This window comes from Mchenga conophoros, linkage group LG23 (assembly GCF_057382185.1).
Source record: "Mchenga conophoros isolate Kocher_MC1m ecotype Shallow Benthic linkage group LG23, M_conophoros_male_GT1.1, whole genome shotgun sequence".
In the NCBI taxonomy this organism is placed as follows: domain Eukaryota; kingdom Metazoa; phylum Chordata; class Actinopteri; order Cichliformes; family Cichlidae; genus Mchenga; species Mchenga conophoros.
In genome coordinates this window covers 6,375,922-6,604,025 of record NC_140547.1, presented here as the reverse complement: position 1 = coordinate 6,604,025, position 228,104 = coordinate 6,375,922, and the positions used below count along the sequence as shown (strand labels likewise).

Sequence of the window (228,104 nt, the reverse complement as noted above, 5' to 3'; positions counted from 1 at the left end):
AAAAGCTTTCTTCCTCCTGAAAGGAACCTTTCTTTTGACAGCTACAGGACGAAGCATAGAAGCAGCCATAACTGAAGGTAGTATTTGCGGTGGTGTTGCTGTCACTTGCTTTATGTCAAATTCATATAACTTATTGTTTCATCACTAACCTTAAAAACAAGCTTATTTAGGTTTAAAAACTGCAAAAGAAGCTACTCTTTTATTGAACTCAGTGGCACTAACGCAGCAGTTTGTCACAACCTCAATAGTCGAACCAGATCCATGAAAAGTGTGAGTCAGGTGTCAGAGAGAGGTCTACTTCTTATTACGTTGTACTCTGTGTGTTTTGCTGCTGATGTGGTCTGAACTCTATGACCTGATCTCTATAAAAACAATGAAGTTTTCATCTGTTAGACATGGTGACTAAGAGCTTTTCTTACTTAGTTACATGCAAAGCTGCTTGCTTTGCTGATGAGGAAGCCATATTGACCTGCAGGGAAGTGACACCAATGGCCAGTGGAAATTTATTGGAACCCTAGGATTTTACTTTTTACTTGCTTGGAGATGTTTTTTCTGCTGCTTTTGCAAGTGTTTTACCACAGCTCCCACTGTCCTACTCTGTATTCCCCAGTTTAATATTCTGTTTAGGCATTTGTCAAGTCTCTTAAAGCTTTCCAGTTCTTTCCGATGGCCTGTTGGGGCAACGACTGTAGTTACAAAGAGATTTCCAGTTGTGTAAAGGTGTATCTGATATCCCTGTGTTAGTGTTGTTTCTGAATCATCATAATTCATTTTGACCTTGGTTCAGTATCACAAGTGACCAATCACAGTGTTATGGTGTCATAGTTTTGCGATGTGGAAAAAAAACGTTGCCCATGTCCACTCAGGAAAACATCCAAGAAAAGGAGGGGTTTGGGTTGAGGGCTAACATGTGATCTTGGTTAGGGTTACGGGGCTATAGTTAGGATATCGTTGCAGTGTTAAACCTGGACAAACATTAGCTTTGATGATCCAGGAACAACACCAACATGGGGATATCAGATGGTGCGTTGGAAAACAGCCCTCATTAAACACCTCACTCATGAGTTTATGTACTCAGTCTCTTATTTTAAGTCATTAGGAAGAGAACATTAAATTCTTTTGTAAATTATTGTAAGTATTGGAGTCAGTTATTAGAGGATAAAGGAGGCTTTGGTCTTTGGCTCATGACTTTTACAGTCTGATATGCCAGCAAATAGGCCTTCGACAAGTTAACCCTAAAACGTTCTGTTTAAGTCACTTCTTTTTCTTCTTTCAGCTACTTCCTTTAGGGGTCCCCACAGAAGATCATCTGCCCCCATTTCACACTATCACTAACACTCTCCTGCCACACCAACACTCTGCATCTCCTCCTTCATTACATCATGAACACACTCTGTCTTCCATTTGCCAGGCAGCTCCAACTTCAACATCCTTTGTTCAGTATATCCACTATCCGTCCTCTGCACATGTCCAAACCATCTCAGTCTTGCCTCCAAACCGCTCAACCTGAGCTGTCCCTCTACTTCTAATCTTGTCCATCCTGGTCACTCCTAATGAAAGCTTTACATCAGGGGTGTCCACTCCAGTCCTCGAGAGCTACTATCCAGCAGCTTTTAGATGCATCCCTACTCCAACACAGCTGAATCAGATGGTTGGGTTACCTCTTCAGCATGCCATGAAGTTTGGCAAAGGCTTTGTAACAAGCCATTCATTTAATTCAGATGTGTCGGAACAAGGAACAAATCTTCGGCTCCTCACCTCCAGCTCTGCCTTGCATCTTTTTATCCGTTTTAAATATAAATATTAAATAAATAATTTTTTAAGTATTATTTATTTTTGTTTCATTTTAATAGCCATTAATGGTTCATTCATGATTTTTTAAAACTACTAAGTTTGACTGTGAATACTAATATTCATAGTTAAAATGTGATTTTTTTGAGCAAACTTTGAAGACTTGTAAATACTAGCATCATGAGCATGTTGTGCCCAGTAACAACGTCACATATCTGTTATCTGCTGAATATGGACTCTCAGTAGAACAGGTAAAGTGTATGAAATATGTTAAAGAATTAATGTACTGATTAAAATGCCATTAAAGAGTTTTTCAGCTTAGCTACAGGTCAGGCTGTCTTTCCATAGACGTTATAAGAGACCTTTAGTCTTAACAGCGCCGTTATGGAGCGGGAGAGAAAGAAAGTGAGTCAGAAAGGAGCCACAAAGAAAAATGCCCTGAATAGCTGCAGCAGCGTTGCGTCCTCGGAGCCATCTTGAACATAAACCATCTGCTGGAAATGGTGATTCACAACACCAAAGAGCTATAATGCAAAAAACACACCTCGCAGACACCGGCGAGCAAAGATATGACAAAAAAACATGTTAACACCATTTGAATAATTAAACAGACACAAAGACATTGCTTTCCAAGTAGGAAAATGTATTTAATAAAGATGAGCCATAGCGTCTCTTAAAGCTGAATAACATCCAGTCTTCACTGATTACAAGCAGAGAAGAAGCAATTATTATAAATACCCCCCACATCCTGACCATGTACCGTATCTGATTGTAGGAAACATCTGTGTGATCATTTCGTCTGAATCAGCTGTTGCATAAAAAATCACCAGGTAAAACAAGTAGATGGCCATTTCCACCAATAGATAATCTATCAGTACATATAAAAATAAGTCTCATAAGCAAAATAAATAGATGCACCTGCAGACAGCTTCAACCTGTCAGTATGACAGGATTTTCATACTTCAATTCTTGCTGTGTTCAAGTCTTCAAGGAAAAAAAAGAAGAAGAAGAAGAAGAAAAGCAAAACGAGTTACAAAGCAAAGGAAAGCCTGGTGCTAAAAAGTAAACTTCATGTTGTTCATTCATTCATTTTGGACAGGACAGCTTCTTTCTTGAACACATGTGTGTGATATTTGTTATTGCACAGCGATGACATCACAGTTTCTCTTCCCATACAATGAGAGATAAAGGGAAGTTGGGCCGTTTCCTTCCCCGCATTCTCCCGTTCAGTCATTACACCCCATTCTTCACCAGCTGGTGGACTCCCTCCTTATCGATCGTCAGAGTTGGTTGAAACTCTTTTCCCTTCACCAGCTCCTCAAGACCCTTGAAGTACAGACACCATCAGGACAATGTTAGTATTTTACTGAGTATTCATGGATAAGAATAACATCTGGAGTTTTATTTAGTACAACGTGTTCTTACCTCTCCCCCGTACGACACCAGTGGGGAGATCTCGCATTTGATCGGCAGGTCCGTTCCATCCTTCAGGCTGCGGTGGAAAGACAAATTCAGAGAGGATCACAGGAGAAAAACAGAAAGCGAATGAGTGACGGTCTCGTGGAAGAAGAGAAGCAATTGTAGCTGAAAAGACAGCTGCTAGGACTCCTTGACACAGCTGTTCTTCTACTGCGGCTTGTGATTAGAGGACAAAGAGAATCAGCGCTTCATCGCAACAAGTGATTAGTCCTTTGACTTGTGATAGAAGTCCGCTAGAAGAAAACAGACGAATGAAAGGAACGTTGTGCGAGACTGCCGTCACTCAACGTGTTAATTTCTAGATGATGATTACAGAGAGAAAAAATCACTAATCAGACATCAGGTGTTTCAGGTGTTTTGCTGAGCAGCTGCCTGATGGAAAAGCTGAATGACTGAGAAAGAAGCACGCCCTTTAAGAGTGTTGGAAACATTCGTGGTGCCGAAAGAGTTTGTGAAGCACATGCTCATTTAATTCTGTCTGGAAAAACAAGCGGGTGGATTTAAACTTAAAGGCAAAATAGCAAGCGATGAAGCTGACCACATAACTATTTGGTACAGAAACCAACAGGTGTGTGCTCATCTGCAGTCTAGTAACTGTCTCCCTTTACCCAGCATGCAATATATCACAGGTTGACATGATAGTAGATCATTTAACCAAGGTGCGGAAGAAGACCATGTTTTCAGGTGACTTCACTGATCCTCGATGTCATTTCCTGCATCCCGACTGACCGTAAAAAGACTGAAAGAAGGCCGCCGACTGGCAGGGCCTCTACAGACTCTTTTCCTCTCAGTGGAAATGAAGGAAAGGGATGTCAAGGATCAGAAGTAATATTACACGGTGTTAACACGTCTGAGCGAGAGGGTAAGAAAGCCAAAACCCCATCACCATGCACTCAGTACTGCAGAGGGATAATTACTTTCTCTTGCCATCATCTGTGACACTGCCTGCTGCTCCGTCTCTGGAAACATTGCACGGGACACACAGGAGCAAGACCAAGCATGAGAGAAGGGGGAGTGAGAGTGTGAAGCTAAAAGAATACGATGTCTACAAAACAAACAAAAAGTCCAGCGCATACAGTTTGTCCACCATGTGGAAAGTGTCGAGGAGAAGGGAATAACCACAAAGATCTCATTATTATGTATGTTTTTTGTAAAGTGACATGACATGCTGTAGTCACCTGGGTATGGCGGGTACACGTCTGCCGTTCTCGTCAATGAAATGTCCCCCAGCGTTGAGCACCCAGCGGTGGTGGAGGGACATCAGAGCGTGTCGGGCTGTGGTGGGTGTGTCCTTTCCGTCCTGAGTGTCTGCGTTCTTCAGCGGGGAGAACTCGTCCTCTCGGAGCACCTCATACACAACAAACGTCCTGTTACAAACACAGAGCATCCCATCAGCACACAGGCAAACCGAAGACTTGCATCACAACCGAGCAGCTCCCAGGGATTGAAAAATTAGCAGGTTAATTAGTTACTCAACAGGAAATTAAACCGCAACAAATAAAAACAAAAATGTCATTTTTCTTTCTATGCTTGGAGTGGTTTCACTGTGCTTTCAGATTGTGCGTGACTTCCATGGAGCGATATAAAAATAGCAGCCACACTAAAGATAGACCAGAGGAACACATAAAAATGCTTCTGCAGAGGACTGAAATCAGTTAAGTTTTGTTTATTTTTATGGACCAAATGGCTCTAAGACAGGTCATAAGACAACAGAGCAGGCCACATTAAAAACTGAAGACTTGGGTCAAATCCATGTCTTCAGCAGCATCAAAAATAGATTTTTCTTTACTTTAAAAATACATCTTCAAAAACTTTGAAGTAAGCTTGATATGGTGTCCTTGATTTTCCATCAGTTAACTGTTACAGGAATACTTTCATTAAATATAAAGTTCTATTAGTAGTGACGTGACTCAGAGCTGATGTCATGTAACACTAAAGGATGTGGAACCGCTCATAAACTTCCATCCCCCTGTGGAGAATTTGGCAAGCTTAGTCTGCTGGACCAGACCTTGCAGAAATGGCACAACTGGAGGGCAGAAATTAGGGCTGGAAAAAAAAAGACAGTCCTTGCACGGAAGAAAAAAATCAAGGACCAGTAGAACCAGGGCCCCAAATATATGCATACTGGTCACCTCTCAAAAGGAGGGGGGGTTAGTATGAGGCAAGATTTAGCTAACTGGTACTGGCATGCACACGCACATTCATATTTTCTATGCCATATATGAAAAAAATGCACCGTCACTCACTTGGCAAACTGGAAAATGTCAAAGACAAACTTTTCCATTTTGATGCCGTTTGGTTTCTCTGGTTTGATTAGTTGACCCTGAGCATCCACATATGGGATCTTCTTCTGGGCCACGTGGTGCTGCAGCTGGGGCTCGTATTTCCTAATGTGAAAACGGGGAAAAAATGTCTCATTACGATGATGTAAAGCTGAAAGAATCTGAAACGTAATGATAACTGTGTTTATAGCTTTGCCTTACTGCACTATGTCTCTGAGGAAGGAGAAGCTGAAGAAATGATTGGCCACGTTTGCTGCGTTGAACATCAGACGACCATCGGCGCTCCGCTTCTCAGCAGTTGCTAGGGTGATCTCGCTGTACTCCACCACCTGGTAACGACCATCCACCTTGCAGACAACGCCTACTGCTTCTGTGGGGTTTGTTTTCTCCACCACCTGGGAAACAATGTCACAAAATGACCTTACTAAAAACCTCAGATTACTACAAAGTCAACTTAAAGTGGACTGTGCTTTTCCTTTTACTGTCACATATGTAACTGTTACTGCTGGATGCTCACATCAAAAATAAGCAAAGATTCAAATCAAAAGTTCAGCACATGTCCAAGTAATTGCTGTAACTCCAAAGCTCAGGCTTCAGACTGCTCTGAATGCTCAGCTTCAGTCAATTTTTTCTACTCTTGGTTCTGTATCATATTGATAAAAGCAGATATCCCAAACATAATATGGTCAGACACACACAATTGTTCTGTTCAAATATTTTGTCCACAAGAGACAGCCAATCATACATTTTTGGTTTAAAGCGAGGAGGAAGGGAACTAAAAAAGCTTGTTTCAGACAGAGGATGAACCGATCAACTGTATCAAAAAAAGTTATGATATTAAAAAAGGATTATTTTAACATGAATCATGCAAAGCTACTCTAGTTAAGTCAAAGAATAAAAATAAGCAACTGTAAAATGCTAATAACTCTCTACTTTAACTATTTATACAATAAAATCCCCAGATCGGTACACTTTAATTGTGCTAAATTTAGTTTTCCATATAAAAACTACAAAATATTTTCACTGTTGTCTCTTTATGAGTCAAATTATCTGTAAATTATTTAAAGTCAGAAATAGTCTAAAACTGAAATAAAATAGTAAATAAAAGTGCTATGAAGCAATCGGTGCACTCCATTTTACAACCAGTAAGTTACGAGTCTGCACTGAATGAAAAATCCTTCCCCCCTTCCTATCTGTCGGTTACTAATGACAGGGTCCTGAGGGGGGGATGGTAAACTGGTAGGGGTTTGGCAGGGGGGGTTGGTGAAGCCACATGAACTGTTAGCGGAGCTTAGTAATTTACGATGAGAGGGTGGTACCCCGCTCTGATCTGATTCTTCCATCGCTGCTCCACCCCACATCTCATAATTTCAAACAGAAGCAGGGTCTGGGTGATCTTATTACAATAATTAGTTCACTCTGCTCTATGTTAGCTGGAAAATATACATAGTGCTTCTACTTCTTAGAGGAAATCAAAAAGTAGCAGGATCCTTCAGGCACTTTTCAGCTATCCAACACACACTGAAGCACATAATTTGTGCAAAAACAGTTAAAAAAGTGAAATCTTGACTTCATACTTTGATGTATTTGAAGTAGTATGTGGTTTGTTTAGAAATTAATTAGTAAGATCTGCCAGCAAAGCTTAGTCACACATATATCAGTCATATTTTACTGTTAAAGCTAAAAACAGAGGTCTCCTGATGGTTACACTCTTTCTGGTGTACTGGACTCTTATCGCTTAGCTCGTCAGTAGGTGTTATTTTAGAAAAATGTCCCTCTAACTATCTCTGCACCAAGGTCAGCAGGATCTTCACAGAATGAATAATGGTGAAGAATAAATGTAAAACTTTTTATCTCGAACATAGCCTCCTCAGCAGCAGATCTTGGCCAGTGAGTACTGAATTTTCACATCACCACAAACTAGATTCTGCTCAAATTCTTTTGCGAGTCTATACGTGAAAATATTATTTTATAAATCAGAACTCCTTTATGTCTTTAGTTCTGCAACATTAAGCTTCTTTGGGATTATCCTTTTATAGTAAATCACATTACTAATTAATTACTTACACTTGTGGCACAGTGGAACAGTGGAACAGTGGTTATCACTAACACTTCACAGGACAAGAAGGCTCCAAAATATGTGGGAAAAGTGGCATCTTCACATCACACTATCAACTAAGACCATAATAGTAGGCAAAAGAAGATTCTGGGCTCATTCCTAAATTTCCTAGAAAGCTAAGTGTAGTGCAAAAGAAGATTGCAGAAGTGGATTACAACTCCACCCAGTGGTAAGTTGTGGAAGGTGCAGCTATCTGGAACCTGCCAAGTTAAACTGACCCCACCTTTCGATATATGACATCCCACACTTGTCACCCTTCGGACCTTCTAGAACAGGGTTTTCAAACATAAGGTCCAAGGGCCAGAATCGGCCTGGCTAAGACTCCAATTAGACCCCTGGGCAGCTGTGAAGAAGGGCATAAAGTTTGGACTTGGGATCATATTTTCACGAGCCCTCAGTTTTTCCTGCTGATGAAGACCTCCTCAGTGCCTGCTCACAGGGTAACACATGATTAAGTGACAGCAAATTTCCTCTGTTTCACTTTGTACTATATAGGTTTCTGTCTTTTACAGCAGGTCCACTGTATAAAAAAAGAGGTTTCTGTGAATTAACAGAAACTTTTGTTTCATAAAAAAGAAGAGTCTACACAATGAGCTACCAAAACCTTTTCGGTAATTTTACACATTTGTTTCTTACAATTTAAGCCCACAGGGTCATGTGGGCAGATTTCTTTCATTTATTTTTTTTATCATGTATGAAACTGTCATACATGATAAATGGTTGCTCAAGAAGAACGAGACTAACTGCTCAGACTGGATAAAACACTACAAACATGACTCGACTATTGGCATACATATTACCTAACTCAAATACATGCTTTAGTATTTGCATGACTCATCTGTATGTGCCATTCCTATTTAATGACTTTTAATCTTTGTGTGTGCAATCACTGATACTAAAAGGTCTGATAAAGGTCAACTTTAGATTTATGAATTCAATTCAGTGTTACTTTTATAGTGCTTCGAGGTGACTTATCAGTGTTCAGGCAACTTTAGGAGGGGAATAAAATATCTTTACTGCTTCCTCGGTTCTTTATCTTTTGTTTTGTCGTGCCTTTTTATGTGGCCTGATTTGGGTACTGATTAACATAAATGCAAAAAGAAGTCAGTTGTTTTGGTTTTGGGGGGGTAAAGTCTCAAAAACTAAAAAAAACTCGTGTATCAAATATGACTTACTCGGCTTCAAGGGGATAAGTACTACTCATGTCCAGTCTAGACCCAGTTCCACACATTCCCACAGAAAAAATATTAGTGTCACTCCCCAAATGATGGCATCAGCACCACACCACACCTTTGTTGAACCCAAAGTTTGGAATTACCGCCCTTGTCAGTAACTTTGGAAGGTGCTACCACAAGAAATTCACCAAAGATGGAGGCAGATGAGCTGCTGTGGCGACCCCTAGAGCGGGCAGCTGAAAGAAGAAGAAGAAAAAAGGAAAAAAATAGGTGGTATGACCAACCTTAGCGCCACAGTCCGCTCCCTTCTGCACACAGAAACCAACAAAGGCAGGGTCAGCCACTTTGACCAAAATGTTATCAACACAATAAACATGGATGGACTCAATCCCCCTCCTCTCCATGTCATCCAGGATACCCTGGTTCCCGAGAGCTCTGTAAAGACCCCCATTACCGTCTAGAACACAAACACAGACACATTTCTCACACACTGAGCAACACTGTGAATGAAGCATACATACACTTCTGTATATGTGTGGACATACCCGGAGCCATGGAGGGCTTTCCTTTGCTCTCCAGGATGATCTTGCAGTTGTAGTCCATGGCCGGCAGCATGCCCTGCTGAAAGAAGACCACGCTGTTCTTGTCCAAACCAAAGTAGTTATGTTTGGAGAAAAAATCCTTTGTGGATTTCATTGTCCTGCCGCTCGTCATGATGTACCTGAAGGCAACACGGAAAGAACGCAGCACTTATGCATTTTAAACAATTTAACAATTGTGCAGTGCTGCAGAAAACATCTCCATCATCTCTTACAAAAACTTAACAGCAAAGGTGATGTTAGCTTGAACCAACAGTATAATACTTAAGTTTATAGCAGACAATAAAAAGTAACAACTTGATGAAGATGTTTCTAACATATCCTTCAACTACGCACAACTCTATTTCCTGCTTTTTTATCTCGATCATTCATATTTTAAAACTATAAACTGCTGGATCTCCCCTGCAGGGACTTAAAGCTTTTCCGGCAACACAGCTTCCTTGACTGAGTTTCCTTTGATTCACACAGTGACTTGACCCAGTTAATCATCATGCTAACATAATTGGGACAGCTGAAGTTCACTTTACAAATAGGATAGCCCTATTTGGTTGCTCGAGCTTGTTTATTTTTCCTCAAATCAAGCTGTAGATTTAGTCGACTAAAACGCCTTAGTCATGGAAACCTCGTGTCTCACCAGGGGATACAGCACTTGGTTTTGTGCGACTGCTCAACCAGCTGTTGCAGCTTCAAGATGCGCTCAGCCTGGATCTGAAAGAGGGTTTTGTGGGACGGCAGCCCAATGTCGTACATGCCTTTGGGGTACGAGACCCCCAGCCTGGTTCCTTGGCCTCCTGCCAGCAGTAAGACTGCCACTTTATTCTTAGAGATGCACTGAAGACCTAAAGGGCAACACAGCACAACGGTCATAAATAGTAGCAGAAATGTGTCCTGTAGTTTATTTAAAACAGGGCCATGCATTTAGTGTTGTACACTGATATGATGGCACACAATGCACAGTATCTAATCTCTGCAGACCTCTTATTGCCTGGTTAGTAGATGAATAATAATAAACTTAACAAAACAGTTCTGATAACATTAATCCAAACAGTTTAGCAACATTTTATGACTGGTTCTGGAGTACTTGTGGACGTGACACATTATATGAGCTAAAATCTTACAACCCCACTCAAGATTTTACTATGGTTCAATGTACCAATAGTTTATAATGGTTCCAGTTTGTCTTACATAAACTGCAGCAACGTGACACGATATGAAACTCTCTTCCTACTGGTTGGTGCCAGGAAGCAAGTTTTATGTAGTGGGTTAATCCATAAACTTTGACACATGCCCCACACCCAGCAACACAGATTTTGTCCCAACAGATCACAATGAGCTCATGATTGAGGGTCAAGAGGGAACTCCAGTTACGTCAAGTACAAATCAACACCAGATGTTTCTGCTGCCCACCGAGATAGTCATACAGCCCCGGGAAGAATGAAGCATGAGGGATTGCGCAAAACATAATGAATAATTCCAGCAACTTACTCAAATGTCAACCCTTGCCCAGAAACGCACAATGGATAGACATGGAGCTTCTGACGCAGCATGACTGGAACTTTGTAATAAGCTTTTGCAAAAGTTTTGATCTAATGGGCTGTTTTTCTGTGAGCTAACATCTGGATGTGGATACTTAAAAATATTGCCATGAGAACAACTATTCATCCAGCTGGGTTACCCATGTGATGTTTTAATCCACTTAAGCTTCCCAGTCTGATACCGGTTAAGCTTTCTTCTCTTACCTGCAGGTCATCACTGTCAAGATTTCATTGTGTTAAACGTGCTTGCGGTAACTAGACGAATCTTGTTTAACAAGTGATAATAGCTTACATATTCTCATTAAAATAAAATACTCCCAATTCTAATGCTTTATGTTTCCTTAAAACACTCAGTATACCGAGTAAGTACAGTTTAAAGGTCAAAAGCAGTAAATAGGTGAGAATATACTTCACCTGTCAGCTCCCAGTCTTTGACGCTCTCCCTGTCTCTCGTCACACTTCCCAGCACCTCCCTGGGCACGGGCTCCATGCGGCAGTCCATCTTCCCTTGTTTGCTGCTGTTAGATGTCTGCATGGCATTCTTGAAGAATCCGTTGATCTCCTGAAAGTCCATACCCTCCAATTCTTGGGTCAACTCGGCCTGCTCTTCAGGGCTCAGCTCGTTCCAGAACTGCAGGAGGTGAGACTGGCCGGCGTCAGCCAGTTTCTGCCTGAGTGTGCTGATGTTTGGGTCCATGATCACCTGTGCTTTTAATTAACTGTGGGAAAAAAGATTATTTTATTTAAAAAGAACTGAAAAACATGCCCCAGGTCTTGTGTTGTTTTTGTATAAGCCGGTGGCCTTTATGTAAATATAAAAAAATAGATGATAAGAGAAAGGTCGCACTACAATATCCAAACATTTGCAGGGTTTTTCCCACATATAGATATGGCCTTCTGCAAGGACCTTTTAAAAAATACTTGTAGCTTTTTTTAACAGTGTGGTTTAATTTACTCACCTTTAAATAATTTTTTTAAGTAAAATGGGTAAAAAAAAATTACAGAAAAAATCTGTTATATAAGGTAACATAGACTCTTTCCTATAGTTTCATGTGGACCAATCATATTTCTTAGTACAGTCACTACTAAAAGCTCATTTTGAGCACCCAAGAAACTGTATGTGTATATAAAAACAAATTTTAGGAGTAAAAAAATAATTGATGACATAGCCAATGTCCTTAAAGTGACTGAAGATCTTCTGATGGAAGGTGGAAACATGATAAGAGTATTTAATAGCCCTGTGCTAGTTGTAGTGTAGGTAAAACAAGCACTGCTGGAATGTTTATCCTATTTGTTTAAATCCACACCCACTGTTACCAGGAAGTCGTCACAACACTATAGGATAAGGTCGAGGATAGTTTCATTTATACCACAGTGTGAATACTGACTCTTTCATACCCATTATGTTTGCTTATTATGATTGATAATTACAACAGTACAATAATAGCTGTGTAACAACGCGATATTATGATGTTTTCTAAGAGGGTTTACACCAAAGAAATCTCCTCTGTAAGTGAGCTTTTCAATGGGATGCTGACGACTAACACCACAGCCACACAACCTGAATTATCTACAGCTGTAATACACAATACTCATATATCACTTTTAGTTAAAGTGTTTATAAAACTTTTAAACTTCACATCTCCAACATGACTGTGACGGTGAGCCTGTAAAGAGGTAGCAGGGACTGCTGTGTTGACTCGGAGCACAGATAAATCCAGTGTTAGCACAATGTAATAACACGGACTGTTGCTAAGAAGCGCATAGAGTTAGTGAACCTCATTTTCAGTCACTGTATAAGATAGTTAGCCGCGGTCTGCGCATCAGTCAAGCTACAGCCGGGCACATGTTAGCAAATATCCGCCCGACTGAGGAGCGGGAAACCGCTCAGGTTGCTGCACACACAGCAGATAGAAGTAAATCAAATATTTAACTCTTACCTCTCACAAAGACTCCTCTCCGGTGTAAGATCATTAATGCCAATCGATGACTATTCGCTCGCACTGGTCACTATTCGCCTCCCTCCCGGAATACACCTCCTGCTACGTCACATTTGACGTGGCAGGAGGTGTGCATGTGTAGTCAAGTCAGTGATGCGTTCAAGTGCCACCTGTAAATTTAATCACTCTATGCTAGGAGTGTGTGTGTCTGATTTTGTGCCAAAAACTGTTTTCTATCTGTGTAATATATTTGCTTATATGATTAAATAGACTGCAGTCAATAGGATTTCTGAAAAGGTTATATATAAAGTAAAGACATGGTCTGTTTTGCAAGAACCTTTCTTGATTCTACCTATTTGATAATCACAGCAGTCTGTTCTGGCCACTTAAAATATCTTGAGATAACCATTTTCTGCCATTTGTGCTGCCCCCTTGGGCACATCTTTCTTAAAAATACATTTTTGACGTCAATTTCCCTTTTTACCAGAATAAATGAAGGATATATATACAAGTCCCCTTGCCAAAAACTGATCACAGCTTTTATTTTGTCTTGAAATCATGTTTGAGAAACATGTCTGAAATTTTCTTGTCAGATTGTATTGCAACAAGTCATGAACAGCTAATAGTTGTTGTTTTTTTGCACCACACCATCAAAAACTCTTAACACCTCTGGACAGCTTTGGAAAATGTGAAGGAAAAATGAACGACTAACTGTATTTTTGGAAATTCTATTTATATAAATTTTATGGCTTCGCCTACTGAGCCCAAAGAGATATTTTGACAGTTTCTTTGATTACTTTAATAAAGAGATGAAAATGCACTTCTTTTTCTGATATATCTGTATTTGCCGACATGCCGAATCATGCAAGCTTTATGTTATACTATTTGTCATCACTTTTTCGTATTTGTACTTGTTCTTAACAGTCTTTGATAGTCTAAAGCAGCTTTATGAATGTAATCAAAGGTAAATCATCAGACAGGTAGAGACAGAGCAGTCAGCTTCAATGAACCAGCTAATGTACATATCTCCACTTAAACTAAAAAGAATAAAAACACAAATTATTGTTTTTCATTTGTGTGTTGTAAACTCGTTTACTAATCTCTTTTAATTTGTTTTTCCTTTTGTTCTTTCATTACTGTTCACACTGATATTAGTCTAACATTGATACAGCTCATTATGTTTGCCATAGTAGTAACTGGTTTACAGTTTTACCTAATAAGTAAAAGATCACTGGTTCGAGCTCAGGAAGAGACACAAAACATTTTTTGCATTGCATTGGGCCAACCACTTTGTGAATTAGGGAACAGCTAAAATTAGCTTTTAGTAACTTAATGTGATGTGTTTCCAGAATGTGATAGCATAATATGTTTGTGTGTGTGTGTGTGTGTGTGTGTGTGTGAGCCAGTCAATACTCGGGTAATTTCAGCAAACATGTAAGTACATGTAATCAAACAAACAAACAAACAAAAAGGTCAAATAATAAAAAATAAAGTTGTCTTATAAAACACGAACAACTGATCTGGTTGGACTTTCAGTTCTGAGTTCAACCACGAGGGGGCGACCGTCTCTCGTGATGAGGCGGAAGCAGTTTGTTCTCATTTGAAACAATTTTGTTGTGGTCCTCCTCTTCCTCGCTAAAACCAGGCTGGGTGCTGCCCATCTGTTTGTTTTTTTCCTGGTAGTCAGATTTTTGTGCAGCTACAGAAAATGAAGAAGTTTTTCGATGACTTTAAGAAAGACATCAAATTTAAATCCGCGGGACCCGGGAAGAAACTAACGGAAGACACCAGGCAAATAACAAACTTTTCTTTTCTCAGCTGCTACAGCGCTAAGCAGAGCTAGCCGCACAGATAGCTATTTAACATTGGCTAAACGGGCTTATCTCATAGCTGACAGCTGATCAGTAATGACTACCGCTTTTCCGTCTCCCCATGTATTGAAGCTAACCACAACAGTGCTAATTTGTGTGTGTTTTTCTCACGGGTGTTTGTCAAACGGCTAACTGTTATATATTCTTGAGCACGGCGGGGGGCGACTGTATAATTTCATGGTGACCTGACTAACAGTTAATCCCTGCACAAGCTTGTTTAGTTAAAGAACTAAGCAAACCTGCTTCTCAACAGGAAGCAGAGCTGTTGTGATTCTGACGTGTTTGTACTGTTGTCGTTGCTACTTAGCTTAGCACTGTCTTTTCTTCTTCCTACTGTGAAGCCACAACACGTCTCCTCTTATAGTCCTGTTTCTCTCCTAATAACCCTACAGTGCCAAGCCTGAGGTGGTGCAGGGCAGATCCAGTGTCAAGCACGATCGCCATGCCCCCAGTGAAGGAGCCCAGAGGGCTGGAGCTGCAGCCTTGGCCAGGATTGAACAGCATCAGAAGCCGAAGGTTCACACCTCCCAGGACGCCATTAGGACCCAGGGTGAGATATGCAGCCCTGTTATTACACCAGGTGGTGTCTATCAAACACAGATGAACGTCAGCCTCCTCGTTTCAGTTGTGGGTATTAGGATAATTCAGTTGTGGGTATTAAAACATGTTTTGGACTGTGAAGCACTCTACGGATTATTATAGTTGATCTGTTTAAAAAAAAACATATCTTCTAAATTTGTTGTCTGCTACTGTACACTATATCCAGTGTATGAAAGATCAGCCACCAAAAACGTTTATTACCTCTGAAAAACCACATAATCATAGAAGTCACCCACCCATTCATTTTCTGCTGTTTAACTGAGGCCAGTTAGTGAGGGCTGCAGCCTAAGCAGAGAAGCCCAGACCTTTCTCCCCCCTCAGATATTTCAATTCCTCCACTTGAGGTAGCAACTCGTCCCTGAACCAAAAAAGTATTTATTTAAAAAAAAAAAAATCATTGTTTTTGTATTCATGGGAAGATTTGCATCAAGTATATAATCTTTATGTTTATATTAAGATGCTGATCCTGTCAATGGGAAGTAGATATGATTAGATACTGTTTTAAACTGATAAAGCAAACGGCAAAGATTTTTATTTTGAGGTAATATTTTTGGTTAAAAAAATTATTTATTAACTGTTAAAAAATATTCTGGTTATAACAGTTGTTTTCTACACGTGCTTGCAGTAAAAAGAGAACTTGAGGCCGAGGCAGCTGCACTTGCTGAAAAAGAAAAGGCAGCTGCAGCAGAGGTAAGTGTTGCATAAACCAGAATTGTGACACAATTTTCATGCTAATTTTGGTTCACATCGACTGTGGTTAACTTCTTAAAATATTTCAATTTTTTCTTTCACTTTGAAGAAGACAGTACTCCTGATAAGCTGTTTTCATGACTGATTAAAGTAAATATTCCTGTTTATACACAGCCTATCATACAGTGTCCAGTGTTGAAAAGGGCAGCATAGGTGCAGACAGCTGTTCATCTCAATGTCAGTTTCATAAAAGTAGGTGTCCTTCTCCAGCCAGACAGTGGGCTTTTGTTTTAATCTTCCCTTATTTACCTTAAATCTGTTCAGTACTAAAATTCTTTTATCACAATCCTAGTGGTTTTCTTTAGTTGAAAAGCCTGTTAGTGTGGATGAAAATTTCATCACTGAATCTAACAACACTGATTGACATTTTCCTCCCAGGGCTCCAAAGTGCCAGTGAAAGATCCCACCCTTCTCTCAGTATCAGGCGTCTATTTCATCTGTCCACTAACTGGAGCCACATTAACCAAGAGTGAGAGGGAAATACACATTAAAGAGGCCATTTTAATGGTATGTCTGAGGATGTTGGTTCAGTTATAACGTGTGTGCAGTCAGACTGAATGCTTATCTAATCGGTGCTTTTGATAAACATGCAATTTTTCCCTGCAGCGGTTTGAGGAAGATGCAGTCGAGGCGTCTGTTATGATGATGCACACATTTAACAAAGACAGAGAGAAAGTGAAGGCTGCTGTGGACATCATAAGCAAGTAAGACGCTGATGGTGATGTTAATTACATATGTAAATGTTTTATGCTGTTGTCACAGATTTTGAATATCTGTTCTAGACATCAAAGGTTTTTTTTTTTTGTTGTCATTGTTTTGTTTCCAGATATGTTGAAAATATATGCAAGAACCCCACAGAAGAGAAATACAGGAAAATTAAACTCAGCAACAAAGTGTTCCAGGTGTGTAACGTTCCTGGATCAAGACTAACTATTTGTAGCAGACTTTATGGGATTTCTATAAGAAAACAAGATAATTTTGCATGTCTTATAAGATTCCTTGTGTTATTTCAGGAGAAAGTAAAGTCTGTGGAGGGCAGCAGGGAGTTCCTGCAGGCTCTGGGCTTTACAAGTGTGATGCTTCCCATAGAGGGCCAAGGTAAATGAATAGTGATATTTATGAGCAGTATGTGTCTGCTCACCTGCCAGTGATTTTCATTTATGCATCATTCAGTCTTTACATCGTTTTAACGCGTGCCCACCTTTCACGGAGATCAGAGGAGGAAGAGGAGTTCCTGGTTTTGCCAGAGCAGAGCCCCGATGCGCTGGAGCTGATGAAGGAGAGGAGGGATCGTCTTCAGAGAGGCGAGCCGGTCAGAGCGCAGCTGGACAGGCAGCCTCAAGCTTTCAGGCAGTCTCCTAACGCTCAACGCTTTGAGCTGCCGCCAGAGTTCTACAACCTGACAGCGGAGGAGCTCAAAAGGGAGCAACAGCAGAGGTATAGACTCACTTTCAATCCAAAAAATGGATCTAATTCAAGTCAGCTATAAATTCTAGTTAGGTGGTAGTGAAATGTTGTCTCTCTTTTCTTTAATGAATTGTCTGTGCAGTCAGATCAGTTACTTGATTTCACTCGCTGTGGTAGCAGTTCCAGTGAAATGGAGTAAAGATCAATATTTGGCTCATAGGATTTGCAATTTGTCTGTGACAGTGTGGTTAGAGAAACTTCATCCCTGTTTGAATTTATCCTACAAGACTGCTGTAAAAGAACCACAAGTAACAGTTTGCCCCTAAATATGCTGGTGATCAAACTAGGTTTTGGTTATATTTGTTCCACATGGTTTCCAAGTTTGAGTAACCAAGTAAAGAAGATTCAGAGGAGACAGTGACAGTCTCCTGGATGTGTGCAGTAGACAGTGACCCCTCGATGGATCATTAGTTCTCATAACTTTGCAACATGATGTAAAGCAACAGATCCTTTAGGTCTTGTAAATTCTGAGGTGGGTCCTCTTTGGATCGGACTTATTTGTCCAGCACATTCCACAGATGCTCGATTAGACTGAGACATGGGGGCAAGAGGGCGCAGCCATCAGGGAATACTGTTTCCATGAAAGGGTGTACAACTAACACCTCTTTTTTTCTTTTTTTTTTAAACGACTGCAGCATTGAAATTATGATTTATTTATTTTTTAACTCTTAGTTGTCCTGGGTTGTATGGCAGTATTTGACTCTAGGTTTCCACTATTAACAGCACACCCAAGAATAATGGATTATTTAATGCTGATGTTCTTTTTATAGCCTCTGGGTGTGTCATGTGCCTCTAGCCAGAAAAGTTTCCCTGGTTTACTAGTGTTTGTCTATCAGCGAATGAGTCCCTTGTGTGTTTCACAGGAGTGAGTTAGTAGAGAAGAGTGCCATGCTGCGCACTAAAGCCATGAGGGAGAAAGAGGAACAGAGGGAGAGGAGGAAATACAACTACACCCTGCTCAGGGTGAGACTACCTGATGGGAACCTGCTACAAGGTGAAGCCACAATTTAAAATGTACTTCAAGATTAAATCAATTGAGTAAACCAAAAGCATTTTACTCTGAAAAATCCTACACATTGTAGTTTTGTGGGCATTGTTGACACAACTGCTCATGATTTGTGACCCTCTCAGGAACATTTTATGCCTGGGACCGGATGCCTGTGCTGTTTTCCTTCATGCGGGAGTCTCTGGTGGACGGTTGGCAGCCCTTTGAACTGATTGCTCCTGGAGGTCAAAAACTACAAGAATCTGAAGACATTGCTCTCGCAGAGTGCAACTTGGTGGGTTGAAATCAGAATCTACTTGGCAAACTGGCCTGTGGATTAATTTTTTTGTCAGTCCCATTGTTGCCCTAACATGTAACACTGTATTTAGTATTTCTTTCTGATGAATGTGGGCACTGGGAGAATGAAAACAAACTTCAATGTTAAAACCCACAGCACAGAGCAGGGGTTTTAATTCAGGTTTTAGTTTGTGGCAAATTTTTAGAACAGAGAGTGAATGTTTGAGGTCGTTTTTAGTCAGGTAATATTGATGTTGAGGTAAAGTGTCACATTTACATTTGAACTACTAATTTTCTCCCTTTTAAACGAAAAATAATCTGTATTGTACTGACTTCCCTTATATTTTAGGTCCCTGCTGCGCTGCTCACGTTTGCCTGGGATGCAGCTGTGCAGGCTGATATTGCAGCTGCAGGTGGAAAGAGCCCCACTCTCCTCAAACCGGAACTGCTGGAAAACATTCTGAGCCTGAGCTGAGCAAGAGTACTCTCTCCCGAACCCTCCCCTCTACCTTCCTCTTTCCTCTCACACTACTGGGGTGAATTCGGCCCTTTACTAGTGACACATTTATTTTTGCAAACACTAACCTAAGTCGGTAGCAGTGATAGATTAGGGGCAATGTTACCCTAATATATTTGTTGGGCTGAGCATAATCTCCCCATGGGGATGAGGTCACAACACAGCCTGCTTCAGCAGGACATGTTGAAGGAAGCACTGCTGACAGATGGAAGGAGAAAGCAAGAGCACATGCTTGTTTTGGGGGGTTTTGCATCCTGATTGTACATGCTGTGTAGTAAACAGACTCTGCAGCTGCAGTCTTTCCTGTTCTACCCAAGTCAGTCAGGTAGAGTTTTCAAAGCATGTTGAGACCCTGTTTTAACTGTGTCACCACTCCCTCCCCTTTAGAAAAAAATAAATGGCAAAGACCGTTCAAGATACAGTTGTTGAATCACGTTAAGTATCTCAGCTCCTTCAGCGGCTCCTGTGATTTTTTTTTTTTTTTTTTTTTTTTTGTAAGGCTGCTGGGTGTCAATGCACTGGCTTTACTTCAGACTTGAAATGCTCTGTGCTTTGTTTGGCGGTGTTCGAGATTAGCTCAGTGTAGTCTGTTAACTGATTTGATGTGATACGAGTCTGGCTTTATTGCTGAAAACATACATAAGCTTCTGTTGCCCTTTTGTCCTCTGCTCCGGAGCGGCCTTGGGCTCCTTGGTGTTACAACACAGACTGTCTTTTGTTGTTGCTTCAGTATGAGCATGAGCCTAAATCAGAATTCATAAATCAAAATTTTTATTTTGGATAATTTTGAAATTTATGTTGAGACAAAACAGAGGGGTAACTTAAAAATAATTAAAAGATGAGGCCCATATATATATAGTTTTATAATTGTGTCAGCCATGTGGTGACAATGTGAAGGCAATTCTAGTACTGGAATCAACTATTTTGTAAGTTTGTAACAATGAAGGATATTTTGGGGAGTAGGGAGGGGCCTAAACACCTCTACTATTACATTGTTCACACTTAAATGATTAATGTTTGAATTTTATGTTGAAGCTTTGTGTAACCAACTCCACCCTGGCATGGAGATAGCCAAATTTCTGGCAGCATGGATTTCTGTTGTATTGAAAATGGTGGTTAATTATTTTTTGTATTTGTTTGCATCAAACACTTATTTTTCTCCACATAAAAAGGGTCCGAGTACATGAAAACGCCTCAAAACACCAACTGTCCGAACTGAATCCAGTGACAACTCAAGTTGCAAAAGAGACTGAAGTTTCAAAGTTTATTCAAGCTGCATACGTTTATTTTGTTTGTGGTTTTGCTGTACATGAGCATTTACCAAGTAGAACTTTAAAACCTAATTACTTTCTCCTTGTAGTGGTTGGTTAAATGACAACAGCCTACCTCTTACCATTTCCATGCATCACAAGGGAAATGTACACAATTATGTAACATCAGTCTAAGGTTAGGGGTTACTGTCTTTTCCCCTCTTATGTTGCTAATAATGGTCAGTTGCACACTGAACACACAAATTAGAACTGGGTGATGGGGAAACAAACTGATGTCCACTATTTCATTCACAGCCCAGGTTGAATCAGCCAAAAGAAACCTTTCTGCAGTCTAACGCTTGTCCACAGGTATTGCATAAAAGGGATGTAGATCTTTCATTAGCACCATAACAGTATGAAATAATTAAGTGAGCAGTTGTGATCTGTCCAGATGTTTCCTTCCGAGTGGTGTTCTGTTGCTTTTTAAGCTGCCTGTAATAACGATCGCTTGCAAAGCCTCTTAACTTTTAACAAACAGAAGTCTGTTTAAAAAAATAAAAAATAAAAGTTGTCTTTGGAATAAGAAATGTTTTCTATTCCTGTGTTGGACATGTATTTATTTGCAAAGCCTTCATAATATGTGCAACATCTTGATGTGCTGATACCTTAAATGTGAAATTAGTTTAGCAGCCAGCCATTTACTGCTCTCAGATTTGGACCCTTTAAAGTCAAGTGTATGATATTTAATGCATTATTGCAGATTATTTTCCCTATGAAAAAAATAAATTGCAAAAAGAAAAGAACTGGTTATAACAAATATGATACAACTTAAAATTCATATATGCAGACAGTTCAATAATCACTCCATTTTCATAAAATTATAATTTTCTGGCAATTATTTTATGGTTCTGGCTTTAAAGGGTTAATTGGATGAAATACAAAGTGTCTTTAACCAGACTACATCATCTTTTAATGGATGTGTTGGTGGGAGTTTCCCTCCTCTCAACTGGTAAACCATGTTAGTGCCCCAGTTTTTTTTTAACTAAATAACAGCAAAATAAGTCAAAAACAGGTTACCATCTTTAAACCAAATTAGAGCTGCTAATACTCCTCAGCCCCCCTAGCCAGCTGTAACCAGGTAGATGGTTTCCTCTCCCTGAGCCTGCTTTTGGGGTCTCTTCCAGTTAAAACTGAGTTTTTCCCTCCCACTGTCACCAAGTGCTGTCTGTGTGGCTTAGTCTGATTGGTGTTCTATCCCTTATCATATACATTCAAATTGGCTAAGGTGAACTGCAGTATCAGTATTCAGATGTTGCTCTAAGTAGTTTAGAAACAGCTGCTTTACGTGATTTTTCAGCACAAACATCTGTACCATGTACCATGTACCAAGAATGATCTGAAAAAGAAAATATCCAGTGCGCAGCAAATGTGTTGATGTGATGTCAGAGAATGGCCTGATTGTTCAAATAGGGACTCGTTACAACCAAGATATGCGCAAGAGCATTTCTGAATACACGTCTAACCTTGAAGCAGATGGCTCTCTGGGTATAACTCAAGTCAGCTAACAACAGAACTGATGCTACAGTTCGCACACCAAAATGATCAGAAGATTGGAAAAAACTGTTGCCTGGTCTGATGAGTGAATTTCTGGTGCAACATTCAGAGGGTAGAGTCAGAATTTGGCGTAAACATCAATATTACTCCTGACTATGTTTATTCCTTTGTGACAACAGTGTATAACAGTGATGACTGTTTCCAGCAGGATAAAGCCACGTGAGCCTAAATCACCTGGCATTGGTTTCTTAAACATGACAGTTTACTGATGTTGTGTAACAAAAGATTTAGGTAACACATGTGCATCATTAATATATTACTTATCAACTGTCAAACTTAATTGCCCATTGTGGGACAAATATTTTCTGAATTTAGTTCCATGTAACAACTCAGCTGCCAGTTTTTTTTTACAGAACTCTACTAATAGAATAACAAAACATCCCAAAGAGACAAGAAATAAACTGTATATAAAAGTGCAGTACTTTTATTCATGTTTAATGGATTTATCCTGTTCAAGTATTCTTGAAAAATAAAGAAAATACATATTTATAAAACACTGTGGCACTGAACCTAACTGTACAAGTACAGATCTAGCAACTACTCCAGTGAGTTTGTCAGGTTTAGAAGTTGCAGAATAAATGAACCCATGGAAATCAGAAGAAAATGTACAGATGGACTTTAAGCTTCTCATTTTGGTAACCTATATACATTAGAAAATATCACATCCACAACTTGATGAATTGAACATTTCAAAAACCGTAAATAATGTTCTCGATGTCTTGGATGCTTCTTGTGGAGGGGAAGAAAAAAAAGAAAAAAAAAAAAGGCCATTTGTGTTCTGCTTTTCTCCCTGTTTAACCCAAATCTGCAGCAGCAGCTAAAGCAGTGCCGGAGAAATTCACCTTCCCCTCTATAGGCCCACGTTAAACACAAATATCAGATATAATCAATGAATACTGGAATACTGGTCAAGCCTGTCCTTATTCAAACCAGTCACCAATATTAGGGATAGCTGCTATCGGCCCGATGGCTGCTGACTGAACTGAATTAGTTGAGAGGGAACTCAATCCTGAGCAGAGTTTACCTGCTACGAGTTACCCGTATCTTAGGTGCTTCATCTTACTTGAAGACTTGATTCTGTCTGGCACACCGTGGAGTTCAGATCCAGCAAGCAGGAATTTCTAGGCAGAAAAGGGGTAGTCTGACTGGGTGAAGACTGCCTGTCCTGCACTCAGACAGTGTCGAGGGCAGACGCAGAGCTTGCAGTGGGGAGAGCAGCAGTGTCAGAGGGGGTTGTTTCCATTGTACCATCTCCCTCACTGGATGTCTGTTTTGTAGGGCCTGAAGAAAAAAAAAAAGTACAAATGTAATAAGATTTAATTTAGGTGTCTAAAATGTATACATACACTTTAAAACTGAATAATATATATAGGAAACTGTAATAAACAGCTTAGGTTAAATGCTTGGCTCAAAGTGGCTCTATTGTGCTATTATTTTCTAGCTCCATAATTTTATTCTTTGACTCCACAGTAAGTTTCCATACTTGATAATTGAAAACAATCCCCATTTATGTTATACTGGGTCTTGGTGGTACCCCTCAGTTCACTCACTTTCAAACCTTTTCTGACATGCCCTACTTCAGAAGCTGAAATAAAAGTTCACTACCATCAAAATCCAACTACAGACTACTGGAAAACTTCTTCTGATTGACTGCTACTCCAAAAAAGGTATGAACAGTAGATGACTATGTTAGGAGCCATTCTCATTGGCATTATACAGAATTAAGAGTAAAATGAGCATTTGCAGCAGTCTGAACTCTGAGCTTTTGCATCACAGGAATTACTCGTATATATGCTGGCCTCACTTGATTGTAGCCATGTTTAAAATGAACACTTTCACATCCATTTATTCACTATTATTTTCTTGTGATGTCGTTGAATCTTGGTTTAAACCTTAAAGTTGAAAATTACAGTTAAAAGGTAAAGTTTTACAAAAAAATAATCTTCCTATGCAGCTTACCACTTTGGGTAGAAATAATTACACAGTCATCTTCATCATCATCCTCAGTGTCAGCTTGAAAACCGTCAGCCTCCATTGCTTCCGTCTGGTAAACAGTAAAAAGCTGCAGTCAGTTTAAGAAAATCCTTTCACGTGTTTGGTAACATGATATTTAAAAGTGGTAATGTGAAGTGGATATTTCATTGTAGACCAGTCCTGCAAACAGGGCTTAAAAAAAAAAAAAAAAAAAAAAAAAAAAAAACTCTCATAATCCACCTTTACCTACCTGCTCAGGATCATTACATCTCTTCATAAACTTGGTGATTGACATGCTGCCTGTGCTCTTCCTTTTGTTAGAGGATGAAGGGGTGGTGGAGCAGCTCTGGGGAGTTGTGGGAGAGTTTCCCTGAGAGCCTGTGGCTGCCTGGGGTTCTTCACGGGGTTCTTCTCGAGCTCCCGTGGTGAGGTAGGTCCATTGGCAGGGCACTGGAAGAGCCTCCTGACCAAAACGGGACAGAACCTCTTGGTGCACATACCAGCAGCATCGCCTGTGGGCTGAACGCTTTTCATAAATAGCATTGTTCTTGATGAGGCGTCGCAGCTGCATCCTGATCAAAGCAGGAGGGAAAGGAAAAATCTCAAGACAATACAACTACACCATACAAACATAAACGTCCACACTGAATATTACATTTACTGTTCCCTAACCATTGCTTTACCTGCTGGGAATATTTTCTGCTGGGTTCTGAGGGCTGGACAGAACAGGAGGAGATGAGGAGGTGATCTCCTGGCGACAAAACTCCCGAAACTCATTGATGATCACTTTGCTACTGTTGAGATTGCCATGCAGAAGAGGCAGGAGCTTACCGAGTACTGTCCAAGACAAGAATATTAGGGAGTTATTCATTGTTATGTCATAAATACATACATTTATTAGAATTTAAATACATTTCACATAAAAATCAAAAGATTTATTTCCTTGAAGCCAACAGTGCTGTGCAATATTAGGCTAGCGTCGAACCATGACCCATTCCGCTGCCAAAATAAGTTGATCCAGAGTTTGCAAGACTTTATATAGACACTTTACACCTGTTTTACCATCCATCCATGAGAAGATAATTGATAACAGACGATTTTTCCTGCTTTTATTTTGAAGGCTTACTCTAGAAACTCTACTCTAAAAATTTTATTTCGTAAACATGCTGGTTACTGTATGGTCAGAATTTGAGATCTCAATTACAGAGGTGGGTAGTAATAAGTTACATTTACTCCGTTACATTAACTTGAATACGTTTTGGGGGAAAAAGTACTTTTAAAAGTACCTTTGTTACACCATACTTTTTACTTGAGTACATTTGTGAAGAAGAACTGCTACTTTTACTCCACTATATTTGGCAATACTTGACTTGTTACTTTTTTAAAAATAATTAATTTCTAGTCTAATAACATTATATCTAATAACATTAGATAATACTACTACTAATAATGGATCATGCCACCTGTAACTCTTTCACCAATCAGATGTAGCCATGCAGTCACATGACCAGATATAAAACACATTTTTAAAAAATGGCAGAGGTAGCTAGAACTGAAGAGGATGAACACCCTTGCCCTCATGTGCAAAGCATGTTTTGCGTAAAAGCAGTACAAAATAACAGCTGTATAACACGGTGTCTTCAGTGTGAGCCAAAACAAACCGACATTTCAGCATAACAAGAACTCAACATCTAACCCGAGGAAGCATGCTAAATTTCGTTTTTTTTTTTTTTTTTTAGCTGTGGTTAGGTGGATGTCATCCTTATGTTACAGCAGCTGTGTTGAGCTCAATTCCTCGGTGGTCAGTGTACTGCAACTTTTTGATGTGTCCATACTCCAACACACATGAATTAAACGGCTGAATTGCCACCTCAGCATGGAGTCAAGTACTATAGAGTCTTGCAAATGACATTTTATTCTGGTGTGTAGCGGCAAGGAGACGTTTAATAGTTTCAGGACACTGACCCTCGAGGACTGGAGCTTAACACCTGTGGGTTATAGGATCACAGTCTTGAGCCACATTAAAAATTAAATGATTTAAAAAATATATAAATAAATGATGCGCATTTCCAGAATCACTCCCTTTCTCTGCTAGAAACTACATTGGTAATTAAGCTGTTTTAATATTTTTCTTTTCTCATTAAGTGACTTTTTGTCCTGACTCCTTCAATGAACTTCAATTATGAGGTGTAGAAGTTTATAACTAAGAGGAAGGCTAAACATTTTTTTGAAGGAGACTATTTGCCAGCACTGCTTAGCCTTGCATAAGTTCTGATTTTGAATGTAATCTGGAATTCATCACAAATTATTTGTTGGCTATGAATGACAAGATTTTGTTTTAGTAGTTGGTAAAAAACATCTCCAGTGTGATCAAATTTTCAAGGCAAACATCCTATACAGCACAATAATGCCCAGACCTAATTCTTTTGAAAACCATACATCTTTCCACAGGTCTCAACTTCATCAGACATCACCTAGACACAGAGTTGGATGAGGCCAGTACAAACAGTAGCCTATCCGATGAAGATGACTTCTTTGGATCCATGGGGTCAGGAACCCAGAAGCAGGGAAGCTGGAGATGTACCTTTCATGTATATTCATTAGAAATATGGATCTACTGCATAGCTTTCCTCACATCAAACTGTCATTCAAAGTCAATACAGCTCTTCCTGCATCTGGAGCCTGTGAGGGACTTTTTAGTCAGACAGGACTTCTGTTCACTGCTAAACAGTTACAGTTTCACAGCAAGAACCTTGAGAACTGCTGCTGAAGCTTAACGATCACTTCACTGAATGAAGAAATGGCACATTTCTTGCTAAATATGCAGATAGATACACACCCACACAATTTATGGTAAAGTGAGCCGCCTTTACTTGCTCCATAATTAATCACAAGAGGAGCAGGCAGCTCAGGCAGCTCTTCAATCGATCGTGGCTCAAGAGTTGGGCGTTCGCCTTGTAATCGGAAGGTTGCCGGTTTGAGCCCCGGCTTGGACAATGTGTAGGTCGTTGTGTCCTTGGGCAAGACACTTCACCCATTGCCTACTGGTGGTGGCCAGAGGGCCCGGTGGCGCCAGTGTCCGGCAGCCTCGCCCCTGGTAGTGCGCCCCAGGGTGGCTGTGGCTACAATGTAGCTTGCCATCACCAGTGTGTGAATGGGTGGATGACTGATTGTGTAAAGCCCTTTGGGGTCCATAGGGACTAGTAAAGCGCTATACAAATACAGGCCATTTACCATTCAAACTTTGCATGCAAGCAAAACATCTGACAGACACTTACATTTTTCTTCTCTCTGAGACTTCAGTGACATCTCCTCTGGGCTGGGACTGTTGTCTGCTTTGGGTAAAGGCTCCACCAAGCACACAACATATGACTGTAAAAGTTCAAAGCCAGGTGCTTCTCCCTCCCAGATGCAGCCCCTCACCATCGGCTCCAGGACCTTCATCTTCTTCTTGCTGGACATAAGCTCATCCCACTCCCTTGCTTTCAGTTTCTGACGGAGTTTCTGCTTTTCCAGGTCACCACCATCCTGGGAGGTTTATTGGGCATTATCAGTTGTGCGAACCGCCAAAAGAAACTTTGCCAAAGTATTTTGAAACTAGAAGAGTCAAACAATTCTTTCAGTAAGGTGACAGAGGGCACTAATACTGTAGTTCGACTCATACCTCTTCTTCCAGTGCCCCTTCATCTTCTGAAAGGTAGCCATGAGGAACAAAGAATCCATCATCGTCATCGTCATCATCTTCTCCTCCCTCTTCCTCATCTTCCTAAAAGTGATCAAAAGTTCACAGCTTTCTAACGAGTAAAATAATCACTGTCACAGTTATTACCAGCCACAAAGCATAACCGGTATTGTTTTCACCTTGTAAAAAGAAACGTGCATAGCTGTCATTTCATATAATCATGGCATGGCTGAAGATGCATACTGTAACGTCAACTATAATTTAAGATGGATTTGAATACTTTGCCATACTCATCAACCCCTACCAATGGATAAACAAACATTAAAAAGCATATGACTGAGTTTAAAATCATTAGGTGTGGTCCAAGTGCTCACAGTCAACATTTTATTGTGTCATGGTTGAACAATCACATCACAAGATGGTCTTTTTTTTAGTTCACTTCACACACACACACACACACACCCCAATGGTCGTTTTCACACCAGGACTTTGGGACAACAATCTGTGATTTCTATATAAATCATGAGTGATTGAAACGGGTTTCAATGATTTCAAAGAGAATAAAAAAAACAAATGTGGGTGTGTTGTTTGATGAACAGTAATACCTATATGTTTATATGTCTGCATGTGTCTAAATCAGTTATTAAATGGGGGGGCAAAAAAAAGACTTACCCCTTCACTATGAGACAGGGACTCTCCTGGCTCTTCTTCCTCCCATTCTTCATCACTGTCCACCTCATAGTCAAGTAAACCCTATGGTCGTAGAGAACAGTTGCTATCACTACAGCTACACATAAACTGGCAACCCACATAAGCACATTCACCGCTAGGGTGGTGCATGAACAGAAGACATTAATAAAATTACAAATAAAGGTTTCACCTTGTCTTGTCTAAAGGGGCGGCGAGGTGAGATGTGTGAACTGTTCTTGCTCCATGTGCCCCAGTAGGCTGGACGGTAATTCTCACGAAACTGCAGAAGCTTCATGGGCCCATAACGTTTACGGTCCGGCACACTATCTGGTTTTGGCCCTTCCACTGCTATACAATCCCTGAGAGAGGAAGAAAACAAACAAAAGCTTGAAGGACTATTTTAATTATCTTTTTTTTTTTCAGTTTATAAAAATGATACATGAGAACCAATTTAAAACAATTTTATTGTTCTACAGGCATTAATATATAATCCATTTGTACTTTAGACTTTGGTCATTCATTTGAATTATGTTTGTTTTTATACTTTATTGTCAGACCATTGGACATGACCAGTGATGCAGAATAGAAACTGTAACCGTCCTAGGGCCAGTTAGGAAAATACTAATTTAATAGTTGATTAAATTCATCTGTGTATTATAGAGAAGTGGCACTGACACTGTGTGAAAGAAGAAACTTGCATAGTTATCATTTCACCTTTCCCCTGACTTTTTACAGTCCAATTTAGCTGACTTTGATATAGTAGATCTTGTTCAGACTAACTGACCAAAATGCCTTCAAAATACTTTTCCTGACAACAAATACACTTGTACTGCTCAGAAGCAGCTGTGTTGCTTCCAGCCTGTGTTATGCATTTTACTTTTTTATATTTTTCTAATATTACAGTTTTAACTTCTTTTTAAAAATTAGATGTTCTGCCTGTTCATGTTTGCAACTGGGCCACCTCTTTCAAATAAACATGCTCGCAATTAAACTGACAAACCCTGGGTTAACTTAAGCAGTTAATAACCAAGATCATGTGACCGCCTCTGCCCAAGGAGTCTGAGCAAGGGATTACTGCTGCTGTATATAGATTTACAAAACAAAAGTTAAATTGGGATTACCACCAATTCCAGTCTCACCTGAGTGAGTTGGTCTGTCTGGGTTTTGTGGGTCCTGACTGTCTGGGTTTTTGCCCAATCCAATCTTTCAGTCCATTCAGGTTATCAGCAGGATTCAACAAACATCGGTCCAGTTCCTCCAGAGAAGACTCTTCACACTGAACCCGGCACAGTGGTGCCAGAGCCATGTTTTCTTTGATCTCAAATGGAGCAAATTTCCCGCACGCAGCTGCAAGTGTCTGAAATGACAAGGGAAGAAAACACATGGCAATTATTATACTGGAGGTTCATGAAGTCAATATAAACGAGAAGCACTAAGAATGCAAACCTCCGCCAAGGTAGCTCACTCTCTGAGCAGCATTCACCTTTAGTATTGTATTTTTAACAATACATACATTAAGTTTGCAGTGCAGTGAAAATCGGGTAGCAGCTGTATGAAAGAGGTTTGCTTTGATTACACAAACCTTATGTAGGAGTAGATAATGGGCACAGATTTTTAAATAACTGAACGTGAATACACTGAGCTTGTTATACAATGTAACAGTAGTTAGTTAAAAATACACTGTAGACTGCTCTCTTTTTGTCTTAACAATACTTGCTGTAAATATTTAATGTGGGTGTAGTTTTAAAGAAAAGACATTTTATGAAACTGTACGGATTTTGAAGGAGAGATCAGAGTTCAAATGTGACATCCATCAATTTTCATGTCAGGTTAGTAAATCTACTTACCTTTGGAGCCTGCTGGATCTTCGATTTTTGTAGAAACCGCGTAATTTCTGCTTTCTCAGCTTTGAGGCGCTGTAACAAAACAGAACAGTCAAATGGTTAATTTTGAATGTAGAACAAGATGCTGAGCACATAACTGTCAAAACAAAAGAAAGAAAAAAGAAAAATAACTTACATCCTTTTCTTCTTTCAACCGTTTCTCCTCCTCTTTCATTCGCTTCTCTTCCTCTTTCTTTCGTTTTTCTTCCAGCTTGGCCCTATGGCAGATGTTAACAAAAATATTTTACCAAATCTAAACTTAAAAACAAAACTTAATTCAGATTGAATGAATAGACTATATGGATTCCTCTATCAGCTGCCCTATATGTCGCTTAAATGACTGCAAGTGTGGAGGGAAATATAAATAATATATGGATAACCCAAACCACATTTCATTTCAGCTCCACTGCCACAACGGACACAAATCTTTACAACCATATGAAACAATGAAAGTGTTTTCACTGTTCAGATTCCTCCATCAGCTGACCTGCAAGTCTCTCAAATGACTGCAGGTGTGGCGAAAAGTATGGACAACTACAATGTAAAACAATAATCCATTACTTACTCCATTTTGGATTTCCGCAGCTCCTCTTTTGCTTTTAGCCTCTCTGCCTTTTCCCTCTCCTCCTTCTCTTTTTTCTCCCGTTTTTCTCGTTCATCCTTCTCCTTTTTCTCCCGTTTTTCCCTTTCTCGTTCCTCCTTTAGTTTCCGAGCTTCTTCCTTCTTTTTCTCTTTTGCAGCTTTGGCCTCTTCCTTCTGCCGTTCCTTCTCCTGTCGCAGCCGGAGTCTCTCGTCTTGTTCCTGTAAACTCTAAATGTCAAATATTTATCACTTTTTCTACAAACTGATAAAGTGGGTGAAGAAATATGACACACAAAAGGCTCACAAAATAAATAAATAAATGAAAGTGAACCGAATGCAACAATTTGGGTTTGTTTGTTTTTTTACCTTCAATGAGCGTCTTTTGACCTTTTTTTGATCTGCTGGTATCTTGGGGGTGGTCTTTGACTCCTGTTAGTGAGAGAAAAGAAATATGGCTCAAGATCATTGCCTGTCTTTCACAAATGCTCCTATGTTTAAATTTTAACAATGTTAAATGTTAACAATGGTATAATTACTTCAATTAACAATGACATTTTTCTGAACAGCCAAGATTACACCCCCCACCCCCCCCCCCACCCCAAAAAAAACCCCCCAAAAAAAACCACACTGTTAATTATTAATGATTTAGTACTTTAGTGTTATGCATTACATGAGTAAATATCAAATTAAAGCAATCTATTGATGATAGGAAGCAAACACTCAATAGAAATCTTGTTTTTTGTGTGATATGTGCAGATTTATATATATAATTTATATTTAAAAAACAAACTCTTTGAACACTGATTATGTCACATTTGTAGTAATATACTGCCCAATGTGGGCTGCAACAAAAAGCAGGGTCACAGAGTGCTGTACATACTGTAGGTGTAGTAGCGGGTGTAGGGTCATCCGTCTTGGACTTTTCTGGCGAGCTTTCAGACGGAGAGGTGACTGATGAAACTGACTGCATGGACCGGTTTCCCAAACTAGAAACATTTCCTGACTCATTCAGCTCCTCTGCTTCAGTGTCAGAATCCTGTGTTGTGTCAAGCTGAGAGATGGATGCGGTGTTGTTCTTTTCCTCCTCCTCCTCCTCCTCCTCCTCTTCTTCTTCTTCCTCCTCCTCCTCTTTATCATCATCATTGTTGATTACAACAGAGTCTAATGTTTGCATTTTAGGAGCGCCATTAGCACTGCAGGACTTCTGAGGCGAAGCCGTTGTGTCTTTGCAGTGATGCTTATCTTTTGCTGGGACGCAGGGAGAGGCTGAAACAGATGAGGCAAGGGGCTTTAAAGGAGATGATGTGTTGTCCTCAGTCAGATCTATAATCATGTTCTCATCTGAAGTTGTGGCGCGTCTACGGCTTATGAAGCCATCAAGTGGCCCACGACCATTAACCAAAGGTGGGCCACTGCGCACAGAAAGAGGAGAGGATGCATTTTCATTCTCCCTGTCTGAGACTTCAGGTTCAGGGCAGGAATGGGCACAGGGGCGCTTAGGTGGCTGGTTCTCTTTAGGTTCAGGGTTCAGGCGCTTGAAAGGAAGACGGGCTAGAGACAGAAGAAAATACGGATCATTTGGAGCTGCACCACTGTGTATGATGAAAGACACAATTTTGATTCAATATATTGATGAGGGGAAAAGTAATACAGAAAGTCTAGAAGTAAGTAACAGGCACTGTTAGTGCAAGGTATAATTTTACAGTAGACAGCACAGAAATTATGAAACATTTAATCTGCATTGTCTCATTTCTCATTGTCAAGAGTAATATGTTTCACAAAATGTAGAAGTAAAAATTAAACATTGCATTTACCTTGTACAAGTTTCTTGCTGGCATTGTTACTTGACTTACAATCCATGCCTGAAAAATGAAAACAGACACATTAAAAGATAATGAAAGTAAAATTTCACATCATGATATTCATTTGTTTTAAATTACCTGCCAGTAAAAGTGCTCAAGAAGAAGAAGAAAAAAAAGACTATATAATATTATATAATATAATAAGATTTTATAAATATTTATCAATTCCTTATTTATTTCTGATAAATCTTTAAGTAGAGAAAGGGAATTTCTGTGGAAACATTAGTTTAGGAGCACTGTTTTGTGACGTAAAAACATTTCACCAATGGCAAAAGCTTCGAGACAAGTGATTGTAATTAGTTGGAATATTTGAAACATCTGTGCCTTTTAGAGCAAATAAACTGCTTTCTGAGCCCCAATTCAAATCAGTTGTACTGATACAGTGCCAATTCACAACAGTCACATCAAGGCACTTGAAATGGTTTTGATGGACTGAAGGAAAAAAAAAAAGAAAAAAAAGAAAAAAAAACTGAACAGGTTTTAAACTTCCAAGTATCATTATCCATCTTGGAGCCTGTCCCAGCTGTATTTGTAAAATGACTGCTATTGCAAGTAATACTTAAAACATAGCGTTTAACGTTTTTTCGTATGTACACACAATAAAACAGTTACACTCATGCTGGTAACCTGTTAAGGCCTACTTCCCCCTCCCCACTCCCAGCAGAGTGATCAGACTTTAGGAGAAGTGGAACCGTTATCAGAACAGATATTGGCATTCATCAATAAAATATTTATCAATAGCCATACCCCCACAAAAAATTATATTTATCCATTTAAAAAGCAAAACAAAACACTGGCAACACCACTTTTTAGTGTTAAGACTGCTTGTAGTAAAATAGCATTTACTGACTAGTGTCATAACAACAGTCCGAGAACCAATACTAATCGATTGGCATTAAATGCATTTATCTGACAGTAAAGGTAGCTCTTGAATGTGCTGTATTAACGGCACAATACGCTGCAACAACAACATTACACCGAGTATAGTAGCTATGTTTGGCTGGCTCTCCCGCCAACCGGCGTATGCATCGGTGCAACAAGGCCCGGTAGAGTCCACCGGGCAAGCGCCTCAGTTTGGGTCTGTCAGGATACGTTTTGCCTGCCAAGTGCTGAGCTGAAACCTCCCTCGAAACAACAACTGAGGATGGTCGTAACAACACGACACAGTTACAACAGCTTCAAAACGTCAATGTGTGTAAAGCTAAAGGGAAGGGAGCAGCTTTGACGCGTTAACTGTGACCCGGCTTTCATGTTTGCTGCTAAGCATCTAGCCTAGCAGCTTTAGCCAAGCACCTGAGGCAGAGCTTTGAGTTGCAAAGTAGAGCAAAAAAATACAACTGTCATTCGGTTAAAGGCCTTTAATTTACAGTTAGATTTGGATAGATATAAATACCGACCAACGGAAGCCTAACTTAACTAATTTAAACGTTATCCGACGCTAAGAATTTCCGGATTGGCGTTAAGTGACATTATAACAGCAAAGTAGTAGGTTAGCTGCACACTGCAGACTTTAATGACTCAAGACAATGGCGCATTTTTTTAAAAAAACAATCCGTGTGTGCCTCGTCCCATTGGCATTAAATAGCCTCGCGATATAAAACAGTTTTTAGCGTTGGATAACTTTATAGTACGCAAATGACAGTTTTGTCAGTTTGTCAACTCTGTACGTAGTTAAGACAAAACTGTACTTTGTCTATGATATACATGTAAACATATGTGTGCTTTAATGGCATTCAGGGCCGTAGCATTACCTCTTCTACGAGGAGTCGATGCTGCCAAATGTCCTTCCACCGATGGGTTTTCAGCCGCCAACATCCCAACCACTAACCCGGTGCTTCTGTCGTTAGCTGTGTTCTCCGACAAAGTGACTTCAAAATACCCTCAAGGTTCACGTTAACACCCGAAAATACACCGTGGTAGCAAACCAATATTGTGCTGCTATTCGAACGACATGTATAGCTAATTTATTTCACATAAAACATAACACATACTCCTTCCTACAGCTCCTACATGCTCCCCTGGTTTACCCTGCTGCCTGCCTCGCGCTCCCGAGTCGGAATTGGCGGGAGCCTGTCACTTCCATCAATGCTCCTCACTGATTGGCCCAAAAGAAGTTACCGGCTGCCAAGGGGCTGTTTGATTTGTACTGCTGCGCTGCACGTTTATGCTACTGTTCACGTTTTATAAAGCTACGTGACTTATTCTTGGTAGAAAGAGAGTTCTAGGCACTGTCTGATAGTATTTAAGATGTGAAATGTAACAATAAAAGCTTATTCTCTCATGTCATTCAGTGGTCTAAAACCAATTTAACTTTATTATGTCGACACTAGCCACTCCATAGGGGACACCCGAGGCTGTGAACCAAAGAACGCCCAGTGTAGCTGATGATTCGGGCTCTGTGATTGGCAGAAGAGTTTGACTTTCTGAAGTCATGGTTGCCATGTTGTGTGAAATAAAGGAATGGGCCGGTGTTGTGCCAAAAAGTGATTGTCTGCCAGAAACTGATTGCCGTCCGCGGGAGCGCGCGCAGCTGCTTAAAGCTGTAGCGCCCGGATTACTTGCGTTGCCAGCTACTTCCGTGCAACTGATATAACGGGCGGGGGGGCAAACAAACACATTTATGCCTTTGTTATTAGGCAAAGGTATGCATTTATGAAACTTCAACGTTTCTTGTAACTGAATTGTGACGCTTTTCAGAACGTTGCTTTCAGTGTGTAGCGCAGTCACGAATGACTACACGCATCACGATGGAATAATTAATGCCTACAGGTTTAGTATGTCTACTCTCGTTGTTCATATTTGTTATAAGACTGTCGAATAGTAGTTAAAACAATAAAGACCATTTGTGCCAGTATCACCATGACTCTTTCTTGTTTGTTCAGAATAACGACTGAGAACATGGCATTTTAGCGCTACCAAAAAGTGATTGTGGCCTATAACTCGTCACTGAAACAATATTTCTGCTTCAAACTTGGCGGATGTCATTCAGAAGGGTCATATGCCAAATATTACATCTCAAACAGTCCCTTAGAACTGCTAAATTACCATTAAGGGAACAATAAAACTGACAATATGCAATTTTCAGCCTGCCAAAAAGTGATTGTGGCCTATATCCTGTCACTGAAGCAATGTTTCTGCTTCAAACTTGTTGGGTATCATCCAAAAGGATGATATGTGGCACATCATATCCCAAACAGTCTCTAAGAAATGCTGAATAACCTTTAAAGGATCATTAATACCCATAATATGCCATTTTCACCCTGCCAAAAAGTGATTGCCACCTATATCTTGTCACTGAAACAATGTTTCTGCTTCAAAATTGTTGGATATCATCCAGAAGGGTTACATGTGACACATTATATCTCAAACAGTCTCTAAGGACTGTTGAATAACTATTAAAGGACCATTAATACCCATAACATGCCATTTTCGACCTGCCAAAAAGTGATTGTGGACTATAACTTGTCACTGAGATACTATTTCTGCTTCAAACTTGGTGGATGTCAATCAGAAGGGTCATATGTCAAATATTACATCTCAAACAGTCCCTCAGAACTGCTAAATTACCATTAAGGGAACAATAAAACTGACAATATGCAATTTTCAGCCTGCCAAAAAGTGATTGCCACCTATATCTTGTCACTGAAACAATGTTTCTGCTTCAAAATTGTTGGATATCATCCAGAAGGGTTACATGTGACATATTATATCTCAAACAGTCTCTAAGGACTGTTGAGTAACTATTAAAGGACCATTAATACCCATAACATGCCATTTTCGACCTGCCAAAAAGTGATTGTGGACTATAACTTGTCACTGAGATACTATTTCTGCTTCAAACTTGGTGGATGTCATTCAGAAGGGTCATATGTCAAATATTACATCTCAAACAGTCCCTCAGAACTGCTAAATTACCATTAAGGGAACAATAAAACTGACAATATGCAATTTTCAGCCTGCCAAAAAGTGATTGTGGCCTATATCCTGTCACTGAAGCAATGTTTCTGCTTCAAACTTGTTGGGTATCATCCAAAAGGATGATATGTGGCACATCATATCCCAAACAGTCTCTAAGAAATGCTGAATAACCTTTAAAGGATCATTAATACGTGCTGGTGGATGGTTCAGAGGCTGAGGTGGTGTTGGATGGTTCAGAGGCTGACGTGGTGGTGGATGTTTCAGAGGTAGATGTGGTGGTGGATGGTTCAGAACTGGACGTGGTGGTGGATGTTTCAGAGGTGGATGTGGTGGTGGATGGTTCAGAACTGGACGTGGTGGTGGATGTTTCAGAGGTGGACGTGGTGGTGGATGTTTCAGAGGTGGATGTGGTGGTGGATGGTTCAGAATTGGACGTGCTGGTGGATGGTTCAGAGGTGGAAGTGGTGTTGGATGGTTCAGAGGCTGAGGTGGTGTTGGATGGTTCAGAGGCTGACGTGGTGACGGTGTTGTAACTAGTACTGACTAGCTTTGGAAGTTCGTAGTGTTTACAACTTAATTCTGTTTGAAAAATTTAAATGGGGATTTTGTTAATGACACCAACAACATATTATTGTTGTCTTGTAATTTTTCTAAAGTGAAAGACGTAATTTGAAAAAAAGGAATAATTTAGAAAAAAGGGAATTTATATCGTGAGGTCACGTGTTCTGTTCGTGTGTTGTTTTTTATTTTGCTGTGCTAATAAATACACGTGTCAGCAATACAACAGTCGCTCCCCCTTAATGAAGTTTTTAATTTCAAGTAAACAGAAAAATGCCCTGCTTTTGATTTTTAAATGCGTGCATTGGCTCATAACTGTAATTCATAATGAACTATGGTGTGTTATTCAGGAAATATTTATAATTAAACATTAACTCTTTGGTGTGGTACATTGATATTGTGGAAATAATTCTATTTACAAATACACATCATGTGTTTTTGAGCATGTTACAGTACTGTAATAATTCAACATTTATGACTATATTATAGCTGATTAAAACTACTCATGTATTTCTTTTATTTCTTACAGATGGCGAGTTGTACTACATAAGGTACAAAGGCACAAATCACTGCATTAAGGCAAAAGTGCTGTGTGGGCCCAACAAAGCCAATGAAGTTTTCCTTGATTTTCATGCCAGCAGTGGTGGTTCGCACTGTGGCCAGAAAAAAACAAGAGAGGCAATCTCAAAAAGATTTTATTGGCCTGGAATGTCAGAGGAAATAAATTTATGGGTCTGTATACAACTTGATTATACATGCATATTGTTTGTCTCGCAAAATGTCCTTTATTGTCTTAAATTTCAAGTTAACAAGTGTACTAGTTAGCTGTCGATGTCTTATACGTTTTGTATCAGAAAAAAATTAAAAGTCTTTTTATTGAGATTTATATGATTAAAATTATTACACTGATTATAGTATAATAATATTATTTTATTTATTTTGCCCTCCTTTCAGGTGACTCAGTGTGTGGCATGCCAGGCCAGCAGTGTCATCATTAAAAAGGAGGTGGAGTACACACCGATACAGGTAAACATTTTAGTTGTATTTTTTCCTGTAAATGGTTTGTGACATAATACATAAAATAAAAAACATTGATTAAAATTCAAATTACTATATTAAAAATAAGGCATTGCTAATGATTTCTGTGTTTAATAGGTCAGCCAGCCATTTGAGCTTATTGGAATGGATTTAATTGGTCCACTAAAAACGACTTCAAATAACAACCAGTACATATGTGTACTTATTGACTACTTGACAAAATGGCCCCAGGCATATCCGTTGAAGTCCAAAAGTGCTGAAGAGGTAGCAAAATGCATTCTGAAGTTCTTTTACCAGTTTGAAGCACCGAAGCGCATTCTAACAGACCAGGGGAAGGAGTTTGTGAATGAAGTAAGTAAGAAACACATAAAATCCATTACTCAGTTAGAATTAAATTAACTGTCTAACAAAGTGTCATCTTGTTTTACTAGTGTAATGTGGTTATTTCTTTCTGAATTCAGATCAACCGAAATGTTTGCAAAATCCTAAACATTCAAAGGAGTCTCTGTGCCCCATACCACCCACAGACAAATGGGTTGGTAGAAAGGATGAATGGGACCATACAGAGGTATAATGTTATTTACGCATTTAATATGTTTATATTTTTAATTTGGTTTTCCTTCATATCCCAATAACTGCTTTGTTATTTAATTTTGTAGAGCACTTTCCAAGTTGGTAAATGAAAAGCCAGAGGAATGGGACAAACATTTGGATCCTGTCATGTTCGGCCTGAGAACCAAGCGCCATATGACCACTAAGTACTCACCCTTTTTTTTAATGTTTGGTAGAGAGGCGAGGTACCCTACTCAAATCCCAGATGAATACAGAGTAAGTTATTTTAAATAACATTGTTGGATTAAATACATAAGACTTTAAATGTCTTTTCTTGAATTTTTTTTTGATTGTCATATAATAACACATCCCTTTTCTACATCTTACAGGTGGACAGCAGTGTGGAGGACATTTTGTCTGTTGAAGAGGCAACAGAAGAAATTCTTAGGCTGGATGAAGTCCTTCAGACTGCTATTTCCAATAGCAAAAAAACACAGTCAAAATATTAAAACAAAAATAAAGGCAGACCTAGTCCGAGTTTTACAGTCGGCATGAAAGTGTGGAGGATGAACACGAGGAGCCAGCAGAGGAAAGGGGGCAAGTTAGATCGCAATTACCTCGGCCCCTACACAATTGCTGCAATAGCAGGAAAAAGTGTGGATCTTTTGGACAGCAAAGGTGTGACAATACCAAAAATTAACATTGATCATTTAATGGTGTTCACAGAGGAACAGCCAAGAATTCCACATAAGTTGTCTAATGCTTCTTCTTCTGAGCCATCCACCACTACCACATCCACAGTCGGGCCCCCAACCACCACGTCCACCTCTGAACCATCCACCACCACGTCAGCCTCTGAACCATCCAACACCACCTCAGCCTCTGAACCATCCAACACCACTTCCACCTCTGAACCATCCACCAGCACGTCCAATTCTGAACCATCCACCACCACATCCACCTCTGAAACATCCACCACCACGTCCACCTCTGAAACATCCACCACCACGTCCAGTTCTGAACCATCCACCACCACATCCACCTCTGAAACATCCACCACCACGTCCAGTTCTGAACCATCCACCACCACATCTACCTCTGAAACATCCACCACCACGTCAGCCTCTGAACCATCCAACACCACCTCAGCCTCTGAACCATCCACCAGCACGTATTAATGATCCTTTAAAGGTTATTCAGCATTTCTTAGAGACTGTTTGGGATATGATGTGCCACATATCATCCTTTTGGATGATACCCAACAAGTTTGAAGCAGAAACATTGCTTCAGTGACAGGATATAGGCCACAATCACTTTTTGGCAGGCTGAAAATTGCATATTGTCAGTTTTATTGTTCCCTTAATGGTAATTTAGCAGTTCTGAGGGACTGTTTGAGATGTAATATTTGACATATGACCCTTCTGAATGACATCCACCAAGTTTGAAGCAGAAATAGTATCTCAGTGACAAGTTATAGTCCACAATCACTTTTTGGCAGGTCGAAAATGGCATGTTATGGGTATTAATGGTCCTTTAATAGTTACTCAACAGTCCTTAGAGACTGTTTGAGATATAATATGTCACATGTAACCCTTCTGGATGATATCCAACAATTTTGAAGCAGAAACATTGTTTCAGTGACAAGATATAGGTGGCAATCACTTTTTGGCAGGCTGAAAATTGCATATTGTCAGTTTTATTGTTCCCTTAATGGTAATTTAGCAGTTCTGAGGGACTGTTTGAGATGTAATATTTGACATATGACCCTTCTGATTGACATCCACCAAGTTTGAAGCAGAAATAGTATCTCAGTGACAAGTTATAGTCCACAATCACTTTTTGGCAGGTCGAAAATGGCATGTTATGGGTATTAATGGTCCTTTAATAGTTATTCAACAGTCCTTAGAGACTGTTTGAGATATAATGTGTCACATGTAACCCTTCTGGATGATATCCAACAATTTTGAAGCAGAAACATTGTTTCAGTGACAAGATATAGGTGGCAATCACTTTTTGGCAGGGTGAAAATGGCATATTATGGGTATTAATGATCCTTTAAAGGTTATTCAGCATTTCTTAGAGACTGTTTGGGATATGATGTGCCACATATCATCCTTTTGGATGATACCCAACAAGTTTGAAGCAGAAACATTGCTTCAGTGTCAGGATATAGGCCACAATCACTTTTTGGCAGGCTGAAAATTGCATATTGTCAGTTTTATTGTTCCCTTAATGGTAATTTAGCAGTTCTGAGGGACTGTTTGAGATGTAATATTTGACATATGACCCTTCTGAATGACATCCACCAAGTTTGAAGCAGAAATAGTATCTCAGTGACAAGTTATAGTCCACAATCACTTTTTGGCAGGTCGAAAATGGCATGTTATGGGTATTAATGGTCCTTTAATAGTTATTCAACAGTCCTTAGAGACTGTTTGAGATATAATGTGTCACATGTAACCCTTTTGGATGATACCCAACAAGTTTGATGCAGAAATATTGTTTCAGTGACAAGATATAGGTGGCAATCACTTTTTGGCAGGCTGAAAATGGCATATTATCAATGTTAATGTTCCTTTACGGGTTATCCAGCAGTTCTAAGGGACTGTTTGGGATATGATGTGCCACATATCATCCTTTTGGATGATACCCAACAAGTTTGAAGCAGAAATAGTATCTCAGTGACAAGTTATAGTCCACAATCACTTTTTGGCAGGTCGAAAATGGCATGTTATGGGTATTAATGGTCCTTTAATAGTTATTCAACAGTCCTTAGAGACTGTTTGAGATATAATGTGTCACATGTAACCCTTCTGGATGATATCCAACAATTTTGAAGCAGAAACATTGTTTCAGTGACAAGATATAGGTGGCAATCACTTTTTGGCAGGGTGAAAATGGCATATTATGGGTATTAATGATCCTTTAAAGGTTATTCAGCATTTCTTAGAGACTGTTTGGGATATGATGTGCCACATATCATCCTTTTGGATGATACCCAACAAGTTTGAAGCAGAAACATTGCTTCAGTGACAGGATATAGGCCACAATCACTTTTTGGCAGGCTGAAAATTGCATATTGTCAGTTTTATTGTTCCCTTAATGGTAATTTAGCAGTTCTAAGGGACTGTTTGAGATGTAATATTTGGCATATGACCCTTCTGAATGACATCCGCCAAGTTTGAAGCAGAAATATTGTTTCAGTGACGAGTTATAGGCCACAATCACTTTTTGGTAGCGCTAAAATGCCATGTTCTCAGTCGTTATTCTGAACAAACAAGAAAGAGTCATGGTGATACTGGCACAAATGGTCTTTATTGTTTTAACTACTATTCGACAGTCTTATAACAAATATGAACAACGAGAGTAGACATACTAAACCTGTAGGCATTAATTATTCCATCGTGATGCGTGTAGTCATTCGTGACTGCGCTACACACTGAAAGCAACGTTCTGAAAAGCGTCATAATTCAGTTACAAGAAACGTTGAAGTTTCATAAATGCATACCTTTGCCTAATAACAAAGGCATAAATGTGTTTGTTTGCCCCCCCCCCCCGTTATATCAGTTGCACGGAAGTAGCTGGCAACGCAAGTAATCCGGGCGCTACAGCTTTAAGCAGCTGCGCGCGCTCCCGCGGACGGCAATCAGTTTCTGGCAGACAATCACTTTTTGGCACAACACCTGTATAAACTCCCGACTATTCCAGTGTCCCGGACCAACAGTTTTTTTTTGTGTCAGTAAAGCGGCTAAATGTTTATGAATGTGTTAATGAGGTTTTCATTTCTCTACTTTATGATTAAAAAGGCCTCTCTCAGCCTCTGAACCATCCAACACCACTTCCACCTCTGAACCATCCACCACCACATCCACCTCTGAAACATCCACCACCACGTCCACCTCTGAAACATCCACCACCACGTCCAGTTCTGAACCATCCACCACCACATCTACCTCTGAAACATCCACCACCACGTCAGCCTCTGAACCATCCACCACCACATCTACCTCTGAAACATCCACCACAACGTCCACCTCTGAACCATCCACCACCACGTCCAGTTCTGAACCATCCACCACCACATCTACCTCTGAAACATCCACCACCACGTCAGCCTCTGAACCATCCAACACCACGTCAGCCTCTGAACCATCCAACACCACCTCAGCCTCTGAACCATCCAACACCACTTCCACCTCTCTGTTTACAGAGAGGGGACTGGGTGGAAACGATGTCATGTTGAAGTCACGCGTTTTCCGTTTACCGCTCGAATGGCTGCTGGGACGTGTAGTTCTACTGGTCCCCTGTACTTGCCGAATATAAACAGTTTTGAACTACATGTGGTGAACGGGGTAGCGCAGTCGCAGATGATGGGTCGAAAAAGCGCATGCGATTCCTAAACGATTCCAGGACCCCACCGTTGTCGTCGACTGAACCGCGAGGATATTCTGTTACCCCGGTAAAGCCGACATGTCTTTGCTGTCCTTTTGCTGTACAGACCATTGCTATTCAAATGAAGCAGCAGCGTGAGATAAAGTCACTGAGCTCATATCTGCTACTGTACGACAACTAACTGCTTAGGAACACGCCTTAGCTGCTATCAACTCTAAAATGTCTCACGTAAAGCAAAGAGTTAATAACTTCACGTTGGCATTGGTAAAACATGAAAGTGTTCCTGTTGGCGTATTGAAATCGGTATACAATTTGAGCAAAGTTGAAATCTGCAGTTAGAACTAATTAGAGGGTTTACTGTTCCTGCAAGTGGTCGAAGGTTAGCTTGAATTTGTATAAATCAAGGTTAGCACTGGCAGAAAATTAATGGCAGTTATATATATATATATATAATTTAAAAATGTGTGGAGATTTACGTCTCTTTTTTTGTATATTCTTCTTTTTCAGGGAAGACGTGGAATTTCAAAATGGCAGGTTAGTTGCTATCTCTCTATTAAAGAAGGGGTGGGCTGCAAAGTACTTGGAATGCAATTTTTACTCCCTGCAAAAATTGGGCCCCTTTAGCAGGCCAGTTTTGGCCTCCAAGCCTCATGTTTGAAATCTTATTTAAAGTACAACTCCACTATACCTCGTTTTCTCTCTCTCCCTCCCTGCACTGTATTCAGATATATTCAAATAAAAACTATTACTATGGCAGTACTTTTATGATGTAATCTTGCTTCTTGTTTCAGAGCGGGCCAATAACTTTCCACCCCTGCCCGAGTTTGTAAAAATAAAGCCATGTTTTTACCAGAACATTGAAGAGGAAATACCTGCACCCCACCAGCTGCTGGTACGCAGAGTCTACATTCTCTGGATGAGTAAGTGTCTTCAGTTTCTTCAGAACAGGAAGCATATGGATTCCTACCATTTTTGCTGAGAACGTACTTATTTCCCTTTGTTTTTTTTAACGCACGCTTATTTCTCCTCTTTGCAGTGTATTCGGGAACACTGTGTGTAAATTTAATCGGATGTATTGCTTGGTGGGCCGGGGGTGGAGGTGCCACAAACTTTGGCTTTTCCCTGCTCTGGCTCATCCTCTTCTGCCCCTGTAGTTACACCTGCTGGTTTAGACCACTCTACAAAGCTTTCAGGTCAGTTATCATTTAGTAATTCCCACAAATTTATGAGCAGCTTCTGATTACACGCATGCATACATTACAACTTTAGCATAACATCAGGCGTACATTAAAAAGTTCTTATAAATGCAAAACAAACTCAGATGACACATTATCAAAGTCAAATGTTTACCCAGGGAGTAAAACTGGCAGAGAGAAAAACTAATGGCTTTCAAGCATGTTCCAAAGAAGAAGACTATAACAAGCAAAGGCTCTACGGTAAAAGCTGTTTTGTTTTGTTTTCCAGTCTGGAATGCTTAAAAGGCAGCAATAAACATAATATAGATCAAGGGAAAATGAAAATTCATCTGTATCTAGCTGCATTATTCCAGAGCTATGCCAAAAGGTGCAGATCAACTGAAGGTTTTTCAGGGTGCTTTTAGAACAACCCGATAATAATGAATTACAATACTCGAGCCTACAAGTAAAGATGCATGAACTACTATTTCACCATGACTCTTAGACATGACTATTCTAATTTTAGACATATTGCACAAATGCAAGAAAGCAGTGCGCCATATTTGGTAAATATGCGCATTGAAGCACATATCCTGGTCAAAAATGACTCCAGGATTCCTTTGCCAAGGTAATGCCATTCAGAGTAAGTATCTGGTTAAACACAGTGTTTCTAAGCTTTTTAAAGTAAAATAAACTCGGTTTTATCTTAATTTAGAAGCTTTAAATTAGAAGACTTTTTATGTCTCTTAAAAAAGTCATAGCTTTGAATCAGTTAGATGTTGAGTGAGCTTAAGAGAGCTGCTTGCACCATGTGTCAAGAAAAGTGGTCTAAAAGTATTTCCTGAAGATTATATATCTGATTCAAAGTGTGTCAGTTTCAAGGGTTTACGTACTACTATCTGCATGTGTAATTTTGTGTCAGTATGTTCAGGAAAGATGAGGAAGATTATGATCGCCTCCACCAGGGACATGTATGTTTTTGTTAGCATTTGATTGCATGCATGTATGTCTCACTCTCTGTAAACATGATGGCTTCAAAAGTTTATCATAAATTATGGTAAAACTTTCTAAGCGTGTGGAGTGGCGTCATGTTAATAATCCATTAAAATTTTATTTCCATCCACCGATGTCTTCAAGATCATCTTAAGGATTTATTGGTTGAAAATTGACCAAAAGCCTTTTAACTTACAAGCTAGTTAATAGTTAATAAAAGCGGAAAAGGTGAGCTTTTTTGGTATTTAAAAGTGAAATAAAACAAATCTAACTGAAAGAAAAAGATTATTCATAATTTTGAGAATAAAGTCAAAACCTTGAGATTAAGGTCACAATTCTATTTTGAGGAAAAAGTCGAAACGTGGAGATTACAGTTGTCGTTACAAGACAAAACTGCCACGGTTGCAATACCCTCTGAGTTAGTAAAATCGTTCTTGGTAACTAGGAAGAATATGATTTCTCTTTTAACACATAATCATATTGTGGCGATAAGGACATTAAAAAGATGGTCAGATTGAAAAACTTTGAAGTAGATTTTGAATTTTTTTCTCAAAATAGTTTTTCGGTTTAATCTTGAAATTTCAACTTTCTTCTCAAAAGTATCGACAATATTTCTTTTCTTATGCAGCCCTAATACTCATAGAATGAACTCTTTAGAACGGACAGAAATCAACCCAACCGGTCGCGGCAGATGGCCCCGCCCCTCCCTGAGCCTGGTTCTGCTGGAGGTTTCTTCCTGTATGATTGTTGGGGTTTTCTCTGTATGTATTATTGTAGGGTCTACCTTACAGTATAAAGCGCCTTGAGGCGACTGTTGTTGTGATTTGGTGCTATATAAATAAAATTCATTGAATTGAATACAAGCCCCCAAAAAGTTTGATCAGCTCTGACTGTGCTGCTTGTTTTCTGATTTGAATTTGCACCCATCTTTTGAGTTTACTGAGAACATTTCCAGCTTTTCTGTGACTTGTTCATGTTTCTCTGCAAGTATGTGTGGTAGTTTGACTCAAATCTTGCCAACAAGAAGGAAGAAGCAACTTTGCAACAGAAATGGAAAACCTTCGGGCTTTTTTTCTACTGTATCATCTTTGTATTTTCTTTTCTTATTTTCTTCATAGGGCTGACAGCTCGTTCAACTTCATGGCCTTCTTCTTCATCTTCTTCTTTCAGTGTGTCTTGGCCCTCATCCAGGCTATCGGCATCCCTGGTTGGGGAACATGGTAAGTTGAACCAAACCTGCTTTGAACACCACACATATTGGCTGCTAGTTTATTTATTTATTTAGTTATTTTATGTTATTGGGTCATGAAGGTTTCTCTCTGATGATCAAGGCAGCTGGAAAATGTGCTTTTCACCACACATGGCTGTTTCTCATCTGTTCAATAAAAAAAATCATGAAGTTAACATATAAGGAGGTGAAACATTTCAAACTGTTTTAAAATTGAAAATAATTGCCATTTTTAGCCTGTTATCTACCCAGTTGTGTGTAAATACAGAATGAAAGTGCTTTTTTTTTTTTTTGTATATGTTTGAGCTGCAGAATAACAATGTGGTTTAAATTTTGTGGATTACTATTTTATTATTTTTTAAATTTCGCAAAGTTTTTATGAAGTGGTGTTTCTAAACCGGTTTCATGTAGTACTGACATCGATCTGTTTTTAGAGACATTGTACTCTCATTGGCCGCATTGTTAGGTACACCTGTCCAACTGTTTTTTAAGCACTTATCTAATCAGCCAATCACATGCCAGCCATTCAATTAATTTAAACATGGTCAAGATGACCTGCTGATTTTGGCGGGTGGGGGGGTCATTCGTGATATCGTTATAGCAACACTGTGCCTTTATGTCCCTCATGCACAACAAAGTGACATATCTGACAGTGAGAAGTGTATTTCTGCTGCTGAAGATTTGGTAAAAAGGGAGCTGCTCTAACACCCCCAACATAGCGCAATACTTTTGGAAAATATGCTAGAAACCTGTTCCAGCTGAATGGAACAAACTTCTTTTCAACACTCGAGGCAAAAACACTGTGGAGTACAACTGGGCTAGGGTGACAGGCAAATAGGAGAGATGCTGGCAGCTGTGTACAGTCCAAAAGTAAACAAATGGTTCAACCAAACGTCACTGGTGCATAGCTAGTTAAACTGCGTATAGACTGGAAGAGCAGAAAATGGATGCAAATCATTGACGTGGTTATATATTGTTTGGCAAAGTACATGAGACCAGTTTAAACGGTGGGAAAGGAAGCTGTTATGCAAATGGTTAAAGAGACCAAGCCACATTACAACATCCCAGATAGAAAATCTTTTACCATTTTTAGTGTTCAGTGTCTTTTTTTTTCTGCTTCAGAAGTATTGTGGCACATTTTCTTAAAAAATATAGTGATTTAATTTTGAGGCTATATTGCCCCCAAATTTAAATGTTGCATGGTTGTTGGTGCCATACAAACCGGTCGGAGTATTTTAGAAACCGTTGGATTTTCCCACACAACAAACTCTAGAATCACAGAGACTGGTCCCAAAAAGATATCCAGTGAGCAGCAGTTCTTTGAATCAAAATACCTTGTTGCTGACAGAGGAGAATGACCACACTGATTTGAGCTGATAGAAAGGAAAAGTAACCACTCGTTAAAAATGAAGGGATGTAGCAAGACCACTGTAGGGAAAACTCCTGCCAGCTAAGAACAGGAAACCTGAGGCCATAATTCACACAAGCTTCTCAAAATTGGACAACTGAAGATTGAAAAAATGTTGCCTTGTCTGATGAGTCTTAATTTTTACTGCAACATTTGGATCGTGGAGTCAGAATTTGGCATGACAGCATGTAAGAAAATGACAGTGAATTCACTGAGCTCAAATGGCCTCCACAGTCACCAGATTTCAATCCAATAGAGCAACTTTGAGATGTCGTGGAATGAGTCTCATCATGGTTGGTCAGCAGAGAAATCTACAGCAACTGTGTGATGATATCATGCGATTATGAACTGAAAAGTTTCCAGGACGTTGTTGTATCTGTCACCTAGAATTAAGGCAGTTATGACAGCAAAACAGGATCTAACCTGGTACTGATAAGGTGTACCTAATGACCATGAAGGTGGCCAGTAAGTGTAGGTCAAGTAGTATCTTGTTTTCTTTCTTTTTTTTTCTTTTTTTGTTAACATAAAACATGAAAACAGGGGTGGCTAAACCTCAGCAAGTCTTCTCCTATTTGGAGGATTGGTGTTTGATCGCTGGTTGCTCCAATCTGTATGCCAAAGTATCCTTGGGCAAAATACTGACCCCCATGTTGCTCTCTGATGCGTTCTTCAGAGTGTGAATGTTAGATAGAAAACACTTGCGTGTAGAAAAATGTCTGTATGAATGGGTGAATGAGGCAAGCTGTGTAAAGCGCCTTGAATGCGTCAGTAAAAAGAAACACTCCATATAAGAACCAGGCCAGAAAATCTTTAAAAATGTAGGAAGTAATAATAAAAAGTAATGATAATAAGACTTTTGGTCGATGTGTTAGCTGATCATTGCTGCGCTGTTTGTTGCTATGCCTCAGTTCTCACTGCTTCGTGGCTCTTTTTTTTTTTTTTTTTTTTTTTAATAAAACTTTAAATTGCATTTGTATTAAATCCACTTTGCTAAGTGCATACTGTCTGATACACTAACCCATAAAACTCCATCTCACCCTCACCAACACAACAAAGCGGCTGGATTGCAACAGTGACGTTTTTCAGCCAAAATGTGGGCTCTGCTGTAGTGATGCTTATCACAACTCTGCTCTTCACTCTGGTGACTGCTTTAATGGCACTGGTTCTCATTAAGGTGAGTGAACGCCTATGCTGAAAATGCACACGCACTTACCTTTACCTTTGTGTGGGTCAACGTGCACACAGTTCCTTGCAGACACCAAAGCACACCAACAACTACCTAACACACCCACTTTCTCCAGGTGCACAGAATGTACCGTGGTGGTGGCGGTAGTATGCAGCGAGCTCAGGAAGAGTGGAGCACCGGGGTGTGGAAGAGTGCCACGGTGAGGGAAGCGGGGCTTAACGCCGTCGCTCAGACTGCCCAAGGCCCAAGTTTGCCACAGTACCCTACGGCGGTGCCCAGCTATCCCGACAGCAGTCACTGGTGATGGCTAAGAATCGCCTCTAGGGGGAGACAGATAACTGGCAGTTTAACCAATGTTCAAGAAAGCACTTCAAAAACGCCATTTATTTAACCCTTACTTTTCAAAGTATACAGGTGTGTTTTATGAGAGGACAGAGTTTTATCAGAAAGCCTCTACACATGTGGTAGAGGACTATCCTTAGATTATACCATTCCATTTCAGCTTTGTTTACATCTAGTCCTTAAAATGAATGACTCAATTGGAAAAAGAGTGAACACTTTCAAGAGTGTGTGAGAGATGTGTGCCTTATAGACCTCTATAATAGGATTGTTTTTGTATATTGCCAGAATTGCATGCTCGAAATAATGGTATGCTGAAGAGCCGGTTTTTGAGCATAAATTGAGCTTATTTTTGATGGTCTGCTTGATATGTCCACGCTTGCCTGTGATGTATTGAAATGCGCCTTACTGTTGTGTTCAGATTTTTGCATGTTTAAAAAAAAAAAAGCCTGAACACCTGATTTTTGCCTTAAAAAAAAAACACTCTAATTGTTCTTTTTTGTTGTTTTTTTTTTTTTTTTGTAAAACTGGATGCTTCAGTGAAGCAACTCTTCTGTGCAACTTATCATTGAGCCAAAACACTTTCTACTCTTACGACGGAGGGGGCTGGGTGTCTCCACCTCAGTATTTCACAATTCCTGTTGTTTTAAAGCTACACTGTTTGCTTCTAGTGGTCAGTGCCCTGCAGTGACAGCACCTTATCAGCTGTTGCAAACCTCCAGCAACTTTCAATTTTCTCCCAGATAGACTGAGTTATTGCATCTGGGGTCTACACTGTATTGCATGCAGCCTGCTGTGGGATTCTGAATGAAGGCGATTCTCTTATTACAAATAAACGGATGTGATGTAAACAGTAAAGACGGGTACAAACCGCTGGCTGAGTGAACTAATGCATGCAGATGTGGTAACAAATTGTTTAAACATAGTCTAATATCAGACATGACTGAGGAATTATTGGATTTTTTTTTTTTTTTTTTTAAAGAAATATGCATATATGCTGGTAATGCAACACCGTTGATCCAGATAAAGCTTGTTTGAAGTAAAAGCGCTGTCATAAAGAAAGGTTGCTCCCTCATAGATACACAACTATTTTTTTTTCTTTTCAACATACTGAAGTGCCCTTTATGGCCAACTGCCAAATGTAATACTTTGATTTTTCTGATATTTGATAAGTGACTGATAAAATGGATATGTTAAACTAACACTGTTGCAGCATTTCAATAAATCTTCTTTTTCACATTGTGTTTGCCTGTCCCTGCTTATCATAAAAATACATGTAATTGTTGGATTTATGTTGAAAGTCTTAAAAATGAGTCAGTTCTGCCACAGCTACTTTAATATAGAGTGAATTTGATTGATTGAATCTTTATTTTGAACATGTTGAAAAAGTATAAAAAAAAAAAAATAGAATTAAAAGAGACAAATGAACAAAGCAAACAAAAGGAAAACGAGCAACCACAACTCCAAATAACGTCCATGTTCAAAAAGGAGCAGGAAGAAGCATAAGCTTATTTAATCCCACCCCTTTTCCACTATCTAGTATCAATAGACTACAGAAATACCTCCTTGTAATTACATTATATGTCATGTGTAATTTTTTTTTTTTTTTTTTTTTTTTTTTAATATATACACATATATGTTTCTATCTATCCATACCTACGTATATACACACATACGCACATATACACATTTTCAATAACCCCATTAACACCTGAAGGATACACAACCTACAATTTTATATATATTTAATATATATATATATATATATACATATATATATATATACATACATATATATATATATATATATATATATATATATACATATATATATATATACATATACACACATACATATACACATACATATATACCCATACCAACAAACCCGTGCATGCGCACACACATGAAAATATTAGACAAGAACACCCTATCAAATCTCTACCTTTTCCCTGTACCCTGTAAAAACCATATCCTTAAACCGCTTTTTAAACTGCGCCATGCTTGGACATTGCTTCATATCTTTACTTAATTTAAATCTTTTTACTTGAGTTTTATATATACTTTTTATGCTGTCTTTAAACTGCAAGCAAACTCATGTATATCAGTTCAGTTTTGATAGTCTGAACACCAAAAATCATAGAGAATGAGCTTTTCAGCTGTGATTTGAACCAGATGCCAGTCTGATTTATTTTTATTTCTTTTGCAAGCAGTCCTGTCAGTTTGTGGAGCTTGTACATTTCTTGCCTGACTTCACTCTCTTGCTGTGAGACACTAGTGAAATGCTTCGGGGTATGAATAAAAGTATCTCTTGACATCCTAAAATTCTGGATGAAATCTGCTCCAGTAAAGCTCATCATGTTGCAATCCTACTATTCTTAAATTCAACTAATCTGAATTTCGTCATACAGAAGTAGCAGCTATTGCTTCACAAGAAGACCCTGAAAATTGATAATATTTCACCCTACAGTTTTACTGCTGATGAATTCATTTCAGCAACACTATTATCCTTTAGCTCAGGGGTCCCCAATCCCAGTCCACGAGGGACGGTGTCCTGCAGGTTTTAGATGTGTCCTTGATCCATCACAGCTGATTTAAATGGCTAAACGACCTCCTCAACATGTCTTGCAGTTCTCCAGAGGCCTGGTAATGAACTAATCATGTGATTCAGGTGTGTTGACCCAGGGTGAGATCTAAAACCAGCAAGGACACCGGCCCTCGTGGACTGGGGTTGGGGACCCTGGCTTTAGCTTTTCAAATAGAGCCCAATACAGGATGTTTAAAACTAATACCAATATTTGGATACATTATCTGATTTCCTTTTTCTTTCAGATGCATAAAAAAAGAGATTTTGCCATCATTTGTTACATGAATTTACTAGTTTACACTCCCACTACTTAGTTCAAATTGTTGTATTTGTAAATTCTGAAGACATTGGTTGCCAACAGGAAGTTGCACTTTACATAGTTTGCCCACCAGGGGGCAATGTCAACACTCATAACAACTCCCGTGTCTTCTTTTTTTAACTTTCATGTTTTGGGCCATCATTAATAGATACTAACCGATTAGCAAATATCTATCAGCAAATAATGTCAATTTTCCAATAAATAGGTCGGGATCTAATTTTAATAACTTAAACACCTCCTAGAAAGTCAGTAGTCTGTTGCTTGACTAACAAAGAGAGACAATTATTTGCACCTATGACCAACTTAGAATTGATAATTAACCTAGTGGACTGTGGGAGGGAACCCACACAAGCACCTTTAGGAAATTCTTGCTGTGAAGTAATGGCGCTAACCACTGCACCACTGTGACCAAAGAACAGTATTACAATGCATTTCACAAAGGCAAATAAATATTTGCCATAAGGATCACACAATAACTCAAAGCCAGATGTAAGAGAAGAAGCCTCATTTAAATGTTGGGAGGAAAATTGGGCCTGAGAGAGGTCAGCTAAAAGCCATTTCTGAATGATGTAAACAATTCCGTTTAAGTCTTGTAGCTTTATTGTTATAAAATGTATAACAGTAGTTGGCAGTGTTATAGCTGGGATGATTTTTTTAGTGCTTTTTTAAAAAAAAACCACACACACACAAATTGTACCCTTTTTTAAAAATAAAAAAAATATTCAAATGCACAGGTAACGTTTGAATGATTACTTTGTACTACTGATATTGTACATCCATATACAATTCTGCTGTTTAATAATTCAGCAGAGACCCATTTCAACTCTCATACAGACAGTTGTACAGAACTTGATGAAACATAAAAGTCTCTGCGCAATGGCGCTAATGACCAAAACTGAAAACCACAGAGAAGATTCGGGGGGCTTCACTGCAATTGACTTTTTGTCCAAAACAAACTGTAATAATTACGAACTGAGCATGTGGTGTTAATGATGATGTTTTCCTCCCCTACAAACCATATGAAACCTTTGGAAACATTAATATTGGAAGCAGTGGCTTTGTGCGTTGCCTTCAAATACATTTCCCGACTGTGTGAGACATTACTGACTTACTGATTCATAAGTGCATGACAAGACTCTCAAAGTTCCTTTCATGAGCAAGGCAGCATGTTTCAAAGTTTGACACCGAAACTCTTGGATACGCTGCACCTCTGAGTTGTTTCACTGACAGAAATGTACACCCCCACCCTTGACATTACAATGACATTTTTGTCTGTTTCTTATTAAGTGTACAGTATGCTTGGAATCAGAAATGTAGCTACACACCCAAAAAAAGAAAAGAATTACCCCAGTTCACCCTAAATATAAAAATTCTTTTTTTTTTCTTATTGAAGACAGAGGTCCAACTGTTATATTAGTGGGGGTTATGCTTAAAAATAGAGGTATGTATGTAGAAGATGTTTTTTACGGCCACCAGGAAATAAAATAGTGATACAGACAACTGATCAATCATTAAAAATCATTGAAAATATGATCAAAATGCTACATGTCCAGTGTTTTTTATACTATATTTACAAATAAATAGTCCAAAAAGAAAAGGTGTTGGCTGTACACAATCTATTGCACAAAGCTTATTCACAATTTATCATTATACAAAAAAAAAATACATATAAAAACATTAACCACCAGTTAAATATCTTTTTAGAGGACATGAGCTGCCTGGTAAGAATATGGAAATGATAGTCAGTGTAGGAAACAGGACACCAATCAAAAGAATTTATAATGCGAAAACCTTTATAGGAACCGAATCTTAGTGGGAGTACACCTATAGGAAGATAATTAGTGCACGAGTCCTGCCTCAGACTGAATTCTACACCTCAGCAGAGTCAAATCTCTGACTCATCATTTATGTATCCCAGACCGTCCAGACTTGAAATGTTGGCCATAGGTGGGAAGTGATGCTCCCCATTCCCTTTGAAGTCAACAGCAGGGTGATTATTATTGGCACTGCAAGGTCTCCCGGATTCAGGCCCCAGGAGCTTTACCTCTGAAGTTCTGTTCAGGATCTGCCTGTACTCGGTTGACTGCCTTCTCGTCTCGCTTTCACTGGGCCGCTGTACAAACTTTAAGCACTCCCAGTGCCCACGGCTCCAGATCATAAATATGACTCCCATCAGAGAGAGGCAAATCAGGGACAGCATGGCCACAGCCACCTGTAGATGAGTTATCCTGCCACTGTCGTTTTGACTCTCAGGAGACGACGGTTTGTCAATGTTATGGCTTGGCACTGGATCTGGTGTCAAATGTATTGTTTTGTGAATAGCTTCTGTGGTACTTGGCACCTCTGTGCCAAAGGTGGGGATGATCCCCGTTGTCGGGTCAGAGTAGAGCTGTAAATGATAAACCGCCACAGTCTGGTTGTATTTTTGTCCGTTTATCTCCTCTACTGAGTCGCAGATATACTGGCCAGCGTCTGTTTCAGAAGCACTCAGGATGAGGAGACCGCCACTGTAGATGTAGTATTTGTTGTTGGAGTGAAGTGTGTGGTTACCGAATCGCCAGTCGGCCACAGCCAAGTTAGAGTGAAGTTGGCACGACAGCTGGATATTGTTCTCTGGAATGAGGACTAATTCGACAGCTGTCACTGGATCTAAAAACACACAAACGCAAGGTTAATTCATGCTCATAAAACTGCTGCCATGTCAGCACACGCTTGATCAAAGGGTGTCAGTGGGTTTCTCTCTATAATATTGTTATTTCTACAATCGAACAACCCTTGTGCTTTCTTGGGTTCTGATTTAACACTAAATAAAAACAACTGAATTTAAAGTACCTAGTGGAGGACACTGTGACACATCTCCCTTCTTGAGACTCTGTATTGTATGTGGGGAGGGGGACAAAGTGTTGACGGAGGAGCACTGCTTGGTGGATAAATCCCAGGCGCAGTACGGATCTCTTGCAAGGATGCAGTCCACACAAGTCTCATAGCGGCTGCAGTTACTGACCGGCATCTGGACTGCACCAGAAGTTGAACCAGCATACACTTGACCCTATAAGTGCACAACCATAAAGACTCATAAATATCAAAAGACTAAAAGTGTTTCACCTTTAGCACAACTGAAGCCTCTTTATTGCCTGTAAGTGCCAAATAGGTGATGACATATTCAAACTAAGATATTAAACAGTATCTCCCAACCAAAACCCCAGCAAACAACCGTAAACTGTGATGATGACAAAACATGTATAATGGACTTGTTATTATATATTACCTCAGTGGATGAGAGGCGCAAGATAGAGATGGGCTCATGGTTTTCATACAGCTGAACCTCCTCGATGATGAACATCTCTCCGTCATAGTTCACAGCCTTCTGAACATAACCGTTTCCTATTACAAAGACAAAAAGCAGAGCCCGTAACTTACACAAGTGTATTTACCCATATCATTTGATGACTCTGCTGCTTAGAACAAATCATAAAAAGCTAATGATTAACCAAGTTATATTTATTGCTTTAAAAGCCTTTACTTTGGTCTCTGCATTTGCAACAGTTTTAGATTTGCTTTGGGCATTTTTTTAGCCAAGATATTACAAAAAAATAGGGACTATAGAAAAGACACACAGGAAATGGTGTGAGGTGGACTCAAACTCAGGCACCTGCAGCCACCTTCAGCAAATGGGTCACCTGCCCAACCAGGTGTTGTGCAGGTGATGCCTTTATAAAGGGGAAAAACTGTGCCATCAGTTTTTTAATGGTAAGCTTATAACTAGAAAACACTTATATGACAATATGACAAATGTCATATTGTTAAAATCTATTGCTAAATTAATGGAAACTAATATGTTCACCTCCTTTAGTTACATTATAACGACAATATAGTTGCGTTAAAGTTGCATAATTCAGTCTTTCTGATAAGTTCTGATCAGATTTAGTGAGAAACATAATCACTGAGGACATTTGTAATTCTGTGTCAGGGAGCCACTTGCAGTGCTCAAACTCTTTCCCAAGTACAATAAACGAATCTCTTTTTAATCAGCATAATTAGGAAAATTAAGTCCTCAAACAAAATTTATGTGGATCACTATGTTTTTTCAGCTGCTAAGCTTCACCCAGAAACAAAAGCCAGTTTCTAAATTTGCTGTTCTGATATCTGATTTTGTTACTTTTCTCCTTCTGTCAAGTTTTAAAGCCATTTAAAAGGTTATGAATTCATTTAAAACTGCAGTATTGAATATTAAACTTTAACTATTTTAAGAATTTTATGTGAGTGACTGTTTAACATTAAAAATAAAACTCAAGTAACACCGGCAGTACTCCAAAGGGGCCTTTCTGAAAAACACAGCTCTTTTTTTACCTGTGCCAATAAACATGACGTTATATTTCTCTCCGTCCAGGCCCTGCACGCTGTCCACTACAATCCGAGTCAGCAGAGCTCCCTTCGTGATCAGCAGCGGGCCTCCTGTCAGTGGCCGAATTGCTTCATCCATTAGAGGACGATCCCTGATGAACTGGAGCGTTTTGTCTGGAAGGTCCAGAGAGCGATTCATCCCCATTTTACGCACCATGTTATTGATGCACTGAAACACAAAAACTGCAATTTAGATTTTTTTTCTTCCACATCTATTTGCGTTTATCTGGTTTTTCAATTGAATTTCTGCATGCAACAAAAGTCTGTAAACGCACCGCTCCTGGTCTGGGGACCGGCACCTCACCGGTGTACATCACCCATTTAATATGAGACGTCTCCACAGCAACAGGGGTTTTAAATTTTCCCTCATTGAAAATATCTCTAATAGCAGATACGCTGTATGCACAAACAGCCGACTTCTGGGATAAGCTCCTGGAAACGCAAAATAACAAGTTTAGGTGAAATTCAAACAACACACTGAGACAAGTTCGTATCAGCTGAGTCTCAACAAAATACTAGTTGCAACAGACTTGGTAGTTTTTTTTGTGTGTGTTAACTAAAAGCTCAGGATACTCCTAACATTCCTCAAAGCCAACATCCGCCATGAGCAATAAGAGCCACTGGATTTGTCAGCAAACACTTACGACTGTGGAGTGAAGACAGCATAGAAGACACTCTTCCTCCAGTCCTTGTGTCTGAGAAGGAAGACATCCTGGACAATGGAGGGCAGGCTGGGTTCAGACAGGGAACAATCCAGGCGAGCTTTCAGGAACGACGTCCATTTCCTCTGCAGTGTCCGCTGGCCGCCCATATCCCCCTTTAACACAGATATGGAGCACTCTGTGATGTGTGTGCGTATTGCCTTTAACAACAACCAGACCTGTGTGAGACAGGCCAAGGCTTTTGACTGACTTTGAACAGTGTTCATTACCTTGCAGACACGGGCCACTCGTGACACTGAAACCTTTCTGTAGAAGTCGTACTCTATGGCATTTTCACTGAAGAACAAGTACACCTTGTCGTCGTCACCATCGGGACTATCAAAGCTCTCATCCACAAAATCCATGTAGACAAAGTTTGGCTCTGAAAACACAAATTGAATTGAATTGAACAAATTGAATTGAACACAGGCAAACGAAAATAGAAGTCAACAGCACCACAAACGCTAAAATGTTCATGGGGTGCTATAAAATTTTAAAAAGAAGGGAGAGGAAGTCACCATTGAGCCAGGAGCTTTTAAACTCGGTACGAAGAGCCAAGTTTGAGCTGCGCAGAACAACAGGCTCAGAGCCCAAGAAGTTGATGGATGTGGCAGAATACAAATCGTTTCCTGTGAGACAGGAAAAAGAGGTGAGTGAAAATTCCTGGAAATCCATTATTCACTTTAAATTGTAACAACATCACATTTATATACAGAAAAATTTGGCATTTCGACAAATCGTACAGAGAATGCTGAATGAGCAGGTAGCTCTAGCAAATATACTCTGAGCGGTATTTTTCTTATTTATTTAGTGTGTGAAGTGAAATCTGCACACAACTATCAAATCTTCATTCTGTGTCTGCCTCAGACACTCACCAACCATGAGGGAGGAGTATCTCTGAAAGGGATCGAAAGGACACTTGCCCTTCCCCTCCTCCGGCTTTCCCTGCAGCGTCAGCTGTCCTTTAGCAAACGTCTGTCAGAAACAAAGAAAGAGATCAAGCAAAGAGAGAGAAGTTGAGAAAGCTGTGTTTTATTGAGATTGAGGACTGGAACTGGAAGCTTACCGTTTGTTCACATGTTTAAGCAGTTAACTAAACTTGCATACATTTGCATAATAACTCGCTAAAGTGTCCAAACGAAACAAAGGGTTTTACATGGGTTTTCAAAACTCATATCCGGAATCACTTTAATTGTTTCTCTTAAAATCTTCTTCCAGAGTCTGGGGATACATAATGAGCATATTGTCTGCCTTTATTTATTTCGTTTGTTATTATCATAGTGCTGCAGGTTCACATAGCAACAGTTTAACACCCCATTGTGATGCAGCCAAGGCTGCTCAGTCCTCTGAAATTTCAGCATCTTGCCAAAATAAACAGTTTTCCAAGACACCAACAACAGGGGAAGGAAATTTAACTGACGATGACAGGAGAGAAATGTCTCAAAGCGTGCCCATTTACAACACTTCAGCATAAAGCTTAACAAAATTCAATCCCAGTTATTACTGCTTGAATTAAAGCAGACCCTGCACTGCCTTCTGCTCTGTTATGTCTAGAATCTTTCAGCGGTGGATGCAAGTTCAGCATATCTACAGGTAGGCTACTGGCTGCTCAACAACCCTACATTTCAAACAGTGAGAGCAGATTTTCTGAATATGGTCATCTAAGACACACCACCCTAGCTGTGTACCATATACCAGCTGTTCACATTGTTTGTTTGTGAGGGGCAGCCAATGAAATAAAAGCTGGTTAAAGGGAGAGGAGCTTGTTTAAGAGTGTAAGATAAGGTCATCCAGAGCTGCACTAGTACAGGCCAAGAATAAAATATGAAGTTGGAAATGAGTATTACAGGTTCCCTTTAAAGTAAGACGAGTGATATCATTTTCATTGCAAACAAATCAACATGGGAAAGGATAAAAGCAAAACTGTGCATCCAAACACACGTACATTAAACACGTACTCTTAAAGCCACACTTACCAGATAATCACAGGTCGGGCTAAACGCATTTGTACCACACACATAAATTGTAGAGTCATTCACTCTGTGCAGGGTTCGAATGTAGTTGCGGCATTCCACCTGCAACAAGATCCAGCAGAGAGAATGCCAAGGTCAGAGCTTTGTTAGTTCAGCCGCAAAAACACAAACATACCGCATACATATAGTGACTGCACATGCTGTCCGCAGCTCGCGGTGACCAAAAGGTCAGGGCTGTGCACATGCGTTTTCTTCCTGTGCCTTTATTTGGACTCTCAGCACAAAGATATGAACCAAGTACTTCAAAGAGAATTCCATGTAAAGACATGAAAAGGGGGAAAAAATCATTCTCATATAAATGATTTACACATGTGCTAAGATAAAATGTGAGGGGGGAGTAAACAACTTTCAATCAGTGGTCATCTTTTACAGCTGCAGCAATGCCCCCGAAGTAAAAGTTGTCTAGTGCAAAGCTTTTGTTTTGAACGACTTTACACAAACCTCTGCATTTTTTCCCTTGTACGTGCAGTCCCTCTGCTTATCCTCAGTCACCCGCCAATACACCTGCACCAACAAAACGAAAGAGTCTTGTCAAAGCATTCAGGAATGGTGTTGCAACCACACAGTAGTAGTCCAGTTACAGCTTTCACAATTTATTGTTTTTCGAGACCTGTCAGCGTGCTCTAAAAGCATGAACCGGTTAGCTGGCAAAGCACTCCTCGCCTCTGACTGTTAGACATGTATCTACAACTATGAACAAACAACAGAGTCCAACAGAACCATTATTATTGAAATATCTCATGCAAATGTGCAGTGGTCATGTAGAATGAAATGATGTGTGAGAAAACACTGTACGTAATGTGACCTAACATTTGCCCATAATTCACAGCATCTGAAAGATGTGCAAATATGAAATGTTTCTTCTCTTTATACGACAAACCTGACACAGTGGATTTTAGGGAAGATATTTAATATGCTGTGAATGATATTTGAGACTTTCAGAAAAAAAAATAGAGCAGCCCATCTGACACCAACAACCGTGCCACCTTCCAAGTCACTTAAATCTCCTTTCTTCCCCATTCTGATGCTCGGTTTGAACTTGTCTACATGCCTGAATGCACTGAACTGCTGCCATGTGATTGGCTGATCAGATATTGCCGTTGCACTTAAACAGATACACCTAACAGAACTGCCAGTAAGTGCATGCAATAAATCAGTACTGTATACCAGCCTAGCTGTTGATTAACTATTGATTAACAACCTCTATTATTAGCTATTATCAGCTATTGCTATACTGCAAACCAGCGAGAAACAAAATGCTGTTTACTTTTTTTTTTTCTTTGTAAAGTACTGAAATATTTCACTGTGTTAAGCCAGTGCTATCACAGCATAACCTAAAAGAAAGTTAAGAACCATGAATACAAATCACATCTAAGCATGATAAGTCCATCTTTGGCAGGGCTACTGATTATTTGAGGAAATGGCTTCAGTGCTGTGGTAAAACATCATAAATGTTTAATGAATCTTCCATTTTTAATCCACAGTGATAAAAAAGTTAACTAATTACTATTTCATCAAACAAAATAAGCAACATGGCAGCTCCAGCGTGTGTATTTTATATGTACATTATCTGACAGCTCTGTTCAGAGTGTACAGACTCCTCATGTTCTTACCGTAGCATTTTTAACTGAGATGTCGCTCATATTCAAAGCATAGATGGCCTCTCTTGCCCCCAGCAGCATCACACCCAGGTCTTCTCTCATCAGCATCGTGGAGTAATTGTAGATCCCCTCTTCCCTGAACAACTTCAGTTCATCTGCACGGAGAAATCTGCATCATACACTGTTTTTTGCTTTATTTACCTCCCACATGTTAGCTACTGTGACTCCATGCAGTAGGAAAAATGCCCCCACAGCAAAAAGCAAAATGCTAATTTACTGAAAACTAATAAACTTGTCCCAGCCAGCAAAAAAAGAGATGTTAAAGTTGCACTACTGGGTCATAAATCACAGTAAAAATATTCAAAACTGCTCTAGCTTCTACTTCTGATTCAGCCCACAAGAAGAAAGAATATGCTAAGAATAATTCTACGACATATTACTGGAGAAGGTGAGAGAATCTCTGACTCACTCTGGTAGGGCACGGTCTTTCGTGGCACACAATAGTCAGTATTGACGGCACTAAAACAAACATGGAGCATCAATCCACAGATGATGCTCAGAGCTAAAAGAAGAGACATGGCTCAGAGTCCGGGTTTGTCTAAGTGTGGAAGAGCTGCAAGATCCAGCTCCGCCACCAAAGCACGAAATCAGAGAAAGATCATGGTCCACAGTGTCAGTCCAGATGTTGTTAAACTGTGGTGATGTCACGGTCCTGGACATGTGCCACTCTGGCATAAGTCATCATATTTGCTTACAGAGACCCTCTAAAGGTGAATCGTTCAGATGTTTAACCGGGAACGTCGAGCGCAGCTACTTGCTGGAAATCTATGTCGGTGTTAGCCTCCAGCGCAGTGCTAACGAGCTGCTGGTGTCCTCTCTGGAAGGAGGAGCAGAAGCCATACTGCTCAGCTAGTGGTGAGGGATGCTGGAGGAGATCATTTTCACGGCAGCCCACTTCTGGAAGAGATATGAAAACATCTATGAAATAATCAAAGAGACCCATGAAATAGAAAACCTGACTTTAATACCAAACCGGGAAATATTACATACCGGTACATTAAAAGATGGCTACATTCCCTTGAAAATTTTCAATGCAAGCTGGTTTTCCTCCAACACTTTATTTCTTTTCATTTTATCTCTGTTATGCTTGATGATTTTTATGCAGGGCAATATAAATTTAAAATACCCCTACTATTATGCCCTTGCTACCTATTCTTCTCATTTATATGGACTTATGGCCTCTACAAGAGTCACTCTGCATGGCTCACAATTCAAAATAATCCTTTTTATTTTACATTATACTGGGTCCTCATGTAGCCCCCCCAGTTCATCTACTGCCTGAAACAAGCACTTTAGCTCCCTTTGTATATCTAAGTTTATCTAAGTGACAGCAAGCAAGACTGGGAAAAAGAGGACCACTTAAGATGAACACTTTGTTCGTTTCCTGGAGAACTTCCGTCTTTCTTTCCTTCTTTTTTTTTTATTAATTTGGGTTGCTCAAAAGAGCCAGATTAAAAATAAGCAACACCTTTCAAGTTAAAGATAGTAGTGAAAATACTAAGGTGGGGAAAAGTGTAATAAATGAACATGTTCTGTTTGCTGACCGTTAAATCCTGAAGACCCAGACAGTATGCTAAACAGAGACAAATATAACCATGTTTTTCTACCAGAGATGTCTGGCACCACTTACAGCTAAAGCTATGACAACTCATAACAGTAAACTTCACAAAGGAAGCTGATGTTAAGTGAAATTCTGCAGAGTGCCATATACTGCCCACCCACCCACCCCCACTCTCTCTCTTCCTCCTGCACTCTCTGTATCTTCCTGTCCTCCTCCCTGATAAGAACCTGCTTCCTCTGGACTCAGCAGGGTTCAAGCAGCAGCGGGGATCAGTTCAGGTTTGGGCATGCATGCAGATCACGGTAATTCACAGCTCACGAACTCCATCCCTACCCTGGGATTCATGTGGAATCGAGACTTACCACTTCTTTGGCGAGATTCACTCTCTGTGTTTTGACAAACTGAGCGATGCAGCCTCATTCAAAATTCATCAAGGCACTTTAACTCAGAATAACACACAGAGCATATTCGAGACCAGATTCGCAAGGTAAAAAACAGAAGAAGAAGAAATAAATAAAATGGGTTGTGCAGTACACAGCTGCTTTGCATGTGCTATTCAGATTTAAGTAAAAGTAAAAAGTAAAGATGCATCTTTTGAAACACCGTACAGTCCTCGCCTGTTGACAGAAATGAAAATATGACAGTATCTATATTTCCTTGAGAGACAGCTAAGCGTTAACTCCCCTGGGTCTTTGAGCAGTCTGGGTTGTGCATTTTGCAGCTAACCTGCTGTGCTCCCACCCTGTTGTTAGTTGACACAGTGGGACGAGCTGCTGCATGTACAGGACTGCCCCTGTGTTGTCAAAGAGGTGACATGTTGCATGCTTTTTACCACAGCCTGTTGGGGGCTGAGGGTACTGTGGGTTAAGCGCCACAGCTGAACGGAATAACTGAAGGTTGTTTTTCAGAGGTTTTGGCAGATAGGTCACGATGGCGCAGACAGGTAGGCATGGCCACAATAACAATACAACACGCAACAGTCGTCCTTTCCTCTGGCTCTCCCACACTTAACATAGCGTAAGGGGTGACAGTGCACTGCTGAGGGATTTACAACACATATGATGCAGATTTCCATTCACAATGGGGCCCTTAGGTTATGTTTAGTCTGGAAGTCGCTTAATGAATTGACAAAAAATTATATAAATCCTAAAAGTCTGAGAATTTGAAAGTAAAAAGGCCCCACTGCTTTATCAGTGGATTGTACGTTATTAATCTAAACGCATTAATTAGTTATTTATCGCATTAATTTGCCTCCTAAGGCAGGAGAACAAGCTGAAATTGCATCTTCATTAGCTAGTCACTAAGATAATGTTGTCTGTATCCATTTAGTGATCCCCGAGAAGCACACGCAGTTTATTTATTAAACGTGTACCTCCACAAAAAAACAAAAAAGCCCTATACCTTGCTACAGATAAAATCAGTGTTTGACTGCAGGCTAACAAAACAAAGAGTGTAGAAAAATGAAAATTTGTTGTCATTCTTTGTTTATTTATAACTAGAAACAACACCTCTTACATTAGAGGTAGATAGCCCGTTAGAAGTGCAGCTTTTAATATTTTGATATAAAAATGTGTTTTGTTCATGTCTTTGGTCATTGCTTCTCTTGCATGTGAGCGCACGCTGATGCATGTTCAGACTTTGACATTAGTAAATGTGCTGAAAGCTTCTCTGATCTTACCAAAAAGAAAAATCAGATTTTGTTCACTGCGTACGAGCAGGGTTTGTGACACCGCGAGTAGCTTGGAAAAAACAATCGCAGTCAAACGGGAGATACGAGTTGTATTGAAATCAAATAAATAAGGGAAGAAGGAAGTAAAGATTTCATTTATTTTAAGAGGTGCCGCACCTTTCAGGATTTATTTTTCCTTGGAAACGAACATTAATTTTACATTTCAGATTCGTGTCAAGGATTTCTTTAGAATGCTTTTTTATTTTTAATCAGGAAAGACACACCAATGGACTGTTTGACCTTTTTTGTCATGCACATGGTTGCATAACACCTCTGCTCTACATAATGGCTTACTAGCAATACAGCCCCTAACACTTTATGGCTTATTACACAGTGGCCTTTTATCAGTAGCACACCTTTATTAGTTCTGGTAAGTAAAACTGGACCTAAGATGTTTTAACACTACATTTTAAATGGTGAGCCATTTATTAACATTAAAGGATTTGACCTTTTGTACAGTGAACCCCAGCTTTTTTGATTTCCTCTTGTTTATTTGACACCTTAGTGACAAAAACAAAATTAAACCGCCATCAGCGTGGGTGTGCTCTTCACTGAGGCAAAAGCTATGTCATGGAAGACTAGTGTACTATTATTTTTCATAAGGGCACGATGAAAATTCCAGTACGGCCAGCAAAACCTGCTCACGGACCCGTCACTGAGCACGCAACTTCATTATGCAGCTCTGAAAAACTTGATATTCCCTTTGTGTCAGACTATAGAGCAAATCTATGGTATTCACTCACTGACTAATACTGCTCACACAGACAGTATACAGAACCTGCATGCAATGAACAACACTTTCTAATCTCTATACTTCTTTTGCTTCTGTTTAAAATCACTGACATTTAAAGTCTGATCTGAGGTCAAACAGTACTCACAGAATTAACAAGATTGTGACTAAAACTGTTCCCTTGCATCTCCATACATCTAGATGTAAATGTCAGCATGTACCTTCCTACCAAGCAACATTCTAAAAGGGTTAGCACAGGGACTCCAAGTGGGTTTTTACTCATCAATCGGTACAACACGAACAACTGTGGGTTCAAAAGCTGCACATGAACGAGTTCAATGCGCCGAAGAAGCCTGGCAGCAGTATCTCAAGACACTGGAACCACTTGAAGCATGGGGATATTTATAGCCTCTTTAGGAGCCTCCACGCCATCTCCAAAAACCTCTACAATGGATTCTCAACACAACTGCGTGCTGATAACAAAGTAAAAACCTCATGCAGCAGCAGCGTCTGAGACGTGCTCAGACTTGCATGCTGTTGTCATCCCTGTGAGTCATAATACATCCAAAAAGCAGTCAGTCAAACAGCTGGAGTGAGCCATGACTGCTTTGGTGTACGCTTTAAATGACGGCACTACGCTGAGCTCTATGGGTGAGGTCCCCTTCGGCAGTAACTGATTTACCTCTGGCCTGACACACTGTTATTCAGGTTTGATTCTGTTTGAGTCACTGGCCGACTGGTTGGTCGTCTACTGCCTCTTTCTACGTCTTGTTGCCATTTGGGCGTAAGCTGAGCTGTCCACTGGCAGGCCAGCTGGTGAGCTGGCTGTGATACAGTATTTCAACAGCACACCGGCCTAAACAGGAAAGTGCCAGTGGGAGGGTTTTCACCCCTGACACCCTGTGTGTCACAGACTGTTGTTATTCACTGGAAAACACACCCCAGTTCAGCACCGGGTTATATTTTTGCAAGCTCACATTTGCTTAAAAAAGAAAAAGCCCCCCTTCTTTTATCACAATGACAGTAGCTTCCCACCTTTTGTTTTGATATGCAGGAGGATTGTAATTAGCTGAGAGCAATACTTCAAAAACATGCAGCGTGTACAGTTTTTAAGCTACGGCCCAAATCAGTGGAACTGCGCCAGAGCACAACTGACAATATCATTAACTGGAATGAAAGTGACAACTGAGCAACACAATAACAAAAGCAAAAGCCTGTTTAATAAGATACTGACTTTTGTTTTGACATATCAATTGTTATTGAGTCAAAATGCACGCATGAACGCATGCACGCACGGAGAAAAACACACACACACCCAGGCAAGTCTGTGCAGGTCGTAAAGTGTGGGGCGCTCCTCTCTTTAGATTTAAAAATCAACACCAAGAATTTACTTCACAACTCTTACATTGTTTTTTAGAAAAAGGGTGTGTGTTTTTTTAAACCAGTGCTATCAGCTCAGTGTTTTCACTTTGGCCAAACAGCCACCAAAAACCAGAAGATAATTTAGATTATAATACCATAAAACATTACAGAGGACAAAAAGGAGCAAAATACAAAGAATTCATGTCTCACTTTATTTTAATCATCACTGAATTAGTTCTTTCAGCTTTCTTAGAAACACTAAGGTGTATTCTTACTGGGATGGCAAGAGAATCTTGATGTTTTTGTAAACCTTCACTTACTGCCATTACGATGTTATTATTCATTTCATTTTAAATCCAAGAACTGTCGTGTTGATAAACTGCTATGTGCAATATGCCTTCTGCTTTCTGAGCTTAGACCTTAAAAACCTGGTGCCAGCCAGTTACGATGTGACAACCATAAAGATGTTTTTCCTGTTGTGGTTTCCAAGACTTATCTAATCTCTGAAAGCCACTTTGCTGACTGTCTGAGTCGAAAGCAGTGGTTTTCAAACTGGGGGCACAGACTTAAAAGAAGACGGGTGGGGGTAATCTGATGATCAATATGCAAAGAAAGAGCATGTTGGGAAAACAAGGGTTTGCTGACGCTGTCCTGCTGACCTTCACTAAAAAATTAACTAGCTTTCTTTTTTGTCCTTGTTATTGTTAATGATTGATAACAAATCTGAGTCACCTACTGATTGGGGGTGGGGTGGGGGTGGGGGGGGTCATGCTTGGATAGGCTTGAGAACCGCAGTTTATGAGAATCTGATTGCGAACTATAAGAAGTTATCTGTCAAATAAACTCCAAAGTTCTTTTGGAGATGAATCATATACATGCAATCACAGTGAAACAGACACAATCTGCATCATCTCCAGCTTAGAGCAATGTAAGTGCTATTATCAGCCATGAACCCACTTAATGTAGCTGCAGTATGACAACTACAATCGGGCAATCCCCAGAGCAAGTGAACTGAAAGCCTTTCACTTCGTCTATCGTCTGCTCACTGAGCCACACACACTCACACTGGTACAATTCTCCCCATCACTAAACCTCCACCACAAATGCCCTCGAATATCCGCTTCACCCCCATTTAACATCAAGTTCGGTTCAGTGATAATGTGCATACAATGAAAATTTGCTGCTTTTTAATAAATTATTTGAGAATGTGTGAATTATTGATGCAGCAGTATTGATTTTTCTTTTTTTTTGTAGCTGTGTGTGCGCAGAGAAACGTTTCCAAAAGATTAAACATGCTGATGCTTCCTTCTGCGCACTATATTTAAGAACTGATTCATGTCTCTGAAGTCTGTGAATTATATGCTTGGTTTCCAGCGGAGGAAAAAATAAATAAAAATCTGTGTGCTTAAGCTTTATAAAACAGCTTGGCTCGCGATTCAAAGCGTTTTCTCCTCCGGATCCAACCACACACTCGCTCCCGTAGCGCTGCTATATCTAATCCTGAGGGCTGCAGGGAACGCGCGACCCCTCCAAGTTTGATGAGCGCGTCTCTCTCAGTGTAACACTATCCGTGCATCTACTGGTGCAAGAGTTTGTAAGTATATCCTACTACTGCTTACTCTAACGCCCCGCTGCTATTATTAGATTAGGATATCCTATAATCTTAAGGTAAGTCAGAGAATTTGCAGTGCGCTGTCTCTGCAACCTCTCCACCCCTCAGGTTGGCAATCCAATTCCCACAACAAGCCCGAGCGCAGTGGAAAAATAACACGCCCAATGGGAAAAACCTGCACCAATAACAAAAAAGGAAAGAAAAAAACGAGTCAGCGGGCTAACTCGCACTTACCAGTAGTTAGTTTTAATATTAAACCGCTCAGAGTGCCGATGTCTTTCCCGTCTTGAATCCAGCTCCGCTCTTTCTTTCCCTGCTCCACCTGTAACGTCCACTCCACGTCTAATTCCTGCAGGGAGTGATTATCCGACAGGCAGCTCTCAGCGGTAGGCAGCGCCTGATCACGTCACGTGTTTGATCGCACCTTTACTTATATAGGAGCCGCTGGGCTTCGCGACCGAGCAGATAGCAACGACATAGTCCTGTTAATGTTCCCAAGTGCGGACTTTTGGTTTGTTTGGAAATGTTAAGTCGACTTAATAAGTATTTTATCAGAGGACGTATTAAAGTGTTAGCCTAAGCACGACAGAAAGCCACGTTTATTTTGAAAATAAAAAGAAGGACACAGTCCATATATAAGAAATTAACGTTTTAGTCTCCTTTAAAAAAATAATACAAAAATATACATATGTGTGTATAAATCTTCTCCATACTCCATTCAAAAGCTATTGGAAACATTTCCAAATATTCAGTATTCATCATATTCAATATTAAGTAATACAATACAAAAATTAAGGGAACAAAACCATGAATTTACACATTCAAACCGCATTCATCATCTGCCATCTAGTGGCTCATAAAAGCTACTTCACCTGCGCATTTTAAAAAACGTACAGTTTGAATGAAAAAACCCTAAACCAGTAATCCAGATGAACAAAATGTAGATCCGACAATAATGAAAGGGGAAAGTTTCTTTCAGTGTCCCGGTGAAATTAGCTGTGAGGACCTTTGCTGGCATTAGTTTGTGAGATCCGTGACTTGTTCAGTGTCTATATCTCCGTTTGCCTTCGTCGTATCTGCTGGCAGGACTCGGGGTCCGCGGGTCTTGAAAGGAAGAAGCTGCCTTCAGGCTGACCGCCGCTGCGCTCATGGACGGCCGAGGTGAAGGCTGTTTGTTGGGGGTGTTTGCATAGATGGGCTCTTCTGGTGGACGAAAGGCAAATACAGAATCAATGGCATATCATTTAATTAATGTATATCTGCATTTGAGCTGTAGGACAATCTGTAGAACAAAAGCTCAGAGGGATTTTTTTTTTTTTTTTGCTTATCATTTGGCTGATTAGACTTTAACGTAGTAATCAAACATCACTGAGACCAAAATGCAGGAAAAAAAATACAGTTTTACCCTAAAAATGTCCTTATTTAGTTTTATTAGTTGAATTAGCTAATTTTGATTATTGTGCAGTTGACTAATTGTTACACACTGCAAAAGAAGCTATTTAGATCCCCAACCACAATGAAAACAGTGATGAAATACAGTGTAAACACATAACACTATTTATTTACGTCTTTATTTCCTTTTTTCCAGATTTGTATATTTGTAGATATATATATATATATATATATATATATATATATATATATATATATATATATATATATATATATATATTTTTTTTTTTTTTTTTTTTTTTTTTTCTAAATACTTTTCATATGTATGCAGTGCTGCAGAAACTGTGCACCCCACCCCTCCTTTCTTCTCAAATATGTTTGCACTGAGTAGGAGATGCTCTGTATGTCATTGTACATCTGTATAGTGACAATAAAGGAATTCTGTTCTAGTCTATTCAGTGATGAAATACAGTGATCTACAATAAAGACTGATTTCTGTGCAAGTAACTAAATAACATGACCTTATTTTTCATATGTAGTATGTCAGCATCAATTATCTGATCATTTGATTTTTAGAGAAAGACTGCAAGTCACGTCAGATGTTGTCCGTCCAAATCTTTATATATTTGAATATACATAGTATTAAGAGTCAATATACATCTTGTTACTACAAATGCTTTACATATTTTATTATCAACTTAATACTAAAGTGGTTTTGCAATTTAAAAATTGATCAGGAGATGTAAACTTGAAAGTTTCCTAACAAAAGAAAAAAAATAGTTTAAGATGGGAATTATTCAAATGTCAAATATTTATTTTTAATTGTAATTCATTTCTATTTTAACAGAATATCCTTTCTGCCCCGAAAACTGTACATTTGGAACCACGTGTAAGTTTTTCTCACGCTTTTCAAAAAAAAATGCTGTCACTGTAAATTTAATCTTGACATTTTTTACTGAAAGGCAAAACATTTTGCAGTGCAAACATTCATTTGTACTGCAAAAACACAAGTGTTGACTCAGTGAAATCACTTGACTATGATTCAAAAGTAAAAAGATTCATCAAATTAATACATCAAAGCCTTTCAAGTTAAAGTTCACTTACAGTCAAGATAGTTAAATGTCAAAGAAACAGAGTCAGTACCAAAGTCCCCTGGAATTTCTGTATTTAATTTCTCACTGCGACACAGATGTGCTAGTCATAACTATAAAATAACTAAGATTATACATTTTTAGGTTTTGTTTTATTTATTTTTATATTTATTTTTACTTTTGTGTTTTCAGTTCAGTTTAGTTTCAAAAGTCAGTTTGGTTGTTAGTTTTTGTTGTTTTAAAATTTCAACTTTCATCTCATTTTTATTCATTTCAACATTAATATTAGCTCTTATTGTTATGTTGCAGGTGCTGTTTGACATATTAAAAGATTGAAGTTCAGAATGGTACAGCGATACCCGAGGGGTGCCCGAGTCTCAATAGGCATAAGCACTCGCGTCCCCTTGTGCTGGTTATATTGACAAATGTGGCCAAACTTACAAAATACTTAACTAAAATTAATTTCCTTTATATTTTTATTGTATATGATATCGTTTCAATACCTTTTTCTAAAGCAGAGGTTTGCTTTTTATTGCCGGTAACTCTCTTTTTTCCCTCATTCTCCTCAGTAGTATACTTTAATACATTTTCTCAGTAACACAATACTCCAAACAACAATTTGTGTCAATCAGAAACCACCTTGCCTGGGTCATACGTGTGATTTTACAGCTGTTTGGCAGTACTTTCAAAGCTTCACTCTACATCTGTTTTTTCTCCTTCCTCTGTGGCCATCAATGGTGGCCAAACAACCACATGTACTTGCACAAGCTGCTGGTTGCCTACATAAAGAACTGCTTTGTCCTCTGTGGTTTAAAGTTAGTTTAAAAAATGTGTCAATGACTTAAATCTGTGAGCTAAATACAATCTTATGATGACGAGTGGGACTGAAGTCAGAAGTTTTAAACTTAATTTTTTGTCAGTTAATGGACAGAAAAAATGAGTTTTGGAAAAAACATAGTTTTCCAATCATAATAATACCAGTTTTATAGTCAAACCACTTGTAAGGGCTTCAATAATCATGAAACAGCTCAGTTTATTTTGCCTGTCAAATATGGACACTACAGAAATCTATCTGTAAGTAGTAAAAGTGCTGGTTGATGCAGATGTGGATGGGCTTTTTCAGCTTTGCCTGTGTTTTATTTCTGCAGATATCTGATATTAATAACAGTGCTGATCACTTGTCTACAACCAGATCTCAAAGTGTTTACCTCGAGCTCTGCTTCACAAAATAAACTGCGGTCCTTGTCTCTGATGTCTGCTAGAAATTAAAATCTTTTTCTTAAGTGAAACCGCACAGGAGGAGAAGACATCTATTAGTGACAGCAGAGTTTGTCTCACGGTGTGCTGTCAAACCACACTAACCACTTTCTTGCTTAGTTTGTGTCCATCAGCCACTACTTGGGAAGGTTTCTGCAATCATAAAAACGTCTTCTCTCATATAAAAAAATGAGAGGTTTTCTTCTTTTAAATGCAAATATTTGCAAGGAAATGAATCAGCCTGTACTGTATGCAGTGTAGATTTGAAGTGACTGTAGATCTTGTGAAGTTATCTTGTGTGATAATTTGCTTTTTTGTTGCTTGACCTCTTTTTCTTATAGAGCAACTTTTATCTCAGGCTAGCAGCTTCTGTTGCATACAGCTGAAGCACAGCTTATCTGCAATCTGTGTAGACTGTCGATGATTATCTAAACCTTCACAATGAAAAGAAATAGCACTACCTCTATTCTCTTGTCTTCTTGAGAGTAGGACACATGTGACCGTCAGGATGAACAGGATGAAAGAGGATGCTCCCAACACCACCCATATCCACCAGTTGTCACTCAGGGCAGGAGGGTCTGCGGGAGGAAAGGTTTGCCCTGAAATGTGAACGCATTTAACTTACAAGTAACTCTCAAGTTACACCATGGATACAATAAAATGAATTGCTGCGTTATGTGATCACTTTAAAAGATATGTAGTCGTTAAGTCAGCCCTTTTTATGTAAAGGTCCACGCACTTCCTGTGAGCAGTACGCATCTGACAGGACGAATGTGAGCACTTTGAAACAGTTTTGACTCATCAGCTAGAGCTTTTATCCCCTGTGTAAGTGGACAAATGACACCCACGCAGAGTGACACTGAATGGAAAATCTACGCAGCTCAGTATCTCCTGGGTCCTGAAAATGTCCTATGCCTTTTGAGAACTGCATACACGCGCTCTCTCTCACATGCACACGCACATACATGCACACACCTTTAATATTCGTCACATTTGACGGGTACGTTGTAACTTCACTGTCCGCTGTCGTGGAGGAAACAAAATTATATGAGAAACATTCATTGCAAGCCAGGACATTTAAATTAGTTATGCATTCATTCATGACAAAAAAGCAGGTGTTAAGGTGTTTGTAAGCGGCATATAAACATGTAATGGTTTATAACACATTAATGTTAAAGGTGAGTTGAAGTGGATGCTGTTGTATTTATTAACATAAAAATGATGTATCCATACTAACAGAGGAAGTTGTTGACAAATATAGATTACCTGATAAAAAGTAAAGTGCTTTTTATCTGTGTACTACTGTACTGCTACATTTTAGTGTATTATACAGCATTTATTAAATGTTTGTATACTGCTCAAAAAAGTTATGCAAGAGACTTAAAGTAAAAAATTAACAGTTTTAAAAGCTAGAAGTGATACTTACAAACATTTACTTCTGTTCCACTGCTGCGGATTTCTGTTAAACTGGGAATCTCTGTTGTGACTTTGCAAAAGTACCATCCACTGTGGTTTGTATTAACATTTGACAAAATGCATTTTGAATCTTCATTTTCAGTCTTGTTTGCAGGTTTGTTAATGATTTTGTGACATATTGACTCGTTGGAAGAAGATTCAGATTTCTCAGATTTGTTGGAATACCAGAAGATTCGATATCGATCATATTTCTCAGTGTCCAAAAAGCAGTACAAAGCCAGGTCTGATCCAGATGGAACTCTCACTGTTCTTGTTTCATTCAGAAATACAGCAGTTTGACCTGATATCACCATGGCTGTTGCTGCCACTGTAAATAGAAAAAAGAAGATATTTTACTTTTTGAATTACAAAATAGTTCATGTAGACAAAAACTACAGACAGGAAGACGAGTTTCATTCTTCAGGAAATGTGCACATGTTGCATTTAGCATGACACTGTGTCTTTTTTCAATCTGTTAAATATAAAATTGGGAGTCTTACCTGTAAGTAGCATCAGAATCAACTGCTTCAGCGACATTTCCATCTTATCTTGTGAGCAGTGGTCTTCTAATCGTCAGTGTCATCCTGTCTTAGCAGCCTGCCTTTCTGCACATCTGACAAAGCCAGACGTAGAACTGGTGTGTGGGCGGTTGGGTTGGTGGGAGGGAGGAGTAGGGGTTTCTTTCTTTTTTTCTAATACTGCTCAGTGTCAGTCAGTTACTTTTACTATTGGAGATTTAGGCAGACACGGCAAATGAAGATGGAAACTGACGTAGGCTTTCTAAAGAAAGACAGAATTATTGACCAGACACACCAACTCATTTTTTATACCTAACAGTTTTAGTCACTAGAAATCAAACCTGACTACTACTCTTAGGCCTTTCTATAAAAAAAAAATATATATATATATATACCCTGCATTGCTCTGCACCTTGTGAATTCCTCAGTGATATAAATGTACATTTGCTGACTTTCTTGCTGTCACCAAATATAAAAAACATGAGGATGATGTGAAGGGGTTGTGAAACCCCTGTGGGTTTTAAGTGCAAGGGTGCTAAAACTCTACTCGCCTCGTCTCCACACCGTCTTACTAGAAAAGTAACATCTGGCTTCCTGTGACAAGACACAACTAAGCAAAATGTCTTGATGAACTTTCTGATCCAGTCTCCAACCACAATCTTGACAAAAAGAAAGAGATTCAACTCATATATATTACATATATAAATTTTCTTGCATTGTTGTTTTATAAAGTGAACACAACAAAAGGCTTAAAGAACACAACAGTGTGGGTGGCATTTTGCATTCAGGTGTTTAAAGTGTAAAGCCGCGCTGCATTGATTTGCTCTGAAAACTAATCTTTAATTCACTAACATTATAGCAGGTGTCAGTGTATTATTTGTTCCTGACAGTGAAAGAAAGAAAAAAGGCCACAAGACGAGACATCTGAAGGTTGCAGGGGGTGTATAGCTTCTGAAACCTCAACCCTATGATCTTTTTTTTGTCTCTGAAAGTAGGTCCTGTTTGTAATGCAAGAAAAGAAAGAATCTTAAAATCATTTATTTAGTAGGACTCTGTGAACACAATACACTTCATCTTTTATGCTGTTATATATGAAATGATAATAAAATTCGGACCATTTTCTAATTACTGGTGTGGTTTTTCATAAGAAACGCATGTCGATGCATAAAAGCAAAAGAAAAAGACAAAAATTACTGTAAAAAATGTTGCGCTTTGAAACAGCTGCGGGGTTGTTGTTTTTTTAATCAAACATAATGCAAAATTTACTTAGTATACTGATCAGAATCAAGAAATGTTACCAACATTTAGGTTTTAGGGGAGCGATACTTAAAAGGGTTTTTTTTTCTTTCTATTCAGAGAACCAGTGCAGCTAAGTCAGAGTGGGTCTTTTGTTTGCTGCTGAGCAGACAGGAAGCTGCATCTCTTAAGTTAGGAGTCTCTGTTGGTTATTTTAATTCCTTTGTTTTGAGTTACACTTATTGGCCAATGGTCGTTTCATTGTTGTTTTCCTTCATCAAAAGTATGCAAGTTTGCGGTCACTGTGATGTGACCCATTCTGAGGACATAGAAATAGAAAAGAAAGTTGTCCAAACGTGTCCAAACTAAAATTGTGAGTACAAAGGTCACGTATGCTTTTATACTTTGTTTAAAAATCACGTTGTCATCACTTTTAACAGTTTTAAAGGTTATGAATGGTCTCCGTGACACAATACACATGCACAACACATAGTTATTTTCTTTATTTTTCTCATAAGGCAAGAGGCTGTTAAGATTCATTATTGAGGAAGGGTACAAGAGGTGATCGAAGAATAACCACACCGATCCGGCCGGGTGAAGTCAAACGATGATTTTAATGAACACACGTGTGGGAAGACAACTCTGTACGCAGACAGGAAGTAGTCTTCGACTTAATCAAAGCATGAACAGATATTTTATAGCATCAGGGTTTGTTTACTGACGCCCCTTCATGCGTCACCGGTACATTTTATACATAGATCAGATCAACATCATCATGACTTTTCACCTAGAAAATCATCTTCTATTTTCATGGCTTGGTACTTTCCGTTCTTATCTTAAAATGAATTGTTCCTCTTTCTTGCCGAGACAACAAGAAACGGTTCCTCTTTTACCAAGACAATTTTGCAGTTACAGCCAAACATAACTAACCTCTTCCTCTAAATAAATCTAATTTAAAGTGTGTGTGTGTGTGTGTGTTGACCTCACATGCTCTTTGTGTCACCTCTTCACCTACTGTCTGTGTCTCGTCCTCAAATGCTCTTTCTCAATTCACCTGTTGCACTTCTGACCTTTTACCAGACCAGAAGCTCACTGAGACTATGTGTATGTCTTCTACTAAATAAATGTTTTAACCAAGAACCTCTACTAAAACCTTAATATAAAATGACCTGATATAAGTGTTTTGTAAGCATGTATTGCGATTCCTTCTATGGCTCCAAGTCACTTGCACAATAGATTGTCCGAACATCGCGCCGAACAAAGCTTCCGACCCCCAATTAATTGACCGAGCTCCAACTCTTTAATAAGCACAGATATGCATTGTGTATAAAATAGTCATAACTGCTTAAGGCCTTCTTAAAGCTATCTGTTACATTGTTAAAGCCTCGTCTTAGCCTGCGGCTCAAAATAACTTCCTGCTTTCACTTCTGCATACAACTTCCTGTCAGCCTGCAACTCAGTCTTTCTGAAAGAGACACTGTTTAAACCTTGGAATGCAATATCCATGCTGCAGATTATATTATTAATGCAATGACAATTATTTAACAATAGCAGTAAAATAATTTCCCTCCTCGACAAGGCCAAGAGAGAGGAAGAGTTGTGGTAGGCCCTGGTCAAATAGACATACTCAAATACGTGCTCACATTTACACTTCTGGGCAATTTATAATCACTAGCTGACCTAACATGCATGTGTTTGAGAGGACGGTGGGGGAGCGAGAAAGTCAAAGCACCTGTAAGAACAAATGCAGACACAAAGAGAAAATGCAAACTTACATGAGCCGACAGTTAAATTCAAAGTCGGTGCTTTCTTACTGTGAGCTGATAGTGTTATCCACACAGCACTTTTAACAGAGGGGAGCCCAGTGGTGTGGAGGGTGGCATCTTGCATCTCTCATATCAAATTTTCAGTCTGAATTTAAATGAATAGAAAAAAGGCCAACATCAAGCTCTGATATGAAGTAGTGACATATATGATACAGTTACATCAAAACAAGCACAATACTTGAGTAAATGTTTTATTTATTTCCATATTTCTAACCACACCTTAATGGGCAGATTATTCATTCATTTAATCTTTATTTCAGTTGCAAAACACCATCCAACAAAGAGAGGATACCAGTGTCTCTAGAATTAATACTGGTAATGTCTAGTGTTAAACATCATTTGCATTTAGCCCGTAGTGATTTCATATTAAGCCTGCAAATATACTTACACCCAGTAGTTTTAAATATGCTGGCTCCAGTAGTTACAAACATCTTACATGCACTGAGCCATCGTCACCCTCATGACGTCATTGAAAGCTACATTTAGTTTCGGTAAACTCATTTTCCTGTGCACATATATGCTAGAGCTGTACAATATGCACAAACTAAAGGAAAGAAAAGCACCTTGCTCTACATAATGATCTAAATGAAGACCCTCCCTCCGTCTGTGCATGCATTAAATATGCTGGTATATACATTATCGCACGTTGCCTACAAATATCATCATCACGTGTTTTTGTTGTTGTTTTTATTTTTTGCTCTGTCCAAGACATCTGACCCTATTACATACACAGTAACGTTATTGTATGACAATATGAAGTCTATAAAATCTTAAATGTTTGTTTTCCTTGGTTCTATAAATAATAACATCGCTCTTACAGACACTGTATATGATTTTTTTTTTTTTTTTAAATCCACAACATATGTGAAGAAGCTAATAGAGACCAGCACTACCACGGCTAGAGACCACAAGATCATCCAAATTCATAATATGGTTCACCATACTATTACCAACCATGCGCTCAGTTTTACATCTCAGATTAGAGATGCTGAATAAATAAATCAGTATTTAGGGAGATATAGGCTCCAGCACTGCTGTGGCGACTTATCTGGTAATATAGATGTAGATTTCAGGTGGAGCCTTCTCCTGCATTATTTAGAAGACATTCATTTGTGTCCTCTACAAAGAAAAAAGAAAGAAGGAAGCAGACACAGAGTTTTGTCTTTTTAGTAGCTAAAGTAGATACAGAGATTTTATAAATAACAGGAAAACCTAAAACCATATCCAAGAAGATTTTTATTGGGACCCTAAATGGCTCTGTATTGTGTTATATAGGCTATTTAAAATCTATCTATCTATCTATCTATCTATCTATCTATCTATCTATCTATCTATCTATCTATCTATCTATCTATCTATCTATCTATCTATCTATCTATCTATCTATCTATCTATCTATCTATCTATCTATCTATCTATCTATCTATCTATCTATCTAGTTGTCCTTTCTCTGACTGCACCTGAAAGCAGCATCCCTCACCCGCGCCACCAGAACATCACTACCCAGAATCCCCCCGTGCCGCATGCGCCCCGCTTACTACGGCCCAAAGGCGTTGGTGGTTGGTGTCCGTCCGAAGATGCGTTGCTCTCCGGCAGCATCAGTACCAGCTCCGCCGTGCTAATACACCAAACACCGGGGGACGGAGGAGACATACCGGCGGTGTGTGGAGCTGCGACCGCGCCGGTGCACCTGACTGCAAGATGGGAGACCAGAAGGTGAGCCGGAGCCGGGGGAACAGGTGTCTCTGATGGGGGAAGCCGTTTCAGGGCGTAGTGTACAAAGGAAGGAGGGGGAGACGCGGCGATATGAGGGAGTTTGTGGATGCAGCATGGGCTTGAATTCCTCAGTCGTCTTGTTTTTGTACTCGGTGTTTGTTCGGGTGGATGTGGGGTCGTTTCTGTGCTCGCTATCGACCGCTTTCTTATCGACAAGTATCGGTGTAGCAGTCGGGGACGTGGGGAAGGGGGCCTTGGCGTAGCTCCTCTTCCATCAACAAACATTGCACAGTTCTTCTGTATGAATGGGCTTTTTCACTGTGGCGTCGGAGCAGTGCAGCAGGAGTGGCAGCAAATCAAAAGTGTGGGTTTTTCTGTGTAATATTGTGTGTCCGGTCTTTGAAGTCGCCTGCGTAACGATTGCGGAGCTGCATTATTAAATTATAAATGCGCATCCTTCCGCCCTCCCTGTGCACCGAGGGTAGGTCCCTCTCTGATCTCATCTGTTTAAAAGGGAGCTCAAAGCCTAAAGCTTTATGTGTCCACTCATCAGACAAGGGCTGATTAACACATCTTATCCACAGAGGAGGCTCTCCTGTGCGCTAATACAGGGATCCTGAGCCTGCCTGGAAGGGTCAGATTGTGTGTGAGTTCAAAGCAGAAATGTTAAGAAAAATCTGAATTGACTAAAGGAAAATTTTGTCTTTTTCTTCAGGAATCTCTGCGGAAGATCACCCACACACTGGCCATGAAGAATGAGGAGATTTCCAACTTCATCTGCACTCTCAAGCAGAGTCTGGACAACTTGGAGGTACAGTAACGCGAAGGGCTCAAGTTAAATTTGATCTCAAATGATACCCTGAACTTTTTTTTTTCTGCTGCGACACCAGGCAAATTCCAACCGGGTGCAGGAGGACCTGGAGTCTGAATGCAGCTCCCTCCATGCTGTTCTGGACGAAATGAAAGAAAATATGCTGACCCGTATCAAACAGGAGCGAGCAAGCCGTACCTATGAGCTGCAGGTAGCCGTTATTGTTTCTTGATTTGAAAAGTCTAGATCTTTTTAATCGGGGGGGCATCATTGCATGGCTTAGACTTATTACCTGTCTGCATACGAAAGCAGGTGTTGCATCAGTGCTTGTGGGGACGTTGTTTCATTCTTTGTTGTTGTACATCCCATGCTCATCTCTTGATCACTGATTGAGTAAGGCGGTTCACAGGATAAAACCGGAGCCTCCTGACCTTTAAGTCAGACTAAAATCTAAACTTTTCTAAGTGAACAGCAAGCAGAATGCAACGTACTTTAACCCGATCTGTTAAAAAATACTGTAACTGTACAGAATACAAACCACAAAATTACAGATAACAGGTTTAAGTGGAGCATCATCGTGTTTGTCTTAACATTTATGTTTTTTAATGCCACTGTAATTTATAATATTGGTGAGAAGCGTTTATCCTTCAAGCTGAATTCTAAAATGCTTCACATGTTCGGTTGTACTTCTCTTGAAAGTGTGTTGACTTTATGTGTCATTTGTTGGTTTGGAAATGCCTCTGAGGCATTAGGAAGACAGTAACAATAGCTAGTAATATGTTTTGAAGTGCGTTGCCAAGCTTAGAAAGATTTATAGGGGACTATGGAGCAAGACAAATAATATTGCCACTTCCTTTAAACTGCTACCATCTGTACGGTGCTGTTGTTCCCCTTTGTTTGGAAAAAAAAAAAAGGTCCAAACTGTCATTTATTCCTCGAACCATGAACCTCCTGAACATGAATGGTTTGGCCAAAATCGCCCCAAAGATGCAAGGAGACTGAAAGTGTCCGTATGTGATTGTTTTTAAGTGGTGTGTACAGAATCAGGTGACTTCTGCTCCAATCAGCTTTCAATGATTTCCACCATAGCAACACTGTTTTTTACTTTTTTTCCTTTACATTGCTTTAGCTTGTTAAAGTGCTTTAAAAAATGAAGTAAGAAAGAAGACCATAGAGAGAGAGAAGAGAAATATACGCTATATGCCTCAAAACTACTGAGCCATCTCCACATTACACCTGCAGGAGCTGTTCAAGCATGGAAACCCATGCAGTGAAGCTCCCGGCACACAGTGTTTGTGCTGGTGTTAATGCCAGAGGAAGTTTGGAACTCTGCAGTTACTGAATCAGCAGAGCGTCGGCGAGTTTTATGCACTCGGCGACCCCGCTCTGTAACTTTATGTCATCGATATAATTCATGGCTGAGCTAGCATGGTTCCTAAACACTTCCATGTTGCAACAAGCCTCTTACAAGAGATCTCAACAGAGGCATCCTATTACAGCACCATCGAATTCAGTGAGCCATGCAGTCTGTAAAGGCCGATTGCATGCTTGATTTTCATACACCTGAATTCAAAGATTACGAGGCGTGGTCCGATACTTTTGTTCATATTGTGTAACAATAAACAAGGTAAGGCCAGGAACTTGCAGCTGTGGAGCCAGAGGTACCTGCTGCAGAGAGGAGGTGAAAATGACTCATCTCAAGTTTGCATTTTTTGCTTTTTTTACTCTCTTTCTTTGCAACATTTATTCCAAACTAGCTGCATGAATGAAAGCTGATCTTTGTTTTCATTCATCTCAGGTCAAAATACCAATAATTCAAAAACGTCTGTAGCCTCAGGACTGAGCGATGACTCTCAAATGATGCAGCTAGCTCCATGGCTTCTGCTGGCAACACAATCAACTTATTATACAGACGAATAACCTGTGGGAGTTTGCAGATGCGCTCCATTTGACTGTAAGTTGGTCTTTTCTCAGAGTCAGCTGAGCGCCTGCTCCAAAGCCCTGGAGAGTTCAGAGGAGCTTCTGGAGATGGCCAATCAGACGCTCTGCTCCTCTGAGACGGACGGTTTTACTCAGGTAACTGACAGTCATGCTGCTGCGCCGTTTGATGTGAATTTCAGTGTCCACATACGATTTAATCTGTCCTCCTTGTGCTGTCATACTAGCAGTGATTTTAACATGGCCACCGGCAGCTTTTTGTGTTGAATGACAACATGATGGGCTCCTACTCAGTTCTCTCTTCGCTCCGTGTCTCTCCTCTTTTTTTCCTTTCCCTCTCTGTGCTTCTCCTCTCCAGGCGGCCAAAGACATTAAGGATAGGTATAGTACTCAGCAATCCATTACTTTCCTTTTGTCATAGCCTCCTGTAACCAGCGAGCCATCTAATGAATGTAGCGTGCATGCATTCAAACCTGTAGCCACCGCACCCATTTCATAGACAGTAAGCACGATGGAAGCTTTCCACTCTTTTGTCTCTGAGTTTCCCCACTCTCATCTCGAGTCTGTGCCATCCTGTGTCAGCCCCTCCCTGGATGAATGCTGCTCCCTCTCTAGCTCCGCTTTTTGAATTAGGGTGATGAGTTCAGCGCTAGTATGTCAGAAATGTAGTTAGTGGTCTTTTCTTAGTGAGCAGTACTAGAATCACCTGTTTCTTCTTTGTCGCCCTCTGGTTCAGTTCAATAATAGACCCGCACTTGTTTCCACCCCACGTCTTTGTGTGTTTTTTGTGTGTCTTTCTCCACAGCGTCACAATGGCTCCAGCCTTTCGCCTCTCCCTGAAGGCTAAAGCCAGTGACAACATGAGTCACTTGATGGTGGATTTCAGCCAGGAGAGGGAGATGTTGCAAGGACTCAAATTTCTCCCAGGTCTGAAACGAAGGAGTTGCTGACTTGCACAACATTAAAGCAGCACTCTGCTTCTCTACTTCTGTTTAATTTTACACACCCGGTTGATTGTTTAAAGCTTCTGTTTAAAAGGGATAACCAATGATAAGAAAGTTACACATGCACACTTAGTTACATCTATACTCGACTCTTGTAATGCACTGCATAGATTAGTAGGTCAGTTACTTGTTGATTATTTACAGGTAGTGTGCACTACAGAATCCAATATAAAGGAAAACTGTTTGTGTTTAAAGCCTTAAATGGTCTTGCACCTGGATATGTGGTAGATGGTCTGCCTCCATACACTCAATATCATTAAAGTGTGCCACTCCTGATCATTCCTCTGATTGATGCTTTCTGAAAAGGGGGATGTTTGCCTCGGCTGTTTTTGCAATCGGATGAGCATCGCCTGTGACGGTTGTTAAATCTAAACTGAAAATGTACCTCTTCTTTTTTTTTTTTTTTTTTTTTGTCAGGCTTTTGGAAATAGTTCATCTCTGGAGGATAGGTTCCTGCTGTAAATGTTGTGTAGCATCAATATTCAGGAACATGTTTAATTTATTTAGTTTTAGTGGTTTTTAATGTGTTTATATAAATAAAGTTAAAGAGAGAAGGGCTGAAGGTCAGATAAAATTAGGGGCTGCAGTACAGCTGAGCATAAGATTAGTAAGGATTATTTTGAACTCTACAAGAGTAGCTTAGCATGATTCAGAGTCCAAGAATTTAAATATGGAGCTGAAATTGAGGTTCTCCTTAACAGCTCTAGTTACTAATAATTACTTTGAGTAATTATTAATTACAGCTGTAGTATTTTACTATAATTAGTAACTAATTACTTTACAGTTTTTGTCTGAAAAATTACTTTTTTTGGTATAAAATCTGCATCTAGTCATGTCATTGTCGGCTTTCAGTTGTTTCTCTGATCAGCAGAGCTGCACGTGAGGGCACAACTGTCTCAATCGCATCGGAAGTTAAACAACCTGTAACCTGCCTGCTCCCTCGTACAAAGTCCAGGTAGTTTTTCACTAGGTCATATAGTAGAGCAGATAAAATATGAGGAGAGTTTACAGCAGCTAGGCGGGATGTGCGTCTGTTCAGGCAGCGGGATCTCCTAAACTAAACAGTGTTTTTGAAGCAGGCTGCGTGATCCGGTGTGCTGCATGTGGGAAAAGGGGGGAAATCTGGTTAACGTTCCCACCTGAGTTCATGTGTGAAAACTCTTTTAAGATTTGAGCTTTTGTATTGTTACACCTTGAACTGCTACACAGTACATGTAGTCTAACTTCACCTCAATGAATTTCAAAAGTAAGACGATGCAATCTAGATAAAACAACCCGAAATGAGTCACTGCACATTACACTTAATTTCACAACACAATGAAGTTAAGAGTTCAAAAAAATACTTAAGAGATTCTGGTCAGGCTGTGTTTGGTAGATAAAGTATAAGCTGCCACCCTGGAGGTGTTGTTAAGCGCAGTGTAGGCATTTTTGTGTTTTTTCAACCAGAACAAAAGAAAGGGTCGATGCTTGCTGTGTGTTAAACTTCCTGCAGTATGTTCCACTTACCAGCATTTTTTTATATTAATGAGTCAAATGAATACATGTGATGTGACGGGGAGTTACATACAGCAATAAAACCACAGAGAAGTATCACTCCACAGCTGTGCGAGACCTCCTAACCTCGTTATTGCACCGTTGCGGTTTGACAGCCTACATATGTAGTGTGGGTCTCAATCTGATCTGAATCGCCTGCTTTTAGCTGTAAAGCTAAGACACACAGAGCTAAGACACAGTGCTGGTTAAACAGGATACAGTAAATGGAAAAGGTGAAAGTTTATCAGATGAATGTGAGTGAAGAGTTGGGCACAGAGAAGGGCGACTTTTTTTTATCAAGTGCATGTAAAAAAAAAAAATAAAATAAAATAAATATTTATATTTTGCCACAAGGTCATGTCAGACTTCTTTTAGGAAAATACTGCCCCCTTGTGGTATTAAATGCAGCTTTAATATCGAACTGTTACACTTCTTGACTATTTTAGTAAAGAGTAGTGAAAGTTGATGTTGGACACAATCTGTAACAGGTAAAAACTCTTTTTGTCTTCAGTTCCTGCTACTCCTGAGATCCAGGTGTCAGAGTGCCAGGTGTGCGACAATACGGTGACTGTAGTTTGGAGTTTACCAGAGCCTGATAGCAAGATAGACCACTACATACTAGAACACCGGCGCACAAATCACGAGGGTCCACCTCGCATCCGAGAGGACTACCCCTGGATGGTGGTGGAGGGGATACGAGAGATGGAGCACACTCTCACGGGTAGGAAGAGGACTGTGAGGTGATGTTTGGCATTTATAGTTAAACTTTGAGTAGATTTTCTAACCTAGAAAACTTCCCTAATTCCAAGGTCTGCGCTTTGACACCCGGTACTTGACGTTCAGAGTGAGAGCGTGTAACAAGGCTGTGGCGGGAGAGTTCTCTGAGCCGGTTACACTAGAAACCCACGGTGAGAATACTTGGATCTGGCTGCTGTTATTTTACTCTGACTGACAAAAGATGTGGGGCTTTTCAGTTTCCTGTACACTAAAAGAAAAACGTTGCTTCTTTCCCAATATCCAGCTTTCACTTTCAAGCTGGATGCTGCTTCAGCTCATCAGAACCTGAAGGTGGAGGACTTGAGCGTTGAGTGGGACAGCAGCGGAGGAAAAATACAGGACATCCGAAAAGACAAGAACCGAACCAACTCACCAATGCACTCCCCAGCCAGGTTTGTAAGCTGCTGATTTCATGTGCTAACTCTCATTATGAATAAAGCTCAGAAATATTGAATCTTTCTAGCTCGTGTCTTTTCTGTAATCAGGTCAGCCCTGATGTCTCCTAAGAGAGCACCGACCGCCCGGCCCGGCAGAGACAGGTTTACAGCAGAGTCGTACACAGTGCTGGGTAAGAATACGTGCAGCAAAAAAAGAGGGAAGGACAGACACAAACTTGTTTTTGCATTACCAAACCGCCCCAGATTGTAGATTGTAAGATACAATGTTAGAAAGTTACACAATAAAGTAATCTGATCTTCCTTACCGCCCAAGGTGAACTAATTAGTTGGTGTAATGAAGGCTTTACACGAGAAGAAATGATCCAGATTTAAACCAAAGGGTTTTTTTGTTGTTTCTTTTAATTACTGCACTTTTTACAGCTTTGGATATTTTAAACAGAAATCATTTCCACATAACTAACTTTTCAAATCAGATTTCCATCTCTTAGCAAGGCAGTTGTTACATAACCACAGCTGTCAGCATGCGTAAAGACAGTGGCGATTGTTTTGACGCTGGCCTTATGTGTCGTGACAGCTGACACTGTGATTGATGCTGGCCAGCAGTACTGGGAGGTGCGTTTCGACAAGGAGAGCAAGGCCTTTGCCGTGGGCGTAGCCCTGCGGAGCCTCGGCCGATTCGACCAGTTGGGGAAAAGCAGCGCTTCCTGGTGCATCCACCTGAACAACTGGTTGCAGCAGAGCCTCACAGCCAAGCACAACAACAAGGCTCGAACCCTCGACTGTCCCATCCCAAATAGCATCGGAGTCTACATCAACTACGATGAAGGTAGGATCCAAACAGATCAATGGGTGAACTCAAAGATTTAGTTTGCCTCAGCCACAATTTGGTAACTGGAACAAAATGAAATAAAAGAAAAAGACTGTTTAGCGTTATTTGTGGATTAAAGTGAAGCAAGAATAAGGCTACTTTAACTTCCACACATTTTAAAAAGAAAATCTTTATAAAATAAACCGTTAAGTATGTTTGCCTTTGTGTTTCTCTCCAGGTATTCTGTCTTTTTACAACGCCAAAACTAAGCAGCTGATGCACACTTTTAAAACTAAGTTTCAGCAGCCAGTTATCCCAGCGTTCATGGTGAGGAAATTCAAGCCTATTTTTGTCTGAAAACTTTGCACCACCTGCTGATTTATTTATTTATTTTAATAAACTGCCTGTCATGTGCTGCCCCCTGCAGGTGTGGAACGGGAGTTTCTCTGTAGTGACGGGCCTGCAGGTTCCTAGCGTGGTGCAGAGCGGCCAGAGGAAGAACAGCGGCACCAGCAGCTCCAACGCCAGTCTCAACTAGACACATCCATCCACCTAGCCAAGTGGACTCCTCCCACCTCCACCCAGCCTTGGTCAGCGCCGCAGATCATCTCCTCTGCCCTGACGGCGGTCGAAGCCATATCGCAGAAGAGTTAAATCACTGGAGTATGACAGTTTATCCTGTTCCACGTGCAGTGTCTGTGTTGCATAGAGATGAACTTTAGGTGGGAAGAGGTGGGTCTGCTGCTCCCTCAGTGACAGAACTCTTCAGATGTATGACTCTGGCTGTTGTGAATGCTGGGGATACAGTAGGTGTAGGCTTGCTAGGTTTCCTGTCTCTGCACATCCATTTAGCACCACTGCTGCTAGAGCACTGATTTAGCGCTGGCCGCTGTCCATCCTTCTGTCAGCCGAACTGTTGTGCAGCCAGCTGCCGGTTCAGGGTTACGCTCTGTCCTGTCTGCTCTCTCTCCCTGTGCCTTCCTGCTCATTTCCAAAAAGATGAAATCGGGTACGCTAATAAGCTTTCTGTTCCAATTTAAAACTATGTCAGAAAAATTTGGATTAGCGGTTATTACCTATCCAGCCAGCAACCAACATACGGTCTATAACCCAAATAACAACCTGCACCTACACACAGTTACTGAAGTCCCTGAATCGCTGCCAGCAGCTTTTAGATACAAGAAATTAACATATTTAGGATGCTGAATTTGTTTTGTTGCCAAGGCATGTGCATTTAACAGTGTCTATTGTATTTCATATAATAGCCAGGACCCACACTTTGGGCTCTTTTGGCTCCTGCTGAGGTTTTGTTAGTTTAAAATCAGAGATGGTGTTATCTGTGGAGGAGTCTGTCGTACAGACTAAAAGTCAGAGGCAACTTCCTTCATTTTAACTCCTTGTAGTGAAGTCAGAGCGCTCATGTGGCTTCAGGATTTTTGAAATGATTGTACTGTATACTCACATAACTGCACTCTAATGCTTGTCCCTGTATATGCACCATTTCTTTTGCAGCAAAGAGTTCCCATTATGAGTAGTGGACTGCGTTTAGTCCTAAATATAACAAATAGCTAGGCAGTAGCTGGAGCTAATAAATCATATAATACAGATTAGCCATTTATGGAGCCACCCAGGCGAGAAACTAAAACGATAAACCCTGAAAACTTAGTCTGAAGTCTGTTTTTGTGCACCGCCTGACCTCTGAGAAGCATCCACCTCATGCTGTATGTAACACACGGTAACAGTGTTGCTTTGCCACATTTCTCCCTCTACGTGTGTTCTGAGTAATGTAGCCTGCGATGCTTTAAAGAAGCGAGAGTTCTGTTGACTTTGTTTCACATGCTGACAGATGTCAGAGTTTATTGTAAATAGTTTAATTTTTTCCACTATAATGTATCAGTCATTGAGGTAATAAAGGAGTGAGAGCACTGTGTTTGTCCGTGGATGTCTGTCTCAAAACAGAAATCAACAAAGGAGGACAAAAAGGTTTGGCTGTATGAATAATACATAAAGCGGAAATAGACCTGGCACAGACCGTCATAAAACCTATCCTGTTGCTGCATGGCACCTACTAGAATTTGCTTGATCACATGACCTGATGCGAAAGAGCAAGTTTTACTTCAGGAAAAAAAAATAAAAATTTTATACGATACATTTACAGAAACCAAAAGTTCGTCTGGCAGTTCTGTTTTTCTTCATAGGGCTGCATCACTAAAAAGGTGGGCAGTAATACACTACAGTTCAAATATGAACATCCTGCCTGTAAGGCAGAATATAACCATTGTAGCTATGGAAATCTTAAAAAAACAAAAAATCTAAAAACACTGATAAATGTGATTCAATAGAACAAAGAAAAAAAGTGCCACTTTCATTGGCAAATGTGCAAAGTGTACAAGAGAAAGGTATAGATAATGTGACATGTGCACTGCTCTTTACAGTTGATTAATTTGCTAACGAGTGTCCAAGAGAAGCAAAAATCAATAGCACGTTAATCCTCTGAGAGGCTTTGCTGCTTCTGTGCTGCCGACAGAGCCGAGCTACACTGCGGAGCAGGGGGAGGTTATCAGCGGCCCGTTTCTGCTCCCATGTGTCGGTTCATCTTGCAGGGACGGTCTGACACAGCAGCTTTGCCATATTGTCACAGATGGAGATTGCTCTCAGGGGCTCCCGTCACGAGAGGTCACTGGCACTTGCCCTTGTTTTTTTCCAGCCGAAGTTTCAGCTCAGATATTGTTGCGCGAGCAACTAAAAGCAACATGAGAAAAAAGTAAAAATAACTATTTAGAAAAATTTAGAAAAATATTAAATGTGTTTCAGATTTCACTGAGGTAGGAAAAAGCCTTAAAGTGAACCTACGCTGATTATCGGGGTCTGTAACGGCTTTCACCTTCACATCTTGTTTTGTGGTTGAAACGGAGGAGGGAAAAAATTTGCGAGGTGCAGGAGTTGGAGGCATGAGTGGAATTTTCTGGGTTTTCCCTTCTGGTTCTGTAGTGAAGACAGACACATACAAGGGGGGAAATTAACCATGCAGCGTCAAAGTGAATATTTTCCAATAGTTTCTTAAATTAGAAAGCGAGATAGAGATCGAGAGCCACTTACGTGGCAACGGATTGACTGAGGAATCTTCTGTCTCTTCTGCTTCCTCATTCCCTGTTTGAACACAGACATTGCTTAGAAACAGTAACTGGAAAAAATGAAGTCACACCTGTTTACACTTGTGAAACATAACAAAAAACTCATGATGGATGAGCTGATTGATGGCACATGTGACAATGGTGATACTCACAGTTCTCATTCAAATACAAGCACTCTTCCACTGGCAATTCCTCTGGTTCAGGAGATGGTGTTTTTCTACAGACTGGAAAATAGAAGACACGATTTTGATTATTGGAGCACCTAATAAAAAATAAAGAAAGAAAATGACCAGATTTTAAACAAACAAACAAAAAAACAGGTACTATTTCAACCAGCAACCTTGGGAAAACACAAATATGCAGACAATAAACACGACATATTATGTTCAGGTAAATAAAGGTTAACATAATATGTTTTAGTCAATATCATTTCAAACGATTGTTTACTGTGATATTTTGTGCAGATTTTCTTAAATTACAGTTTAATTAATTAAAGTTTAATGGTAATTAGCATTTAATTTCAAAGTCCAGAGCCAAAAGAAGAAACTAAAGTTAAATCTCAAGGAGGAATCTCCCAACTGCACCAAAACAAAGAGGCTTACAAAGCAGAGTAAACAGACTGATGTATGAGTTTGTGTTAATGGAAAATACCTGGTTTGGGAGGCTTGGAAGGAAGGCTTGGTGGAGGACCTTTTTGCAAGGGCTGCTGAACACTCTTTTCTCCATTTTCATTATCAGAAGAAATATAAGCTGTTAAAAAAAGTCCATAGCTTATATTAGTCATGGAATAATTATTACAGAAGAACAAATAGAGACTGGACTATATCAGGTTCTGTACATACATAATTTCTTTTCATATGGTTCTTCAATAATGAGGGGAATCAAAACTCCGTCAGTTGATGTCACTAAATAGCTGATCATATCGTGCAGAGTGTCACAGGTGACCTGCACAGAGAGAATAATCAAATACACAAAGTTAACAAGGGTGTGTGTGTGCGTGTGTTGACTTGGTCATTTATGGACCTGCAACGATAAAATGTCTTGCAGGAACTGCAGTGAGCACTGCTGCTGAAATTCACTTTACAGACTGAGGTGTGTCATGAGAGCACAGAAGGAAATGTATGCAACTTTCAAGCACAAACCTAGCGTTGTACCCGCAAACTAATGCAAAAAACCACACACACCAGGCTGAGTCGTGAAAACAGCAGCCAGATTAAAACAATCATCTGCTGCCATGACAATTTTATTCCCACCACAGCCTTTACTGTTAAATACCTTATTGTTTTCCAGGAGGTCATAACACTTTATCTCTATCGCCAATAAAACCATGAAAAAAAAAGTTCTATCAAGGGCAGCAGTGTGTGTGTGTTGCACTGTTTGTCACTGCCATGTGGGTGTAAGCCACACACAGAAGATTTCATAAAGCAATAAAAAAAAAAAAGGCAAAACCTGTATAGAGAATAAAAGATTCCAATTAAGTTACTCAGTTGCTCCTTTCTTTGAGGCACACATGTACAACTGAACCCAGAATTGGGCTTTGGTGTTAATACTCACTTTAGGCTCCACATCAATGATGAAGCCGCCGTCGTGTTTTCGGATCACGCGGTAGTGTTTGACTAAAGGGCTGCAAGAAAAAAAAAGAATAAACTTTAAACCTGAATAAAATACCAGCATAGTTATTGCTATCAGCCACGTTGGGACACTGTGCAAAGCGTAACGTAAAAACAGAATAAATAAATCCATATTTCAGTTCTACTGTGAATAAACAATATGATGGGTTTATGAGGTTTTCAGATCACTCTATTCTGTTTTAATTAGCATTTTACGCAGCATCACAACTTTTTGGGAATTAAGTTTGTATATTATTTGTGTTATGTATGAATGAGTGAGTACATGTTTATATCTGTGTCCGATGTGTGTGCGTACCTGTCCAAGTCCTGCCTGGTGCTGACAGCGAAGGAGCTCCCATCACTTCCAGGTCTCAGCAGCAGGTTTCCTCTTTTGACTTCTCTGTCAAGAAGCAGCTCGGCCTCCAGGCGGGAGACATTGTGGTAACAGCTATAGGAATGACACAAATGTGTCACTCATCAGCAGCTGAGCTCGGTATATAATTAAATTCTAATGGAATGCATATGCAAAGAATGTTTCTGGCATTAGAGTCAATCTTGACTTCTTTCCAAAGAAAACAAAATTCCAACATGTCTGGCTTCTTTTCTTTTTTTTTCCGAGAATGAAAATGCAGATAATTCAGTTAAATACCAGTTAACGCATTTACAGTTATAGCAACACCTCTTCGCCATAAACATAGTCAGCAATAGTGCAAAAGTCACGAGTGTCTTTGATACTGACGCTGGCATGTCTGCTTGTAGGGTGACATAAGAAGGGCAGCTGGTCTCAGCAGATGGAGGGCTGTTCTGTTTTCTCTCAGTTTCCTTTTGTACTGCCTCTTTCAGCATGTGGATCTGACCTGGCAGCAGATTCAGAGAGGTGGGCACAGCCAGCTGCAGGAATACATAATAATAATTTTAAATACTCTGTGTTACATCTACAGCTTGTTATTTTTCTATAAAGTGAGATAAAGGTTTGTACCACAGACCTCAGCCACAGCTTGGATATAGCCCTTCCAAAACTCACGAACTTCTGCATTTGGGACCTAAAGAAGTGACAGAGGAGGAGGAAAAGGTCAAAAACAGAGCATCCTCCTTTGATAGAAATCAGACCAGTTGCATGTATTCCACATATTCCCTTACGGTGAATTTGATATTTCCGCCTTTCAGTCGGAGATTGAATCTGGCTGCATCCAAGTTACGGTCCTGTCTGGTCTCATCTGTTACTGAGATAAATCCACTGAGATCCAGTTTCTCTATGTACTGATAAAACACACACAGTCAAAGAGGGTTAATCAAGAAAAGTTTGGGGGGTTTTTTGTTTGTTGTTTTTTAAAAAGAATAATTCAAATTTGTGAATTTCATTAAGTCAACTTACATCGCAGTCCTTTTTGTCATTGAAGAAAAAAAGGGTGTTTCCACAAAGGGCGGTCCACAGTTTCTGAGATGTCTGCACACAAAAGAAAAACAGCTCAAGAAAAGTGACGAATCCAGACACGTGGATAGATATTTTAAAAATAAAATCATCCATTTTCTTTTATCCATTTCATTTATTTCCTTCCAAGTAAAGAAGAAAGCAAAGTTACACAACAAAGGAAAAAACAACAACATCAACAAAAACCAGGCTGATGACATTTCTGGGAAAGACCTGATGAGTCAACTGATTCCTTTACCGCAAAGGAAACCGAGAAACCTCAACAGATACAGGTGTATGATATTAATAACTCTGCTCTACATGCTTGTACAATGCCTCCCCAGACTTGTTTTGCCTAGACTGAGAAAACCAGAGACATTTCATGTATAATTTCATCTTATTTTGGTCTACAGACAAAGCAAAGACCCGAATGAAGCTCTCTTTTTCCATTTTCCAACACTGTGACCTGCTGGCAAATATTAAGGCTGATGGCAAAATCTCTAAGGCATTCGATGCCAAGCTCAAACAAATTGTGTTGAATTTATAAAGTGAGATAAAGGCTTGCCTTTCAGTCTCATGTGCACAGTCTTATCAGTAACACCTTGTAAGAACAGCCCTCAGGATTTATGATCTCTAAAGCTTGATGTTCTAGTTTATATCTTGTGTTAGTTCCTGGTTTTCTCAAATGATTACGACAAACGCAATAAAGAAGTCAAACCAGTCTGACAGGCAGGAAAAAAATGTGAAAATGACAAGGAGCTTCTCTACCACAGTAAACAACTTTGTTTACCTGGTTTTTTCTATCTAGGTCTTTTACCTACATCTGTTTTAAAGGGTAACTGAGCAGTAACCATGCCAATGCAGTGCTGTTTTATCATTTCAAGCATAACGTTGTAAAGACTAAGTACAAATATTACATTGGAGTACAGTTTATATAAAGCACGGGCTTGTGCAGGAAAAAAAAACTACAGAACTACAAACAAAATGAAAGCATAGAAGTCCTCTTTGAAGTCACTAAATGGCCCTGACATTAAAATGAATAAGTAAATAAAAATATTTAACAGTTGGCAGTTGTTAGGAACATTAATGGCATGTTCTGCACATGGTTGGCAGGTCAATCATTCATGTTCCTCTGTTGTTACCACACACACACACACACACACACACACACACACAACAAACAGAAAACATATTTCAGACTAATTGATTGCTTTACAATAAGGAAACGAATTTGACAACATTTCAAGCAAAAGTGGTCACATTTTTGCACTTTTCAGTTGTAAGGATTTGCTCTTTTTCTCTCTCTTATATATAAGAGTAAATTCTTTTGGACAGTATCAATCAATAGAAAGACTTTGCTTCATCAGGTCTTGATCGTTTATGAGAAATTCATGGACATTTAAACTCAAAAACTGACTAAACTGTTTGAAAGTTAAAAACCTGAAGCCTCGATGGAAAATAATGACATGTTTGCTGTAAGCGTGAGTACACAACGGTCACATATCTGCACAAACAACCAAGCAAAAATCTTATTTACCTCATCATTGAATGATCTCTTCTCCATGTATCCTTCATAGTAACAGTTTGGCAGCTGGTCCCTCGGTCGCCTTGTTCGCTTTGCCATCACAGCAAGTGTCGTTGTTCAGAATAAGTCAGATTATACTGTGAATACGAACTCAATTCTCCTACAAATGTATGAAAAGTGCCCCAGCTGCCTGACTATAAAACAACTCAGTCCTTGGGCCACGCCCTCGACCAATGATTGGTCAAAGAGCGAAGTGGGTGGGTGTTTCTTGAGGACGGAAACTACCTTTTCTTGCAACTTGGAACAAACTCCAGCGCCTGGTATTTACACCTTAATGAACTTCAAAAGAACTAAAGCACAATGCTCATCAGAGCGTGTATGTTCTTCAGTCATTATTTACAGTAAATAATTCACAGGTCATTAAATGGAAACAACGCAAACCATAAAGCTGTTGAGCTGGAGCGTTAGCTTTTTAGACCTGCCATCATCAATGGCCACTAGTAACTAGTACATGTGTTTACCACTTCATTTTTATTTTTTATTTTTTTTTACATTTTCATTAACTTTGAATAGTCAGCTACTCATTCACAAGTCTGCTCCAGAACCATTTCACCTGTTTACCTGTTTCTCAGGTATACAGTTTCCAGATTTCTGTCCAGAGACCTGCTTTTAGAAAATCTCTGACCTGAATTCATAGCTTATTTCAAACCTCTGCATACAGTTTGTTTGTAGATTATTCACTGCTTTGAAGCGCAGTTGTTTTAGAATTTCTTATCGTGACTATTTTTATTTGGTTTTAAATGGGCTCAGTCCAGAGTGTGTTTGCTAATTTCAATTTAGTCTTCATCGTTTGAGGATTAGGCCTTTTTTAAATGGTTATAATGTGAAGGTTAGTCATCTGGGGCACTCTGATTAAACATTTGCACCAAAACTTGCTTGGCAGGTTGTGTTGACATAATCTGACGAAACTGGCAAAGACTAAAACCAAACTTATTTTTCTTACTCTATATTTTTATTTTAGTTTAGATTTCTAAGTACACTATGTGTTTTCCGCTTGTTTTCTGTTTAGTTGGCCTTAGCTTAGGTTTAGTATTAGTATTAGTATTAGTAATAGTAATCTTTGTTTTGCACGTGCTGCAGGTCCCATAGCTCCACACAGTATGGAACTATGAGGAAACAATATACTCCATATAAAGATTTTTGATTCATTTTGAATTATTCTAAAGTTTATAACTTGGGCATGCTTAAAATACTTATAGCGTGCAGGGTCTTTACAACATAATTCAAATTCAATTCAAATGTTTATGATTTGTTGCTCCTTTCCTATAAAATACACAGAAGTTAGGCTACTCTATATAATACAGCCTGCACCTTTAAAAAAGTATAGTGTACTAACGCTGTAAGATGGGAAATGGTGTTTGTTTTTTATAACCAAGAAATTGCACATTGCTTAAATTTGCGTGGGCTCTCTCCAGGTATTCCACAGGACAAAGGCATGCGCTTAAGGGCGTCAGGTTAAATGGTGAATCTAAATTGCCCAAATGTAAATGAAGTTTTTGACTGAATTTTGACTGTCTGTCTCTCTTTAGCCCTCGTTAGCCCTGCCTAGAACTGGCGACCCGTTAAGGGTGCACCACTACCAAGGTACAGGCAGTGAAACAATGGCGGGACACGTCAAGGTGTGATCTTGACGTATCACGCCTAATCTTTCGGTTAATCAGGAGCCATAACTTGATATCATCACGGTTTTTAGTAAAAATAGCACAGGCTTCTTTCAGATAGCATGAAACAGGTCCTGAGATTAGCCATCAACTTGTACTTTATTCTCAATCTTGTCAAAGTTTTTTGGTAATCTGATTCCATGAGAACGTTGCTGAGCTCAGTGTTGCATGAAAGATGACGTAGTAATAATCGTGTATTTTTTTTCTGTTGCTACAAAATGAACTGAGGACACGAAGTCACATTTTCAGATGCCAGCGCCACCAACAAAAACATGTTTTTGTCGATTTTAGGGCTGTTCCTCGTGTTGAAATAACTGTGCAAACACACAACACAAAGCAATGCAGGAAAAAAATAAGATTAAATAGCAGTTCCCGAATTTACGTTAAGGTTGGGCCTTGGCGTTACCTTAGCAGTGTTTACTCTGTGAATGTGTGATCTTTGATCTTTACAAAGTAACTCACTCTTAGCCATTATAGTTTAACATCAACAATCCAGCCTAAGGTTCATTTACGCAGGGCTCATACCTATACACTGTAAAAAAAAAGAAATATCCGTGAACATTACAATGAAAAACAAAATTCAACATTACTGTTAAAAATAGTACAGAGTTACTGTAAATCAAGAAACATTAAGCTATGTAAAAATAATTTTTACTGCTAATATATGTTTTTATGTGAAAATATATTATTGATTTGTAAAAAGAAAAAAAGAAAGGAAAAAAAAGAAAACTTTTGCTCTACTTTTAACGCTACATATAAAGCCAGCCTCCATTCTGAAATCTGAAATCATAAGCTCTCAATTTCTACAGAAACAAGATGTTAAATATTATTTCTTTTAGTTCTTTTCAGAGAACAAAATGCAACTGTTTCCGTTTAAATATGGGTTCACCACCAACAATCCAACTTTTAGGCTTTGAACAGAGAGCAACAGCGAAATATGTCGCTGTGCCATCTTGATTCAGGCGAACTGAAGCACGCGGATAACATCCACGGCACTCAAGTCCCGAGGTCTGCCTCGACCTGACGCATAGTTACGTTTCTTTGAAGGTGCGTCATGTTACCTGGAAGGTTACGGTGTAGTTTCCGGTTTCTTAGTGAAGACTATTATCCGCAATGATGCACAAATGTTTCCAAGTTTGAATCATCATTTACAGCCCATCTGTCACGAAAGCACACTTTTCAGAGCGCAGTATTGGTGAAGTCATCTGTCCCAGTCTGTTGACGTTGGCCCTAAAGTGTGAGAGGCAGTTAGAAAGACAGACACAGATATTATAGTTATTACCTGAATATCCACCACCCAATGGATCTGTGGGGTATATGTAAAAAAAAAAAAAAAAAAGCGAGTAAAACAATCATCATTGCGTATCTACCGCAGCACCGACCTGTCAAAATAACCACAATGAGAACAAATCATAAGCTCCGGGTGGAGTGCCCAGACAGTGATGTAACACAAGTGTCAAATATCATGCAGGACCAAAATGATGTAAATTGACATGTTGATCAAAGTAAGACATGAATAAACACAACTAATGGGAAATTGTTAAGGAAAAGATTCGGACACAGTTGGGGAATAACATACAGTGTAAGATGGGGATTGAATAAATCTGAAAATGTATTCAATTTATTTATTAAGATAAACAAAAGGTGGAGGTGTCGTCAATAAAAAGGGCCCCGAAGTGCGTTATTTTTTGTCTCTGCTGGCTCTTGACCTGCATGTGTTTATAGCGAACACCCCGGGAGCTTTTTTGGTTTCTTCTTGGTATTTGTTGAACTTGCAAGTTCAATACACCAGCTGGCAGCCTGAATCCACATCCTATCAACATGAATAAATTTTGCAATGTCTTTAAAATTTGCAAATCCACAGCTCTCCACTTGAGTTCCTTTAGAAGTGAGTATTGTACTTAAGTTGTGTGTGTGTTTTTAAACCACATTTAGCGTGAATCACTGTTTATAGTGGTTGATTATGAATTCTTGTGTTCACAAAGGTGTTTAGATGATGGACACAAAAGTTGAAACCAAAAAAAAAAAAAAAAGAAGCAACAGCGAGTGCACCCAAGAGTCCTCGCCCTCACTGCAAATCTCTCTGATTTCTGGTAAGTGGCTGCACAGTTTATTGTACATTCATTTGACAAGAGAAGGGTGTAGAGGTTTTTTTGTAGGTGTGCCATCTTAAGTTTATTAGTTTATACATTTGTTGAAGTTAAGCACTGCATAAATATCACCATTTCAAGAGCTGATGAGATTCAAATATCTTGCCAGTGTTGGCCACACAGGTTCCTTTCTTTAGCTGTTTTGGGCCTTTTCTACATTTGACCACTGTTCAAAAGTTTTGGATGGACTTGGATGATATAGATTTGTCAGATTAGTTGTAAGTAGAGAGTTGGTTCAGACCAAAGCATTGCTGTCCCCTGGTGTTGCTTTTTTGTCCTACACTTGTCAAAAGTTTTGGCAGTTACACAAAGATGTTTCTATGATACAGTGAAGAACAATCACAAAGGCTTCATAAGTTTCAAAGATTTAATTTAACAAATATATATAAGTTTAGTTTTGGTAGTGCCAAAACATTTGGCCACTATTGTACTACAGCTTGATTGGCCTGACGTCCACAGACTGTAACATGGGCAGCAGTTTATCACGTTTGTTGGGCCAATTTCTTTAATTGTTGGATCTTTAAAATAAATACACAACACATTTTTTAATATACAAAACTGTTTAACCATTTCTCAGCACAGTGCAGCTGGAGAAATCAGTACTGCCAACTTTGTAAGAGTGTGGGATGGCTAGCACTCAGTTTCATCATCAGTATTATGTGTTTTTCCATTTTTCTTTTTCCTTGTTTGGATGGAAAACTAAAGCAATGCAAATAAAATACTTGTATGTGACTTTTTTAAAGTCTTCAAGGGACTCTCTGCAGTCCTGTGAAAAACTGAGCACATCCCATAATCAGTAACTTGCTAAATGTGGAATCACCTTTAGCAGCAATAACTTGTTTTCTGTGTGACTTTATCAGTCACTCAAATTATTTTGGAAGAATTCTGGCCCACTCTTATTCATTTGCATTGCACAGCTGTCCTAAGGCTTTTGAGACAAACTTCAGTCGGGTTCAGGTCTGGACTTTGGACCATTACAACACCTTGATTGTTTTCTTATTGCATGAGCCAACATCTAGCTGTCAGACAAATGGCCTCCAAAATACTTTGGTATGCAGAGGAGTACATGGTCGACTCATTTTCTGTAGTGTGTCCAGGTCCCAGTGGCTGCAAAACAAACCTAAACCATCACCCCTCTACCACCATGTTTGACAGTTATGGTATGAGGCGTTTTTCCTGATATGCTGTGATTTGTTTTCATTGTGCATGGTGAAATATCTCCACTTTGTTCCAGAAGTCTTGTGGTTTGTTCAGGTGCAGATAAGCCGTGCTGGCAGTTATTTCTGGTAAGAGGAGGGTTTCTCCTTCCTTTCCAAACAAGTCATTCTTGCTGTTTTCTATTTGTACAATCATGAACTTGAACATGTAACTTAAGGGTGAATTTGCTGGCAGCTGTCTTGAATGTTTTCAATTTGTGAATAATCTCTCTGTACAATGAAGGACTTGTTGCATTTGATTACCGGCACCTGCCTGTTACTTACCCTCTTTATTCCTATGGAAGCGGTAAGGATGTACTTGGTTTTTCATTTTCATATGTCTGTAAATTAAACGTCAGAAACCTCAAAAACTATGACATAATTTATAACCTTAAAAACACAACATATTAAAAGTCGAATTATAATAAGAAGGTAAATGAATGTAAAGTATCCACAGGGAGACTTTTCCCAGTACTAACCGCATCGCCTCCTCTCGGTACGCGCAACTGCGTAGCGGGCAGTCACGTGACCGTGTCAGCGGCTCCGCTCCGTGCACATTGTCTCTCGTCATCTTGGCGCACCACCCTGGTTTGGGCAGGGAAACCTACCTACTCTCATCACCGCAATCTCAAAAAGGAGGGCGATAGTATCAAACGATGGGGAACAGGGACGATGAATACGACTTCTTGTTTAAAGGTAAGCGGAACCGCTGCCGCTTCTGGACGGGTTCAGCGTCAGTTAGCATGCTAGCTGCGGTACCGCCGGGTAGAAAATCAGCTGGTGGTGGCTGCTAACTGTAGCTAACCCGAGATCCCCCCCCCCCTTTTTTTTTTTTTTTTTTACATTTTATTTTATTATTATTATTTTATTTTACAATTGAAGCGTCGCTTCCTCTAATTAAACCCATATTTACCGTTACTTTAGGTGCGGTGCTGTTTCTTTTGTACCGAGGTTTACAGCTAGCAGTTTGGGCTTTTCTAGAAAGTAGGGCGTGTGGCGCTGCAAGCTAGTGGCTAGTCAGACGGATGGTGCCATTACTTCTGCATTAATTAAACTTTACTGGCATGGAAGAGAAGTTTTCCTTTGCGGTGGCCACACGTAGCCGTCTGCTATTTAAGCAGGGGCTCCAGCAATGGTCTGCTTTCTTTAGACTGCCTCCTAAACTCAGATGAAATGATTAAGAAAACAGGATTCCTCTTTGTGCCCCCCCCCCCAAAAAAAACCAAACAAACAAAAAAACAAAACAAAACTGGAGCCTGAGGGAGGAAACTCGCTCCCAGTGAAAGCAAAGAGGAGGAAACTCCAGTAGAGCCCTGTTTTGCTCCCAGGTGTTTTCCAAACATCAAAAGCCAGCATATTTTCATACCAAACAAATACCAAGCCCTGATCATATGATCCATTTACTCCTAGGATTACAGTTATGTTGATTAGGTTTCATTGTCAGAATGGGACCACAATAGGTGGCATCCTTATTTCCTCCCTTGTGATACTAACCTGAGATGAAACACTATGAATGGCCAAGTAGCTATCTCTTAAAAATATCAAATCAAAGTAAGGCGGTCTAGAGAAGCCATTGGATACTGATTGTAAGATACTGATGACTCGTTACGACACAGCAATAAGAGGCGTTGAGAAACTGATGAGTCAGATTTCCTATAGAGCAGGATATTGGCAACTTCTAATAGCCTCATTCCCAAAAGGGCAAAGTCTGATAGCTAGAGATAGAAAGCAACAGTTCAGCACTTTCAGCATGGCTGTAAATTCTGTAGTAAAATCTGTAATCCTGCAGCTAAAAATGAGTCTGTTTAAATTAAGTGTAAAAACAAAGTAGAAATCCAGTCACTGGTCACAGACCCGCCTATGGGACACTATTAAAAGTACAATTTCCTTGAGTGCTTTTCATTTAAAGTCTAAATATAATTTTTGTATTGTTTCTAGTTGTACTAATCGGAGACTCTGGAGTAGGGAAAAGTAACCTGCTGTCCCGTTTCACAAGAAATGAGTTCAACCTGGAGAGCAAGAGCACCATCGGGGTGGAGTTCGCCACCCGAAGCATTCAGGTGGACGGCAAAACGATAAAGGCTCAGATCTGGGACACAGCTGGCCAGGAGCGCTACAGAGCCATCACCTCAGCGTGAGTATTTTCAGTTTGTCTGAACTAGCTTACACGATCGTGCTGTATTGACAGTATTTTAATCGTTCCGTTTATGCTGGTTCACTTAGGTATTATCGCGGTGCGGTCGGAGCTCTCCTAGTCTACGATATCGCAAAGCACCTGACATATGAGAACGTTGAACGTTGGTTGAAGGAGCTGAGGGACCACGCTGATAACAACATTGTCATAATGCTGGTTGGAAACAAGAGCGACCTCCGACACCTCAGGGCCGTGCCCACTGATGAGGCCCGAGCATTCGCAGGTAAATCGCACTGAGACACAATTATGCCAAACAGTCTGCGCTCAGTGTGATTTTGTGCATATCTCAAGTGTCGAACGTCTCTTCTCGTATTAGAAAAGAACACACTCTCATTTATTGAGACGTCAGCATTGGACTCCACGAATGTAGAGGAGGCATTCAAGAACATTTTAACAGGTAGGAATGCACACAGAATTTTTATTTTGAAATCTGATAAAAGGCATCTACCAAAATCATAATACTGGTAGTGACCAGTTCATGTAATTTCATCAAATGTTTCAGTATAGATTTTGTCACTGTGAAATGATTTTTGATGTCCCCAACATTCGTTATTAGTTGAATATGTTGATGATAAACAAGTATGGGTAACTACATTAACTATTGTTAAAATAAGTCATGTTATGCTCAATATTTTGACCACGATTTTTAAGGTTAGTAAGTTCGTTTCATTCTTAGTGAAGGACTTTTTTACAACTTGAATGTTGCAGTCATTGTATGTGCAGTATTATACATGTTAACATCTGTATGATGACATGTAGATGCACTTTATATTATAGCTTCCCAGTGTGCTTTTTTTCTGAAAAATTGATTATTTGACTGCTGTAAATGCAGTGAATTAATGTTAATGTTAAGCCAACTGAAGCATAAAAAAGCCACCCAACTCAAGCCAATGGTAGTGTTTTGCATCAACAAGGTGATTCTCAATGAGCTTTATCTGAAAACTTGGCGTAGCTTAGCACGCTGTGCAGCATATCCTTAAAACAACAGGGGAAACTGGACAAATGAAGGACAAAATAAGACGTGGCACGTCTATCAGTATCTTAAAGTCATGGCGATCAAGAAGCCATTCGTAAGGGGGAATAAATAGAGAGAAAAGGCTGGTGTTTGCCAAGTTACACAAGAATGGGACTGAAAAATAATGCCAAGAGGCCTGATGGAGTGATTAATCCAAATTTGAAATCCAAAGTTTATATTGCCATCATTTTGTCTGGAGGAACTCGGAAGAGAGGTACAACAGTGAGTGTCTACAACCATCTATAAAACATGGTGGACGCTCTGTCATGGTTTGGAGCTGCATTTCAGCTAGTGGTGTTGGAGATCTTGTCAAAATTGATGAATACAGAAAAGAACGGTTAGATTTTGAATAAGCCAAATCTGAGCAACGGCTTCATTTGTCAGTGATCCCAAACACACTGTCAATCCAGTAAAGGCATACCTGAGAAGAAAAACGCACAACAGAACACTGTAAGGTAAGGACTGGCCTCCTAAGAGCCCAGACTTGAACATTATTGAAGGAGTGTGGGATCATCTTGTCAGGGAATGGGGAAAAAAAGACATCCATTATCTAAAGAAAAGCTTTTAATGTTCTCCAGGAAGCCTGGAGAACTATTCCTGAAGACTGTGCTGTCAGTTTCCTTGTAAAATGTAAAGAAATGATGGCGAATCAAGACTTTTTTCTGACAGTAATGTATGTTAGTTGCATGCCAGATAGAAGCAGGAAAAAAGACATTACATTTATATAACTACTGTACATACTTTAACATGTATTAATTCTGGGGATTTAGGCATGGGTTGTAATTAATATTTACTTAAATTTGGTACATTTTAAATGCACTCATATTTCGATTAGTTTGATCAGTAAGTGTAACTTACATGCTACTGTTAAATATTTATTTATTTAATAACACATTTAGCGTTCTTTACACCCACTGGTTAAAAATAGAGGACTGAGAGAGAAACAAACCCCACCTCAGGGTGACAAACTAGTGTATTCCTTGGGCTGATCCCTGGATAAATGGGAGGGTTACATCAGGAAGGGCATCTGGCATAAAAATCTGTGCCAGATCAAAACATGTGGCGACTCCTCTGGGAAATGCACGAGCAGCTGATAGTACCTTTTTATATTTAATCTGCACAGCCAGTTAAATAAATAAGAACATTAAAATTTAAATGATGAACATTGCAAAAGTGTAATTTTTTTCCCTCTTTCTCAAATTTGTCTGCAGAAATCTATCGCATCGTGTCACAGAAGCAGATAGCAGACAGATCTGCACACGACGAGTCTCCAGGCAACAATGTCGTAGATATAAGTGTCCCGCCAACCACTGACGGGCAGAAGGGCAACAAACTCCAGTGCTGCCAGAGCCTGTGACGCTCTGTCCAATGACACTCATCCTCTCCTCCACATTCACCTCCACATCACATCACCTGTGCACTTTTTCCCCCCGTAGCTCTGCTCACGGCCAACTCCCTCACCACTTTAGCCTCTTTTCTTTTTTTTAAATCTTTTTTTTAACCTTTACTTTTGTTTTATAAAGTACTTTTGAAGTCACTTGTGCTCTTCTTTTCTGCCATGAAAGAAACATTTCAGAAGCCTTTATGTCACTCAGTCAGTCTGCGTGAAGGTTCCTGTTATCCAGGAGCAAGGCAGTCTTTGCTGTCTTACTGATGCCTGTAAAGTTGTTTGAACTGAAACACTGTCCTCTAAAGGGAGGTTGTGAGATACATTTCAATGGTTTACCACTAGATGGTGCTGTGTAAATAAACTACAGACAGTTACTCCAACCAGGTGAAGCAGTATTGTGCTATTTGACAGTGTGGCTCTTACATCCTTCTTACATCATGCCAAAAAATATCCTCATTATGTATTTATTGAAGAAGATTTGGCTGAAGTCATCATTGTTTTACTTTCAGTTTAAGAACTGTGTAAATTTACAATAAAATCCTTGACTGAAGCAGTTTGTTAAATGGATATTTAACGTACTCTGACTTGTTTGGTTTTCGTTTGTTTGTGTTTTTTGTTTTTGTTTTTTCTCATCAGAAATGTACTGAACTGCGTGGACAATTTTAAACTATTCCACACAAAAACAAACTGAAATATTGTCATTTTAATTCTAGCTCTGAAGTCACTTAGATAACTATTTTACATGTGTAAGTGTAAGGTAGGTGAAAAACATTAAAATGTTCAATGGACTGGTACTTACAGTGCTTTTCCTCTCTGACTTCTTTACTTCATGCTTTTAATCACTTTTTAGCTGGCACACTCTGACGTCTTTCCAGTAATTGGGATCTCAGTATCTGACCAAAGTAGCCTAATAAGCAGATGACCCGCTCAACCTCCTGAGCCCATAACTGCTTACATGTTAATGTCTCATTCTAAACTCTACTAATGTAAATATTTAAAACTTTGAATTACGCCTTTTTGAAGTTAGAAAACTGGGTTTTCGAATCTGAAAATACAGCTGCTAGTACAGAAATTTAAGTCGAATCGAATCTTTGATCATAAATTTGATTACTATGTTTTATTCTTGGACCCTGATAGAGTACAATTCAGTTTATATTGCCAAATAGCATCAACAGGGTGCTTTATATTATAAGGCCCTACAATCAGACAACCCCCTCTTTGAGCAAGCACTTAGCAACAGTGGGAAGGAAAAACTTCACTTTAACAGGAAGACACATTCAGTAGAGCTAAGCTCAGTAAGGGGAGGTCATCCACCACAACTGTTTGGGGTTGAGGGCAACAAAATAAAAGACACATTGTGGAAGAGAGCAAGAGATTAATGATTAGATGCGGAGTGGTGTCTAAAGATATAGTGAAAAGGTGAGTGAAGAAGAAGCACTCAGTGTGAAACCCCCTAGCAGCCTAGCGTAGTTACGGGGGGTTCAGGGTCACCTGATCCAGGCTTCGCTATAAGCTTCAAAAAGGAAAGTTTTAAGCCTAATCTTAAAAGTAGAGAGTGTGTCTGTCTCCAGAATCCAAACTGGAAGCTGGTTCCACAGAACAGGGGCTTGAAAACTGAAGGCTCTGCCTCCCATTCTACTTTTAAATACTCTAGAAACCACAAGTAAACCAGCAGTCTGAGAGCAAAGTGCTCTTTTGGAGTGGTATGGTACCATGAGGGCCTGATTAAAGTGAGGTGAAGGATTTCATATTTGATTCTGGATTTAACAGGGAGCTAATGACGAGAAGGCAGTGTGGGAAAAACATGCTCTCTCTGTCTTACCCCTGTCAGCTCGCTTGCTGCAGAATTCTGAATCAACTAAATGGGCTTTTTAGGGAGGTTTTAACTTTTCCTTATCCATTTATACAATGGATCCATCTATACATATACTTTTTCCTTCTGACTGGCTACCGCTTGCAAACAAAAGACCTGAACAGCAGGTAGGTCGGCTCCTCTGTTCAGAGCCAGCTTTGTGCACTTGATGACTACATTAGGGGTATCATCAATACATGCAAAAAACTGGGTTTTTTTGTTTTTTTTACTTGAAACTAGTCATCTTTAGTATGAGCATCCACCAGTGTAACACTGCAAATACACTTACTGGGCACTGGGTAGGAACCTTTACCTTCAAAACTGCTTTCATTCTTCCTGCCATAGATTCAACAAGTTAATGCAGTTCTTCCTCAGAGATTTGTGGCCATACATCCATATCTCCTGTTCCACCACATCCTAAAGGTGCTCTATTGGATTGCGATGTGGTGACTATATAGCCCATTCGAGTGTAGTGAACTTATTGTTTGAGATGATCTAAGGTGTTGGACGCAGGCATTAGAAGATTGGTATGCCGGTGATAAGCATGAAGATTGTCAGCGGTGGGTTGTTGTAGGAAAATCTTCACCACCACCAGTCATCTGATCTGTCAGCACAAGGCAGGATGAATCCATACTTTCATGCTGTTTGTGCCAAATTTTCACCCTGCCACTCATGCGTCACAGCAGAAGTGGAGCCTTATCGGACCAGGCAACGTTTTTCTAATTCTCTATTGTCCCATTTTGGTGAGCCCATGTGAATTGTAGCCTCAGTTTCCTGTTTTCAGTTGCCAGGCGTGCCACCTGGTGTGGTCTTCTGCTGATGTAGCCCAGCTTCAAGGTTCCCGTGCTTTCCACTATCCTCTTCTGCATACCTCGGTTGTAGGGAGTGCTTGAGTTACAGTTTCCTTCCTATCAGCTCAGAGCAGTCTGGTCATTCTCCTCTGACCTCTGGCATCAACAAAACATTTTCACCCAGAGAACTGCTGCTCACTGGATATTTTCTCATTTTCATGCCATTCTTTCTTTGGGAAAAACCCCAGTACATCAGCACTCAGACCAGCCTGTCTGGCGCCAACAACTACATCATACTCAGAGTCACCAAAATCTAATTTCTTCCACGTTTTGATGTTCAGTTTGAACATCAGCAGTTATCACCATGTCTAAATGCATAAAGTTTATGACATGTGACTGACAGCTCAAGATTTGTACCTAATGAAGAGGCCAGAGAGCGTATATGACAGGATATAAAGAAGCCCCCCTTTAATATTTTAAAAATACATTGCCATTTTTTACTTGAGTATATCCTCTGTAGCTCTTTTGTATCTGGTCACCATCTAGATCATTTAACTTGGAGCAGCACACCAAGATTTACATCTCTAGAATGCAACTGCTGTCACTGAGAGCAAGACAGGCAAGTAGGAAGGCAGAAGAAACACCTTTTAACATTGCTTTGACTCCTAATAATAACCTGTGAAAAACATTTTTCCTTCCTGGAGAGCAGACCCTCTGCACAAAAACAGCATATTTTGAACTTCTGTTACTCTAAGCTGCTTATGCCGCATGCAGCGGACAGGAAGCAGATACTGAGTGAGTCTCCACGGATACCATAGAAGGACTTGACATTAGCGTTTGTTTTTTTTTCCATTAGGATTAGCAAGCTCACTGAGCTGAGTTTCAAAACAGACTTAATGACATGTCATCGTCACTGCACTAGACGGACTTGTAAACATCCATTATAACTACACTATATAACGTATATGACAATTCCTTACCAACACTACACAAGTGCAGACAAACTGTCACTGACAAATTCATGATCACATAATTTATGATTATGTTTTATTTGCTTTGCAAACATTTCTTGGCTGATTGCAGGTACCAGTACATTGATGAAGACATCCCTTCACCCCACAGCACACCATAAACATTATAGTATTTAACAATATAAAAAAAAAATAATACTGAGGAATAGCAACATAAATTGCAGATGAAACAAAAAAAACCCAACATGCCCAGTTCACAAATGTGTTATAACGCAACATTATTAACATTTGCGTGTTCATTTGTTTGAGTAACAACAAAGAAATTTAAAAAAATCCCTTTCTATATTTGCTTTCGCGACTCAAATTTGTCTTAAACGTGTCATGACACGTTTAAGACAAACATTTTAGACTCTCTTTTTACGTTTCTCTAAAAACACTGTCAGAAATTCTTAGTAGCCAAAAAAGGAGAAGTGTTGCATAGTTTGATGCAACTCTGCAGAGACTCCCAATACAGGAAATAAGTTTGCATTGCATCAAAAAAAAAAATCAGTTATCTCTTGCACATCGTACAAACAGATTCCAGTACTTTCTCGGGTAAACACACGGATGACCAAATTAATCATAAGCCTGCAAGGCAGACGAGCACACCGCAGTACTGCAGGGTGTAATCCTTTGTTCTTAAAAACACAAACAAATATTTATCTGGGGCAGAACGCGGATCAAACGAGCAGGAGTGAAATGTACCAAAGGGAACTGGTAATGTAAACAAGGAAATGACTCGTTACTGGTAATGCAGCACTGTGAGAAAAGGGAGGAAAACACAAGCATATGTCAACATTCCTCCTGAAAACAGACATCTTTACATGACTAACGCTTCACCACCTACTTAACTGGTAACCTCATTTTGGGTTTACCACATTTATGTAGCATTAACAAAGGACAGGAGGGGAAAATATACGATGCTTGCTGGAAACTAATAATTTCACTGATCTGATTTGTCTGCTGAATGTTACCACAAGCCCTTTCTAAAAACACATTTCTCTCTGATAAATTTTACATCACCACACACCACATCATGTTAATAAATTACTATTCAAGCCTGACTGATTTAAAGGTAAATATTTAAATAATTAACCAAGAATGATAGATTTTGCCCATTTACTAAATGCAGAAGCATTCATTAAATGGAACTAAATCAAAAGGCATCGCACAGTTTGATCACCATGACGGCGTCATGCATCAACAATTCCTTTCTTGGAATTATAATCAAAAATCCACCAAACAGGTCGTCGTCAGGTTAGTTTTAAACTTATATCGCTTTAAACACCCCCTTTAAGGGGACGAATTCTTTTAATTGCAACCCATTAAAAGACAAATCTATAAATAAAAATGATTAAAGTATTTCAGACCAATACTAAGCTGAATTGGCTTCATTAGATCCACTGAATTAAATTATTTTTTTAGTAGTACATGTAATGTTGGGAGGGTTTTTTTAAATCTACAAGCTTGTCTCCCTGTGGACAGCCTACAGCATGCGTTAAAAAGCAATTAGACATCTCCCTGTAACCTAAATTAAGCATAGAGAAGAAACAATGTTTCACATTACAAAAACTGGACCATCATATGACCCGGAAATCTGAATACCAGGCACACGCTGTAGTTTGTAATCAACTTCAGCTATCTCCCAACTCTACCAACACAGCCAGTTCCAGGCGAGTCTGGTCAGTAACATCAAAATGCTGGCGGTTACCTTTAGGGTTTACCAGCACTAAAATCCCAGATTAAGAAAGTTTCTCATCACATTAGACCAAATGCTTAATCGTAACTTAAACAACAGCAGGAATTCTCTGACTGTTATGATCATGAAAAAAGAAAAAAGGAAAACACCAAAAATGAATAACAAGCAACACCGATAACGCTTTTGTACACTGCCCCAGCCACCACACCAATACTCGTGATGGAGTTTCTATCCATCTATATAAATATAAATACCTACTTGTTACATATTGATAGTACAAGAACCTCTATGAGGACACTGTTAAACCCTACTTCAGTAGGAATAGGAAAGTCATTCGTTCTTAAGTGGTTTAAAAAATGATTTTAGAATACAATAAGAGTAAAAAAAAATATTAACAGTGCTGCTTGCATGCATAACTGTGCACGTTGGTAGAACTGTCTTCGTGTACTGCGAAAACCTCGATGTCCACAGTGTTTTATTGCAGAAGTCTCTGCTTTACAAATGTTATGCAGCCGCCTGGTCTCGGATGAGATGATGTAAAAGCTGCGAGTTAAAAGATTCCACTCAGATGACATATCCAGATGTGACTATGAAATAAAAATTAAAGATCAAAGCTTTTTATCTTCAAACTACAGACTAATATGTGATTATACAACGAGATCCTCAGTGGGCAGAGAAGAGAAGCCCCAAGTAGGTAAGTGCGTGCCCACGTAACACACGATTAAAAGGCGTATGTAGCAGTTGCTTTTATCATCGCAATACACAATGAGTAGACGTGCTATACCTGACCATCGATGGGTTGTTAAACCAAGCAGGACAATCATTCAATTTCACAGTCCTCTTTAACAAGTTTACTCGATCCATCTTGTTTTATGCTGTCAGTTTTAGCCAGTCATGTTGTCACATCTGTGATGATGAGACAGCTCGGCTCCATTTCTGCATGCTTCCACCACTTTCACCGTTCCTCAGTGCCTTTGCATAAACTTGGTCAACACCTGACACGAGGAAAGGCAGATTCCTTTAAAATGTGCTAATTCCTGCACCCATGTGAGGATTATAAAATGCAATGTGAAAAAATATGAGCCCATGGTGCAAAGAAAAAAAAAAAAGCAAAAAAAAAGCGACACACACAAAAAAAATCCCCACAGGTGTTTCTTCAAAGTCAAAACTGTGGGCAGGATGCATCGGGAATCAGCCCTCATACGTAAAAGATGTAATAATCATCGACTATCTCCGTTTGGTCTCATACGATGCTCTCACTGGCCGATTTTTTCATCAGTTTATTAGAGAGCAAGGAATGCTGGGAAGAGTTCGACTCCTTGGCTTCGGGAATGAGCAGACGTACTTTCTGGTTTGTTCTCCTCCACTCAGAGTACAGCTGACAGTGGTAGCGGAATGATACCTGAAGAAAACCGAAGTGCAGCATTATACATCAACCTTTCCGAGTGAAAATGTCTGCTTTACAGTAATAATGGATGGGAATTCTTTTTTTTTTTACCAAAGTCCAAAGGACGTAGATGGTGAAGAGGGCAATGGTGAGGGCAATGAGGCCCACAGCCTGCAGCCAGCTCCTCAGCTGAAGATGATCCTGAGCGCCCCTCAGGCAAAGCCAGCCAGAAATAGCTGCTAGAGGAGTGATAAACAGGAAGCACACCATGTCACAGAACAGTGTTCTCTTCTCATTACGGGGGCCGGGATCTCGCAGCCACTGTGGGGTAAGACGTAAGAGGGAAGAAAAACAGAAAGAAGTCAGACTGTGGCAGAAACCAGGTAAAAAGAAAGAAGCTAATGAAGAGAAAAGACATTCTGCATTAACAAAGAAGCAAGCAAGCAAGCAGAGAGATGTAAAACAAGAAAAAGACGGATAAAAAGCACCATCACACTTTCATACATACACACTCATTCACAACCAGCAGCCCAACCACGATGAATAAAAAGGATGAGAAGAAGGATTGTTGCAGACAAGGCAAAGGGCATTGACCTTTGTTACCTCTGTGAGGGGCCTCGGTCGGCGCTCGATGCTGAACTCCGTGTGGCAAAGCTCACAATAGCTGGTGTTGGAGGACGACAGCCACTTCTCTAAGCAGCTCTTGTGCACTGTACCCAAAGTGCCTGTGCAGTCGCATGGAGACAGGAGACCCTCGCTGCTGCCTCCTTCATGGCAAATACGGCAAATGGGACCATCACTGAGATAAAAAATATACAGAGATTTTTATAAATGGCAGGCATCGTCTGCATGAAACACAGCAAAAATGTTTTACCATTCTATCCCAAAGAGAATAATAATAATATTCAATGGGTGTGTAGTGAAGAAATGTGAAAAAAACCCCCACAAAAAACAAGAAAAATGGAGAAGTGCGTTGTCTGAAATAGTGTTAATACAAGGCATAATCACAAGTTTAGCAACTATAGCAAAATATATATATATATATTTTTTTCCTATCTCTGGAGAAGCTGCCATCACAATACAATCCCATTCAAAGTTTACCTGTGGAACATCTTACAGCAATAACAGTAATATTCTTAAAGTACCTTTGTGCACTCATTGGTTTGAGCACAGAGGACAGCAACCGTCCATCTATGGCTGTGACCTGGGTGACGTAGAGCGCCTGGCACCCGTCACCGCCCGCTTCCTCCACGCTCTTCCACAGGCCTGTGTTGCTGGCACAGTCACACAGAGAGCCAGGGAGGTGGCAGCACCCGCCGGTCGTCATTGTTACAGGGTCCATTCGCTGGCAGCACGAATGGACTGGAGGGTGTGAAGGGTTGGAGGTGAGGGGAGGCTGGGGGAGTGCCAGGCACAAACTGCTCCTGTTTTTCTCTAGTGGCTCTGCAGAGAAACAGACACACACAGACAATGCATTATCGTTTTTTAAAAAATGTCTGTGGTGGAGAGATAGCAAGTAATTTTACTCCAACTTAATATACTAGAGAAACCCAGGTTTACTCTGCAAATGCTCAAACTAAATAAATGGATCAAGGAGACAAGTTTGAGTGATGTTTTAAGTAAGTTTTTTTTGTGTGCTATAGTGTGCACTTGTCCATTAATACTTTAGTGTCCAGATTAGGCTCGTCGGAGGGAAGTTCTGGGTTTGGAAAAGGAACTTATGGAAATCAGCTACAGTACAATGCCTGCACTATCATGATGAGTCATTTTATGTTTGCTATATTATGCTTACAGTCCATCTGTTTTTATTGACCTTCATGTTCATGTTCATGACTAGCAAACAACATGGTATTACAGTTTTGCAATAACCCAACTCACCACTTCCCTCTTAATGTTTCTAGTACTGTCAGGGAAGTCGGTAACTGGGTTACTAACCAGATAACTGATCAAACAGACACTGACGTATAGCATTTTTTATATATAAAAATGTGATAGTAGACCAGAGTTTGTTCGTCATTTGGCTCACTGCAGTACTGTGACAGAGTTACTTAAATGTCTGTAGTCTGTTTCACAAATGATTAATTTCCTACCACGTGGGAACGGCTAAAATTATCCAGAAAAGACGTTCCGTCTTTTAGAAGAAAGCTGTCCGTTTGGAGGTGGGCCAGTTTGCCCAAAAGCAGCTGCTAATCCATTATAAAACCAAGTGTGAGGTCAGTGACAGTGAATGTGATGTGCAGCAGCCTGATAAACAGCTGTCTTAACCCAGATAACCCTTAACAACATTTTTTCTTGCTGTCTCAAAAATGTATCCTATTCTGTACAAATGAATTAGAACACAATAAGCAAAATTGAAATACACTGATTACAAGCAATAAAATAAGAAACAATAATTTTAAAGTAGCATGTCTGATATATATGGAACTTTAATGGGGATTTGGGGGGAATATTCACTGAAAATACTTATCAACTTACTTTTAAAGAACTACTGAGCTACTAGTCTGTTGTTTATGTGGGTTAACACTGGGCTAGTGTTGATAATAAAACCTCTTTAGCACTGTACATACCCTTGGTAAACTACAGCATTTATACGCAAACCCAGTATACTCTTCCATGTCCAACACTTGTTTTTCAAGAGGAGATTTGACATGACAGCCAGTGCAGAAATGTTTGTGTCTGTTTATGAGATTTTGCTGTTCAATCAAACAAGAATTTAGACAACATCTGGCAATGAATGCTATTTCTAACCCTCGCAACTGAGAAAAGATGATTCAACTTAAGTCAAGCATCTCACTGTTTAAATAGAAGTTAGACAACAAAGCCCTTTTATGATTATTTATAGCTCGTTGTAGTTGAGTCACAATCTTATGCACTTTGATTTGTTAAATCCTGAATTAACAGAGCCAGATGATGAACAGCTTTGTGAAGCCGAAGAGCATTTTTTCCCTATTGCTGCTTGGTGTTATTGTTTATGCATACGGAGATTTGGAGGGGGTACGTCAGGGGTGATTAAGAGGTACAATCCCTGACCTAAATAAACAAAGAGGTAACCCCAAATTAAGGCAACCGCTGACTCTATTAAGCTATTGTTTTCCGAGTCTTTTAAATATCAGCTGTGTGTATGGATTCGTCAGCTGGGTAACATCAATGCAGGGATTTTGTCAAGATCAAACAAAAATTACACGTTTGAATGAATGATTAATGATGGGTTTCTTACAATGATAAACCCTCATACATTAATATGCAGTTAGCTTTCGAACTGGGGCATTTTCCTTCACTGTGGCTCTGTTACAGGAACTAACCGCTGCAGACAGATGTGGGAATTTGAACCAGACTATTGTCTGGATCAGAGTTGAATTATGATACTGTACAACTGCGCGGCAACTCAAATTAGCTGTGTGTATCTCTGCTGTTCTTTACACACGAATAACTACTATCCAACTTCGTCACAGTGAAAATGTCGTTATAAAGAAGCATTTTCTAATCAGTTTCACTTTCACGGCAGCTGTGTTGTTTGCTAGCTGTCAGCGAAGTGCTAGCCATCCGCTTGGTGGAAAAAAGCAACAAATAAAAGCTAACAGCTACTCACCCGTGACTACTTCTTCTTCTCTTTCTTCTTGGTGATGTTTTAGTCCTGTTGTCCGAAAAAGCTCGCATTTCCTTCTCTATTCATGTTTAATAACTATGTATGAGTGAACAGCACAGGCGGCTAACGATGAAGGCTGCTCAGTGTAAGGCTACACCAGCTAGCAGTTCTCAACTGATAACAGTCAGGCCAGGCTTCCGCTTTCCCTGGGCTTTAAATACAACCCAGAGGGTCATCATCATCATCAGCTGCCTGCGTCTGCGGTGAAGAAACGGCGTCTCAGAGCACAAACAAATCCCGAAGACGGCTATAAATGTGGCCGCAAACAGCAGCGTGCCAAAGGGAGGGGCCCCAACAGGAAACATGACAGGCTCAATGAGACCGGAAAACTTCACAATTCAACACAATTCAAAACCATTAACCCACACTGTTTAACACATCTGCATTTTTAAATTAGTTTTTATTTCACTTTAAGTTTTGTTTCGCTTCAGTCAGTGACATAGTGGCTTTCCTCGGTTTAGTTTATAACAGTTTAAACGGCCTTATTTATGTTTGAACTTCAGCTGTGAGCAGAATGTGAAGAAACATCCACTGTGACTTCTCTCTCTAAACATCTATGTACTGTGTTGAAGAGATCTGTACTAAAGTTGGGCCTGGGCTGTATTTCAGTGTAATACCAGTTTGTACCACGAGATGGTGCAGCGAGAAAACGTAACCTTAAACATGCAAATAATTAAATCACATCATTTATGATACTGTGCAAAAATCTCGATTCGCCCTTCATTTCTTTGTTTGCTTCCATAAAGTCAAACTGAAAACTGTTGATCTTGAGCAACTCATTTTTCCTTTTCTCTGCCTTGCACCCATTTTCAGAGGAGTGTTTTTTGCTTGGTGAACTGCTTACAACTGACCTATGTAACATTCACGCATAAAAAAAATGCTTTAAACTCAAGGGATGAACCAGTGTCATGTCTATACGTAACATGACAACTTAGCAAAGAAATTATTTTAAGTTTATGTTGAGACACGTTGTTACTAAGAGCCTATTTAAAGCTCTTTGTAACAACTAAGATTCTATTTTAATCTACAAAAAGTCCCAAAGATACCAATTGGACAGATATAAAATAGTATTTATGCACCAAGAAGGTGATCCTATTAGCCAAAAAATTAGCACATCTCAGTACTGTACGTACTGAACCTTGAACTTTTTGAGGAAACTGGACAAGTGGAGAACAGAAAAATGTCACAAAGGTAATGGATGCATACACTTAGAAAAACAGTGTCAGATTTTGATAGACTGTGGCCTGTAGAACTATGTCTGAAGACTACTTAAAGAAACTACAAGAAAGCTTGCCTCAGAGTTCACACTGTGTTGAAGAACGAAGGTGGCCAATTAATGACTCTGAAGCTCATTGGAAGTTTTCTTTCTTTAGCCTAATATTTTCATTTAAAATATATTTTTCCCAGCTAAAATGACATACATCCCACCAAATTGCATAGTGATTCAACACATATTGTGGTCTATAATAGCCACAACTATTACTAGACTATGTCTTTAAACTAACATATGTAACCAAAGTCATTAACCCAAGCAGGAGTAGAACAAATTCATGATCATAGTGTCTGTTTGAATCAATGACTGTATAATAGAGGTGCAATGGCCTCATTTAAAATCCAACAGAGCAGCTTTCCAGCTACTGAGGAAAAACCTGAAACCTTTTACACCAGTAACACCCTCAGATGCACCTGAAAACCCTAGGTGCTTTTCAAAAAGTTAACCTATGTACTTGAGGTCAAGGTCATTGAGATTCCAATTTGTCCGAGATGTTTATCAGATGTACTCATAGGATGAATTTGAAAACCTTATGAGTTATAATGCTCACAAACCTTGTCGTCAATGCCACCTGCTTTCTCATAGTAGTGTATTCTCAGAATTGGCACTTCTTGTTTTAAATGTGCTTTGTAGACAGAAAGGCCTGCCCTGAATGTGCACTGAGATGTTACATGTAGTAAACTATCCTAATTTTATCGCTTTAACCTTATTTATACATTTCTAATAATTTTGAATACAACCTAAAAAAGTAGGTTTGTATCCCAAATGCCTAAGAAACCCATCTGTCAATTATTAAAACAACCCAGCTTAAGGTATGAGTAAACTGAGTAAGGGATACCAAAATAACTGTCTGCTGTATGGTCATATGGACAGGTTTTAGTTATGAGTCAGTATTTTCTGGTGTAATGCAAAAGTAGGAAAAAAGATTATATATACTCAGATTAAATTCACATTTAAATGTATGAGATGCTTTCTTATGAACACCTAATGCATGACAGCACCTCAACCAGATGGGTGGAAATATTTTTTTCCACCCAAGTATGAAAACAAAATTTGCATTTCTGATTTTCACTTCCATTTTTTCAAGTAAAACCCATTAATGTTGCTGAAGTGAAAGCAGTATGTGGGGAGTATTTATTTATTGGTTTTCCACAGATAATGTTCTGAGTTTACAAACTTTTATCAATTCCTGTTCAACAGTTAGGATTAATGACAGCAATGGCTTATTCGGTACAGAAATGTTACAATTTCAACTTCATTTTTCCTTTTCTGTCAGCATTGTTTTCCTTACAGGTAGCAAAATGCTACCTGATGAAAATTTTATGCCATTCTGAAATATAAGGTTCCACTGAAATAACTGGACTCTAGTGCAAAAAACCCCAATCTAATTCTGAAATTAAAGTTTGACATCATACACCACAACTTATAACAATGAATCTCCTGTGGACCGTTACACATTTGTTGCAAATAGCCTGGACCTTTTAGCAATCACCTGCAAGCATAACATCCTTGAACACGGTGAAATGAGCTTCCCCAAAACTGATTCTGATAGTTTCCTTTGGTATGTTTGTGTACTAAACTAAAATTCATTCACTCACACACACAAAAACAAAAATGTGTCATGTGTTTCATGCTTGCCTATAATGAGTCAGTCATTCATAGCCAGTCTGGTCCCAAGCTCATGCTAATTTCATGCCAGAGTGGGCACACAGCACAAAAGAGGAAAATTAAAATTAAAGAGGCAACCAGAAACTCTTGACAGACCACACATCAGCACTCCAAACGAACCTTCCTCTCATCTCCTCTTCTGCACCCACATTGCAAGACAGGCAGAATCAGGTCAACCCCACATGAAAATGAGACTCCACTATAGCAGATTAGGCTGAGAAAAGGAACCGAGTAAAAACACCTCTGAGCACTCATAAACAGGCCTACCGATCCCTCGCCACTCCTTCAGCAGGAGTGGGTCAATAGCATCATCACCTAGTGAATTAAAAAGAGATTGTAGTTAACAGCTTAACAATCGTCTTTCTTCTCAGTTTTCGTATTTTAGACAAGTTGTTTTGACACGGGACTCAGACGAACAAAGAAGAAAACAGCATAAAGGAATGTCAAATCTAAGAGTCTCTGTGTCAAACACTTCTGAACCCATGAGGGTAAGATGACAGCATCTGACAGTAGAAGGGAAAAGAGAAAACTCTGACACAAAGTCAACCAGAAAAAGAAAAAAGGAGGGTCACAGGCTTTGGCAGCAGGGGAGTTTGTTGCCCCTCTGCCCATCCATGGTTGGGGGGACACTTATGTCCACTACATTGTTGCCTGGAGAATCTTCGTGTGCAGATCTGTCTGATATTTGCTTCTGAGATACGATACGGTAGATTTCTAGGAAAGAAAACAATGGCATAAGAGGTCTAACAGTAGAGTACCTGGATGATTATTGAGTTGAGTTCACACTTTTTATTTTTTACCTGCGAGAATGCTCTTGAATGCTTCTTCTACGTTAGTGGAGTCCAAGGCTGAAGTTTCAATAAATGAAATAGTGTTCTTTTCTAAGGTTAAAAAAAAGAAAGAAAAGGGATTTTTATTTTACAGCAATTGAACTGAATGTTAAGGAGCTACTTCGACTGCTCCAAAGCAAAACAAAGAACACTCAAAAATCCACCTGCAAATGCTCGGGCCTCATCAGTGGGCACGGCCCTGAGATGTCGAAGGTCGCTCTTGTTTCCAACCAGCATGATGACGATGTTGTTGTCAGCGTGGTCCCTCAGCTCCTTCAACCAGCGGTCCACATTCTCGTACGTCAGGTGCTTCGCAATATCATAAACTAGGAGAGCCCCGACTGCGCCCCGATAATACCTGATGAAGATAGTTGATAATGATGGCTTTATGGCATCTAACTTTTTAACATTAACATGGTTTAATATTAGTTTAAACCATAAATAGAAATTACAAGCCAAATGTATTTTCTTTTACACTTGTTTTGGTTATAATTGGTGACTAATAACAGTTTCATATAAAGACACTAAGGTTCACAATCATTTCCATCCCTACAGAAGTAAGGAGGACACACAAACAATACAAAGAAAACAACAGGACCTAATGATCCAATGGAGCAATGGCTTGCTGCTTTTGCTGAAAACAATAGTGCCACCAATCTGACACCACAAGACTCCAGCATCTCCAGCAGGATTTCTTGTATTGCATTTTATACCTTGTATTATTTTCACAACTTTTTATACATATAAATGTAACGGGTGTATTAAAAAAATCATTTATTTTTTGCTTTGTCAGTATCGTTTATGTACATATGCATGTATATATATATATATATATATATATATATATATATATATATATATATATATATATATATATATATACATATTTTCTGTATTTATATTTTTGGAGCTTTTATTTTGTTTGTGTGACCTTTGACTTCCCACAAAGTCATTTCGCTATTCTCCTCAGTCACCCAGAGGCCCTGCTGAGGAGAGGTGCGTGTACGCTAGTGTTCCCGGTTACACAGCGATTAAACACAGTTAAAGTAAACAAAAGTGATTCAAGGATTGCTTGTTCCCTTTATGCATTTCGTCTCACGGCTTTGTTGGATGTTTTAGTGTTAACTGTTGTTTCCCTGTCGAGTACAGCACTTTATTGTAACATGCTAATTTGCCGATCCCAGGTTAGGGCACAGGCGCATGCAGGTGATTTCTCATGTGGTCCGCTATTCTTCTCTCTCCCTTAAAACTGTGCATGCAGAAGCCCAGTTAAATTTGCTGTACCGAGTTGTTTTTATTTTGAACAGTTTTGGGAGAATAAACCCGCCCCAGCTGGCAAAGCGAGAGTTGACTCCTCTCATCATTCACACAACACAACGTAGGAACAAGGCAGTCAGAGTTTCAGGCCAGACCGGCTACATAAACAGCTGTTACAAAATGGTTCCTCTTGGGTGATTAATTCCTCCTGATAACAAAAGGAATTTGGACAATTAATTTATGTAAAACTGGCACCAGGTCTATTACCCTAAGGGGTTCAAACACGTACTACTCAGCCACAATTATTAGCAAAGACACATCTCATTATACATGTCTAAGTGTGTGAACATTACCCTATAAATAACCATTACTAACGTAACACCTTAAGTAATGCATACGACAAAACAAACTCACGCTGAGGTGATGGCTCTGTAGCGCTCCTGCCCAGCTGTGTCCCAGATTTGAGCTTTTATCGTCTTGCCGTCCACCTGAATGCTGCGGGTTGCAAACTCCACCCCGATGGTGCTCTTGCTCTCCAAGTTGAACTCATTTCTTGTGAAACGGGACAGCAGATTACTCTTCCCCACTCCAGAGTCTCCAATTAGTACAACTAGAATCAAAATACACACCAGACACATGAAAAAACAAAGCAAACAGTAGACCTGCTGTGTCAGTGGTCTACCATGGCTCACTTAAGGCTGCAGCATTCCCACCCCTGTTACGCTGCACAGCCAGCCCAGAGAAATTTTTTTATTTTATTTAAGCCAGTCAAACTTGCCACAGCAGAATGCCTGCCCCCATCTCACCATATCCCTAACCCTAACATCCTCCTCTGTCACACCAACCCTCTGCAACCTCCTCTGAGGTTTTTCTCTTTTTTTCCTCGCTGGCAGCTCCATACTCAACATCCACTATTTCTTCTCTGCACATCCAAATAATCTCAGACTTGCCAAGCTTTCTATCTAAATCCCTCTGATGTCCTCATTTCTAATCTTGTTCATTATGGTCTCACCCAATGAAAATTTTAGCATCTTCAGCTTTGCCTCCTCCAGCTCGACCTCCTGTCTACTTCTCATTATCACCATTTCCAAGCCATACATCACAGTAGGTCTCACTACCATCTTGTAAAGCTTTGTTTTCACTCTTGCTGCTGTCTTTCTGTCACAAATCACACCTGACACTGGTCTCCATCCACTCTACCCTGACTTGACCCCAGGTATTAAAACTTCTCTACCTTCACTACCTCAGCTACTTGCATGCTTACCTATTCACCTTTCTCCCTCTCATTCACAGAGGTATTCTGTCTTGCTTCTACTGACTTTCATTACTCTTCTCTCTTAGTTCATACAGTCACCTATCCAGGCTCTCTTCCAGCAGCCACGTACGCTTACTACAGATCACAGTATCGTCTGCAAACATGACATTTCACAGAGACTCCTCCCTGGCCTTATCTGTCAGTCTGTCCATCACCACTGCAAACAAGAAGAGGCTCAGGTGGATCAGACGATCCGATCCTACCGTGAACCCAGTGTCACCACTGGCTCACTGCCCTCATACATGTCCTGCACTTCCCTGCTACCTCTGACTTCCTCATAGAGTACCACAGTTCCTCTGTATCGTTTGTTTTCTCTAGATCCACAGAGACACAGTGAAGCACTCTCTGACCTTCTCTACACTTTTCAAAGAAGGCATCACATCTATAGTGCCGTACCGCTGCTAACTTATCATCAGCTTTGTTCTTATCCTAGTTTCCACAACTGCTTCCCCTTTTCTTAATGATGTGGCTCATCAGCTTTAATATTTTTAACACTTAAAAAAAATCATTTTTTTCAACACTGACATTTTCAAACTGACGTTACGCTAGAATTTCACTTTGTTCATGCACACCACCTTCACTAATATAAGACATATTTTGTCTAATGTTAACGTGACGACAAACAAATCTGATGATGTCAGAGAGAATAAAATGACATTAATTATTCCTGTTAGGCATACTCAAGGTCGTTATCACCAAGTTATCCAGCTAATTGATTTACAGATCAAATATAATCAGAACATGGGTTCGTTTCAGTTAACTTCAAAGTAGGAACGTCGTTGTGATGTTAGCGGCTAGCTACTTAAACACACTTTAAGCAGCCTGACAGCTGCCGTGTCTAAACTTACTCACTGGGATAAGGTGTATCCTAAAGCTAGGGAATGCACATTTGTTCACTGAATTTCCAAACTCTACCTGCAGCAGCGTCAGTTTTTTCAGCAGGTATCGTTTCATCGTTTGCTACTTTGCTACCAGTGGAGCTAACTTTAGCATTACTGACTTCCTCAGTTGCTCCTGTTGTTACCGAGAGCCATATTAAAGACGACCGAGACGCTGACATTCATCCCCCTTCAGAGATAAACTTACCTTTGAACAGGTAGTCGTATTCATCGTCTCGGGCTCCCATTTTAGAAGACTTATTTTTTTTAAACTTTAACACAAACAACAACAATAACAACAACAACAAGCTTCTCCACCAGCAGGTAACAACCAGCAGGCACCGCCTTCTAGGAAGAGGAAAGGCACGTGAGTTTTGCAACTTCGAGTTAGGCCAATTGAAAAGTTAATCTCATTTACTGACAGACAAATCCACCAATCACATGAGTTCTTTGAAGATGCTGGCCAATCATCGTGTACCTTGAAAACACGACTACCATCGCAGCCTTTGTTCTCCTAATTTGGATGCTCGGAGCCTTCAGAGCTCGCCGACGTACCCCCCCTCTCCCCCCCCCCCCCCCCACACACACACACACACACACACTTTTTGAAGTAAAAAGTATTGCACAATATACACCAAGACGGAAAGACTATACTACATTGTGCTAGAAAAGCAGGATATACCATCTATTATTGTTATACCATGTTCATATTCTATCTATCTTTATCTTTTATCTTTTTCATTTACATCATTATAGTTGTAGGTAACTATAATACCCTGGTCAGAAATGGTTTAATTGTACCCGAAAGGATGTGCCTAGGCCAACACAGGCATCTGGTGATGCAATTATTCTTGTTCTTACAATTAGAGAAAAAGCTAGATTTGAGATTACACTCAGGTGTGCCTGTATGTCTGTGGTCATTGCCCGTGGCAGAGATAATGTTCTACAGATACATTATATTTAAAGGGCTGGGCTAAAGAGGTTAAAGGGATTATCTCGAATGAGATCATGTGGCTTTCCAGCTTTCTGCTTTTGCATGTGCAAATTTACAGCCTCTCCTGCAGTCCTACAGCCATTCTCATGACCTTAGGAAAACAATCTCAATGATGTTAAAGCTTAGCCTGTCCATTGTAATCCAGAGCAAAATATCAGCTTCTTAGATTTACTTTAGTTATTTAAAACATATTTTGGTTGTTTCCTCTGATAAACCTTTGAAGTGGCACCACCAAGTGGCCATATTTATAGCACTCTACAAAAACAACAACCCCTGCCATGCTTACAGAATTAATAATGTGAGACTTCCATTCAGCTTTTAGAACTGAAGAGGCCATTTGGATGAGAGGTGAAATGCCTTTAAGTTGTAAAAATAAATCTGACATAGACAATACTCTAGATGCTGGACGGGTCACATTTCAGGTTTCCCTATATGTTTTGTGGCCTCATGCAGGAGTTCTCAAACACTTTGTCCACTGATCAGAACCAAGCCACTAAAGGATTTGCATGGCCGGGTGAATGACTTTTTACAATGTAAATATTGCAAAGGAAACATTGTGCTGCTAACAACTGTTTTATCTGAGCCAGAGGTCTGAGTCATTGTTCGGTTTACCGCCTTGTTACTGACAAAGACATTACACAGTCTTTTTACTACCAAGCAGAAATATGGTGTTTAAGCCAAGGAGTCATGCCAGTGCATTTCTTTGAATCATCACTGTTTCCAGTCGTAAAGCTGAGACATGTTTTTCTTAAGAGAGGCAGTTCATCATCAGTTTATATAAATGGACTGTTCACAGGATATTGTTTTCAGTGACAAGTTTGGCATGTTTTTTTAAATAGGTTAAGATAAAAGTTACATGGAGATCAAACTGGGCAGCATGTGACCCATGAATTAAAATGTTTTTGACTCCTTAAGTCTGAAGTACTTTATTACTTACTAATGATTTGTGGAGTCAGACACAGAGGTTTATGTGGTAAGTTTCTCCAGTGGCCATGTTCAAAGTTTCGCTTCCATGTCACATGATTATTTTGCCAGGACTGTCAGAGAAGCTAATGCAGGGCATGTTGAGGTGCACTGTAGGAATGACAGATGGGTTCCACGTGGGGGTGGGATTACTTCAGGGATCAGCTCTGAGGCCCCTCTTGTTTGTGGTGGCAATGGACAAGTTGACAGACGAGGTCAGGCAAGAGTTTCTGTGGACGATGATGTTCGTAGATGACAGTGACAATAGAGAGGAGGCCGTGTTGGAGATGGTAAAAATGTCATGATTTTATTGGGAGGGACCAGGATGAACAGGATTAGAAGTTAGACCAGAGGGACAACTCAGGTTGAGGTGTTTGGAGACAAAGTTAGAGAGACGAGATGGTACGGACGTGTGCAATAGAGGACATATTGGATGAAGGATGTTGAATATGGAGCTGACCGGCAGAAGGAAAAGAGGAAGACCTTAGAGAAGCTTCACGGATGAAGGAGGACATGTAGAGGGTTGGTGTTACAGAGGTGGATGCTATGGTTATGGTGACATGGAGGCAGATGATCCAATGTAGTCAAACAGAGCCGCCAAAAGAAGAAAAACCACCCAACAAAGAACCAACTAAAACACATCATCTCCATGGACAACAATTCATAGAACTGCTTTATTTCGTATTCATTCTGATTGAGTCCAAACACACGCACACACAGTCATCTATTTATCCTCATGTATAAATAGATGAATTTACACAGATATACATAAATACACATTTCTGATATGCATATTCATTTTGATATCATGCTATGTCTCTGTAAAGGACTCTTCCTATTGGATGAGGGCACACAGGGATTTGAAAACACACACAACACAGCTGAACAGTTGGAAGAATCCCTATTGATCTGCATGTACATTAAACCCCACAAATCTTTCGGTTTTGGATATCATACAAAGACACAGCCGTGGTTTGCAAACCATAAATATACAGCAGCTGCATCTCAATAAACACACTGAAGAATATGGTACAGTAAAATCATGTAGATTGCAATCATTTCTTGCCCAGCAGCAAAAATGAAACCAAATAAAAATAATATTTTCCCGATTCAAATGGAAAATATATTTGTATATCTTTATATATGTATTTATAGTTTTATGTACACATTCTCAGGAGCACAACTATGAGAAAGAAAAATAAATATTACAGCACAAGTGGAAAAAAATATAAACAACAGACCTATATGTAAAATTTCCTAATAAGGCAATTAACGTAAAAGCTAAACTGTACAAAATATTGCTGCTATGGTCTTCATCTGATGAACAACAGCAAACTGATTACAACTGGCCACTGCACGTCATGAGAACAAACCGATTCTTATTTTACAACACCTGACATTGATGTAACCTCCCTTACACACAAACACACGTAAAAAGGTACCAACGAACCGAAGAAACTGCCTGTAGTTAGTTTAAAAAACCCAAAAACCTCCAAATCTTTAAGTCTTTAAGATGTCAGCCACAGAGAGACTACAGTAAACACTAAATGTACAATGACTGTGATTGATGTCACAGACACATGTGCACACACACACACAAACACACAATCCTAAAATAAATACTGTCCAAATATCAGCATGTGTGAGCAGAGACTCTTATCTAAGAACTCGAAAATATGACTTCTGGATAATGTGACGAGTGTTTATTTGGCCTCTACCACTAGTTCGTCTTCAGGTCCTTTTAATGAGTGCAAACAACGTTCAACCCATTCACAAATTGCTGTGTCTCACCAAGCCAACACGCACTGCGTTCACTGGAATATACAGGTAACAGCTATGATATCGACCGCAAACACTACAACTGGTGCTCTACATCTACAAACATTGGAAAGACTCCCCGATTTCTTGACGTGAGGAGGTGATGTAGAAAAAGATATGCCGATTCTACTGTTACAAATGATCCCTGTGCGTCGGTCCGAAAGCAGGGCAACACTGGAAGACATTGTGTAGACATGAAAATTACTCTAATGACAATGTCTGCTGCCTTAGTGTTGTAATTGACGCCTTCTATTTTGAAGGCAAGAGTCATCACCCTCAGCTATTGGAACAACATGTGGTGTAGTGGAAAACAACACTGAATTAGACAACACATGAAAAAGAGAACAAAATACCGCAAAATACCGCAGTGAAGAAAATGAGCAAAACAAAAAGTCTTTGGATGCAAATAGATTAAAAAAAAAATGAGTGAAAAGTACCAGTCGTGAATATTACAATCAAATACAAACAGACAAATAAATAAAAGTTCACAGTAGTAAAAACAGCTGAAGAAAAGTTTAGAAATGAAAATATAACAACAGGACTTAAGTTTTAATAATGCTGTAGGTGAATATGTTTTTGCTTTTTTTTAAAGTTAAACTGCATATTTTCACTACTTTAAAGGATGACAGAGATATCTGGATGTTCTGCTTTGATTGGCTTAAAGTGGTTTTCACTGTAACTCCTGTACTGCGAGCACAGAGCCCTCCAACATCACGGGATACAGAAGAGTAATCCACTGACTCAGGGGGAAAAAAAAAAAGAAAAAGCTCTATTTATCCGAGTTATGTTAGGCTATGGTGGCTGCCTAGTAAGACGTACTTTGCACACTTGGTTTTGCAAAAATCTTTTAGCATCAAACTGTTCTGAATTTTGTGATGATGACCTCCGGTAAGATTATCATGGAAAAGCAGACACAGCTAATTAACTTCAACAGCAGCGGCATAGTGGAAATGGGCACCATACTGGCAGCAATTACAACCACTGAGCTGGAGATTTCCTTCGAACTGGTTGGAAACACAGCAGCCAGTGCAGTCACAGGATGACTGATATGTTCCAGTCTAAGGTAATTGCACTGGAGATAATTTTGAGATTAACGAGTTTAATTTCATTTTTCTTCAAATTAGGTTTCCTTACTGGGAGAAACCACTTTATATGCTCCTAGTTCTGGATGTGCCATTCATTTTCTTTATTGAGAACCGAAGGCAGTGTAGCTACAAAAGATGAACAGTTGCTTAAAAATGGAAAACTTTAATACTTTAAAACTTACAGGTACATTTCTATAAGGAGCATCCACTCAATTTAGCATTTTTTTAACCCGTATTTGTGTCATGGATCAATGTTTTAATGAGCTTCTTGTGGTTTTGTTTGATCACAGAACCCAGGAGATGTCTGCTGGCTAGTATGTGTGACCGCTTTGCAACATAAAGGATATCACGAATAAAAATGACTTTCAGAGATTCGTCGGGAAAGAGTCGGTTGGAGGGCTGTGTTAGTGTGAAACAGAACAAAAAGTAGGTTATCGTGCTCTTTTGGGTGTGTCAAACATACAAGACTACATACAGCCTTATGCGCACTATGTCACATATACAATTATTTATTAAACTGATGTAATAAATTTCATTTGTCAAAGGGTGAAAGGCAGGGATGGTTGCAAACCAGTGATATCATCACTGTCAGGGTTTTTTCTCCCTCTGGTACTCTGGTACAGTCACTTTTTCCTCTCAGTGTGTTTCTGTATGCATGTTTTTAAATCCTGGTTCAGACAGAGATCGCGCTGCTGCCACTGAGGTCTGGACTTCAGACTGATGAGTCCTCTCCGCTGAGACGTTCACTCCTGTCTGCCAGAAAACAGGATTTACTGTGGGAGACAGACAGACTGAGTTAATGCATTCAGAAGAGTGAAAATGTTTCATTTCCCCCCTGGGTGTACAGCCTGTAAACTCTCATTAATTATTTGGAAATGATAAATAAACACCGAGCCATCAAATCAAAGTGCAGCTACAGATGAAAAGCAAACAGGAAGCCAGGACAGTGAGCTCAGGCAGAGTTCCTTAACAGCAGGTAAAGGCAGGTATAAAAAAAATAAAAAAATATTTTTTACAGGCTACGGCCGTCTGATTAGTTTGATTTTCCAGCAATAATCCCACATATAGTAAATATTTCTTGTATCTTCTAGAAACCACACTTTTTTTACCTGGACTGTCTAAACAATCCCAATCAAACTATGAACACTTTCTACTCTTTAGCTCATGTTCCTCACCAGCTGACGTACAACTTTGTACGTGATGTTTTTTTGTTAGTTTGTTTGTTTACCAATGACATAACCTTTCTGGATTATTATAATTATGACTGGTTGGTGACTGGCTGCTGGAAGGTGAAATCTGCAGCGAAGAGGATACTGAAAACCTCCTTGTGATTGCTGTGGTTGGTAGTAGATTGCCATGGTTGCCCATAGTTTGCATAGGAGACGCTCACTTGCATGTAAATTGTGAAGCTGAACACGAGTGAAATTTGAAAAAACGAGAAACGGAGAACGTTCGCCTTCAGTTTAAAAATTGTTTCATATTGCTACAAACAAAATGCTTCCAAATGTGCAACTTTGACAACAAACAGTCTCCATTTCCGTCTTGCATCGGACCTTTCGCAGTTTCACGACCACTCGGCGAGCAGTTGGCGACTGTTTTCACACATGCCGGCGTCTTCGCTGCAAACTACAGGTGATTTCTGGAATCTGCTAATGATCAACGCAATCACACAGTTTTCAGTGCAACACCTTATTTCACTTAGTGCTAGCAACCTTCAGCAACCCCTCATCAACTGATTGGGGATAAACATTTTTGGCAGACTGTTAAACTGAATTGAACTGAGCTGAATTTTCCCTAGCGACTGCTTGTTGCCAGGGATTCGCTGACTGGTCTTTAGGCTCTAGGTATGACTGAGGCTTTATATGCAGCTGATGGGGTCAAAATCTGTCATTCGAGCATTGCTGCTCTTCATTAGACAATGATGCTGCATTTTCAGTCACATGACTCTAGTCACATGATGATGTCACACTGATGGAGTGTAATTGGCCAAATTATACTGACATCTTACGTTTACAATAAGAAAGTGGAGCTCTGTGTTGTATGAGCTGTTGATTTTTGTTTTCTGCCTTTTTTAAAAAATAGTAGATTTGTTTATGTTTTGTCTTTTTTTGGGGGGGGGGGCTACTTAGTAAAGAAAGGTCTAGCGTGAGAAGCAGATGGAAAAACAAAATGAGTTGGGAAAAAAAACAGATTAATGTCGCTTTTGCATTAAAGCGACATTAACAAAGTAGACTGGCTCACAAACACCTCGTAAAGTTAACAAACCCAAACTAAAGTGACCTAAACGCCATTCTGACTTTAAATTTGCATAAGTTTGAGTGACTTATTTGTCTAATTTACATAACTGTTAAATTCGGTAGTATTTAAATATAAACTTAAACCAGAAAATAAACTCGTTCCTCATAAACTCAAAAGAACTCATCACATTGCCTCCGACTGACTGAATAACTAGAAACCGGGTTTTGATGTTCAATAAATTGCAACTTGTCAGGTTAGTCTAAACGGCTTAAGCAGAATGAGCCATGGCGCTCTGGTGACACATGAGCCGATGGATGTGTGTGTTAAAGTCTGAGCAGCTTGTTGTTGGAGGGACGCGGGATGGCTGGTCGTGGACTAAATGATCACAGAGGCAGTCGATGACCATTTCCACCCATTTGTCAATGAACAATGAATGCTGTAATGTAGGAGTGGGTTTCTGGACGCAGACCAAGTGTACTCTTGAAATAGTAATGGACTTTGGGACCTGAGAAGCTTTGCCTACATTTACTGTAGCAGCTTCGTGCAGAGTGTAGCGTTACAGCTCATCCTTCCCTAAGAACAAACCCAAACATGGTCCCGAACAAATTTCATTCCACTTCTGGGGGAAACTTTCTGTGCTTCATATTTTAGTCCGATGCATCTCACTTACTGTCTCTCTTTCCCAATCCCCATCTGGCAGGGCCTTAGACTCTGAGCCATAGTGTAGCGGAGAGTACACCCAGGTCCTGTCCTCTGGAGGCTGTTTTTACACACCCACCACAGCAGAGGGGGCCAGAGGGACAGAGGAAAGGCCAGAGGCACAGAGACAAGCAGCAGGGGCAGGCAGGAGAGAAAGACACAGGAGATCACAGGAGAAAAGACAAGACAGGAAATGAAAATTAGGGATGCATTAAGGAGGAATGTTGTTGAGACATACTGGAGAGTGTGAACGTTGAAAGTGTTTGGAAGGATGTGTTCATCCTGGCTGAATTGAACATGATGTTAATATCTTATACAAAAACAAACCAAAAAAAATGCTGTAAACATGTAAATATAAAGATGAACCTCAGTGATGTGTGCCTGAATCACATGTCTTGGTGTTTTGTAACATTTGGACTAAGTCCTGGGGAGCAAAGCAAGGGATGAGCTGCTAAATCATCCAAGCGGGAAGTATGAGGAGCGAGAAGGAAGGAGATGGGAATGGCGAGCGGGGGGTAGCCAGGATGCCGGGACATTCAGACACAGACACAGAAAGCATCCTCGTCAAAGAAAAGCAAGGGAACAAGATGTCTTTTTCCCCTTTTCCAACAAGCAAACATGTCTTTTGTTTTATGTGTTGTTGTTGTTGTTCGTTTGAACTCAGTGTTGTTTAGAGTCTCTAAAAAGTCTCGCCATTATCATTCTCGGGGTACCAGCCCTTTAAGATAGGGAAGCCGCTGCAACACGGCAACAGGTAACAGGGATGGAGGTGGATGTCACACACTCACACGCTTGCACATGTATATTTACACACACACAAAGCTCAGCACATTGCAATAAACACACTAACTACACAGGTGCAAAGAGAAATAAAGCAAGCTGTCAGTGAGTGAGGAAACAAATACTCAAAAGAAGATGAATATAAAAGAAACTGTCAAATAAGAAGCTTCCTGTCACTTTTTTAACCTGCTGTGAACAGGTTTTGTTCTTTAGTTTCAACATGATCACAAAACAACATAATCAGTTGATAAATCACAACAATCCAAAAAACCTTGTTTCCTCTCAACACTGCAATCAAATATAGCCTAACAACGGGAACAGCTACTGTTACAAGGCCACTGCTGTCTAACTTATATCTCACTTACTGGCTGACCAGACTGGCATTTCCTCCTTTGTCGGAAAGGAGAGACCACCCAGGTCCTCCCATCAGGAAACTGACAACAGCAGAGGTACATGACAGATGGACAAACAAAGACAGATGAAAAGCTGAAAATAGGGTGGAGGGGGACACGGGGCGAGGAGGGAAACTCAAAATAAAACACTGACGATAAAAAAAGGAAGCATGCTGGGGTGAAAATGGAAAAGGCGCGGATACACTGGATAAGTCGATGGTCACAGCTAGATTCACGTGTTTGGCTGCCGCCTCTGTTTTCATTTCCCGCTTGCATACAACAACACCATCTCGCCACTTTCATTATGGCTTCTGAAGAAAATCACAATAATGAGAACATGTGAAATAAGAGAGAGCGCATGGAGGGAGTAAACAAAGGATGTGAGGTGGAAAGGGAATGGCAAAAAACTGAACGTTTGAGCGAAGAGGTGTAACGGGTTAATGGGGTGGACATGAGAGGCAACAGAAATGAGAGTGAGCAAAAGAAGAGAAACAAACATATGATGTGAGTACAGATGTGAATCATAAAAACTAAACTCCCAATCAATCTCTTCTTTTCAGTCTCGCAGCTGTGCTGTTTTTTAATGGGGAACTACACAAGCTTAAATGCTGACAAATCTTCAAAATTCAGACATATACTTAATTTCCATCTCTGGAAAATCTACAATTTAAAACCATTAAATTGTTCCAGCAGCTTGATAGACTATTAAACAGAGTCTTGGGATGATAAACTGGGTTTTTATGCATCACAATTCGCTCCTCCTTGCAGAAATGATGGAACAAATCTCACAAGCACTGAAATCTAATTCATATTGATTTTCTCGAGTAAAAACCGTTCCCATAATTTGGTCGTGTTAAATAAGCAAACCAAAATGTGCAGAAAATCAGATTAAAGAGATATTTTTGATGTAAACGGATATTTTCTGTAGTCCCAACAGACCTGAGTGTGATCTTGATCTATCTAAAGCAAAGCCATGCCTTCCCTTGAAGGACCTTGAAAAGCTCATTCGTGCTTTTATCACTTCCAAATTGGACTACTGTAATTCTCTCTACTCGGGCCTCCCATATTCTTCTAGTCACCGGCTCCAGTTAGTTCAAAATCCAGCTGCGCGTCTCTTAACTGACACTAGAAATTATGATCACACCAGTTTTAGCCAACTTGCACTGTATCAATTTACCTTTAAAATTCTAAACAATTTGGCTCCCAGCTATCTATGTGAACTCCTCCATTTGTATATTCCTAATAGAGGACATAGATCTTCCAATCAAATGCACCTGACGCAACCAAGGTCTCATCTGAGGTCCTGAGGTGATCGGGCCTTTGCTATCGTAGCACCCAGACTCTGGAATAACCTCCCTCCTTATATTCCGTCCTCGGAGTCCATCCAGTCTTTTAAATTGCATCTTAAAACTTATTATTTTGTCTGGCTTTTGATTCAAACTAGTTTGTTATTTCGTGGCTAGTTATGCTGTTTACCCATATTGTTTCCTGCCCTCCTTTTAACTGTTTTTTATTCTGTCTTATGCTATTGCTCTGACCGACCGTGAAGCACTTTGGTCAACTTTGTTGTATTATTATTCAATAATAATAATAATTATTATGCTATAGAAATAAATTTTGATTTCATTTGATTTCATTTTAGACATTAGGCATTTAAACACTGCTCCAGATTGTAGCATGTTAATAATTTCATTTGAAACTTCTGAGAAATAATTTCCGAAACACGTGTCTTGCTCTTCATGTGTGAATGAACCGGAGCAGCACCTGAAGTGTTTAAGATTGGAACAAGCCTTTTGGGCAATCATGCAGAAATCCTATTTATTCTTCAGAGCGAGAGGAGAGCACAAAAAGACGAAAGGCTAAACTGAGTATTGTGGTACAAATCCAGTCTAAACACACTTGTCCGTACTCCTTTTATACTGTAGTTTGTGTTGTTGGCATTTCATCAGCAGCTAATAGAACAACAAGCTCTTTGCCACTCCATGAAGTCCCTTCTGAGCGCTCTGCCTGTGGCATGCTTCTTTGTAGTTACACTTCAGGATGTGTGTAGTGTCACTTTTTGTCACGCAGTGCTACAGACCCCCTGCTGCTGTGCACAGAGAGAGGATCTCCTGCTTTTGAAGCTTGTAATGGGCGTCAGCCACAGCCGGGTAGATGAGAAGGCTGTTAAATTACTGAGGGAGCTCACAGACTAACCTGTTGGTCATTAAAGTTTCTCAAAGCCACATTAGAAGGTGTTTAATTCCTGACAGGCCAAGTGAGAACGTTTCTATCTGTAACTGTGATCACTAGCTCTGCTCTCCTTCACCCGATGCTCATACATTCATTTATAGCTACGCTTTTGGGTAGACTGCTAGCACAATACTATCTGACAGTACTGAGACTGAGCAGATGAAAATGGGGGAAAAAAAGCTTTAAATGTTATTTAGAAAAATCCTGTGAGTGTGTGTGTGTGTCTGAAGGTTGGCTCGAGATCATTTGAGACGGGAGCAACAAAGTGAAGGTATACATCACTCTAATATCACTCAGCAAACACTCCAAACCAAAGCGCACACCTGTGTTTAAAGAAAACATTTTGGGAAATATGCCTCTTGCTAAGAGGTAGATGAGACGAGTAACTCGACTCTCACATCTAAACACTAATCTACCTGCCAACAGACTAAGCTGAGCATTAAAAACAGGATAACAGATATCAGTCTTATAACTTGCCTCCAGCAAGAAAGCAAAATGTTTCCCAAAACATTTCGATTAGCTGAAAGCACCACACACTGCAAACAAGAGCTGCGCACACTCTTTTTCCCGTACCAGCCTGATCCTCCGCTCCTTTCCTGTAGTCTATGTGTTAGCGCATCTGTAGGACAGCGTCAAACAATTCAGTCTATTCAGTTAAGATACACCGACTCTGACGTGATGATGTGATGGCTAAAAAAACAAAGCCAAACTAAAAGATTAGAGAAGTGATGAAAGCTGCTGCTTTGTGTTTGCTGCACATGTCCGAGGGTATGTTTGTACTTACAAAGTAGATATCTGTGATTGGCACATCGTCGTCGTCATCAACCGAAGCCTGACTGGTGCACCCTGAACCGGACACCTGGCTGGCCCTGTCTGCTTCCACTGCCACCGCCTCCTTTGGGCTGTATGTGGCTTCTTTGGGTGGCCCCGGGGAGGAGGAAGCAGCTAGGGCAGATGATGATGCAGAGGAGGCAGCCTCAGGTGCTGACAAAGAGCCTGAAGGTTCTGCTGCGGCACCGTCTAGAGCGTCTGTGCCGGCTACTTCCTGAACGTCACTGTGGAAAAACGAATGTTGTATTGTTAGAAAATGAATGCAGGGAGAGGGTCTCCAATTGGCAGCATTAAATTAGCTGTTAATAGTTCTTTTATATGTATGCAGACAAGCACAATTGGATTACTTTGATTCAAGAAGAGCGTAACTATGTGGTCAAAGTGCAGCACACAGTTTCAGGTATTTATAAAAATGTTGCATCCTGTTCAATTCACCTCACTTTATGTATTAATGTATTTTAACAAGAGCAGAAACAAATCTGCCTGCACATCCACCTACACACAGACCCACAGCCGTTAAGAGCCATTAATTGGGTCACTTGCCATAAGCCACTTTCCAGCAGCAGGGCAGAAGAGTGGGACCAAGCTATTAGAGAAAATTCAACAGCTGTGCGTATATGTGCGGTGGGGGTGTTTGTGGTTTAGATGCTTAAGCTTAAAGATTTGCCAGCTGGCTGTGTGCTGCCACAATCCTTTATTGTTCCTGGCCAGATCATCGACTATTAGGAAGGATTTAGGCACATCCACATTGCTTTCTCAGCTTCTGTGTTTGAGTTTAGCTCCACCAGAGGAAAAGCCCGGCAGCAGGCCAAGCAAGCAAAAAAAGGAGACTTGGCATCTCCAAGTGAAGAACTGAATGGCTGAACAAACGAGGGGAGACGGGATGATTGTTGCCATGCAAAAAGATGCTCCCTTACTCAGTTCGTCTCAGCCCATTTCACCCCACCTCTTTCTTTTTATTTATTTATTTATTTTTTACACAAAATGTTTCACTACACAGTTTTTTCTGCCTGCCTTCTTCACAAATTGCTCCTTATATTTATCTTTTCTTTTCATCTTCTAATTAAATATACAATTTCTCCACTTCATGTCGGCCTTCTCACCTCCATCCAACCCATTTCCAAAGCTGCAGGTGTGTTAGAAGCAGCTTCTCAGAGGAGCGTTGAGGCAGTTAATCCATTCGCCTATCACTGTCTCGGCTGCTCTCGCCACCCCTTCCTTCCTCCCCGCCAGCTCTTTCCAGACCCCCAGGCCTTATGTCTAGCCACTGCCTTCTCACCATCAAACCCAATTATTCAGTTGGCTTCCCTCGGCAACCGCACCCCAATCTCCACTGACCTGACTCCAGGAAAACTCCACCGTGTTTACATTACGTCTGTTTAAGTCTGTAAAAATGAAAGTTATTTAGTTTTTGTTTTCAAAATCCAGAGCGGCATAAAGTGTTGCTCTAACTCTCTTTGTTTCACCTTGAAATTAAAACTAACATGCAATCCAATCTAGTTAATCAGAAACATTTTAAAATATACAAAGTGTGGGATAATCGCAGCTTTATGGGCGGTAGCCTCAGGCGTGAAAGCTTCCCGACCCACTACCCTACTTTTTCTGATCGTTTCCCCCATGTTTGGGTTTTTTGGATTTAGTGTCTGCACCATGTTCCCATTTAAAAAAACAGGAGATAAACACTCCTTATGTATGCATGTGGGCACTCTCTCATAACCTAATTACTATAGATGCATGCCCCTAAATTCACCTGCAGCATTTATTTCCCCATAACAAGAGAACCCTGACCTCATGAACAAATGGGTTAAGCTGCTTTCAGTGTTTCTCTGTGTTCCACTGTGTGTGTGTGTTTGTGTGTGTGTGAGACAGGTGAGGTGTGTTTACCTAACAGCTGGCTAAGTCCTGCTGAGACACAGGCAGCAGGTTATTTATAGTATGGTGTCAAACTGAGTCATATTGCGGTAATAGAGGAGCCTCGTTCTAGCTCTTTCTGTATTTGGGTCACATGTATGATAAGAGCTGCCTCTTTCTTTCACGTCTTTCTGTTGTTTACAGTGAAAAGGACAGAAGCTGTGACTTTGTTTCTTTTATTCATAATGGTCTGTTTTGTGCATGGTGGAAAATATTCATCATTAAGCATTTTGTGGGACTAATATGGCAACATGCCAGGTAGCAGCTGTATTACATCGTTTTTATCTATTTTAAATGAGGATATTTTTAAAAGTATACAAATACTTAGTCCGTTTACAGGTACTGAGAAACGCTTGCTTAAAGAATAAACTTTAGACCAAAGCATTGGTTCGTGCCGCCCCCTAACTCTGGGTGAGGCCAACAGATAGAATAAAGATGGGAACCATGAAATAATGAACCCCAAGCTGCACTAGTTTGCATGTGTCCATGGGAAAGACACTGAACTCTAAATGAACCCCAATGCATCCATTAATGTGTGTATGTGATGGATAAACCAGTGTGGATACCACGTTCATGATGCAAACCTCCCGTTCCACCACATCAAAATATGTTTACTGTGGAGACTATTTGAGTACAGTACATGTTCTTTTTTTGCTTGTTTTCTCTCAACAGGTGATAAAGATGATTTTTGTGACACGATGCTTGAAGCAGCCATCAGAGGATGGTCACATTGTGGTCATAAAGAGATGGACACGGTCAGCAAGAATGCAAAAGTAGACTTTGGTATATAAACGATGCTCAGTTAGTACTAAGCACCCCTTCTTTTGGACCATTCTCTGCAAACCTTAGAGATGTTTGTGTGGGAAAGTCCCAGCACCAACAACCATGCCATGTTCAGAGTCACGTAAATCACATTTTTGCTCCTTTCCCCTTTAGCACGTCTGTGGTGTAAAACGTGCCACCAAAAGTTCCTCCAAAGGTTCCTGGTATCTATCGAAAAATCTTAAACATGTTTTGCAGCTGGCTGACCAACGATGTAAAAGTCGATGTTGGCACAGGTTTAGGATATTTAATTAAACTCAGTGTTATGTGAATACACAGGTTACAAGTGTGTTTCTGATGTTTTGTTCTTGTAAATCAACTGACAAGAAGCGCATTCGTCTCTCCAACATCAGATTTTAAGTCTAAGTTTGAGGATGACTTGTGTTTACATAGTGTTTATCCTTGTGTTGTTTGAGTACCTGATTTCAGGTGAGGGCTGAGGAACAGAGATGGTGGGCTCACTGTCGTGTCTCTTCAGCTCCACCTCCACTGTGATGGTCTGCTGATCCTCCTCACGCACACGCAGCTCCTCCTGGGTCCTGAAAACACAAGCAGCCTCATATAAAAAGAAAAACACGCAGAGGAAATGAAACGCCAAAACACACACACGAGGAGGAAAAACGGGCCTAGTACATTTTGTGACTCTGGACTCAGACTCACCTCCCATCATGGCTAAGCGACTGCGTGTGCCTCCTGAAGACAGAGGAAACACAGTCAGTAAGAGCAACATGCTTTAAGGCTCACACTGGTGAATTCTGACAACACAACTTTAAGCTTAAGTTTAAGAAATAAGAGTTTGGAAATAAAACCAGTTATATTTCAGACTAAAGCATAACAAAGCCATTAATTACAGTGTTAACTGTCCCATATATGAACTTTAATATTTATAAGCTCATGTATAATTAAAAGGGCAGTGAACAGATGGATTCCCTGTGACCATCTAATATATAAATGTTTTAAAAGATGTGTGTGTGTGTTAGTACCTGTAGCGGGGGTGTTCGGCCGTGTCAGAGGGAGATCTCTCAGGAATGGACAAAGAGGTGGTGGAGGAGAGTGTAGTGGCAATTGATGCGGTAGTGGCCTCCTCGAATGATGGAGGAGTACATGGAAGAAGATCTGGTCTCCCTGGTGGACAGACACAGGTACAGTCATTACAGTTTATCTTGGAGAGAGCTGGCACCTGTCAGCAATCTTTTTTTTTTGGCATTTTCCTCCTTGGATGCCTCCTGGGCGAGGTGTTCTGAGCATGTTCTACTGTGAGGAGGCCCCAGGGCAAAGACAGGACACGCTGGAGAAATTATATCTGTCAGCCAGCCTGGGAATACCTCAGTGTTCCCCCGGATGAGTCGAAGGTTTTTTTCGGGGAGAGTGAAGTTTGGGTTTCTCTGTTAGGCTACTGCCCCCGCAACCCAGCCACATATACATGGTAGAGAAAGGATGGATGGATGGAATATGCTGTTGTAAAACTATATACCGTGTTCCATCTTTGTTAATTTTATCATAACACACAGCATGCAGTGTATTTACCCTCGTCCTCCAGCGTTGGGAAGCTGCGAGCTCCTCTCAGGTCGTAGATATTCTCGTCTCTCTCAGAGGTCAGCTGGCTGGCTGACCAAGCTGCACCAGGACCACCACACTTGGGCACCGTCAAGGACACACGACCCTTCTTTGACGGAGAGGACTTCAAAGCTGAGGAATAATTTACAATAAGGCTTTTATTTACAGTAATGAACCTGTGTGTTGTGTAGTTTCGGGTATTTAGCTTACAGTATACACAGCCTTTAAGTGACAGTTTTTATGATCTCTCTCTCTCTCTGTATCTATCTATCTATCTATGTATGAAGTCTGAAATTAATTTTTACTTTTTAAAGACCTTTTCGGGAACTTGTTCTGTGTTTGTTTTTAGTGACCATTATATTGTTTCTTTATTTTCCCTTTTAATTCCTGAGAAAATCACTTTAGGTTAGGAATTTGTTTGGGTTTAGCAGAAACAGGAAATTGGGATTTCAAGCAAACATCGCGACTACATACACCATTTCTGAACATATATAAATGAATGTAAACTCTTATAAAACATGGAACACTCTGAAAACACATATTTCAGTGGGGTAGATTCTCGTTGGATATCTATACTGATAGGCACTGGGTTATGTTGCCACAGAATGATGTGACATTCTATGATGGGAATGAAAATTACCAACCTACACAGGGCTGAATTCAAAGACATCGCAAAAATCAAAGTGAAAAAAATGATGCAGTCCATTTTGGTGAAATTTCATAGCAGCAACTCAGAATGGTGCTCATTAGTTTGTATAGACCTCAAGTGCTTGAATGCATGCCTGACAGTGTTAGAGTACGGTCCTAAGGAGGTGACGGATGGTGTCCACGGAGATCTCCTTGGATCTCATGGATCATGGCTCTCCCTCCATGGACATGCCTCCCCAGACCATCACTGACCCACCACCAAACAGGGCGTCCCGAACAGGCAGTTTAACATTCTCCACGGCTTCTGCAGACCCTTTCACATCTATCACATGTGCTCAGGGTGAACCTGCTCTCATCTGTGAAAATCACAGGACACCAGAGGTGGACCTGCCAATTCTGCCAATCAGGCTGCACACTGCCAGGCAGTGAGCACAGGGCTCTCAGGCCCAAGAGTCAGAAACGGTCAGAAAAGACTAGGGGGGCATAAAATGTCAGGGGTGTCCACCTGTAAAACCATTCCCGTTTTGGGGGTCGTCTCACTGTTACCCCTCCCGTATGCCTGCTTTTAATTTTATTAGCACCAAAGCAGCTAGAACTGATTAACAACCCCCTCTGCTTAAATCTAACCTTAGCTAACCAAGGCTGAAAATCTCATGCACATACCCTGTGTACTCTTTACAAAATGCTTAAAAGCAGTGAAAATAAAAGCAAATAGAGATCCAACAGATCTATTTTCCTAAAATGATATGAACTAAAAAATCTTTCAGCTGCTGTATCTGATTTTTCTATCAAGACTCGACACTGAAAGCAACAAAACCCTGGTGTGTGGCTCCCTCCTTCTCTCTACCTATGGCAACTTCTTAAATGAAACTCACAGGAGCTCTTCTTGAAAACTGTGGTGCTCATGAACTTCAAGAATCTGTCGGCATAGAATCCTGGCCGGTGGACCGATACAGTGTCCTGAGGGAGAGACAGAGAGATTAATGAGACAAATGGTGCATGAATAAAATGATCAAACTGGTGCTCGCAGTAGATTAAAACTGTCTGTGTTCTTCAGTGACCCATTTCAGTAATTCTTCTCTCTGGGCCAAACCACACGAGTGAACAACACCTGCTACAGACACGCAGAAACACAGTCAGACGAGGTTACAGACCCAACTCTTCATTATTTATGTTTCAGCAGACGGAGATAAGACAACACCAGCAGACTGACAGATGACACTTGGTGTTTGGTTTGAGACAGAGGACAGTAGGGGCGGCGGAAGCAATGAAGAGAGAGAATCTCAGTTATTAGCTTTTTTTGTTTCAGCATCACTGTTGCTCAATATGTAATGTTGCGTGTGGCTCGGAGGTCGTGCTGAGGATCCATTGTCGTCAGCAACAGTGACGAACAGGACGCTGTTTGCTCTCCCACACGTCTCGCTTGTCAGGGTGTTTCGGAGTGGGAGCTTGGAGTAAAGAAAGGAGGCGGGGAGATTCATGGGACTGATCTTCTGTTTTGTGCTGTAAATCTTTCTGTATCAGATTCCCTGTAAAATCAGACTTGGCAGAACAAAATATAAAATACTGTGTGTAGGCAGCTGCTGATCTTAATGGCTCTGTTTATGGAAATAACGCTACTTAAATGAATGTGGTTGCAATTTGCTAATAATAAAGTGTTTCTACGGCATTACAGTTTTAAGGCCCACATGTTTTTCAGAATGAGCAACAGACAGTGTTTTCCTCAGAGTTACGTTGTTTTAGTAGTGGTAGTGGAGGAGAGATATACCTATGGTTTTATAAATAAATTAGTAAATAACACTTTACATACAATAAACAACAGATTAATGTTGAAATTACGGAGCTATTGAACTTTTAAAATATGAGTGGACTGAAGATGTAACTCCATGGTGTCGTTCTTGGGATGTGTGCTAAAGGCTAAGATATACCCGGATGGCCTGCATAAGTGAACTCTGGAGTATATGTGGGATAATCTATCATGAGCACAGGACAAAGGACAAAACTACAAGTCAGCTACACAGTACAGGAGCTTCTCAGCTGTGGAAACCCATGCCATGAAGCTCCCTGATTGATTGATTGATTGGTAATTTATTTCAACATGTGAACAATATACAAGTACATTTAGAAAAGAAATAAGAGAGAAAAAAAATACTATACAATTTTTGTGCTGATGTTAATGCCAGAGGAGGCTTGAAGCTCTGTATTGACTCAATGTTATCGAATCAGCAGAATGTTTGAGACTTCTATGCACAAAAGAGCTTTTGTCCATTTAGCACCCTTGACTTGGAATGAACTGCAGAACTGGAAAATAACTGAATTAATTTGATTTCATTTAGTGCTTTTAAAGCAAAACTAAGAGTCCCTGAGGCCAAGTCCATAACAAGCAACAGTTTCAATTAGATTGTTTGTCATTTTAACTGAATTTTATTTAATTCTATCTTTATTTTATTAGATTTTTCATTTCTTTTTTCACGTGTGTTGTTGCTGCCTGTGTTTAATTGAGTAACTGTGAGAGACTTGCTGCTGCCTATTTTGGCCAGGTCTCCCTTGAAACAGGTTTTTAATCTCAATAGGATCCTCCTGGTTAAATAAAGGTTAAATAAATAAAAGAAAAAGAAAAAACTTCACCACTCTGTGACACTGCCCTGTAACTTTATAGGGTTAGTCTGGGATAGGTGTGGATTTACAGGTTTAGCCATGTGGATGGAGAAATAATGAGTCAGGCAGGTAAGCTGACAGAAAATTGACATTTTGTGCCAATAAACCCTCTTACAATGTCGAAGCTCAGGAAAGAAACCTAAAAGCTAAAAACTCACCCCATCATGAACCAAAGCCTTCCACGTGTGTTCCAGTTTCTTGATTAACCTGCAAAAACAAAGTTGGCATGGCAAACATGAATAAACCTAATGAACTTAAAGGTGTTTTAGTACAAAACACTGTGGCAGTAGTGTACAGCATGTACACATTATTTATGTCAGCATCATACAGACGTTTGGCTGATTTCTAAGATGATCACCTGTAAGACTGCAAGATGTCGATGATTCCGATGAAGAGAAGAAGCCTTTCTCCTTTTCCGCTAACGGCGGGGATACCGCCCATCCTAAAAGGAGAAGAGAAGTAAAGCTAAAATGAAATGTGGCAGGTTTGGGTGCCATTAATCTCCAGCCATCAGCTTCTCCACAGAGTTTATTTGATTTATTTTTCTCTTTCTTATCATCATTAGTCAGCTTTGGGATGTGTTCTTTGTGAGTAAAACAACATTTAATGTCAAACTACAACACTTATTCAAAATAAATGTACGGTATCTAGATTTAAAGCCGTACGACTCATGGTTGGGTTTAACTGAACAGAAATGTGAACCCCAGCTGTGGAGAGGATGACAGCATCGGGTCTGGTTCATCTTTGCAGTCTTCTGCTATTCCTACAGCTCATTCAGGTAACTGCAGGCATCCAGGCATTCACCTTTGACTAAATAATCCCATAAGTGCTTCTCTGCAATGTGAATACACTCATACCCTGTACCTTCAGTGCCTTTTAAACTTGTGACAGAGAATCTGATTTAATGAGATTTCAGAGTCAGATGATGTTTCTACCAGAAATTTGGCTTATGAGAATAAGCCTATAAAGGCAGGAAATGTTGGTTTCTTTCTACTTAAATCTAAGACTATAGAGTATTAGGGAACTTTAATGAATACTCCGATTTGTTAAGGCTAACTGCATCTTAGCAAGTCAGCAGGGTTTTAGTCTCTGCTGAACCTTTAATCTACACTGAACTCAACATTCGGACTTCTGACACAAAACCGCTGATTGCTTTACGGGCAAGATCTGAAGTTTGCATTTTCTTCAATTTCTTTTGAATTTCTCTGAAGTTGTGTATATTAAGCTCTAAGAGGCAGCACCAAAAAATGCAATTATCTTTTCAGGCTGAAAGCAGTTGAAATTGAAGCACTGAAATGGTTTACATTTAATTTGAAGGAACTAAAGTGTCGCATCAAGTGTGAGCATTAAAAGGGAACAAAGAGCTGAAGAGAGAGAAGAAGCGTAACTACTGAAAGCAGAATAACTTTAGGAGGGAGAGTAAGAGATAAAGGTAGATGAATAAGTTCTAACATTGTTATTTATCTTTCAGGTTGTTAGCTCGTATAAATGCGGGAAGTCGGAGACATGCACTCCCAAAAGCCTCTGCTGTTCTCCTCTCTGGCCAAACTCACGTGTCGTCTGTGTCAATAGACCCTCCGCAGGCAGCTCCCCCCTGGATGGACTCCATGGCTGTGGAGTACAGAGCCTTCTGCTGGGCCACGGGCCTTTTCTCATCGCTGTCACCCTGGGAGCCTTCCATCTGCCTCTCCCTCTCCGCTTGGTCGATGTTGTGGACCCCAAGCAGCAGGCTGTAGTCCATGATCTTAAAGCTTTCCAGCACCTGAGCACAGGACAGGCAAAGATAGTTGTCAGTGTGCAGTACCTATGAGACACGCAGCTTCTAAATCCTGACTGAAAGCTTTTATTTTTTATTATTTTAACATGTCCCCAAGAGGGATATAAAACCAATAACCGTGGAGATGTTAATGCTATACACAAGACAGAGTGGTGCACGGGCATGCCCACACTGATAAACAATGTATTTGACTGCCAGTGAGTGCACACACACTGCTTTCCGAGTAAAGTAAATGGAAACAGCAGACAGTGATTTACAAGAGAAAAAGCCAGCCAGCTACAAGACCAGACACCTCGTTAAACCTTGTACTCGTAACACAGCTCTAATTTATAGAAAGGGGTCCTGGGAATGCCAAACATCATAACCTCAAGAAAAGTTTTTCTTCCATTCCAGCTCCCCTGTCTACTCTCATCCATCCTCTTTTATCGATCAGGGCACCATGAGTATCATGGGCTTCCCCACCCTTCTTTTTATATGCTTCTTCATCTACCATTACTTTTTATGAGCCATTTAACGGATCCTGCATCACAACAAGCAAACCAACTTCACCATCTCCTCCCCTCCTGTCTGTCTCAACAGAAAACACAAGTAAAAAAGCTAAAACCAGTATTTGCATTTAGCTGTATATTCATATTTCTCACCAGGCAGTCTCTCTGCAGGGTCTTGGTCAGGGCATTGCAAGTGTCCTGGTCCATCATCAGGCCATCCTGCAAGTCTTGCATGAAGTCCAGGTCTTTAAAGGTGGGCCTGGCCTTCTCCCTCTCCTTCTTGGACGCTCGCCTCTTGTAGGTGGAGCCCTTCAGGTCGTACTTGAGGTGCATGCGCACCACGCGGGGGAGGACATTGTTCATAACAACCACACGGATGTTCTTGCCACCTGACTGGACACAGTAGAGGCCGAAAAACTTGGGCAGCAAAGTGCGAGGGTTCTGATTCAAGTTCTGGAGATGAGAAGAAAAGAGGGAGAACATGAGAAATGAACACCATAAGGAGACGCCTTGAGGGATTGAGCCGAAATACAATATGTGTGAGGTACAGTAAGCTCACATGTAACAAAAATATATATATCTTTTAGAAGTTGTATGACTTCAGGCAGTGTTTCTGACACTGGAACAGAAATTGTTGCTTTTGATTAATGATATCCATTTCAGTTTAAATAAAAGCTTCAAAACAGCACAAAAAGGAACGCCACTGAACACAAAGAGGCATTTTTCTCCTCATGGGAACGTGACGGAACGAAACATACACGAGGAAGAGGATAGCTGATACATGTTACGCAAACAGTTGACTGACAAACAACACATGATTCTCAGTGTACACACACTTTGGCTACGGTTACATATTCACCACCTGATCGCACCAGGATCCATTACACAACAGAGAGAGCCAACAGAAATGAAGGTTTTTCTCACAGTGCCATGTCATGTATATCAAAGTGGTTACTGGACTCTGTAGCCACAGGAGAAGAAAATCATACTTAAAAAGCACGACTCGGGATAGAGTCGTATCAAAGCGGAATTTAAGCTTTTAAATTTACTGTAAGAACAAAAACCTTTGATGCTCCACCAGAGCACACAGTCAGAATGAAAGTATGACTGACAGGTTTTTGATCATTCTCAGTGCGATGATGTGAATTTTTATGTTGTGATTTTGTTTACATGTTTTACTTGAATTACTTATTAAAAATAAAGCAAATAATTAATGGTTACAGTTCTACAAAAGACTCTAAAAACTAATATTCAGTTTGGGATTCATGCCTCAACAGCAGTTATAAGATGAGCTGCAATCATGAAATTTTGTGGGTTTGTAGGTAAAAATTTAAATATGTAATAGGGCTGTGCGATATGACCAAAATCTCATATCCCGATATAAGAATTATATAAATCACAAAAATTTAACATTTTCTGTAAATTCTGTGAATCTCGGGCCGCTCGACTTGCGGGAAGTGTTTCCAGCTGCGCGTCATGTAGCTGGAGTCGAATGCATGTTTTAACCGATGCATGAAACTATACGTTTTTAGACATGAGTTACAAAGAAAGCGGCGGCCTTTACGAGTATTTATTACACGGCGTGCTGCGGGGAAAAGCCTGTTCTACCGTTTGAGTCTAAGGTTTATTTTTTTAGCACCTGGCGGCTCTTTTTTTACTTCTCATCCGTAAATAATCTGCTCTTTCACGTGATTCAGTTTATTTTGAAAAGTCTCAACAGGATCTTGAGCTTTATTGTGAAAGGTTTATGTGGAACATAAACAAGCGGACACGCCATGCTGTTACCGTCGTTGTTGCTAACCACAACGCATAAAAACAGGCGCTAGTCCGTCCATAGTGTGGTTATATAAAATATAAGAGAAAGAGAGAACTTTAAGAAATTAATATAGCCACTACAGTGACCATCAAAACGATGAAAAAATATTGCCGTAAACAGTTTATTTTGCGACACCACGAAACAAAGGTTAGCGTAAAATGAAACGATAGACGTTTTTATATCGTCATCCGATATATATCGTTATATCGAACAGCCCTAATATGTAATACTTCATCCTAGTTCTGCTATAGGTTTCTTCCTTTTACAAGGTTGTTTTTCCTTCCCACCTTTGTCAAGCACTTGCTCATAGTGGGTCATCTGATTGCTGGGGTTTTCTCTGTATTATTTTAATGTCTTTACCTTACAATATAAACCGGCTTGAGTTTACTGTTGCTGTAAATAAAATTGAATTGAGCTGAATGTATTGCATCAAACTGACTTGACTCTCATCTCGAAGAACATATGTCATAGCAAGAGCTCTGTCTCTGGCTAGGACTTAAAGACCAAACAGGAGTTTTCAGCGTAAAGGTCGTCGGTGTGCACACCCAGGTTGTTTCTTGCTGCTTTTTTCTTTTTTTCAATATTTACAAGGTTATTCACTGTGAAATTTGTAATGTGCTGAGGCACCCGAGGGAGAATATTCAGCATAAACAACCTGAGTTGCGATGTATGCCAATAAATAACACACTGAAAAATCTGGAGCTGAAGCCACTCCAACTCAGTTCTGGTTTACTAATCAACCTGATTGCCAGATTTGGCTTCCTGCTATTCTTCCATTTCCCAGAAATGTAAGTCAAGTTGAAGAATCACTATTTTGATACACTGGAGGAGATCCAGTGGGAACTGCAGATGCTCACGTGCAAGTGATGAGAAGGGGACTTACACAGAGCGATCTAAAAATAACAGCTGTGGAAGGAGAGCAGCGATGCCTGAGGAGTCCGGCTACAAGGGGTAATCGGCTGAATTCATATCTGACTGGGGTTTTTTTTAATTTTTTGTGCAAAGTCACAGTCAAACTATTATCACTGAACAGAAATGAAAAGACACAAAGCACTTTAGATCATTTTTGGCTAAGCCAAATGCAATAACAAGATGAAGGCACACAAGGACATTTTTAAAAAGTTCTTTAGCAAGTACTTTCCTCTGTATCACAGGTTATGCCAAATATTTCAAGAATCAATGCAAACAAATTAGTTTGGCTGGTTCCTCAGTTATAAACCTGCTTTGACCTTGGGACTTGGGCCAGCTCAGTCCCATTAGAAAGATGAGAGAAGTGCGAGAAACAGAGGGCTGCTCCATATAGTGGTAACACACAGCAATCAGGGGTAAAAATGACTGCAAGAGGAGAGAGAAAGAGGAACAGACTCCAGAGAGATGAAGGATGACTAGAAAATGTGGCTGAAAAGACTAGGTACTTGGTGAATGACCTTCAGATGAGAAAAGCTTCTACAAAGAGCAGCAAAGAGAGAAAGAGCATCCTCAGCCCTCAGCCACACACAACCCTTCTGTCAGCGTTACGAGGGCAGAGCGGTGACGAGCCAACAACACGAACACGTGAGGCACGGGAGCAGAGGAGAGGGATGGAGAAGAAAAACGAGAGGAAGGATTTAAACACAAAGACAGAGCGAGAGGGGGAAATCAAGGAAAATAAATCACGCTGAGAGAGCCACAGCAGCAGGAGGCTCTCTTTGGAGAGTGACAAGACATTAAAACATGAAGGACAAGCCATATAATAGAAGTGTGAATAAACAGAGGGGAGAGAAGTGGCAGCACGAAGTCAGTTACATCACTGTGGTCTGCATGCTGCCCAGAGCCAGAGTCTTCAGCCCACAACCATGAGCCAGTCAGCTGTTGAAGACGTGGAGCTCCACCAATGACTGCTTGTACGCTGTCTGTTATGTGTTTGCCTAAAATACAGATAAGTCTACAATACTCAAACTACTTCTCAATGTCCAAACGTGCATTTTTTGTCCTGTGTCGTGTTTCTGAGAGTCTTTAAAACCTCCCTCCCCTTTCTCTTGCCTCGGGCTACAGCCCGAAACTCTCCGCTTTTATTAAACCACTCGCTTAAGACCAATTACACCTGTGAAAATGTTTCAGAGCACGACCAAAACGATGGAAAAGGTCACAGTAAATGCGCTGAGACTTCAACTTCCTTAAATGATTAAACAAATTCCTGCAGTGGACTTTGCCCGCAGCTGTCGGTGCATTAATAAACACAAGGGCGAGGGCTATGAACCTGTGAGGCTGGATTAGCAGCATGGACATACATGGAGCTGTTGCTGGTTGACTTCTTTCAGAAAGAGGCTGTGAAGTTTTGGAGGGGGTGGGAGTGGGCCACTGTTGGTGGAAGTCATGCTCTGTTAGGCTTAAGCACAGTACATCCGGCTACTGAAAAACACCAGCCAGTCTCTTATGAAATCCTATGGCCTGAGGTTTCAGTCACAGAAGATAAAAGCTGTTAAGTCTGCTTTATTTGAAGGTTTGTGCTTGGAGGAAACATTTCCAGGATCTTACATAAACCTGAGAGCTTAAAAAAAACGTAGGGATAGAAGTTAGTATTTAAATGAAATAATAATAAATAATAACCTATTATTTATTCACGATTTTCTTATTTTCTTCCATATATGCCTTATTACAGTTTTTCAACATAGCCAATATTTCAAATGATGAGGTCAGTGCATGTAGAAGTAATCCCTGTGTGCCAAAATGTCAGGTTTCAGACTGCTAATAGACAAATCGTTCTACTCTTGGCCTTTTATGATGTCATTAAGAACAGATATCCCTAAAATGGTCAGTTGAAGCTGTGAAAAAAGGGTAGCCAATCAGATAAAAGTTTCCTTAAATGCAGGCTGGCCTTAAAGAAAGAAAAACGGGAGCTAAATAGCTTGTTTCAGATAGAGGCTGCACTAAAGCCTGGCATAAGATAAAGGGTTACTTTTTGAACTACGACTCATGCAAAGCATCTCTATTAAAATATGGATTTGTTAAAAAGTGTGGTGTCTTCAAACAAACATGCATAAGTACACAAAGGGTTCCCTGCCTTTTATCCAGTGCTCATGAATCTGTGTGTCTTGACGACAAGAAATTAGTGTGCGTTACTTAACGTAAACCTGAAAAGAGTTGCCAAATCCCAGTGAGAAAATAAATAAAACATGGAAGAACAGCTGCTGTGGCAGTTCATTTGAACTTCTTTGGTGGGACACGCCCATTTGAGCACGTTACATATACATTTTAGGTACGCTGTCATGCACACAATCTGCTTACCATGTAGTATCCAGGCAGCAGCTTCTGTAAGAATTCAGCCTCCTTGTGCATCACAGTCTTGATGATGAACTCATCGTCCTTTGTAAGGTAGAAGACTGAGCCACTCGCTCCAGGATTGGACAGCTCGATCAGAGGCTCGTTGCACAGGGAGTACTGCAGGGTTACACACAGAAAAATGACCAATGTTATGAAAAAGTTAAACAAAACAACTATAAATAAAACTTAAAATAGATGAGAATATTGACCTAGTTTTACCTTACAATTGTTTACGTAGAGGATATAGTACTCAGTAAAAGTACACTGAATTAGCTGTTAGTAGTACTCTGTTTGCAAGACGCACAAATTGTACTACTCTGAAACTGAACGCAACTTCGTAGACAAGTTACAGAAAACATGTTTTTTTTAAAGTTGCAGTCTATTCGACAAAGTCATGGAACATGATCATTTCTTCAGTCAGTGTGAGTCACACTGACTCAGTAAATTGTTAACGGTGTTCAGATTTGACTGAGCCATGACTCAGAAGAGTTCGCCTAAGTACTTTAACTGCTTCCGTAAGCTCTGTATCACAGCCGCTGCTGCTGCCATAAAGGTGGAATTGGCTGAGTGGACCGACTCCTTTTCACCTCTCCCCGCATAGATCCCCCTTAACCCTTCCCATCTGGTTCTTTTAGATTACTGCAATCCATGCAAACGCTACCAGTGGAACACAAAAAAGCACAGAAAAATAATTACGGCACTTCATTATACATCTCCTCTGATACCTTCCTGTTAACAACATATTAATGAAGAATACCACGCTGACTAGAACTCTCTGGCTCTCTGGGGATCAAATCTATAAATGAGGAGTTGCCTGCACTGCTGATAATAAACATAAACACTGGAAATCAAACACAAACACCAGCATGCTGAGACACAGAGCCCAAATTTGAATATTAATGAAACACAAAAGGCCATAGGACATAGGACATATAAGGACATAGAATAAATATATATTTTACAGAATTACAATGGAAACAAACACAAAGCTGAAAGAACATGCTTTTAAAATTCCAATGTTGTAACCTTTTTTATACAAACACTCCCCATCCAACTTCCGCTAATTACTCACATTTGAACATTCTCCTGAATCAATTCCAACATTTTAAAACACACCTAAGCAGGACGGGAGGATAAGAATGTGAAGCTGACTAGGAATAGCAATAAGCAAACAGTTGGGAGGCTCATCTTCACACTAGGGCTGTTCGATATAATGATATATATCGGATAACGATATAAAAACGTCTATAGTTTCATTTTACACTATCTTTTGTTTTGTGGTGTCGTAAAATAAACTGTTTAGAGCAATATTTTTTCATGGTTTTGATGGTCACTGTAGTGGATATATTAATTTCCTAAAGTTCTCTCTTTGTCTTATTTTTAATATAACCACACTACAGATGGACAAGCCCTGTTTTTATGCATTGTCGTTAGCAACAACGACGGCAAAACCATGGCATGTCCGCTGGTTTAGTTTCCACATTAACCTTTCACAATAAAGTTCAAGATCCTGTTGAGACTTTTCAAAATAAACTGAATCACGTGAAAGAGTATGCAGAATGTTTACGGATGAGAAGCAAAAAAGAGCCGTCAGGTGCTAAAAAATAAACCTTAGACTCAAATGTTAGAACAGGCTTTTCCCCGCAGCACGCTGTGTAATAAATACTCACAAAGAAAACGGCGGCCTTTACAACTTATGTCTAAAAATGTATAGTTTCATCCATCGGTTAAAACACTCAACTCCAGCTACATGACGCGCAGCTGGAAATACTTCACCAAGTCGAGCTGCCCGAGATTCACAGAATTTACAGAAAATGCTACATTCTTGTGATTTATATCGTTATCGGGACGATATATGTCTTAATATCGGGATATGAGATTTTGGTCATATCGCACAGCCCTACACTAAGATGTCTAATTTATCAGACGAGAAAGTCTCTTTAGGGATGTGATAAAACAGCATCAAACCTTCAGCGAACAGAACTGCTGCAGAGACTATTTAAGCTTTCTTTGTCTTTTTGGGTGTGAGAAAATCTAACATCTCTTTATCACTATTTACTGACAAAACAGAAAGGCCCATAATTGGCAGGTCCACAGGAAATAACAAAAATCAGTAGCTGCCGCCACAAATGTGTCAACAACACATTATCTCTTCTGGCAGGCCCTAATGATTTGTCTATGAATAACTTGTTGGTGGTAACACATAACAGAGTGACTTGTTAGAAAGGCTGGATTAGATGGTGCCAGTGCTACAGCCCCACAACAGCAATGGCTGAAGCTGTCACTCGTAGCAACACTAACAAGCTTATTGTTGGTTACGAGACAGAGGAAATACGACCAAAGTGTTCTGGTAATGCAAAAAGCCGTTAACCCTCCAAATTACCTTTTAATGGCAGCAATTTTCTACTGTAACAAATTACTTTTTAACATCCACCACTAATGAACTCTAACAACATCAGCTACCTGTGAACAGAAATGGCTCATATACAGTATTTTTTTATAGTGAGACTACATTTCAGTTCATAAGTCACAGAATAATTATGTTCTAGATTAAAATTTGAGCTTTTAATTGACTCTTATCCGTCACTTAACTGCTTTTACAACAGCACCTGGCTTGTTCATAATGTTTTATTATGTATTCTTAATGATTTCTGTCATCATTTTGTCTTTTTTCTCTCTTTTTATGCATTCAGAAATGTTTCCATGCTGCTATTTTAGTATCTTGTAACTGGGGTTTAGAAAGATGCTATATAGAAATAGCATGTATCATCATCATCATTATTATAGCACTTTATGCCCATAAATTTTAGCCTTGCAGTTGAAGTGAAAGTTGTTGTTTTTTTAAACTTACAACCAAAAATCCACAGCAGACTGAACACTAAACATGAACATTAAGTCTTTCCTGTAGCACGTCTAACCAACAACCAGCGATCATGTAATGTAATCTTACTTTGGCCTTACTTTTGAAGCATTGTCTAAATTAATTTCAGTGGTCGTCAGTGCGTAAGTGTGCAAGTACAGAAATATCAGTGATATCTGATTTTAAAAATCATTGAAAGTTTTGTTGACTATGTCCCAAATTAAAGTGTTGACCCCTTAGGTTAGTGAGGTTTACAATGGTCCCTCGTTTATCGGGAGTTAAGTTATTTTAAGTCCTAAAAATAACCCGCGATAGGTGAAATCCGCAAAGGAGTCAACTTTATTTTTTAGTATTATTATAGATGCTGTAAGGCTGTAAAACCCCTCACTACACACTTTATACACTTTTCGCAGACAGGCATGAACATTTTCACACTTTTCTCTCTTGTTTAAAAACCCTCAAAGTTCAAACCTTTGTAGAAAATAAGTCCAGTATTATAGAATGAAACCAAAGGCACCCGCGGTTGCCTTTGATGGTGCAAAACGTCTAATCAACATTGTTGTATTTGTTGGGGAGAAAACTTACAAACATTTAGTGCAGCACTATGGAATCACACTGCTAGCAATCGAAGATTTATATTAATTTGAGAAGGTGAACGCATTCTGTACTGTACAGGAGACATGGCACAAGATTGATTGACAATAGTCTACCGCCAATCAGGATGCAGAACGTAATGCACAGTAAAATAAATAAATAAATAAAAGCATGAAAAATTGCACAAAAAAATTCAGCGAAATAGCGAGGCTGCGAGAGGTGAACCGTGTCATAGCGAGGGACCACTGTATACCACTTCCTCTGCTGCTGCTGCATTTTCTATAAATTTCAATTCAGGATTTGTTGAGCACCGTTCAATTAACACCATCTACCAGTTAAGACAATCAACTAGATTGTCCTATGTTATGTCCAAGTGCTTAAGGAAATGCTTAAAAAAAAGAATTAAAAGAGAATATGGACTCTAGATTCATATTATAATTTTGAGTTTATGCTGTGACCTAAAATCTGAATAATAAGTACAGCCAGTCAGTGGTGAAATGTCTCCAGATGACTTGCTGACTGAAAGAGAAAAGGGAGAAAAGCCGGCACAATGCTGTGTTTCCACGTGGTTGGAGTACCAATGCATTGAGGACAAGTGCACATGGAGCATGCAAAAACACTGACTAATCAGTGTATGTATATGCAGAGCGTTGAATCATGCAGCCTCCGGCTTCCCCAGACAGAGGAAGAGAGACAAGTTCCAGACCTGCCTTCTCTTTCTCCAGCCTTCTTCTCCTCTCCTCTCTGCCCTCTCAGATGCTGTCTCATGGCTTATTGTCCACATTCCTTTTCACTTAGCTCTCTACTAAGATCCCACTTTTTATCAAGAGTTTTTTTCTTCTAATTCTGTTGTTTACACCTCCACCCCAACAAGTTGCAGTGATGCCTTTTTCTGTGTCAAATCGGTTTGGCCACTATCGGCCGTTAAAAAGAAGTTTATTTATATCTAAAATTAGAAAAAAGGTGAAATGTCAAAAATCGTCCTTTCAGGACATTTGAAGGATATAAATGTTATTGATAAGGTGTGTGTAGATTCAAATCAAAGAGTGCTTTAACCAATAAAGGAAAGTCTGCTACCAACCTTGATTGGTCTGCTACCACTCAAGTGTTTTCAATGACCTTAAACGTAGTCTGGATCTAGAGACAAAGACGAGTGAACTCTTACCAGGTAGTCATCCGGCCTGATGCCAAACAGTTCTCTGAAGTAGCGGAAGGCCACAGGAGCGTACGTTTTAAAGCGGAAATCCGGGAAATGATGGGCTGGAGTAAGGTTGCTCCCTTCACTAAAAGTTTAGGATAACAACATCTGGTCAATAAATTAAAAAAATTCCACTTATTAGTGCACTAGAGGGCTTTAGTGGGTGTTTGGGTGTAACAAAACCTGGGGAAAAAGATGCTCTCCACCACGTAAAAGTCCTGCATTAACACATCTCTTTCAGGCTTGGAGCTCAGGTTACCCACTGTGTAACCGATGCCCAGCTGGATGGCACCTTTCAAGGCTGATGATGTGGTCTGCAAAAGAGGGAGTGGAGAAGGCAAAAATGAAATTCTTCATCTTCTTCTAAACCTCACAGGACAGTCTGAGATTGCTCTTTAGAAATGTTTCAGTAGAATCTAATGGTATCATCTATAAAGTGTACAAAGGCAATGAGTCTGCGTCATGTCATTTCATATTTCTGATTACCAGACAAACAGAAAATGCCTATATTTCTTAGATAAATTAACCTCTGATAATAAAACTGACTGAAAGAAAAATCTTTATTTTCCTCTGGCCTCTAAAACCTTTTTTGGGTGTAACAGGGCAGAAAAACTCATTTTATAACACCTAGAGACATAGCACTATTCTTCGATAGCATATCAAAGGTCACTCTTAGAAACAGAAACTGTATAGTATAGCACCTTCTTATAAGTAGTCTCCCCTGATGCGTCCACCCCTCTGTGTCCAATCTTCTTTCCTTGACCAGGCTGGCCTGAGGATGAGGCCATCTGATAAGAAGAAGAGAGAAGCAGACTATTATAATCCGGTCAGCAGTACTTGCACTTCTTTATGAATGGAGACCGTTGAATGGCAGCAATTTCAACGTCTGATGTTTGTCATTTTGAAGCGATATACAGACTGTAGCTCAGCTAATGTAATGGAGCTGATGTAATAATTTTAGGATCTTATCCACTGCAAATAATTCTAGAGCCACTGTACGTTATGGTCACTGAGCTTTTGGTTTAAACTGGTATTTAAGTAGATTTAAGTAATCTGCACACTCCTATTAAACAAATTGGCCAATACTTTAGGGCTTGCTAAAATGCGCTGTGTATAAAAGGGATTGATCAAATTAGGAGGATTAAAGAAGACTTATTATGCTTATTTCCAGCTTTGAGTTTGAGTCGCGGCTCAGAATAATTCCTGTTTATCTCATACTGGGCTTTAGTGCAACGCCTCACTTCTTCCACTGTCTTAAGGAAAACATCCCTTTATTCTAATTGGGTGCCCCTCCCGAACAAAACAATTTGAACAACGTGCAGGCAGGGCTCTGTGCTGATGATCATATCTGCTCTCGCTGACGCTGGAGAGAACAGCAGAATAAAAAAGGGCCATAAACCATGTTTTTAGAGAAGGGTGGAGTGAGCTTTTGCCTCACTAAGGATTACTTATTCAAACTCAGGATAGTTTAAATGTAGCTGTATATATGTATGTAGAGAGCAAGGATACATGCTGATAAAATGTTGTGTCCTATAAATACAGACAAGAAGAAAAATCACTAATGCTTTTAAATATTTTGTGCTGTTTGTAGTGACATTGGAGGCGGTTTTCAAGCACCAATTAAAAGCCTCAAATGAAACCATTATAGTGGGATAGTATGGGACAAAAAGCAAAGTAAAAGACAGAGAGACAGGTGCAGGTGGTGGCTCACCTCTGTGATGAAGGCTTTCTTAGCAGCTGCATCTGTAAGAGAGGGGACAAGAAGAGACAAAGCACTGGCTGTAAGTCGCTCTGTGACAGAGAGGCTCCATTACTCAGCATCATTAGTCCTTCCCGTGACAAAGATGAATCCCACAGGGTGGATGCAGCAGCCTAACATTATGTAATGACAGTGTCAAACACAAGCAGGGGCCTGACTGAGTGACTGCAGGAAACAGTAACATCAAGGGCACGAAGTCCTTTAGAAAACCTCATGAAGTACAACTGATTATTCTGCTGTGCAGGCGGCACTGAAGCCCATGTGTGTGATGGTTGGCTAGACTATGCACCAAAATGTATCCTATTTATTTGTTCCAATGCCAATAGGTTTATTCAGACATTTACAGTCCACCCACCCCAGCCCAAGTACAGGTTCACAGATACATGTGTGACTGCAAGCTCTCTTAATGAACTCACTTTAACTTTAACTCAATATGCCTCTGTGGCGTGAATAAGGCACGGCGGGACCACAGATCCATTTTCTGAGCTATTTATTTACACTGGCTGCAGCTCCCAAGCTGCCAGCCGCACATCACACCACAGCAACAACCCCTGAGTCCCCGTGTTTTAACACCGTGGGTGTGATCTGCAGATGTCGTGCAGGTGCGTCCGCATATCATGAGACAAGCTTAAACATATTAGATAAACAGTTCTAGTCTGGTGACAACGTGCTACACTAGTAAATACTAATCATACCAGTAAATACATGAAGTAAAGCAGTATCTGCCATGTTATGATCATTTCCAGCCTAATAACAGGATGTAAACAGTAGAGAAAGGCAATCAGAGTCCTGTTTCCACCAGGAAAGCCTGAAATAGACATAATTATAGACATATATAACACTCAGCATAATAATGGAGAGAAGGGTAGGAAAACAGGAAAGGGAGAACGGAAAATGAGCAAAAGAAAGAGTGGAAAGTGATGAAGAGGGTGGTTCAGAGATGGCTTCAGACAGAGAGGGAATTAATCAGCCTCACTCTGTTACTGTTATCATCATAACTGCTATCACACTCAGCAGCCCAGATGGTGGAATTTATGGAGAAACTGCAGCAACACAGCCTGACAGTTGGGAATAAATACATGATGATATGAATACAACTGATGAGACACTTTGATGAGGACACCAGTTTTGCTTATGTGATTACTTTTCACTTTTGGGAAACAGATGGAGCGGCAATGTTTAAAAGATTTTCTTGTGGTATTGTGTCAGTAAGGTTACAACACATCCCGTACCGCTGAGGAAAGCAGAAAGTTCCTTATTGCTTATGACAAGGTGATAGGCCTGAATTTGTTGGAGAAGATATTGCTTTCAAATCTCACTGCTGCACGCCTAGAAACATGCAACCCTGCCGTTAGGACAAAAGAGGAGCAGCTGGGTGAAAGCCCATTCAGCCATTTCAATTAATATTCAGTCATCGTGAAAGAAAGTACACCCTCTTTCAAAAAAATAATCAAAAATATAATTAATCTTGAATTGTTTATCTACCACAAATGTAACCAAAGTGCAGAAACAGTGTATTAGAAAGTACATCCTTACTGCTTACATGGGAATAAAGAGGTTTAGGATCAGGCAGGTACTGCTAATCAAAATAAACCCATGAATGGATTAAGGGCAGGTGTGAGGTTTCTGGAGAATTCAGGAGTGTGTTAACATGATGCCAAGGAGGAAAGACGACAGCAATGATTTAGAGAAGAAGGGTTCTATGAAGGGTTATAAGACCATTTCCAAACAGTGTGAAGTCCATCGTTATATAGTGAGATTATTTAGTGAAAAACATTCAAGACAGCTTCCAATCTTCCCAAGAGTGAACCTTCCAGTAAATTCCACCCAAGATCTAACCATACAATGCTTGGAGAAACTGCAAACAAACCCCAAGTGCTGCATCTCAGACTCTAGAGCAGGGGTGTTGAACTCCAGCCCTCAAGGGCCGGTGTCCTGCGGGTTTTAGATATCATCCTGGGTCAAAACACCGGAATCACATGATTAGTTCATTACCAGGCCTCTGGAGAATCCCAAGACATGACAGGAGGTCATTTAGCAATTTGTAAAATGGTAAATGGCCTGTATTTTATAGCGCTTTACTAGTCCCTAAGGACCCCAAAGCGCTTTACACATCCAGTCATCCACCCAATCACACACTGGTGATGGCAAGCTACATTGTAGCCACAGCCACCCTGGGGCGCACTGACAGAGGCGAGGCTGCCGGACACTGGCGCCACCGGGCCCTCTGACCACCACCAGTAGGCAGCGGGTGAAGTGTATTGCCCAAAGACACAACGACCGAGACTATCCAAGCTGGGGCTCAAACTGGCAACCTTCCGATTACAAGGCGAACTCCCAACTCTTGAGCCACGATCGCCCCAACTGTGTATTGTATTAGCTGTGTTGGATCAAGGGCAAATCTAAAACCTGCAGGACACCGGCCCTCGAGGCCTGGAGTCAACACCTGCGCTCTAGAGTTAGAAAAAGAAATGAATCAAGGTGCTGCAATGATCTATACATCAGCAAGATTGAAATGCTCTGGTTTAATGAACGGAAGCAACGCTTTAAAGAAGATTCAAAATGATGTGAACGGCTGATAAAGTCATACAGGTAACAATTATTTCAGATTACTGCTGCTAAAGGTGATCACGTTTAATTTTTCATGCACCGCTTCTGCACTTTTTTCTGGTAAAATAGTCAACCACATGATTTTCATTATGTCCTGATACATAAAAGCTTAGAACTGAAAGAGGGTGTACCTTCTTGTAAAAGGTGACACAGAATCAACCATCAAGTACAAGTTGGGTTGAGCTGCAAACAATTTCAGGAGAATTACCTTGGGATCACTTTCTACTGTTGTCCAGAAGCAACTGTGTTTGCTTTATTCGGCACAATTAATGGACAATGTCTGGAAAAGCTGCAGTGCAAGTGTGAAAACATCTCAGGTGGTGGAAGGAAATGTAAAAGGGAAGCTCATTTTGTTTTTCATGCAGCAAATGTTACCAGATCCCAGCGTCTGAATGTGCACAAGCTTTTGATGGTTTAAAATGGGTTGGCTCTTCTGCTCCTCCCGAGGAAGCAATTTTCAGAGTGCGCATTACTGTGAACAATTCACAACAGGCTAAATGAGAACTGAACATGACTTTCAGCCTGGACTCTGCAGAGACTTCCTCTTCTAACCAGCACACTATGATTCACTGTCTCTCGCCAGCTGAGACACTAACAGCTAATACCTATAAGCCAGGGTTGTACAGGAGTGGGAGAGCATCCTCACAGCTTGACTTGGTGCTTGCAGCTCAAATGATAGCCAGCCTCTCTTAGTCTGCCTGCCTGCCTCTCGTGCATGCCCATGTGACTGAGCCTCACAGTAGCCGGTTTTCCACCCCTCCTCCTGCTCCGTCTCTCTTACTTGCTCCCTCTTCCACACACATATTCACACTGGGATGCACAAACAAGCGTGCTACGACAGCTTCCTGCAAGGTGGAACAACCAGTAATAAAAATATGGGTAAAACAAAGAAAAGCCAATGGAGGAATGTTTGCAGTGCAGAAAGACACAGCTGCTTTCAGTGTGCTTACTATTCATTTTGCCTGTGTGCACATGCATGCGGTTGGCTGGATTTTTGTGCTTCTTCCACATCTCTCCAGTCACTTCACAGTGTCTGCTCCAAATGTGTTGCATGTGTTTGTATGCAAAGGAATCTAACTAACTGTGGCTACATCTCTTCCTTTCCACATGCCTGCACCTGTCAAGACAGCCCCAAGAATGTGTATGCGCGCAAAGGTATGTGGGATTGTGCAGTGACTGGGAATACACAAGATTAGGTGTGTGAGTCAAAGTAACAGCAGACCACACATTGGGTCCATACACTGCAGCTGGATGGCTGCCTTCTGACAAGCTCCTGTAAGATATCGGTAGTCTGCACAGGCATTGCATTAAGCAGCAGTCTGAGTGTAAGATACTTACAAGGCTTTTTTTAATCTAAGTCTAAATGTAACTTGTTGTATTCACTCAAAGAATCCATCCATCCTCCAGGTCTTTGCCAACATTAAGTAAACCCAGACGAGCCATTATTAAATTACTTTAAATTATGGAAAGAAGGACATAGGTTAGGGAAGAGGAAATATTACACAGGAGCCAAAACTATATTAAAAATTTCAGCCTTTAAACTAATGCTTCTGTCAGCCTCAAATGCAATCACTGTATATTATGATTACAAGCACGTAATTAACTCCAACGGGGAGGTTATTTGATGGATTCAGATTGCCTGCCTGCCTGTTTGTTTATTAGCACGGTTACTTAAAAAGTCCAACATACATTTGGATTAAAATGTTACCAGAGGTTGGGTCAGGCCTAACTAAACAGTGATTACCCCTTAGAGTCGGATCATATGTTCACAAATATAAGTTAAGAGAAATGAATGTCCTCAAGAAAACATCACAATCCAAGGATATTTTCTGAATGCAGGAAGTCCGTTGATGCATAATGAATTTTTCAGCCTTGGCAGTGGTGTGAAGTGGGGTGTGTGCGTGAAGTACAAGACTTGAAATCACAATGCCTTGCAGCTGTTCATGTAATTCCTGCCACATATAAACACACAAGCAGGAAGCTGATAAGAGCATGTTAAAGTCAATAAAGAAAAAACAGAGTAATAAGCTTATGTACCTACAAAAAATGTGAAAACAATAGTATATTTATATGCCTTGACCATGAATACAGGAGTCTTATTTAATAACATGTCTGTGGTATCTCTGCATTTACCTTTAACATATTTACCCTTCTTGTTCAGTGTTGCGAAGCTGCAGAACGAGGAGATACTGAAAAATTGTTCTCACTCCACCATTATATGGCAGCTGTAGAGTTCTTCAGGGGATGGAACAACAAATAGACCCTTCCAAGTAAACAGCTCCTAGCTGAATCTGTTTCCTATCTAAATGGCAATTTGTTGGTTTATGGCTTCTTCTCATAACCCTGAAGAGAGTCGTCCATTACTGGCTGCTAATATTCACGCGAGGTGAAATGAGACAGACTGTACATCATTCTGAAAACCCCTGCGCTTATATGATTATGTTCATATTTTACTAGTTGGTTGTTTTCCAATTCCTGAAAGACCATCCACGCATATCTCTGCTAAACTATAGATTAAACCCTGTGCATTTGCTCAACAGAGCTTAGATAATTATGCCTAATGATGAATCAAAGCAATCCAATGTCTATCAACATGCAGGAAAGCATGTTAGCAAACAGCAGGAAATAACCCTGCTGGATAATGGATGCTTTTCCAGAAATGTATGAACTGGGGTTTCCACGACTCCCATAATGTAAAATAGGTGTGATAAAATCTTCAAAACCCCACAAAAGTCTACAATACTAAGAGATAAAATAACCTGAGACATACCAATACACACATAAAATTTACTCTTGTCCAAACTTGCTTTATAATGTGCAGGATACTGCAAATTGAAACGCTTCTCTGGGGGGGGAACACGGATTGCTAAGATCCAAACAGGATATTCTATTTTTCTTGATCTCTGCATAAATGACTCATTAGAAATATTCCCATATTTATTGAAATCTTTCAGGTTAATCCAACATCTTTGACACTGAGCTGGTACAATCACGCTTTGCTTTCTATGACGTGGACCTGAACAACACACACACACACACACACACACACACACACACACACACACACACACACACACACACACACACACACACACACACACACACACACACACACACACACACACTTTTTCTCCTTCTTGTTTCCATGGTGCCCCTATTGAGGTCAGCCGGCATTTTTATGACTAACTCACGTGTGCCTGGAATCAACAGACAGATGCTGCTTTCCACATGTCCTCTCATCCTGCTGTTAAATAGGGCATTGGTGCAGCCACACAGCAGTATATGATATAATGCAAACACATACACGTGCAAACAGGGTGACAAAAAAAAGAAAAGATAAGCTAAATAAAACCAAGTGCCAACCTCCAGGGCTGAAAAATGAAGCAAGAGGTGCCATAAACTGCAGTTCCCCGCAGTGGCCACTTGACACTGATTTTGACTCAATCCTCATAGATTCTTAGGTTAAAATGCCCACTTTCGGCAATGTAATAAACATGTTTGTAGCATTAAAAAGGGGCAAAACAATTAAAAGTCAGGAAGCAAAACCACTTCCAACAGCAAATACTGGAAACGCTGGAAATCTATACTGGCATGAACTGGATAATGTGTTAAGAGCGAAAGATCCCACATTGTCTGAATTAAATCAAAGTTATCAAATTACTGATGAATTTAAAAACACCTTGAAAATAAAAGTGAAAAAAGCAGGCTGGTCCATCCATCCATCCATCCATCCATTTTCTTCCGCTTATCCGGGGCCGGGTCATGGGGGCAGCAGCCCAAGCAGAGAAGCCCAGACCTCCCTCTCCCCAGCCACCTCCTCAAGCTTATCCGGGGGAACACCAAGGCATTCCCAGGCCAGCCGAGAGATATAATCTCTCCAGCGTGTCCTGGGTCTGCCCCGGGGCCTCCTCCTGGTGGGACATGCCTGGAAAACCTCGCGCAGGAGGCGCCTAGGAGGCATCCTTGTCAGATGCCCAAACCACCTCAGCTGGCTCCTTTCAATGTGGAGGAGCAGCGGCTCTACTCTGAGCCCCTCCCGAATGGCCGAACTTCTCACCCAATCTCTAGGGGAGAGACCAGCCACCAATGGAGGAAGCCCATTTCCGCCACATGTATGTCACTACCCATAGCTCGTGACCATAGGTGAGGGTAGGGGCGTAGATCGACCGGTAAATTGAGAGCTTTGCTTTTACACTCAGCTCTCTTTTCACCACAACAGACCGGTACAGCGTCCGCATCACTGCAGCCGCTGCACCAATCCGTCTGTCGATCTCCCGCTCCCCTCTCGTATCACCAGCAGGCCGGTCCATTTTTCAGAAATTTTACTGAAGTAATTAAAAATGGTACTCTGTAGTTTGTATGGCCCCCATGTGTTTGTATGCATCCCTTATAATATCAGGGCATGAATGGGGTCCTGGGGGATCTCCCAGAACAGGGCATTAGTGGTGGACCTACCAATTGTGGTATTCTATGGCAACTGCCAATCAGGCTACATGGTGAACACAGGGCCCAATCGAGGACATTTTGCTCTCAGGCCACCCTCATGATGTCTGTTTCTGATTGTTTGGCCAGAGGTATTCACACCAGGGCCCTGCTGAAGGTCCCCTTCTCCTTTCACAAAGAAGCAGATACTCTCCCTGCTGATGGGTTGAAAATCCTCAGAACTACTTTATGTAGTAGATTCTTCTTTAGTGAATCTAAACAACAAAATGACTAACAAAGACGAAACAACTCGCGTGTTTGCGTAATTCTTCACATCACACACACTGTAGACAGCCTTGTATCTTACTGACGGCAATGTCTGGCCCAGGATCAATATTGGTTCTCCCTGAGGATGAGCTAAGTAAGCGGCTTCTCTGAGATGATTGGTTATTATCTTGGCAGAGACTCACTGATGGTGGTCCAGCAATTGATTGGGTGTTAATTTTTCATGCCACAACAAAGCAGCTTTTGATAGTCGTGTCAAAGTGCGCCTGACCCACAGAAAGCAGAAATCCATCATTCCGTCAGTATTTAAATGCAGAAAAAATTCAACACAGCAGCCTAGTCTGTACTCAGCAGCATAAAGTAGAGCCAATGAACAACGCTGGATGATATAATGTAATATTATCTCTAATGGTGGCGAGGTCCTGAATGGTGCAGATGTTCAGAAAGACAGAATACCCTCAGGTTCTCCTTGTTTTTTGTTAAGAAGATGGTTAATATAAACTTGACTCCACAAAAAAAACCAATACTGCAACTGCGACTTCTCTTTAGACTGAGACAGGGAAAACTGATCCGAAATCTTTGTTATCAAGCCTTTCTAACCTTGAGCCCTTGAGCTCAGTATCCATCAGGCTGTGTACTTTTCCATGACCACACCAGCCAGCTTGTGTAGTCCTCGCTCCTCCATCTGGTTTTGGTCCAGAATGAAGCGCAGGAAACAGTAATAACAACTTAGTGATAGTTTACTGATGTACATTAGTGTTATGTGTCGTTTGATGATTTTTTAAATGACGCTCTTTACTTAGCAGATACATGTGATGATCTCCTGATTTCTGAGCACCATTTTCATCTTACCACAGGACATCATCAGTGGTCATGTGGAGTTCACGCAATCACGGGTCAGGGCTGTTCTGGCAGCATGAAGGGGACCTATGCAAAATTCGGCAGGTGGTTTAAATGTAGTGGCTTTATTAAATATAATACTAAAACTAAAAGGAGGACGAACAGCAGGCATGATCCTGTCTGAAAAACAGGATCTCTGGAGTCAATTAACTTGTTTTGAATAGACCCATTCATTTGTAATCATATTTTTATTTACTCTCCACATTAGCACCCACATTTCCAGCCCTAATGTGACTCAGATCAAAGAAACCAGTGCTAGTGGCAGAGACAGTGATTAAAAGCATTGACAAGCTGGTTTCTGTCACAGCACTCCAGCGTGCTTATCTATCTAAGACAAGCCTGGTAACATACATTGTCAATATTTCCTTTCAGTTGCCTTTTCTTTATTAATCAGCTACTTTTTATGGTGTTATTTATAATTAGGGAGTCATCAACTTCCTAATGCTAAGCTACGCAAAGAGGCTTTAAATGTTCTTTGCAATTATGGCACCCTGGCAGAATAATAGCCTTACAGCTTATCCTCACTGCTTCTGCATGTAAACACACACAGAGAGAGGCTGGCATAGGGAGACAAATACACCCTGCTTACAAACTTCAGCAGGAAATACGGTTTAAACAATCTCTAAACATTAGGGGTGCAACGATACTCGTATTGATATTGAACCGTTCGATACAGTGCTTTCAGTTCGGTACGCATATGCATCGAACAATACAATTTTTTTTATTTATTTGATCAACTTTTCTTCTGACGATGCTGTCGGTGTTGAGAGCTCAGTGGATCTGCGCTCGACTACTCCGCCCAGGCTGCACTGTCAAGCGCAGATCCACTGAGCGCAGCACAAGCTAGCAAGACAGAAGCTAAGCTCGTTGCAACATGGCAAATTGAACCTCCCCCACCCTCATTCAGATCTGGCCTTTGGAACTATTTTGGTCTTCATGTGAAGTATGATCCTGAAGGTAAGCGCGTCATGGACTAAAGTAAAACAGTATGTCGGATGTGCCACGCAATGCTCAATTACATGGGTGGGAACTACTGCGTTAGCGCAGTTAGCTCATTAAAGTGTTGACGCCGTCCTGCCCCACACACGGGGCAATCCGCGGTAACTCGTTAACGGAGATTTGCCGCGTTATGGAGTTAATGTCATTTTAACGAGATTTAGAGTGATTTCTCGATCAGATAGATTTTTTTTTTTAAATTATTTTGTTGTTTCTGCAACATTACATTTAAAAACTGTACTTTTGAGTTAAAATATATATTTATAATTTTAATAAATGACAAATTAAAACAGCATGAACATTTTTTGTATTGAAAAATGACCATGACACCAAAGTATCGAACCGAACCGAACCGTGAATTAGGGCTGGGCGATATATCGAGTTTTTTTAAAATATCGATATATTTTCATACGAGATATAAGATGTGACAATATCGTTTATATCGATATAGTCTATGTTACGTTATAATTATACTTGTGGAGCCGCAGGTTTGCCTCTCTTTCGTCCACTTATGTCTCTACGCAACCTTACTCGGCCTCGCCTCTCCTTCACTGAACACAACTCCCCCTCCCCCATAGCTTTACCTGCAGGCAATGACGAGATGAAAGAAGAAAATCTCCGTTAGCGAGTTACCTCGGATCCCCCCCTGCGTGGGGCTGGACGGTGTCAACGTGTTAGCGAGCTAACCGCGCTAACGAGCTAACCGCGCTAACGACATGCAGCCAGGAGGGGCTGCACGGCCTAAAATCCTTTCATTTTCTCAAAAATCGACAGTGCGCCTTATGTATGAATTCTGGTTGTGCTTACTGACCGCGAACCGATTTTATGTGGTACACAGCGCTCAGCAATCTGTCAAAAAATGTTTTAATATGACTTTGCTAAGCTACGGAGCTGCACCGCTTGATGGAGCCGCCTCGCGGAGTGATACGTACTGTGCTTCAACGTAATATTACCGTACTGTGTGTGTATAAGGACCACACATGGCACCTGTTCAGAGACGTGGTGCAGCTGTGAAATCTGTCTCTTTGTTATTACGCTCAGGGTCTATTAGTTTACATTTTGACTGCACAATTGTGAGCTTTTCGTTATGCACAAAAACAACATTGTTTTCTTTTATTTATGGACCATGATTATTTAATAAATGCTGATAATTTATTTTTGAGTAATTTCTACATCTACGCTGTATGTAAAGAAAATGCCCATTTGACATCTGGGACACAGTGTGACTAAGAACTCTCTTTTTGTTCTTAACTTATGGCTTTAAAAAAAAAAAATCGAGATATATATCTTATATCGCCATCCAGCTAAAAAATATCGAGATATGAATTTTGGGTAATATCGCCCAGCCCTACCGTGAATTTTGTCTATCGTTGCACCCCTACTAAACATGTTACTGTGATTTAACATAGAACTATGATGCCAGCACACATCCACAATGTTCTCTTTGCAAAGTATTTTCCCTCAGGATTCCTTAGATTTACTGAACAATGGGGAGCACACACAAGGGGAAAGTCTCTATGTCCTCTGTTGTCAGCACACATCATCCACTTTGTGAAATACAGTGAGAACACGAAAGGAGAGGACAGCTTTTTACTATGCCAAGTCATCCATTATGATCAATAGCAAGCAAGTAGGCTTAATGAAACGCTTCCTGCCCGCAGCTGGCTCAAAAACAGATCCTTTGAGGCACATAGCCTGGAGCTGGATGATGAGCAATAGACAGATAAATACACACAGATATAAAAACTAAATATTTACTTATGGAACCTTTATGAGAAAGTTCTCCAAACTCCTGGCAAAAATAGCTTAGGCAGCTAATGGATTAATTAAGTAGTTATTGAACAGGAAAATCACAGACTTTTATTGTTGATTATTTAAAATGTGGCAGTTATTTGCACTATCAGGAAAATTGAGGTTCTGGTTCAAATGTTTGTTTGTTTGTTTTTACACTTCACACAGCATCCCAACCCTTTTGGAAATGGAATATTTGCTGCTCCGGACTTTTCTTTACTGTTGCAGCGTGATCACTTCGTACAGACACGACTGACCAGAGCAAGTCGGAGGTATTGTTGGTGTTGCAGACAGACAACATCCCAAAGAAAAAGCCAGCCAAGTCATGGTCATGATTACTTCACTATCCCTAATCCCAATACCATTCTCCCCAGGCCGTAAGGCTAACTGTCAGGATTATCAGGATAAGATGGTACTAATGCAGGGACAGGTGGGAGCAGGAACCCGTCTGTCTGTTTTTCTGGGTTACTGGATCCATTTGTATCGGGCCAACTGTTAAAACTGATGCTCAATGATTACTGTAAGACTGATTTTACATTAGATAAATGATTACATATGTCTCAGATATCATCAGAGATGCACTCTTCACTACAAGACCTGTCTGCCATCATTTGCGTCCATACCGATGTCTTTTATGTTCAAAACAAGAGTGAAAAGTGGCTGAAATGACGGCTGGGCAGTTATATCAGCTAATGACTCCATTCTAAATTTCACCAGTTGCATCTTAATTTCAAACTGTAGACTGGACTAATGGAACAGGTGGGCATGAAAGTGTAATTTTTCCTCAGAGAAGCGTGAAAGCTCAGTGGACTTTGAAATGGAAATCAGAGGTGAGGGGATGCAGGGAGAGCTGCTTTTATTAAAGCTGGGCCAAGTCTAGTGATAGCAGGCAGGTTTTAAACACATCCCAAGGACACACACTTCATACAGCATGAAAAGTCAATTAAACAACAGCTCCTGACAGTCAGCTATTCAGACGCCTACCTGTGTGTCTGTGGGAATGTGACACCCGCTCACAGTGCACAAGCCAATAAGCAGACGGAGTCAATGCAAACACAAATGAGAAGTTTTAATAACTACTATTTCAATGTGGAGAGGATCAGTTACCATGCATTTCTGTATGCCTTCAAGTGAGAATGGTTTAACTGTTTTAATATCATTGGATTTACACGTCGAGAGTGGCCATGTCCTACGCTCCCACAGGGAGGTCTCGCTTTCCTGCAAAAACAGACAGGGTTGAGTTGCAGAACTCTGTTCTTGGGCAAAGCTAAAAACAGCTAAGTCCTGCTGGCAAAATGACACACTCAAGTGCTCAAACTCTTATGTAATTTCAGTCTGTTTTTCATTACTGAGCTGCCAGATCAGAACTGAGCTTAGTGATCCTTGCTGATCCTCAAAATGCAATGAAAGCTGTCAGCCAAGAGAAAGAAGTCCTTTTATGGACTCGAGAGGAGAGGAGAGGAGAGGAGAGGAAAGATAGTCGGAATAAACACGGAGGTGATCAGTCTGACTACTGTGTGCTGCTGTGTTGTTGCTGAGAGCAGCATCTTTGCAGGCAGCGGTGACTCAGTAGAAGGTAATCTCCTCTAACAGAGCTGCACAACAATGTCTCAGTCGGTATTGTCACACATGCAATAAATAATCTACAGAGACCTGTTATTTTATGCCTCATCTTGGTTAGGTGCAGAGACGAAAAGAAAAACAGCCCTCAGATCAAACTATTGCTGTATTTAGTAATGTGACACCGTGAGTCTTACAATACAAAAAGATGTGGGGAAGCTGTTTTTCCTGCACAGCTACTAGTCACATATTTGTATTAGATTATGTTACGATTAAGGAACTGTTGAGCAAATTTCTCACAAGACAGCAAAAAAAAAAGAAAAAAAAAAGACATTTTGCCTATAATCCCATTTCTGCATATTTCCCATGTACTTCAGTCTTTCATCTATATGCTCTGGTGCATTGCAAGATATCCTTACTGGCAATCTTGCACCACACACACACACTACCCCTACAAATGGCCACCTACATGAAAAAACAGAGTGCAGGGGGCATAGCAGCACTGGTATGTGTTTCAGCGTCATATATACACTTGTCATGTGCTATCATTTACCATTTTATCAACACCAAGTCATGTTTTTAGCCCTGCACCACGTGTGGTTTTAAAGCCTTTTTTGCCACTATTGGACATGCAGATGAATGCTTATAAAGTACTCACAGGCTACAGCGTTTATAATTTACAATGTGGTAGACAACACATTCCTTAGCTACCAATGTAGCACAAAACAGTACAGATAATGAGTCTTTTTCTCAGGGTTACCCACAGAACGTCAAAACATGGAAAAAAGAGAAAAACACCTGTGGAGAAAATCTGCAGGAGTGAAGAATGCTTTGTTATGGCTGCATTTGATTAATGCAGTTTGCAATAATAATAATAATAATAATAATAATTACTGGGTCTGATTTAATATCTGTGCAAATACACAATATTGCATAATCTTTGCACTGAGGTAAATAAACAGAAAGTCACTTTACACCTTACTTGTTGTTTGTGTGCTGTATATTTTTCTTTTTAATGCTTTTTCTATAGTTGTTTTGTTTGTACAATTTTTATGTCTTTTTTAAAAAAAAAAGCTGCTTTCATCCCTTGCTGTTGGTCGATAGACTCACCAAGCAAAATTTCATTGTATACCTCTACAACAGCAAATCAAGTATCTTAATCTTTAATGCTAACTGTGAAGCACAGAGTAAAGAGTGGAGCTGTGTTGGCCTAAGTGCATCTCTGCATACGCAGCAAGTGACGAGACAGAGACAAACTGGTGTTATTTCACAGTCTATACTCATAAAAAGCATGATTAATGCTGTTTATATTTAATAATTAAGAAATTATTTAGCCTATTGTGATTTGTAAGTAGCCAACTAAAAAGATATTAAGTTATAATATCTGCCTGGTTCTTTCATAATTTTGAAACTTCGTCATAGTGCTTTTGGGTTCTCTTTATATGTGTAAAACTAATAGCTGTTGTCTAACAGGATATGTCAGATAAACAGTTTACAGGGGTCATCTTAGGCCAGGCTGCCCATTAGACTTAACAGATTAATGGAAATCCTGTTGATTTATGGCTAAACCTATACTCAGATCAACAATCTCATAATTCAATTCAATTCAGTTTTATTTATACAATGCCAAAACACAACAACAGTTGCCTCAAGGTGCTTTAGATTGTAAGGTAGACCCTACAATAAATACAGAGAAAAACCCAACAATCATATGAACCCCTATGAACAAGCACTTTGGCGACAGTGGGAAGGAAAAACTCCCCTTTAACAGGAAGAAACCTCCGGCAGAACAAAAAAACAAAACAAAATAAAGGCTTCTTCTTTTGTCTGCTCTGTTATTGGAAAGGGGTCACCACAGTCGATGAATTTGAGTATTTGACGCTCGCTTAAAATATAAATATGAAAAACAGAAAGTGTAAACTCTATAGAAAATTAGCATTAGGGCTGTTCGATATAACGATATATATCGGATGACGATATAAAAACGTCTATCGTTTCATTTTACGCTATCCTTTGTTTCGTGGTGTCGCAAAATAAACTGTTTACGGCAATATTTTTTCATCGTTTTGATGGTCACTGTAGTGGCTATATTCATTTCTTAAAGTTCTCTCTTTCTCTTATATTTTATATAACCACACTACGGACGGACAAGCGCCTGTTTTTATTAGCAACAACCACTGTAACAGCATCGCGTGTCCGTTTGTTTATGTTCCACATTAACCTTTCACAATAAAGTTCAAGATCCTGTTGAGACTTTTCAAAATAAACTGAATCACGTGAAAGAGCAGATTATTTACGGATGAGAATTTAAAAAGAGCCGCCAGGTGCTAAAAAATAAACCTTAGACTCAAACGTTAGAACAGGCTTTTCCCCGCAGCACGCCGTGTAATAAATACTCACAAAGAAAACGGCGGCCTTTACAACTTATGTCTAAAAATGTATAGTTTCATGCATCGGTTAAAACACTCGACTCCAGCAACATGACGCGCAGCTGGAAACACTTCCTGCAAGACGAGCTGCCCGAGATTCACAGAATTTACAGAAAATGTTACATTTTTGTGATTTATATCGTTATCGGACGATAGAATTCTTATATCGGGATATGAGATTTTGGTCATATCGCACAGCCCTAATTAGCAAAACAAAATTAAATTAAATATTCCAAAGTTAAAGCAATACTATGGACAATAGGGATGTTCCAAGTAATTTCACACAGATTGTTACACCAGACCAAACCACCCAAGGATTTGTGTCTCCTCAGAATCTTAAACCAGGCATCTTTTACATGTTAACCACTAAACAATGGAGCCTCTATAAACATGAAATCTACTGAAGCCTGGAAATACTGGCCGTCGTCCCGAGAGGTCAAGTCAATATACAACCTGTTGTGTTCCTACATTGTTCCACCACAAACTCGCTTCACCTTTTTCAACATAGCAGAACAAATCTAAACAAAACTTTCTGAGAGAGAACAGTTTCTGCACAAGATGTGTTGCAAAATCCCAGCTAATCAAACAATCCCATTTTCTCTTATTTACTTGCACAATGCTCCTTAAATGAACTAGGAAAAGTTAAGTGACAGTGACCATATGCTGACAAGTGAGCTGTTTCCACATCAGTATCTTCCTAATAAATATGTACATGATTAAAATAGGTAAAGAAGTCATCAGAAACCAGGATAGAAAAGCATAGCAAGTCTTTTGCCCAGAGAGACTAATCTGACTAATCGGAGAAGTAACTCAAGAGTGCTAAGAAACGATCTGTGCTGTGGCTGATAGAGACTGGAAAAAGCAGCCTTGGTTATTTTATCTCTTCTCTTGGGGCCCAAAGCAAATTCACCATCACACGAGCTGGGAGTAATGCTTATACCAGGGTCAGACTGAACTTGCCAACTAGGCCCACACTGTTTAATGAATGAATATATTTTCTCATGGCTCAGGCCCTATTAAACTTGAATAAACCCTGCAGCATCTTGGTCTTCCACTTTGTCAGGCTCAGGCACTTTCAGCAGACTCAGATAGCAAATAACTTAAAGATTTAGCAGAATTTTTAAAATTCAGAATAGAATATTTCTTCCACTTTGTGTGGTGTATGTATTTTCTTCAATTTTTATATTCCTGTCCTGTCTTCTCTGCTGCTGTTCGCAATGTGGATTTCCCCACTGAGACTAATGCTATCATGGTGCAGGCTTTTCACCCAGCGTTTTGGGTTTTGTTATGGATTTATGATTGTTTCCTTTGCTGTAAGAGATGATTTGAATTTTAGGTTTGTACAGTACAATCCTGAGTTTAGTTCTTTTTTGTCTCTGAGTTTCTTTATTTCTGGTTCATGGATTCTTGTTTGTTGTTGTAAGGTTCCTTTTGTGTCTTTGCCTCATCCCTGTGTCTCCTGTGAGAGTCATTCTTGTCCTCTGTATTGTGTTTATTTATCTTGTTTTTATCGTTAACTCGGTTTTCCTGGGTCTTTTCACGTGTGTTATGAATAAATGTTCTTTTTTTTCGGTACCGGTACTAGTTTTATTTTGTTGTATTTATCCGCGACACCTTAAAGGCCGGTCCGTGAAAATATTGTCGGGCATAAACCAGTCCGTGGCGCCAAAAAGGTTGGGTTAGAGCTGAGTTAGAGCATGCCCAGGAGTGTTTCCCAGGTGTGCCCTCTCATTATCCTCACCCCTCTTCTTCGTGCTCCATGTATTGCTCTCTACTACCAGGTTCAAGCTCTAACAGGCCGAGAGTTTAGTGTTTTGTATTTTAGTTTGTAGTTCTCAGCAATAAAGCTGCTCAAGTTTTGTCTCCTGCACTTGGGTCCTCATCCTGCCTGCCACACAGCCAGACCTTGACCAATGAAGGCTATCTTATCTTATAAGAAGTTACAACTGTTAACATTTGCATTTGCTTTAATTATACAGATGGAAGTGGCTTCTGGCTTAACAAGTCAACATTGCTATATTCCCCTTTCTTTCTTTTCATCAATTGCTAAAAGAAGATCCAATTGCAGAAAAATATGCCCTAAAAATAAATTATATTTAGATTTATTAAAATGATTGCAGACAAATTCTATTTTTTGACAAACTGGTTAATAAACTGGTCAGTTCGTACTACTCTCAGACAGGTTTACTCTGATATTTAAGAGTTTTTGGTGAAAAAAAGGAAATTGAATGCTTAAATGGATATAGATTAAATTCAATTCAACTTTATTTATATAGTGCCAAATCACAACAACAGTTACCTCAAGGTGCTGTACACTGTAGGGTAAAGACCCTACAATAAAGCAGATGAATAACAGCCTCAAAGAAATCAAATAGTACTGATTAATAATCCTAATCACTTCTTCAAAACGCTTATCAGGGACTTAGGTAGACATTTACTGGGTGAGCTGTAGTACAAACTGTACAGGTCATGCTGCCAATCTGGAGGAATATAACCCTGAGAAGACACCATCCAATGCTGTTTGGTTTTTTTGGCTGAAAATAAATGCTACTAATTCTATGTGGGTGGTTTGCATTAGTTTGACAGTGTTCCTGTCTCACTGCATTCATGCTCCAGGTGCTGCTTATGAAATAATAATAGCCTGCATTATGGGCTCAGTAACTCGCTTAATTGAAAACAGTAGGTCTTCGCCTTATTTCCCCACTGAGTGAAGCCACTGCGTCATCATCTGCGTAAAATAATGACATCAAAAAACCTGGCAGAGGGTCAAAAACCCTACACAGGCTCCTCGAATGAGCTACAGGGATACAAACTGATCCTTTCCTGCATAGCTTCAGAAGGATAAAGAAGAAGGGGGAAAGAGAGAGACCTTGCCATAGGAATAAGAGGGGAAGCAGATGGATGGTAAATTCCACAGGAGGTAACCCACCCTTTGTGCTACCGTCAGCAGTTCTGACAGGCCGTGCCTGAAGCGAACAGAGAAAAACAGACAAGGGCGAGGACTGATGGATAGTGGCAAATGAGTGGCTGAGCTGAGGTGAGGGAATCACAGAGGAGGTAGATGAGCTGTGGCTCACTCTGGAGAAGCGAGGAAGGAGAGGAGACTGTCTCTGAGGATGAAGCCGAGTGCGAGGAGAAGATAAGTGAGACGAATGCTGTCATTGTGCTGAAAGTAGACTACGGGGACAAATTACAACGGCCAGAAGACGTGATGCTTCAAATGGGAATAAATGCTCAGTCAGCTATTTAACAGCCAGCTGTGACTCCCACACAACGCTGTATTCACACATTGCAGAGCAACCCGCAATTACGCATTTGCAGGATCTGACGTAAACCGAGAGAGCTCACGTTGATCAGCATCCAACACCATAAAGAGCCAATCAGAATCAAGCTGAACCTTTACAGCTGACATTTCAATTAATCATTATTTATGCGAACTGAATCGTTTCTGCTGTGAATATCCACTAAAAAAACCTAACACCCTGCTGTGAGGGTCATATGAAATTGTTATTGCACATGACTCGTCTTTAATGGACTTTTGCTTTTAGACCCACTCACTTGTCAGATGTTGCAAGGAAGTCAAAGTACGATCAGCACCTACCCTTCCCTGTTGCGGGGCTTTGGCCAGCGACGCTTTGTATCAGTGCACACATTAAATCTTAGGTTGCAAGACAGCAAGAAATGGATTAACATTATACACGATGCTATAAAAACAAGAGAACTGAGGGGGAAATAATCGCATTTTTACACGCGAGGCTCCACGACTCTGAGGGATGACCAATAACACTGAGTGAGCGTGCAGTAGTGGTCTATTTGTTTGCTTTGCTGCTGCACTTAATAATTTTAGAACCATTTATCAAATGACAGATTAGGTGTGCTTACTGAACCACTGCACAGAATTTTGGTGTTCTGGGAAATGTGGGATTTCCTTTTATTTAATTCATGCTCAAAGCAGAAAAATCACTTTTCCTGTGTTTCTGTCCTACCTTTCTCCAGCATCCTCTTTTACACCATCCCTTTGCATGTCCTTCTTCACCATGGCCAAGCTCGAGCTGCCTCTCTGACATACTCATTTCTAATCCTGTCCATTCTGGTCTTCATCTCTGCCACTTCTAGCTCGGCCTCCTGTCTTTTTCTCAGCGCCACCGTCTCCAAACCATACATCACAACAGATCTCGCTACCATCTTGTAAACCTTCCCTTTCACTCTTGCTGTTTTTCTGTCAGAAATCATCCGTGACACTCGTCTCCATCCACTCCACCCCGCCTGCGCTCTCTTACTCACGGATGGTGATATTCCTATGCAAGCAAACAAAAGCAGCAACACGGGGAACGAAAAGGAGTGAGATCAAGTCTATACGCCCTACAGTATGTCAGCAATAATATCGTTTTCCTGGTTATTTAAAGGTCAAGAAGTTCCTCGCAAGAAAGCATAGACAGGTGAATGCCAAATTGTCAACTATGAAATATTCAGCAGGGCAGAGCTCTGTTAAATATCTCCTAAACACTATTAATGCACACAAGGCCTTTGTAAACCTTATGCTTTCCAATGCATGCGAGTAGCCAGTAACTGAGCAGAACAGAGTAAATGAAACACACACCATCTGCAGTCGGGGGCACCTGGATTCCATTTTCCTCCTCTGATAAATTTAAGCTCGACTACTAACCCTCAGCAGACAGTCTCTTTGATTCACAAGCCTATTCTCTGTGGAGGTGCTGAACTCTTGTCAAAGTCAGAACCTTTCTCATCAGTGAGAAGAAAACCCCCCCAGAACTGTGATGTACAGTGTGCAAGACCAGTGAATGCAACATGACTGGTGGCTGTTAGACACAAGGGCTGAACACACAGCTAAAAGCAGCTTCACATGGTCGCAAAGAAGATTTTATAATGGAAATGATGAATCCTGAACATGCAGAGAAAACATCAGCTTGAATGAACACTATTAAAAAGGACGAACTATGTTGTGTGGTCCCTTTATTATTCACTTTTGCGAGTTTGTTAACTCTGTTTAGCTCTCCCCACTGTCTGCCACTTCCTTCACTGCAAACTAGTTAATATTTGTTCACTTTACCCTCATTTATATAATAAGTGGCACCATTATGACTCATAAAGGTGTGACTCTAGGATGTCAATATGTTGGACACATATTGGACAAAACAGAGATCTAAGAACGCCTGCTTTTCACTTATACGTGTGTAACAAATCCCCTAAAAGTCAACCACAAATGGTGTAAAGAAAGTAGCAACTGCTCTAATACACCCGTTCTGAAAAGGGTCCTTACACCACCAAACCTTTTCGCACAGCTGTGGGGGTATTGTAGTGATCAACTGTAGGGGGGCTGTTGGTGTGATTTTCACTGCAGCTAGAGTGCACACAGGAAAATTCCACCATGACACCACTACGGCACAAGTGTGCAACAGTAAAGCTGGGGCTGAGAAACCTGGCTGTAGTGAGGTGACTCTGGAAATTGTTCTTTACATCACAAAGATAATATATTTCTTTCTGAATATAATACTGTGCTATATAAGGCAGGGCGCTGACATTTTAGCATAGACAAGGTTGTTGATAAGAGCATATATAACTGGATATTGTATTTGCAGAATGCAACATTTTGCAAATTTCTGGATGGTTTGAAGGTCACGTGTCTTTAGATTTCTATGCTCAAATGTCTGACCCCAGAAAAGTGTTATTATTGATACACATAGGCTTAAATTCTATCAGCTGATATATACATAGTTCCCTGGACATTTTAAATCTAATAATAATTAAATATTAATTATATCTATAAACTTACTACCAATGGGCCTTTTTTTGAGGTGTCATTGCAGGACCACCACGGGTGTAAACGGCCAAATCAGTGGTGGTCTGATTGCATTTAGTTGCTTCATACTATTCATGCATTATCGGGACTTCCTCAGACACTGGTGCACTATTGCAAGGCTTTTACACCCTTTAACTGGTGTCTAGCCTGTTAGTCAACTGTAGTGGCTCCAGTTTGCTCAACCTTCCTTCTCCTTAATAAATTACTGGTTCCAGTAAGTGCCAAGATGGTGACAAATAAGCAAATTAATGTTTAGGTGCTCAAAGCTGGCCATGTGAATACATTCATATTTTTTAAAAGAGCAATAAATAAAAATCAATAAATGAAATGAAGAAGTAATGAGAAACCTTGACTTCACACCTGTCTGCTTTTATGAACCAAAAATATTAACAACTTTATCATCAGCCATGCAACACTTGTATTTGTCCGTGTGCTGGCTGCTCATAGTTGCACTTGTATAAATGTACCCTACACAGTTTGCAGTAACGCATGCAGTATGTACAGCACTTAACTTCACCTGAGCCCCATCCATTCAGCTTAGTTAGCCACTAGCCTAGCTTATTAATTCCTTGCTAGCAGAGATGAGTCGGGACTTTCTGGTTACGGTAGCAGCAGTAAAGCCGCGAGGGAAAATGGATGGAGGGACGATGAGAATGGCTTATGAGATATGTGGAAAAATACCCATGTCTGCGGCGTCCATCCCGTAGCTAACTCCCACAACCGTGTCCCCATCATCGGATGCTGCGGCCCCGGACAGCGGGCTCCCTTCCCTGGCCTCCGACAGCCCGACCGCTCCCTCGGCTGCTGCTTCCATTCAGCCTCCCGGAGGAAAAAACAGGCAAGCCCCTCCGAATGAAAGACCCACAGCGACGGCGCGATCCCGGTGGAGGGAAAGAGGATCGGGTCGTTTGATGTGTAACAGTAGTCAAACGGAGGAATATGCGACAGCTATCCGCGACGGTCCCTTCATCTGTGCAGTGTTTCCTCACGACAGCAGCTCACAGTCTGCTTCTTCCAGCTCCTCTGCACTGCACTTGCTGCTGCTGCTGAGCCGCTGCCGCCTGGTTTTGTACTGATGGGCCCTGTGACTCCCTCTGCGGGACTCTGAGTGAACTGCAAGAAGGAGATTTGACTGAGCAGTTGCATAACATTTCAGGGCTCTTGTTTTTTTTTTTTTTGATGGGGCTCAGTATGTTTCTGTTATACGTTTAACTTATTTAATTTACTTATCCAGATGACATACTTTGTGGACGTATGGAAACATCCAGGAGTTTTAAATCTTAGAGAGTCAGATAATGCCTGAGAAATGGAGAACAAATGTACTGGTGCAGATTTTCAAGAACAGGGTTGATTTGTACTAGAGATGGCACGATACCACTTTTTTATGTCCGATACCGATACCGATATCATAAATTTGGATATCTGCCGATACCGATATGAATCCGATATAGTGTTTTTTAATCAACAAAACTGTTTTTTAAAATATCTTGCTGCATTTTGCAAGTCTGCAAGTTCATACTCAAGTTTAAAACAACAACTACACTAAAGCTATTCTGTTATACCTGTATACAAAAAAAATATTTCATAGTTCAGCAATACTGATCAATCTAATAAACTTAGACCTACACCATCCTCCCTATTCTGGTATTTTAAAGAGTACTTAGCGTAAATATTAAGCAACCTAACTAATAGGGTTCCAACTCCCAGCAACAACAAAAATAAATAAATAAAAAATAAGGAACCACCCCTCACGCTCCACCTCATGATGCTTAATCGACGTAATCAACCTTAATTTGATGCAGTGTGAAAAAAAATGCACAGAAATCAATTATTTTTCAAGAAATATTAAATAGATTCAACATCTTTCTTCAACAAAATTGCAGACTGCACAGATGGTACCTTCCCAAAGGAAAAAGTACTATAGCTTACTAGGGTATATATTAGACTTAATAGTCACTATATACAGTAATTGACTTCTATTCATTTTACATCAAATTAAAACTTTGGGTGTCAGATAATTATTTATTAAAAGCTCGACATTTTAAATGAGAATAAGAAAGAAAAGTATGTCTTTGTGCCCCCTTTTCCCTGTTCATGCCCTATCGGCCCCCCTGGCTAAACTTTGCTAGATCCGCCCCTGCACAGTTACCAGCGTCAGCTACGTAGAAAAAGATCCTCGAGTAGAAAGTAATATTAAATACATTCTAACAACAGCTGATCAAGCTTAAACGTTCTGCTGTTGTTCAGCCGCTGGTTTCCTCTTTCTGGTGCAAAGTGGGCCAAAAACAAACAAGAGACACGGACTCGCGACAGAAAAGCCGATCAGCTGATCATTTAAGCAGTTTCACGATTGAAGTAGCAGCCGGAGAGCGAGAGGCAGTCGCTCCATATATCGCTTGTTAAGCTTAACGTGGGAATGCTTTACAAACATTCAGAGATGGACTTACACACTTGCTTTACTTCTCTCGGGGATAACTTTGTCGGAGATGAAATGCCAGGTTGCTAGCGAAGCTCCACATGCTATCCAGACCACCTACAGGTCCGGCATGCCACAGCTGCTCTATCACGTGATGCATACTGCTCCGACTGCTAACGTTCTGAGGTGAGTTACGGTGTGTTGCAAGTTTTGTGAGGTGCTTTCGTGATATTTAATGGATCGGATTACATTTTTTATTTTTCTCCGATATCCGATCCAGTAATTTAGGTCAGTATCGGACCGATACCGATACGTAATATCGGATCGGTCCATCTCTAATTTGTACAGTTTTAGTAATTACACAGGGATAAAGATAATGAGCCATACCATGAAGATTTGTGAAAGCAATACAGATGTGAGATTTGCTTTGAGAGTGTTGATGGAGAGAAGGTCACAAGGTAATGTGTCTTTGTGGATCTAGGAGTGGTAGGAGTGACAAATGGGTACCTTTGCAAGGAGTAGAAGTAATAAATTTATAATGTATGAATTTATAAGATTAATAATGAACACATCAGAAGGATATATCAGGTTGAGCTGTAAGAGACAAAGTTGTAGAGGAAAGGCTGAGATGGTTTGGGCATGTGCAAAAGACGGATAATGGATATGTTGGATGAAGCATGTTTAATATGAAGCTGCTATGAAAGAGGAAAAGAGGAAGACCACAGAAAAAAATCATTGGATGAAGTGAAGGAGGAAGGTGCTAGGAATAGGGTGAGAAGCAGATTATCTGCTGCAGTGAGTAGAAGACGATACTTAATAATAAAGAGTCTCAGAGAAGCTTAGAAATAAATAAGTTAACAGTCTTTTAAATAAAATCTGGGTGACATTTTTTAGGTTTTTGCAAGGATGAACTTACTGTGTCAAGATGTAAGATTTTCACTTATTATTACACAGAATTAGATCACAATGATATTATCAGGTTATATAGAAATAATTTTTAAAAATATCAGAAAAACACAGAGAAAGAAAAATAGTAATGATATTTTTTGTGTGGTGTAATAATGTTCCTGTTTCCCCTGCTCCCCTACAAATAGCGCCAACATCGATATAAGGAATTAATGATCCAGGCTACTTCCAAGATTCAATTTTTTCCGAGTTCTTTATTTGTTCTATATGTCATCATTGTTATTTTTAGGACAGCCTATAGGGTAAACTGCTCTGTCCACACTTTCTGAACAATACTGTGTTGAACAATTTCAAGCTCTAGTGCTCACTTCTTAAAGACTTTCTGACTCAGAAATGAATACATTTTCAGCTGAAATCCTTTTTAATTGCTCCTGTTACACAAAAGAAAAGATCCTTGTGCACATGAATGATCAAGATGTATCTGTTCCTCAGTACCAACACCTCAAAACCCCATAAAAACCCCAACACTTTTGTTTTAATCACAGACAATAAAAGTTACACACAAAAATATAACAGGAACAAATCTTAGTATATTTTATGATGAAAACAATGCCCAACATTAAGGTGCTGAATGATGCTCTATTAATGGGTTCCCCGTCGTTCTCTCCATAGAACTCTATGACTATAAGCTCGGTCGGCTTCCCAGCAGGTTTGCACGCCATTTACATCAGGTCTGCCCTGCCTGCGATGCAGGTTGATGAACAGACCGTCACTGGTCTGGGATGGACTGAAACTATATCCACCGGTGCTTGGAGAGGCAGAGAAATGTGAGAAAAAAAGACTACTGGAAACACAAAATCAAGTGGATGTAAGTAAGCACGGTTTCAGGCATCTCTTAGAGGTTTAAAGGTATTTGGGAAGATCCTTTTCCACCACCTGGAAGGAAAGCGAGAGTTGCATGGACTTCAGTTGCATGTCTATACACAGGGGTGATAAAGTTACACGTACTACAAACATCTCTTGTTGTTACTGAAAGCACAGCAGAGCTCATCACGGGGTGAGCAGTAATCACACAGACACATGAGCAATGAACATCTGACAGAATAACCAAAGATTTTGTACGTACACTTGGATCATCCAAGGGTCCATATCTCTTCACCACCTGACCCTCTCTATTGATCAAAAACTAAACACAAAAGAAAATAAATGAATAATTATAACACATTTTTTTTGCATATAAAAGCTTGTTCCATTAATTGTTCCATACTCTCTAAAATTATCCTTTATACTTTATACTGTTTTTCAAATATTCAGTATTTTATATTTTATAATATTTTAGCCCTGTTGACATAAAAATGTTTTAAAAATAAACCGTAATAAAACGTACCTTAGTGAAATTCCACTTGATGCTACTGCAGAAATAAACATTAAAATGTGTTAGAAAACCACTAATCACTCTCATTCAGTCAGCATTGGAATAAAAAATGCTGTTAATCAATAACTACCGGTAATTTAAATGATATGACTGATTATTGTTCAAATTCAGTTGTACACATTTTAAACAGATGACTGTACGCATTATGTCTGATCCAAACAAGCTTTTAAGATACTTTTTGAGCATATAACTGTGACCCAGATTCATTCATTCACAACTTACTTTCCAAACAAGCCCTTCCCGTTAGGCTGCTCCTTCAGCCACTTCCACAGAGGATGAGCGTTTTGCCCATTCACCTCGATCTTGCTGAACATATCAAACCGAGCCTGGAACGTGTCTGCAAACTGCCTGATTTGAGTTTCATTGCCCGGCTCCTAAAAGTAAATAGTATTAAAAGTATTAAAGTCTCTAACTGCTCTCAGTGGCCTGCATATGACAAATTATATATAATGGCAACAAAATAGTCAACTTAAAACAGCAGCTTCTTGAATTTGACATAATCTTAAAACGTGGCCTAGTTTCTTTCAAAAACAAGCCATCTTTCAGACTAGTAGTGAGAAAAATGCCAAATTATCCATTGTGGTGTTTATGCAACTACAATTTATGCACATGATTACACACTTAATGAAATTATGAATGTTTTAGATATTAAAAAAACATTTCAGGAGATCTTATGCAAAAATTATAAAGGTTTCACACTGGCTAAAATTTCACTTATACAGTTTTTTTCTGTAAAACATTTAAAAAGTTATTGTCTATCTGTTAACAATACAACAAGACTTTCCACCATTTGTTTTTAGACCTGAAGTAACCTCTTGGGTGAGAGGTGAAACGTCTTTACAGATCTCCAGTTATCCATGACCTGGATAACTGATAACTTACACAAACAAATCTCATTAAATGTTGCAATAAAAAAAACAACTAATGTTTTACATACCTGGTTCCCAAACTGGTTGGAAGGGAAGGCAAGGATGCTTAAACCTCTCTCAGCGTACTTGGCGTGCAACTGAGTAAACTGAGAGTAGTTTACTGGGGTTTTACCTCATTTAGAGGCTACGTTGGTGATGATGACAACATTCCCCCTGAATACACACACACACACACGTGCACACACATTTGTTTAGTGATAAGAGGTTTATAATTGTAATAGGAGGTTTTAACAAAATGACAGAGAAATTTACCTGTATTTTTCAAGGGAAACCACGTTGCCATCAATATCCGTTGCTGAAAAGTTATAAATGGATGTTGCCCTCTGCCATTCCTCTAATGGGGTAGACTGGGGAAAAAAACAATAAGTAGTTAGAACACCGTGTTATTTCCAAAACTCCACAGCCTATCAGATGTGAAGAATTAATTTTAAAAAGAAAATGTAATGAAAATAAACATAAATCTAAGGAGAGCAAAAGCAAAGGTTAGCCCTCAAACGCAAAAGTAATGTTTCAGTCCTAATCCCGTTGTTTCTTACCATAGCCGACTGCAGGACAGAGAGGAGGACTGTGCACCCTATCAGGCGCATGGCTGCCCTACTTAGCTCCTCGGTCTCTAAAAGTATCACCGCTGAACTTCTGTCTCTGTACTGAGAAAACTCACGTTCTACAGTGCTTTTGTAAAGCAAAACCAGGTGATCATTAACTAAACTGATAGGCTGTGATTGTCCAGTACCTCCCTCTGTGCTGCTGATTCAGTAAAGCCTGATCACAAAAGCATGTGTGCTGCAGTCCACAGTTCACAACTTAGTCCGTGTAGAGCAAAGAGCAACGGTCAGAAGAAAAACCAAAGCTCATTATGCATTGTGTTTAGTATCCGAGTGAAAAACTGGTGATTTGCAGCAGATATAAACTTCTACATTACCCTAAAAAGGCTGGATTTCTCTCTTTCTATTGTAGTGAGAAAAAACACTTTTTAAAATTTTGAATTCACATCAATCAGCTTTAAGATTATTACATTTTTTCACATTTTGAATGGAAGATGTGAAGACGAATCAGAGCCAGCTGCTTCAATCACTGCTGCTTTTTATCTCAGTATGCAAAGAGTACCAAAAATATACATTTTACAACAAAAAAAATAACAGTAACAGTGATTATCCCGATTGAATAACAGTTGCTGAGTTTTGCCTGTTTACGTGTGTAGCACAGGTTGCTTTGAGTCACTGTTACACAATCTCTTTATATTCTAGTGTGAAATTAGAAACCAAGTTTTATGGAGAATTATTTTGTGCATCAATAATCTCTCAATATTTTTTTAATATAATTGCCAGTGCTGTTAATCCAAAGCGATTAAAGAACTAATGTGTCTATTTTGAAATAAAAGGGTTGAAAACAGTTATCTTGCCTGTTTTGTAAGGGTCCAATGGTCCTTGAGCCATTACAAAACGGCTACGCGAGCTAAGCATAGAAACCTTTGACAAAAACATTCAAAAGAAATGAGTTTGGCAAAAAAACTTCTTTTCTTTGTTCTGATATTTTCACATTTGCATTAGGCTTAGACAAGATTATGGTTTAAATGCACCCATTCAACAATGCTAACTATGTCATTACATGAGAGCCTGCTTTTTCCCACCACAAAGTTTATAAGCAAACTTGAAACTTTATGCTGGGAAAAAAAACATTCTACCAAATAATCATAATCTCAGACAACAAGAGCAGAATTGTTACAAAACTGGTGATTATGTTTTGAGAGCTGGAGTGGAAGAGCTAAGCAGAACATTGCGCCACAAAATAAGAGATGAGGCAACATTTTGCTGTGATTTTCAGTAGTAAATATTATTTTGTCCAGGCAAGTGTGCAGGAAATTCAGATCTTGATCAAATTTAAACTACAGTGTTTCATTTAAGAAATAGTGTGTAGTCATAAAGTTTTAGTTTTGTCAGTTTGGACTGATGAGGCTTGGGTGCATATTTCTTTATTACAACTCAGGAGGTCTGCATGACCTCAGTAAACAAGTTTCATTAAGTGTTGAGCCTTGAATTGTAATTCCTCTTTTAGCTTTTCTAAATGTTGCCCTGATAAAGAGTAAAACACCAAAACTCTTGAAAACTAAATTGAAAGTAGCAAATCCAATGTGGAAGCTAACTCATAATTACACTGAAAATAATAGCAGTCAAATAAAATGTAATAATAATAATAAAAAGAAAATGAACTCTGTTCTTTCTCCACTTTTTCTCCACCACTAATATAAACTGATGCTGAAAGCAAACTTTTATTCTTTAATCATAAAACATCAGCTACAATAAAAAACATGGCCGGGTGTTGTGTCGATACAGAAGTGCCTCTCTGTCTGTCCTGATGATAAGCCTATCAGCTGACACCAGCAGCCAGAGTGGGAGCACAAACATCCGGTGTCAAAAACAGCACTTATAATGTATTTTTTTTTTCCACCCTCTAAATTCAGTGGAAAGGTATGTCTTTAACTGTGCGGGAAAAAGCAGAGGGAGGGAAGGATTTGCGAACTTTGTGGGCGTCCGTCCGTGTCACGTGTGTTAATCAAAGCCCACCACAAACACGCAGAGCATCTTGGGTAACAGCCATCGTTGTTTACGTGAAAAATGGATTAACGATATTATTACAGCAGTAAAAAAAAAAAAAGCGTGTTACATGAAATTGTGTTACACACAGTGGAAATCACAGACGTCACTCAAAAGCATGCAGATTAAATGGTTGAGGTTTACGTTACCGTTGTGGTTAATACAAAGTACAACACCGTCGCCAGTAGTGCCACAGAGCTCGCTACAGCCCCAGTTGCTAAAATAACATAAAATGGCCTCATTTTGTTTTAAAAAGAGGACAAATTTACCACCGTGAACCTCAGCTGCAGACTCCGCCCTGCGGCGTGTTGTGAAACAGCGGAGGGCGGTGGCCTCAGAGACCAGAGGAGGGAGAAGGGACACTACTTTTATTATTATTATTATTATTATTATTATTATTATTATTATTATTATTATTATTATTATTAACTGAGGAGGTTGTTTCTGTTTTTCATCAAAAGTCCGTGTGTTCCGTTATCGTCTATTATCAAAGGCTTCAAGTTCAAAAAGTATAAATCCCTTTTCTATGTGAAAGACCTTCCTTTCGGCAAACTGTGGGAGAAGAGTTATGTGTAAAAGTTTTGTAACAAAAAACAAACAAACAAAAAAACAACAACCCCAAAACAAACAAACCCTCGATTGCTGTGCGTCATCCCAAGGCGCCCAGCCTACGTCACTAGCCTGTATCGGAAGACGAAAGCGTGCGTCGTGTATGTCTGTGCCTAAGAGTGGGACATTCATTGAAAAATAATAAATTTAAATTAAATCTAGAGTATACACACGGTTTGAGACGAGATGGATGACGAGGAGGAAACATACAGGCTTTGGAAAATCCGCAAAACAATCATGCAGGTAGGTTACATTTGTGTGTTTGTTTGTTATTAGCTTAGCATTTAGCTTTCTTTAACTTAAGAGTCGAAATCAGCGGCTCACTTCAGGAAGGTAGCCTTGTTTACTGATTTACTTAACACATTAGAATAGCTAAGGAGAGCAGAGCATCATCGATTTCGACCAAGCACAGTAAAATGATGCTGCTGTGGAGCTCATAATTCGCGGTTCTGGTATTATTACAGTTTAATGACAGTACTAATGAGCGTCAGAGGCGTATTTAGTATTTTCCCCTTTGTATTTTCAGTTTTCAGTCACAGTTTATGTAATTTTGGAAACGATTTGGAAAAGATCGAGGTTTGGATTATAAACCCTTTTCCGAGTTCAGTTTGTACATCCTCTCTTTGTATTTCATTCCCTCCCACCTGAGATACTAAGCGGATCTGTTCCTCATACGTTAGCCGTCATTTTAAAGCAGTCTCAGTGCAACATGATGGGTTTCTGAACTACATCATCATAGCGTTGTTTTTGGAAGCCTGTTCTCCTCATCTATCATATGAGGAGAACATTGTGGGCGTGGGTTGTGATAGTTTCATCACACAGTTCGTAATCTTTAATTTATTTCTTTATGAGTTAAAAAAGGAACACATATTTGCCTTCTTGGCATGATTTGCATTATTTGGCAATTTGTTTTTTATTGTGCTATATGCTCGATAAAGCCCACTGTATCCCTGATTGTCATAGCATACATTTTTACCGCTGTGCAGATGACACCCAACTATGAAGCCAGATAACACACACAAATGAATTAAACTGCAGGATTTGATCCTGGATGATCTCTAATTTTTTGCTTCTAAATTCAGATAAAAGTAAGGTTACTGTACTCTGCCCTAAAAGTCTCAGAAATGCAGTATCTAATCAGATTCTTACTCTGGATGGCATTGCCTTGGCCTCCAGTGACACTGTGAGGAATCTTAGTCTTTTTTGGTCCAGAATATGTCCTTAAATGTGTATATTAAACAAACACAAAGGACTGCTTTCGTCCATGTGTGCAATATCGCTAAAATCAGAAACATCCTGTCTCACAGTGATGCTGAAAAACTAGTTAATGCTGGCCTATTGCTATTCGTTGTCAGGATGTCCTATAAACTCCCTGAAAAGCATTCACTTGATCTAAAATGCTGCAGCGGTAGAAAGACTAACGGATTTACAGACAGGTGGTGCCTATTTTTTATAATAGCAGCAGTTTGTTGTCCATTCAGAGTCCTCATTGATGGTATTCCCAGAAGTTTAAAGCAAGACACTCTCTTTACCTCCTCACCCCCTAGTTCCAGTGGTCTGAGCGCCCTTCTCTGTTGCCTGAAACCAGTGATGATTTCCTTTGTTTTTGTTTTTTTAATGTTCGTGGAGAGGCTCTGCACTTCATCTCTATAGACAACCCCATTCCCATTTGAGATGAGTCCTAAAACAGTTGTGTCGTCAGCAGATTTTATGATCATGAAGATCTGGCATCTTCCCTAGATCTGTTGTCTCTGTATGCATACTGATCTGGGTCGAAGGCGGTGGTCTTCAGGCTGGTTTTGATGGTGGTATATCCTCACTGGGATCTCATCCGGGCCAGCAGCTTTCCTAGCATTGGCTGCCCTGAGGGCCTGCTTCACTTCATGTCATGAGAAAAACCCACAGTCTGCTCAAAACTAGTTTAGATTTTTTGTTTGTTTGTTTTTAATTTGCCTTTTTAATATTTTCCTTTACACTCACAGCTCTGCCATGATAGAGGATATCTGGTGACACAGGATGAGTTGGACCAGACACTGGAAGAGTTCAAGAGTCAGTTTGGAGACAAGCCCAGTGAGGGGCGTCCCCGACGTACAGATCTCACCGTCCTGGTGGCACACAATGATGATCCCACAGACCAGATGTTCGTTTTCTTTCCTGGTAGGCGTATTCCTAATATTATAGTTTGTAATGAGTCCAGTCCTTAAAAAAGCCAAAACCACACCTTGTTTGTTTTTTTGTCCTTGAAAACTGTAAAATCTGTGCTGCCTAAAGAGGTTTTCCTCATTCCCACAAAAGAAACCCACCAATAACAAGCAACTACCAATAGCCCACCACTGCAATAAAGATATTTTTTGATCATTTTTGGGGGGGTGGGGGCTTTATTTATTTTGTTTTGTTTGCCAGACTAACAATTAGGGCCATGTGTACTTGGAGAATAATATAGTTTTTGTAGTTTTGCTTCTCTACAACACTTTGATGGTTTCAAAAGTCACTCAGGGTGTGATCGAAGTGCAGAATTTCAGATTTAATTCAAGGTTTTACAAAAGTATTTCTCACCTGTGTTTAGGAATTATAGCCTTCTGTTAAGTGTAACCAGTGGTTTACAGATTGTTGTAAATTCTCTCTATTTACATTCACTCGTTTCCATGGAAATTAGTGTGAAGTCATATCACTTTAATTGTCGCTTTTATTCTCTAAGGCGTTGCTGAGTTGGCCAGTTTATTCCTTACTTTAAGAATGCACCAGATTGTCCATTTAGCCAGTCGTGAAGTTTTTATTGTTGCTCCAATGGTTTTATTTATTTAATCATACGTATGTATATATGTATGTGTGTATATATGTATATATATATACATATATATGTATTTAGTTTACTTTCTTCACTTGCACTGAATATATTAAGAGTTCCAGTGAGTACTTCAGCACAAGTTCAGCACTTTAAAAGAACTCCAAGTGATTTAAAGTCTTGGAGAGCTCCTCCTCAAAAGCATCAATGCCTCACCTGAATTTTTCACTTGGGGAAGAGACCAAAGTCACAGAGAGCCAAATCTGAGAAGTAAGTCAGGTGAGGAGCAATGATTGTGCTCTGTGCAGGTTCTATCATAGTCTCTAATTTCTAAACCAAATTTAGGAATGACTCTCCACATGACATTTGAGTCAGTTTGACACATTTATTCCTCACCTAATGGTGAAATTGTAACACCCTCCAACAACTGATCAGACCAAGTCTTCAAGGTGGAAATAACAGGAGTGCTGGGAATCGTGCAGCGCTTCATAAGGAGAAGACTTTGAAGGGATTAGCAGTAAAGCTGTTTAATGACACCTGCACTAATTTACATTTGTAAAAACGTGTGTTTATGAGCATGTTTGTTTATCTTTGTATGTTACTTGTAGGTATATAATTTCATAAAATCTCACCCTTTTTTTTTTCAATTTCTTTTCAGAGGAGCCCAAAGTTGGTATCAAGACAATTAAGATGTACTGTCAGAGGATGCAGGAGGAGAACATCACACGGGCAATCATTGTTGTTCAGATGGGCATGACACCCTCAGCAAAACAGGTAAACATCAGTTTAAAGCAAACGTGATAAAAAGGGAAAGGTTTTTCTCTCGAAATGGATGCGGCAGTGATTGTAAATATACAAATCCCTCACAGTCTCTAGTCGACATGGCACCCAAATATATACTGGAGCAGTTTCTACAGCAGGAGCTGCTGATTAACATCACAGAGCACGAGGTAAGCATCATACTGTCCTCTATATTAAAATCTTTATATTCAAGTAAGCCTGCAGCGTGTTGTACATTTCTGTATTTGCATTTCTCGCCTGTCTTTCAGCTTGTACCAGAGCACATCGTCATGACAAAAGAGGAAGTGACTGAACTTCTGGCAAGATAGTATCCTTGCACTTTGCGCTGCATGACAGTAAATTAGTTTAGAAGCGTTGAGGTTTGTACACTCGTTGCCCTTAACAATATTACCTCAGTAAATTAAAAGAAAGCCAGCTGCCAAGGATCCAGGCCGGGGACCCTGTGGCTCGTTACTTTGGCTTAAAAAGAGGACAGGTAAGAAATCTTAGAAACTATCATAACTGACAGAATTCAAGAAAATGTGACTAAAGAGGTTTAACTTTTTGCAAGAAATGTTTTGAAACTATGTGCGGGGTTTGTTCTGAAACCTGTGAGACTCGTGATCAACCTGAAACCGGTTTGACATTTGGGGGTATTTAAATTATTTGAACGGTCCCTTTATGCAAACACAAAAACAATGTGTCTTCTTTTAAAAGCATGAGAGGGATTCATTCATTCATTCATTAAGGATGAGACAGCACTATTTTTATCACTTTTTTTTTTTTTTCCCATCGCACTGATAGACAGCGCTGTGGCAGTATATAAAAAAAAAAGCTGCCATTTTGTATCTGCTGTTCCAGGTAGTGAAGATCATCAGACCCAGTGAAACAGCTGGGCGGTACATCACATACAGACTGGTCCAATGACAGGTATGTGCTTCTTTTTACATAACAGCTGAAAAGGAAACGAAGCGATAAAAAGTGCGTAGCAGCTCCTCAAGTTTTAATGTTCTTGGGTTTTGTGTGTTTCCTGAGAATAAGGAAGTATTAAACCACAACATACAAACACAATTTAAAATGCTTTCGGTGCATCTCCAGTCTAAACATTCAAAACAAACTTGAATGATGCTGTAAATTTTCTTTGTTTTGTTTTCTAGTTATTCTCCCTGATCAACGTTTAAGGACCAGTGAAGGAATCTCAGCACGACAGCTTTGGTTATTCATTGTTCAATTATCACCCTGCTTGTATCTTTGACCTGAATTACTGATTTTGTAAAATAAATGATTCAAAATTGAAATGTGCCGTTTTACACTAAGCAACGATTAAGACTCTTACCTTTTTTTTCCTCTTGAATGCCATGTTACTCTTGTTGCTGCTGCTGCTATCGTAGACCTACTTTTGATACCAGTCTCTGCTAACTGAGCCTCAGAGGTTACCGCCTACTGTATTCAACACTTCCTCCAGTTCCCTCGCCCCATTGAGTGCCAGGAGTGACAAAATGAATACATTAAAGACGACATATTCCTCACCACGTTCCCCATTCTAGGAAATAGGTTGCAACTGTGCTCATTTGGTTTAATTTCTCCGTCTTGGTAATTTGCACAAAATGCCAAAAATCAAAAACTACAAATTTAAAACAAGAACCTTTATTAAAACTGACATAAGACAAAAGGCAACATTTATAAGAATGTTTACATGCATTTCAATTTTAGAGCTGAAATAACCAGCAGTGGAATCTGCTTGCACGCGTCACATTCTGATGCAGCGTTCCCTTCCCCCAAAAAACAAACGCTTTAAAATACAAACAAATCAAATATCTTGAAACGCCAGTAATCCCAAGAGCAGCAAGCGTGCAGAGAGGGTTCACTGGCAGCAAAGATTAGTACAGTAACATACATCTACAGTTTAAAATTTAATTTGACCTATTTACACGGCAGACCGTTAGGCTTTCATTAACTTCAAATTTAAAGACGAACAGACACGATTGACAATATCAGACAAACTCTGGCTCGCTGTCTCGATTTCTCGTCAGTGGTAATTTCTTTCCACAGAGACGTGCCAGTGGAAGGCCCGACAGGCTCAGTGTGGGAGAGCACGGGTGGTAGTTGTTGTTATTGTTGGACTGATTCACGTTGAGCTCTGCCAGAGAAGCGCTCAGATCCTGCTCTTCTCCAGCACCTTCTTCTGGGGGCCCGCTGTCTGGCAGAGCGGGGGGTTCTTCTCCCTCTGGGTTTTCCTGATCCTGATCCAGATCTTGTTCAGGCTCGATGTGGATTGCAGACTGACTGGACAGGTCCAAACTGTCCCTGTAGCTCAGCTGGTCATCGTCTATGCTCACGCTCTCCTGCTTCGTAAGGCTGTGGGAGTGCCTCTCGTCCAGCTCAGAGTCAGAGTCTGGGAGCTGCTCACTGGAGCCCAATGACCCCAAAGAGCTTCCTGAATGCAGATAAATAAGTGATAAATGTATATAACATTTTCAAGAGCAAATCATTTACTATAAAATTACACAACTTGGCCTTTAAAACTCACCACATCCCTCCTCTGTCTTGTCAACCTCAGGTTTAGTCTTCTCCTCTCTGCTCGCATCCTCTTCTGCATCAACAGGGCTCACCATTTTGTCTTGTGTAACATTTTCCTGAAACCAGGAGGGAAAGTGTGAAAGCTTCACAACATGAATTTGTTTTCAGTCAACAGAAAAATGCAAATCTGGTGTCTCTATTAGCCAGACTGATTATGACCAGTTTTGGTATTGCTCGTTAATACCGGGCTGTTTGCAACCTTTAACTCTTTAGACTTTGTTAAAGCAGGTTTTCTGTTCCAATGCTTTAGAGTATGTGTAAAAACAGAGCAAATATTTTGTGCAGTAGTATTTAATTCCTAAAAATGTCTCACAAAAAGGCTCAGCAGTAAGTAAATACTAATGTGCACCGTGTGCTGGATTCCTACCTGCTGCGTGGAGGCAGCACGGGAGGTTTTGTGGGTCTGAGAAGTTTTGGATTGGAAGATGGAAGAGTAGAAGACTATGAAGGCCTCCACGATGCGAGCCTGATGGGGATAATCAACCAAAGAGGACAGGGATATCGTAGCCCCCGTTGGACGGGGCCGCATCAGAGAGGGCCCAAACACAATGCCAAGGTTGCTGGGGCTCATCTTGTTATCCTGTTCCAGCTCTGCGATCCTGGAATGAGAAAGATGGAGCAAGAAAGGATGGTGAGGTTAACAGAATCTTTGCTTTTTAATAAAAAATTAATATGACTTGTATGACTAACTCACCTTCGAAGGTGACGAACGATGTAGCGCAGTGTGGCGATGTTGGGTTTGGGCAGCTCCTTTAAAAGTTCCCTCAGACTGTCCACCAGGACCAGGACCTCTGGGTCCGTGTCTGGGCCCAGATCCACCAGCTCTGGCCCCCTGCTCACTGCCGGGTGAGTGCTGCTCGACTCTGAGTCCTCCCCCTCCGGTGTGTCTCCTTCATTATGCAGACTCTCCTTTGCCAAACCCATCAGCTTGTTGTACAGATGGAAAGGCATGATGGGCTCAGGCAGCTGGGGGTAAAGGAAAAACACCAAACATATGATGATTGACTTGAGCTTCAGGTTCAGTCTTTACTAGCTGCTACACATCAGTGTAACCTCAGTTACCTGTCTGAGGTAAAGCTTGAGCACGTTGCTTATGTCATGTGGTGAACACTGAGACAACTCGACCAGCTCTTTTCCATTCTCAAAGGCCTGACACAGTTTCTCCACACGGGTCTTCACTCCATTCACCCTGTAGATGCCCTGAAAAGAGGAGAAAGGAGATTTAAACCCAACGGTTCAAAGGCAAACAATCAGAAATCGACCACCCCTTCAAAACACAGCATACGTGCTTTTTCTCACCTTCATCTTCAGTGCCCGTCTCTCGATCTCAGAGATGCACTTGGTGATGATGAAGGGAATACCGTCACTGGCACAGCTGGCTACCTGAGTGAAATCTCTGCCAAACAGCTGCAGACGGCCCTGCAGCTTCTTATGACCACACTGGATCGCCAGAGTTTCCAGACAGCGCTTGTGGCACGCCAGGAAACACTGAGAAAACAGTTAATATAATGATTATCATCTTAACCATCGTAGCCTGGGAACAGCTGTAACTTGTGACTAGGTAGAAAAACTTGTGACATCTAATTAGGAAGAACGTTAAAACCCCCCAAAAATGATTACAAAGGTGTAATGTGCAATTTCAATAGTGTAGGTAACATAAATAAACTATGCATAATACATAGTTTTACACATACAAAAAGTTTCTCCCACTGAAAACTCTACGTCTAGATGAACAGAATCAACTTTTTGGGAACCTATGTTCAATTTCACTGATAAAAAAAACTTTAACTACAGGTGTTTCACATTTGCAATGCAAAGTAAGGCTGCTTGTAGCAATCAACAGTATTCAAATGAGTATGGTTAATCTTGCTGTGAATCTCAATTATCAGCAAGTGACAGCCACATGACAGCCAGCTGAATGTTGTACATGTCTATATGTGTTTATAGTCAATCCACACACACACACACACACACAATCCCTTAATTATTCCAACATCTGCACCATAAATATGCTATGTGCACTGTTATTGTCAGTAATGACTGTTGTCTACTCTGTTATATACACTTAAAACAAAGAAACAACCAGAGTCAAATTTCTTGTATGTGTACACATGCTTGGTTAATAAACGTGTGTGTACAAATAAATAAAATTTAAAAAAAAAATAAAAATCACCTGATGGAATAAAATTAGATAACACGGGCATTAATAAGGGGGTGACACAGTGGCATCACAATTGCCTTACTACATTTCCACTGTATTTATTATGCCCATTGGAAGGAAAACCCCCGATTCAATAGAAAAGATGGTGGGGGGAAAAAAAAAAAAAAAAAAAAAAAAAAAATGGTATAAAGATATGAAATTTGTCTGTCATTACATATTCCTGTTACAGTTGTTTGTTGTGGTTTTATTGTCTCTTTGTTTGCAGTTCTTGATATTTTCTTGGAACACTGGAAATTCCAGTTTCCTGTTCTAAAAACAGAAACTGTACCATCTGTTGTAATCAGAGTGACGTGTAGCTTCTTTCAACTAACTCATATACACGTACACACACACGTACACACACACGTACACACACACACACACACACACACATTTTTTAAAGTCTTTCTTCGGAAATTATTTTTTCTCCCCTCGTTTGCTTTGAGTCATGCTTTACACTTTATGCTACGTAGTTCCTTATTATTGCTATAAATATACAAGATTGTAACAGTTACAGTGACATCACCTTCTTGTTAATAAAGTCTTGTGATGGGCATTTTGAACTTTGCTAAATTTTCCAACCAGAAGGGACGAGCAAGGTGTGGACTGACAGCTGAGGGCCATTTTACGCACAGTTTTTTACACTTCCCCCTCCAACCATTAGAAACAATGCAATTTCCACATTGGCTTTACTTCTCAGGGAAGTCCATCCTTTACAGAAAGTCTGAGATGTTCATTTTTAGTGTTGATCATTACATACTGTAATTTACATGTATCCACACTGAACATATTTATCTAACCACTTATGCATTTTTCTCAGACCATTTGCTATTTTGTGGGGTTCAACATAAAAAGTTAATTTTAAGAATACAAAATATTTTACTTTGACATTTGCATATGCTCACTGAACACGCTGACTACTATCATTAAAATGTAGCATGCATCAGCAACACACTGAGCCGATCTAACCACAGCTGGAAGGCTTTCAGTGTTTCAGTGTGCAACTCGGAGCGTGAGCCTCAAAACATGTTAGCCTGGTGAAGTGATGAAGAACTCACTTCCTCGCATTCAGCTCCCTGGAAATAAACGTAGCTGTCACATTCGCGGCACTTGGAAGGAGTCCGAAGCTTCCTCAGTCGGTGGGTCAAGGCTGCTTTGGACAGGCCGATATTACGGAAAGGTCCGGTGGACACCACCACGTCTGGATCCATGCCGTTAATATCTGCACAGAATAACCCCCATCACACACTCCGCAAAATCCAAACTCAACCGATAGCCAGGTTTAACATGTACAATCTGGAAATCTTACTTTGAGTTTCAAATGAGGACACATTTCCATCTTTTTCATCTGCATCCTCATTGGACGACATCGTTCCAGTCGATGAAGTCCGAACAATCTTAGCGATGTCACCTAAAATAAGTGAGTTTGAGAGCGTTTATAATGCATACTGCCATCTCTGGAGCAGGGTTTTGGTACGGATTAGCGTGAAACTAACAGAAGACGTGTCTACACTTACTTGTGCTGGCAGTTGGAGAATCCAGGCCTCCATCTCCAACAACGCTGTCATCGCTCACTGTTGAGCCCCATGACTTATGCCCCTGTCCTGTGATAACAAAAGGGACAATAACATGAGCTAGTCACATTTTACATTGCAAATTCTGTTAACTACAGACATCAGGATAGTAACAGGTCACAAGTAATTGCGAGGAATTGTTAAGATTTGTGTAAAATCTTTAGCAGTGGCAGGCATCGGATGCACTTACTCTTGCGCTGGACTTCTGACTCTCGGCTGTCTCCAGCTGTCGTCTCCACACTGACGGCAGGACTGTCTGTTTGACTCGTTTGCATGTCTGTGTTGAAGCTGTCATTCCTCGGTCTGTGACCATGGCTGCAACAATTTGGGATTTTCAGATTGCAAATGCATTAAAAGTGGGTTTCTTTTATTCATATTTCGAGAGTCTAGTCCTACGCCTGGGTACAGGGTTGTGTGTAGCAGGTGTGATATGGCATTTTAGTACAAATTACAGCATCAGTGGTATAACACTGTATATAGAGTATTCTATTGTTGTATGTAGTCAATCAACTCCTAAAATAGTCTAACCCAGGTTATATTTGGGAAACAGAAACAACGTGGTTTTGATACATTGTGTCATGTCTGTGAAAATGTTTGGTTAAAGAGAGAATACATTTAGGAACGAGTAATCAGATATGAGTGGATCCTTGCTAAATTCTCTCTGCTGTAGGCATATGCGGCCCCCAAACTGTAACAACCCCCATCCTGAGCTGCATAGGAACGGTTTCATTGAGAAACTAATTGAGGATGCGCTTGAAGTTCTTACTGCGATGATGAGTTGGAGGGAGAGTAGGACTCAAACGCGTACTGGATGGTCGGCTGCTCTGGCAGCTGCAGGTCTCGCACGTGAGCGGCGTACTGCTGGCCGGGGTCGTACAGCTTGCTGCTCTCGCACAGAGTCTGGTAGTGCACAGGCAGGGCTACTGTCTGCATGTGCATGAGCTGGTAGTAGGAGATGGTCGCCTGGAAGTGAAAAGATTAGATGGTGAGCATTTGTAGCTTTTCTTCTTGGCGAGACGCGATGGCTTGTGTGGCCTTTGTTCTCACCGAGCGAATGGTCTGATCACTCTGTTTGATGATGTCCTGCAGCTGCCTCAGCACTGTGACCTTTGTGTGCTCAAGCTCCTGCTGCTGAGTGGCGGCGTCTGCTATACAAGTCTTGTAGGTGGCCTCCGCCTCATCTGCCTGTGCGCACGCACACACACACACACACACACACACACACACACACACACAGAGTTTCAGTTTACTTCTGCTTTTTCTTTGCTGTTTATATCTGTCAGATCATTTATCAGACAGAAAAGTGTTGATGAAACATTTCACACAGTGGCAAAAATCAGAAAGGGTAAGCTTAGTTATTCTTGAAGTGCAGGGTGCGGCCCCCTGGTGGGCAATGAAGGTACATAATTCTTCATTTTCTAACCTATTTTTTAAAATCATGAATTCATCCAGTAGTGGGAAAGATCTGAAAGTCCAGCAGTGGTTTTCACGAGCCCTATGTAAAGCTGAACTGTTCACTCAGCCTAAACTAGCAAGTATCAGATAAACTATTTCCTTCTTTGTGTCCTCACACAACATCTTTGGCTCATGTGACGGAGTTGTGACCAAAGATTTTCAGCTGATATAGGTCATATGCAAAAAAAATTTAATCGTCTTTCTTCCTGCAGAGACAAAACAACATCAGCAAAACAAAGTTATTGAGAAGAACCTTGTTGCGAGCCTCTTCTTCCACTCGTTTCTTCTTCTCCACAGACTTCGCTGTGGATCCCCCTCCCTCCTCTTCAGCTCGGCAGGCTGCCGTTTTAGCCTTGTCGTACTCCTCGCAGCGTGCTATGTAGGCTTGCTTGGCCTTCCGCAGGTTTGCCTCACATTCCATCTAAACGAGGAGGAACGAAACAAAAAAGAAATAAATAAATAAATAGGTTTGTGGTATTTTCAGTTATTGCCTGATTTTCTTGTCACAGTAAAAGGATAAAACAGGGCTGTTGATTAATAAAAGATCATAAGGCCATACCAATTTTCTTTTAGCTCGAATCCAGTGTTCCTTGATCTCCTTACGTCTCTTTTCATGCTCCTGTTTACGCTGCATCAGAGGCTGCAGGATACACATTAAATATGAGAGGTGAGAAATTGCAAGTGACTAACCAAAAATGTGGTTTGTGCTTCATTTACTAGAATAGTAACCAATAACTCAGAAATGTACCTGAATGAAGGTTTGGTTGTGCAGGGTGTTGTTGGCCTGCTGCAGGCCCACACTCTGCTCCTGGTCCTGCTCCAGAGCCAGAGAGTAGATGGAGAAAAGAGGCATGTGGGGCTAGAGGAAGAGAGCAAGCAATAAGATGACGATCGTGAACTATAAAGAAATTACAGCTCTTTAGAGGTGAAAGTGAATGGAGCTTACATGTGTAATACTGTGTTTGGAAGACTGGTATAATCTCTGGAGGCCTTTGGAGAACTCGGTCTCTGGGGAAGACAAAACAAAAACAGAGACTATTAAAATTATGGTCAAAAGCACAACTTCTAGGACAACGTGCACTATAAAAATTTAATCACCCCAAAAAATTCACTATTTTTTTAATAAGATGGAATAAACTTGAATGGCCACTTGAAGCCGTCTTCAAAGATGCCTCAATCCTCATGGACTCCCGGGTTAAAACCCCCCAAATGTACATAAGAAATAACAATGTCTCCAGCCTGTAGTGGTTTTTTAAAACCAATTTCCTCCCATGTGACAGCTAAATGGGTGGATTTTCCCATACAAGTTTTAGTAAGCTCATCAGTTCACTGATAACTTGCTACGTTGTACTCTCATCTAAAAATGGTCACTTCTGACTCAAAAAACAAACAAACAAACAAAAAAAAAAAACAACCCCAAAACATGTCAGTGATAAGAAGCTCAAGTCTAGTTTAGTGTCTGAAATCATAGTTGATAGTTGGTCTGACTTTGTACAATCACTCTCACATAGTTTCGTCACTCCCACTAACCAAGTGAAGTTCTCTTTTCCACGTAGCACATCAGGTCCTTCATGTACTTGGAAATGGTTTTGGCGTAGAGCAGAGCAGAGTCCACCCCTCCCTCGCTGTGCTGTAGGATGACATCCACTTCCTCAGCTCTACCTACACATCAACACACCAACACAGGTCACTGTGCAGGAAACGCTTTGTCGATACGACAGAAAACAGGACGATTGTTTGCGTCGGGTATGCGAGTGGATTTGATTTGGAAGCTTATTTTTAGTGTCTTCTGCTGTGGTCAGTACTTAAATCTGTAATTTCTCTCTGCTAAAAACTTCCCCTGTGACTGTGATTTTCCAACAAACTAACTGCGACAACATCCGAGCACTGCAGGATATTCATCAGCAGGGGGAGACCTACTACACATGAAATCTCTCACATGAACACAGGGATAACATTAAGATTACTACAGTGACGTTGGCGGTTTGAAAGTATGCACCGTCACATCAAAATACAGAAAATAGGAAAATATCCACTATAACGTTTACATATGGAGTCAAATGAGATGAATGGAAAGGAGGAGGTTACACTGTTATGCAAAGCAGCACCTGTGATTAACTGAAAGCAAAAGCTGTACGGCACCTTTATGCTTACCCATGTCCTGCAGGTCGCTCCTGTAATGTCCACCATCTCCTCCATGGCCAGAACCAGTGTACAAGTTCTCCATGGACTAAAACGGCATAAACACGAACCTTTACTCGCTAGAATTAGAGGATATTTTTCTTTCCCCCCCCCCCTTACACTCAGCAGAAATTTAGGTGTAGGTGTCATTTTGCGGGCAGTGACGTTTAATTTAATCAAGGAGCTTTTTGCATAACCACCACATTAAGTAACTTTTCTTTTTGGTTGGCACGTGTGAAATATAGGTGACAAACTCACTCTGCTCTTCTCTGTAGGCAGCAAGGAGAGCAACGTGCTGCTGTCCACCTCTCCCATCAGCAGTTCAGACACACTAAAGAGAAACACAGACTCCTTCACACAAACGTAAAATCTTTGTTGAATTGCAGAGAGAGAAAAAGCGTAAGATGGATTTCAAAAGAGAAAGCAGTAGAGAGGAAGAGGGCCAGGCCTTCTACGAAACCTCCACAGGTACACTGCAGATTGAAGGTGATAAGCAAGTTTCGTGACAGTTTTTGTTAGTCTACCAGCTTTCCTTCGCCGCCCCCCAAAATCATGTAATTTGGTAGCAGTCATTTTTATTTTCTTGCAACCATCCTATGTGCTGAAATGCAGGCCAAACAACAACACTAGATTTTTCCGTCTTTGCATTCATGTCAAAATCGAGTCATACAGAGGAAGGCTAGAGAAGAGAATGAGGAAACAGACTCATATGGCAGATTTCAACTGTCTCTGCCAGCTCACTTCCTCCTGAAGCTGTGTGACAGTTGTGTAAACCCTGAAATGGCACAGACAGGCATGCGATAAAATCCTGGTACGATACGCCACAATTATACTTCAGCTTTTAGTATTTTTCCTTTGCCATTAAAAAAAATATATATATTCATTTTACATTACTATTAGAAAAAAAATACAAAAAGTTACAGGAAAACAAAAGCAAATTTAAAGGCCAGTTCTTTTGATCTCAACTATTCTCAGGTAGCTCAAATCAACCGAGTGTTCCCACGATGTATTTTCTCTTTGGTCTGCAATCTGTTCATTTAGCAGGCAGGTAGTCAACAGCATTTTCTACTTTTGGTTTTGTGTCATACGGTAGAAGAAAACCCACTTCCTGTTTTCAGCTTTGTCTCATGCAAATGTGTCACCATCACTGCACTTCTCTCTCTCATTCCCAACAGCAGACTACTTTGTTCGTATTAATATCTACAATTACACACCACCTGAACTGCCTGTGTGTGAACAATAGCCTACTGGACACCACTAAGGCTTCACTGCCACTGAAATACATTCTTAGAAGCTACTGATAAGAAACAGAAGCAGCTTTTGACAGCGTTTTACTTTTATATATGAATAAAAAGCTGATTTAGATACTTACTTGCTACTAAAAGCGACAGCAATGGTTTCAATTGCCTTCTCAAAGTCCTTTTTATCAGCCTCGTTAGAGGACTCATAGTGGAAACCTGGAAAATCGTACATGTGTTCAGGTTTCAGTCGTGGTCAAGAGTAGTTACAGAGTGATGTTGGGTTTTACCGTCATTGTACAACTCAGATTTACATCGAGATTTTCAAAGACATGCATCTAAAAAAAACAGAAGAGTCTGTCTACCTTTGACCTTGGATATGAGTTTGCCGGCAGCAGTGAGGATCTCGACGGTGTTGAGCAGAGGATAAGTGTTGATGACCTGGCGCAAAATCCGAAGCACCTCCCCTAAACACTCGTGGGCCACGGGCCGCTGACTCTCCTTACCTGGGTGAGATAGAGTCGTGGTAGGTGAAACAAGAACCAAGAGGAAAAACAGCGGAACAAGCTTCAAAAAAAGATCACGCTTGAGGTTTAGGATGTGTTGACTTGCCAACAATAAGCCATCTACTAAAATCGCTGCCAGCGCGTAGCAACTTGTCTCGTTCTCGATACAATATGTACGTGAACATTTTGCTGACTTTATTTTGGGCGATGCATTCTGCCAAACGCAGTTGCAATCATTGTGAAATTGCTGGTTTGTGGCACCACCTGAGATACAGTTTAAACAGAATCTCTGCTTCCTTTCCGCAAGAAACACTAAGAACTTGCTGATTTTAATCCTCACATAGCCAAGTCCGTGTTCATTAAAGAAATGTAGGTGCTTACAGGTGGAATTTTTAAAAATGTTTGGATGGAGCAAGGCTAGCAAGAAAACGAGTGCTATCGATACATTAGCTCTTCCCTGAAATAACATTGCTGAAAGTCTCCAAGTCTTTCTTCCCAGGGGAACAGCAGATGGAGACTGACAGTTGAAACACCAACCATAAGGACACTGATAATAGGCCAAGTGTCAGACAGGTCAGCTCCAGATAAACATTGTCAGCTTTAATGTCACTGGTGACACATTTCTAGCCTCCTTTCCTCCAGACACCGGTTTTGTCAACCCTTTAATGTTGCAACCTCGCATTCTTCCATCGAGTCATCTAATCACACTGGCTCGCTGGTGGAGGAGAGCAGAGGGCAGCTGGTCCATCACCCTCGTCTCGAAATGTGTGTCAGAGTATCAGATTAGCAGCAGCACACTACAAGAACAGAGTGACCTAAACACAGTGCCGGAGAGGATGTGGTCCCTTCTATTGTTTTGCAACACTACAAACCAACTGTGGTGTTCTGCAACATTTTTTTTCCCTGTGGCTCAAATGTTCTTTTTGAAGTTTCTGAGAACAGTTTTTAATGTCAAAAGAGGTTTTGCTTTAGATTAAGAGCACCTCAACGCCGCAATTGTATTTTTGATTCTGAAAGTGATCAGTGTCGCATCACTGCAACGCAGCCAGACTATCAGACGAGGAAGTGCGGACGAGGCCTTTCTGTCAGAGACAATCCATCATGGCTTCCTGTTTAGAAAGCTCTCTGTGGGTGGAGAACATGACAGAACAGAGCCAGATAACAGACAAGTGAGCTAAACTAGCCAAAACACGACAGAAACTAGAGAAGACAACACAGTTTGAGCATTCAGCAGGTGGACTTTCTTTGTTCTTTTTCAAACCCCTGTGATATGGCCCCTTTTTTTTAAAGCTTCACTGCATCGTGCACGTGGAGCACAAGAACATGTCTGCAGTAAACAAAAAACTGGTTTCCTGCTGGAGACAAGCGTGCGGTTGTCTTTGTGAGCGCGCTGCCTCCATTTGGAGAGAGGAAGCTCAGAGCCTCTTGTAAAGCTTGCTTGTGCAGAGATGCTCCGCCCATAACATACTCCTCCTCCTCCCCCCTTGCACACCGCGCACATGTGTCGCTGAACACGGCGGATGTAAGATTGGATCCCTCATGTCCTCTCTGTGTAAGCTCTTGTCAAAATGGAGTGACACAAAAGGGAAGAGAGAGTGCAAACACTATTGTTGTTTCTCCAAAGCTACTGAATGGAGGGCGACTATTCAAAACCTTACATGGCTTCGTGTCAGCAGGAAAGTGTGTGTTGCCCCAACAGTGGGGAAAACAAGTGATATTTTTAATGTGCTCAGCTTTGAGGGACTCCCAGAGCGCTTTGTTCAAAACAAATCTAGACACAGCACGTTTCTGTAAGTCAGAGTTTGGCAGGGAAGACTGCAGCTGCTAACAAGACCAAACAAAAGCCTGTCTGACAGGATGTATTTGGGGGCTTCTCACGCAGGTTTGTGTTGGAGATGTACAAGACAAAGCTTAAACCTGTCACGGCTCTCACCCTCAGCCAGAACAACATCCTTCAGCTTCTCCACAGCCTCTGCAAAGCGTGCGACATCCCTCAGCAGGGCTGGGATGTCCTCCACCTCGATGGCTGCGCTCTCTGGACTGTCAGATGGAGTCGTCGGGGTTATAGCCCCTTTTCCCTGACCTCTAGTGAAAACCCACGACTGGAGCGGGAACCCTGAGGAGACACAGAAATATCACTCAACAAACACGCATTTAGTCTTCATGTGAGACTTTCAATTTTTACTGAATAATCTTCATGAATTATCACAAAAAAATAAAAATAAAAAATAAAAATAATAAAAATAATAATAGAATGATTCAAGATTTTAGAGAATACAATCAAACTGTAATGAAATAAAAACAAAAAACAAAACGTGGGGATCTGTATCATTTGGTTTTCTGCAAATGTGCAACAGTTTCAAGCTTATATGCTCACTAGTGTGACATTAGAGGGGCCCTTCGCATCTACCCAAAACATTTGACTATTCCTTTCCATTAGAGCATTTTTTTTGGCTTGTTCTTGGTCAGAAGTTGTAGAATGGCAATTTCTGGTCATGATTTTCCTTCTTACATTTAACAGTGTAAGAAATCTATTTAAAGAGCAATCATTAGTTAAAGAACTCCTCAGTTTCACAGTTTCTAGGCTTTGAAATCCAAGTCGATAATCTCAAACCTTTCAGCTTCACTCATATTAAATGTTTAAAAGGTGATAACGCCACATAAATGCTTCAGTTACAGATCATAAATGGTGTTTTGACCAGATTCTGTTTGTGATGGGCCACGCTCAGCAAGCAGGAGCAAGACTATAATTAAGTGATGGAGCAGACCTGCAGCGCTGGCGTGTCGGCTCAATGCGGTCGGTCTCTTGAGAGTGGCCACAGGAGACGGGCAGCCCACCCCCTGCATCATTCCCAATTTATTGTGCTGAGTGCTCGGGGTGCCTGGGCAGGACGCGGAGGGATCCTGGAGCCCGGCGGAAGTTGGGGTAAGTGTTGAAGACGAGGAGGAGGAAGATGAGGGGGAACAAAAGAGTGTGATGTCGACTGCATCTCTGCGAGGCTGCTCCTGGAGAATGGAGAGCTGAGAGATGACAGGAAGACAGAGAAGGTCAAGACTGCAATGTAGCTCGTCCCTTTCAGCATTACGGCTAACAAGGTGACTTTTCTTTGCCTCTGGGGCCAGCAGCACTGTTGTTATTAGTAAACAATCATATGCAGACTTTCACAAGATCCTGTGCTGCGTTGTGCAATACTTCCTGACTCCAAGCTGTTAACGGGTGTGGCAAACTCAGCAGAAAGTCGAATAACTTTATACATCACCTACAAAAAAATAAAATAAACAAAAACACACAACTCACGGAGAAGTTTCTTTTTTTTTTTTGGCCTGTTGGTACTCAACAGAAAACTTCAACTAAAGTCAGCGGCCTGTAGATTTAGGGCTCGACAAGTGCATCTCAACCAAGCAAAAGCAGCCTGAAAATTTTAAATACTTTACAGGAAACCAAAAAAAAGCATCAGTGCATATTTTCTGTTCAGAGACTTGTGTGTACACGACAAACGTACCTGTTTCAGCCATACGTTGTGCTTGTTGGGCAGTATGTCCAGTCTGTCCTTGCCTTTCGACTCTGCTTTTTTAACTCTCTGACTTGTAGAATAAGGGTTGTAACTATTTTTGCCACCACGTTTCAGCATGCTCCTTGCCCTCTAGACTTTTGTCCTCATTCTAATCACAAATTCTCAAAACGCATTCACTCACTTGCTCACTCACACACGCAAAAACCCCACAGGAGACATACTTCCTATGCGCCACATAACCAGATATGAGTCAGCTTACAGTCAGGTACCCATCACAGCACTCAGCACTGTGACACTGCATTATAATGACTGGTTTCAGCTAGAGGACAGTTTTCACACCCCTGATCGCACCAGCTACAGCAGCAGAAAAGATTCCCCCCCAAAAAAGACTAAAAACTTACAGAGCCTCACACAAACACACACACACAAACAAAAGCACCCCTGGTAATGAGCCCTCTCAGAAACTTGTCCACTCCAGATGATGGTCATCTGACACACACACAGTTAAACATCAGAAACCAGAAGTGATGCGCTACTCACAGACGGGGCGCTGCTCTGTGGCCCAGGGCTTCCTGCTCGACTCTTCTTCGAGATAGACGGTGTCTTGATTAGTTCCCGTTTTTTCCTGAACATCTTCAGGGTGCCTTTGCCGTCCATCCCGACTTCTTTAAGCTTCACGTACAGCCCCCCCACCCACCCCCCGACTCGCCACTTGGGTGCTCTGCCGCTCGAGCTCAGCGGGAGCTGGGTGCCATCCAGGTCGAGTTTGAGCCACGATAACTGTCTGTCTGTCTTCCTCCTCCTGGTGTCACTCATCGAGCCGCGCAGGCTCACTGACAGAGAAACTCACCGCAAACCGTCAGTGCGCACCCGGCATCCGCTGTGCGCGCGCGTTTCAGTTTCCTCAGGGGGGAGGAGGAGGAAAGACGCACGGATGACTTTGTTATCCACCGAGCTTCGCGAGGATTAATTCAGGTTGAGGTGCACGCGGGGAAATGCGGTCCCGACGGCGTCTCTCCTGGTGAAGTCAGAAGCAGCGAACACAAGCAACAACTTGTTGCCTCGTTCACAGCAGCAATCAGTCCATCCTGACACACGTGTGTTCCCAACATCTGAAACGACGCTTTTGACGGTAACCTTCCGCCCCTCTGTGCACCTGCTCGGGCCACAGAATTAAAACCCCGAGGTGTACATGCGCCCCGAAACCGCTTTAGACCGAGGTTTGTTTAATTTTTTCATTATCAGAAGGAAAGCGGAGAAATTATTAAACTACATCTGATAATAATGTTAAATGAATTGTATGGAAGCAAAATAGATCCCAAGTAACATCAATTCATAGCATTTGATCACAGCAAGTACCGAATCTGTATCAGTTCATGTTTTATTTCAATAGAGTTGAGTCGACGCGGTTTGAGATCCACTATATGAAGTTAAAGTCATACAAAAACAAGATTAATTCAGACTCCCGCATTTTAAGAAGAGGATCCCGCTAAACTAATCTAAATTTACTTTCTGGGAATTTCAAAAAGGGGAAAAATGAAACCGTGTCAACAATAACTATCTAGAAAATTCAAATTATTTTTGTATTTGTTCTGTTTAATTGACATTCCTTTTGCTTCCACAGTTACTTTTTGCAGATGTGTGAATCTGCATGTCCACCTCTTGTACAAGCATATTAATACTAATCACCGATGAGTGACACAAATATCACAGCACATTCATGTGTTTGTACATTAAAGGCAATTAAAACCGTTTCAATAACAATATGGACCCCTAACCACAGAACCTTTATTTATTTAAGAAGTCAAACCAGCGGGTAGCTCTGCATGTTTTGTGCTGGATGCACTTCCTGGTACAATCCTTCGTTTACAGTAAACACCACTATATTAAAGGTTACTAAAAAAGGAATGCCAAAGATTGAAGTTTGGGAGAAAATATCTCAGTTTTAATTTTTAGATGCTAATATTACCAAATAGATTTTTTTTTAATTTATTATATATTTAAAAAAAAAAAAAAAAAAAAAAAGCAACAACAACAAAGTGAATCCGGGTCCTTTGACGCCTCTGACAGTCAGTGGTAACTTAAATAGTGTGCCAATCTTTTACTTTTACTATCCAGTGAATGTCCATAGTAACACATGTAATATTCACAGTTTCACTTATGTTAATATGAGTGATTTTAGTGACAGCTTGGTAAAATGAAGCTGATCAAGTATGTTTTTTTCGTTGTCCTGCATCATCAAACAAACCCATTTTAAAATCAGAAGAACAAACAGTTTAATGTAGAAAAATCTAAAGTATAAATGTCCTTGCTATTCCTAAAATGATGCATATTTCATATGATTTCTTACAAAACATATATTTGAAATTGATTCGTTTCACAGAGTTTTGTTTTTTATAAATACAAAAAACACTGAAAAAAAAAACAACAACAAATCAGGCACTTTGATCTCAACATTCTTCTGAGAGGATTTTTGGTGACTTTAAAACTTGCAGTTGTCATTAAAGGCTACAGTGACACCTGAACGAGGCTCCCTTTACATGAATTTAAAAACACTATGACAATACCATCCAAGATAACAGAGTTCAGTGCGGGAATGAAATCATTTCCACGTCCTTTGTAGATCACAAGGAAAAGCCGCATCAGTCCTCTCGGCATCTAAAGCTCAGTTGCGGGACCCCATTCCATATCGTCCGCATCGTCAAATTCATCCTCAGAGCTGTCGCTGCCCTGGATCTGTGTGCGTCTGAACTGGACTGCTTGGTGGTGATGTGCGAGCCTGTACGGGAGAAGAACGGATGGGTCAAAAATCAGCGCACAGCCTCAGTCTGGCGTTACTCCATGAACCCCATAAACCCGCAGACGGCTCAAGAAGACTTACACGATGAATTGTGGGGCTTTCTTTTGCTCATCTCTGGGCTCTTCCTCTCCCGAGCGAGCCTGTAACAGAGGATATAAAACAGTGACTTCTCACAATTATTTAGTCTTAAGAGACTATTTTAAGAGATGGATTTTAAAATCCACATAAGCCTTTCCGAACCAGTTAATACACTGAGGATTTGTCCTAGTCTCTGTATTCATGATGATAAACAGGCTGTAAACCTCTTGAAAAACAGAAACCACACTTACTATAATCTTTATACTGAATTTAAAATGAGGTTGTTATATGTGTGCTAATTCGGCACCGCCTCCATAGCCAGGAAGAATTTATGATAAGGTTCCAAAAATGAGGGGGGGGGGGAAAGAAAAATTTATTAAAAAGGTTAATGTGAATTTAATTTAGGAGCTTTGCATTTAAAAAGTTGGAAATAAAACAGACTACAAATTTTCATAACTTTCTCCTTGAAAACACCTCCAGAACTTTGAGTCGTTTGTGTCAACTAAATATAGTCACGTTCTTTTAAACGAGAAGTAGACAAACAAGAAAACCAATGAACCTTGCGTTTTTTGGGGTTTTTTAAAGGATGCAACACCTTCAATTAAGAAAACCTGAGGGAATTTTGTAATCGATTACAGATTGTTTAAAGGAAACAAATGCTCAGCTCTGGAAATTCACCATTCACCACAGCATCTGACCAGGCCTGTATTATTATTATTTCCTTTTATCCTCTGAACTTGTCTGAATACTGTATTACTCAGATGTATTAATATACATTGCACAGTTTAATAAATCCCAAGACACATTCTTAGGAACAAAAAATCCAAAACAAAATAAAACATTGGCACTCTGGATGATGTTTGTTTGTTGTTGTTTTTTTAAACTAAATCTGTTTAGTCTTAGTCGACGTCCTTAAATGCCCCTCATTTTAAATTCAAGTTAAACTCGAGTAAAAGCTAGAAGTAATACTTCATTTTGTTTTACTGTTTCAAAAATTGAATTCATCTTTTGTTATCAAAACTGTTTGTTGTTAAGTGAAGGACTGAAACACATCTGGTTTTAAGTAAAAGGATAAAAAAAAAGAAAAAAAGAACTGGTATCCAGTAACTGTTTTAATGAGGGCACAAACCTGCTCTAATCTGTCTTCGATAGCAGACAGGCTGGCGTGTTGGAAGCTCTCCGGCTCCTCCTCTGTGTATGAAGGCTCGTCCACTGAGTACTGGCTTGTGGGGTCGGGGGCTCTAAAATCTGGCGGTCCTTCAGACGGAGCGGCGTGTGAAGCTACATCAAGAGCGCTGAAATCTGAGTCTGTAAAACTGCGATGAGAGGGATCTTCCTCCTCGGCATCGCTCTGCGGCGGGCTGTAATTCGCATGACGAGGTGACCTGGGTTCAGGTACGTGCATTATTGGCGGGATTTCTCTGACTCCGTACGCGTCATCGCTTTCCTCGGGTTCTATAGAGGGGCTGTGGTGTTCAAACGCTGGCTCGGATGATCGAGCTAAAGCAGCTCCAGCTACCCTGGAGCCCCCTGGGACCTTGGCTGTATTCTGACCAGGGTAAGCCTCCTCGAGTTCCTCGTTGTCAGTGTAGGCGTCGTCTGTGAAGCCCTCTCCATCGGTGTCCTCCAGGTCACTAGCAGCACTGAGGTAGTCAGTCTGGTTCTGGTCCAAAGCATCCAAATCTTGTTCTCCACCACTCTCCAACTGTGCAGACAGAGAAATCAAACAGCTTTAGTTATTAGTGTTTAACTAACTGTACAATACATAATCAATGGAAAAAATATTAAAACAGTTTGCTTTGTAAAATATATCACCACTATGTGCAACTCTGTATTAAAGAGAGGGGAGAAACTGTGGGTGCTGCACGCTCATATGATACCATAATCTGCTTTATTCTCATTTTTGACTAACGAAACCATAAAGTAAGAAGTGAACTTCAGAAAAAGACGTAAAACTCTAGAACATAAACTCATCAGGAAAGCGTTTACACAGGTTGGCAATCAGAGAAGCCAGAGGGTCATTTTCTCACAGACTTCCATAGAACTGCATGTCTTTTTGCAGCTAGTGTACCCCAGCAAAGATGGCCTGTCCATCTTTTATTTACAATTTTTGGGACCACGCAGAGTGCTATGCTTCATTTGTGTTGCACTATATTTGTTTATGTAGCTGAGAATTTTTAAAGCTGGTTCAATCACACCAGCATCACAAACTCATCATCATAAGCTTTGTTTTTAACTACAGGTGCAATTTTTGTTTTTCTTTTTGCAGATTTCTAGAATTTCACGTTGGCTCAGTTTTTGGTCAATAACGAACTGTAGTTCAAACTACTCTTTTTCTTGTGGCTTAATATTCGTGTCAATTAACTAATAATCAGGTTTATGGATCATTTGAGCCACACAGCACTTGGATTAATAAACAGAAAGATGTAAAACTACATCATGAGAGTCGGTGCGCTCATTAGATTGTTATAAGAACTAAAGCAATAAATTAAGAACAAAAAACAAAACACCACATCGATCTGTATATAAAATAATATCTCATAATCGCTTTAGTGTACAGATGTGTGTGTGAAGAGAAGCTGTGTGTTGTACCGTGACTTCAGACACCCAGACGGGTTTGGTCTGCTCGTGGCGAATCTTATTCTTTAGACTTTCATACCAAGAGTGGGAACTGGGATCCAGGTCCACTCGAGCTGAAGGGGGAAAAACAAAAAAATAAATCAAAAGAAGTAAACATTTTAAACTTGTACCAGCAGACAGAGAAAAATTTATTTCCTCATAGATGTACTGGAAAAAGCTTTAAGTGTTAAAATTACCCGAGAAAAGGTGGCTGCAGTGTTTTCTCATTTTGATGGCCTGTGAGTAAAGGCGTCTGGAGCTCTTGCTGGATTTGGGGCTGTACCTCTGCCTCATGGTCTTGACATCCTTGCGGTTGTGAGGGTCTAAGAACAAAACCATCGGGTGGTACTGGATGTAGTTGAGCCTTTCCACTGCAGTGGGAGTGATATCCAGCAGAGGGTGCTTATCCTGGGAAGAGAGAGGAAAAAAAAAAAAAAAAAAATCAAAGAGGAAATACCAAACAGACACAGAAAACAGGACTGTAAACATAACTTTAATGTTACTGCTCACCTTCTCTGCTATTCTCCTCACAGTGTCCAATTTAATAACTGTGGAGCCGCCATCTGCACTTCCACTGCGAGGAACCATCTCTGTAGAAATATAACAACACACCCAAAATATTTTAAATAAAATGGAAGATGAGGAGAATAAGTGAAAAAGGAGGGAAATAATACTCAAGAATAAAAAAGGGGTATCAAAACAGCCCAAAACAAACCAACCTGCCACTTCATAATCATCAGGCATCTCTCGTGCCAGCTTCTCCATGGCAATGTCATTAAGAGGTCCCAGAATAACAATGGGCCGCTTGAAATTAGCTGGAGAAAAACCAGTAAACGTTGTTAAACCTGGACCTTTATGCATGAAACAAAGTATCTCTGTGAGGGTATGATTAAAAAATAAATAAATGCCAACCTTCTCTGAGCAGGACTCTCTCATAAGCTGGGAATTTGCCCTGAATGGTGAGCTGCAGCAGGTCTTCGCGACTCCGTCGCATGTTCTTCTCGTTCTTCTTATTCCCTCTGAGCCCCCGTAGTTTCCAGAATTCGGCTCTCGGTCCGGTTGCCTGCCTCTCTCCGGTCGCCCGCTGTGCCTTCTCGATGTTAGCCATCTTCTCTGCCCTGCAGGAAAAGATGGCAGATGCAAAAACTGAAACAGTCCTCGTGGAAGCAAAGAGATCTTCATCTGCTTATCGTCTCCTTTCTCCTTACTTGATCTGATTTGGGATAGTGCCCTTGTCCATCTCGTGCAGGTCATTCCCCATGCGGATAGCCAACCAGCTGCCTATCTTTCCACGATGCATTGTGTCCACCACTCTGAACACCTCTCCTCTGGTGAAGCCCAGACCAATGGGGTTATCGGGGTCATGGTCAAAATGTGTGCGGATGTAGAAGTTGTCTCCCAGGTTGGACTTGAGGATCTTTTTGTAAACTGAAGATAGACGAAATAAGATTTTGTGACTTGTGACACAACTCAACAGAAGTAATCTCGGTGTCATATTAAGGTTTTGCTCTTCACTTACTGTCCATCTTATGCTGCGTGGAGATTTCCACCCGTTCTCCTGTCCTGAGCTCAAGGAGGAAGTTGGCAGCTTCTTCTCGTGTGAAATGGCCAAAATCAACTTTATTAACCTGAAAAAAAGAAGAAGAACAGGGATGAACTTGGACTCTGGTCTTTTTCTGTCATATTTAAAAAAAATTTTTTTAAAAATGGACAGGTGTCAAATAACAATGTAAATGTACAGCTAGGAGCATAAGGTTTTTGGACAGTGGTCATTTTTACTCGGTACATATGACATGGATACTACTAATACAACAACAACGGTCAAAAAAAAAAACTAATAAAGAAATGCAAATGAGCATAAACATCTCATTTAAGCTAAAGAGTTTTTCTAAACTGGACAAGACGCTGTTAATCTATGCCGCCATAACCACGTCCATATAAGGTGTGCAAACAAAGGTCACCTGCATGATCTGGTCTCCCTCCTTCATCCCGTGTTCATACGCAGGGCTGTGTGGCTGGACTCCACCTACAAAGATCCCAACGTCATTGCCTCCCACGAGTCTAAGACCCAAACTGCTCTCCTTTATAAATGACACTGTCTTCACATCTGAGCTGTACCTAAAGGGGAAACCGAAGGAATCAGATTACTGTTGCTATGACGCTAAGACACGGGGCAACGCTTTAAGCAAATGCGGCACTCACCCTGGAATAGATGATGGGTATGAATCTGGAGGCAGGGAATAGAGGGGCTCTTCTTCAGGTTTGGCTGGAAGAAATGCAGATATTGTTAGACGCCTAAAAGATGTCAACTCATAAGATGTCAAAAAAATAAAATAGAAGAAAAGCACAAAAATATCTTGATGCCCAAAAAAGGTTTGTTTATTTCAACCCACAGATTGAAAACTTATTTATGATAATCATGCTACACATCCTGAGCCTTACAGTAGATGGGCGGGTTGTTCTTGACTGAAATCCCAGACCTGATGGTGCCGTTTCCATTTGCAGCACGAGGAGCACTTTGAGGTGGAGAAAACAGAAATCAGTAATATTGGTTATTTAAGAGAAAACACATTTCGGGCTGCCATATTTTAATCTGATTTTATTGAATTAATTCCTGATGTACCTGCGCTGACTGTTCCCCCGCTCAGAGCTGCCAGACCTCCTAAGATGTGAAAGCTCATCTGACTCAGAGGAATCTGGTTTTAAAAAAAAATGAAAACTTTAAGCAGGGAGACTTCAGTTTGTGAGGATTTTCTTTGGTTGTGGTGCTCTAATGCTTTTATCTAAAACAGAGAGAAAGAGAGGTTGAAGATGAAGCAAAAAAGTAATCAGCTGACCATCTGGAGGCGGTCTAGCGGGCGATGGGGCTCGATGAGGAGGCTCCTGCTTTACAGGCACTAAAGTAGGCACTCTGAGAGAAGAATGGGGGAAAACTGAATTAAATTTCAGCCGTCATCTTGTTAAATGTTCCCTAAACATACAATGAGAAATGCAAAAGCCATAAATTGACGGTCAAGTTAGTGCATGTTAGTTAGAAAACCACACGAGATTTCGATATGGTTTTCTAAGTCGGCAGTTTGAATATTATGTGATGCAATCACTGCAGGAAGTCATGTAATGAGCCCCCGTGTGCACAAAGCACGTTACTATCAGGCAACAGTTGTGTTTGTGGCAAGCATAAAAACCTGTCGGACATCCTCTCAGTGTGATTTCCTACAGTTCACAGTGAAGCTGTAACTTGCATTTCTCATATTTTCACTTTCCCTTTCTACAGTTGCAGCTTTAAATTATTTCTAGCCTGTGCTAAAAGTGCAATAAATAAAACAAGTACTGTGCAAAAGTCTCGTATCAACTCTTATTTCATGACATTTTTCTTGGAAAATGGAAAATGCTTGAGGTAATTTACTGAAATGTGCAAACATACATGGAAATACAGTAAATAAGGCAAAAAAAAAAGTTAAAATATGATTGAAAATTGGTTCTTTGCATTGCACTAGTTCTGGATGCTTCATAGGTCAGTGTTAAGTGGCTTAACAAATCAAAACCTTCCTCTGAAAATGGACAGGTACAAGGACTGGACTGAAAACTCTTCAGAAAGACTAGAGAAGTGCTCAAGACTGCTTAAAAAAAACAAAAAATACAAATAGAAAGCTCAAAACTTTTGCGCAATATAGCGGCGTTAATCATCATATTCAACTTTTGTGAATATAAATATTATATTAAAATGTTGTGGTTTCACAAAGGTGTCAGAGGTGCATCAATGCTAACAATGTTTCTGTTGATATGTGGTTGCTTAGCAACATCAAGAAATATCTGGTACAGATAAGCTTCAGGGGCCTAAGACATACCTGTGTGTCGAGTTTGGTTGCTTAAATTCCTGATCACGTAGGAGTTCATACTCAGACATGTGTGAGGATTTATATTAGGATAGTAAATAAACAAAACTGACAAACAAAATAAAATAATATTAATTTGGAAAGAGTCGGCTGCAGTGTTTATTTTTAGAAGCAGTTTATTAAACTGAGTGGTTTCATGTAGGAACCATTTTCCTTCTGAACAACAAGGGAAGCTGTAGGTACCAAAGGAAGTGACATTAATGTGACATTAAAGCACGATCCCCTCATCATGTGTGCTTCCTTCTGACACAGTGATGTGGTCAGTGGGTGTAGCTCCCTTAGAGAAAAATCAGTTCCTATATGAAACTGATCTGATCTTCTTTTTCCTTTTTTGTGAGTAACCAGATGATGATTTCTGGGAAGTTTTTCAAGTGTATCTTTTGCCATGTTGAGCAAAACGGGGCAAAATGCATTAAGGTCCATTATAATCTGATGAAGCATGAAGCACGACTCAATGCGTTTGATGAGACAGTCAAAGTGGAAGGCGTCTCTCACCTGTATCTATTTCTGGCTGCTGAGTTTTTACTGCCGGTGGATTCCCTCTTGGGGACTGGCGCATAACTGGCCTCTGATTCAGAGTCCGAATTCGCTGTGGAGATCAATAAGTCAAGACTGTCTTTATGGAAAGTTTTATTATTTGTTAGATGACTCATGCGTCCTTTTAGATTCCAGGCACCAAATATGAACTCCCACTGCTCACTACAAAACACACACACACACACACACACACACACACCTTTCTGTGGTGGATTGCTGGCAGTGCTCCATTTTGGTGGTTCCACCTCTGGCTGCAGGGAAACTTCTGGCAGGACCCTGGAAGAGAAGAGAGGGAGGTGGGAGTGAGGGAGGAGGAAGACAACAAATCTCAGTTACGTTTGGCGAGGGGGACCAGCGGCTAATAGACGATTATTGATGAGAGGATGAGACTAAAATATTGAATATTCACCTTATTCTGTTTGAGGGAAGCTCTCTCTTTGGCGGTAAACTGCTTTGTGACTGATTGAAATTAACCACCCTATTAAGTTTAGCTATTAGCTACTTGATTGTGATGCTCACTGTGAGATTCAAACATGCTGTATAACACATGCACACTACGCAAAACTTTGAAAGACTTTGATTTGAGTCTTAGGGAATTATTCTACGATATGATTGTTGCTGCAACGAGTGTCCTATATTTAATCAACACTTCAGCCACATATAGGAGAGGACATGTTCAGTTTTATTTTATTGGTCAACAAAATTAAAGCACAGATTCTGTACACAGTCAAAAACAGAAAATCAGACAAAATAAAAAGAAATTTCAAAATGAGACAAAGCACAAAATGAAAATCAAATTTAAACAACTCAAAGAGCAAAGGTTAGGTAGTTTAACATTAAAAATAAAAATATGTATGATTAACTAAGTTTAACAACCAGAGAGCCACAGAGTCTGCTCAGTTTCCGGTCCGTGAGATCTTGTTGGGTTTCAGGTAGGTGTGGGGGATTCATGTGTACCTGTATCTGCTGAGAGAGTCCTGACTGTATGTGGTGCTACGCCTCTGAGGAGGCTCAGAGAAGCCATCCGACTCGGAGTCAGAATCTGAGGAGAAAGAAAAGCGTTTATAGATTAATTTTATTAATTTTTTTTAATATAAACAGTAAACAACATATTTACTTCTGATTAATCTGCAGCATTTCCATTGTGTGTTTACGTTCCCGAGATGCCTCAAATCTCCACAATTCAAAATCCAGTATCTTTAATGCTCATGTGTGGAATAACAACTGTTTTCAGATACTACAGTTTCTTTATTACCCAACATTATTCATGATTATTGCATCTGTCGTCTCTCCTTTCTTGGAAAATGTTTTGATCTCAATGAGACGATTGAATGAAGAGTTATACATAATGTTTTCCACCTTTATGCTTTGATCTACTCACTTATAAATAATGCTTTCAAAAATATTTACATGAATATTATTTTTTAGCCATCATTTCCTTCTATATTTTAAGTGTATTGCAATAATCATCCCTCAGCCTCTGCAGTGTTACATGCATTCATACGTGCACTGCTGGATTAATTCTCTTTTACTCTTACTTACTTTATCTCTTCTACATTCATTCACTTACAAGCCATCTTATGTTTTCATGTGCATCTTTCATATTCTGCTCTGGCCTTAGTAAATATTTCCAAGGAGGTGTGAGACAAAGTCCGGGACGTGTACATCACAAGGAGACTGGATTGTTTGCGTGTTTTTGTGCAGACCTGGAGGCGGGCCTCTCACAGGTGAGTTGACCCTCCTTGGTGGATCTTGGCGAACAACGATGGGGGAAGATACCCGGCCTGCGTAACGATCAGGCAGAACTCTGCAGAGACAAGAAAGGGTTGGGGGCATGAATGAATAATTGTTTACCAAAATAACTGATGATGCTGGTGCAAATTATGGCTTCTGTTTTTGAATATTTCTGTGCAAGTGATCTTGGTGCTTTTGTTGTTTATTCCTGGAACTGGATAAAGAAATGTCCGTACTTGTATCTACTGTCCAGACGAGGGCCATCTCTGCGTGGGGGTGGGGAACCTTCAGGGTCAGAGTCGGACTCCGACACCGGCCTGCGAGGGCGTGAGGAAGTGGAGGAGGCGGAGACGGGTGCAGTCCAGTTGTGAGCAACAGGAGAGGATTTGGGGTTGGGGAGGGTGGAGACTCCTGACAGAGATCTGCTCAAAGAGTAAAAGCAAAAATAATGTCTCATACAGTTTTAACTGCATTTAATATGTAGTAACATATGTATATATACTTTAATAAAATAAACCTAGGTCATTTTAATGATATCATCCGTGTGAACTGACTTGTATTTGTTGTTTTGGTCCAGGCTGTCCCTGTCCCTCTCTCTCCTGACTGGAGGAGGAGGCGGAGGAGATGCACTGTGGTCGGACTCAGATTCAGACGGAGCTGAATAAACAATAATCAACAGTTAGAAAACTAATTATAGGACATGTAAATATTTTTTTTCCAAGAAAACCAGCAAATCAGTGCTGGTTTGAGTACAAGCATCTTTGTGCTTCTGCACAAAAAAAAAAATAAGTAAAATAAAATAAAGTAATTCTCTGCAGGACTGACCTCGGCGAGGAGCGTAGGCTTTTACAGGTGGCCGGGATAAGGTGGAGCGCACAGGCGATTGATCCCGAGACTTTGGCAGTGGAGGTTCAGCTTTTGTTCTGTGTGAGAAATAAAAGATTTCTTCAGTGCTTTTAGATCAAATCCAATAAAGGATTTACGTTTTTTGTGCATTACATCGGTGGACTTAATTTTTACTAGGCGGGGTGACAGGGTAAAGTCTGTACCTGCGTGTCCGCCTCTCCTTGGCGCTTGGACGTGTCCTGTGGGCTGGAACGTCCTCATCAATGTCTGAAATTTCTGATGGGAGACAGAAACAGAAAATGTATTAACTTTTCAAGTTATACAGGGGGTGTTTGCAAGATTGAATTAATTAATCTGAGCCTGTAGCCCAAAAAAGTTCTACATTTAAAGGGATTTGACTGTAGCAAACATGAGGGACATTACAGGATTAGACCGACTTTACAGCACTTTGATTTCACCCATGAAATAAGTAGAAGCTGCTTCACCGTTTTGATTTCTCCACCTTTTCCCCTGTGTTTGATTCCCTTACCATCCAGCTCTGAGCTGCTGTCTTTGCGACGTTCATAATCGCTGTTCTGGGGGCTGTCCTCCACCTCTGGGATGCTGACCAGGAATCTACGGTCATCCCTGAGGACCGTCATGGTCAGTTTGCCTCTACTCTTCTCCACCAGGTGCTTGGTCTCCAGCAGGGATAGGTTCTCTGTTGTCATGCCATTGATCTGCTCACAGATACAAATTTGATTAAGACAAATTGAAGATTAATAATGAAATCTTCCAGTCCTGTAGAATAGTTGTAGCTTAAAAATACTCCAAGACAAGTGAAATATTACCTTGAGAATGAGGTCGCCCTCCTGCAGGGTGCCTTCCCTTGCAGCTAGGCCAGTTTCTGTCATGTGCTTGATAAAGATCTGACTGCCCAGTTTCAGTCCATACTCTGCAGAAAAATAAAGCCAGAAATACTGAAATAAGCACTTTAAAAAAGATGAGCTGAGCAGATTATTTTTGTCTAAAAAGCTTCGCTTCTTCACAAACAAAAAAGGTTTCCCTTCGCTCTCATTCCTGAAATCTTACCATCTGTGGTTTTCTTTTTAATCAAAGTAGTTCTGATGGGTTTTTCTGAAACATTTTTGAGCGGCAGCCTCTTGTACCCTGATGAAATCAACGGCGCCGCGTTTGCAAGCCCGTTGCGTTCGGGCGTGGGGCTTCGGCGTGTGTAACGGTCGTTGGTGCGATAACGGTCATCAGCACGATAGCGGTCATCGTCACGGTAGCGGCTGGAGTCCATGTTGTCACTCCCATCAGAGTGGCGTCGTTGCCGTCTCGGAGGGTCCGCATCCAGCAAGTTTGAGTGCGAGGCTGCCCGAGTGGGTCTGGTGGATGAGGTTGCTGGGATCTGGATCTTACGAGGACGTTTCACTGTCTGGGAAAGATGCAGAAGACGCCCATCAGAAAGAAACCCAAGATTGGAAGCCACTTGGCACAAATTAATTAAAGGCTCGGTGCACACTTACTATGTTTGCAGTCTTGCCGCAAGACTTCAGGGTCTGAATGGTGTAGTTAGAATGGACGTTGTCCATAGGTTCGCCATTGACCATGACAATTTGGTCTTTGGTGCTGCAGAAGTACAAGTATACACAGGCAGCCAGGTGTTCATTCAACAGTCAAATCTTAAAGAGGTCTCTACACACATTAAAAGCAAAAGGCCTCCAACTTACAACAGTCGTCCCATGGCTGGTCCATTTGGCAGCACATCTGACACCAGAATTGACGTGTCCCCATCGGGCTGCGGCTTGTCCCTGCCTCCTGATATTGCAAAACCAAATCCTAGTTTGGAATCCTGCCATTTAGAAAGAACCAAAAAAAAAAAAAAAAATGAGACCGAGAGAAAATGATGGACAGTAAAGAGTGCAGGGAAGTAGGTGGGTGGATGAGCATGAGTGGGAGATACAGTAGAGAGATAGGAGGAGGAAAGAACACATTCCAGTGTCGCCAACAATGAGGCAGGACAGCGAAGAGCTGGCTGGTGCCGTGGGGTGCAGCAGGGTGTGTCACTGAATTCCTGACGGAGCCTGTGCTGTGAAACTAAGAGGACTTGAACACAGTCCCTCAGAAACCACAACGAAACACACTTTCCACATGTGTATTTGTTTAGCCACACACTAGAATCTCCATGTTAAACTTAATTTAGCCTACTCATTATTTCATGTTGATTAAACAACTGGAAAAGTAAAACACGCTAGCAGTTTCACCATAACACCTCACATATACATCTCAATTATTCAATTAAAAAACAACAACAACAACAACAACAACAAACAAACAAACAAACAAAAAAAATCACTTACTTTGTTTAGTGTTATTGTATGTTGCTCCCATATTGTTATCTCCTCCATGCCTGGTTTCTGGGGGGGAAAAATACAATAAGAAAAATAATCTTTTTTTATAGCAATTGACAATAATAAATCATGATTAATTAACTCATAATCAACATATAGTCCAGGTCCTTACAGAGAGGACAGCTGAGCCTGAGTGGAAGACAGAATGTGCCAATACGTGAACCTGATCTCAACATGCTCTCACCTGTCGCAATCCTGCCTGACCAGTATGGAGGAGGGGCTACCTGGTATGTGTGTGCATGTTTTTAACCACCTTTACGCCACAGACTACAACCAACAACTGGAAAAATTTTAATATATATATAAGAATCGAGCAAAATGCAATGGGATCCTTTAACACAGTCCATGCTGACATTATCAAGTTACAATATTTAGCTTATTGTTTCAAATAAGAGCTTTCCATCCTGGCATCTGAGATAAGGAACAAGTAGACATGGCTGTTTGGCCGAGTACCTGGGGACGAACGAAACTGTAGAGCAACTGGTGACAAGGAACTATTAGATTCTTCTGGGGGGGATTTATCAGTGAAAAAAAGACGACCTTTGACTTACAGGAACATGGCAACATGCCCAATGTGATTTGCTTTTTTTTTTTTAAAAACAAGCCAACACTGCAGCCTGGCCATGGACTATATTTCATACACCGAGGAAGACGCTTGCTAAGCTACAGCCAGAACAAGTAAAGCCTGATACTCAAGTCAGACACACAGTGGTGTAGTGTTGCTTAGACTTGGAGTTTGTTTAAACACTGAACAGGGCACACAACAAGTACAAGGCCCATTAGTGCTTAAAGTACAGCAACGTCAGCCGAGCACCCAACGTCCAGTCACACCCAAACACATAACCTAATTATACAACCTCAATTTGCTGACTCTGACTGTTTAGTTTTTCAAATTAGGTTACACAAAAAAAACAACTACAAGAATAAAATCTCACAAATGATCACCAGGAAAACCTTAAACTCGCAGGTGTACAATGTCTAACCTGGGAACAGCAGGCCTCTTGTTTGACTTGGTTAATCATAAACTGGAGAAGGTTAAAAAAAACAACAAAATACAAGTACTGACATTAGTATTCAAACAAAAGCTGGTCATGACTTTTTCTGATTTGATGATAAGGTAGACTGAAACAGCAGCTGAAGTAGTTACGTTTTTTTTTTTCTTTTTTAAAATCAGCAGTAGATTTGTTGCATTTATAGATTCAAAGCTGCAAGCGACACAGAAAGGTCACTTAAGTGTGCCAGTTTTCAAACAAAGCAACTTTTTTGAGGAGTCCGTGAATAGGCTTGATGAGTAGTTGGAGTATATGCCTTTATGGAAATCACATCAGCAACAAAGTATACAAAACAACTCAATGTAGAAGGACACTGAGCTGCCGGGAAGGTCTACGCTCTCAGAGCTCATTTACAGCTCACTGACTTTACAACCAGTTAAAATTTAACTTTGGATGTAGGTCACGATGTCGGAGCAATGAGATGCATGTGAAACTGCAGATAAAAGATCGCATCGTTATAGATCAGAGAGAGATGAGATGTAAATATGAGCATCGTCCATATTCCAAAAGAAAATTGATTATTTACAAAAACAAACGACAGCCGACAGTGATTTGTTATCTGCTAATAAACGCCTGATCCAAGACTGCCAAGCCTGCAGCTGCACTCCTTTAGGACACTCCTCCATCTTCAGGTCATCATTTTTCCAGCTTCAAACAACATTAATCTAAGGGAGCTGATGCACATCACTAATGACTTGTGTCCTTACATTTCTGTAAATCTTTAACAGTTATGTTTTTTTCACACTAAAGGGAAGCATAACTAAGTCCATAAATGCTTCGTTTATTTTCATCTGCACTTACCATGTGATCTTTGAACCTGACTTCCATTTCCTACTGGGATTTCTACCCTGAACAAAACACCTGCTGCCTCCAGCGCTCAGCAAACAGCCAGCTCTTTATATCCCATATGGAGCCGGCAACAGAAAAACAATCACAGATCCAATAATCTCAGGTTACTTCGCCCGCCAGTGAGCTCTGCATGGATGGTGGCTGAAACTAGATCCTCGTGCTGAAATTGGTTGTAATATGACCAGCTGGGGTGTTTCTCTCACACCAGGCAGAGAGACTGAAAGACCTCACCTGGAAAGCGCTCCTCCCCTTTGAGTCTTTGCCCACTCTAAGAGTCATTCTCTAGTGTCCTTAAATAAACATGGCTTTTAAGGTGGATCTGCCCTTTTAAACCCACCAGAACTGGGGAGAACTGGGAAGCACCTTAAATATGTCAGGTAGGGTAATCACTCCCTTGCGTTTTTGCATAGCTTTGAACATTCAGGCTAAGAACTAGAAAGCTCAAAGTTTTTTCATTTCAAGGCAGAAAAATATCATTTAGCTCTAAATAACAGACAGTCACTGATTGGTCGGGAGTTTTTAAGGGTGTGTTCACATGACTGTTAATGTTATTGCACATACAGTAATTGAAATCAGTCTATTATTTCATCTAAAATATCAATTATGGTTAAATAAATTAGACTGAAACTAAGAAAGTGTTTGTTTGTTTTCACAAACCACTTCTCGGGGCAGTAAAAAAAGTAATTCCTCTATGTGGGAAAAACCTTGTTTCAGTAGAATTTTGCAATTCAAATCTCTGCATATTTTATGCAAACTTTTAGACATGCCTCCTTCAACACGTCATATCTCTGGATCCATGAACAAACAATCTTCCCATTCTCTTTTCACAAAATAATTATTTTAGACGCTGGTGGACGACTGAGACTAAAATATATTAATACTACTGTAAGGTTTAGGCTTAGTTTCAATATCAAAAGAGCTTAAGAGGTTTAAACTAATTATAAGAAAAGGTCTAAATACAAACAGTTAAAGGGGGAAAATATGTCTCTAAAAGCTACTTGTGGTCAGACGTTCCAATTAAGACACAAAATTGTAAATGTGTGTTACAAAAAGGGCTCGTCCTCATAAATAAAAATAAACAATGACATGACAAGTCTGTTCTGTCAGTTATGGCTCTATCACAGCAACTTTCACAGGGTTGTATGGGAAGAATCATAGATTCGTATGATATGATGGTGGCTATCTACATTTCTAACCGTCTCCATGTTAATCCGTCCACAATAAAACAGGAAGAAATTTAAGGAGGTCCCTTAGGAGTACGCTTCCTGAGAAGATCATACCAAGAGCATGGCGCGTACTTCTGAAAGAGGCGAAAGAGAGCGCAACGATAAAAGCACATCAGAACCAATCTTCAGTTTGTCCACTACAAGAAAAGCCCTAATAAAGAGCAGCTTTTTTTCCCTCCAAACTGTGAAGCATAACAGAAGGAGCCTCAGGGTTCAGGCCTTCTTTTTATACCTTCGGGTGTGGGCTCGGTGAAGGAGCAAAAAAACAAAACAAAACTGTGTCACAAGGAAATCAGTGACAGAGGGATTAAAAATAGAAGAGAAACGATGCTTTAATGTTCAGAATCTTTGACCTTACTGAGATCACCTAACGAGGCCCGTTCTATAAATATATCCCAGATTCTTTGATGTGAAAATTAATTCCTTCTTACACCGAACTGTGGAAAAAGCCTGCTATGGAGCACACGTAGATAAACAAAGGTTTTACAAGTCACTCACGTACTTTTTGCCAAGTTGAACTGTCACTGAGTCAGTGTGTTCAATAAAGAATACATTTTCCACAACTTTGACACATTTGATGAACAAGACATGAAGAAATTCTGCCGATTTAAACTTTAACTGTAAAACAAAACCTTTCAACTAACTGTTCAACATGAATAAAGAAATAAAAATAAAATTCTGTGGGTTCAAATTGAGCATGATATTTAAGAGAGCGCTGGAAGAGTGGGGGGGAAGTAACCTGTGAAGTTCTCTTAAAGCTGAAGTTAATGTAAAGCTGCTTGGTTACTGTAATAGAAAAAGGAACTACAAATAAAATAACTACTATCCATTCACTTACGGGCACCACCAGCAGTGGCGGAGGCTCCGGAGGCACAGAGCCCAAGTGCTTCAGCCGTTTGAGTCGCTCGGTCAACTTCATAATGATAACAGTGCTGACCCACTCATTCACAGACACCAAAGATCTCCAGCTGTCTGCAAATCTGTTAATAATCCTGTGTCTGTGTCTCAGTCACACATGGTCACTGATGCAGGTCTGCAAGCCTCTTCACGACAAACATTAATTTGCCATAAAAAGAAAAAGAAAACTAAGAAAAACAAAAGTTAAAAATTAAAAATAAATAAAAGTAGCAACTGTCATCCCTTTGCTTCCAATGGAGAAGTCATGTGAAGATCGCTCCATAGATCCGTCTGCCCAATAGTTTCCTTCGTGACAGGCTCATAAAGTCAAACAGGTCCACTTGCTCCCGCTGTCAGCGGTATGTGCGCGTCTTACTTCCCCACAAGGCAGGAGCAGATCCCAGGCTACCGGCTGAGTTTCTGTCTGCTCGGTGCCATGGTTACATTGGAGGAATGAGAGCACTGGCCTGTTAATAATTGACGGGGTGTTTGCAGCACTATGGATCTTCCAGCTTCGTGTAAGTGTCCTGATGTGCCTACACAGGCTGTTTCTCGGGATCAGGAAATGGCAACAGAGAGCCTGATGTTATCTCTGTTCCATGGTTAACATTTACATATGCCCCACAGCATGGGCGTGTTGTAGCCTTTTTCCGCCTTTTTTTTTTAGTGTTCAGTGTGACATGTACCCAAATCATTGAGGAGGAAGGGGGACAAAGAGGAGGTGAAGCTACTAGAAAACACTATCCAACAGCTTATTACTTCCTAAATCCCTCATCCACAGATCAGTGTCTGTATTATAAAACTTGAGAAACAAAACAGATGTTAGATGCCAACTTGGGTTCAGCCAGGTGGAATAGCCGGCATGAGGTCAGCGAGAGCACCAGGTGTGAATTATTAATTGATCTTAATAAACAGACTTCTACGGTTGCTAAAAACAAACAAACAAACAGGTAGCAAAGGTGAAACCATTCATAGTAGGTGAATATTCACTCATTCACGCCGAGGACTGCAGTGTGCACGGCAGCAGGATATTCTATTTGTTTTGCTTTCACAGAGAGGCCACTCCTGTTGGCTATTCAATATGCAAACTACTGACTATCGACTCCAGGTCACCTTGTTGTGCTTGAGTTTCACTATGAATGCAGAGGCCTAACTAAAATTCATAACTAAAATTCTTCAACAGTGCATCATCAAAACAAACTAACAAACACCAACCGACGGAGGCAAGAAGGCTCCAGTACACGAGTTCGTTGGGGAATGTGGAAAAGCAAAGCCTCCTAGTGTAAAATATAGAGCTTTGCAGAACAAATACTCCAGAGGTTTACACAATCAGCAAAGAGGCTGTAATTACACAGGCCAGGGCTTTGTGGCTTCCACACTCAGTGGACTTACTTGTGTTGTCTTGTGTGTAGTACTGCAAACACACACTTTACAGCTATCCCAGCGCCATAACATGAGTTATACCACACATGCTCAGCCCCTTGTGCATGAGGATGCAAATGGTCACACGTGTATGGTGGATGGTTGCTCCATCACAGCAAAAACTATTGAGGTCATGATTATTTAACGAACACGTCCATTGTAGTGCTTCAGCAAGTTTCCTCGAACCAAGCTCAAGGCGAATAAGCGGTTTAGAAAAAGAGAGAGAAGAAGAAGCCTGTGCTGCTTGATTTTTATCATGGAAGCCAAAATTGGGAAGAAAAAAGGAAGTTCCCTCAGTTTTCCCGTTAAAGACGGAAAAATGTGAAATGTGAGCAATGCTGGTGGAATTATATGCACGACTGCTAAAGTTCTGCACTGCTGGACGGCGGTGGAGATGACAATATGGGATGTTGCATAATACTTCACACGTTAAGTGAGATATGCTACAAGAGGCGTTTTCTCTTTAACCTTCAAGTCGAGACTGAGAAGCGTCACTTATGACCCCAGCTGTGTTTAAATATAGAGTCATTTAGAACTGGAATTATATAATATGGCATCTTTAAAAAAATAATTAGGATTTAAACATGTTGATTTTAGTGATATTTGCTAGCAATTAGATTCAAGATTCAAAGACTCACAGATTTTTTTGTACATGTCATCCTGACAAAGAGAAAGACAGTTTCTCTCTCACCTTAACATAAAAAATGTCTAAGAAATATAAAAAGAAAATGTATATAAAAATTAAACCTGTGTACATCAGTGGCAGCAGTGCAAGATGCAAGTTATTCCAACTCATTGTAAAAGTTAAAAATGCCAGATATTTCAGAGCTAGATATCTTAACCCTTTTTACACAAAACACACTTTATATATTACACATATACAAATAAAATGCTACTTTATGTTTTGTTTTAACCAGAAGCAAAACAAAACCTGACTGTTCAATTAAGTTTCTATTATAAAGTGTCACAGCAGTCACTTCAAGATGCTTTATATTGTGAGGTAAAGATCAGACAACAACATATAAGCAAGCACTTGATCACAGCGGGAAGGAAAAATTCATCTTTAACATGAAGAAAACTCCTGAGAGAGAAAGGGGAGGGAAAAAGGAGAAGACGAGAGGCGAGGACAAACAGCCTATGGGAGAGAAGACAAAGGTAACAACATGCAGTAGCTGCATATAAACACATGGGCAAGTGAGAGGTGAGTGGAGAAGAAATGTAGCCTAAGGAGCATGACCAAGGCATGGTTCAGGGTCAGCTCATGATAAAGGTTCTCAAAAAGCAACATTTACAAAAGTAGAGAAGGTATCCGTCTCCCGAATCCAAACTGGAGACTTGCCTGAAAGCTAAAGGCTCCGCCTCCAATTCTAATTTTGGAAATTCTAGGAATGCCAAGCAAGTCAGCATTGTGAGAGTAAACTGGAGAGGTTATGATACTATTACGATATTCTCATCATTCAGTACTTTTATTTTTTAAATAAGGAGGATTTTGAATTCAAATTCTAGATTTTATAGGCAGCCAGAGAAGAGAAACCAAGAAACTGAGATATATGACCTCTAGTTCGATTCTTTGTTGGATATTGTAATATCTTTATAATAATAACAATAATAATAATAATTGTTGTTAAAGTTACACACCTTATCTGGTATCCAACCTTTAGTTTTTATTTGCATTTAATTTTCTGTCGTAAGAAAGAAAAAAGTTTTGGTTTGTAAGAAATGTCATGTTTCTTGTACACACAAGTGCACAAGTTTAGAAAATGGGTAATAGATAACGCCTGATAAACTCAAGCAGTACCACAAAGTACCCCAGTATTTTTCAAAGAGCTGGGAGCCAGACACATTTACAGCCATCCTTGGAGTGAGCACCTCTTTGATGAAGAGTGAAACCCTGTTTGAATGATGACTGCCAAAAAGTTAACACTACAGCAGTGAAAATACTACAGCAAACACCATCACATCTGGAGAGACTGAGACTTCTTTACTATAAGAAACTCCACATATCTGATATATCTGGGATAGTGTACCAGCACTTTCTCAATGGGAAAAACGAATACGCAGTGCGTTTCCTTCTTGATGCAGCTCTTTTAATGCTGCATCAGGGATGTTGCGGCCATTGTTGTCAGATGCCTGTGGGTGTTTCTCTGTTCAAAAATAGTGTGGTCATAAATGAGCACACTCTGCTATTTTAGCTGATAAAATCTACATTACTTGAGGGTTAATATATTTAAGTGTACACGTCCACATTCTGGGAAATGGACGCCACACATATATTTATTTTACTGGAATAAAATCAGCAGACTAAACCCTTTCCTCCTTTTATTTGAACTGAACTAAGCTACAGCTGCGATGACAGAAACCTTAAAACCTAGATTAACTTTTAAAAATCCAGAAAGGACGGGCCACAATCTTAAAAGCACCTCATGCGCAGTACGGAACTTACGAGAACAGCAGTCTTAAGCGACTGTGTCAGTCCCAAATCAAACAATGAGTGTGTAAATATGCAGAGTGAGGAGAGGAGGACGCAGCAGGTTGGGAATGCAGTCGAAACTAGTGTGAAACTCCTGTTCCGGACAGGTAGAAACTTGTGTGTTGCCGAACCAGTAAGGTGAGGAATAAGAAAGTGGAGTTTACAGCTGACAGTCAGCATCACAGCAACACAGACAAGCACACAAATCAAGGCAAGCACGTTAAACTGTGGGGGAACTCCAACAAAAACACACAAAATGACTAAGAAGAAAACCACAGCTGTCACACAGGCCTGTGAGGACTGCAGTCAAGCAGCGACAAAGCTTTCAGGCCTGTAAACATCCGACTAACTTCACCTAAACTGAGAAAAACCACAGAAAGAAAACTTTTTTGATTCAGAGTTATGTCACATACGATCCTTCAGCTTCACCTTTCACTCCACAGGCTAAGCTGAGATGGTTTGATTACCTGTGCAGGAGGAAGTAAACACCGACAGAAACGACGCTAACTCACCTGTAAACGTGCTCTTCGTAGCTTCAAGGCTTCTTCCTTCACTCTCAGACCGCTTTCGTCCAAATAAACAGTAGTCCTCGTTAAGGTCTCACCTGCCCGCCTTGGCTGTAACGCTACTTCTAAAAGTTTCTCCAACAAATCTTCCTGAAAACAGGTGTAAGCAGGAGGCGTGGCGTTAACTGTTCAACGTACAGGTGAAAAACGTCATCACGTCGGGGGCAGCGTCTGTCAGGAAGTGAAACCTCCCTGTTTGCTTTGGGCGTGTGCTTTACGCAATTATGTTAGTCACCGTCTTAATCTCGGTTTAATTTTTTCGGGTGCAGGAAGTCAAAATTAAAAAAAAAAAATTGATCTGAAGTTTAAAGTTGATCTGAGAAAACCAATAAAATGTCTTTTATGGGCACCAGTTTACTTCCTGAAACTGTATTTCCCCTGGAGCTTCTTAAAGGGGGAAGTTCATATTGAATGCGTTGGCGTGGAAATCACTGCATGGACTTGAATAATAAAGCCGAACTGTGTTCAGATAAACGACAGGCAGTCAGCAGGTACAATCTGGTTCACCGCAAGGGTGTGTGCCGAGCACCTCATTGTCTGCACTCACATGTGACTGCTCTGATACTGTCAGTACTAATGACATCATAAAGTTTTCCAAAGATACCGCAGATGTAAGCTCACTGAAAAGAGATGGAGCAGCTGACACCCAGGTGTGGCCCTAGACACCGATAACACCAAGAAAGCTGACTTCAGGAGGTCTGGTTCCAAGTGACCATCTGTGGCTCTCAGGTGGAGCTGGTGGCCTTCTCCATCCCAGCCATGAATATATGGACACAGGCCCAGCTGGGAGCGTTCCTACTTACTAACAGGGGAAAGGCCTGAACTGAACCGAGAAGAGATCATCGGTGCCTCGCTGCTACATCTTCAGCTGAACCACGAGTTTAAAGGACTCCACTCACCGCTCTCATGGCTTCTTCGGTCTGGGCAGAGATGCAAAAGTATCAATGAAGGACTACTCGACTGTGAAACCTGAGAAGTCCTGTTTTGTGTAGTTTTTTTCAAACACTTATTTCCTTTTAGTGTATCTTCTTTAGTTAGGTTTAAAAAGTACTCAAGTATTTTGAACCCTGTATGGCAAAGATGTTTCAAAACTTGCAACTCTCTATATGAGGTTTATAGTGTGACGTCTATGTGCTGCATTGGATCAGTGTTATTGTTATGTTAGGATTCCTGGGGTAATTGTGGGATATTTAATGATAGGTTAGTGTGGAAGTGTCTGTTGGGAATTATATGTATTTGCTTTATAAATTTTTTGATGTTTGGGCCCCTGCTCATAAGCTCCAGTTAGCCATCTTTTATGTAATCACCTGTATTTGACCGCATTTGTGATTTTTGTGTTTATAGCATTAACACTGCTGACTGGTGGATGTGCGAAACGCGATTTTGTTTTTACACGAAGCATAAATTTGACAAAAGATTCTGAATCTTTATGTGTCATTCAAATTTACTTTTGGTTTCGAGTCTTTCTTTTGAGTTCCATCGAGTTTCAGTTGCTTTCCAGGGTGTGATTGCTCGTTTCAGTTTAGTTTTTCTTCTTTAGAAATTTTCTATTTCAGTTGTTTCTCGTTACAATATCGACCTTTGTCAGGGGAAGCATTGGAAAAGTCCAGAAGGTGCTGCTTTTTAAAATATGA

General features: G+C 40.2%; 16 protein-coding genes across 31 annotated transcripts; 5 read left to right on the top strand and 11 right to left on the bottom strand.

The window, feature by feature from the left end:
* Positions 1-2,413: 2,413 nt before the first annotated feature.
* Positions 2,414-13,045, bottom strand: uap1 (UDP-N-acetylglucosamine pyrophosphorylase 1). Of its 2 annotated transcripts, XM_085265158.1 has the most exons (11): positions 12,921-13,045; positions 11,395-11,699; positions 10,080-10,284; positions 9,392-9,567; positions 9,131-9,303; positions 5,754-5,947; positions 5,517-5,657; positions 4,449-4,637; positions 4,188-4,229; positions 3,217-3,283; positions 2,414-3,117 (listed from the first exon to the last, which is right to left on the bottom strand). In XM_085265158.1, the coding sequence occupies exons 2-11, from the start codon at positions 11,675-11,677 to the stop codon at positions 3,025-3,027; spliced, it is 1,563 nt and encodes a 520-aa protein (XP_085121284.1). In that variant the 5' UTR covers positions 11,678-11,699; positions 12,921-13,045; the 3' UTR covers positions 2,414-3,024. The 2 variants fall into 2 exon arrangements, with proteins under 2 accessions (XP_085121284.1, XP_085121285.1); XM_085265159.1 differs by lacking the exon at positions 4,188-4,229.
* A 1,432-nt stretch (positions 13,046-14,477) lies between these two features.
* On the top strand, positions 14,478-21,244 carry ubxn6 (UBX domain protein 6). The gene is made up of 11 exons (XM_085264326.1): positions 14,478-14,711; positions 15,184-15,341; positions 16,017-16,081; positions 16,520-16,648; positions 16,748-16,845; positions 16,968-17,043; positions 17,155-17,239; positions 17,359-17,578; positions 18,472-18,602; positions 18,740-18,888; positions 19,240-21,244. Exons 1-11 carry the CDS (start codon positions 14,629-14,631, stop codon positions 19,363-19,365), a joined length of 1,320 nt encoding a protein of 439 aa, XP_085120452.1. The 5' UTR covers positions 14,478-14,628; the 3' UTR covers positions 19,366-21,244.
* Positions 21,245-22,690: 1,446 nt separating this feature from the next.
* Positions 22,691-35,271, bottom strand: chaf1a (chromatin assembly factor 1, subunit A (p150)). 2 transcript variants are annotated; one of them, XM_085264325.1, is made up of 16 exons: positions 34,696-35,271; positions 32,897-32,944; positions 31,963-32,633; positions 31,449-31,511; positions 31,066-31,301; positions 30,637-30,718; positions 30,465-30,533; positions 29,757-29,974; positions 28,808-28,976; positions 28,600-28,680; positions 27,910-28,011; positions 27,524-27,773; positions 24,929-25,082; positions 24,496-24,817; positions 24,231-24,315; positions 22,691-23,552 (listed from the first exon to the last, which is right to left on the bottom strand). In XM_085264325.1, the coding sequence occupies exons 1-16, from the start codon at positions 34,757-34,759 to the stop codon at positions 23,443-23,445; spliced, it is 2,724 nt and encodes a 907-aa protein (XP_085120451.1). In that variant the 5' UTR covers positions 34,760-35,271; the 3' UTR covers positions 22,691-23,442. The 2 variants fall into 2 exon arrangements, with proteins under 2 accessions (XP_085120451.1, XP_085120450.1); XM_085264324.1 differs by having other exon boundaries at positions 31,066-31,310; positions 34,696-35,267.
* Positions 35,272-43,313: 8,042 nt separating this feature from the next.
* On the top strand, positions 43,314-50,973 carry scamp4 (secretory carrier membrane protein 4). Its single transcript, XM_085266140.1, has 7 exons — positions 43,314-43,469; positions 43,910-43,936; positions 44,194-44,322; positions 44,439-44,595; positions 46,689-46,790; positions 49,263-49,380; positions 49,508-50,973. The coding sequence occupies exons 2-7, from the start codon at positions 43,930-43,932 to the stop codon at positions 49,694-49,696; spliced, it is 702 nt and encodes a 233-aa protein (XP_085122266.1). The 5' UTR covers positions 43,314-43,469; positions 43,910-43,929; the 3' UTR covers positions 49,697-50,973.
* Positions 50,974-53,219: 2,246 nt separating this feature from the next.
* Positions 53,220-68,891, bottom strand: LOC146546525 (semaphorin-4E). 2 transcript variants are annotated; one of them, XM_085266134.1, is made up of 14 exons: positions 68,665-68,891; positions 61,846-62,333; positions 61,389-61,531; positions 60,217-60,279; positions 59,719-59,817; positions 58,618-58,717; positions 58,261-58,371; positions 57,973-58,124; positions 57,686-57,858; positions 57,317-57,473; positions 56,988-57,210; positions 55,906-56,021; positions 55,470-55,686; positions 53,220-55,286 (listed from the first exon to the last, which is right to left on the bottom strand). In XM_085266134.1, the coding sequence occupies exons 2-14, from the start codon at positions 61,952-61,954 to the stop codon at positions 54,523-54,525; spliced, it is 2,427 nt and encodes an 808-aa protein (XP_085122260.1). In that variant the 5' UTR covers positions 61,955-62,333; positions 68,665-68,891; the 3' UTR covers positions 53,220-54,522. The 2 variants fall into 2 exon arrangements, with proteins under 2 accessions (XP_085122260.1, XP_085122261.1); XM_085266135.1 differs by having other exon boundaries at positions 61,846-62,330.
* A 120-nt stretch (positions 68,892-69,011) lies between these two features.
* LOC146546524 (uncharacterized) lies at positions 69,012-74,437 on the bottom strand. Of its 4 annotated transcripts, none has more exons than XM_085266136.1 (5): positions 74,126-74,437; positions 73,597-73,953; positions 73,146-73,193; positions 72,632-72,769; positions 69,012-69,633 (listed from the first exon to the last, which is right to left on the bottom strand). In XM_085266136.1, the coding sequence occupies exons 1-5, from the start codon at positions 74,166-74,168 to the stop codon at positions 69,473-69,475; spliced, it is 747 nt and encodes a 248-aa protein (XP_085122262.1). In that variant the 5' UTR covers positions 74,169-74,437; the 3' UTR covers positions 69,012-69,472. The 4 variants fall into 4 exon arrangements, with proteins under 4 accessions (XP_085122262.1, XP_085122263.1, XP_085122265.1 ...); XM_085266137.1 differs by having other exon boundaries at positions 72,632-72,748; positions 74,126-74,436; XM_085266139.1 differs by lacking the exon at positions 73,146-73,193 and having other exon boundaries at positions 72,632-72,748; positions 74,126-74,334.
* Positions 74,438-78,727: 4,290 nt separating this feature from the next.
* Positions 78,728-88,115, top strand: fsd1 (fibronectin type III and SPRY domain containing 1). The gene is made up of 13 exons (XM_085264884.1): positions 78,728-78,921; positions 79,637-79,732; positions 79,812-79,943; positions 81,707-81,808; positions 82,029-82,051; positions 82,476-82,597; positions 84,719-84,928; positions 85,017-85,115; positions 85,229-85,376; positions 85,470-85,552; positions 85,957-86,208; positions 86,429-86,517; positions 86,618-88,115. The coding sequence occupies exons 1-13, from the start codon at positions 78,907-78,909 to the stop codon at positions 86,726-86,728; spliced, it is 1,482 nt and encodes a 493-aa protein (XP_085121010.1). The 5' UTR covers positions 78,728-78,906; the 3' UTR covers positions 86,729-88,115.
* A 171-nt stretch (positions 88,116-88,286) lies between these two features.
* Positions 88,287-94,025, bottom strand: LOC146546522 (signal-transducing adaptor protein 1-like). The gene is made up of 13 exons (XM_085264883.1): positions 93,883-94,025; positions 92,310-92,381; positions 92,075-92,194; positions 91,921-91,977; positions 91,674-91,825; positions 91,251-91,382; positions 90,879-90,948; positions 90,167-90,269; positions 89,976-90,074; positions 89,477-89,548; positions 89,290-89,340; positions 89,044-89,175; positions 88,287-88,932 (listed from the first exon to the last, which is right to left on the bottom strand). Exons 1-13 carry the CDS (start codon positions 93,967-93,969, stop codon positions 88,868-88,870), a joined length of 1,212 nt encoding a protein of 403 aa, XP_085121009.1. The 5' UTR covers positions 93,970-94,025; the 3' UTR covers positions 88,287-88,867.
* A 5,440-nt stretch (positions 94,026-99,465) lies between these two features.
* LOC146546521 (ras-related protein Rab-11B) lies at positions 99,466-104,336 on the top strand. The gene is made up of 5 exons (XM_085264181.1): positions 99,466-99,633; positions 100,876-101,071; positions 101,161-101,354; positions 101,448-101,528; positions 103,358-104,336. The coding sequence occupies exons 1-5, from the start codon at positions 99,594-99,596 to the stop codon at positions 103,501-103,503; spliced, it is 657 nt and encodes a 218-aa protein (XP_085120307.1). The 5' UTR covers positions 99,466-99,593; the 3' UTR covers positions 103,504-104,336.
* A 2,867-nt stretch (positions 104,337-107,203) lies between these two features.
* On the bottom strand, positions 107,204-114,302 carry marchf2 (membrane-associated ring finger (C3HC4) 2). Its single transcript, XM_085265321.1, has 5 exons — positions 113,865-114,302; positions 111,421-111,718; positions 110,879-111,074; positions 110,387-110,596; positions 107,204-110,290 (listed from the first exon to the last, which is right to left on the bottom strand). The coding sequence occupies exons 2-5, from the start codon at positions 111,615-111,617 to the stop codon at positions 110,132-110,134; spliced, it is 762 nt and encodes a 253-aa protein (XP_085121447.1). The 5' UTR covers positions 111,618-111,718; positions 113,865-114,302; the 3' UTR covers positions 107,204-110,131.
* Positions 114,303-116,316: 2,014 nt separating this feature from the next.
* Positions 116,317-121,510, bottom strand: LOC146546519 (ras-related protein Rab-11B-like). Its single transcript, XM_085264385.1, has 5 exons — positions 121,351-121,510; positions 119,364-119,559; positions 117,857-118,050; positions 117,663-117,743; positions 116,317-117,576 (listed from the first exon to the last, which is right to left on the bottom strand). Exons 1-5 carry the CDS (start codon positions 121,388-121,390, stop codon positions 117,431-117,433), a joined length of 657 nt encoding a protein of 218 aa, XP_085120511.1. The 5' UTR covers positions 121,391-121,510; the 3' UTR covers positions 116,317-117,430.
* Positions 121,511-123,754: 2,244 nt separating this feature from the next.
* On the bottom strand, positions 123,755-176,462 carry pip5k1ca (phosphatidylinositol-4-phosphate 5-kinase, type I, gamma a). 4 transcript variants are annotated; one of them, XM_085263750.1, is made up of 19 exons: positions 176,061-176,462; positions 154,518-154,549; positions 153,508-153,594; positions 152,990-153,120; positions 152,774-152,891; positions 148,119-148,271; positions 143,189-143,488; positions 142,324-142,532; positions 141,129-141,212; positions 140,929-140,977; positions 138,988-139,072; positions 137,435-137,596; positions 136,891-137,032; positions 136,568-136,600; positions 136,327-136,446; positions 133,128-133,398; positions 130,085-130,153; positions 128,911-129,000; positions 123,755-126,775 (listed from the first exon to the last, which is right to left on the bottom strand). In XM_085263750.1, exons 1-19 carry the CDS (start codon positions 176,191-176,193, stop codon positions 126,773-126,775), a joined length of 2,271 nt encoding a protein of 756 aa, XP_085119876.1. In that variant the 5' UTR covers positions 176,194-176,462; the 3' UTR covers positions 123,755-126,772. The 4 variants fall into 4 exon arrangements, with proteins under 4 accessions (XP_085119876.1, XP_085119879.1, XP_085119878.1 ...); XM_085263753.1 differs by lacking the exon at positions 128,911-129,000 and having other exon boundaries at positions 176,061-176,461; XM_085263752.1 differs by lacking the exon at positions 130,085-130,153 and having other exon boundaries at positions 176,061-176,460.
* Positions 176,463-178,935: 2,473 nt separating this feature from the next.
* On the bottom strand, positions 178,936-183,973 carry gpx4a (glutathione peroxidase 4a). Of its 2 annotated transcripts, none has more exons than XM_085264728.1 (7): positions 183,809-183,973; positions 181,318-181,412; positions 181,074-181,218; positions 180,359-180,510; positions 180,089-180,113; positions 179,828-179,887; positions 178,936-179,637 (listed from the first exon to the last, which is right to left on the bottom strand). In XM_085264728.1, exons 1-7 carry the CDS (start codon positions 183,899-183,901, stop codon positions 179,605-179,607), a joined length of 603 nt encoding a protein of 200 aa, XP_085120854.1. In that variant the 5' UTR covers positions 183,902-183,973; the 3' UTR covers positions 178,936-179,604. The 2 variants fall into 2 exon arrangements, with proteins under 2 accessions (XP_085120854.1, XP_085120855.1); XM_085264729.1 differs by lacking the exon at positions 183,809-183,973 and adding an exon at positions 181,602-181,757.
* A 349-nt stretch (positions 183,974-184,322) lies between these two features.
* polr2eb (RNA polymerase II, I and III subunit E, b) lies at positions 184,323-189,131 on the top strand. The gene is made up of 8 exons (XM_085264116.1): positions 184,323-184,511; positions 186,251-186,425; positions 187,712-187,827; positions 187,923-188,003; positions 188,103-188,161; positions 188,251-188,329; positions 188,695-188,763; positions 188,991-189,131. The coding sequence occupies exons 1-7, from the start codon at positions 184,455-184,457 to the stop codon at positions 188,758-188,760; spliced, it is 633 nt and encodes a 210-aa protein (XP_085120242.1). The 5' UTR covers positions 184,323-184,454; the 3' UTR covers positions 188,761-188,763; positions 188,991-189,131.
* A 327-nt stretch (positions 189,132-189,458) lies between these two features.
* On the bottom strand, positions 189,459-204,177 carry arhgap45b (Rho GTPase activating protein 45b). 3 transcript variants are annotated; one of them, XM_085264114.1, is made up of 24 exons: positions 203,623-204,177; positions 202,336-202,588; positions 201,501-201,683; positions 199,427-199,567; positions 199,196-199,280; positions 198,082-198,154; positions 197,797-197,872; positions 197,173-197,304; positions 196,589-196,650; positions 196,391-196,501; positions 196,202-196,282; positions 195,896-196,063; positions 195,235-195,372; positions 194,996-195,150; positions 194,378-194,502; positions 194,131-194,217; positions 193,923-194,024; positions 193,672-193,835; positions 191,713-191,901; positions 191,476-191,613; positions 191,108-191,379; positions 190,781-191,012; positions 190,364-190,469; positions 189,459-190,270 (listed from the first exon to the last, which is right to left on the bottom strand). In XM_085264114.1, the coding sequence occupies exons 1-24, from the start codon at positions 203,896-203,898 to the stop codon at positions 189,828-189,830; spliced, it is 3,792 nt and encodes a 1,263-aa protein (XP_085120240.1). In that variant the 5' UTR covers positions 203,899-204,177; the 3' UTR covers positions 189,459-189,827. The 3 variants fall into 3 exon arrangements, with proteins under 3 accessions (XP_085120240.1, XP_085120238.1, XP_085120241.1); XM_085264112.1 differs by having other exon boundaries at positions 194,954-195,150; positions 203,623-204,176; XM_085264115.1 differs by lacking the exon at positions 203,623-204,177 and adding an exon at positions 203,071-203,588 and having other exon boundaries at positions 194,954-195,150.
* Positions 204,178-204,858: 681 nt separating this feature from the next.
* Positions 204,859-226,592, bottom strand: tjp3 (tight junction protein 3). Of its 4 annotated transcripts, none has more exons than XM_085264403.1 (30): positions 226,417-226,592; positions 217,938-217,994; positions 217,308-217,429; positions 217,104-217,206; positions 216,664-217,012; positions 216,423-216,526; positions 216,122-216,311; positions 215,796-215,868; positions 215,572-215,669; positions 215,301-215,403; positions 214,983-215,168; positions 214,719-214,819; positions 213,970-214,054; positions 213,212-213,288; positions 212,971-213,064; positions 211,417-211,490; positions 211,203-211,275; positions 211,022-211,095; positions 210,782-210,845; positions 210,541-210,697; positions 210,099-210,207; positions 209,788-210,007; positions 209,492-209,697; positions 209,299-209,394; positions 209,090-209,169; positions 208,777-208,987; positions 208,553-208,653; positions 207,090-207,665; positions 205,964-206,022; positions 204,859-205,861 (listed from the first exon to the last, which is right to left on the bottom strand). In XM_085264403.1, exons 2-30 carry the CDS (start codon positions 217,983-217,985, stop codon positions 205,741-205,743), a joined length of 3,954 nt encoding a protein of 1,317 aa, XP_085120529.1. In that variant the 5' UTR covers positions 217,986-217,994; positions 226,417-226,592; the 3' UTR covers positions 204,859-205,740. The 4 variants fall into 4 exon arrangements, with proteins under 4 accessions (XP_085120529.1, XP_085120527.1, XP_085120528.1 ...); XM_085264401.1 differs by lacking the exon at positions 226,417-226,592 and adding an exon at positions 221,954-222,524; XM_085264402.1 differs by lacking the exon at positions 226,417-226,592 and adding an exon at positions 219,842-220,116.
* Between the last annotated feature and the right edge of the window lie 1,512 nt (positions 226,593-228,104).

What these genes read in the sequence shown, in the direction of transcription:
- uap1 (XM_085265158.1), bottom strand. Translation starts at nt 11,677, where the DNA reads ATGGACCCAAACATCAGCACACTCAGGCAGAAACTGGCTGACGCCGGC. An exon ending in CAAAGACTGGGAGCTGACAG is followed by an intron (nt 10,285 to 11,394) that starts GTGAAGTATATT and finishes GTTGCCCTTTAG; the next exon opens with GTCTTCAGTGCATCTCTAAG. An exon ending in CGTGTACCCGCCATACCCAG is followed by an intron (nt 4,230 to 4,448) that starts GTGACTACAGCA and finishes CAATGTTTCCAG; the next exon opens with AGACGGAGCAGCAGGCAGTG.
- ubxn6 (XM_085264326.1), top strand. Translation starts at nt 14,629, where the DNA reads ATGAAGAAGTTTTTCGATGACTTTAAGAAAGACATCAAATTTAAATCC. An exon ending in TTAAAGAGGCCATTTTAATG is followed by an intron (nt 16,649 to 16,747) that starts GTATGTCTGAGG and finishes TTTTCCCTGCAG; the next exon opens with CGGTTTGAGGAAGATGCAGT. An exon ending in AAAAGGGAGCAACAGCAGAG is followed by an intron (nt 17,579 to 18,471) that starts GTATAGACTCAC and finishes TGTGTTTCACAG; the next exon opens with GAGTGAGTTAGTAGAGAAGA.
- chaf1a (XM_085264324.1), bottom strand. Translation starts at nt 34,759, where the DNA reads ATGTTGGCGGCTGAAAACCCATCGGTGGAAGGACATTTGGCAGCATCG. An exon ending in CTGCGGAAATCCAAAATGGA is followed by an intron (nt 30,719 to 31,065) that starts GTAAGTAATGGA and finishes CATCTGCCATAG; the next exon opens with GGCCAAGCTGGAAGAAAAAC. An exon ending in AATTATTTCTACCCAAAGTG is followed by an intron (nt 23,553 to 24,230) that starts GTAAGCTGCATA and finishes TTTTTTCTTCAG; the next exon opens with GCCCTACAAAACAGACATCC.
- scamp4 (XM_085266140.1), top strand. An exon ending in CCACTCTACAAAGCTTTCAG is followed by an intron (nt 44,596 to 46,688) that starts GTCAGTTATCAT and finishes TTTTCTTCATAG; the next exon opens with GGCTGACAGCTCGTTCAACT. An exon ending in ATCCCTGGTTGGGGAACATG is followed by an intron (nt 46,791 to 49,262) that starts GTAAGTTGAACC and finishes AACACAACAAAG; the next exon opens with CGGCTGGATTGCAACAGTGA.
- LOC146546525 (XM_085266134.1), bottom strand. Translation starts at nt 61,954, where the DNA reads ATGTCTCTTCTTTTAGCTCTGAGCATCATCTGTGGATTGATGCTCCAT. An exon ending in AAAGACCGTGCCCTACCAGA is followed by an intron (nt 61,532 to 61,845) that starts GTGAGTCAGAGA and finishes TTCTCCGTGCAG; the next exon opens with ATGAACTGAAGTTGTTCAGG. An exon ending in CGGTCCCCAGACCAGGAGCG is followed by an intron (nt 57,211 to 57,316) that starts GTGCGTTTACAG and finishes TTTGTGTTTCAG; the next exon opens with TGCATCAATAACATGGTGCG.
- LOC146546524 (XM_085266136.1), bottom strand. Translation starts at nt 74,168, where the DNA reads ATGGAAATGTCGCTGAAGCAGTTGATTCTGATGCTACTTACAG. An exon ending in GATTCTGATGCTACTTACAG is followed by an intron (nt 73,954 to 74,125) that starts GTAAGACTCCCA and finishes TTCTATTTACAG; the next exon opens with TGGCAGCAACAGCCATGGTG. An exon ending in AAATGTGACGAATATTAAAG is followed by an intron (nt 72,770 to 73,145) that starts GTGTGTGCATGT and finishes TTCACATTTCAG; the next exon opens with GGCAAACCTTTCCTCCCGCA.
- fsd1 (XM_085264884.1), top strand. An exon ending in GCCGTACCTATGAGCTGCAG is followed by an intron (nt 79,944 to 81,706) that starts GTAGCCGTTATT and finishes GTCTTTTCTCAG; the next exon opens with AGTCAGCTGAGCGCCTGCTC. An exon ending in GCCAAAGACATTAAGGATAG is followed by an intron (nt 82,052 to 82,475) that starts GTATAGTACTCA and finishes CTTTCTCCACAG; the next exon opens with CGTCACAATGGCTCCAGCCT.
- LOC146546522 (XM_085264883.1), bottom strand. Translation starts at nt 93,969, where the DNA reads ATGGCAAAGCGAACAAGGCGACCGAGGGACCAGCTGCCAAACTGTTAC. An exon ending in ACCATATGAAAAGAAATTAT is followed by an intron (nt 90,075 to 90,166) that starts GTATGTACAGAA and finishes TTTTTTTAACAG; the next exon opens with CTTATATTTCTTCTGATAAT. An exon ending in CTCAGTCAATCCGTTGCCAC is followed by an intron (nt 89,176 to 89,289) that starts GTAAGTGGCTCT and finishes TCTTCACTACAG; the next exon opens with AACCAGAAGGGAAAACCCAG.
- LOC146546521 (XM_085264181.1), top strand. Translation starts at nt 99,594, where the DNA reads ATGGGGAACAGGGACGATGAATACGACTTCTTGTTTAAAG. An exon ending in TACAGAGCCATCACCTCAGC is followed by an intron (nt 101,072 to 101,160) that starts GTGAGTATTTTC and finishes TGGTTCACTTAG; the next exon opens with GTATTATCGCGGTGCGGTCG. An exon ending in ATTCAAGAACATTTTAACAG is followed by an intron (nt 101,529 to 103,357) that starts GTAGGAATGCAC and finishes ATTTGTCTGCAG; the next exon opens with AAATCTATCGCATCGTGTCA.
- marchf2 (XM_085265321.1), bottom strand. Translation starts at nt 111,617, where the DNA reads ATGGACCCTGTAACAATGACGACCGGCGGGTGCTGCCACCTCCCTGGC. An exon ending in AAACCAATGAGTGCACAAAG is followed by an intron (nt 111,075 to 111,420) that starts GTACTTTAAGAA and finishes TTTTTATCTCAG; the next exon opens with TGATGGTCCCATTTGCCGTA. An exon ending in GACCGAGGCCCCTCACAGAG is followed by an intron (nt 110,597 to 110,878) that starts GTAACAAAGGTC and finishes CTTACCCCACAG; the next exon opens with TGGCTGCGAGATCCCGGCCC.
- LOC146546519 (XM_085264385.1), bottom strand. Translation starts at nt 121,390, where the DNA reads ATGGGAGCCCGAGACGATGAATACGACTACCTGTTCAAAG. An exon ending in TACAGAGCCATCACCTCAGC is followed by an intron (nt 118,051 to 119,363) that starts GTGAGTTTGTTT and finishes TATCTTCATCAG; the next exon opens with GTATTATCGGGGCGCAGTCG. An exon ending in TGAGGCCCGAGCATTTGCAG is followed by an intron (nt 117,744 to 117,856) that starts GTGGATTTTTGA and finishes TTTTAACCTTAG; the next exon opens with AAAAGAACACTATTTCATTT.
- pip5k1ca (XM_085263750.1), bottom strand. Translation starts at nt 176,193, where the DNA reads ATGGAAGCAGCAGCCGAGGGAGCGGTCGGGCTGTCGGAGGCCAGGGAA. An exon ending in GATGGACGCCGCAGACATGG is followed by an intron (nt 154,550 to 176,060) that starts GTATTTTTCCAC and finishes CCTCTCTTACAG; the next exon opens with ATGCAGCTGCTAAGAAAGCC. An exon ending in CAATCACAGATATCTACTTT is followed by an intron (nt 130,154 to 133,127) that starts GTAAGTACAAAC and finishes TGCTGTTGTCAG; the next exon opens with TTTCCTGATGGGAGGACCTG.
- polr2eb (XM_085264116.1), top strand. Translation starts at nt 184,455, where the DNA reads ATGGATGACGAGGAGGAAACATACAGGCTTTGGAAAATCCGCAAAACA. An exon ending in GATGTTCGTTTTCTTTCCTG is followed by an intron (nt 186,426 to 187,711) that starts GTAGGCGTATTC and finishes ATTTCTTTTCAG; the next exon opens with AGGAGCCCAAAGTTGGTATC. An exon ending in TGACACCCTCAGCAAAACAG is followed by an intron (nt 187,828 to 187,922) that starts GTAAACATCAGT and finishes AATCCCTCACAG; the next exon opens with TCTCTAGTCGACATGGCACC.
- arhgap45b (XM_085264112.1), bottom strand. Translation starts at nt 203,898, where the DNA reads ATGAGTGACACCAGGAGGAGGAAGACAGACAGACAGTTATCGTGGCTC. An exon ending in AGGGAGCTGAATGCGAGGAA is followed by an intron (nt 191,902 to 193,671) that starts GTGAGTTCTTCA and finishes CTGTTTTCTCAG; the next exon opens with TGTTTCCTGGCGTGCCACAA. An exon ending in TCAAGCTTTACCTCAGACAG is followed by an intron (nt 191,380 to 191,475) that starts GTAACTGAGGTT and finishes CTTTACCCCCAG; the next exon opens with CTGCCTGAGCCCATCATGCC.
- tjp3 (XM_085264401.1), bottom strand. Translation starts at nt 222,034, where the DNA reads ATGAAGTTGACCGAGCGACTCAAACGGCTGAAGCACTTGGGCTCTGTG. An exon ending in CAGCAATCCACCACAGAAAG is followed by an intron (nt 213,065 to 213,211) that starts GTGTGTGTGTGT and finishes TGATCTCCACAG; the next exon opens with CGAATTCGGACTCTGAATCA. An exon ending in ACTATCCCAAATCAGATCAA is followed by an intron (nt 209,698 to 209,787) that starts GTAAGGAGAAAG and finishes CTTTTCCTGCAG; the next exon opens with GGCAGAGAAGATGGCTAACA.